This window comes from Salmo salar, chromosome ssa16 (assembly GCF_905237065.1).
Source record: "Salmo salar chromosome ssa16, Ssal_v3.1, whole genome shotgun sequence".
Classification (NCBI taxonomy): Eukaryota; Metazoa; Chordata; class Actinopteri; order Salmoniformes; family Salmonidae; genus Salmo; species Salmo salar.
In genome coordinates this window covers 9083867-9288953 of record NC_059457.1, presented here as the reverse complement: position 1 = coordinate 9288953, position 205087 = coordinate 9083867, and the positions used below count along the sequence as shown (strand labels likewise).

At 42.6% G+C, this 205087-nt stretch overlaps 3 protein-coding genes and 1 pseudogene across 15 annotated transcripts; 2 read left to right on the top strand and 2 right to left on the bottom strand.

Moving 5' to 3' along the window:
- The first annotated feature begins 11763 nt into the window (after positions 1-11763).
- LOC106573145 (ankyrin repeat, SAM and basic leucine zipper domain-containing protein 1-like) lies at positions 11764-57629 on the top strand (annotated as a pseudogene).
- Positions 57630-58469: 840 nt separating this feature from the next.
- Positions 58470-66977, top strand: LOC106573123 (protein Wnt-2). Of its 3 annotated transcripts, none has more exons than XM_014147840.2 (5): positions 58472-58985; positions 60421-60641; positions 62722-62999; positions 63283-63547; positions 65838-66977. In XM_014147840.2, the coding sequence occupies exons 2-5, from the start codon at positions 60425-60427 to the stop codon at positions 66041-66043; spliced, it is 966 nt and encodes a 321-aa protein (XP_014003315.1). In that variant the 5' UTR covers positions 58472-58985; positions 60421-60424; the 3' UTR covers positions 66044-66977. The 3 variants fall into 3 exon arrangements, with proteins under 3 accessions (XP_045552856.1, XP_014003315.1, XP_014003313.1); XM_014147838.2 differs by having other exon boundaries at positions 58472-59417; XM_045696900.1 differs by lacking the exon at positions 65838-66977 and having other exon boundaries at positions 58470-59417; positions 63283-65819.
- LOC106573121 (suppressor of tumorigenicity 7 protein homolog) lies at positions 66833-150797 on the bottom strand. 11 transcript variants are annotated; one of them, XM_045696897.1, is made up of 17 exons: positions 127209-127428; positions 102667-102702; positions 82191-82273; positions 80629-80788; positions 79597-79651; positions 78999-79114; positions 78768-78843; positions 78199-78353; positions 77911-78008; positions 77241-77355; positions 76766-76838; positions 76349-76451; positions 75199-75349; positions 74837-74929; positions 69759-69901; positions 69543-69679; positions 66833-67187 (listed from the first exon to the last, which is right to left on the bottom strand). In XM_045696897.1, the coding sequence occupies exons 1-16, from the start codon at positions 127372-127374 to the stop codon at positions 69590-69592; spliced, it is 1713 nt and encodes a 570-aa protein (XP_045552853.1). In that variant the 5' UTR covers positions 127375-127428; the 3' UTR covers positions 66833-67187; positions 69543-69589. The 11 variants fall into 11 exon arrangements, with proteins under 11 accessions (XP_045552853.1, XP_045552854.1, XP_014003308.1 ...); XM_045696898.1 differs by having other exon boundaries at positions 69759-69898; XM_014147833.2 differs by lacking the exons at positions 69543-69679; positions 127209-127428 and adding an exon at positions 150482-150731.
- Positions 150798-155569: 4772 nt separating this feature from the next.
- capza2 (capping protein (actin filament) muscle Z-line alpha 2) lies at positions 155570-189616 on the bottom strand. The gene is made up of 10 exons (NM_001139651.1): positions 189572-189616; positions 179336-179399; positions 166570-166621; positions 166326-166389; positions 163701-163907; positions 163496-163575; positions 161382-161460; positions 159010-159081; positions 158778-158840; positions 155570-156588 (listed from the first exon to the last, which is right to left on the bottom strand). Exons 1-10 carry the CDS (start codon positions 189608-189610, stop codon positions 156448-156450), a joined length of 861 nt encoding a protein of 286 aa, NP_001133123.1. The 5' UTR covers positions 189611-189616; the 3' UTR covers positions 155570-156447.
- Positions 189617-205087: the final 15471 nt, after the last annotated feature.

Here is a 205087-nt window from a genome sequence, read left to right as displayed (position 1 = left end):
AAATAGAAATTGTGAATCAATATTGCATTTTAAAAGGCTGTTATATTACATTAAGTGCACTTTAATATAGACCACTTGGGAAATTAAATGAATCAGATTTTTTTTTTATATGAATAAAGACATTTATGAAATTCAGCGTTTTGACATGTCCCTCTGTGCACTCTTCTCCAAGCGTTCTCCTCCAAGTTATCACTATCATTGCACAGCTCTAGTTATTTCGTTGCTTTGACAAAGTCATTTCTGACAATTATTATTTATTTAATGTGTGATTAATAGTGATGAATAAAAAGGTTATAAAAAAAAACTTTCCCTCATTTTAATGTCAACCCTGTTATGTGACCTGAACTCTCGTTTTAATATGGTGAAACTATTAATTAAAACAAAATCAAAACAAAAATGTAACCTCTAATAGTCAGCTCATTATGTAAAATAATGTAAGCTGGTTCTACTATTTTTGAACATGTGCTCTTCATGGCAGAATGTATACTGAACAAAAATATAAACGCAACATGTAACTATTTCAAAGATTTTACTGAGTTACAGTTCATTGGAGTAAATCAGTCAATTGAAATAAATTCATTAGGCCCTAATCTATGGATTTTACATGACTTGGAATACAGATATGCATCTGTTGGTCACAGATACCTTACAAAAAAAAGGTAGGGGCTTGGATCAGAAAACCAGACAGTATCTCGTGTGACCAACATTCGCCTCATGCAGGGAAACACATCTCCTTCGCATAGAGTTAATCAGGCTGTTGTTGAATGTGGCCTGTGGAATGTTGTCCTAGTCCTCATCAATGGATGTGCGAAGTTTCTGGATATTGGCGGGAGGTGGAACACGCTGTCGTACACATGGATTCAGAGCACCAAAAAATGCTCAATGGGTGACATGTTAGGTCAGTATGTAGGCAATCTAAGAACTGGGACATTTTCAGCTTCCAGGAATTGTGTACAGATCCTTGTGACATGGGGTCGTGCATCATCATGCTGAAACATGACGAGATGGCGGCAGATGAATGACAGGATCAGGATCTCATCACGGTATCTCTGTGCACTCAAATTGCCACCGATAAACTGTCATTGTGTTCATTGTCCGTAGTTTATGCCTGCCCATACCATAACCCCACTGCCACCATGGGGCACTCTGTTCACAACGTTGACATTAGCAAACCGCTCGCCCTCACAACGCCATCCTTACGTATACTCCCTCTCCGGCGCTCTAGGTCACCAGGCTGCTCATTATTATGCACACCTGTCACCATCGTTACGCGCACTAGCGCCTCATCAGACTCACCTGGACTTCAGCACCCTCTTGATTACCTTCCCTATATCTGTCATTCCCTTTGGTTCCTTCCCCAGGCGTTATTCTTTCATGTCTGTACGCGGCTCGTGTTTCTTGTTTTGTTCATGCTCGTTTTAAATTAAATTACTCACGCCCTGTACTTGCTTCCCGACTCTACAGAATAACGCCTCACCAAATGGGTGCATTAGGGAGTGTTTTTTGTTTTGGTAGGGGACGTCGGGTGCGAGTGCTGCTCCCGGGGCAAGTGAGGATGCCTCAGCCGGCTCGTCAGGCTTCCATGCCTCAGCCAGCACGTCAGGTTCACAAGACTCGGTTGTGTTGTGTGACAAAACTGCACATTTTAGAGTGGCCTTTTATTGTCCATAGCACAAGGTACACCTGTGTAATGATCATGTTGTTTAATCAGCTTCTTGATATGTCAATCCTGTCAGGTGGATGGATTATCTTGGCAAAGGAGAAATGCTCACTAACAGGGATGTAAACATATGTGTGCACAACATTTGAGAGAAATAAGCTTTTTGTGTGTATGGAAAGTGTCTGGGATCTTTTATTTCAGCTCATGAAACATGGGACCAACACTTTACATGCGTTTACATTTTTGTTCAGTTTAAAAATGAGATGAAATAAAAAAAATTCAACAAGTTACACTACCCAACAGGGACTCATTTCGTGGAAAGACCCTTTTACACTTTGAAATAGCAAGAACAACTTCATGGTGTGGGATACATTCAATGGTTTTACAATCAAATAGAGTAAATAATACACAACCGGTCCTGGCATTCATCATTGCGTGCACCTGGCATTCATCATCATGCACACATGGACTCCATCGCTTCACTGATTACCTCCCCTATATCTGTCACATCCTTAGGTCCATTCCCCAGACAGAATTAACGATGTGCTTCATGTCTATACGCTACTTGTGTTTGTTATATTGTTCTGTGGGCCGTGTTCTGTTTACTATTAAACTCACCACCTGCACTTGCTTTCCGACTCCCAGCGTATACGTTACAGCACCACCAAGGCAAATGTCACGACTTCCGCCGAAGTCGGTCCCTCTCCTTGTTCGGGCGGCGTTCGGCAGTCGACGTCACCGGCTTTCTAGCCATCGTCGATCTACTTTTCATTTTCCATTTGTTTTGTCTTTGTTTTACACACCTGGTTTCAATCCCCAAATTACTTGTTCATTATTTAACCCTCTGTTCCCCCATGTTTGTTTGTGAGTGATTGTTTGTCTTGTATACGGTCTGTTATTGTGGGCTCGGAATATTGTCTTGTATTTTGTGAATACTTGAGTAAATACGTTGATTACTCATATCTGTTGTCCTGCGCCTGACTCTCTACACCAGCTACACACAGGCCGATTACAGCCAGGCAGAAGCGCGTATAGACTGGAGCAACCCACTGAATGATTTTAATGAAATCAATTTCTGTGACCATTTCCATATGTACAAAGAAAATGCAGCTGACATTTTATTTGATTGAGCCAAGGCTTTCATCTGACTCTTAGGGGAAGGCCCATCTCTCCTTCCCAACAAGTATTGATTCTCTTGAGGTTTTTGGCATTTGGAACCTTCAGTCGAGAAACAGGAGATATGTGTGCTGTAAGTGAACCGACTGTATGCGGAATAATCCAAAAGTCTAAAATGCTATATGTGAAGTGAAAGACAAATAGATCAAGTTCCCCTGATGCTGCTGCCCAAGTCAACAACAAAGTAGAGTTCTATGAATATGGGAACTTACCTGGAGTCATTGGCTGTATAGATAGATGTCATATTCCCATCAAGTGTCCCTCTACAACAGATGCGGAACAGTATAGGAATCTTAAACTGGTTCTCAAAAAATGTACAAAGTGTGTGTGTGCACTCCCAATTTGTAGTTCTCCAATGTTGTTGCACATTGGAAAGGTACAACTCATGACTCAAGGATTTTCCAAAACTCCTCTTTGTATGCTCAGCTTAAAGGAGGACAAGATAGTGGAATCATGCTTGGTGTCAGTGGGTATGCACAGATCAACTTCTCGTTCACCCCCCAAGTTCATGCAATAGGACCTGAGCAACAACGGTACAACCAAGCTCATATCCGCGCCAGAGGTGTATTGGAGCGCACGTTTGGTGTACGGAAGAGTCTTTTCCAGTGCGCTTTCAACCAAGAAGATGCTGCATTGTCATAATTGCAACAGCAGTGCTTCACAATTACCTCAAACAGCATGGCTGCCCAGATCCTTGCATTGAAGGTGAGGATGACCCAGATGTTCCCATGGTTGAGGCAGACAATGACAGAAATGGACACGCCTGCAGAGGTGCTTTTGCTATGCAGCACTTCTCACAACAGATAGCTCAAGTGATCGAAGCAAAAAATAGCCATGGATATTCACAGATGGAAATATCTGGACCCTGAACTGGTGCTGGTTCGAGAAGAACATTGGTACTGCTGCTACTTCATGTTTCTCTCCTCCTACTTCATAGCCAACTCAACATGAAGGATGTGCATCTTCATATCATGCTCTTCCTTTAAATGCTTTAGTTTGCGCTCATTCAATTCCATGGCCAGTTTCTCATGCATGCTCAGCCTCTTTGTCTTTATCCTCCGGCCCAGCTTGGTGACACAATCTTCCTTCCTGGCTGCTGCAGATGTAGCGGGCTGACCTTCATCCCGTTAAGACAAGTCCCCTCCAAGCTATGGTGATTATCTGCCTCTGGAAAATGATTACATTTCTTCATTAGAGAACATTATTTCTTTAAGAGTTGAGTTCATTACATCATTTTTATTATGGGAGCGCAAGAGATGACTGACAACATTACATATTCCCTGCAGCACGGGGATGGCACAGGTTTTATGAATGTGTCGTACCAAATGAGGATTGGAACGGTCCCCCATCTGAACTGTCTAAATGGGTATCATAGGGGATACCTTCCAGGGGTTACTGTTTAGCAATAATTCTGGTCAACAAGTCCCCTAGCTCATCTGTCTTTGGTATTACCAGTCTTGAAACGCTCTCTACGAGCAACAGCATTTGTCTTCTTTAAGTAGATTTATGTTTTTCCACAAGACCTTAGACAAGACAATATAGAAAGTATATGAGTAATTATGCCTGATATTGTTTGTTACATTTATTTCACGCAAATACATTTAGGCCCCACTATGTTGTGTTACACAACAAAACTAACATTTCAAAGTGACTAGAGATATGTATACTGTAGCAAGAAAGTCATACTACATGTATGTTGTGTAGTAAGCTGTTAGAAGCCCATGTGCCTCACCCTAATAATTTGGTCCTTTTCCCCCTCATAACTTAGCCTACTGTTCTGACTTGGTGGTGCACATATAGCCTATAGCCTGTTTTAGAGAAAGGTAATCATAGAATATTGTAAGAGCTTTCATTGTCAACTTTATATGCCCTATTTGTTTATCCTATGGTTCTGACTTGGTGTACAGGGAGAATACTGTAATAATAGTTATATTGACTACATCCGTCCTAGCTCACTCATTAATGTCTTAATCAAAATTACGGATGGCCTCTTATACGCTCGTCATCCGCTTATGCCATAGATTGTACATCTCAATTGTCAGTAGAAACGACATTTGTTGAAGCAAATCAGCCAGCCATAGCAGCTATGTTTTTTTAACAGGCAGTGAATTAGGCGAAATTAACTGTTTTGCTGCCAAACAAGGCTCCTCTGACAGCCAGGTGTAGCAGTGGTGAGGATTCACTCCATGGTGCTGAAAAGAAAGCTCTGCTGTTGGGGCAGTTTTATGTAGGCCCTAACAGTTTGTGGGCACCGCTTGTCACCGTTATAGTTCAATTAATGTATTGTTTAGTGTTGTGTGGTGTAGTGGCTTTGCTGGAATGCATCCCAAAAAATATTTGAGTTTGCACCACCAAGATTTACATGCTAAAATTGCCACGGGCTAGGATGGACGGATTATTAGTGCTGAATCTGTCTAAATCCAATTGAATTATCTAGATTCCCTTTACCAAGGGAACCGGTTCGAAAATATCTGATAGTTAAACTGTGAGTAATTCAATTTAAATAACACTTTACACTCAAATAGGACTATCTATCTGAGATACAATCACATCCATTCTGTAACGATGTACGCTGAGAGTTCAGGGAGTGAATACATTTAATAAATAAATGAACAAAACAAGAAACACAAACAGCACACCGACATGAAACAGCAACAATGACGACTGGTGAAGAAACCAAAGGGAGTGACATATAAAGGGCAGGTAATCAAGGAGGTGATGGAGTCCAGGTGAGTGTCATTATGCGGGTAACGCTGGTGAAAGGTGTGCGCTCTGACGAGCAGCCTGGTGACCTAGAGGCCGGAGAGGGAGCACACGTGACACATTCATTGTCGTGGTCATTCAAACAGAAGATTCGCTGTAGTGTCAAAAATGTTAAAGAATGAATTTTGTCAACTGGAGGCAGGGTGATTAGATAGCCATAATAATATGGAATTTAGCTAGGACATCTTGTGATAAGTGCCGTGGGATGTCTAGTGACCACGGAGTGTCAGGTCCTTGTTTAACATCTTATTTGAAGGACGGCACCAGGGCTCCTCTGGTGGCACTTCTTTAGTCTTGTTACCTGATCCTAGGCAACAGTGACTAAGGTCTGGTTTCAATGATGGACTCTTTTGGCATCTATGTAGTAGAAGTCAATGGAAAGCAGACCGTGGGGGGATAGAAGAAGTGCATTTTGGAAGTGGCTAGTGCATCAACTACCTTCAATGAAACCACTGCAAAGGTTTTGCCTGCAAACTTTAGTTTTGAATCGCAAAGTTCTGGCATGTCTGCCTCGTGGTTTATTGGGAGAGTTGTCCGTCGGTCTGAACAGGACTGACTTTTTTTCCCTTGTCGAAGTTGCCGAAAGAGTCCACTATTGAAACAAGACCCTAGTCACTGTTGCCTAGGGTCGGGTTTTAGCAACTAGCATCAAAGACAGAACATTATGAAAAGAGGCAGAACCTGGTTCTTCAAAAGACAGGTTGGTTGTTTAGCAACAAGACTGACACATGCACAACTATGGGGCAAAACAGACGGGGTTGGCTTAGTGTTGACAACATATATTTCTTATACAATGTTTACTGAAAACATCAATACATTTGCACAATGAGCACTTGCTGTCTCTCAAATACATCATTACAGTTGTTTAGCTAGCTGATTTTAGCCATATTAACATAGATGTGACATCAGTCAAACACCTCAAAACAAGACATGTTATAAAGAACAAGATAGAACTAGCTGAAACGAGTCACCGACGATTCCCCACATGGCAGCTTCTTGTCATTGTTGCTAGCTATCTGGCCATCCAGAATCACAACAACACAGACTTCTGCCCGATTAAAGCGTGCCCATCGTTTTGATGACGTTGTTAGCAAACCCGTCTTTAGTTTTCCCTGATCACGTTTGTAGGCAATGTCAGGGCGAAGTTGTCTAGCTAAGCACATGCTGTCACACTCTTCTTCGTCTGAAGATAAAGAGAAATCATCGGAGAAAGTGGACCAATACGCAGCGGGGTTATGTGTACTCATCTTCTTTTTATTATGGAAAAGAAGGTAAACCGAAAACAAAACACGTACACAGGAAAAACACAACGACGACTAACAGGCTTGTAAGGCACAAAGCTATACACAGCAATTAATTTCCCACAACTCACAAACCCAAACACATACCTATATATAGGACTTTCAATTAGAGGCAACTAGAAACACCTGCCTCCAATTGAGAGTCCAACACCCAAACCTAAACATAGAAAACTAAACTAGACAGAATGTAGAAATACAAACCTAGAACATACCCAAAACCCAGAACTAACAAACCAAACACCCAAATACACAACCAACCACCCCGAACCACATAAACAAATACCCTCTGCCATGTCCTGACCAAACTACAATTACAAATAATCCCTAATACTGGTCAGGACGTGACATTACCGCCCCCCCCCGCCAAAGGTGCAGACACCGTATGCACCTAAAAAAAATAAAAAAATAAGAAATATAAACCGTAATAAAGGAAGGGAGGGTGGCTGCCGTCAACGACGGCACCTGTGCTACACCCCCCCTCCCCAACCCACCTATACTGGAGGTGGCTCAGGTTCTGGTCTACAGCCACCCCCTGACCAGTCCACCCCTGCAGAATGTTCAGGACTGTAGCGCGTCTCTGGGGCCTCCGGACTGTGGGCCGACTCTAGAAGGTCCAGACTGTAGGCAGACTCACTCTGTTCCGGACCGTAGGCAGACTCCTTCGGTTCCGGGCTGTAGGCAGACTCATTTGGCTCCGGACTGTAGGCAGACTCGCTCGGTTCCAGACTGTAGGCAGACTCGCTCAGTTCCGGACCGTAGGCAGACTCATCCGGTTCCGAGCTGTAGGCAGACTCACTCTGTCCCGGACCGTAGGCAGACTCATTCGGTTCCGGGCTGTAGGCAGACTCGTTCAGCTCTGGACTGTAGGCAGACTCACTCGGTTCTGGACCGCAGGCAGACTCCTCCGGTTCCGAGCTGTAGGCAGACTCACACAGTTCTGAGTTATATGCAGACTCACTTGGTTCCGGACCGTAGGTAGACTCACTTGGTTCCGAGCTGTAGGCAGACTCCTCCGGTTCCGAGCTGTATGCAGACTCCTCCGGTTCCGAGCTGTAGGCAGACTCACACAGTTCTGAGTTATAGGCAAACTCACTCGGTTCCGGACCGTAGGCAGACTCACTCGGTTCCGGACCGTAGGCAGACTCACTCGGTTCCGGACCGTAGGCAGACTCACTCGGTTCTGGACCGTAGGCAGACTCACTCGGTTCCGGACCGTAGGCAGACTCACTCGGTTCCGGACCGTAGGCAGGCTCACTCGGTTCCGGACCGTAGGCAGACTCACTCGGTTCTGAGCTGTAGGCCCTCTCGTTAGGTTCCGGACTGTAGGCTGTCTCACTTGGTTCCGGACTGTAGGCCGTCTTGCTCGGTTCCGGACTGTAGACCCATTCACACCTCTCTGAACTGGGGCCCGTCTCACTCGGTTCTGCACAGTGGGCCGTCTCCCTTGGTTCAGAACTGTAGGCTGTCTCACTCGGTTCCGGGCTTGACACTCTTACCGGATACTCAGGACGGGGTACTGTTGTCGGATACTCTGGACGTGGCACTGTCATCGGATACTCTGGACGGGGCACTGTCTCCGGACACTCTGGACGGGGCACTGTTGTCGGACACTCTGGATGAAGCACTGTCGTCGGAAGCTCGAGGCTGGGCTGACGCACTGGAAGCCTGATGCGTGGGGCTGGTAGTGGAAGTACCAGCCTGGGGACACGCACCTCAGGGCTAGTGCGAGGAGCGGGAACAGGCTGAGTAGGACTGGGCTGACTCCCTGGAAGCCTGATGCGTGGTGCTGGACGTGCCAGACTAGGGGTTCGCACCTCAGGGTCAGCACGAGAAGCAGGAACTGGAAATACTGGGCCATGGAGGCGCACGGCCAGTCTTGATCGCACCTCCTGCACAACCCGCGATGGCTGGATGGAACTAGTAGCCCTGTACGTGCGGACTGCTGGTACAGGGCGAACTGGGCTGTGCAGGGGCCTGATGGTTGCCGTGCGTAGAGCGGGCGTAGGGTAGCCTGGTCCTAGGAGGCGCACCGGTGAACAGACGCGCTGCGCAGGCATCCTCCTACCAGGCTGGATGCCCACTCTAGCACGGCATCTGCGAGGGGCTGGGATCACTCGCACTGGACTGTGCGTGCGTATGGGCGAGATCATGCGCACTTCTGCAAAACTCGGCGCCTTCCACTCCATACGTTTCTCCATATAAGCACGGGGGGCTGGCTTAGGGTTCACCCTTGGCCCAGCCAAACTACCCGTGTGCCCCCCAAAAAAATGTATTGGGGGTGCCTCTCGTGCTTCTCCCTCAGCGCGTACATAGACTCGTACCGACACCTCTCCGCCTTAGCTGCCTCTATTTCCTCCCGTGGGCGACGGTATTCCCCAGGCTGGTGCCACGGTCCAGCCCCGTCCAGAATTTCTTCCCACGTCCATTTCTCCCGATAGTCCATATCAAATTCCTTATGCTCCTTACCCTGCTGCTTGGTCCTTGTTTGGTGGGAGATTCCGTCTCACTCTTCTTCGTCTGAAGATAAAGAGAAATCATTGTCGGAGAAAGTGGACCAATACGCAGCGGGGTTATGTGTACTCATCTTCTTTTTATTATGGAAAAGAAGGTAAACCGAAAACAAAACACGTACACAGGAAAAACACAACGATGACTAACAGGCTTGTAAGGCACAAAGCTATACACAGCAATTAATCTCCCACAACTCACAACTCACAAACCCAAACACATACCTATATATAGGACTCTCAATCAGAGGCAACTAGAAACACCTGCCTCCAATTGAGAGTCCAACACCCAAACCTAAATATAGAAATCGAAACTAGACAGAACGTAGAAATACAAACCTAGAACATACCCAAAACCCAGAACTAACAAACCAAACACCCTAATACACAACCAACCACCCCGAACCACATAAAACAAATACCCTCTTGCACGTCCTGACCAAACTACAATTACAAATAATCCCTAATACTGGTCAGGACGTGACACATGCGCAGAAACATTGGGTCTAACGGTCCTCTTGCACCGAATTGTGCATGTGCAGGCCGTCAAATCAAAGGCACTCCTTCGATATAAAGTTTTTTTGGACAAAAATTGAAACTGGTCAGTTTGTCACTTTCACGGGGTTGGAGTAATAACATGTTCAACAACTTAATACATGAGCTCGAATCTAGGTTGTGCCTTTTCATTAGCAACAAAACCGACATGTGTGCAACTATGGGGCAAAACAGACAGGGTTGGCTTATAGTTTTGACAACATATATTTCATATCAAATTTTTATTGAAAACATAAATACATTTTTACAATGAACACTTTGTTTCTCAAATACACTGTTACAGTTGTTGCTTAGATAGCGAGCAATTTTTTTGGCCATATTAGCATAGACGTGGCATCAGTCAAACACCTCAAAACAAGACATGGTATCAAGAACAACATAAAACTAGCTGAAATGAGCCACCTACGATTCCCCACATGGTAGATTCTAGTCATTGTTGCTAGCTGTCTGTTTGTCATGTTCACAGGGTTGGAGTATTAACATGTTCAACAACTTAAGACATTGGCTTGAATCTAGGTTGTGCCTTTTGAGTTCAAGAAAATTAACAACTAATGAAGATTAGCTTTGTCTGCTTCGCAAGTATTCTTGGAAGTCTTGCGATGTTGCGTCTCTGGGTTTAGAAACTCTGTGCTAGCACTCTTTGCCTTGGGGCGATGGAGTCTGAGGGACGAAGACCAGAGGGAAGAGTGCCCCCTACTGGCCTTTCTAAGTCCAACAGCACCTCAAGCAGGCGGTGTCCCAAGTACTAACCTCGTCCCAAGGCAATAGGCGCATTCCTCTGCCAAGACGTTGCTAATGCATGCCAGATCTTACAACGCCAGCTAACCACATCATATGTTACGGCAGTCTGTCAGTCGATGACTAGGTCAATGACATGGCACGCAACCATTGGTTGATGCATGCAATGTCTGAGCAGGGGTACGCAACCTATATTTTCATGTATTTTGGCTGAAGTGAGATTACCCAAGTACCAACCGGGCCCAATGCTTAACTCTGAAAAGCCAGCAGGGATGCAGGCTGGCATGGCTGGACTCAAACAAACATGCTCATTCTTTAAACTAAAACTGGAATGGAAGCTTCAATATCAAACAGTCAGTTTTCCAACACCCCCAATTCCTGTTCTCAAAATTAATTTAGATCCTGGTCTAGGCCACTGAGGAATATATGAATGGTCTAGACCACGGATGGGCAACTTTGATGGGGGCGGGCGCCCCCCAAAACTCTGAGCTCATCATGAGGGGCCACCGCAGTGGCTCGCGGGTCTGAGCATCCATACCCACGCATGCAGTCAGAGCCGGCCCTAGGCTTTTGGGGGCCTAAGTGAAATTTTGTTACAAGCAAAATATTTTAGCGGCCCCCCTCTTGACAGTGAATATATTTTTGGGGTTTTGGAGTTTCCTGCAATATTCCCACATATTTTGCCATGGAACATAGATTAAAAAAAATTCAAGCAAGTTGTCTGCAATTCTACACAAAACTGCTGACGCACAACCACAAATTTTGAAATTGCATATTGTGTATTCCACTATTACAACTCTCAACATTATTAAGTTGAATCCATGACTGAGTTCCTAAATATATATATATATACACTACCGGTCAAAAGCTTTAGAACACCTACTCACTGTAGGGTTTTTCTTTATTTTTACTATTTTCTATATTGTAGAATAATAGAGAAGACATCAAATTTATGAAATAACACATATGGAATCATGTAGTTATCAAGAAAGTTGCCCATCCCTGGTCTAGACCTGGAAGCTTAAACTTTACTTATTACTTTACTGGACCTGCTGCCAGATTATGACCAAAGATTATGGGTATACTGATAAGATACAGTATATGTCTCTCCCCCTAACAATGGGAGTCGTTGTCCACAAAGCGGTTCGACGGGCTGTATAGCGCCCACCTATGTCACATGTCATACTTATATCAGTACACTTGTAACAACTTAAGCATTACGAGATCAAATAACCCTCACTTAGCAAATAACACATACATTTTGTTGTTGACCAAATTCGACTCATTGACAACCTTGCTAGGTGAAAAAACATCACCTGTAGGAGGGAGACAGATTTCCCACCGAGTTGGGCCTCTCTCTTGCTCTTCCTCTCTGATCTTACATTGTCATCCGTGTTACGTATAGCACTGCACCTGTTTACAGAAGATCCATAAGCGAGGCCATCATGCCCAACGAGGTGCAATATGCCTTCCCTGCAGGAGATGAAAGTGACGGGAGCAACGACAAGTGGGACATTGGATCGTCAAAGTACAAAAAGGACCCCTTAATTGAGGTGAAACATATTCATATTTCCAATTTGTTTCTTCAAGAATTGCATATCTGCCATCTGTCTTGAGCTTGAGACAGCTAAAGGTTGCTATCTAGCGAGCTAGGTACTGTAGCTACCTTACATTGTTAAGATCAATTAGTTAGCTAGCTAGCTAGCTATTTGCCAGTTCTGTTGAATCCACAATAACGAGGCAGGTTCTCTCGATTGAATATCAGCTGATTCAACAATTTATCTTTAGTAGTTTTGTTGTTTAGTTATGAGAAAATGTAACGGATCGTACCCGTGCGCGAGGAAGATGGTAAATCCCATCCAGCAGGAGGCGACAATTGTTTTGTCTACAACAATCCCTTTAAAAATACAACACAGTGAAGTACTCATCATTTAATATAACAGCATTGTGTCTAACAGACCATTATTGTATTTTCAGAGCACAGATGCAGTGACCCAAGCAGCAGAAGACAACGTCTCCACCTTGAAAAGAGCCTGTCACGCCCTGATCTGTTTCACTTGTTCCTGTGATTGTCTCCACCCCCTCCAGGTGTCGCTTATTTTCCCCAGTGCATTTATCCCTGTATTCCCTGTCTCTCTGTGCCAGTTCGTCTTGTATGTTTAGTCAAGTCAACCAGCATGTTTTTCCCTGTACTCCTCTTTTCTTTTCTCTTTTGCTAGCCTTCCCAGTTTTGACCACTGCATGCTGACTTTGGACTACTTTGGACTACTCCAGCCTGCCTGATCATCCTGCTTGCCCTGACCTTGAATCTGCCTGCCCTTTGGTACCTATTGGACTGAACTGTTTTGACCTTTTGCCTGTACACGACCATTCTCTTGCCGACCCCTTTTTGGATTAATAAACATTGTAAGACTCCAACCATCTGCCTCCTGTGTCTGCATCTGGGTCTCGCCTTGTGCCTTGATAGAGCTATCAACACCGGAGATGTCCAGCTTGTTCACCAGCTGTTGGAAAATGGCAGGTTTTGATAATGAACTATTGTAAATTCTACATCTGTCACGATCGTCAAAAGGAGTCGACCAAGGTGCAGCGTGGAATATGTTCATCTCGTGATTTATTTACTCAGAACACGATAAAAGTAATGAACAAAGAAAATACGACCGTCACGTTCTGTAGGCACACAAAGCAATACAAAAATAAGATCCCACAAACACAGGTGGAAAAAAGGCTGCCTAAGTATGGTTCCTAATCAGAGACAACGATAGACAGCTGCCTCTGGTTAGGAACCATACTCGGCCCAACACAAAGAAATACAAAACGTAGAATGCCCACCCCACACCTTGACCTAACCACATAGAGATACAAACCCTCTCTCTCAGGTCAGGGCGTGACAACATCAGGGTTCCCCAATAGGCATGTGATTTTATTTGGCCCCCAAAGTTTTCGTAGCAACATTTTTTAATAATAATAATTACTTGTTGGACTTAAAATACTGTCAAATCCCCAGAAAATCAGCTCAAAGTGATTTAATTGTGGAAATCTGTTCCCAAGTATCCCTACAAATAAATAGAGGCTTATGTGATCAGTGGTGTAGTGGATGGAAAATTGTAATCTAATGTTCGGTACATGACAAAGTTTTCAACTTTGCTGATTTGGGATCTTCTTTGAACCCAGTTAAATAACTAAGTGCTGAAACTCTGTTTGGCCTGGTTTCACCTTTCTAATTCCTGTGTCAGGCCTGGATGTCGAGACCAAGCTGGGCTTTGAGCGGACACCGCTGATGTGTGCTGTGCACGTGGCTCACTATGACATTGCCAAGTTTCTGCTGCACATAGGAGCCAGCGCTAACTTCAGCAGAGACAAGACCAACGAGTCATATTATGCAGGCTACAGCTTGTATTCAATACCATGCTCCCATCAGCACTCTGATGTTGACTACATCCTGGTGCACTATAGGTGTGAAATGATTTTGCAATGTAGTAGAACAAAAGTACAGTGCAAGTTAATAGGCGTGATCGTTAAATCATTCCACTAGGCCAATATTTTTTTCAGATGTCATGGTTTTTCAGTGTTTCACAGACAGTTGTGTGACAGAACTTGACCCATCTCTGCTAGAAACTTTCATATCTTCCAGCTTCTGCAAGACTGCTTGGAAAAGAGACTATCTGCTCTATAGAGACACTGACTTAAAAGAGAGAGAGAACACTGCCGCTGGCACGGGCTCAAATGACCTTCCCGTCAGAAGTAGGACAGATAGCGGGATATTGCAACAAAACAGCAATGATGGACAAGGAAAGGAAGGAAGGAATCCTGTGATATAAAACAATCCAAGCTGTCCATGTCCAGACTTAATCCTCCTGTCTTCCGACAGGCCACTTCTGCTTTCCATGAAAAAACTGTACCGCACTTGAATCACACACATACACACACAGTTAATTACCCCTCCTCTCGCACCTTCTCTCAATTTCCACACGTGCCCCGGCCAAAGACTGAGCAGCCAATTAGAAGCCTTGGCACTAGCTTCATCTGCCTTTACTTAAAGTATATGACGTTAAAGAGGAACCTTCGAAAAACATGCTGCTAATCCGCCGGTGTGTTTTCAGTTTACAGCTCCGACCATATCATTCCTGCCTCTCTCACTCTGGTGGTGGAGAAATTGAATGCATCTTTTGGGTTATCGTTGTATCAGGGATCTAGGAAAGGGAGACAAGAGAGATAAGAGAGTCAAAGTCATGGATAGACAGAGGAGAGTGTTACCCCGGTTGGGTGATAAGGGAGGGGTGTCAGTCTGTGTTTGTGTTTGTGCGTTACTCCAGTCAGCACATATGGGATGGATGGTTGTGTGTACGTTAGTGATGCGCGGGTCAGCCGTTTGTTCACCTGCACCCAATTGCTAATGACTAGGGGTGTAAAGGTTCACCAAATCCACGGTTCGGTGCGTATTGCAGTATTGGGTTCACGGTTCAGTTTCGGTACAGTGGGAAAATGAAATGTACTTCACAATGTTCAGCATTCAATGTTCCTTGCATTGTCCGTTGTGACCAGATTGTTGTGTTGGGCCTCTCAAGTTTCCACTCTGATGCTGCGTTTGTAACCATATGGAACGTGCGAGTTTACCAGTTGTGAAGTCGTAAATACCAGTTGGTATGCATTCATGTGATTTAAACTGATTGAGAAACGCTGATTGGCTAATGGCCAACAAGCTGTGTCAACAATAAACTAAAAGTACAGCTATCATGCTTGTAAACTAATTATAGAGTTAAAAAAAACACGTTAATAGATGTATTTTTATATTGTTTTGTTGTTGCATTTAACTGCTGAAAATGCTGTTATATAGGCCATTTCCTTAGTAAGTGACGTCAGAGGTCTCCATGTGGGAGTGGTGGGTGCTCAGGATGATAGACGAGTTTCCCACTAGTAATTGCCAGTTTGCGGGCCGTTCAAGTGTATTTTTCCCAGTCGTTGGCTTGCTTATATACAGCGGAGCGGGTAATAACTGTTTGCTGAATGTGTGCAAAAGGGAAGTTCGTAACGTGGCTCAAGCACTTTCACGAGGTGCTGAAACCTAAATAATTTTCCAATCGTTTTGTTCTGAACAGAACCATTAATTTTTAAGTTGCGTTCCACTGTTCCGATCTGCAAAATAAAGTACTGGTTTCTATCTTTACTTTCTGTTCCTTTTTAAACCTCTGAAATATTTTTTTTTTTACATTAGCTCGACATTAAATTACTTCACCAGTACGGATAGAGCAGCTCGCTATGGAGCGGGCAAGCTATAAAGTTGTTTACATATGCGATGGACAGACAACTATAGGCCGCAACTAACATTTTGCTGGTGGGGAGAGAGCGAGAGGAGGTGGAGGAGGTTGTGCTTGAAGTGCTGGGCATCTTGTTATGACTAGCTTCGACACAACCAAGAGAGTTATGCCATGCATTATATGAATTGGGCCCACAGAGTTACTGAGGAGCAGCTTCTATGGAGGAACTTTTAATGTCTTGAACTTCTGAGACTTTGCTTAACGTTGGACCAGAGCTAGCTAAAAAGTTTGTGTGTGCAGAGCAGGACCAGAATTAAAAACACATCTTACCTTTTTGTAGTTAATAAATTCAATGTTAAACATAATAACTATAATATCCGTAACTAGCATTGGAAAAAATATAAACATAGCCTACCTATCGCTCTTGTAATTTCTTTGGCCTGGTCAGAATCAGCTACCAAGTGCTGCTTGACTGCAGAGCACAGACATTGTGTTGTTGTTTCTTTGTGTTTCTGTCTTGCTCCGGTATACTGGGCTGATGTCCGTGTAAATGTGTCAATATGTTGGAGGTGTTGGCAGCTGCCTAGGCTGTTCTCGTTGAGCGTGGCAACATTAGGGCTGTCCCCGATCAAAAAAAATCTTGGTTGACCGAAAGTCGTCTGTTCTTTCAACCAATCGATTGGTCTACATAGAAAACCTATATTTTTCCATATACACTACCGTTCAAAAGTTTGGGTTCACTTAGAAATGTTCTATGAAGGGAGTAGTACACAGCGTTGTACGAGATCTTCAGCTTCTTGGCGATTTCTCGCATGGAATAGTCTTAATTTCTCAGAACAAGAATAGACTGACGAGTCTCAGAAGAAAGTTCTTTGTTTCTAGCCATTTTGAGCCTGTAATCGAACCCACAAATGCTGACGCTCCAGATACTCAACTAGTCATAAGAAGGCCAGTTTTATTGCTTCTTTAATTAGGACAACAGTTTTCAGCTGTGCTAAATAATTGCAAAAGGGTTTTCTAATGATCAATTAGCCTTTCAAAATGATAAACTTGGATTAGCTAACACAACGTGCCATTGGAACATAGGAGTGATGGCTGCTGATAATGGGCCTCTGTATGCCTATGTAGATATTCCAACATTAACAATGTTATTTTAATGGACAAAAAAATGTGCTTTTCTTTCAAAAACAAGGACATTTCTAAGTGACCTCAAACTTTTGAACTGTAGTGTATGTGACCTGTTTCAGGAAGCAAGCCATATGTGGCACTTCACTACTTCACAGGAGAGGCATTTTATTACATTTTTATCAACATTTGTTATTTTTGGTGGAAATGCCTTCTAGAACGGGAACTTTCATGTGCCTTAATAACAAACTTGTATTCCATCTGTAAATACGAATATATGTGTTTAATTACAAGTTTAGTTGGTTTAGCCACGGAAAAAGGCAGGAAGCTTCCCGCTAGCCATGATTGGCTGAGATAATGGTTGGGCTGGACATGCTGGGAGATGAGTTTGGATTGGTCTGCCATGTAGCATGCTCCTGTATAACGTAAGTTGCTCAGTATGAGTTGATAGTCTTTCATACTGTGGCGTTTTTGAAAGATATAACGTTTTCCATTGAGAACTACAAAAGTTTAGCTAATTATCTCAACAACATTGATGCCCTGAATTTAGCAGGCGCTATCGACAGATCAGTTGGAAAAAGTTGTGATGGGCTACTTTCTCCACACGCCACGGTCAGTGTGAACCGGAGTGACTTGACTCAACACTGGCCAAACAAGATGTAGCTACAAACAAAACAGAGTTAAATGGTTCAAGTCTGCTGTGAGGCGTTCATCCATGTATACTGGTAAGAGTCTAGCAATATTTTCAGATATCACATGTTTGATATATGAAATTATATGTTAATTTTGTCAGAAAGTAATTTTCATTGAAAGTTAAAGTGTACTGTTAGTTCGCTAGCGAACGTTAGCTTACTGGCTCGCTAGCTAATATTACATGTATGACCTGTGTAGTAATATTATTCTAATCAGAACTCATTTGCATTGCTAGTTATAGCCCGATGTTGGCTAGCTAACATTGAACCTAGTTGGTTAGCTTTAGCTACCTGCAGATTCATACTACAGGTATGACAATGCTTGTATTGGTGGTAATTGTATGAGTTGCGATTATTCCGGTTTATTGTTTAGCTAGTTAGCTAGCTACATGTCTAATCAAGACACTTGGCCAGATGATTGCATAACCCATCAAGTTAGCCAGGTGTGTCTGGGGGGTGATTACGGCTATCTAATGTGTTTCATGAACATGTGTACATGTCTAGACAATAGTGACCCATCCACTTAGCTAGATGTGGCAGGGGGGTGGTTACAGCATTTCTTTCACATGACCCATCAATTTAGACCAGTGTGTCTGGGTAAGCATCATCTAATAATTATATCTGCACATTTTCTGTTTTTGATATTGTTTATGCAAGTAACCATTTCACAGTACCATTTACACCTTCTGTGCATGCGACAAATAAACTTAGATTTGATTGTATATAGTGTGTGTTTACCAGAGACGGTAATATGAAGAACAACATGACCTGCACCAAAGTCAGATTAGGATATAAACTAAGGACTAGATAAAGGGTATTTTTACTTGGATTTTTTTTCCTTATTGTAGGCTACTACTTTTACCACTTTGAGTCTTGAAATATTTGGTTGTTTACTACACTACTCACTCTGTTTAGCACATGGCCTCATGTGAATCCTTACAGAGATGTGTGGGGCTAAGGCTTAAGAGGGTGTGAATGATGCTGAATGGCTGTAGACAAAGAAGAGCTCTCCAGTAGGTGTACCAAAACATCTAAGGGCCTTTTTCTCAAAAGTGGCATTACAAGTTTATAAACTTTCAAAGCAGAATTACTTTCCCATTGTCCCTCAACTGCAGTGAATGATATACCATCTTCTAGCTCTGAGTCTATACTTTTATTTAATGTAAAAAAATGTAAATGTAGGACCGAATCCAGGTGGTGGGTCACATATAGACACACCCTATGTGTTTTAATAAAATCAACTATATGTATTGAGCTTGTCTGATGCTTCAAGCACAGGGTTTGATTAAATAAGGCACAGATTACTCAAGAGGGAGCCAGAGATCAAGATAACAGGAAGAAAAAAACCTTAACCTGACCATACTCCTCTCATTCCTGCTGGCTTTTGCAGATTCTGCCATTACTCTCCTGAAGTTGCCTGTAACAGGCTACACGAGGAGTCGGCAACCTTTCTCATGTGGAATGCCAATTTATCTTACAATTTCTACCCATCTACCCAACTATGCCAGTTATGGTTTTCATATGCACGGTTTTATTTAATTTCTAATAACATCCTTGTATCTCAAAATCAGTGTCATGTGGTTAATCAAAATTCTATCTAAATTAAAATGATACAAACGAAAAAGACACTTCTATGGCCATTGACAACTATGTAAAAATAGTATACACAAAGCCAACGAACTTGAAACATTGTATCAACAATCAACTTGGGTCTGGCCATTGTATAAAATATTCTGGGCCCTCAGAGTTGCCAATGTCAGTGAGATCGGGACAAACACAGCTGTAGGCTATTTGCGCAAGAGATAAAAGGTAATCGGATAGGCCTATTTTATGACGTTTCCACTGGATCAGAGCATTATATTTATAGAAAGGGAGAGAGCTGGAAAGATTTATCAAATAAATTAACGAACTATTGTCGTTCTCAATAGATGCAAAAACAGACTTTGTTTGCTTGCTGTCTGAGATTAAGAAAACATTACTTTGAGAAGCTCCACAACTCATTAGTGGTGGTGTTTTAAGCCAATCAGAAATACTATCAGATCCCCAAATTGACACATTTATATGCCTACATTTGTGCGCAGACCAGGTAGCCTATAGGCCTACTTCTATGTATAATCAGATGCTTGTCCTTGCCCAACATTGACAGGAGCACTCCAAACAAAAGACACTTACTACATTGACTAAACTCGTAAATGGAAGGAAATAAGGCAACTGTAACGATCGTCAAAAGGAGTAGACCAAGGTGCAGCGTGGTATGTGTTCATCTTGATATTTATTTTAACTCTGAACACTTAAACAAAATAATAAACAAGGAAAAACGACCGTCACGTCTTGCAGGCTTTACAAAGCAGTACAAAAATAAGACCCCACAACTCAAGGAGGGAAAAGGGCTGCCTAAGTATGGTTCCCAATCAGAGACAATCACTACAGGTTCCGCGCCATGGATCATCACTGGAGGCTTTGTGCCATGGATCATCACTGGAGGCTCTGGGCCATGGATTATCACTGGAGGCTTCGTGCCATGGATCATCTCAACAGGCTCCGGGCCATGGATCATCCCTACAGGCTTCTTGCCATGGTGATACACCATACAGTACCAGTCAAAAGTTTGGACACACCTACTCATTGAAAGGTTTTTCTTTATTTTCTACATTGTAAAATAATAGGGAAGACATCAAAACTATGAAATAACACACATGGAATCATGTAGTAACCAAAATTGTGTTAAAGTAGCCACCCTTTGCCTTGATGACAGCTTTGCACACGCTTGGCATTCTCTTAACCAGCTTCACCTGGAATGCTTTTCCAACAGTCTTGAAGGACTTCCCACATATGCTGAGCACTTGTTGGCTGCTTTTCCTTCACTCTGCGTTCCAACTCATCCCAAACCATCTCAATTGGGTTGAGGTCGGGTGATTGTGGAGGCCAGGTCATCTGATGCAGCACTCCATCACTCTCCTTCTTGGTCAAATAGCCCTTACAGAGCTTGGAGGTGTGTTGAGTCATTGTCCTGTTGAAAAACAAATGATAGTCCTACCAGATGGGATAGTGTATTGCTGTAGAATGCTGTGGTAGCCATGCTGGTTGTGTGCCTTGAATTCTAAATAAATCACTGACAGTGTCACGACCAAAGAACCCCCACACCATCCCACCTCCTCCTCCATGCTTCACGGTGGGAACCACACATGTGGAGATCATCCGTTCACCTACATTGCGTCTCACAACAACACGGTGGTTGGAACCAATAATCTCAAATTTGGACTCATCAGACCAAAGGACAGATTTCCACCGGTCTAATGTCCATTGCTTGTGTTTCGTGGCCCAAGCAAGTCTCTTCTTATTATCGGTCTCCTTTAGTAGTGGTTTCTTTGCAGCAATTCAACCATGAAGGCCTAATTCACGCAGTCTCCTCTGAACAGTTGATGTTTAGATGTGTTTTCTACTTAAACTATGTGAAGCATTTATTTGGGCTGCAATTTCTGTGGCTGGTAACTCCAATGAACTTATCCTCTGCAGCAGAGGTAACTCTGAGTCTTCCTTTCCTGTGGCGATCCTCATGAGAGCCAGTTTCATCATAGCGCTTGATGGTTCTTGTGACTGCACTTGAAGAATCTTTCAAACTTCTTGAAATTTTCCAGATTGACTGACCTTCATGTCTTAAAGTAATGGACTGTCATTTCTCTTAGCTTATTAGCGCTGTTCTTGCCATAAGATAGACTTGGTCTTTTACCAAATAGGGCTATCTTCTGTATGCCACCCCTACCTTGTCACAACACAAATGATTGGCTCAAACGCATTAAGAAGGAAATAAATTCCACAAATTAACTTTTAACAAGGCACACCTGTTAATTGAAATGCATTCCAGTTGACTACCTCGTGAAGCTAATTGAGAGAATGCCAACAGAGTGCAAAGCTGTCATCAAGGCAAAGGGTGGCTACTTTTTAGAATCTCAAATATAAAATGTATTTTGATTTGTTTAACAATTTTTTGGTTACTACACGATTCCATATGTGTTATTTTATAGTTTTGATGTCTTCACTATTATTATACAATGTAGAAAATAGTAAAAATAAAGAAAAACCCTTGAATGAGTAGGTGTGTCTAAACTTTTGACTGGTACTATATATACAAAAGTATGGGAACACCCCTTCAAATTTGTGGATTCGACTATTGCAGCCAAACCCGATAAATGTACCATTACACCCCTACTAATAACCGATCCGCAACCGCCCGACAATATGTGATAAACTAAAAATCTGAGGCTCGCACCCAACCCTAACCCGCAACTATTGAAAATGCGCTTTAGGCCTACAGTCAGAGAGGCCTACAGTCAGAGATGACGGAATAATATTTTGACAGTCCTTTTTAGATAGGCCTGTTTCCGCTTAATATTTCCAACATTTTGGTAGGCTATTTGTTAGTCAACTTGTCTATAATTAGATACATGCAGCTTATCTTCAGTAATTAGCCTAATTGTTGCCCTAAAATACTAAATAAACCCTTGCTCACCAGAATAATGCCATAAATCAATAGAATAACTGCTTGAATCTGATTGACATCGGTAATGTTTGTTTTCTCTGTCATCTCTGCTTCTCTCGCACAGTAGATGTTTCGGGACCAGGGAGAAAGTGCAATAAAACATTTTTTTTTTTTTACGGAAACCATTTTCCATGCAAAATTTCCGAATGAGTTTTAGCAGTTTTAAGGAAATTAAAAGCTGTTAAAACAACCCAACATCTTTCTAATAAGATTTCAGTTTGGCTTGGATGTCTATTTTATGTGGTTGAAATACTATCAGCTTTCATGATGCTGATAAAGACGGCACACTTACAGACATTCCCTAACCACGCATTCATTCTCTCAAGATGCTGAAAGAAAGAAATATTTGTCCACTAATGTTCCTGAATCAAAATGTACATTTGGTGTATAATTTTTACTGCAAGAAACGCTTAATTCTGTAGGAGTTAATATTATATTAAGCTATGTCAGAGATTATAGACCTACAGTCAGTGTCCAGATTTCAGTTAGGCTACTATTCCATTTACCCATCTGAACACTACAGCTCACTTGAGGTGCCATTTGAATTCCCCTTCTTGTGACTGTCGAATTTGTATAGCACCTCACAATCATCACACATACAGTGGCTTGCGAAAGTATTCACCACTGTTACGAACCCCTTTGGCCCTGCAGTCTAGGGGGGATGGAAACGAGACCCGTAACATATCTTATGCAAATCATAACAGTGAAAAGGAACAGTGAGAACTAAAAACAACAGACAACCTAAATCTACCGTCAAACACTTAAGGTTTATTGTTCAAACACACGGTAATGGGGATGTGATTGGGTAAGGGAAAAGGAGCAGGTGTGTCTTCAGATTGGCGACTGATTACTGCCACCTGTGACTAGAGCAGAAAGAGAGAAAACAAATACACACAGGATACCTGTATCCGTAACACTCCCACTCTTAAAAGAGCAACCCTATAAGGATCGCGACCATATTTACAACGAATACCAACAAGTTCAACGAGCAAAGGCAACCTAATGAGACATACAAAAATCATACATTTTTAAACACGAGACAAAGCATCTGCCAATACATTATCAGAACCCTTTTTGTGGCGGATCTCCAAATTATAGTTCTGTACAATAAGCGCCCAACGCATAAGGCGCTGGTTCTGGTTGTACGTACGGTGGAGAAACACTAAGGGGTTATGATCAGTATATACAATCACAGGTAGGGCACTAGACCCAATATACACCTCAAAATATTGCAGAGCTAACAACAAAGCTAGAGCTTCTTGTTCGATGGTTGCATAGTTAGACTGACATTTGTTAAACTTTTGAGAAAAATAACAAACAGGATGATCCACTCCACTCTTGTCCTGCTGCAGTAGAACAGCACCAGCACCTCTGGCACGAGTATCTACCTCAAGTTTAAACTGTCGTTCAAAATCCAGAGCAGCAAGTACAGGGGTATTACATAAGAGTGCTTTAGCAGTATCAAAGCTACCTGACAATCAGGGGACCACTCAAACGATCTAGCCGGACTGAGCAAATCGGTCAATGGAGCAACTACCGCAGAGACATTTTTACAGAAACTACGGTAGTAGCCAACCATCCCTAAAAAGCGGTGTAGCTCTCGTTTGGTTTTAGGTGCGGGGAATGCAGTTATAGCCAAGACCCTGGCATCAACAGGGCGCACCTGTCCATGGCCGACCTCTTTGCCGAGATAGGTAACAGTGGCCTTCCCAAACTCGCACTTTGCCAAGTTCAGGGTTAGAGAAGCAGCTGCCAAACGTTCACATACTACCCTTAGAGTTAACATGATCTGACCACTCAGACGAATAAATCACTAGATCATCAAGGTATGTACTACAATTGGGAACACCAGCTAATACGGAGTTAACCAGTCGTTGGAAAGTGACTGGTGCATTTCGCATCCCAAAAGCCTATTTTGTTGCCTTACAACCTGGAATTAAAATATATTTTTTGGGGGGGTTTGTATCATTTGATTTACACAACATGCCTACCACTTTGAAGATGCAAAATAATTTTTTTGTGAAGTCAATACTTTGTAGAGCCACCTTTTGCAGCAATTACAGCTTCAAGTCTCTTGGGGTATGTCTCTATAAGCTTGGCACATCTCGCCACTGGGATTTTTGCCCATTTTTGAAGGCAAAACTGCTCCAGCTCCTTCAAGTTGGATAGGTTCCGCTGGTGTACAGCAATCTTTAAGTCATATCACAGATTCTAAATTGGATTGAGGTCTGGGCTTTGACTAGGCCATTCCAAACCATTTAAATGTTTCCCCCTAAACCCCTCAAGCGTTGCTTTAGCAGTATGCTTAGGGTCATTGTCCTGCTATAAGGTGAACCTCCATCCCAGTCTCAAATCTCTGGAAGACTGAAACAGGTTTCCCTCAAGAATTTCCCTGTATTCATCGCCATCCATCATTCCCTCAATTCTGACCAGTGTCCCAGTCCCTGCTGATGAAAAACATCCCCACAGCATGATGCTGCCGCCACCATGCTTCACTGTGGGGATGGCGTTCTCAGGGTGATGAGAGGTGTTGGGTTTGTGCCAGACATAGCGTTTTTCTTGATGGCCAAAAAGCTCAATTTTAGTCTCATCTGACCAGACAACCTTCTTCCATATGTTTGGGGAGTCTCCCACATGCCTTTTGGCGAACACCAAACGTGTTTGCTTATTTTTTTCTTTAAGCAATGAGTGTACGGCTTAAAGTGGTCCTATGGACAGATACTCCAATCTCCACTGTGGAGCTTTGCAGCTCCTTCAGGGTTATCTTTGGTCTCTTTGTTGCCTCTCTGGTTAATGCCCTCCTTGTCTGGTCCGTGAGTTTTGGTGGGCGGCTCTCCCTTGGCAGGTTTGTTGTGGTGCCATATTCTTTCAATTTTTTTATGATGGATTTAATGGTGCACCGTGGGATGTTAAAAGTTTCAGATATTTTTTTATTACCCAACCCTGATCTGTACTTTTCCACAACTTTGTCCCTGACCTGTTTGGAGAGCTCCTTGGTCTTCATGGTGCCGCTTGCTTGGTGGTGCCCCTTGCTTAGTGGTGTTGCAGACTCATGGGCCTTTCTGTCAGGGATTTCTTCGTCGGAGGACGATATGGCGAAATCATCATCGGAAAATGAGGACCAATATGCAGCAGAGTTGAGATGGTTCATTTTGAACTTTTAATAAATTCCAAAACGAACATACAAAATAACAAAAACGAACGCACGATACACTGACAGTCCTGTTAGGTTTACACACACTAAACACGGAACAATCTCCCACAAATACACAGACAAACACACCCAACTAATATAGGACTTCCAATCAAAGGCAACACCACACAGCTGCCTTCAACTGGAAGTCCACCCCAATTAACTCAACATAGAAACAGATCCACCAGACTACACATAGAAATACATCAACATAGACCATAACTCAAAACCCGGAAATAATAAATCAAACGCCCTCCTAACTAACACACCACCCTGAACCACATAAAACAAATACCCTCTGCCACGTCCTGACCAAACTAAACTGACAACTAACCCTTATACTGGCCAGGACGTGACACTTTCAGAACAGGTGTGTATATATACTGAGATCATGTGACAGATCATGTGACACTTAGATTGCACACAGGTGGACTTTATTTAACTAATAATGTGACTTCTAAAGGCAATTGGTTGCACCAGATCTTATTTATGGGCTTCATAGCAAAGGGGGTGAATACATATGCACGCACCACCTTTCCATTTTTAATTTTTAATTTTATTTTTTGAAACAAGCTATTTTTCATTTCACTTCACCAATTTGGACTATTTTGTGTATGTCCATTTACATGAAATCCAAATAAAAATCAATTTAAATTACAGGCTGTAATGCAACAAAATAGGAAAAACGCCAAGGGGGGTGAATACTTTTGCAAGGCACTGTAACATATGCTATCATCCTCATTTATCACTTCACCAAATCTTTTCCAAACATTAGACTACTGTTCTGGCCCTCCCTTCTATTTATTTTCAACCCTCCATTTCGCAGCTTTTCTCTTCACGACATTGTGCTTTTTGCCTCAGTGGATCGAACAAAATCAACGTAGCCTATAGATATGAATTACACAGGCATTGATTTTTAATGCATCGTTTTCTTTTTTCACACAATATTTAATTACCTTAAACCCGCACCGCGGATATACAGTGCATTCAGAAAGTATTCGGACCCCTTCACTTTTTCCACATTTTGTTAGATTACAGCCTTACTCTAAAATGTATTAAATTGTGTTTTTTCCTCATCAATATACACACACAACACCCCATAATGACAAAGCAAAAACAGGTTTTTAGAAACATTTGAAAATGTACTAAAAATACAAAACTGAAATATCAAATTACATTAGTATTCAGACTCTTTACTCAGTACTTTGTTGAAGCACCTTTAGCAGCGATTACAGCCTCAAGTCTTCGTGGGTATGATGCTACAAGCTTGGCATACCTGTATTTGGGGAGTTTCTCCCATTCTTCTCTGCAGATCCTGTCAAGCTCTGTCAGGTTGGATGGGGGTGTTGCTGCACAGTTATTTTCAGGTCTCTCCAGAGATGTTCGATCGGGTTCAAGTCCGGGTTCTGGCTGGGTCACTCAAGAACATTCAGAGACTTGTCCCGAAGCCACTCCTACGTTGTCTTGGCTGTGTGCTTAGGGTGAACCTTCGCCCCAGTCTGAGGTCCTGAGTGCTCTTGAGCAGGTTTTCATCAAGGATCTCTCTGTACTTTGCTCTTTTAATCTTTCCCTCAATCCTGACTAGTCTCCCAGTCCCTGCCGCTGAAAAACATCCCCACAGCATGATGCTGCCACCACCAGTCTTCATTGGACAGATGGTATTGGCCAGGTGCTATGCGGTGCCTGGTTTCCTCTAGACGTGACATTTGGCATTTAGGCCAAAGAGTTCAATCTTGGTTTTATCAGACCAGAGAATCTAATTTCTAATGGTCTGCGAGTCATTTATGTGCCTTTTGGCAAATTCCGTCTGGCCACTCTACTATAAAGACCTGATTGGTGGAGTGCTGCAGAGATGGTTGTCCTTCTGAAAGGTTCTCCCATCGCCACAGAGGAACTCTGGAGCTCTGTCCCTAATTAAGGCCCTTGTCCCCAGATTGCTCAGTTTGGCCAGGCGGCCAGCTCTAGAAAGAGTCTTGGTGGCTCCAAACTTCTTCCATTTAAGAATGATGGAGGCCACTGTGTTCTTGGGGACCTTCAATGCTGCAGAAGTCTTTTGGTACCCTTCCCCAGATCTGTGCCTCAACACAATCCTGTCTCTGAGCTCTACGAACAGTTCCTTCGACCTCATGGCTTGGTTTTGCCCTGACATGCACTGTCAACTGTGAGACCTTATATAGACAGGTGTGTGTCTTTCCAAATCATGCCCAATTAATTGAATTTACCGCAGGTGGACTCCAATGAAGTTGTAGAAACATCTCAAGGATGATCAATGGAAACAGGATGCACCTGAGCTCAATTTCTAGTCTCATAGCAAAGGATCTGAATACTTACGTAAATAAGGTATCTGTTAATTTTTTTAATAAATTAGCAACATTTTCTGAAAACCTGTTTTCGCTTTTTTATTATGGGGTATTGTGTGTAGATTGATGAGGGACATTTAAAAAAAATCTATTTTAGAAAAGGGCTGTAACGTACCAAAATATGGAAAAGGTGAAGGGGTCTGAATACTTTCCGAATGCACAATAACCAAGGGTTATGAGTCAACCCGCGCATCCCTAGTGTTGGTGTGTGAGTGTGTGTTTTTATGTCTGTGTGTGTGTATACACTGCGGCGGCGACTGGTGCTGGAGGCTTTGAAAGGAAACAATTAAATGGGAGAGTGGCGGTCACTACCTAATTTGTGTTCCGCTAAGAGAGAAAAAAAAGAGGGTAAGGAATGCAGGAATGATTGATAAAGCTGGTACACAGAGTGTGGCGCTGTAGTCATAGCACCGGGCCAACCCCAGACTTTTATTTATTTTCCCCCGGCAACCGCAGACACAAACCGGTAGTCTGGTTGCTTTCTACACCCGAACAGACCAACAGCTGCCCTCCCTTGCTTTTCCCCTCTAACACACGAACATACACTCCATATACAGACACGTACACACACACACACACACACACTAGGGTTTAATGCAGGACCCATGTTACCAAGACTTACTGCCCAAACCCAAATAAAATTAAATCAAGTTTGATTTGTCACATACACATATTTAGCAGATGTTATTGCGGGTGTAGTGAAATGCTTGTGTTCTTAGATCCAATAGTGCAGTAATATCTAACAATACACGCTTGTCTATGCTGCAATAGTTGAGTGTGTTTTAGTCAGGCTGGTCTGACTAAAATACACTCGTCATCTGAGCGCAACGTTTGTTGTTGAAAGCTGAACGAAAGGTTTATTGTTTTTGTCAAGTTGACAGTGTTTCTTTGGACATTTTGTTTTTATATTATTTTATTTTGGAGCCTGCGGCTCTGTTGGGCGTAGTTGCTGTGAGCGCTGCTGTCCCGGGATACTGCCAGATTCCGCATAGGGGGAGAGACATGGACGCCCAGCTAGCCGAGCTGGCTCGGCTGTCTCAAATGGAGATCGCTATTGAAAATTTCCAGCGCTGCAGGAGCTGTGTATACTTAGCTTTGTTCCGGGACAATGTGGAACGTGCTGACTTTCAATGAAGCAACTGCTTTCTTGCGGAGGACAAAGGGGCGAAGTGGCTATTCTTAGCAAGCAGGTAGTAAACCAACAAAAGCTACTGGGGAATCCATGCCCGCCTACTTTTTATTTTTCTTCCACCCCAGTAGCAGGACGCTGCTCTGGTCTGGTGGAAGTGTCGTCGCCATGTCAGCTCTCCATAGCCAACTGGTCGGTGCTCAGCAGGGATCCATCCCTGAAGTCGTCACCCCCTTCCCTGGAGAACGGAGCTGTTCTCGATCCAACCAACCAGCTATGGAGATACGTCAGTCGACCTGGATGTTGAAGAAAGCGTAGTCTGGCGACGGGGTCTCCTTGGAGATGTTAAGCCCGGACCTGACACAGACCAGAAACGACTTTGCCGTCCTGGATCCAGAGGTTCTGGCACCTTCTTCCTTAGGGGCTTCCCATTCGAGATCGGATCCAGAGGTACCTGCGTCTTCATCCTCTGTTCTGTCTCCCTCTACAGTGGCTTCTACCTCGAGTTCAGATCCTCAGCACTCCCACCCTCATCAGAACGTAAGACTGCCTGAGAGACCATTCAACATCACCAGCTGTCATCATCGGCAGCTCTAGGGTTAGAAACATCTCGGTTCCCAATGCAAAAACCCTGTGCTACCCAGGAGCATGAGTACAGGACATCACAAGGATGCTTCCGATTGTTCTACGGCAGATGCCGGGAGCTGACGCTGTCGTAGTCCATGTGGGGTCAAACAACATCAGGAGAGCTAGCTCGGGACATCTGTAAATTGATTTTAAAGAACTGATTTTAGCATTAAAAGACTCCAAAAAAACGTGCAGTCATTTCAGGTCCAGTACCATCGTTGGGCTGCGGGTGTGAAAAAAATGACTGAGGATAATAGCGGAGGATATTGCCACTCGTATTTGCCACATCTTCAATTTAAGCCTACTAGAAAGTGTGTGCTCTCAGGCTTGGAGGGAAGCTGAAGTCATTCCGCTACCCAAGAATAGTAAAGCCCCCTTTACTGGCTCAATTAGCCGACCAATCAGCCTGTTACCAACCCTTAATAAACTTCTGGAAAAAATTGTGATTGACCAGATACAATACTATTTCACAGTAAACAAATTGACAACAGACTTTCAGCACGCTTATAGGGAAGGACACTTAACAAGCACAACACACAAATGACTGATGATTGTCTGAGAGAAATTGATGATATAATGATTGTGGGGGCTGTCTTGTTAGACTTCAGTGTAGTTTTTGACATTATCAATCATAGTCTGCTGCTGGAAAAACGTAGGTGTTATGGCTTTACACCCCCTGCTATAATGTGGATAAAGATTTACTTGTCTAACAGAACACAGAGGGTGTTCTTTAATGGAAGCTTCTCAAACATAATCCAGGTAGAATCAGGAATTCCCCAGGGTAGCTGTTTAGGCCCCTTACTTTTTTCAATCTTTACTAATGACATACCACTGGCTTTGAGTAAAGCCAGTGTGTCTATGTATGTGGAAGACTCAACACTATACACGTCAGCTACTACAGCAACTGAAATGACTGCAACACTTAACGAAGAGCTGCAGTTAGTTTCAGAATGGGTAGCAAGGAATAAGTTTGGGTCAAATCATTCACCAATCCCTAAACCTGAACTACATCTCATAATGAATGATGTGGAAATTGAGCAAGTTGAGGTGACTAAATTGCTTGGAGTAACCCTGGATTGTAAACTGTCATGGTCAAAACATATTGAAACAACAGTTGCTAAGATGACTAGAAGTCTGTCCATAATAAAGTGCTACTCTTCCTTCTTAACAACATTATCAACAAGGCAAGTCCTACAGGCCCTAGTTTTGTCTCACCTAGACAACTGTTCAGTTGTGTGGTCAGGTGCCACAACGAGGGACTTGGGAAAAGTGCAGTTGGCTCCGAAGAGGGCAGCACGGCTGGCGCTTAAAAGTACACGGCGAGCTAACATTAATGACATGCATGTCAATCTCTCATGGTTCGAAGTGGAAGAGAGATTGACTTCATCACTACTTGTTTTTGTAAGAAGTTTTGACTTGCTGAATGCACCGAGCTGTCTTTAGAAAATACTTGCACACAGCTCGGACACCCTTGCATACCCCACAAGACATGCCACCAGAGGTCTCTTCACAGTCCCCAAGTCCAGAACAGATTAGGTGAGGTGCATAGTACTACATAGATCCATGACTACATGGAACTCTATTCCACATCAGGTAACTGATGAAAGCAGTAGAATCAGATTTAAAAAACAGGTAAAAATGGGGACTGTGAAGAGACACACAAATGTACAGACACATGCATACACATACATTGTAATATTGTTGTATGGTGGTATTAAACATTTTGTATTGTAGATATGTAGTGGTGTAATAATGTTATATGATGTACTGTTTTATATGTAATGTAAGTGCTTTAATATGCTTGGACCCCAGGAAGAGCTGCCTTGGCAGCAGCTAATGGGGATCCCTAATAAATACAAATACAAAATGTGCCAGGGGGATAGGGTCAGTCTGTTATATCTGGTGTAATTATTCTGTCTTATCTGGTGTCCTGTGTGATTTAAGTATGCTCCCTCTATTACTCGCTCTCTCCCTCCCCTCCCAGAGGACCTGAGCCCTAGGATCATGCCTCAGGACTACCTGGCCTGATGACTCCTGGCTGTCCCAAGTCCACCTGATTGTGCTACTGCCTGACCTCTTCACAGGACAAGTTACCTTGTCCCGGACCTGCTTTTTTCGACCTCTGAATGCTCAGCTATGAAAAGCCAACTGACATTTACTGCTGAGGTATTGACCTGTTGCACCGTCTACAACCACTGTGATTATTATTTGACCCATCTTGAAGAACAATCTGGCCTTAATGGCCATGTACTCAATATCCACCCTGCACAGCCAGAAAGGACTGGCCACCCTACAGAGCCTGGTTCCTCTCTAGGTTTCTTCCTGCTGTAGGTTCCTACCTTTCTAGGGAGTTTTTCCTAGCCACTGTGCTTCTACAGTACATCTGCATTGCTTGATTTTGGGGGTTTTAGGCTTTGTTTCTGTTTACATCTGCTGATGTTAAAAGGGCTTTATAAATACAACTGATTGATTTAAAAAGTAATTAATGGAATAAAAAAATATAGAAATAATAGGATGAGCAACGTTAGAGTCCGGAGTGTATAAATATACAGTAGGTTTTTTCTTTATTTTTACTATTTCCTACATTGTAGAATAATTGTGAAGACATAAACTATAAAATAACACATATGGAATCATGTAGTAACCAAAAAAGTGTTGAACAAATCAAAATATATTTTAGATTCTTCAAAGTAGCCACCCTTTGCCTTGATAACAGCTTTGCACACTCTCAAACAGCTTCACCTGGAATGCTTTTCCAACAGTTTTGAAGGACTTCCCACATATGCTGAGCACTTGTTGGCTGCTTTTCCTTCACTCTGCGGTCCAACTCATCCCAAACCATCTCAATTGGGTTGAGGTCGGGGGATTGTGGAGGCCAGGTCATCTGATGTAGCACTCCATCACTCTCCTTCTTGGTCAAATAGCCCTTACACAGCCTGGAGGTGTGTTGGGTCATTGTCCTGTTGAAAAACAAATGGATAGTCCCACCAGATGGGATGGCGTATCATTGCAGAATGCTGTGGTAGCCATGCTGGTTAAGTGTGCCTTGAATTCTGAATGAATCACAGACAGTGTCACCAGCAAAGCACCCCCACACCATCCCACCTCCTCCTCCATGCTTCATGGTGGGAACCACACATGCGGATATCATCCTTTCACCTACTCTGCATCTCACAACAACACGGCGGTTGAAACTAAAAATCTCAAATTTGGACTCATCAGACCAAAGGACATATTTCCACCGGTCTAATGTCCATTGCCTGTGTTTCGTGATCCATGCAAGTCTCTTCTTATTATTGGTGTCCTTTAGTAGTGGTTTCTTTGCAGCAGTTCGACCATGAAGGCCTGATTCACGCAGTCTCCTCTGAACAGTTGATGTTGAGATGTGTCTGTTACTTCAACTCTGGGGTGCAGTTAACACTAATGAACTTATCCTCTGCATCACCTATTCTACGTCTCACAAAGACACAAATGTTGGAACCAAAAATCTCAAATTTGGACTCATTAGTGTCACACCCTGATCTGTTTCACCTGTCTTTGTTGCTTGTCTCCACCCCCCTTCAGGTGTCACCAATCTTCCCCATTATCCCCAATGTATTTATACCTGTGTTCTCTGTCTGTTGCCAGTTTGTTCAGTTTCGTGAAACCTACAAGCATTTTTCCTCTTGCTCCTGTGTGTTCTAGTTCCTGATTTCAATTTTTTTCCTGGTTTTGACCATTCTGCCTGCCCTGACCCTGAGCCTGCCTTGCGTTCTGTACCTTGCCACACCACACTGGATTATTGACCCCTGCCTGCTCAGGCCCTGAGACTGCCTGCCGTTCTGGACCTTTTGCACCCTATCTGGATTACTGACCTCTGCCTGCCCTTGACCTGTCATTTTGCCTGCCCCTGTACTAGTAATAAACTTTTGTTACTTCGACACTGTCTGCATCTGGGTCTTCTCCTGAAACGTGATAATCAGACCAAACGACAGATTTCCACCGGTTTAATGTCAATTTCTCGTGTTTCATGGCCAAAAGCAAGTCTCTTCTTATTGGTGTCCTTTAGTAGTGGTTCCTTTGCAGCAATTTGACCATAAAGGCCTGATTCACACAGTCTCCTCTGAACAATTGATGTTGATGTGTCTGTTACTTGAACTCTGTGAAGCATTTATTTGGGCTGCAATCTGAGGTGCAGTTAACCCTAATGTGGGTCATCCTTTCCTGTGGCGGTCCTCATGAGAGCCAGTTTCATCACAGCGCTTGATGGTTTTTGCGACTGCACTTGAAGAAACTTTCAAAACTATTTTCAGGGTTGACTGACCTTCATGTCTTAAAGTAATAATGGACTGTCGTTTTTCTTTGCTTATTTGAGCTGTTCTCGCCCTAATATGGACTTGGTATTTTACTGGATAGGGCCTTCTTCTGTATACCACCCCTACCTTGTCACAACACAGCTGATTGGCTCAAACACATTAAGAAGGAAAGGAATTCCACAAATGAACTTGTTAATTGAAATGCATTCCAGGTGACTACCTCATGATACTGGTTGAGACAATGCCAAGAGTGTGCAAAGCTGTCATCAAGGCAAAGGGTGGCTATTAAATATATTTTGATTTGTTTAACAGTTTTTTGATTACTACATGATTCCATATGTGTTATTTCATATTTTTTATGTCTTCACTATTATTATACAATGTAGAAAATAGTACAAATAAAGAAAAATCCCTTGAATGATTAGGTCTGTCCAAACTTTTGACTTGTCCTGTATATGTATGTTTGTGTGTGTGATGGGATGTATCAACAATATGGACAGTATATGTATAGAATATGTAGTATATCTGAAGAATAGTATATGTACAGCAATAGTTAAATAAGAGGCCTTGACTAGAATACAGTATATACATATGAAGTGGGTAAAACCTTCAATTGCCCAAAACCTTCAATTGAATTCAGGATGGAACACAAAATGTGGAGTATATCAAGGGGTAGAAATGCTTTCTGAAGGCACTACATATATATAGATGTCCTAGCCTACCTCGTTCATGTAATAAACTCAATGCAGTATTAACCTTATATTTAGCTTATGAATACTGGGTTAATCTGCATATGCTTCTAACTTGTAACCTCTGTCTTCACTCTTGTGCAGTAAGCACCTGCTCTCCTCTGGCCTCTCTCCTTAGCTCTTGTGGAGTCCCAAGAAAAGCTAGACTAGAAAAGCTTGTTGGAATTTTTTTGGAGCATTTCTTATACTAATAGACTATTTGAAGAGGGCTGAAAGCTTGCTCTTGTTTGCTGAATGTTATTAAATACAGCAGCCAAAATAACTCACAGGGAAAGAAGAGAGAACGTGTGATGGCAATAGGCTACAGCAGTTATTTATTCAGACCCATTACCATTAAAATATTTGTTGGTCTGTGGTGTGTAATGAGGAGCAACCAGACGCTGCGCTTCATACATTTATGAAATGACTTATTCCAGTACTAATAAGCATGGACCCAATACGAAAAGGACTGTAAAAACTGTTAAATCCCCATGGATTGATGAGGAATTAAAACATGTTGTGGTGGAGAAGGACGAGGCGAAAGGAATGGCAAATAAGTCTGGCTGCACAATCGATTCACTAACGTATTCCAAATTGAGAAATCATGAGACTAAACTGAATAAAAAGAAGAAGAAACTATACTACAGTATGAAGCAAAGATAAATGACAAAGAATGATAGTAAAAAGCTTTGGAGCACCTTAAATTAAATTTTGAGCAAAAAGGCAAACTCAGCTCCATCATTCCCCAGCGCAGCTGTCTAGGCCTCTTACTTTTTTCAATCTTTACTAACAACATGCCACTGGCTTTGAGTAAAGCCAGTTTGTCTATGTATGCAGATGACTCAACACTATACACATCAGCTACTACAGCGACTGAAATGACTGCAACACTTTAACAAAGAGCTGCAGTTTGTTTCAGAATGGGTGGCAAGGAATAAGTTAGTCCTAAACATTTCAAAAACTAAAAGCATTGTATTCGGGACAAATCATTCACTAAACCCTAAAACTCAACTGAATTGTGTAATGAATAATGTGGAAATTGAGCAAGTTCAGGTGACTAAACTTCTTGGAGTAACCCTGGATTGTAAACTGTCATGGTCGAAACATATTGATACAACAGTAGCTAAGATGGGGAGAAGTCTGTCCATAATAAACACTATCAACAAGGTCCTACAGGCTCTAGTTTTGTCGCACCTGGACTACTGTTCAGTTGTGTGGTCAGGTGCCACAAAGAGGGACCTCGGAATGTAGCATTTTGGCTCAGAACAGGGCAGCACGGCTGGCCCTTAAAATGTACACGGACAGCTAACAGTAATGTTATGCAAGTAAATCTCTCATGGCTCAAAGTGGAGGAGAGATTGACTTCATCACTACTTGTTTTTGTAAGAAGTATTGGCTACCTGAATGCACCGAGCTATCTGTTTAAACTACTAGCACACAGCTCGGACACCCATGCATACCCCACAAGACATACCACCAAAGGTCTTCCCAAGTCGAGAACAGACTATGGGAGGCGCACAGTACTACATTGAACTCTATTCCACATCAGGTAACTGACGCAAGCAGTAGAATCAGATTTAAAAAACAGATACAAATACACATTATGGAACAGCTGGGACTGTGAAGAGACACACACACACACACAGGCACAGACACACATACACATGATAAGACACATGTACACATGGACACACATGTACACATGGATGTTGTATTGTAAAATGTGATAGTGGAGTAGTGGCAACACACTAAATGTATTGGGTAAAGTGTTCCTGAAGTGTAATGTCATGTTATATTTGAAATGGTATATAACTGCCTTAATGTTGCTGGACCCCAGGAATGGGGATCCTTGATAAATACAAATACAATCTTCGTGAAGAGAAGTGAAAGCCATCTGCATCTTAGTCTCTAGTCCTATATTTTTCAACCAACAATGATGAAGACAAGGCCAATGAAACGTATTTCACTTAACTGTTGAGAGTAAGAAAGGAATGGAGCAACAATAGAGCAAGAAAGAGGGGGTAATACGCATGTCAAATAGGCTCTATTAGATTTCAAAATGAAGATCAAATTCAGGAAGCCTATAATTGTAACTTTGTAGGACGCATGTCCTGCACCAGCATCTCGTGTTCTCTCCCAGCTTCATGATTTAAAAGAGGTGAGTAATTTCGGTTCATATAACACAGTACAATACAATATAGTACAGGAATACAGTCCACACTCAAAAAGATTACTGGAGCTTGTTTCATTTATTTACCCAAGAGAACATACATCTATGGGCTTTTCTGTCATGCGCAATGTGCAGTAGCCTATAGCCTATCATATGTCATATGTATTGGATAATCATTTAGGTTTTTTTGGGGCTTGTATGAGCATACAATGTATTTAATGTAGGGCTTATACAATGTATTTAATGTAGGGCTCAGGTAGCGTCAGGCTTGAACTTTCATTCCGATCAAAGCTCTAATCAAATCCAGACATACTTACAGTATATGTTTTAGAATGACACTTTTGGCGGGAAATACCGGGTTACCCGGAAGAAAAGTGATTTAAACTCGGGATGGAACATTTGTAAAATACCAGGAACATTTTAAACCCTAACACACACACACACACAGTCAGTCAGTCACTGCCAAAGTAGAAAGCAGATTTTATATTCCCGGTATTTTACAAATGTTCCATACCAAGAATAAATCACTGAGTCCTTATCGTGTTCCGAGTCAGAGATAAGACAATTCCACTGAAGTCAACCCCATGAAGAACACCACAGTTTCCAGATGAAGATAAAAGATTATTGACCACATCGATGTGAATGTTACCAATTTCACAATTGTAATATCCTGGCTCATCCTGCTCTGTTTGGTGTGATGCCTGGTTCTTTATTATTGTCATGACTCAGGATTTAATGTGTAATGTGATGTTTTATCCGTTGACATGTTCTGTTGTTTAGTTGTCATCATTGAATGGAATCACCGGCAATATTTAAAGAAGAGTATGCAAAATGGTGATAATTGGTTACTGAATATTCTGTGTCCCAGTACTAATGCTGTTATGTTTTGTGTGTGTGTGTGTGTGTGTGTCCTCACACACACATAGACCGGTACACGGTACTGATGGCTGCATGCATGGCTTCTGCCAGCGAGATCGTCAAGCGAGATCGTCAAGTGTGTGGAGCTGCTCTTGTCCAGAAACGCTGACCCCAACACATTCAACAAGTGAGGGACTCTGTGTCTGTGTGCGCATGAGAATGAGTGTCTGTGCATTTTATAGAGTGAAATTCCATTCAATATCATCACAAGATGCACACAGTACATGTTATACTCTGCAGCACAGGGAATGATATGTGATCATGCAAGCCTCCTGTCCTTGGGTGACTATGAATGTCAAACACTATTTAAATTTCAGTTCACTAGACATAAAGGACCACACTGTCATTTTTGAAGTGCAGATTGCAAAAGGTCACATGCAGTACAGTTTGAAGTTGATATACAACAGATTACAGAATATGTCATGCTAATTCTTTAATAATATGTTCTGATTACACTTTATGTTCTGATAGCTCTTTTATACACTGTTTAATGTGATGGAAAGTACCACGATAGAGGCAGCGTTTCCCATTGCCTGGCAACCATGTCTGGGTTTGATCCTGGCCTTGACTACCTTAGGACTTCTTCCTTTGCTGTCAACACTATCCCCGTACACCACTGCAACACATGTCGTGTGTCAGTGTTGGTTGGTGTGTGTTGGTCTACATTGGTCTTTTGTGTGGAATGTCCTGTTATGGCATCTGCCTGCACATGTACCCAGGCCCTCTTCAGACAGACAAAAAAACAAACACTCATGGAGCGGAGGAAAGAGCCCCCCCACCTAAACTCACTGTACTGTACACTGCCTGATGCTGCCCAGACACAAAGAGTGAGGGAGGGATGGAGAGAAGAAGTGAGGGAGAGAGAGAGGAGGGAGGGGGATTCTGGAACCACTTACCCGTTGTCATCCTCTGTGGACATTTCTCATGGCAAGCGAAGGATGAAGCCCTGAACTTCGCCCTCTCCCTTTCACCTCCATCGCCCTCACAAACTCTCCACCACCCTCGTCTCATGCCCACCGCCTGAGCCACAACACCGCCCAGAGCCCTCCAACACACACACCAGCCAGAGAGTGAACAAGAGCAGGCAGGGTAGGAAATTGATAGTTTCCTCTCCAGACAAAATATTTGAAGAACGGTAACGAAAGACAGAGAGGATGCGGACAAGTGGAAAGGGGGGAAAAACTGAGTTTCAGCAAAGGGAGGAGAAAAAATAAGACCAGGGATTCTTGTGGGCAGAGAAATATTCCCCCCCCCCACGCCATTGGCTTTTACATTCTGAATATTTGACCAGCAATTCATACCAGCTGCATTTCCTTCCCTCAGTCTCATAAACAAATGAACCTCTAAAGCTGCTGTGATTGTTCAGGAGCAAGATGTTGTGTTTTTGCATAGACAATAGGCTATATGATCGCATCTCTAGTTTGTCCTCTGCAACCTCTACTGTACCTGTCCTCTGGCTTTTGAACACTTTTGGATACCAGATGAATGTCAAGCTTTTTTTCCTGTAGCCTAATGTCCCGTCAGCTGGATAAGAGCTGGAAATCAGTTTCAGCTGAAACATTTTGAGTTTTTGCAACAACTAAAAAAACGTCTTTGTATCGATTCTCTGCTCTTGTGTGGGAACTGGTGATCAAAAACACGTAAAGTACAAACACACACACCACCCCTTCACTCTCTGGCTGCACCATGCGTTGAGCGAACAACCTTGTCACCTGTTTGCCACTGAGACCAACATCTTGGGAAAACAGGTTCTCAGGAACCTAAAACCCTCAGTGACGCTCGGGAGCCTGTCACGTCTCCTGTGGTCAAAGAGGAAGTAAAAAGTGAATACCTGGAATATGTCAGGATGAGGATTAATACGCCCCTGACTATGGGGCTAGATGTCACCAATACACACACACACACCCCTCTGGCCTTGGGAAACATCACATTGTGATGAATGACCATAGGGTGTTCCCACACCTCTGGACTGATGTAGTTTCTTACCCTCTGTTCTGTCTGAGTCACGGGTGATAAAGTTGAGTTTTATCAATGGTTATTTACACTTGCCGGTTTGTTGCTCAACATATTGAACTTTGGCACAATGGGACGGGTGATCAGTGGCATGGGCTGCTTCACTCTTGCCCAATAACATTGTGTTTTGGGTGCCAAGTCTCATTAACCTAGACGATAGCTTGTCGGGGCCAAACAGTGTGGTGAATCACTAAGTAATACTGAATTTTCAATAAATGTATGTTACAGTAAGTAGCTTATGTTTTTATGTTACTCTAAAGCTGTCAAAGACATGCGCTGCAAGTGTAGGTTTTAAAACAATTGCTCCCTTACAGTATGTTCCCATAGAGAACGCAACATGTCCAGGTCTGTTGTAGTTCAGGGTTTCCCAAACTCGGTCCTGCCCCAGCCCCCCCCCAGCCCCCCGGATTTTGCCCTAGCACTACACAGCTGACTCAAATAACCAGCTTGGTGTGGAGTTATTTGAATCATCTGTGTAGTGCTAGGGTAAAAACTGTGACGTGCATCCAGGGGGGGGCCTGAGTTTGGAAAACCCTGCTGTAGTTGGTCACTCGAGTTGAGGGCTTGGTGTCTGTTGCCCTCCAGTGGTTTCAAGTGTTCAAAACCAGTTCTACCACTCATTATTTCTTACCCAGATAGGCAGAATACAAATTTAGCTTGGGACAAGATAAATGTCTGCTTCTCTCAAAAATGTACAGTAAACAATATATTATATTTTATTATTTTCCCATTCCCAGGTCTCGTATGACCTCCTTGATGCTGGTGTCCCGGGACGGCTACAGTCAGGTAATCAACTTGCTAGTGTCTCACAGGGCAGAGGTCAACTCCCAGGATGAAAATGGGTACACAGTAAGGATGGTGCCCACCTTACCTGGCGTGATGCCTGTTGCACAAGAGAACGCTTTGGTTTATAATTTCATAGCTCAGCACTCGCTGCGTCCCAATAATCCCTTCTTTCTCCCCAAGTGTGGAATTTTTTACTTCCCTCTGGAGATTGTTTTAACAAATATGGTGGAAACTTTGTCCAGCCCATGCTTACACCAATCAAATGCTTTTACATTCCCTTCATTGATTTTGACTGTGATTGATAGTAATGAGTAGTGACATGGGGATGATTAACCCATAGCAGTCTAAGCCAGGGATCATCAACTAGATTCAGCCACGGGCCGATATTTTGTTGAGCAGATGGTGGGGGGGCCGGGACATAATTACAAATAATTTGTAGAATGCGAATTGACCGCACGAAGCCGAAACAGATATCTTTGACTAAAACATAATCATTTCAAACTTTGCTTGCATTTGTACAAGATCACGTGTCTCTCTATTACGTGTGGGAATACTTGGGAACAGATTTCTTAAATTAAAATCACTTGGGGCTGATTTCCCACTGTTTTTACAGTCTTTTGTGTCCAACAATGAACATTTAAAAAAAAGTAAAAGTCGTTTTTTTTTTTTTTTTTTGCTCAGAAAACCTGGAGGGGGAAAATAAAACCACCAAATTCGGCCTCACGGCCGCCAGTTGGGGAACCCTGGTGTAAGCCCTGTGTAAGCCGCAACATGCAACATGCAGTTACAGTTCAAAAAGGAAATCAGTCCATTTAAATAAATTCATTAGGCACAATCTATGGATTTTACATGACTGGCCAGGGGCGCAGCCATGTGAGGGCATAGGCCCACCCACTTGGAAGGCACGCCCACCCACTGGGGAACCAGGCCCAGCCAATCAGAATGAGTTTTTCCCCACAAAAAGGTCTTTATTACAGAGAAAATAAATACTTCTCAGTTTTATTACCTGTCTGGGTTGCTGGTCTCAGATGATCCTGCAGGTGAAGAAGCTGGATGTGGAGGTCCTGGGCTGGCATGGTTACATGTGATCTGTGATTTTTGAGGCCGGTTGAATGTACTGCCAAATTCTCTACAACAATGGAGGCGGCTTATGGTAGTGAAATGAACAGTAAATTCTCTGGCAACAGCTCTGGTGGACATTCCTGCAGTCAACATGCCAATTGCATGCTCCCTCAACTTGAGACATCTGCGGCATTGTGTTGTGTGACAAAACTGCATATTTTAGAGTGGCCTTTTATTGTCGCCAGCACAAGGTTCGCCTGTAGAATAATCAGCTTCCTGTCAGGTGGATGGATTGTCTTGGCAAAGGACAAATGCTCACTAAAAAGGGATGTAAACAAATTTGTGCACAAAATTAGAGAGAAATAAGGTTTTTGTGCGTATGGAACATTTCTAGGATATTTTATTTCAGCTCATGAAACACGGGACCAACACTTTACATGTTGCGTTTATATTTTTATTCAGTATATATGGAATTGTTTTAAGAATGTCATATCAAGGACCATTTAGCTATTTCATTTAGCATTTTAAGACCCCTTGAAGTATAAAAAAAACCTATAAAACATAAATAAAAAATGAACCCTTTATTATTTTACTAGACAAGTCAGTTAATAACAAATTCTTTTTACAATGACAGCCTAGGAACAGTGGGTTAACTGCCTTGTTCAGGGGCAGAGTGACAGATTTTTACCTTGTCAGCTCAGGGATTTGATATTGCAACCTTTCGGTTACTAGTCCAAAGCTCTAACCACTAGTGTACCTGCCGCCCCCTTACTGCTAAATAACAGATTCACTACATGGAACAACAGACAGTCCCCCCAAAATATAAAGGAAGTTTGTTCTGAAGTGTCTGTCCTATATCTAAGAGATATAAGAAAGATCAGGAATTATTTATATTTAACCCCTTATATTTGGCACCAAAGTCTTCATATATACACTACATTACCAAAAGTATGTAGACACCTGCTCGTTAAACATCTCATTCCAAAATCATGGGCATCAATATGAAGTTGGTCCCCTTTGCTGCTATGAAAGTCCCCACTCATCTGGGAAGGCTTTCCACTAGATGTTGGAACATTGCTGTCCTGACTTGCTTCCATTCAGCCACGAGCATTAGTGAGGTCGGTCACGGATGTTGGGCGATTAGGCTGCAGTCGAACCTAATCGCCCAACTTGACTGCAAGTTCCAATTCATCCTAAAGGTGTTTGATGGAGTTGACATCAGGGCTTTGTGAAAGCCAGTCAAGTTGTTCCACACCGATCTCGACAAACCATTTCTGTATGGACTTTTCTTTGCGCACAGGGGCATTGTCATGCTGAAACAGAAAAGGTCCTTCCCCAATCTGTTGCCACAAAGTTGGAATCACAGAATCGTATAGAATGTCATTGTATGCTGTAGCGTTAAGATTTCCCTTCACTGGAACTAAGGGGCCTAGCCCAAACCATGAAAAACATTATTCCTCCTCCATCAAATGTTACGGTTGGCACAATGCATTCGGGCAGGTAGCGTTCTACTGGCATCTGCCAAACACAGATTTGTTAGTCGGACTGCCAGATGGTGAAGCGTGATTCATCCCTCCAGAGAACGTGTTTCCACTGCTCCAGAGTCCAAATGCGGCAAGCTTTACACCACTCCGGTCAACGCTTGGCATTGCGCATGGTGATCTTAGGCTTGTGTGCGGCTGTTCGACCATGGAAACCCATTTCATGAAGCTCCCGACGAACAGTTCTTGTGCTGACGTTGCTTCCAGAGGCAGTTTGGAACTCGGTAGTGAGTGTTGCTGAGCTCTTCAGTAAGTCCGTTCTACTGCCAATGTTAGTCTATGGAAATTGCAAGGCTGTGTGCTCAATGTTATACACTTGTCAGCAACGGGTGTGTGTTGCTGAAATAGCAGAATCCAGTAATTTGAAAGGGTGTACACATACTTCTGTATATATAGTGTACTTCCATTCATTTTTTAACCTGGTACTGGGGGACCTTCAGATGAGTCTTGTGAGGCATGTGGGCATCCTAGAGCAAAACAACATGTACATGTACGTGTTCGTGAGAATCTCATCTTTCCACAAAGGGGTCATATTAGTGTGTAGCCCAAAATGTTCGGACGCTACAGATCGGCAGATCGGCTGTACCAACTTCAAACAAGTCCCAAGACACGTGTAGGGGTCATAGATCAAAACTGAGAACACTAATCTTTCCATGGAGGGGTCATAATAGTGTGTAGGCCAAACTGTTCGGACGCTTCAGGCGATTTTGTGAGAAGACCCATTTTTGGGATGTCTCATGGTCTGACAAACACCACACCGAAGATGCGGAAGTGCGACATTGGCGGATGTGGTGGATTGAGACGCATCGAATGCAACAACAAAAAACATCTCTCTAGCTTAAACTGACAGATTTCTATGGGGATATTTTTTATTATTCTAATTAGATTTCTGCAGGTCCAATGCAGTGAGAGGTTTGGAACCCCTTTCTTATTGGTCTATTAACTAATTTACCACCTGGTGATGTCACCAGGCAGGCCAGAACGCCATCACACCAAAACAGGCTGAAATTTCAGGCAGTCTTTTCAAACAGGTCTTACACTAAAAGGACATTATCATAATTTTCAGAATTTCACAGTACTAGTCCAACCTCAGTGTGGAAGTCAATATAAAATAACGTAAAAATCCTAAAGTCCTAGATGCGGATTGTAGATGATAACCTGTGAGCTTTGACTCCCAGGTCCTGACTGTGGCGGTGCAGTATGGCAGAGAGGAGCCGGTCCTCAAGCTTCTCCAGCTAGGGGCAGACAAGACCAAAGCAGGAAAGATTGAAGACTTTGGCTATGTCAGCAGCAAACGACCACAGGTAAAAACAAATCAAACCACTTAGTTTGACCACAACTATGTACACAACTAAATACATAACTCTGGCATTCAAAACGACCACAGGTAAACATCAACCAACACTTTGACCACAGCAAAACTAGGTTTACCACGCAGTTTGAAATGGTAGTCCATTTTCCCGGTCTCTTGTAAAACCCATTTTAAAATCAATGGGGAAGAGTTGCAGGACACAAAGGTCATATCTCAACATTATATGAAATATATCTGCTCTTCTTCCCCCTCAGATTGCCAGGATCCTGGCATCCCCAGGCGATGCCATCTCCAAGGAGGAGACCCTCTTTAAGTTCTTCAAGAGGGACCCCAATCCCCCTGCTGCCTACGAGAAGAGGGGAGACCATGGTTTAACCTCAGTTCATCTTACTGCTATTCCTCACATCCCATCTCCTCTTCTCAACCATATTGGAGGAGGCGAGGCGTTGCGAGGAATCGAGGAAAGATGAATTGAGAAAAGGCCCCATCACATCTGTCAGTGGAGGCCAGGAGCCATGATGATGTGTGTTTGGGGCCCTCTAGTGGACATTAAGGGAAATGCCCTATCCCGTAAAACCATACTTGTTTAGTCCTGTCTAGGGACTAGCTGCTAAATCTGCACAATATCACTTAATCTCATGCCATATGTCTCACTGTTGAAGATTCGGTGTTCCAATCTAGCCTGTTTAATCTGTCAATGTTTATCTGTTCTAAAACATTTTAGGCAGAATCTTTGATGGGCCGACTTGGTTGCGTGGGGTCTGTTGTTAACAGATGGTTGATGTAGTATGCTCTTAAACCTATTTATATATTGTCTTTATTTAACCGGGTAAGTTATTGAGAACACATTGCTTGTGTTCGAGAGCATGAACAAACTGACTGATCTACAAATAATTATGAGTAGTTGATTTAAAGGGTGATTTGTTGATCAGTGATTCTGCACAATACGACTGCAGTGTCGTATTTTAGCATGTACAGTTGAAGTCGGAAGTTTACATATACCTTAGCCAAATACATTTAAACTCAGTTTTTCACAATTCCTGACATTTAATCCTAGTAAATATTCCCTGTCTTAGGTCAGTTAGGATCACATCTCTTTGTACAGATGAACGTGGTACCTTCAGGAGTTTGGAAATTGCTCCCAAGGATGAACCAGACTTGTGGAGGTCTACAATTTCTTTCTGAGGTCTTGGCTGATTTCTTTTGATTTTCCCAAGATGTCAAGCAAAGAGGCACTGAGTTTGAAGGTAGGCCTTGAAATACATCCACAGGTACACCTCCAACTGACTCAAATGATGTCAATTAGCCTATCAGAAGCTTCTAAAGCATGACGTAATTTTATGTAATTTTGCAGGCTGTTTAAAGGCACAGTCAACTTAGTGTATGTAAACTTCTGACCCACTGGAATTGTGATCCAGTGAATTCTAAGTGATATAATCTGTCTGTAAACAATTGTTGGAAAAATTAATTGTGTCATGCACCGACTTGCCAAAACTATAGTTTGTTAACAAGAAATTTGTGGAGTGGTTGAAAAACGAGTTTTAATGACTCCAACCTAAGTGTATGTAAACTTCCGACTTCAACTGTAAATCTTGGTGGGGCAAACTCAAAAAATATGTTTAGATGCATGCCAGCAAAGCCACTACACTACACAAAACTAAACATGAATTGCACTATAACGGTGACAAACGGTGCCCACAAACTGTTAGGGCCCACGTAAAGCTGGCCCAACAGCAGAGCTTTCTTTTCAGAACCATGGAGTGAATCCTTACCACTGCAACACCTGGCTATCAGCGGAGCCTTGTCTGGCAGCTGTGGTATCCCAGGAGGTCTCTCCCGGGGGATGGTAATAGAGAGGAGGTACGTGAGGCGACGTTGGCTCCCTCTGCTGGGAATACGGGAGCTGGGCACTCCGACACGGACAGCTCCAAGTGGAGGTAATTAGGGTTAGGGGAAAGTGCCCACCAGCCATGGAGGCCAAATAAAAGGATCACTGTGGCACACCGTGAGGGAGAACGGGGAGAGACCGACACTGAGCAAAGGTAGAGAAGAAGGACCGAGCTAAACTTAAGTGATTTTCTTTATGTTTATTTTCTCTCATAGTAAAGTTGTTTTTGCGGACTAAAAATCTCTGTCTCTTATCTTTGCACGCTCAACCCAACACTCCACGGTTTACCACACAGCGTAACAATTAATTCAGCCTCATTTACTGCCTTTAAAAAAAAAAAAACATAGCTGTTATGGCGGATTTGCCATATGTGGTTTCTACTGACAATTGACACGTATAAACTATGGCATAAGGGACGACGAGCAGATAAGATGCAATCCCTAATTTCGAATAAGACATTAATGAGCGAGCTAGGAAGGACATAGTTATATTTACTATTTGTTCAGCACTTTTGAAATGTACAACAACAGAATTCAGAACATGGGCCGTTCTTACATTATTCTCCCTGTACACCAAGTCAGAACCGTAGGTTAAATAAAGGGGGCATATAAGCAGACAATGAAAGCTTTTACAATAGTAGATTATTACATTTCTCTAAAACAGGCTATAGGCTACATGTGCACCACCAAGTCAGAACAGTAAGCTAAGTTGAGGGGGAAAGGGACCAAATTATTAGGGTGAGGCACATGGGCTACTAACAGCTTACTACACAACATACACTTAGTATTACTGTCTTAGCTACAGTATACATATCTCCCTGGCATATTACATCATTTATGTAGCAGCATACAATATATTTTTGAACTCCTTGTTGTGCTGTGCTCACTTGAACAGGAAGGTGGCGCAGCGGTCTATGTGGGCAAATTTTGTCATCAAACTTTGTCATCAAAGTCTGGCATTCTCTGGATTTATGGTGCTTTCAAGACACCTGGGAACTCAGATAAAAAACAATGTTGAATCATGATGTCAGTTTCAAGCTGTCAAGTCGGAGCTCTAGAAAGAGGACAGAGTTCTCTGCTTGGAATTCCGAGTTGGATGACCGTTCAAAACGTACTTTTCCAGTCGAAGCTCATTGTTTATCCCAGAGTTCCCAGTTTTCTTGAACTCACTGAAGTCTGAGATTTCCTAGTTCTGAGTTTCCAGTTGTTTTGAACATGTCAGAAATCATGCTGGATTGACAGCATGACCAATGTATTCAAAGTTTTCTAGCTCATGATGTTGAATGTTTACTCGTTTAAGAGACCCTTACACCCAGACTTGGACCACACACTCACTCCACTGAATAGCAGGGTAGTGACTGCTTTGTAACGCTTGCAGTTAGCCACTGATTCCTTCCTTGAGCCTTCTTGGATCGGCACTTTTAATGTAACTCTATGGCAGCACCCAAGGTGCTTGAATTTTTGCATTCTCCCCGTAGATTTTGCGGTGACGTAGTGTCCCCATGAGTGACAGAACACTGAGCCAATAACAGCAAAACTAGAGAAGATTACCATCCCCTACGCTCCGTATTTTCTGCTGGCTCACCCCACCAACACAGAAAGCACTGAGCTGGGCTGAAACACCTGCAGTTTGGAGCTGTCTTACTCAAGAAAACAAAAAACAGACCATGTTCGAATGCAGCTTTATTAACTCAATGATTTTTTTTAATAGATATATATTTTTTTTTTTACATTGTTTGCAAACTTATATAACATAATAATAAAATAACATGCAAAAACAGGCGGGCCTCTGAATGACGGGGCGCAACTACATACTGGTAGCAGGTAGCTACACAAACACATACTGTAACTGTAATGTACATCTCAGGGTGCAGGCCAGGGTTTGAAGCTGTCATATTATATAGATTTTTTTTAATGCAGAGTATCATTTGTTTTCTGGGCATGAAAATGACATCACTTGGAGCTACTTGTTGACCATGGAGAAGGATGACCTGGAGAAGGATGACCATGGAGAAGGTAAGAAAGGCCTCTATGTCTTCAGAAGAGACACAATTCAAGTATGAGTGCAGTGACTGTAATGTACTGTAATGTACATCCGTAATATTGTAATGATATAATGTAAACCCTGGCTAACTTAGGGTTGCTGGTGAGTTTTCCAGGTGTTAATACTGCATTCTTCCCCAGATTGGTATCTCCAACCCAGAGGACCAGCAGAAGGTTCTGAGTGTGGTGAAGGAGATGCATCTGGACCGGGTCGACCTGGACACACTCAGCCAGCTTGAGAACATAAACAGCGGGTACAGTACAAATCTTTTTTTTCTTTCTATTAGAGTAATCCCTTCCAAGTTTACACATGTATTATACTTTTAACGCATACGCCTAAAGACCAGGGTTTCCCAACCCTTTCTTCCCCCCCCCCCCGTCCCCCCCCGTCCCCCCAGACATTTCACATTTCTGTTTTAACCCTAAACTGCCACATCTGATTAAATTAGTCAAGGGCTTGATGATTACCTGACTAATTGAGTCAGGTGTGGCAGATTAGGGTTATAACAAAAAATGTGAAAATGTCTGGGGGGGGGGGGGGGCAAAGAGAGGGTTGGGAAACCCTGCTATGGATATCCTCTCTCCAGGATTCAGACATTACATTCAGGACCCCCTCCCCACCGGCGATGTCTCAGCATCATCCCCACATACTGTACACAGTCCATCCTCCAGCCCTGGAAGTCATCCGTCAGACAGAGGATCCATCTCACTGTTATTCTCCCACTGCCTCTTCAAGTCTCTGAGAGCAGAGTCCTAATGGTTTAAGCGGGCCATAATGATTTGTAAGGTGAGAGGAGATGGAATGAAATCCCCCCCCCCCCCTCTCTCTTTCCACTCTCTCTGTGACTAATGACAGGCCAGCTCTCAGGCCAAGCTACCATGTCTGCCTGCAGCCCCTCACGTCATGTTCTCCCCTCTACTCTAGTGTCAGGGATACAGGGCTACATTTACAGAGACTGTACATCCCCTGGGGTAAATCCTCTGATGATGGCCACACTGTAAACATTAAACCACTACATAGCCACATCCCTTATGCTGTATGCTCATCCCAGGAGGTAGTGGTTACACTTGTTCACAGAGTTCACCCGGGTTATACTGATGTGGCCTATTTCATGTTCTAGTTAGGCTGGTACATGGCCAAAAGTATGTGGACTGCTCGTCGAACATCTCATTCCAAAATCATAGGCATTAACATGGAGTTGGTCCCCCCTTTGCTGCTATAACATCCTCCACTCTTCTGGGAGGGCTTTCCACTAGATGTTGGAACATAGCTGCGGGGACTTGCTTCCATTCAGCGCATTAGTGAGGTTGGGCCCTGATGTTGGGGTATTAGGCCTGGCTCGCAGTCGGCGTTCCAAATCATCCTAAAGGTGCTCGATGGGGTTGAGGTCATGGCACTGTGCAGGCCGGTCAAGTTCTTGCACACCATTTCTGTATAGACCTCAGGTTTGTGCACGGAGGTATTGTCATGCTGAAACAGAAAAAGGCTTTCCCCAAACAGTTGCCACAAAGTTGGAAGCACAAAATCATCTAGAATGTCATTGTATGCTGTAGTGTTAAGACTTCCCTTCACTGGAACTAAGGGGCCGAGCCCGAACCATGAAAAACAGCCCCAGACCATTATTCCTCCTCCACCAAACTTTACAGTTGGCACTATGCATTTGGGCAGGTAGCATTCTCCTGGCATCCGCCAAACCCAGATTTGTTCATCAGACTGCCAGATGGTGAAGCGTGATTCATCACACCAGATTCATCCACTGCTCCAGAGTCCAATGGCGGTGAGCTTTACACCACTCTTGGCATTGCACATGGTGATCTTAGGATTGTGTGCGGCTGCTCGGTCATGGAAATCCATTTTATGAAGCTCCCAACAAACAGTTCTTGTGCTGACGTTGCTTCCAGAGGCAGTTTGGAACTCGGTAGTGAGTGTTGCAACTGAGGACAGATGATTTTTACGCGCTTCAGCACTCGGTGGTCCCATTCTGTGAGCTTGTGTGACCTACCACGTCGCGGCTGAGCCGTTGTTGTTCCTAGACATTTCCACTTCACAATAAAAGCACTTACAGTTGACCGGGGCAGCTCTAGCAGGGCAGAAATTCGACAAACTGATTTGTTTGAAAGGTGGCATCCTATGACGGTGCCACGTTGAAAGTCACTGAGCTCTTCAGTACTGGCCATTCTACTGCCAATGTTTGTCTATGGCGATCGCATGGCTGTGTGCTCAATTGTATACACCTGTCAGCAACGGCTGTGGCTGAAATAGCCAAATCCACTAATTTGAAAGGGTGTCCACATTCTTTTGGCCATGTAGTGTATGTTAGACGGCTTTCCACCTGCAGTACATGACAAAATGGACTGACAGACAGATGGGTGGGCAGGGGGACAGAGATTTTCATACCGGGGGACAACTGACACAGTCAAACCAACTGACCTCTACACAACAGACAAAAATACATACGACCCTGTGTGTGGCCAATGTCCAGTATTTCCCCTCATAACTCAAAAACGACAGTATAATACACACAACAACAACAAAAATTGAGGAGAGAAAACAAAGTAACGTCACATCCAAATGATTTGTACATCACGTTCATCAAGGCTCCATTTTTTGTTGTTGCTAACGTCGCTCTGCTGTCCTGTTCGTTGATGGGTTATTTTATTTGAATGTTACCTTTCCCTGCATGTGTGGTAGCCGTTTGTGATGCTCACCCTCTGTCAGCTTGCCGTGTAAACAGCGTCAGTCAGATTGGAGTTACTATCTCCTCCCCGGGACCTGGGACTACAGCTCTGTTAGTTTATCTATCACGCCAAAGACTGATAGGCTCTCGTTGCAACACTTAGTACAGGGATAGGAGAGCAGAGGGGAAGATAGGGGAGATGTGTGTCTGTTGCAGGCACCCTCTCTTTCCCTCCCTCCTAGTTTAGGTGTACTGTACTGTAATGAGTTGTATAGGGCAGGGTTTCTCAAATTTGGTCCCCCCCCTCCCCCTTCAGTTTTTGCCCTAGCACTCACTACACATGTTGATTCAAATAACCAATTCATCATTAAGCTTTGATCATTTGAATCAGCTGAGTAGTTCTTGGGCATAAACAAAAATGTGCACTGCAGAGCTGCCCCAGGACTGATTTTGGGAGGGACACGGGTTGTGCTGCTCACCCCACACAATTAAGCTCAGACCGTCACACTTAAACACACTTGGGGGTCAAAGTGCGAAGAGACTCATCAACACTGAGTTAGCTGTACCACAACCATGCCTTGTTTGAGGTTTTGGCTCATTGTCATCTACCATAAGTGAGAAGCTGTCTAATAGTAGTGTCTGTGTCCTTCCCTGTAGGAGTGAGGAGCTGTATAACTTCCTGATTAGCCTGCGGCAGCAGTGCTTGCTACCTGACAGAGACCGTGCAGAACGTCATCAGCCGCTTCTCCTGTGGAGCCTCTGAGGTACGTGTGTTTGTGTGCACCAGTCTAAGGACTGATCAATAAGTGCTATAGTGTCTAACTGAAAGCTCACTATTAAAATCTAGCCATCCTACATAGATATCCAATTCCTTTCAGCTCAAAACAAGTATAGTGTAGGGGCTTGTGGTTGTTCTTTGGACAGGACTCTCTCCAGCTCCACTAACTCTCTCCCTCTTTCCACTCCCCAGCTGGTGTTGTCCCTGGATCCTAAGAAGGAAGCCCAAGCCATCTGTAATGAGCTGGTGGCCCAGACTGGAGACCAGCAGAAAGAAGTCACCTGTCTCAGGAACCTGCTTCACAAGGTATGTCTCATACTTTTTCTCTGAATGCTGTGTGTGTGTGTGTGTGTGTGTGTGTGTGTGTGTGTGTGTGTGTGTGTGTGTGTGTGTGTGTGTTGTGTGTGTGTGTGTGGTGTCACCTCAGCCCTGCCACTCAAGAGCCCCCGCTACAATATTTCTGCTCTCCTTACTGGGCCACTCTGAAAGAATGAATGAGAGTCCTGTCTCACTTTCCTCTATCCGGCCCTGCACACCTTTTTATTGCCCTCTCTTCCCATCTGGTCCAATTCCAAACTTCTCACAAACTCGGGTCAACTCCCATTTCGCACCCTCTCTATGTGTAGGGTCCTGTGTGTAAGGGTTCTGACAGGGTGAGTCCTCACAGCCCATAACTCAGACACAGTGTGACAGTGTCCTGTCAATGTGGAGATGGGGAGATGGGGAGGTTAGGGTGGGGAAGAAGGGGGGTTGGGGGGGGTAGCCCGGGACGCTGGCGGTGTCAGACAGGAATCTGACAACCAACGGAGGCCATTTGGAGAGACTGGCTCAGGGCCCAGGGGGGGGCAGGCCCTCGCACCAGTTTATCTTATCTGTTGGGGCTCGTCTTGACACCCACCCCCCTAAAAAACACATACACAGAGTGCCTGGCCAGATAGATTGGAGACGGGGAGAAGCACAATCCTTCCATGGGTTGGACATTGGTGTGTAGAATCATAGATCTGTTCCATAAATCTACAGTGCATTCGGATAGTATTCAGACCGCTTCCCTTTTTCCACATTTTATTACGTTACAGCCTTATTCTAAAAGTTTAAAAATCTGTCATTCTGCCCCTGAACAAGGCAGTTAACCCACTGTTCCCCGGTAGGCCGTCATTATAAATAAGAATTTGTTCTTAACTGACTTGCCTAAAGGTTAAATGAAGAAAAAAAAAATCTATCTACAAACAATACCCTATCATGATAAAGCGAAAACAGGTTTAGAATGTTTTGCAAATGTATTAAAAATAAAAAACAGATACCTTATACACATAAGTATTCAGACCGTTTGCTATGAGACTCGAAATTGAGCTCAGGTGCATCCTGTTTCCATTGATCATCCTTGAGATGTTTCTACAACTCTATCGGAGTCCACCTGTGGTCAATTAAATTGATTGGACATGATGTGGAAAGGCACACACCTGTCTATATCTGGTCCCACAGTTGACAGTGCATGTCAGAGCAAAAACCAAGCCATGAGGTCGAACGAATTGTCCGTAGAGCTCCGAGACAGGATTGTGTTGAGGCACAGATCTGGGGAAGGGTATCAAAAAATGTCTGCAGCATTGAAATTCCCCAAGAACACAGTGACCTCCATTCTTAAATGGAATAAGTTTGGAACCACCAAGACTCTTCCTAGAGCTGGCCTCCCGGCCAAACTGTGCAATAGGGGCAGAAGGGCCTTGGTCAGGGAGGTGACCAAGAACCCGATGGTCAATCTGACAGAGCTCCAGAGTTCCTCTGTGGAGATGGAAGAACCTTCCAGAAGGACAACCATCTCTGCAACAATCCACCAATCAGGCCACTCCTCAGTAAAAGGCACATGACAGCCCACTTGGAGATTGCCAAAAGGCACCTAAAGACTCTCAGACCATGAGAAACAAGATTCTCTGGTCTGATGAAACAAAGATTTATCTCTTTGGCCTGAATGCCAAGCATCACATCTGGAGGAAACCTGGCACCATCCCTATGGGGAGCAAGGTAGTGGCAGCATCATGCTGTGGGGATGTTTTTCAGCAGCAGGGACTGGGAGACTAGTCAGGATTGAGGGAAAGATGAACAGAGCAAAGTACAGAGAGATCCTTAATGAAAACCTGCTGCAGAGTGCTCAGGACCTCAGACTATGAAGGTTCACCTTCCAACAGGACAACGACCCTAAGCACACAGCCAAGAGAATACAGGAGTGGCTTCGGGACAAGTCTCTGAATGTCCTTGAGTGGCCCAGACAGAGCCCAGACTTAAACCCGATCTAACATCTCTGGAGAGACCTGAAAATAGCTGTCCAGCGACGCTCCCCATCCAACTGACAGAGCTTGAGAAGATCTACAGAGAAGAATGGGAGAAACTCCCCAAATACAGGTGTGCCAAGCTTGTAGCATCATACCCAAGAAGACTCAAGGCTGTAATCGCTGCCAAAGGTGCTTCAACAAAGTACTGAGTAATGGATCTGAATACTTATGTAAATGTGATATTTCCGTTTTTTATTTGTAATACATTTGCAAACATTTCGAAAAAACGTTTTTTTGCTTTTGTCATTACGGGGTATTGTGTTGATGAGGGGAAAAAACGATGTAATAAATTTTAGAATAAGGCTGTAAAAGTCAAGGGGTCTGAATACTTTCCGAATGCACTGTATATAAAAATTGACATATCTTAAAACATTACTAATCAATGAAAATGACAAATGACCCAATGGATCATAAATACTTTTCTGGGGATAAATAGGGGTGCAAAAACATACATTTGCACCACTATTTTGTAAGTGGGAGCGCAGCTGCGCTGTTTGCTCCATTGCTCAGGCGCCTATGGGAACAGTGCTTTATCTGTACTATAATACAATACAGCATTATGAATGCTCTTAGAGTCCATTTCAAAGGCATTTATAGAAAGCACAATTACATAGGCTCTACCCTCCAACTACTATACTGTACATGCCACATATGTATTCAAATTTTTTACATTTTAGTAATTTAGCCGGCACTCTTATCCAGAGCGACTTACAATTTGTGCATTCATTTTAAGATAGCTAGGTGAGACAACCACATATCACAGTCGTAGTAAGTACATTTTCCTTCAAAGCAGTAGCTTCTATGATTATATGAATATTATACATTCAACAAGTAGGGCTACTACAGTGTTACAATATATGTAGGTTGTGGTTGGCCATGAGTGAGATGGGGCATTCTTTGGGCCTGGGTGACTCGGGTGGCTGAGCAGTGAGCGGGCAGGCCTGTTAGCTCTTGAGCTGTGATCCCTGATACATGATACAATCAGACATGCCATCTCCACAGGTAGTAACTAGCTTTCTTTCCACTTTATTCAGCCAATCACCCAGCAGTCATTGAGCCAATGCCCACCCACTCAGGCTGAAATGTCTTAGGCCTGTGAACTGGCAGAAAACTAAGGGACTTCGTCCTAAATGGCACCCTATTCCATATACAGTGCCTTCAGAAAGTATACACACCCCTTGAATTTTTCACATTTTGCTGTGTTACAGCCTGAATTTAAAATGGATTCAATTAAGATTTGTGTCACTGGCCTACACACAATACACCCCATAATGTCAAATCGGAATTATGTTTAAAAAAAAATTGTTGCTAATTAATTCTAAATTAAAAGCTGAAATGTCTTGAGTCAATAAGTATTCAACCCCTTTGTTGTCACATAATAAGATGCATGGACTCTCACTCTGTGTGCAATAATAGTGTGTAGCATCATTTTTGAATGACTACCTCATCTCTGTACCCCACACATAGTATTATCTGTAAGGTTCCTCAGTCAAGCAGTGAATTTCAAACACAGATTCAACCACAAAGACCAGGGAGGTTTTCCAATGCCTCGTAAAGAAGGGCACCTATTGGTAGATGGGTAAAAAAAAAGAAGCATACATTGAATATCCCTTTGAGCATGGTGAAGTTATTAATTACACTGTGGATGGTGTATCACTCAGTCACTACAAAGGTACAGGCGTCCTTCCTAACTCAGTTGCCTGAGAGGAAGGAAACCACTCAGGGATTTCTAAAATAGTTAGAGTTTAATGACTGTGATAGGAGAAAACTGAGGATGGATCAACAACATTCTATTTACTACACAATACTAACCTAATTGACAGTGAAAAGAAGGAAGCCTGTACAGAATAAAATATTCCAAAACATGCATCCTGTTTGCAACAAAGCAGTAAAGTAATAATACTGCAAAAAAATTTGGCAAAGCAATTCATTTTTTGTCTTGAATACAAATGTTTGTTTGGGGCAAATCTAATACAACCCATTACTGAGTACAACTCTTCACATTTTCAAGCATACTGTAGTGGTTGCTGTATCATGTTATGGGTATGCTTGTAATTGTTAAGGACTGGGGAGTTTTTCAGGATAAAAAAAACAGATTGGAGGTAAGCACAGGCAAAATCCTAGAGGAAAACCTGGCTCAGTCTGCTTTCCACCAGAGACTGGGAGATGAATTCACCTTTCAGCAGGACAATAACCTAAAACACAAGGCCAAATCTACACAGGAGTTGCTTACCAAGAAGGCAGTGAATGTTCCTGAGTGGCCGAGTTACAGTTTTGAATCTAATCTATGGCAAGACTTGAAAATCGTTGTCTAGCCATGATCACCAACACCTTGACAGAGCTTGAATAATTTTGAAAAGAACAATGGGCAAATCTTGCGCAATCCAGGTGTGGAAAGCTCTTAGTCTTGCCTAGAAAGACTCACAGATGTAGTGCACTCAAACCAAAGGCCAAGCAGTGCACTGTGTAGGGAATAGGGTGCAATTTGGGATGCATCCCAAAAAGGGTCTGGTCTGGTTAGGATTAGGTCAGAGTCAGAGTCGGCATTAGGTAATTATGTCCACTTGAAGTGGTGTGTGTGTCAGAGTATGTGAGCGGAGTTGAGCTGTTGGAAATCCCACTCATCGGTCACGGAGCGGTCTTTGTGCACCGCGCTGACGCTCAATGCCCTTTCCCCTGCTCCACTACAAATTGCTTAGCACTCACAGGACAATAAACTGCTGCTCCAAATCAGCTCCATTCATTTAAAAAAGATCATTTAACAAACACACCATCTACTTCTGTGACTATGTACCATTTGGTTTTGAAGTAGACTATCTTCAGAAGCTTTAACATTTCAACAACATGTTGTAGGCTATTAAACAAGTACCTACCTAGGTGATAGGCTATGTGGCCACTGTGTTAATAAAAAACAAATAGCTTTTTCTCTAATCTATTGATGATCAGATACTTCAGTTGGAACGGGCTAGGTTGCACTCACATTTTACAGTTGATAGACAACTTTAGCACTGTTACAAACTTAGACTCCTCTTGTTCAACAGTAGCCTATACAGGAACCAAAACGTCTCCGCTGTTGCTGCATGGGCTCATTGGTTGTCTTGCCATCAATTACACAGGCTGTGTGACCTATTTCTTGGTCGACTCATATCAACATCCCTGCGCATTAGTGCTGGGGTATACAAAAGTATAGGCCTAATTAAAAGAACACTGCTGGGCTGAGCGATACCGGAACGAAATTGGAGCGGTAGAGAAAGCCCACGCTCCAGCCAAATTACTCAAGCTCAATGCACTCCGCTCACATCCTCTGCTGTGTGTGTGTGTGTCTCTAGTTTGTGTCCACCCTGCTCTTTCTCACCTATTCCCTTGTGATGCTCCTCCTCCTCCTCCTCCTAAAATGGACCCGGCCGGAGATTCCTGCCCGCTTCCTCGACCTGGTTCCCACGGCGACTGGAGGAAACGGGTTCTGAAGATGCTCGCACTGAGCATGCTCGGAGCAGGCCTGCTGTTTGCCTTGTCCAGAGCAAAGAGCATCAAGGTTTACCAATAGACATCACCCCTGCCCGTAATATCCAATCACTATTTATTTGGATAAATTATGTCATAGGTCAAAGGTTAAAAATCAATTTGCTTAATTGTTTTATCTAATTGACATTTCTGTTTGAGGAATTATGCCAAGTGAGAATATCTCAAATGCAGACCTTTCAAGAGACGTTGTAGTGTTTTTGATTGAGGTTCCTTATTATTTGTATACTTGGATCTTAATACGTTTTTTTTTTTATGTTGTTCTTAATCCTTTGTGGGCTTTTGAAAATAAAAACTTTTGAGAAAACCCCCCACAATTTTACTGCATTAAATTGCTGCACATGTTAGAAAACTGTCAGTGAAATACACCCCCAACATATTGTTCAAGATTACAATCTTTTAGTTGACTATATGACTAAAACTATTTGAATTTGTTCTGATATAAAGTAAATATTGTTTGTTTTATGGAAATATCGTATTTCTTCTTGAAGATACATTTAATATACATTTTCAATTTAAATGTTGTTTAGAATTTCTAACAGTTTTTTGTTGTTGTTATTTCAAGAGTTGATACATGTAATTGAAATAATACTATGTTCATCTTTTGTTTCTCCGAATAGAGTTTATACTAAGCATTATAACGTTTCTCTACTGGTGGCATGTTGATTTTTATGAATTGTCCTGCGTCTTGTTCGTTTCTTCCACGAAGATCATGAGATAATCAAATTCCAGCATTAACCTCATCCCAACAGGAGACCGAGCACCAGACCTCCCAATACAAAGAAGAGACGGGATTGGGAACATTAAATCGCTTGCAATGAAGCGGAGATCAAAGATAAAGGAAATACAATGTGACAATCGTGCAGATCGAGAAACTAGTTCAAAAGAATTTGATAATCTATTTGTAAATGCACCCAAACTTTTTGGCTGCCTTAGAGAAATCCTGCATTTAGCTTCTTCAAATAATATTAGTCATCATGGCCGCATCTCGTCTAATTCTTAATCTGTGTGCGTAATATGGCGTCATGGATGTGCGTTTCTGGAATTTTTGGCAACTGTGTATTATATGCATAAGCATAACTAAGCACGTTTGCAGCGCACCAGTTCCTTCCAAACACGTCAATTTGATTGTTTTTGTTAAAACGCTCAGGGTTTAACACATTACGTCGTACCACATTCTACACCTTGCCGCTTGGAAATCGGCCAAACTTGTGTCTGGTATCAAGCTAGCCTGAACAGATACTTTCAGACATCTAATTTCTTCACCTCATTCCTGAGACAGGACTGCGCCCACCCCTTGTGTAAGCAATTTAAACCTGATAGCAAACGATCATCTGCCTATCTTTACACTGCAAATATCTGTTCACTTTAGATCGACTCAATATCTCATGCTCTTCCAATATCTAATGAGCTTCTTTACCATTATCTTTGTCATATAAGCGTTATGGTCTATATGTAGAAAGATCCATCCGGGCGGTAAACCTCTTCTGATTATCGATGTATTTTTTAATGCAAGACAAAGCAGAACTTTGATTTGTACAATAGAGAAGCTGTCAAGACTCCTATCTGACGCGCGCCTGTGTTGTTTTCTACTCATGGAAATGCTCAGTACAAGTGCCTGAATGTGCACACCGACAAAACTTTAGTAATATGAATTTATTGCCAAGTGGAACATGTTTTTATTTATCTGTAGTAATCTGCTGGCTAACGTCAAGGGTCGACGGATCTTTATGGTGAGTAGACAAAAAAGAAAAGAAATGGAACATAGCACCAACCATTAATGCAAGTGTAAAGTTAATTGAACATATATTAAATATTATGCAGTGATTATAGGCTATATGAAAAATAAGTACAGCCTATACAATGAAGTCTGTACTTTATAATAGGCAAGGACACGTATACTGTAGGCAACGATCTGTCTTTAAATGATTGTTTTAATTAAACTAGTTGCCAAAAATTGATAATACGTTTGTGTGTAAAATAATATCATGTATCCCCCGATAACGTTAGACATGCATGCATTTCTTTAATTTGGACACATTTAATAGGGCAGATCCTTTTTTATTCCTTTATTTGAGTGTTATAGAAGCCTAGTTTTTCCATTCCTTTTTAAATAACCCATCATTGCAACAAGGACATTAAAGCAGATTAAATTTGGCTTCTCAACTTTCTATGCAGTCAGTGGTGTAAAGTACTTAAGCAAAAATACTTTAAAGTACTACTTAAGTCGTTTTTTTGGGGGTATCTGTACTTTGCTATTTATATTTTTTACTTTTACTTCACTACATTCCTTAAGAAAATATTGTACTTTTTACTCCATTTTCCTTGACACCCAAAAGTAGTTGTTACATTTTGAATGCTTAGCAGGAAAATAGTCAAATTCACGTACTTATCAACCGAACATCCCTGGTCATCCCTACTGCCTCTGATCTGGCGGACTCACTAATCACTAAACACAAATGCTTTGTTTCTAAATTATGTCTGAGTGTTGGAGTGAGCCCCTGGCTTTCCGTAAATTAAAAAAATATATACAAAAATGGTGCCTGGTATGCTTAATATAAGGATTTTGAAATTATTTATACTTTAACTTTTGATACTTAAGTATATTTTAAACCAAATACTTTTACTCAAGTAGAATTGTACTGGGTGACTTTTACTTGAGTCATTTTCTATTAAAGGTATCTTTACTTTTACTCAAGTATGACAGTTGGGTACTTTTTCCACCACTGTATGCAGGTACATGGGAACCCTTGGATCGCAAGTGATGTGCGACAACATCCCAGGGTTAGTCAACAAACAGCGGCAGCTGTGCCGCCAGCATCCCAACATTATGCAGGCGATCGGAGCCGGGATTAAAGACTGGATCGGGGAGTGCCAACATCAGTTTCAGAACCACCGCTGGAACTGCAATACCATAGAGCGAGACCACAATGTGTTCGGACGCCTACTGCTGCGTAGTAAGTATTGAGAGAGAAAGAGAGAGAGACAAAACCTAATGTGTAAGCCCCTACTTTAAAAATATGTATTTAAGCTATTAAATGTATCCCGCGCAGACGTAGGTTTATATTCTCTGACTGAAATACAGGTATGAACTGTCCACAAAATCTATTCATTTTACAATAAATGACTTCTACTTGCCGTTATCATTCACCTGATGATAAGACAAGACATGACTTTTTGACATGGCATGTGATGAGTGTCCCTGGGTCGCCGGTTTGCCTAGGCGTGGGTCCCTTTGCAAGAAGAATGTGAAAACCCCTGAAATAGCTGATATGCTGGGTTGTTTCTATTATGTCCTGGGAAAGTGATATAGGCTCCTCATCTTTGTCCTCATTTACAAGACACGCACGTCTGCACAATAGGCTTGTAAATGGTGATCTTATCATTCACATCTGCTATAGACTATAGATCAATGGCAAAATGGTATGCGCTTTTTCTCCAACCAATTATTCACAGTGGTGAACCTATAAAGTTCTTCTAGCGTTTATCAAAGTGAAAGAATTCGTGTGAAATACATGTTCTTCCTTAACAGATGTTTTCCCCCGTGCTTGCATTGCATTCCATGCATTGTCTCACTTTACTGTCATACATTTATCAAGTTGACGCGCGTGCTTGCTGCTGCTCTGATCGGTTTCTGATCCAATGCGCCGCGTGCTTATAAAACTGCCACGCCTGACGCATGTGGGGAGTCAAGAATAAGAAAGTGTCACCTCCCATCTCGTCACCTGACCAACTATGGACTAATCAGTCCTACTAATTCCTTCGCTCAATTTTGGACTCTCTTTTTAATTGGTATAAATCTCAGGATCAACTCTAGACCTTGAATAGAATAGAATAGAACTTGAATTGGTAATTATTTTGGGCATCATGTTCCAGTCCTGCTCCTATATTCGCCCTAAATGAATCTGAGGCGGAACTTTAAGGGCCAGTTTCTCGGACATAGATTAAGACTAGTGCTGGACTAAGAAGCATGTTCAATGGAGATTGATCATTGAAAGTATTTTTTGTTGTCCAGGACTAGGTTTAATATATGTCCAGGAAACAGGCCCTGAGAGCAGTGTATCCTGGTTATTTAATTGGGCCTGTGGTATTCATACTTCCCAGGCACGGCTCTGGTTGTGTCACACGACATTAGGAAGCTGCTCTGATTGGCAGCATTATCGCTGTGGCACCGTGAGAGCTACTTTTTGTCAACGTCAGGACTCTAATTTAAAACAATTACTGGGTTTTATTTTTGGTTTTATGTTCTTACCGTTTGGTTGTTTTATTCTCCCTATTAACCGTGTTAAAGACACTCACCAACAGAAGAGCAGAAGCTGGATGTTTTCTGACCGGACACCAACTCACACACGCATGCACACACACCCTTCTTGTCATCTGTAGCCTTTGATCCCACAGATCTCTCATCAGTTACAAGAGCAGTCAGGTCATACGGGTCCTTTATCAGAGCATGGCTGGTAAATGTTACCCATTTATCCATCTCAGAGTTAGATGAAGCAAAACACTGCCATGCATGAAATAAAATACTTGAAAGAAAGCAGCAACAGACAGTATTCATGCAGGTACACCAACAGCAGCAATAACCAGCTATCTCTTTCTGTTTTGTGTTGAAGCTCCAATGAAGATCCTATTTGAACTGTGACACTCCCAATTGAGATTATGGAAATAACTTTTACGTAATGCACGATTTCTGTAGATTTTCTATGCGTCTTTATGGGATTACTAGATGTTAAACAATTTATATCTGCGTATTTGTGTAACTTCTAAGTGTGTACAATGAGCAAAGGTGTGCATTTGAGCTTTGGCCCGTGGGTATGCCTAATACGTGTGTCCACATAATTTATCCCATCTGGTGTGCATGCTGTCCCAAGCGTGTGTGTAGTGTATGTGTGTGTTCAACCAGTGTGCTTAGCCTCCCTCTATTCCCACAGGCAGTAAAAAACACAACTCTTGTGTGTATGATGTTACCTGTGTTTGTCTGTCCTTCCTGTCACACCACTAATGCTCATCCAGTATCCTTCTCTCCCTTTCTTCCAGGCAGTCGCGAAGCAGCCTTTGTGTACGCCATCTCCTCGGCCGGGGTGGTCCACACCCTGACCCGAGCCTGCAGCCAGGGAGAGCTGCAGTCGTGCTCCTGCGACCCCACCAAGAAGGGCTCATCCCGGGACGCCAAGGGGGCGTTTGACTGGGGCGGCTGCAGCGACCACGTGGAGCACGCCATGAGGTTCAGCCAGGCCTTTGTAGATGCCAAAGAGCGGAAGGAGAGAGATGCCAGGGCTCTGATGAACCTTCATAACAACCGCGCCGGGAGGAAGGTGGGGTTCAAAGTTCATATACACCGAAGGATGGACCAGAACCAACTGGATCTAGAGCAGTGTTGAGAGGAATCAGCAGACATTTTACATATTTCTTTTATTGTTCCTGAACTATTCACACCTGAATCAAGTAGTCAAACACTGATCTAGAGGAAGTATATCAACTGTTACCCAGTCCTTAACACACACATACACACACCCTAACGTCCTACCACCACTCTACCACCAACTTGACACACACCTAGCTCCCTGACTTGCATCTTCTCATCTCCTCATCTCCCAGGCAGTGAAGCGATTAATGTCTCTGGAATGTAAGTGTCACGGCGTGAGCGGCTCCTGCAGTGTCCGGACCTGCTGGCTGGCCCTGGCCGACTTCCGCCGCACGGGCGACCATCTGCGGCGGCGCTACAACGGGGCAGTGCAGGTGGTCATGAACCAGTATGGCACGGGCTTCACCACCGCGCAGCGACATCTCAAACGGCCCAGCAAGAACGACCTGGTCTACTTCGAGGACTCGCCAGACTACTGCATACGAGACCAAGAGTCCGGTGAGTCTGGCGTTTCAGATTTACTCCACAGCTCTCCATGTTCAAGGCAGATATATACACTGACATTGGACAGATAGGCAAGCAAAGAGACTGACTAGACTGTGTGTGCTGTCTGTCTATTTGACATCTGACATGACTGTCTGTCTGTAGAGCAGACCACCATACTACTTGTCCATAATATCTTCAGTATGTGGTAATATCTTCAGAGGGTAACCGCTCAGTCTCTTGTACTTTAGGGTTATTCTTCATGCTGCACTGGATAACACCAGATGTAGAGTGTGTGAGTAAGTGCAAAAGAGAGGGAATGCGTGTGTTTACGTGCGCGAGAGAGAAGAAAAGTGTGTGGTTGTGTGTGTGTGTGTGTGTGAGATGGCAAGAAAATAAAGTGGGTGTGACAGAGAGCGAGAAGGGGAGAAAAGTGTAAGTGTGTGTGAGAGAGAAAGGAAGAAAAGTGTGTGTGATCCGGAGGACCTGGGTGTCTGTCAGGCAGCAGGTGATCCGAGGCGATCGGGTGTCGGCCAGTTTAAGGGCCATTACACACTTCTTTGGGATGAAACCCGACCTGCTGCACACTGCTATAAATTAACCCCCTCTGGAGCAAGGCACACACACACACACACACACACACACACCTCTGCACGCTTGCCCATCAAAGCCAACCACCCCTAATGCAGACCTGGGGGGCCTTTCTGAAGTTGCTTCCTCTCTTGGTCTCCTCTCCTTCATTACACTGACCTAAAGTCACAGGATAGGTGAAGGTAATCCGGAGAACAGGTCTTTCATGTCAGTGCAAATGAAGGAAAGGATACAAAGAAACAAAGCTGGTTTAGACTATTGAGATACTCAATCTTGCAGTAGGCTACCTTTGCTGTTTTGATGACTGTGTGATGTACAGTTCTGTTTTGAAGTGTGTTTTGAAGAGTGCATGTGTTTTGAAGTGTGTGTTTTGGAAGAGAGTCCTGTTTTGAACACTGAATTGTACAGTACAGTTCCAGTGCATGAAGACCCTTTATGGGCTGTGTACATGTGAGCATGAAGAGTTCACTGATCAGCGCCCATCTTGTGAGAACCTCTCTCCACAGACATTAGCTCCAGTCATCTGGGACGACACACACACACACACACACACAGTGGAGACTGCACCCCCTTGTGCCTCTCCGAAGTGTGAAATCAATTTCCCTCAGCCGCATGGAGGCTCAGGTGCTAAACTCATCTCTCGGCACCCCCTCATCTTAATTCAATAAGCAGACGCCAGGAGAGAAGATAGAGGGGAAGGGTATTTGTGACGTCCCCCTAGCAGCACAGCATACCGGGAACTGAAGGAGGGGTGGACACGTTGTCGGCAGTGGGTGGAGTCTCGCCGTGCCCGGACATTACCTGGCTGCGCTCCCTCTTTTTATGCCTACCTCGCTCCTCCTTCTCAGCAGAGGAACAGATGGAGTCAACTGGACAGAGGGAGAAAGAGCAGCGGGGCATAGAAATAGGCTGCCTAGAACAGACATGATCTGTTCCCAATACCCAAATCGACCCCTAGCTAGCCCCTTTAAGACAAGAGATTTACCGTCACCTGTCCAGGGGTTTCACCATAATGCAGAGGAAGGAGCTAAAGAAGCTACTTTAGACTATTGAGATGCATCCCATTGAGGTTTGAGTAGAGGCCTCAAGATGAATATTTACAATTTATTGATCAGTTCATCGTGTAATTGTATTATGAGCCGAATTCTGGGTTTGAGTCCATTAAGCCTGTCAGATGCCCTTGCAGCGTCCTCATTCTGAGATGATAGGAGGTGCAAGAGTGTATGACAGCCAACAGGGTGTGTGTTTGCGCCAGTGAGACTGTGTGCCAGCAGTATAGACAGAATGAAGGCGCCTGTAAAATTAACACCTGATGAAGACCCTGAGCCTCAGCTGATGGCTTCTATCATCAATCTCTCATCTCTCCTCCGCCATCCTGCCTCTTATCCTTCCCTCTCCTCCCCCATCCCATCCCTTGCTTTCTCCCTCAGTCTGTTTTACCAGTTTAGATTGAGTATGCTGTGTTCTATTGGAATGATGTCAATACCTGTAGGGTAGTGGGGCTTAGACCGCTGTTTGCCAACAATCACTCTATTGCGGCTAAACTCTGGACTGCAGCCAGGTTGCTAGGATTTTGATTAAGTCTATTTGGCGAGTTATAAGCACATTTGAAAAGGCTTGTATGTGGGTCACAAGGTAAAACAAGCTTTAGGAATGACTGAGTCGCGTATATTCTGTCTGTATATTGTCTCTTCATTTCTCTCACCCTCTTCAGGGTCGGTGGGGACGGGCGGGCGGGTATGCAACCGGACATCTCGCGGCGTGGACAGCTGCGAGGTGATGTGCTGCGGCCGGGGCTACGACACATCGCACATCAGCCGCAACACCAAGTGTGAGTGCAAGTTCCACTGGTGCTGCGCTGTACACTGCCGGGACTGCAAGCTAGATGTGGATGTGCACACCTGCAAGGCCCAGACGTAACCATTGTGAACCACCATACCACCAACCAACCGCTTGCACAACGTCCGTCTGAAATGGCAGCCTATTCCCTATTTAGTGCACTAATTTTGACCAGAGCCCCTATGCCACATGTAGGCTACTCTGCCAATAATGCCTTTTTACAGTCCAAAGTTACCCAATCTAATTTCGTTCTTCCCTTACATTCCATTATATTTATTTACTCTTTTTTTCCGAGTACAAAATAACCTTTATGTAAATACAAACTTTATGTAATTTAAAAGAAAGTTCAGTATAGATGGGTTAGCTGACCACGTCACAAACTGTGTGCGCACTTCCATGGGGCAGAAGTCAGCGTGGTGTGATTCTGCATGGCCAGATTGCTAGCAAGAATGACAAGAAACTGCCATGTGGGGAATCGTAAGTGGCTCGTTTCATGTTATTCTTGATACCGGGTCTTGTTTTGAGGTGCTTTTGACTGATTTCATGTCAATGCTAATATGGCTAAAATTAGCTCGCTAGCTAACCAAACAACTGGAACGATGAATTTGAGAGACAAGTGCATTTCTTTTCAATAAACATTGGGGACATGTCAACTATCTAAGCCAACCCGTCTGTTTTGTTGCTAAACAACCCAATGTCTATATAGTTAATGGATCCTGTTGGAAATTGATAGCAGACCTGACCACACCCCCCTTTCCTCAACCAGCCAGTTACAAAACACGGTTTAGTCACCTAACCTCCAGCTATGATCCAATATTTATTAAAATGTTGATATGCTTGACAATCAAAATGGCAGGTTAGACATTGCAATACACAAAAAGTCCTTTATTTTATGTCTTTTTCCACTTTAATGATGACAATTGATCACCTTTTTTTGTACAACAAAAAAACGGTTTTACATGAGATTTGAAGACAAAATGAAAACATATCAAATAAAGTCAAAAGCAATTCAGAACTCCATGTTTCCCTTTTCTTCTTTCTTCTCTTCCAATCCATCCTCACTGTCCGTCTAATCCATGAAATTGGCACAAAGAGTGTGTCAGTCAAGTCCGGTCGGGGCTGGTCACTGTTAGATGCGTGTGAGCTGGTGCCACAGACTGGATGGCAGGATGCTCTCCACTTTCTCCATGATGAAGTTCAGAGGAGCAAACAGGGTGCTAAGAAACTAGAGACAGACAGCGAGAGAGAAGATGTTAGAACACATGACCTCTCACACACACACACACACTACGCCAATTCCTACTGGAACCAACGTGAACCAGATCTTTTTCAAGGTACTGTATGTAGACGGCCTCCCAAATGCTAGCTAGAGGCCCATGGTAGGAGCACCATAACATGCCAGTTTAGAATGTAGCCATCTCAACTGAAGCTCTGCACATTTCAAAGTAGGTAGTGTGCGTTGTCGATAACCTCAAATGCTAGAGGACCATGATAGGGGCACCGTAGCATGCCAGTTGAGGTACTGTGCTCTACGGGGCAGAACCATAACTTTTCTCCTGGGTATGTTGACTACTGGCTGTGTTCTAACCCCTGAGAGTGGTGGTTGACTCTCTCGGTCAGCCCCCCATTCCACTCCCCCTTCTCTCTCTCTCTGTTCACCCCTCTCTCATCCCTCGCTCCTCTCTAATGTGTTTTGGCAACACGCAGTGTGGGGGATAGGGGCTCCCTCAGAGGGATTGCGGGTCATGGAGGCTCGGCTTTGTCAGATGGCAGATAAAGGCCATCAAGGAAAGAGAGGTGAAACGAGCACCTCGTTTACACGCTAAGAGGGAGAGAGGCCCTGTTCCAATCCTTTGAAGATGCACCCTTCCTTGGGAGAAGCCACTGATCCTATAGATGAAAGCCAAGTCGTGTTTTCATCAATTCAATCATATTAGATCAGTGATTACTTTAAAGTAACTGCCCGGTGAAAATCAAACCTCAAAGTTCATATTCTGTTAACTCATACCCAAATATTGTTGTTGACTCATCATATACTCGTATTTGTGGCCAAAGCATAAATTGGAGGAAAAACCCCACCTTAAACTTGTATCTCAAAACAGACAGTTTCAAAAACGCGTGCCATTTCCTCAGATGGATGAGCTGGCCAATCACAAGTCTAATCGCATTGTTTTTTATGACCTGTATCCGCCCACACATGTCTGTTGTTGGGGTACACCAACACCATTCCAACACAGAAAAGCAGCTTTTTAACATACTTACTTAGTTTTCCTTCCAAAAATGTCTATTTCACTCATATTGTAAATAATTGTCAGATTTCATAGAAATCTGGAAACACTGGACGATTACTGTAAGGAAGAAGGTACATCTGTTTGAACCCTAGTGTGTAAACCAGGTGCTGATTAGTTTGTCTTAGAAGAGTGCACTTTCAAACTATTGAAAGTGGGTGAGAGTTCTTGTGAGTATGTGTATACACGTGTCTGACCCTTCTTTCTCTCATTCCATATACCAGAATGCTGCTATTGGTGAGGAGATTCTCACCTTTATCGCTAAGGCGAGGCTGCAGGTTCTACCAACAAAACACAACCTAGCACTCTGCTACCCTGCAAACCATGATCCACTTATATATCTCACATGAGTCAAATGTAATGGAGTCTGTCGCACAAGTTAATGGTTGCCGTTCATACAAGGACCTACCTGTACATAGCTAGACATGACCGCCTTGTTGATCTAGCTAGTGAGGTGAGACAGGCAGTACCACCATCAGTGCATATGCACAAACATTCTCTTGTGAGGAGGCTGGTTTGATGTTGACGATGATGTGCTTTCTTGTATACCAAATATGGCCGATATTGTTGTTGTGGGGGGAGGCCGGAGGGAGGTGCTCATTTTGGAAGTGGGTTTCTCTTTTGTACTCCTACATCGAGCAGAACTTTGCTGCCAAGTTGCTCAAATACCAGCCCTTTGTGTCACGCCTGAACAGCCTTGGTTATCACTTGTGGTGCTGATATTTGGGAGTTCTATTTTGGAGTTTCGGCCAAGTACATAGGCTGACAGTACGTGGCCTTCAGATTAAAGGCCTGCGTAAGACAAAGGAAAAGCAGCTAGCAAGGTACTGCTTTGTTGTCAGCGATCATGGGCAGCATAGCTGTATGGAGAAGGTGCTTTCTATATCCATAACTGTCCAGATATCCATGACCTTTGAAATGTTTGAATCCTTTGACTGTTATGTGATTTGTGAATTCAAATAAAGTATTTAAAATGTGTGTGTGCCATCAGCTCTTCGCAGGCAGCACCCAACCAGTGTGGGGTCAGAGCAAGCCCCTGCAGAGGAGATAGTAGCTGCTGATTGTGTCACACCAGGAGCAGAGACATGAGCTCACACACATTCCAGGGGAGTGGCATCAGACAGTACAAGCCTACTGAGGAAGAACATTATAGGTAGAGGAGAGGACAGTGCCCTCCACTGGCAGATGGGAGAGGGAATTGTGTAGGTTCCACAGGGGTGGATTCAATAGTCTGAAGCTGCTTCCTTTACTTATTTCCTTCACTGCATCACCACTGGTCTACAAGAACTTACATTGATAGAGGATGTTGCAACTTGTATAGAGCTTGGCTAGTCTCCTGTCATCCAGTCTTGATGAAGGCAGGTCTATGATTGTCAGAGTCTGTCCAGGACATCAACGCAACCAAATGAATGGCCACCTTATGAAGAATCTGAATGCAAAGAACCTTATTGGGGATTTGACTTACAAAGGGAACTGGCTAGTGTGTGAGAGCAGTGCAGGAAACTCACAGCTTTAGCAAAGACTCCCATGAGCTCGGGGAACTGGTGTGTGAGGAGGGCCAGCATGGCGGTGAAGGAGCAGAGACCAGCCGTGAACAAGATGAAGAATGGCAGTTCCTTCTTAGGGTACACCGACACCTCATGAAACACTGCTTCCACATGAGAGAGATACAAAGAGAGAGCATCAACACACTGTACATACTTTATACACAACGTACAGTACCAGTCAAAAGTTTAGACACCTACTCATTCATGGTTTCTTTATTTTTGACATTGTAGAATACTAGTGAATATATCTAACTGTGAAATAACACATATGGAATCATGTAGTAACCAAAAAAAGTGAAACAAAACGAAATGTATTTTAGTTCTTCAAAATAGCCACCATTTGCCTTGATGACAGCTTTGCACAGTCTTGGCATTTTCTCAACCGGATTCACCTGGAATGCTTTTCCAACAGTCTTCAAATCAAAGTTTATTTGTCAAGTGCGCCGAATACAACAGGTGTGGACCTTACAGTGAAATGCTTACTTACAGGCTCTAACCAATAGTGCAAAAAAAGGTATTAGGTGAACAATAGGTAGGTAAAGAAATAAAACAGTAAAAAGACAGGCTATATACAGTAGCGAGGCTACATACGGACACCTGTTAGTCAGGCTGATTGAGGTAGTATGTACATGTAGATATGGTTAAAGTGACTATGCATATATGATGAACAGAGAGTAGCAGTAGCGTAAAAGAGGGGTTGGCGGGTGGTGGGTGGGACACAATGCAGATAGCCCGGTTAGCCAATGTGCGGGAGCATTGGTTGGTCAGCCCAATTGATGTAGTATGTACATGAATGTATAGTTAAAGTGACTATGCATGTATGATAAACAGAGAGTAGCAGCAGCAGACGGGTTGGGGGGGCGGCACACAATGCAAATAGTCATGTAGCCATGTGATTACCTGTTCAGGAGTCTTATGGTTTGGGGGTAAAAACTGTTGAGAAGCCTTTTTGTCCTAGACTTGGCACTGCCGTACCGCTTGCCATGCATTAGTAGAGAGAACAGTCTATGACTGGGGTCTTTGACAATTTTTAGGGCCTTCCTCTGACACTGCCTGTAGAGGTCCTGGATGGCAGGCAGCTTAGCCGCAGTGATGTACTGGGCCGTAAGCACTACCCTCTGTAGTGCCTTGCGGTCAGAGGCCGAGCAATTGCCGTACCAGGCAGTGATGCAACCAGTCAGGATACTCTCGATGTTGCAGCTGTAGAATCTTTTGAGGATCTCAGGATCCATGTCAAAGCTTTTTAGTTTCCTTTCTTGAAGGACTTCCCACATATGCTGAGCACTTGTTGGCTGCTTTTCCTTCACTCTGCGGTCCAACTCATCCCAAACCATCTCAATTGGGTTGAGATCGGGTGATTGTGGAGGCCGGGTTATCTGATGCAACACTCAATCACTCTCCTTCTTGGTAAAATAGCCCTTACACAGCCTGGAGGTGTGTTTTGGGTCATTGTCCTGCTGAAAAACAAATGATAGCCCAAACCAGATGGGATGGTGTATCGATGCAGAATGCTGTTGTAGCCATGCTGGTTGTGTGCCTTGAATTCTAAATAAATCACCAACAGTGTCACCGGCAAAGCACCACCACACCTCCTCCTCCATGTGTCACGGTGGGAACCACACATGCAGAGTTAATCCGTTCACCTACTCTGCGTCTCACAAAAGACATGGCGGTTGGAACAAAAAAAATCTCAAATTTGGACTCATCAGACCAAAGGACAGATTTCCACCAGTCTAATGTCCCTGCTCAGGTTTCTTGGCCCAAGCAAGTCTCTTCTTATTGGTGTCCTTTAGTAGTGGTTTCTTTGCAGCAATTCGACCATGAAGGCCTGATTCATGCAGTATCCTATGAACAGTTGATGTTGAGATGAGTGTTACTTAAACTCTGTGAAGCATTTATTTGGGTTGCAATTTCTGAGGCTGGTAACTCTAATGAACTTATACTCTGCAGAAGGTCCTCATGAGAGCAAGTTTCATCATAGCGCTTGCTGGTTCTTGCGACTGCACTTGAAGAAACTTTAAAAGTTCTTGACATTTTCCGGATTGACTGACGTTCATGTCTTAAAGTAATGATGGACTGTTGTTTCTCTTTGCTTATTTGAGCTGTTCTTGCCATAATATGGACTTGGTCTTTTACCAAATAGGGCAATCTTCTGTATACCACCTCTACCTTGTCAGTACTGATTGGCTCAAATGCATTAAAAAGGAAAGAAATTCGACAAATTAACTTTAAACAAGGCAGACCTGTTAATTGAAATGCATTCCAGGTGAATACCTCATGAAGCTGGTTGAGAGAATGACAAGAGTGTGCAAAGCTGTCATCAAGGCAAAGGGTGGTTACTTTGAAGAATCTGTCTGTGATTTATTTAGAATTCAAGGCACACTTAACCAGCATGGCTACCACAGCATTCTGCAGCGATACGCCATTCCATCTGATTTGCACTTAGTTCCACTATCATTTGTTTTTCAACAGGACAATGACCCAAAACACACCTCCAGGCTGTGTAAGGGCTATTTGACCAAGAAGGAGAGTGATTGAGTTCTGCATCCGATGACCTGGCCTCCACAATCACCCGACCTCAACCCAATTGAGATGGTATAGGATGAGTTGGACCGCAGAGTGAAGGAAAAGCAACAACAAGCCAACAAGTGCTCAGCATATGTGGGAACTCCTTCAAGACTGTTGGTAAAGCATTCCAGATGACTACCTCATGAAGCTGGTTGAGAGAATGCCAAGAGTGTGCAAAGCTGTCATCAAGGCAAAGGGTGGCTACTTTGAAGAATCAAAAATATATTTTGATTTGTTTAACACTTTTCTGGTTACTACATGATTCCATATGTCTTATTTCATAGTTTTAAATGTCTTTACTATTATTCTACAATTTACAAAACCTTAAAAATAAAGAAAAACCCTGGAATGAGTAGGTGTGTCCAAACTTTTGACTGGTACTGTATACACACACACACAATGTACACCAACACCTTATGACACACTGCTTCCACAGAGAGATACATAGTCAGGGTCAACACTGTACAGTCGTGGCCAAAAGTTTTGAGAAAAACAAACATTTTCAAAGTCTGCTGCCTCAGTTTGTATGATGGCAATTTGCATATACTCCAGAATGTTATGAAGAGTGATCAGATGAATTGCAATTCATTGCAAAGTCCCTCTTGCCATGCAAATGAACTGAATCCCCAAAAAAACATTTCCATTGCATTTCAGCCCTGTCACAAAAGGACCAGCTGACATCATGTCAGTGATTCTCTCGTTAACACAGGTGTAAGTGTTGACGAGGACAAGGCTGGAGATCACTCTGGGACAGACTGATATTCTGCAAAAGGTACAGGGATTGGACTGCTGAGGACTGGGGTAAAGTCATTTTCTCTGATGAATCCCCTTTCCGATTGTTTGGGGCATCCGGAAAAAAGCTTGTCCGGAGAAGACAAGGTGAGCGCTACCATCAGTCCCGCGTCATGCCAACAGTAAAGCATCCTAAGGTCATTCATGTGTGGGGTTGCTTCTCAGCCAAGGGAGATAGGCTCAGTCACAATTTTGCCTTAGAACACAGCCATGAATAAAGAATGGTACCAACACATCCTCCGAGAACAACTTCTCCCAACCATCCAGGAACAGTTTGGTGACAAACAATGCCTTTTCCAGCATGATGGAGCACCTTGCCATAAGGCAAAAGTGATAACTAAGTGGCTCGGGGAACAAAACATTGATATTTTGGGTCCATGGCCAGGAAACTCCCCAGACCTTAATCCTATTGAGAACTTGTGGTCAATCCTCAAGAGGCGGGTGGACAAACAAAAACCCACAACAACTCCAAGCATTGATTATGCAAGAATGGGCTGCCATCAGTCAGGATGTGGCCCAGAAGTTAATTGACAGCATGCCAGGGCGGATTGCAGAGGTCTTGAAAAAGAAGGGTCAACACTGCAAATATTGACTCTCTGCATCATCTTCATGTAATTGTCAATAAAAGCCTTTGCCACTTATTAAATGCTTGTAATTATACTTCAGTATTCCATAGTAACATCTGACTAAAATATCTAGACACTGAAGCAGCAAACTTTGTGGAAATTAATATTTGTGTCATTCTCAAAACTTTTGGCCATGACCGCACGCACGCGCACACGCACACACAGTACAGAGGGGTTGAAGCTAAAAGAAATCCCATTACTTAAACTTAAGTCAACCTCAGATCGGTGGGAAAACTGACTCGAGGGTCACACAAACTTTTTTATGACCGATTTGTTTGTCTAAATTGATTTGTGGGCCAGAAAAAGGGCAGTTATTTGAAAATATATAGGAATTGACTACACTGGGCCTTTAACCCAAAATAATAATTCCCCCCCAAACCGCATGCGTCATCCATATGACTGAAATCCGTTGCCGTTGCAGAGAATTTTAACCCAAGATTACACCTCACACACAACAACTCAGTCAACACACTGTACACACACATATACTCAGTGTATAAAACATTAGGAACACCTGCTCTTTCCATGACATAGACTGACCAGGTGAATCCAGGTGAAAGATATGATCCCCTATTGATGTCACTTGTTAAATCCACTTCAAATCAGTGTCAATGAGGAGACAGGGTAAAGAATAATTTTTAAAACTTGAGACATGGATTGCATACGTGTGCCATTCAGAAGGTGAATGGGAAAGACAAAAGATTTAAGTGCATTTGAACCGGGTATGGTAGTAAGTGCCAGGCGCACCGGTTTGGGACAAGAACTGCAACGATGTTGAGCTTGAAAAACCCAGCAGGTTCCCGTGTGAATCAAGAATGGTCCACCATCCAAAGGACATCCAGCCAACCTGACAAAACTGTGGGAAGCATTGGAGTCAACATGGGCCAGCATCCCTGTGGAACGCTTTTTACACCTTATAGAGTCCATGCCCCAACAAATTGAGGTTGTTCTGAGGGCAAAAGGGGAGGGGTGCAACTTAATATTCATGATTTGTACACTCAGTCCATACATACATACACACACACACAAACTTGAATCCAGAGCGTCTCTTACTTGGTAACAGCTCTCTGTCTGCGGTCTCGGTGCAGATGGGGTATGGGTAGAAGAGGTGGCCTTTCTCCAGAGGGTACGGGATCATTCTAAAAGCTGGGGAGGAAAGACACAGCATTCAGAATAGGTACAGTCATGTACAAATGTTTATGTTGAGCCAAGAAGTGGGGAGGGGTTATGCATCAAAATGGAGTAAAATGACAAAAAACTTTAAATGTTTTATTGTAATCACTGCCCTCGAAATGTATACGTTTGTGTGTGTGTGTGTGTGTGTGTATGTGCATATTACAGAGTAAAGGCAAAATGTGTAACACAACAAGTTATGGCGTATAAGGTAAAGCTGATGGTGTGTGTGTGTTACTCACTGCCCTCCCAGGTACAGTGGAGCAGGTTAAGGGCCCCCTCAACCCTCTTCCAGTGCTGCAGGTGAAAGAAGGCGTAGGCTATGGCCTCACTGTCCCCTCGCTTCAGAATGTGCTCTGGGGGCAGTATTAAACTTTTCATTTCTAACAGGTACTGTGGAGAGAAGGCGAGAGGAGGGGGGAAAGGTAGAGCGAGAGTCAGCAAGGACAATATAAAATGTACAACAACAACCATACATACTTTTTAATGCAAAGTTATACAACCAGGAGAACATCAATCAGCATTTAAATTAAGTTGCACCATCAGAATAGTAGTTAGAAGTAATTGTAATAGTAGTAGTATACTGAACAAAAATATAAATGCAACAATTTCACTGAGTTACAGTTCATAGAAGTGAAATGAATTAGGCCCTAATCTATGGATTTCACATGACTGGGTGGGCCTGCGAGGGCATAGGCCCACCCACTTGGTAGCCAGGTCCAGCCAATTAGAATCCGTTTTTCCCCACAAAAGGGCTTTTTTACAGACAGAAATACTCCTCAATTTCATCAGCTGTCCGGGTGGCTGGTCTCAGATGATCCTGCAGGTGAAGAAGCTGAATGTGGAGGTCCTGGGCTGGCATGGTTACACGTGGTCTGCGGTTGTGAGGCCAAATTCTCTAAAACGACTTGAGGCGGCTTATGGTAGAGAAATTAACATGACATTCTCTGGCAAAAGCTCTGGTGGACATTCCGGCAGTCGGCATGCCAATTGCATGCTCCCTCAAAACTTGAGACATCTGTGGCATTGTATTTTATGACAAAACTCCACATTTTAGAGTGGCCTTTTATTGTCCCCAGCCCAACGTGCACCTGTGTAATGATCATGCTGTTTATTCAGCTTCTTGATATGCCACACCTGTCAGGTGGATGGATTATCTTGGCAAAGGAGAAATGCTCACTAACAGGGATGTAAACAAATTTATGCACAGAATTTGGGAGAAATAAGCTGTGTGTGAGAATGGAACATTTCTGGGATCTTTTATTTCAGCTCATGAAACACGGGACCAACACTTTACACGTTGCTTTTATATTTTTTGTTCAGTGTGTGGCGGTATAGTAGTAATAATGCTACTAGCAGTGGTAAGTGCGTAACTCCATTGTTGTGTCTTACTTTGGGGACGTGTGGGTTGAACTCCACAGCTCTGTGTATGGCTTCTACAGCGTTCATCTCTGCTGTACTCAACCCTCGCCTCGACGCTGCCTCTGGAGAAAACCTGCATGGGGAAGAAAGGACACTGTCAAAGATGGGTGTGTGGGGGGGATCAGTGTGTGTGTGAGAATGTGTATTATTGAGTGCATGTGAAAGTGTCAATGTGTGCGTGCCGGCAGGCATAAGGGCTAAGAAAAAAATGATTTGCACAATACACATAACTATTTTAAAATACAATTACCCCTAACCCATTTCAAAATGCAAATCACTCAATACCATTCTCTCTGTCGCACAAATAGCCCCAGGCTAACTTTTAAATACTACTCCAGGTAGGTGAACCACTTGGTGACAATTTAACAGTAGTAAAAGGATACTCACTTGTCCGATACCGCCCTGGCTTTGAGCAAAGCTGCTGTGTAGCATATTGTTGCAGATTTGGGTAAACTAATATCTGTGAGGAGACAAAGCAGACATGAACAGTGTTAAGTGGAGGAAAAATAACAATTACACACAATGAAATGACAGTAGACAACAGGACAGTTGGGATAGGACCCAGAAGGGTATACAGGTGTCAGGATTTTACTACAATACAGTCTCACTTTACTTCAAGTCATAACGGTTAGAAGTATTCATCTATTATCTAATTATTTGCATTTTATGACTTCCGTTATCTAATGTCTGTCATTCAAACTTCCCCTATGGCTGGATGTCTAATCCACAGAAATTAAATCCCAAGTGACATTGTTAGCGCTGCATAGATGTCTGTTATAGAAGCATTCAAGCATCACCAATTAGCAACGATTTACATTGACTCTTTTCACTCACTGTGTGTGTGCGCCAGTGTGTGTCTTACCGTCGTACTTGGCTAGTACGGCCTGTACGTCTGCGTAGTTCTGTAGCTCTAGCAGCGACTCCAGCAGGTTCTCATGGATATTGAACATACTGAGGAGAGGGAACTCCTTCATTAACTGGAAAACATACAACTGTTGTTACATGTAATACCGGACAGGCAGTGAAACACAACACAGTCAGCAACATGAGTTTAGTTACCCCCGCCCAGTCCCACACAGCCTCAGACCTAGCCTGGTCCCAGATCTATTATTTGTGCTGCCTTGTCATCATCCCCTTTTTACTGTCATGGCAAAATTGACATGACAATGACCATAGGAGATGACATGACAGCACAAACAGATCTGGGACCAGGCTACCTCAAACCCCCCTCCACAGGCCCCATCAGGCCTACATGGTCTATCTGAGATGGTAGAATTTATTAGAATTTACATTTTTATTTATTTTTTACATTTACTGATACATGCTCTTATCAAATAACCCCAATTGAATGAATGTCAGAGAATATCATAATTGAAAATGTATAGTGACTGAAAACGTGGGCATATAAAAATGGGGCAAATCCTAACTTTCACTAAAGTAAAATTTTCACTTAGTCCCCCTGAAAATTCAACTAAAGTGGAAACTAGGATTCACCTGTAACATCCTGGCAGCTTGGCGTATACTGTACTTACGTCTCTCATCATTTTGACAGCTTCTCTGGTGCGTCCCAGCTTTCTAGAGCACATGGCCAGTCTCCTCTTAATGTATACCAGAACATTGGTGTCCCTTCCTGAGAGACACAGCAAACTTATTTTAACTGGTATAACAGACACATGGACACATGCTTACAGACACAAACACATTCAGACAAATCCGTACGTGCGCACCCACAAATGCATTCATTTGCGTATATATAAGTGTTTGAGTGCGGGTGCGTATGTCCGACTGCGCATGTGTGTGTGTGTGTGTACTCTACTCACTGTGCTGAGCCTCATACTGCGCTCCGTGGTGTTGAAGCTGTTGGCTGCGTCTGTAGCAACCTTCTCCTGCCTTCACGGCCTGTTTGAAGAGCTTCTCTGCCTCCACGATGGTGGTAGCCTCCTCCTCTGCCAGCAGGATGTATGCTGTCGCACAGCTGAGAGGAACAGAGAGAGAATTTGTGGGGAAAAAAACGACAGCAGAAGATGGCATAGCTGGAAGATAAAACAGGGGGAGACAAGTACCTGCACTAAGCAAAAATATAATAAAAGAAGAGAGTAATGTGCAAATCTGCTGTTTGCACAAGTCAGAAGTAGGTCAATAACCTACTATATTAGCGACAAACAGTATTTTATGTGTGCATCTTACACTTTTCATTCGGGTTGTATACAGCAGAGATGTGGTTGATTCCACTTCACTTCAGTCAATTGAGGTGAAATTATATTTATGAATGATTTATTAATGAAGAGTCCTCATGGAGAAATAATGGGATTATTTACATGCATGAGTAACTGAGGCCAACCATGTTACACAGCGTGATAGCTCTGTAGGTGAAATAAGCACTACTCACTCCTCTAGTTCAAGGGCTTCGTGTGCGGCAGAGATGCGTGCCTGTGGGTTCCTCTCTCTCCACGCTTTCTGCATTACTGAAGACACAAACACGTTAGTTTGTGTTATTGAGGTCAGAGAGGTCACAGTAACACTTGTGAACATGAATCAAACCTTCCTGGAGATGGGGTGAGATCGACTGTGTGTGTGTGTGTGTGTGTGTGTATGTGTGTGTGTGTGATGTGTTCCTTACTAGCGTCAGCTGGCCGGAGGTGGTCCGAGTCACATGTGAAGAAGGTCTGGTGGTCTTGTGCCGAGAGATTCATGTCGTAGTACGTGAGTGGCTCTCGGCCCGTCACCCACGTATACCTGGAGGGCGCGCGCGTGCGCACACACACACACACACTTAAGTTATTTTAACGGTTCTAGAAAAAAAGTCTAGGGGAAGTGAGAGAGAAAGAGAGTTAGGTAGAAGAGAAGACAGATGAGAAGAGCGAAAGAGAAAAGAGGTGGAAAAAGCTGATGAGGAGGCACTAGGCAGCACTGATCTAATTTATGAGTGTGGGCTCCTGGTGAGACAGGGATTCTCTCAACCTGTCGGCATTAAAGCCGACACCATGGGACAGCATATCAGCTCCAGCCATTACTACCAATTCTCCAGGGAGAGAGAGCAGGAACACATAGCAGGGCAGAGAAACAGAGAGAGGGAATGAGGGGAACAACAGAAAACAGAGGTTGAGAGCTGGAGAGAGAGAATCAGGAGTTCTTGAGGGAGTGAGGGGGATGAGAAGAAAAAAAATGGAGAGTGAGGGAGGAGAGAGCTAGAAAGGGTGAGGGATCATGTGACTCACCGGTTATACTCCGCCCCTCGAAATAAATTCAGTGGATTTCGCCATACTTTACATTCTGGGGGAACAAAAGGAGAAAGACATTGTTTGGGTGTGTCAGACACAAAGTAGAGTCCTAAGTGTATCTCTGAGCAAGCTAGGGATCAAGTGTACATCATGATATTCCTACACTAAAGTACCTTACAGTAAGGCCATCTCATAGCTTCGATAAACTGTAGGTCTGTACTACCAGACTGCATCCCAAATCCACAAATAAACACCACTAGCCAGTTGCCATCTTAAAATCACTCTCCTTTACCAGACAGAGGAATTACAACAGCAAATAATTATAAGGCCATTTCTCCAATCATGCCGTGTTGATTCAACACGGCTCAGATAATCCATTTAATCCAACAAAACACACACACGCATTGGATTTGTCACTGGTGTGGGAGCGAACAATAAGGTTCTCTATGGTACTAAACGCTCTATTTGGCTGTCGTAGGCCTACATGCTCTAATCAAGTGCGTGGGCAAAACAAAAGAAGACTATGGTAAATGCTCTATCTGGTATCTCTACTAAATGAGCTGGGTTGCGTCTCTATACTTCTGGCTGCAGTAAACGCTCGAGCACAGTGGTTCCCAACCCTTTTTTCAGTTACTGTACCACCAACTGAATTTTGCTCTGCCCGGAGTACCCCCTCGTGTTCATTTTACCAGTAGGCCTATGGTCTCATGAGTCTTCAAGTACCCCTGTGGATAGGCCAAGTACTCTCAGGGGGTTTAGTAATCCGGGCTGGAATCCACTGCTCTAGTATAAGGGCGAACAATAAGGCCATTTCAATGTGGAGTGGTGAATGCTTCATCTAGGTTGTAAATTCTCCATCTAGTGAACGCTACATACATACATACATACATACATACATACATACATACATACATACATACATACATACATACATACATACATACATACATACATACATACCTCTCTCCAGTAAATTATTTTTTATATCTAGCGAATGCTCTACTTATCTATTAAGTCTCTGAGTCTTACCGGACACACTTTGTCGGTTAGAGTCTGCATCTCCGTTACTGGTGTTTGAGTTGGTTGGGGAGCTGTTGTCCACGCCGCCCAGCAGAGGGCGCAGGTGGCTCACTGACACCTGCTCGATGAAGGAAGTACCGTACTTCCTGAAGTACCACCACTCAAATATCTGATGGGACAGACAGGAGGCAGTTCATTCAGGGATGATTCAGCAGGGTTAGGGCCATAGAGAAACAATATATGTGTGTGTTCTATTCAGTTTTATCTCCATCTCTACATTCAAAGACTCAATCATGGACACACTTACTGACACTTGTGGCTGCTTCGCGTGATCTTTTGTTGTCCCTTCCTTTTTGCCCTTCGTGCTGTTTGTCTGTGCCTAACATTGTTTGTACCATGCTTGTGCTGCTACCATGTTGTGTTGCTACCATGTGTTGTTGTCATGTTGTGTTGCTACCATGTGTTGTTGTCATGTTGTGTTGTAGTCTTAGGTCTCTCTTGATGTAGTGTCTCTTGTCGTGATGTGTGTTTTGTCCTACATTTCTATTTTTAATTCCAGCCCCCATGCCCATAGGATTGCCTTTTGACACTTGGTAGGCTGTCATTGTAAATAAGAATGTGTTCTAATTGAATTGCCTAGTTGAATAAAAAGGTACAAAAATATTTCAAATCTGTCTTCAGGGCTGTGTCGATTCAGTCGAATGCCATTTGGGCTACTTCATACTACTGAGATTTTGTAATAGTGTCTTTTATTTTGGTATGCTGCTTTAAGTACAACATAACCCAAATTAACATAGCATAATGTTTGGAAGTTAGAGGTCTAAATACTGTATTAATGAAGAGACAAATTGCATGTCCGATACAAATGTATACACAGGTTGCACACAGGCAATCACACACATTAGATACTTCTATTTTAGCATTGCCTAATCAAGACAGTGCCCGACATGCAACTCAGACTCTGTGTCCGCACGCACACACACACACACTCCTTTACCTTAATGGTCTTAATCCATACACACCAATGGTATCGCTTTCTTATCTAGGCTACTTCTAGAGCTGGCGATACAGTAACGTACTGTCCTAAAGTGACCATTCAATTACCTAAACCTCTCCAGTCTCCACTGACTGTAATTAATATAACTGATATACATCTGTATTGCAATACATCACAGCCGAGCCCAGTACACAGAATTTCTTCTCTGCTGTAATTATTCATAGGACAGATTAAGAGACTCATCGTCGTTTCCAGGCAACTAAACAAACTGGCCAATCTACGGAGAGAGGTATGGGGTTCGCTAGGTTGTAGCCCTTCTCTTTTTCTTCTCCTTGTAAGGAAGACCATTGTAGCACAGTTCAATCACTGCACTACAGACAAATGAGGGCTCAAATTGGTGATCCTGTGTGGCTCAGGTGGCGAGAGCACGGCGATAGCAACACCAGTGTTGTGGGATCAATTCCCACTGGCATCACATAATATTTAAGTGTAGTGTAGGCTACGCACTCCCTGTGCTGTAAGTCAGTTGCTTTGGATAAAATTGTCTGCTAAATGGCATAGATTATCAACTTACCAGTATGAGTCCAGATATCAAGGAGGAGGTCCCTGTCAGAGCCACGTAGAACTTGGGGGTTAGGGTGTTCAGAAACATGCTTACTATAGAGGAGACACAGAAAAACACAAACACTGTTAGCAATGATGTATCAAAAAAAGGCAAACACACATTTCCGCTACGAATTGAACAAAGCTGTATTGTAGCATAAATCCTTTCTATTACCATTATATTAGGCTATATTCCAGGTAGCTATGATACGGTAGGGTCGTTCCATCTGATTTCAAGCATTTTCGGACTGCACACCTTTTGATTTGAACGAAACCTTTCACACATTTGACCATGGTGGAAGTGTTCAGAAAGCAACTTCTCGGACCTGAATGCCAAAACATTCAGGAAATGTTGGTGCTCAAAGCTGACCCATTTCGCCTACCCCGCCCTACAACAAAACGTCCATGTCTTAAGTCACCGAAATAGATAAACAGTTGAGTTTGATTTCATTTGAAAGCTTACAAACATGGTTGTCTTGCTATTCAAGGATTTATTGAAAAAATGCTGAAAATATATATTTACTTGTTGTTTAAAAGTCAATTATCTAAAAGTATGAACTCCGATTTTTCTCAGTTTCAAATGTTGTAGCTTAGACCCTATTTGACATCTGATATATGTGTTATTCCCATCATCAGTTGAGACACAGCATAACTCTTGAATAGAGGGTGTTTCATTTCAATCATCGAAAGAGAATTCATAGAATGGACCTATCCCTTCAGACCCCTGCGATTTAGCTGGTATACCACTAACATTTACATTTGATTGAAACTTTAACTTCCAATTACTACCAGCAAGATGTCCATCGATCCACCCACCGTCTATTCTATTATCTATATTTCTATGATTTCATTAGGTTTCCTATGGAAGATTGACAGTTTAACGTATAACAATGGATATTCTCACTCAAGTCACCATTCATTGATGTGTGGACCTCCAACCATCTTTGTGGTAACATTTTAAAAGTTGAAATTGTAACTTTATTCACATTATAGTACATTTATCAGCCAAAACATGACATCCATCCTGTATTCAAAAGTTTGCTGTGTCTCAACCGATGACGGACACAACAAACACCTCTGAGGATGTAAAATAGGGTTTAAGCTCCAACATACAGTACCAGTCAAAAGTTTGGACACACCTACTCATTCAAGGGTTTTCATTATTTTAATATTTTCCACATTGTAGAATAATAGTGAAGACATCAAAACTATGATATAACATATGGAATTATGCAGTAACCAAAATATTTGAGATTCTTCAAAGTAGCCACCCTTTGCCGTGATGACAGCTTTGCACACTCTTGGCATTTTCTCAACCAGCTTCATGAAGTAGTCACCTGAAATGCATTTCAATTAACAGGTGTGCCTTGTTAAAAGTTAACTTGTGGAATTGCTTTCCTTCTTAATGCGTTTGAGCCAATCAGTTGATGTGACAAGGTATTGGTGGTATACAGAAGATAGCCCTATTTGGTAAAAGACCAAGTCCATATTATGACAAGAACAGCTCAAATAAGCAAAGAGAAAGAAAGAGTCCATCATTACTTTAAGGTCAGTCAATCTGGAAAATGTCAAGAACTTTGAAAGTTTCTTCAAGTGCAGTCGCAAAAACCATAAAGCGCAATGATGAAACTGGTTATCATGAGGACCGCCACAGGAAAGGAAGACCCAGAGTTACCTCTGCCGCAGAGGATAAGTTCATTAGAGTTATCAGCCTCAGAAATCGGCAAATAACTGCACCTCAGATTGCAGCCCAAATAAATGATTCACAGAGTTCAAGTAGCAGACATCTCAACATCAACTGTTCAGAGGCGATTGCGTGAGTCAGGCCTTCATGGTCAAATTGCTGTAAAGAAACCACTACTGAATGACACCAATAAGAAGAAGACTTGCTTGGGCTAAGAAACACAAGCAATGGACATTAGACTGGTGGAAATCTGTCCTTTGGTCTGATGAGTCCAAATTTGAGATTTTTGGTTCCAACCGCCGTATCTTCATGAGACGCAGAGTAGGTGAACGGATGATCTTCGCATGTGTGGTTCCCACTGTGAAGCATGGAAGAGTGATGGTGTGGGGGTGCTTGCTGGTGACACTGTCTGTAATTTATTTATAATTCAAGGCACACTTAACCAGCATGGCCTCCACAGCACTCTGCAGCGATACACCATTCCATCTTTTGTTTTTCAACAGGACTAAGACCCAAAACACACCTCCAGGCTGTGTAAAGGCTTTTTGACCAAGAAGGAGAGTGATGGAGTGCTGCATCAGATGACCTGGCCTCCACAATCACCCGACCTCAACCCAATTGAGATGGTTTGGGATGAGTTGGACCGCAGAGTGAAGGAAAAGCAGCCAACAAGTGCTCAGCATATGTGGGAACTCCTTCAAGACTGTTGGAAAAGCATTCCAGGTGACTACCTCATGAAGCTGGTTGAGAGAATACCAAGAGTGTGCAAAGCCGTCATCAAGGCAAAGGGTGGCTACTTTGAAGAAGCTAAAATATATTTTGATTCGTTTCACACTTTTTTGGTTACTATATGATTCCATATGTGTTTTTTCGTAGTTTTGATATCTCCACTATTATTCTACAATGTTTGAAAATAGTAAAAATAAAGAAAAACCCTTGAATAAGTAGGTGTGTCAAACATTTTGACTGGTACTGTATATGAACATTAAGAAGAAGAAAAAGGGCATTTATGCATTTAGAAAATGTACATTTAATCTTAAAATATTTGTATTTATTTATGAGTCATATAACAGTTTTACAACCGTGTTTGTAAGCTTTCAAATGATATCAAACTCAACCATTCATCTTTTTCAGTGATGAAGACATAGAAGGCTCGTGGTAGGGTGGCATATTCAAAATGCACTCTCTCCTGAATGTTTTGGGACTCAGGTCTAAAAAGTAACTTTCTGACCACTTGTACCCAATGTACCCTCTAATATTTTTCGTCACTGAGCAAATTTCAGGTCTGTTGAGCGCAAACTTGAACCTTGTGAAATTTCTGGTTTGCGTTTACTGTGAACACTGAGGCTGTACCCACTTTAATTTACTGTTTTAACAGTGGCTAAGTAGCCTACTGTGGCTATCCGATCATAATGTAGGCCTACCAGAGTGGCCTACCATGAAAAACAATGGAGAAAATGCATCATATAACATTTTAACATGGAAATAGATGTTCTCTCATTCAGCTCATGGTAGCAGCCAATGTAGGCCTACATTCCACGAGACTTATGAAAAAAACATGCAGGGCTTGACATTAACCGATTTATCCATTTGTCTTTCAGACAAGGAGGTGACTGAACATTTTGTTGTGTTGTTTGATGCAAGAAACCACTTTACAAAATAAAATTCATTATTATTCCCATATCATTATTACAGAGAATCAGACAAATTATGTTACCCTCTGCCTATTGGTTACTTAGCATATTCAAGCCGGTCTCAAAATTACAACACCGTCCCTTTAAGACATAAAAAGCTATTCACCTGACTCGCTTTTCAAAGATGGCTTGAAATGTACACGTTTTGTGCTCTTGTAGGAAGCAATCACTCACCCATTGCTGAATACAAATGAGCTATAACTGGGCTAATAACTCACTAACTAGCAAATAATATGAACAAATGCGCATACGTGGCTACATGCAGCTCTCGCTTCGATCTCAAAACAAAAGCAGAATAATTGCGACCGCTCATGCAGTAAAACAGTCTAGTTCAAAGTGAATGGTACAAATCCATATATAGCAATGGTCTATTTGCATACAAGTCTACTGCAGCTCTGATCGGTTATGGCGAACTGGTCTGTGTAGAGTACGGGCCCGAGTTGTGCCTGTCAATGCAATAGAATCCTACTACGATGCACTCTGCCTACAACATCTCTTGCCTAGTTCGTTATGTCACATTGAAAGTGACTAATATTGCATTGATTCGATCACAATTCCCACAGTAAAGGGAAACATTGATTGTGTTAACTAACGGGGAAAACTCTAGAAAGTTGAGTGAAGTTCAATCTCATGCTTCTCTGCTGGCAGTCCCTGGGGAGCTGCCCGGAGCTTAGAGGGAACATTGCTTCTACCATGGGCAAACACGTATAGACGGTTTGGTTCAAATCAAAAGTGCAGTCAGAAAGTGATTGAATTCATATGGAATGACCTAGTATTGAGGATCTCATGATAAAGGGTTTTTACACACACTTTCATGCAACACAACAGGGGAGATCAGCATAGTGGTGTCAGTGTTACGGCAATGTCACAATGTTCACCGCTAGGTGTGCTAGCCATCAAACACATGACTAACATGGGATACACTACACATGGGATCAACCTAGACTAAAGCCCTGCTATGCAGACTGAAGAGGCAAATCCTTAAAACCAGATCATCCCATAATGAGGTGGCCAGTGATGAGATCTGTGGGAGCTTTTGGCCTGGATGGTGGAATGTGGATACTGTAGTAGTACGCCAGGATGTACAGTACATCATGTACTGGCAAGAAAAAAGATGTGGAAACACAATGCTGGTAAGGTGAATGATGTAAACACTGGTTTCAAATTGGGTTTTAGGCAGATGGGCAACAGAACTAGGCCAGGCGGCTTTTTCCACATCATTTATGGTAGGGGAAACACTGGTGTAGTTGTCAGTGGCGGTAGATAACAGGGTGGTTGGGTGTCCCTTCTCAAGGAGCCAGTTGTAGAGAGAGAGAGAGGCTGGGACAAAGACACCACTCAGACATGCCTCGCGCCCTTCTATTAACCACACACACACGGCCAGTCCATCCTACTACTACACTGCAGCACCAGCTGTAGCTATTCCTCTCTCTGGAGTGGCTTCCTTCTCCTCCTGAGAGGGTAGCATTATGGAGCAGCCAAAGCCTCAAACAGGCTACACTCTATGGGAGAGGAAGTTACCAGATGGAGAGAGAGTGGCGAACAGTAGGCCTATGTACACGTAAATGTGGGGGCGGGTTGCCTTACACCTTGTACCGGTGAAGATACAGCTGTCCTCCAGTGTGTACAGCCTCGTTAAAGACTGAATATGTCGGATGATGTTGTTGCAGAAGCGGACGCAGGTTCAAGTCTGTCTGACCTCATAACACAGAGGAAATGAAACGTCCACGTGTGATGAATAGGACTAGATGCAATGAATCGTTTTGGGTCTTGGCTCAGTTGAGTTGCATCATAATTGACACTGCAACATATCAACACTTCACTCACAAAGTTTCATTATTAAACTGTTGTTGGAGATTGAATCCATGATGGTGACATCAGTAAAAAGGGCAATTAAGATCTAGCTGGCCCACCATCGGTTGCACCATGTCTACAGAAAATGTCAACTGGCTTAATAATCAAGACAACAAAATGTCATTGCAGACCAATAGATGTGACCTTTAGTAAGGATGGGACACCCGGGTGACCGCTGTTCTGATCAGAATGATAATGGAAGCAGGGCACGCTCGCAGAAACGTTGTGTAAATACAAAATATACCACAGAACATGCATGCGGCAGTTTTCACGCAACAGTTGGCATTTTATAAAAAGGCAGCAGCTGCGGATCCGACTTTTTCTGAATCTTTAGTCTGCCTAAAGAACCTGCAGGATCCCTAAACGCATCTGCAGATGACGTTCTGCTCAGGTTTATATTCTCTACCTTACATGTAGAGAAAAGGCTACTCAGGCAAATGGTAAATCGCTTAATACATTTAGGTCAAAGGTGAATCAATGTCTGCAAGATCACATAATGATAGTATTCTACATTACAGAACCAAATATAAATAGCATACTATAACGTTACCGTAAGACAAAAACAAGTTTTACCAGTGAAAACGTCCACGCAGCACCTGCATACCAACCATTTCATCGCAATCAGTTTCATGTGTATATGCATTTAGATCTTGAGTTATACATTGCTGTTTCGAAGTAACCTACAGTGTGTTGTTTTGAATTATGTACTGTGAGCAAATTCTGAAGTAGATGGTGTTAAAGCATGAAACAACGAGACTCTCACTGCTGATTATCTGAGGTACTCACAGTGGGAGACCCTTTCTTCTCTTGTTAGAACAAAAGCAGTACCTGCTGCGAGCCGAACTGGTACAAACGAACTTAACAATTGAACTTGTATAATTGCAATGTTCATCAGTGGCCAACAACTTGACTTTGAAACAGAGTGCACAAACTCCCATGCACCGGTGGACTTACCATTAGACAGAAGAGGCAATTTCCTCAGGCCTCACATCATCAAGGTGCCTCACGAGCTGGCCATTAATACTGATTTTATTTCATTATATTACAAACATTATATACAGTACCAGTCAATCGTTTGGACACACCTACTCATTCAAGGGATTTTCTTTATTTTTTACCTTCTCCTACATTGTAGAATAATAGTGAAGACATTAAAAATATGAAATAACACATATGGAATCATGTAGTAACCAAAAAATTATGAAACAAATCAAAATATAATTTAGATTTGAGATTCTTCAAAGTAGCCACCCTTTGCCATGATGACAGCTTTGCACACTCTTGGCATTCTCTCAACCAGCTTCACCTGGAATGCTTGAAGGAGTTCCCACATATGCTGAGCACTTGTAGGCTGCTACTCCCGCACTCTGCTGTCCAACTCATCCCAAACCAAATCAATTGGGTTGAGGTTGGGTGATTGTGGAGCCCAGGTCATCTGATGCAGCACTCCATCACTCTCTTTCTTGGTCAAATAGCCCTTACACAGCCTGGAGGTGTGTTGGGTCATAGTCCTGTTGAAAAACAAAGCACCCCCACACCATCACCTCCATGCTTCACGGTGGGAACTACACGTCTCGATGATCCGTTCACCAACTGCGTCTCACAAATTTGGGCTCATCAGACCAAAAGACAGATTTCCACCGGTCTAATGTCCATTGCTCATGTTTCTTGGCCCAAGCAAGTCTTCTTCTTATTGGTGTCGTTTAGTAGTGGTTTCTTTGCAGCAAATCGACTATAAAGGTAGTTGTTAAGCTGGAGCCAAAGAAGAGGATGGCTGACATTTTACATGCCCGTAACCAATTGTGCCATTTAGTTTTTTTGCGTTGTTTGTAACTTGTTTTTGTAAATAATTCTGTACATAATGTTGCTGCTACCGTCTGTTATGACCAAAAATAACTTCTGGACATCAAAACTAGGATTACTCACCACAAACTGGAAGATATACTGCTCTCCCGGGAACAGGCCCAGATCACCGTAATTTGCATTAAGAAAAGAGGAAAAGAAGACGCAGATCAGGCTGCCTTTTGAGAATCCGTAGCCGAGCGCGTAAACTCCCACTGCCAACAATTGTACTTGCTAACATGCAATTATTGGAAAATAAAACTGATGACCTACGATTACCCTACCTGTAGGGAGGTGGTCAGAGAACTGGCAGTGTGGTGTGAGGACAACAACCTCTCCCTCAATGTGAGCAAGACAAAGGAGCTGATCATGGACTACAGGAAAAGGCGGGCCGAACAGGCCTCCATTAACATCAACGGGGCTGTAGTGCAGCGGGTCAAGAGTTTGAAGTTCCTTGGTGTCCACATCACCAACGATCTTTCATGGCAACAATGGAATTGTTGCATGTTGAGTTTATATCTTTGTTCAGTATAATTAAATCACAATGGATTAGCTAGTTTCCATGAAACAGCTGCTTGTGTTAGCTGCCGAGTTACTGCAGTGTCCTTAGCTAGCTAACTATTTATGTGCTAGCTAGCGAATATGCTAAATTTAGTTAGCTAGCTAAAAATTTGGCTATGAACTGGCAGTATGGGATTGGAGAGTGAATTAAATTGTTTGTCATCTTGCTAGGTAGTTATCTAGTGGTGGCTATCTGGCTAGTATCAACAAGGGCTTTCTACACAATAGCAACACTAGCGCAGATAGATTAAAATCTAGATCATAAAGCAATATGCACGGATATGCTTGGCCAAACAATGCTACTGCCACCTTCTGGTTTGGAGTATTTTAACAAGGCTGACGAATTCCAAGATTTTTGCTGGGTGAACACAAAAGAGATTGAACAGAGTGTCGGCAGTCAGAGGTCCTAAAGTACTGTCGGCAGGCAAACATTTGACAAGCTTACCGGTGTGTCTGAGCTTTAACAAACCAGCGTAGCCTACATGTGTATTGTGCCTAGTCCAGTTTCTTTGAATGTGATAGGCATCTGTATTTGAGTGATAGCTGGTCAGGCCAATCATAACGCAGGACTGCCCTCTCTCCGGGCGCTGAAGACGTGGATGTTGATTAAGGCAGCCCTCCGCACCTCTCTGATTCTGAGGGCTTGGGTTAAATGTGGAAGACATGTCAGTTGAATGCATTCAGTTGTACAACTGACTAGGTATCCCCCTTTCCCTTTAGTAACATTGTAGAATCAGGAGGGGGGTCTGTAACCAGCCACTCAGCCAATCAGTAGCTCGCATTTTAATGTGGGGGTGGGCTTCTCTTTCACCTCTGCATGAAACAGGTAACCATGACAATCCCTCTCAACGACCCTACACGAGAGTGCATGACTAGAAGACGCTAGAAAGACAGTCAAGCTAGTTCATTAATGCCATGTGTCCCAACCGTCTTGGAGAAAAATGAGTAAAACCATATGCATTCTATTACATTTAAAATAAAATAAAAACAATACAAATGTTTGTTGCCTTTCCCCAAAAAGAGCCCAATAAGAACCGGACAACTGCCAGACAGAGCCCAATAAGAACCGGACAACTGCCAGACAGAGCCCAATAAGAACCGGACAACTGCCAGACAGAGCCCAATAAGAACCGGACAACTGCCAGACAGAGCCCAATAAGAACCGGACAACTGCCAGACAGAGCCCAATAAGAACCGGACAACTGCCAGACAGAGCCCAATAAGAACCGGACAACTGCCAGACAGAGCCCAATAAGAACCGGACAACTGCCAGACAGAGAGCCCAATGAAATGAAATGTACGATGCGGTTACACTAAATCATACAGTGGTACAGTAGCTGCTGGGAATGAACAGGAATATGATGAATGATAATTTTCTAAACAAGATCCCCCTGAACCAATTACTTAAGGGCCCTCTGCTGTGAGCTCGCCTGGACTTCCTTTGAAGATGCCTCTATGAGAGATGCTTGAACAACGTCGATGAATTATATGCATTTCAAAACATAACAGGACATCTAATACATCTGTGTCCTTAAAAATCAACCCCATAGGAGAACGCTACCTGCCCTCATCACCAACCTAGCAGTCAACATGAAGAGGGTTTAGGGTGTTTAGCCGTAAGGCTAAATATCGAGGGTAGGTATTATTTGAAAGCTGGTGTCATGATTGGTGCTTGGCTGTCAATTATCAAGTCCTAGTTTTAATCACATTACACTATATATACAAAAGTATGTGGACACACCTTCAAATTAATGGAGTAGGCCATTTCAGCCACACCCGTTGCTGACGTGTGTATAAAATGGCACACAGCCATGCAATCTCCATAGACAAACATTGGCAGCAGAATGGCCTTACTGAAGAGGTCAGTGGCTTTCAACGTGGCACCATCATAGAATGCCACCTTTACAACAAGTCAGTTCATCAAATTTCTGCCATGCTAGTGCTGCCCTGTCTAGGAGCAACAACGGCTCAGCCACGAAGTGGTAGGCCACACAAGCTCACAGAATGGGAACGCTGAGTGCTGAAGAGCGTAGCGCATAAAAATTTCCTGTCCTCTATTAAAACACTCACTACCGAATTCCAAACTGCCTGTGGAAGCAATGTCAACACAATAACTATTTGTCGGGAGCTTCATAAAATGTGTTTCCATGGTCGAGCAGCCGCACACAAGCCTAAGATCACCATGCGCAATGCCAAGCATCGGCTGGAGTGGTGTAAAGCTCGTTACCATTGGATTCTGGAGCAGTGGCAACACGTTCTTTGGAGTGATGAATCACGCTTCACCATCGGGCAGTCCGACGGACAAATCTGGGTTTGGCGGAGGCCAGTAGAACGTTACCTGCCCCAATGCATAGTGCCAACGGTAAAGTTTGGTGGAGGAGGAATATTAATCTGGGGCTGTTTTTCATTATTCGGTCTAGGCCCCTTAGTTCCAGTGAAGGGAAATCTTAACATTACAGCATACAATGACATTCTAGACGATGCTGTGCTTCCAACTTTGTGGCAACAGTTTGGGGAAGACGCTTTCCTATTTCAGCATGACAATGCCCCCGTGCACAAAGTGAGGTCCATACAGAAAGGGTATGTTGAGATCAGTGTTGAAGAACTTGACTGGCCGGCACAGAGCCCTGACCTCAACCCCATCGAGCACCTTTAGGATGAATTGGAACGCAGACTGCAAGTCAGGCCTAATCACCCAACATCAGTGCCTGACCTCACTAATGCTCATGGCTGAATGGAAGTAAGTCCCCACAGAAATGTTCCAACATGTAGTGGAAAGCCTTCCCAGAAGAGTGGAGGCTGTTATAGCAGCAAAGGGGGGAACCAACTCCATATTAATCTCCATGATTTTGGAATGAGATGATCGACAAGCAGGTGTCCACATACTTTTGGTCAAGTAGTGTATGATAAAGGCAAAAATTCAAGGAACTTATCTATTTTGTTGTGCTGTTGTTACATTTGTATCAGTGTTTTTTGTGGTGTGCATCATGAGCAAAGTCGTTGTAGCCTATCATTTAACTTACCCTGAGCATAGGCTGAATTGGCTTTGCTGTACTGCAGCCAAAAAGCCTGCCAACAGCCTACCAAAGGTTGCACAGTGTCCATTACAATGTAGAAAAATGCGTCTCTGTCCCAAACCGTTCAATAGTTCTCTTTGAAATACTTGTGTTGATGTATCACTATGGGGATTTGCCAGGATCACCAATACTCTCAGATGGAGCTATCAAAAGCGTCTGTCGGAGACAGATAAGTAAAGTTGAGAATGAGGTGAGTCCCTCACCTCCTTATAAAAGGAGTCACCCACCCTGCATCTGGTCATTCTCACTTTTTTCCCCTCTCGAAGAGCATTACTCTCCAACTATCCTCAGCACAGACTGGATCACCGTTTTCCTGTTTCACTGCTCAAAAGCAAACCGTGAAGGATATCACTGCCAAGTGTAGGTTTTCAGACTCTGTGGAAAGCTTCAGTATTGACCGAAAGGTTTTTAACTGCGTAGAAATTCCTTTTCTACCTCTGTCTCCTTTGGTAGCTAGCTTCACGGCTATCTATTGAGACTCGGTTAGCCAACCTAGTCTCAGAGCATTTCGTATTATTCTGTACATAAATCCGAGACACTCCATTTAGTATGATATGTTACGTTCCGTACGGGATGTATTAATTTGTGTATGCCCATCACCCATTTCGATATATGTTACGAATTACAATTTGTATTATATGTTCAGAATTTGCAAAAAACTTTCAATATGTTATGAATTTGCTAAACTTATATATGTTACGACTTCTAGGTAGGTGGCTAGCGTTACCTAGCTGGCTAAAATTAGATCGGTTAAAGGTTTAGGGTTAGCTAAAAGGGTTAAGGTTAGGGTTAGCTAACATGCTAAATAGAGCTGGGCGATATGGCCAAAATATTATATTACGGGTATAAACATTTTTGACGGTATTTTATATTTTTGAATAATAAAAGTTCTAAATTTGCTTTATGAGTAGTTTGTGACCCTAAGGTGGCAACACATATATTCTAAGTGATTTCAATTCATTTTTCTCCATTCTGATTGAACAGTATAAAACAATGCAACTTCAAACCAAAATACATTTTCATCCATTTCTGCATTTCCACACTGCCATGTAGGGCTACACAATATGGGCAAACAATCTAGGCCTTATTTTTAACCAAATGTTAAAATTGCGATTTGACTTGTGATTTAGAGCATAACACTTGGGTGAACTGCTGGAATCATGGAAATAGAATGTCTATTCTAATTATATAGTTAGAATATAATATTGGGTACTTTGAATACAGTGTTTGATATTACAACAAATGAAAATGCCAGGAAAGAGTTATTGTGACAGAGTAGAAACCAAAGTGTTGACAAGTGTTCCTAGGGGACCCTATAATCTTTATATACATTGAATGTTCTCTCTTAGCTACTTCATGTAGTAGCTAGACATTCGTGTATATGCCCACCCATCCACCACTACAAATCACCCTGCTTTCATTTTGCCTTAAGTAACTATCTTTCTTTCTTATGTAAACACACCAAATGTAACATATCATACTCATTTGAGTGGACAAATGTACCGTTACCATGTTACATCTAGTCTATGAGACCAGGCTGGGTTAGCCTACCTTTATTTTACTAGGCAAGTCAGTTAAGAACAAATTCTTATTTTTAATAACGACAGGATGGTTTTTCAATATTGTCAGCTGTTGAAACTATTTCCTTGAAATGTTTTAATATTTGTAACTACTTTTTAAGTAAATACCTGCAGTCAACTTGTGCAATACAATAGGAGACACAGCAGATCACATTCTTAATTTCACCAGTCACATTTTTCATTATGAATCTTAAATGGCAGTCTCCAGTCACATGGTGTTTCTTCACAAGTGAGTTACTAACTGTTGTGCAGCACGCGCCATCTAATCTAGTTACAGAATGGAATTCACAACTAAATGTTTGCCAGCTAGATATCTTATAACCATTAAGGAAACTGTCTAAAAGTTCCAAAGGCATTCTACTGTGCTTATTATTGCCATCTATTAGCCACAAGGCTTCTAAGACGGTTTACACAAGCTACCATTTGCTAGCCATCACAAGACGAGCCAAACCTAGCACTCGCCTCCGAGCCAACAGCGAAGGCTGAGGCTCAGCTCCCCGCAACAGAACCCAGTTGGGGAGAGGTCATGGATAGCCTCCATTCCCTCCCCTCACGGTCTGACGACGTAGTGTCAGGTGAAGGCGAGTTATGGGATGACAAGGATGATGATCGGATATCCTCGAGATAGTTTACGAGATGGGGGCAGACAACCGCGGTCTCCCGCCTTCAGGTCTGACAGCCTCGAGAGCAGTGAAGGCACGTTGCTTACACCCAGTCTCTAAGCCTTTAGCTCGTTCTAGGACATGTCGTCTACTGTGCTAAAGATCCTTTCAGAGCAGCTACTAGCTGCTGAGAAGCATATTATGCCATCTTTCACTTTACTACTGCCCTTGGCATCCCTAAGCGAGTGTATGGATTGTGTCCTACCAGCCCCGGTTCACGGCTGCAGTCTGCTCATTGGCTTTTCAGTTTCAAGTACCGAACCCCATCCTTTGACATTGGTCAACATTTTCTCATTGTCGCACCTTGGAGCCTATGGATTTTAACCTGTGTCCTTCCCCAGAAGGGCATCCCCGTTGATGTTCAGCACGTGCATCTACACTACCGTTCAAAAGTTTGGGGACACTTAGAAATGTCCTTGTTTTTCATGAAAACATACATGAAATGAGTTGCAAAATGAATAGGAAATAGTCAAGACGTTGACAAGGTTATAAATAATGATTTTTAATTGAAATAATAATTGTGTCCTTCAAACTTTTGCTTTTGTCAAATAATCCTCCATTTGCAGCAATTACAGCCTTGCAGACCTTTGGCATTCTAGTTGTCAGTTTGAGGTAATCTGAAGAGATTTCACCCCATGCTTCCTGAAGCACCTCCCAAAAGTTGGATTGGCATTTCTTACATACCATACGGTCAAGCTGCTCTCACAACAGCTCAATAGGGTTAAGATCCGGTGACTGTGTTGGCCACTCCATTATAGACAGAATACCAGCCGACTGCTTCTTCCCTAAATAGTTCATGCATAGTTTGGAGCTGTGCTTTGGGTCATTGTCCTGTTGTAGGAGGAAATTGGCTCCAATTAAAACGCCATCCACAGGGTATGGCATGGCGTTGCAAAATGGAGTGATAGCCTTCCTTCAAGATCCCTTTTACCCTGTACAAATCTCCCACTTTACAACCACCAAAGCATCTTTTCATTTTCTCTGCGTCTCACAAATGTTCTTCTTTGTGATCCGAACATCTCAAACTTAGATTCGTCTGTCCATGGCACTTTTATCCAATCTTCTTCTGTCCAGTGTGTGTTCTTTTGCCCATCTAATCTTTCCTTTTTATTGGCCAATCTGAGATATGGCTTTTTCTTTGCAACTCTGCCTAGAAGGCCAGCATCCCTGAGTCACCTCTTCACTGTTGACGTTGAGACTGGTGTTTTGTGGGTACTATTTAATGAAGCTGCCAGTTGAGGACTTGTGAGGCGTCTGTTTCTCAAACTTGACACTAATGTACTTGTCCTCTTGCTCAGTTGTGCACCGGGGCCTAAAACTCCTCTTTCCATTCTGGTTAGAGAAATTTTGCGCTGTTCTGTGAAGGGAGTAGTACTTGCATTGTATGAGATCTTCAGTTTCTTGCCAATTTCTCACATTTCTCAGAACAAGAATAGACTGACGAGTTTCAGAAGAAAGTTTTGTTTCCGGCCATTTTGAGCCTGTAAATCAAACCCACAAATGCTGATGCTCCAGATACTCAACTAGTCTGAAGAAGGTTGTATTGCTTCTTTAAATCAGTACAACAGTTTTCAGCTGTGCTAACATAATTGATCATTAGAAAACCCTTTTGCAATTAACCTTTTAAAATGATAAACTTGGATTAGGAAACACAACGTGCCATTGGAACACAGGAGTGATGGTTGCTGATAATGGGCCTCTGTACACCTATGTAGATATTCCATAAAAAATCTGCAGTTTCCAGCTACAATAGTCATTTACAATGTCTACACTGTATTTCTGATCATTTTGATGTTATTTTAATGGACTTCTTTTTTTTTTAACAAGAACATTTCTAAGTGACCCCAAACTTTTGAACTGTAGTGTATATTGTAATGGCCTTCAGATGAGCATCATCACACTATGTGAGTATATTGTAGTGGTGTCCATCTTAACTGCTAACCATATGATATCAGCAGTCTTTCATGCCAAAGCTGTATACTGAGGCAGAGATCGATCAATCAATTCCACTCCGTCTTTAACTACAGGTCACCTTCACCACAAAAAAATGCAGTGCCTCACACAATATATACACAAGGACGCCATTATAAGATGAGTTTTTTTGGTCTATCTCTCAGCTGGGCAAGTTATTCAGTCTAATATGATTGTCAAAGGGTAAATGAGACTTATCACAATAAGGTGGCTTGGACCATTTGGTCAGACTTGTGTGGCTGTAGTCAGCTCATTCGTTACCAAAACACTGCACCCTCGCAAAATCAACACATTCAGCCTCCTTTTGGTGCTGGTCTGTATCCACTCTGTACATCCACCATTTCTAGGTGCATTTCCCATAGAAACCGCTACACTCTACAGTGTAGTGAAAAAGGCCATTGAAATGAAACCAGGAAAGAGGAGCAGCAGTCAATACCCAAACCTAACAACGAACCTGTGTATACTGTACATGTGCCACAAAGGGCTTTATGACAGACAGAAATATGCCTCAGCACCCCTTAACACGATCCCGCAGGTGAAGAAGCCAGATGTGGAGGTCCTGGGCTGGCGTGGTTACAAGTGATCTGCGGTTGAGGCCAGTTGGACGTACTGCCAAATTCTCTAAAACGATGTTGGAGGCGGCTTATGGTAGAAAAATGTACATTAAAGCCTTGTTCTCAGATTAGCTTTGTTAAAAATCCCCAGCTACAATAAATGCAGTTTCAGGATGTATGGTTTCCAGTTTACATAGAGTCCAGGGAAGTTATTTCAGGGCCGTCGAGGTATCTGCTTGGGGGGGGATATACACGGCTGTGACTATAATCGAAGAGAATTCTCTTGGTAGATAATGCAGTCGGCATTTGATTGTAAGGAATTCTAGGTCAGGTGAACAAAAGGACTCAAGTTCCTGTATGTTGTTATGATCACACCATGAGTCGTTAATCATAAGGCATACACCCCGCCCTCCTTACCAGAGAGTTGTTTGCTACTGTCAGCGCGATGCCTGAAGAAACCGGGTGGCTGTACCGACTCTGACAACATATCCCGAGTGAGCCCTGTTTCCATGAAACAGAGAATGTTATAATCTCTAATGTCTCTCTGGAAGACCTTGTTGTCAAGAGATTGGACATTGGCGAGTAATATGCTTGGAAGCGGTGTATGCTGTGCTCGCCTTCTCAGTCTGACCAGTAGGCCGCTCTGATGGCCTCTCCTGCGGCAACCGCATTGTTTTGGATCGGCCTCTGGGATAAGATCCCACATCCAGGGTGGAAGTCCGAACAAAGGATCCGCTTCGGGAAGTCGTATTCCCGGTCGTAATGTTGATAAATTGACATCGCTTTTATATCCAACAGTTCTTCCTGGCTGTATGTAATAACACTTGAGATATTCTGGGCTAACAATGTAAGAAATAATACATACAAAAACAAATTACTGCATAGTCACCTCTCTTCAGGTCCTTAGGAAACTCTCTGTCGGCGCCATTATTGGGGACAACATTGATGTATGCGCTGACTCAGTGAGCGAGTTTATTAGCAAGTGCATCGGTGATGTTGTACCCACTGTGACTATTAAAACCTTCCCTAACCAGAAAACGTGGATTGATAGCAGCATTCAAGCAAAACTGAAAGCGCGAACCACCACTTTTAAATCATGGCAAGGCGACTGGAAACATGAACGAATACAAACAGTGTAGCTATTCCCTCCGCAAGGCAATCAAACAAGCAAAGTGTCAGTAGAGAGACAAAGTAGAGTCGCAATTCAACGGCTCAAACACAAGACGTATGTGGCAGGGTCTACAGTCAATCACGGATTACAAAAAGGAAACAAGCCATGTCGCGGACATCGACGTCTTGCTCCCAGACAAATTAAATAACTTCTTTGCGCGTTTTGAGGACAAAACAGTGCCACGGCCCGCTACCAAAGCCTGTGGGCTCTCCTTCACCATGGCCAATGTGAGTAAAACATTTAAACGAATTAACCCTCGCAAGGCTGCCGGCCCAGACGGCATCCCTAGCCGCGTCCTCAGAGCATGCGCAGACCAGCTGGCTAGTGTTTTAACAGACATATTCAATCAATCCCTATCCCAGTCTGCTGTGCCCACATGCTTCAAGATGGCCACCATTGTTCCTGTTCCCAAGAAAGCTAAGGTAACTGAACTAAATGACTATCGCCCCGTAGCACTCACTTCTGTCATCATGAAGTGCTTTGAGTGACTAGTTAGGGATCATATCACCTCCACCCTACCTGACACCCTAGACCCACTCCAATTTGCTTACCGCCCCAATAGGTCCACAGACGACGCAATCACCATTGCACTGCACACTGCTCAATCCCACCTGGATAAGAGGAATACCTATGTAAGAATGCTGTTCATTGACTACAGCTCAGCATTTAACACCATAGTACCCTCCAAACTCGTCATTAAGAACCTCGCCCTGTGCAACTGGGTCCTGGATTTTCCGACGGGCCACCCCCAGGTGGTGAAGGTAGTAAACAACATCTCCACCCCACTGATCCTCAACACCTGGGCCCCACAAGGGTGCATTCTCAGCCCTATCCTGTACTCCATGTTCACCCATGACTGCGGCCATGCACGCCTCCAACTCAAATCATGAAGTTTGCAGACGACACTACAGTGGTAGGCTTGATTACCAACGACGAGACGGCCTACAGGGAGGAGGTGAGGGCCCTTGGACTGTGGTGTCAGGAAAATAACCTCTCACTCAACGTCAACAAAACAAAGGGGGATGATCGTGGACTTCAGGAAACAGCATAGGGAGCATCCCCCCATCCACATCGACGGGACAGTAGTGGAGAAGGTGGAAAGTTGAAGTTCCTCGGCATACACATTATGGACAAACTGAAAATGGTCCACCCACACAGATAGCATGATGAAGAAGGCGTAACAGCGCCTCTTCAACCTCAGGAGGCTGAATAAATTTGGCTTGTCACCCAAAACTCTGACAAACTTTTACAGATGCGCAATCGAAGCATCTTGTCGGCAGAATCACCGCCTGGTACGGCAACTGCTCCACCCACAACCGCAAGGCTCTCCAGAGGATAGTGCGGTCTGCACAACGCATCACCTGGGGCAAACTACCTGCCCTCCAGGACACCTACAGCACCCAATGTCACAGGAAGGACAAAAAGATCATCAAGGACAACAACCACCCGAGCCACTGCCTGTTCACCCCACTATCATCCAGAAGGCGAGGTCAGTACAGGTGCATCAAAGCTGGGACCGAGAGACTGAAAAACAGCTTCCATCTCAAGGCCATCAGACTGTTAAACAGCCATCACTAACAGAGTGGCTGCTGCCAACACACAGACTCAAATCTCTTGCCACTTTAATAAATGTAATAAATGGATTTAATAAAAGGTATCACTAGTCACTTTAAATAACAGCACTTTAATAAATGTCTACATATCCTACATTACTCATCTCAAATGTATATACTGGATTCTATACCATCTACTGCATCTTGCCTATGCCGTTCGGCCATCGCTCATCCCTATATTTACATGTACATATTCTTATTCATCCCTTTACATTTGTGTGTATAAGGTAGTCGTTGTGAATTTGTTAGATTACTTGTTAGATATTACTCGGAACTAGAAGCACAAGCACTTCGCTACACTCGCATTAACATCTGCTAACCATGTGCATATGACCAATACAATTTGATTCGTCCGTTTTTTGTTGGTGTCATTTTTGCGGAAAAAATAATATTCTGGCTGGTAATCTGAATGGCTGGTAGACCATCACTCTGAAATTAGCTACTAGGTAGCTACTTCCCATGCCGTTGCGGGAAGCGGGAACTAAGGACACCGTGTCCCGGTTTTGACGCCGTTCATCCCCTTGATACATACTTAAACTGTATGTATGTATGTATGTATGTATGTATGTATGTATGTATGTATGTATGTATGTATGCATGCATGTATGTATGTATCAAGGTGACATCTAAATGGTTATTAATATTAGTTTTTTGTGTAGCTATCCTACTTTAATTCAAATCATGGGAAGGAAATAAAATTGCCACGTTAGCTATCGCGGGCGACACCCTGATACAGCTGCCCCGACCTCAGGTCGGCAGGCACCTTGATACCGGTGCACTGGTCATCGGCTTATTGACTCGTCGTGCACCCCAATCAGCCACGCAGAACGGTCTTGAGTGGCAACAAATCTTCCCAAATTAGTTGATTTGCTTTCCACACACCCACTCCTTTTGACATACTTACTCGCCCATACTCAGTCGCCATATTGGGCTGCAGCTACCCCATACTTACTGTGACCTGGAATTTTTATTTGGGAGCATCTTGTAATTATTGAAATATAAAGTGAACACATGTTCATTGGCATCATGGCTGTACCATTACTACAGGGAAAATGGCTTATTTTTAGCCCTAACAGTTAAAAATATATTACCAGTCCAATGTTTATTTCTTCTTATTGCAGGGGGATTGGTGAGCTGCATTTTACATACATAAACCATGTTGTGGGCCGTTCTAAAACTGATTACGGGCCATTTGTTTACACCTTGTGCAGTCATGTTACCTCCTTAGCTAGCAACCTGGTAACTTACTAGTAAGCTATATCCGAACATTTGAGGCCACAGAAAGACGGATAATATTCCACAAATGACTTGGTATTTGTGTCAACATTTTGTCTTTTTATAATAAACAAATGTATTTACATTGTTACATAGTTTCTAGGGCACAACATGTGCTTCAGAAGTAGCTTGAATACATAAAAGGCCCAATACAGGGTATATCTCAAAATATTTTCTGGTGCTCCTAACTTTTAAAAGTTGGGAGCACCAGAGCTATAAATGAAAGATTCATTTAGAGCCCCCGATGCTAGCATCTCTATTCCTTAGCGTGTGGAAATGCTACATTCACCCCGCTCAATGTCACCTGACCGTGCAGGAGAGAGATGGAGACAGAACTACCTGCAATGGCAGGAGGGTTCTTAAAGCTCACTGTAGAAAAACATGCTCCATTCATCTATCTATATAACATGTCACGTGGAATGCACGCACACATAACATGCACACAGAGAGTCAGTAATTGTGTCTATTTCAGGATAGCTAGCCAAGCCATTACAATTAGAGAGGTGAGAAGAGAATAAAATGCATCACAGAATAAATCGGATAAATTTGAGATAAACATGGAGGCGTGCAGGAAGACTATTGTGGATAAAAAACTGAAACAAAGGAGGGGAGGGAAGGGAAGGGAAGGAAGGTGTTGGAAGGGATTGAGAGGGAGAGAGATGGAGTTTTGCATCACAAGCCAGCTATCATAGACCCTTTATGCAAAATGGTAGATCCCAGCTTTCTTGCCGAGCAATCTGTCACCAGGAAACAAGGAAAACAACACGAACGACAGAGAAAGGGGAAAAAGAGAGGGATGGAAAGAGAATGAAGCGAGCAGCCCAGAATGAAGCGAGCAGACACCGTAACACCAGACAACACACAGAGAGAAAGACAGATGAGGCTGGAGGATGGCGATACGGTACTTACATGAGGACTCTGTGCCAAACATGGCTGGGCCGGGCGCTGCGATGGAGATAGAGGGAGAGAGAGGGAGGGGGGGGTTGATGAGCAGGCAGCTACACAGCGGGGGTCATCAAAGCACACAATGCAGCCAGCCGGCCTGCCCTGGCTTTCAGATGCTCTGCTCGCTCGCAAGCTTCGCGCTCCACTCCTGTAGCCGTTAAACGGCCTTCCTCCACACACACAGCTCCCAAAACACACACGGTCCAGCCGCTGAACAGGGGCCTCAAGAGAGGGAAAAAAACCCTCCAACAATAGAAATCCTTCTCCACAGAAAACATAGGTGTTTAAATCCAGACAGAGAAGGAGCTGCCTGCCTGCTGCAGCTAGCTCTTGCTTTCCTCTCCTCTTGTTGTCTCCTACTATCCTCTGTTTCTCTATCTCTCGTTGTATATGTCCATGCAGCCGAGAACAAGAGGCGGGCTGTCCCGGGTAAAAAAGCTGAAAGCAAATACTGCAATCCTGTAGGCAGCCTGGTGGGTAATTCTATATCTATCTATGCAAACAGTGAGTGATGTCAGGAACCCTGACAAACACTGGTCGCGTTCCCCTGCTCAGACGTTGCATGCGTCAACCAATAGTTGCGGGCCACGTCATCAACTGCGTTGTCAGGTAACAGATTGCTATAACCTAAACGTGGAAGGCGAAAAAAGACGCCTGAGCAGAGGAATCGGAAGTTAGGTTAAAAATACTGTATTCCTGAAAACCGGCAACATCCGCTTTATTCCAACGCTGCTAAGGGTGAGATTGCTATGACATATGTTGTTAGCTGATACTTAAAAATACCTATCCAGGCGTTACAAGACTGGCATGGGTCAGCAATGCCTGGGCAGAGAAACACGCCCACTGACTGACTGCTGCTGGAGAGAGGGCGAAGGGGAGGGGGAGATGGAGGGAAGGGGGCACCAAGTGGTACTGGGAAAAGACCAATCATATGCGGTTGTCTATTATGGTCCCCCCAAAAAACCTGCTGTCAAACACACACACGTCCCCCACCGGAGGAGTGGTAGGCTAAGGGGAATAAGGGCAGGTCCAATGTGGCAGCTCCATAAATTGAAATTAATAAGAACCATTACTCTGGAGACAGCTGTGTGCATAACTGCCTCTGCAGCGGCTACACTAATGAACACATACACCAGGTGAATTCACCTACCTACAGTACAGGGAATTATCTAACCACATAAGCTACCAAAAATATTAGGTAGGTAGATATATATCTATATCTATGTGTGTGGGTTGTAATTACATTAACATTCTGCAAAACGCAATGGTCAGCAAACAAAATCAGGCACGCGTCGAACTGAAACATCTTTTAATTTGAATGATGACACTGATTGAGCATGATACCCACAGTCTGGTAAGAGCACGTGATTTTAAACTCAGTATTATCTCCAACCTATTGCATGAATCTGCATGTTGTACACATGAATGCATAGTAGTAGATTAGAGCTAGAATATCATTATCAGAATGCATACGTAGACATTTATGTGATTAGGAGACCACGAGTACGTGTGTATTCTGGCCGGTTATGCTGAGTGTTTATGTAATAATCTAGGGTGTTCATGATGAGTGCGTGTGTCAGGGTTTCCGTTAGCCAGCAATTGCCGGCTTTGGGCAACAACAAAAAAAACAACTAAAAGCCGATAAATAAAACAGTTGCCAAAATGACCGGGAGAAGAAAAAAAATCCCATTGCAAAAATAATGCTTTTTATTCATTGATTGAAATACCAGTGGATGTAAATTAATTTGACCATTGTGGTTATCGGTCTATAGGTTAATGTGCATAATTTAGTGGAATTAAATTGGCCTGTGTGTATTTTCGTCAGTCATCATGCATTTTCATTGCGCAACAATTCTAAATACAATTGCGTGTTAAAAACTGTACACTATTAAAAAGAGCTAATATTTTGTGTGTTAGCACTGGGCCTATATGTAAGACTTGCTGTCATGTCAGACAGCCCAAACTGTCATTTGAATAAAGGACTGGAGTGTGATAGCAGCATTAGGATTAAGCCTAGTTCTGTGACTGAGAAAGAAAGGGAGAAGGAGAGAGAGGGAGAAAGAGGGAGTCTTGACTAAGGCCTCTTCTCCTTTGTCCCTCACACATGGTGGCTCCCTCTCTTCCCTCGCCAAAACCCAACGTCTTTGTCCTTCAAGCGGAGACAGGACCGGCCCACCTTCACCCATCCCTCCCTCCCTCATCCTTCTTCCTCTTCTATCCCGCCATCCCTCCCCCTCTACTAAAGACGTCTCCATGTTAATTACACAAGGGTCTCTGAAATACCGCGTCGGGGGAGAGGAGGGGAAGATAAGAGGGGGAAGGGAGGAGGAGGGATGTTCTGTACAAGGATTAGCTTTAATAAAAACAATCCCCATCTGTAATCATGGGCATCCTAATCTGCTCAAATGTCAGCTTTCCCTAATATTTCATCTGACTAGAGCTCCCATAATCTGATCTAGAATCAGTATTTATGAGTGGGTTCATAATTAGGGCTAGGGTAAGCAAGGCATGAACCCCACATTACTATCTATAACGTCAGACGTACTATCATCCTCTAAAACACTCAACTGATCTAAGACTGTGACGATACTACTATAGCAATATTTTTTCCATGCCAAAAATGAAAACATGAAGCAGATTAAACTCTTTGGTCTTTTAAAAAACCCGCTGTATGTCAACTATTGCGCTATAATTTGGAAAATAAATATATGTGATTATGATGACAACACTATGATGTTTGTTTCTAACAATAGGGCTGTTTTTCTAAAAAAGTTAAATTTGCTTTGTTTCCTTGCCACGATACTAAGCGGTATCGGATACTGGTATCGTCCCAGCCCTATTTAGGACCTGTGCTTAAAGACAATGCTGTCAATATTCAACAAGGTGAACCAAGAGGGGGGAAAAAAGGCCTTGGGCACTGCTGGCCTAGAACGAGTCCAGGACCTGATTCAATTAGTTTATACACAAAAGCATTCAACAGAATGGAAACAAGTGCTAAGGGGCCTTGTCCTTTTCTATGGCGAGCGGAAGAGCTGTGAGAGAATAGCTGCCGCCTTCAGTAAAGCAGAGAGCCCATAAAGTCCTCAATCATCATCGGTTCGGATTCAGAACAGGATAGTTATTTGAGTTGCGCATGGCCAATTGGCACACTCTCTGGCCTCTCGTTGCCTTGACAACCTTCAGGACGCAGGGCCATTGTCATGGCAACCACAAGGGCCAGGTGAGGTGGATGGGCGTCTAGTTATAATCGCAGCAAGACAGCCATCAATAAGTGGCTAATAAGTCTGGCTGCACATCTGACTGGCTGACTTACTGTTATTGATGGCTGGCTTACTTACTAAAATACTAACTAAACTGAGAAATTATGTGACTAAACTGAACAAAAATAAAAGTATATTATGAAGTCAAGATCAATGATATAAAGAATGATGGGAAAAAAACTTGAGTACTTTAAATGAAATGGGCAGAAAGACAAATTCAACTCCATCGTTCATTGAATCAGATGGTTTATTTATCACAAAACCATTTGATGTTAATTATTTTAATGATTACTCCATTGGCAAAGCGGGCAAACAGACAGGAAATGCCAACAATGAACAGTAAGCCATCGTATTCATGCATTAAAAAACAAATTCAAGAAAAGCAAGTTTGAATTTTGTAAAGTTAGTGTGGGAGAGGTGGGAAAACTATTGTTATCGATCAATAAATGACAAAACTCTTGGCATGGACAACTTAGACGGAAAGTTACTGAGGATGGTAGCTCACTTCTGTCATATTTTTAATCTGAGCCTAGAGGAAAGTCTTTGTCCTCAGGCCTGGAGGGAAGCCAAAGTCATTCCGCTACCCAAAAGTGGCAAAGCGACCTTTACTGGTTCTAACAGCAGACTTATCAGCTTGTTGCCAGCTCTTAGCAAACTGTTGTGTTTGCCCAAATACAACACTTTCTATTTAAACAAATTCACAGACTTTCATCATGCTTATAGAGAAGGGCACTCAACATGTACTGCACTGACACGAATGACTGATGATTGGTTGAAATAAATTGATAATAAGGTGATTGTGGGAGCTGTACTGTTAGATTTCAGTGCAGGCTTTGATATTGACCATAACCTGTTGTTGAGAAAACATATGTTTATGGATTTTCAACCTCTGCCATATCTTGGATTCAGAGCCGGCATCTAATTGAACTCAAGAGTTTCCTTTAATGGAAGCCTCTAATGTTAAACATGTAGGGTGTGCTGTACCGCATGGCAGCTCTCTAGGCCCTCTACTCTTTCCTATTTTTACAAATGAACTGCCACTGGCATTAAACAAAGCCTGTGTGTCCATGTATGCTGATGATTCAACCATATATGTGTCAGCAATCACAGCTAATGATGTCACTGGAATTCTTAACAAAGAGTTGCAGTCTGTTTTGGAATGGGTGGCCAGTAATAAACTGGTCCTGAACATCTCTAAAACTAAGAGCATTGTATTTGGTACAAATCATTCCCTAAGCTCTAGCCCTCAGCTGAATCTGGTAATGAATGGTGTGGTTGTTGAATAAGTTGAGGAAACTCAATTACTTGGGTGTTACCTTAGATTGTAAACTGTCATGGTCAAAACATCTAGATTCAATGGTTGTAAAGATGGGTAGAGGTCTGTCCATAATAAAGAAAATCTCAGCTTTTTTGACACCACACTCCAAAAAGCAAGTCCCGAAGGCTCTAGTTTTGTCTCATCTTGATTATTGTAGTCATGTGGTCAAGTGCTGCAAAGAAAGACCTAGTTAACCCATAACAATCTAAGCCGGGATATAGGAAAGATCAGGAAATATATATTTTGATATGTATTTAACCTTAATTTTTGTTACTAAACAGTCTAACCCTGGGAAGGGGTTTCTACTAAGCTATTTGGAATTGTTTTAAAGAAGGTCATACCAACAATCGCTTTGCTATGTGATTGAAGTATAAATAAAAAATTGTTGTTGATGAAAATATTTATTTGGCCTTACTACTATTAGCCCACACAAATGCATAGAATAAGAGATTCACTAAATGGAACAACAGTTAGTCCCCCCCCCAAAAAAAATCTAAAGGAATTTAGTTTGGAAGTATACAACGGGTGGGTCTTATCCCGAATGCTGATTGGTTAAAAACGCATTCCAGCTGGTGTCTATTCCACATGCTACCACTGGCTAAATCTGACGTTAAAATGCCTGTTTAACTCTGTTCCATCTGACTGCGCAATCCACTGTCTCATCAGCCCAGGCAGGCACTTTATAAACTTGATATCCACTATAAAAAGCATCTAGATTCTAGACATTATCTCACATTTCTTTTAGACTAACATTTAGTTTTCAACAGAGGAGATTTGTATAAACCTTGCTGTCTGTCTCTGACATTTGCAACATTGTTTCAATATTCAAATTCGAACTCCAGTTGTCCCATAGTAATGAACGTGTCGGGATGAGACAGGCAGGTAGCGTTTCTCAGCCAATCGAAATTATGAATCAGCTGGCATCGTTTTTCCTGGACAAAGAAATGTAAATTGACAAAAGGTCAAACGAAACGAAGTGCAGCTAGTTTGCAGTCTTTCTATCTTCAGTTTAAAGTGATTGTTTTATCTGTTTTGTAGGCTAGCTCCTCTGAACAACAGTGTCCTGACGAGTGAGCACATTTTCTATGCCAGGCGAAATTGCACCTCATCAGCGCATTGTTATGTATGTTTCCAAATAAATGTCACTCGAAAACAGCTTAAACAAATGCAAATAAGGCAACTTTGCTGTTATTCTGGCTGCACTTTTTGACATGACTAAGTTAGCCGTAGTTGGCTAGCTAGCAAGCAAGTGATAAGAAAGTTGCCAGCACGGGAATGGAACATTTAAAACGAAAGACTGGGTTGCGTCTCTAGCAACCGAACGACCAGCCGGCTTGGGTAGCAACCCTAGATTTGTATTGGGACTATATCTTGTGAAAGGATGAAATAGTATGAACAAATTCATCAAAATAACGTTTTTAATGAAAATAATTCAAATCATTATTTGAATATATTTGTAAACCGTTGTATATAAGTGATAATGCCTTCAAAGCCAGTGTTTGGAGGATATATTGAAACGGATATATTAACAACACCTGTGCCAATATATCCTCCAAACACCGGCTTCGAGGGCATTCTCGCTTAAAGTGTCTGCCCTATATTTGACAGATAAATAACATATCAGGAAATATTTGTTATTTTGACATGCATTTAACCCCTTTGTTTAGTGACAAAAATGTCTCCATATATACTTCCATAAATCTTTTCAACAGGTACTGGGGGAACTTCAGACGAGTCGTGAGGCATGTGGGCATCCTAGAGCAAAACAAATGACAAAACAACCAACATTTACACAGAGGGGTCATATTAGCGTGTAGCCCAAACTGTTCGGACGCTATAAACAAACGTTGGCAGATCGGCTGTCCCGACTTCAGACGAGTCGCAAGACACTTGTGTTGGTCGTAGTGCAAAACGGAGAACACCATCGCGTTAGTGAGAGTCTTATCTTTCTATAATAGTTTGTAGGCAAAACCGTTTGGATGCTAGATATGATTTTGTGAGAAAACTGTTTGGCTCATGGTCTGACAAATACCGCTCTAGCTCTGTCACCTTTCACCGCAGGTGCAGAAGTGTTACATAGGCGGATGCGGTGGATTGAGAAGCATTGAGAAAACATATCTCTAGTTTAAAATGATGGATTTTGATGGGGATTTGTGTATTATGCTAATTGGATTTGTGGGGGCGCGGACATCGACCTTAGAGGATTAAGCTGCGGCTGGCCCAGAACAGAGTAGCACATCTTTCTCTTCATTGTAATCAGAGGGCTAATATAAATACTATGCATGCCAGTCTCTCTTGGCTAAGAGTTAAGGAGAGACTGACTGCATCACTTATTTTTATAAGAAACATGGTGTTAAAATTCTAAATTGTTTGCATAGTCATCTCACACACAGCTTTGACTGACACACTTAACCCACCAGACATGCCACCATGGGTCTTTTCACAGTCCCCGGGTCCAGAACAAATTCAAGAAAGCGTACAGTATTATTTAGAGCCATTATTGCATGGAACTCCCTTCAATCTCATATTGGTCAAATAAACTGAAAACCTGGTTTCAAAAAACAGATTAACATCTTTGGGATAGGGGGCAGTATTTTCACGGCCGGATAAAAAACGTACCCGATTTAATCTGGTTACTACTCCTGCCCAGAAACTAGAATATGCATATAATTAGTAGATTTGGATAGAAAACACTCCAAAGTTTCTAAAACTGTTTGAATGGTGTCTGTGAGTATAACAGAACTCATATGGCAGGCCAAAACCTGAGAAGATTCCATACAGGAAGTGCCCTGTCTGACAATTTGTTGTCCTTCTGTTGCATCTCTATCGACATTACAGCATCTGTGCTGTAACGTGACACTTTCTAAGGCTTCCATTGGCTCTCTAAAGCCGCCAGAAAGTGGAATGGGGTGTCTGCTGTCTCTGGGCAAAGTATAGGAGCAGAGTTTGTAAGTGGTCAGCCTGGGGACAGTGAGACTGGTGATGCGGTCACGAGAACTCGCCATGTTTTTCTTTCAGTCTTTGAATGAATACAACGTCGCCCAGTTGGAATATTATCGCTATTTTACGAGAAAAATAGCATAAAAATTGATTTTAAACCGTGTTTGACATGCTTCTAAGTACGGTAATGGAATATTTGGATTTTTTTTGTCACGAAATGCGCTCGTGCGTTACCCTTCGGATAGTGACCTGAACGCACGAACAAAACGGAGGTATTTGGATATAACTATGGATTATTTGGAACCAAAACAACATTTGTTGTTGAAGTAGAAGTCCTGGGAGTGCATTCTGATGAAGAACCACAAAGGTAATCCAATTTATTCTAATAGTAATTCTGAGTTTAGGTGACCCCGAAGTTGGCGGATGTCAAAATAGCTAGCCGTGATGGCCGAGCTATGTACTCAGAATATTGCAAAATGTGCTTTCGCCAAAAAGCTATTTTAAAATCGGACATAGCGATTGCATAAAGGAGTTCTGTATCTATAATTATTAAAATAATTGTTATGTATTTTGTCAACGTTTGTTATGAGTAATTTAGTAAATTCACCGGAAGTTTTCGGTGGGTATGCTAGTTCTGAACATCACATACTAATGTAAAAAGCTGGGTTTTGATATAAATATGAACTTGATTGAACAAAACATGCATGTATTGTATAACATAATGTCCTAGGAGTGTCATCTGATGAAGATCATCAAAGGTTAGTGCTGCATTTAGCTGTGGTTTTGGTTTATGTGACATATATGCTTGCTTGGAAAATGGCTGTGTGATTATTTGTGTCTATGTACTCTCCTACCAGAATCAAATGTTTTGCATTCGCTGTAAAGCCTTTTTGAAATCGGACAATGTGGTTAGATTAACGAGAGTCTTATCTTTAAAATGGTGTAAAATAGTTGATTGTTTGAGAAAATTGAATTGTGGTATTTTAGTTGGTTTTGTATTTCGCACCGTGCGATGTCATTGGCTGTTGGCTAGGGGTTCCGCAGGCGGAATGGGGTTCCGCTAGCGGAACGTCTGTCCTCAACAGGTTAAGCAAATCCTCACAGCACAACACCTCTCCCCTATTTTACCTAGATTTTTTGTGTAAGTATTGATATATAGGCTGTGTGTGCAGTTTTTTTATTTATGTAGTTCTGTCCTTGAGCTGTTCTTCTCTATTAATGTTCTGTATTATGTCATGTTTCATGTTTTGTGTGGACCCCAGGAAGAGTAGCTGCTGCTTTCGCAAAACCTAAAATGGCGATCCTAATGAAATACCAATTGTATTTGTAATACCATATACCAACTTCGGAAATAGTCATCCCTCCCCGCCTGAATCGCTCTAGCGACCAATCATATTCATGATCAGAACAATGCTGCTATTTTCAGGTCTCTCCAGAGCTGTTCAGTCAGGTTCAAGTCAGGGCTTTGGCTGGGCCACGGAAGTTGAACCTTCGCCCCAGTCTGAGGTCCTGAGCGCTCTGGAGCAGGTTTTCATCAAGGATCTCTATCATCACCTTGGCCACAGTTTTAGTTGTGTAGGCTTGTAATTGTTTGTCCAAACAGCGGTTGGGAATGGGAGCCATCTTGTTGCTCTCCGGTCCTGGGTAAGACCAACACTGACTCTTGACAATTGTAACTTAGCGTCCTTGTTTGGCAGCTTGCGTTTCAACAGTTTGAGTCTGAGGCTACTCTTGCATTACCAGTTTTATAGTGGTTCTTAATTCTGTGAATACTTGCATTTCCTGTGTGTATTAGCATTATAAAGTATAATATCGCTGCATAGATTTCAATATCCTCATTCAAAATATTATTATGAGTTTGAGCGATGCAAAAACTGACAGCAGCTCTTTTCGGAATGTTAAATGGACTCTAGCACGGTCTGATCTTTTGGGACAACTAAGGGGTTGTAGACAGGGAAAGAAACTGTGCTTTGAATACCTGCCCTGACTCGTGAGCGTGTAAAGCAGCACAAGCCTCATTGCCCTGATGACTTGCAGAATCTAGTCTACCCTGCAATGTCTGGTGTCGAGCACACAATGCCCCATCAAAAGATGCAAAGACTGTGTCCCAACTTTCTCTTGTGTAACACGAAATCCCTAATAGACAAGGTAGATGAGCTTTACTCTGTGACTCAGGCTAATGAGATTGCCATTGTAGCTGTGACTGAGTCCTGGTTAAAGGCAGACTCAATAGTCAGGCTTCAAGGCTATAGTTTGCATAGAAAGGACAGAGTAACAACATTTGGTGGGGGTGTAGCCATGTACATAACGCACAGCATCCATCACAAGCGTTTACTGGACCTTGAGGATGACAGCTTTGCGTGTTTGTGGACTTGTCTGAGACCATCTCTCCTACCACGCGGCTTTAAAGGCATTGTGTCTGCTGTCCTCTATCACGTCCTCAAATCTTCTAAAAAGACCCCCATCTGACTCCCAGGCCCTGGAATATCTCAGTACTATTCAAAACAGATATAGTCTTCCAGGTATTGTGATTCTTGGTGATACCAACACACTGAAACGTGGTCCATTGATTTGATTGGAGAACGGCGCCAGAGGGGATGGCTGCCGTTTTACGGGCTCCTAACCAATTGTGCTATTTTGGGTGTTTTTTCGAATTGTTAGTAACTAATCTTGTACATAATGTTGATGCTACCGTTTATGACAGAAAGGAGCTTCTGAATATTAGAACAGCGATTTCTCACCTTGAACTGGGCGAAGATCCTTTCTTTAATGAGTTTGACACGAAGGATATAATGTTGCTCACAGACAAGGCCCAAATCTCTGTCATTCACATGAAGAAAATGAGGAAATACAGGGGGCAGAGATCAGGGTGCCTTGTGAGAATTCGTCAGTAAACCTGCCTCTACCATGCGTTCTATTAGCCAACGTGTAATCACTGGAGAATAAACTGGATGAGGTCCGTTTGAGACTATCCTACCAAAGGGACATTAAAAACTGTAATATCTTATGTTTCACCGAGTCGTGGCTGAATGACGACATGTATAATATACAGCTGGCTGGGTTCTCTGTGCATTGGCAGGACAGAACAGCTACGCCCAGTACGATGAGGGCTGGGGGTGTGTGTCTATTTGTAAATAACAGCTGGTGCGCAATGTCTAATATTAGTGTCAAAGTATTGCTCGCCTGAGGTAGAGTAACTCACGATAAGCTGTAGACCACACTATTTATATTTTTCATAGCTGTCAATTTACCACCACAAACCGATGCTGGCACTAAGACCATACTCAACGAGCTATATAAGGCCAAGAAAGGCAAACAAGAAAATGCTCATCCAGAAGTGGCGCTCCTAGTGGCCGGGGTCTTTAATGCAGACAAACTTCAATCCATTTTACCTAATTTCTACCAGCATGTCACATGTGCAACCAGAGGGGGGAACCCCCCCCCCCCAAAAAAAAACAACTCTAGACCACCTTTACTCCACACACAGCTCTCCCTCGCACTCCATTTGGCAAATCAGACCATAATTATATCCTCCTGATTCCTGCTTACAAGCAAAAACTAAAGCAGGAAGTATCAGTGACTCGCTCAAAATGGAAGTGGTCAGATGATGTGGATGTTACACTACAGGAGTGTTTTGCTTGAACAGACTGGAACATGTTCTGGGATTGATCCAATGGAATTGAGGAGCATACCCCTTCAGTAACCGGTTTCATCAATAAGTGCATCGACAACGTCGTTGCCACAGTGACATTACGTACATATCCTAACGCGAAGCCATGGATTACAGGCAACATCCGCACCGAGCTGAAGGCTAGAGCTGCCGCTTTCAAGGAGCGGGACACTAATCTGGACACTTATATGAAATCCCACTATGCCCTCAAACGAACCATCAAACATACAAACCATCAATACAGGACTACGATTGAATCCTACTACACCAGCTCTGACGATCGTCAGATGTGGCAGGGCTTGCAAACTATTACGGACTACAAAGGGAAACTCAGCCACGAGCTACCTAGTGACGCGAGCCTACCAGAAAGGCTTTTATGACTTTTATGCTCACTTCGAGGCAAGCAACACTGAAGCATGCATGAGAGCACCAGCTATGCTCGACGACTGTGATCACACTCTCCGTAGCCAATGTGAGCAACACCTTTAAACAGGTCAACTTTCACAAGGCCGCAGGGCCAGACGGATTACCAGGACGAGTACTCAGAGCATGTGCGGACCAACTGGAAAGTGTCTTCACTAACATTTTCAACCTCTCCCTGACCGAGTCTAATAACATCATGTTTCAAGCAGACCACCATAGTCCCTGTGCCCAAGAAAGCAAAGGTAAACTGCCTAAATGACTAACGCCCTGCCCTGTAGCACTCACGTCGGTAGCCATGAAGTGCATTGAAAGGCTGGTCATGGCTCACATTAACACAATCATCCTGGAAATCCTAGACTTATGCCAATATGCATACCACCCCAACAGATCCACAGATGACACAATCTCAAAATCGCACTCCACACAGCCCTTTCCCACCTGGACAAAAGGAAAACCTGTGAGAATGCTGTTCATTGATTACAGCTTTGCATTCAACACCATAGTACAGCAAAGCTCATCACTAAGCTAAGGACCTAGGGACTAAACACCTCCCTTTGCAACTGGATCCTGTACTTCCTGATGGGCTGCCTCCAGGTGGTAAGGGTAGGCAATAACATCTGCCACGCTGATCCTCAACACGGGGTCCCCTCAGGGGTGCGTGCTTAGTCCCCTCCTGTATTCCGTTCACCCACGACTGCATAGCCAAGCACGACTCCAACACCATCATTAAGTTTGCTGACGACAACGGTGGTAGGCCTGGTCACAGACAACGATGAAAAAGCCTAGAGATGAGGTCAGAGACCTGGCCATGTGGTGCCAGGACAACAACCTCAATGTAAGAAATACAAAAGAGATGATAGTGGACTCCAGGAAAAGGAGGGCCAAACACACCTCCATTCACATCGGCGGGGCTGTAGTGGAGCGGGTCGAGAGATTCAAGTTCTTTGGTGTCAACATCACCAAACTATCATGGTCCAAACAAACCAAGAAAGTCGAAGAGGGCATGACAACACCTATTCCCCTTCAGGAGACTGAAAAGATTTGACATGGGTCCTCAGATTCTGAAAAAGTTTTACAGTTGCACCATCGAGAGCACCCTGACCGGTTGCATCACCGCCTGGCATGGCAACTGCTTGGCATCCGACCGTAAGGCGCTACAGAGGGTAGTGCATATAGTCCAGTACATCACTGGGGCCAAGCTTCCTGCTATCCAGGACATATATACTAGGCGGTGTCAGAGGAAGGCCCACACCAGTCACCCAAGTCATAGACTGTTCTCTTGGCTAATGCACAGCAAGCAGTACCGGAGCGCCAAAACGCTCCTTAACAGCTTCTACCCCAAAGCCATAAGACTGATGAACAATTAATCATATGGCCATCCGGACAATATGCATGAACCCCTTCCTCACCCTTTGTTTTTACACTGCTGCTACTTGCAGTTTATTACCTATGCGTAGTCACTTTACCCTACCTACATGTACAAATTACCTCAACTAACTTGTACCCCCGCACATTGACTCAGTATTGGTACCCCCTGTATATAGCATCATTATTGTTATTTTATTGTGTTACTTATTTTTTGGTTTCAAATTGAGTCTTTATTTTAGATATTTTTTTTTTTAACTTTAGCTTATGTAGTAAATACTTTTGTAACTATTTTATGAACTGCATTGTTGGTGAACTTCTTTGGGATAGGGGGTAGTATTTCACGTCCGGATGAAAAGCGTGCCCAAATTAAACTGCCTGTTGCTCAGGCCCAGAAGCTAGGATATTCATATAATTGGTAGATTTGGATAGAAAACACTCTGAAGTTTCTAAAACTGTTTGAATGATGTCTGTGAGTATAACAGAACTTATTTGGCAGGCAAAACCCCGAGGACAAACCGACCAGGAAAATTATTTTTGGAGGTCACTCTCTTTTCAATGTGTTTTCTTTGGGAACCTAGATTTCTAAGGCAGTTGCTTGCAGTTCCTATCGCTTCCACTGGATGTCAACAGTCTTTAGAAATTGGTTGACGTTTTTCCTTTGTGTAATGAAGAAGTACGGCTGTTCAGAACGAGGCTCGAGGGGTGTACTGTTTGATAGAGGCGCGTGACCAGAAAGCATGCTCCACATTGTTTTCCTCCGGTATTGAACGCTGTTTATCCCGTCTTAAATTGTATCGATTATTTACGTAAAAAAATACCTAAAAGTTGTTTTAGGAAAGTTGTTTGAAATGTTTGGACAAAGATTACAGGTAATTTATGAGATATTTTGTAGTCATGTTGCGCGAGTTGGAACCGGTGTTTTTCTGAATAAAACGCGCCAAATAAATGGACATTTTGGATATATAATGACGGAAGTAATAGAGAAAGAAAAGGACCATTTGTGATGGTTATGGGACATATTGGCATGCCAACAGAAGATCTTCAAAGGTAAGGCATGCATTATATGTTATTTAACACTTTTGTGTTGTGCCTGGCGGGTTGAATTCTGATTGTCTGTATTTGTTTGATGGGGTGCTGTCCTCAGATAATAGCAGGGGTTGCTTTTGCTGTAAAGCCTTTTTGAAATCGGACACTGTGGTTGGATTAACAGAAAGTTTATCTTAAAAATTTTTTTATAATACTTGTATGTTTGAGGAATTTTAATTATGAGATTTCTGTTTGAATTTGGCGCCCTGCAATATCACTGGCTGTTGTCGAGGTGGGACGCTAGCACATATCCCAGAGAAGTTAAGGGCTTGTAAGTAAGCATTTCACAGTAAGGTCTAAACCTGTTGTATTTGGCACGTGACAAATACAATTTGATTTGTGCACTCAGTTTGGACTAAAACAAGTGGTGTCAAAACCAACTAGAGGCTCCAATCAACTTGACTCCATCACAGGCCTGTAAAGGCATCCGCATGCTTTGGTTCGCCTGGCGCCTAGATTAACTCGGCTAGGCTATTCGAACAAATGTGCTCACATACTCCCTTAAAAGACCTAAGCATGCAAAATGAGAAAAAGCTGCAATAGTAATGTTTGTCAATCTTGAGACACCATACACTTCCTCAAAATAGTCAGAATTAATGTAACTCAAGAAATCTGTCATTAAATGTACTTTTTTTAAGAGATCTTAGTTGCGCAATTTTACATTAAAATATTTGGTGCAGGGTCAAGTGAAAAGATTTGCATGAAAACAAGTCGTCTATCATTGAATGACAACACTTAATTGAAGAATCCCTACTGTTGACCATTGGAGAAATGCTGTGTGTTTGAATCTAAGAGGCTTTGCCATGCTATGTTGTCGTCTTAGGTCTCTCTTTATGTTGTGTTGTCGCTCTTGTGGTGATGTGTTTTTTTGTCCTATATTTTCATTTAATTTATTTTTAATCCCAGCCCCCGTCCCTACAGGAGGCCTTTTGCTTTTTGGTAGGCCTAGTTAAATAAAAGGTTAAAGAAAAAATGACCGACAAAGGGGTGTAGACTTCAGTTACCGAAATTCTGCTTACCTCGAGAAAAATTGTGTGCACGAACAGCCCCAAACAAAACCTTCCACAAGACCAAAACGTCACAAAATGTTGTCATGATATAAACACGAACTGTTCGTATTGGGAAGCATGCGGATGCCTTAAGCCAGCCCACCTGCGCTTGACTGGTAGTTCTGACCATCAAACCACACTCTGGTCAGCAGGCCTATGGTCAGATCAGTGTTCAGAGGGTGCTGCATCCCTGAATCTAAGAGGCTCTTAGGCCTCCAACTCAACACAGCAGATTTCAGCGCAGTGTACAAAGCTCCTCTGGTGCAAGCTAAAGTTGACATCGTCAATGAAGTTCGCACTCCTATCCTCAACCAGGCATTTCCCATCAAAAGGAGCAACATGGATGGCTACTCAAATAAAGGAGCTCATTGTCGATAGGCAGATATGATTGGAAACCTAGGACCCAACTGAGTGCAAGAGACTGTTCGAAAGTGGTATATCTCATCCAACATGCTAAGAAGAGATACTACGAGGATGAAGTCACATCTCAGGACCAAGGACAGTGGAAACTGGTTTAAGTCCAATAAAAAGCTGATGGGAGCTGCAGAAGACCAGAGTGGGGGAAGATGACACAAGAGCATGAAACCTTAAGTCTTCACTTTTCTTCTGTGTGGAAGGACGCCACATGCAACATCCCAAGCTCGGAGGTTGAAGACAGGATCTTAGCAAACATCACTACTGTATTGGACGTGTCACTACAGTATTGGACAGGTCAAGGAACTTATTTGCAAGGTCAACGGGAGAGAAATCAGCTGGCAGAGACAGCATCCATGCCTAGATTCTCAAAACATACAGTGAGGAGCTTGCCCCTGTTTTGACCTACTTGTTCAATGCTTGCCTAAACATTTCTCCACTCAGTGGAAAAGACTCACCGGTTATGCGGTAGCCAAGAAAGGCAGACCACAGTTCCCCCAGGACTATCATCAGATCTCCCTTCTGAGCTGTATTGGAAAAGTCTAGTATTAGGTCCTTCATAATTCTTTCATAAAGGAAACAGAGTCTGCAGCATTGTTTCATGAAGAGCAGATCCACTGACAGTCTTGCTGCACATAGTACAAAGCTGGCAAAAACGCTGTCGACGCTCACTCCAAATTTAATGTCAACGCCACCTTCATTGACTTCACAAGGGCCTTTGACACTATCAACCATTGACAACTTTTACACCCCCTTAGCACTTCAAAGCACGTATGGCTGTTCAGGGCAGAGTGCAAACAGTTAAGTGGGGCAACTTCTAATAAGAGGACTAGCCAGTACAGGCTTGGGTCCCCCAAGGCAGAGTCCCATTCCCGCTCCTGTTTGTTCTCAACCGGATGCCATCTAGTGTTGAACCCATCAAGTATGCGGACAATCCGACCCTTTCTGAACATCTAATGGACTTTCTATCAGGCCAGATGCAAGCTGCTGTGGAAGCAGCCACAGCCTGGGGTCAGACATACTTCCTCACAGCCAATGCACCGAAAGCTAAAGGAATGGTTATAAGCCTCAGGAAGCCTAAAAAAACAGATTGACTCTTCCTCCTGTTGTCCTGAACGGCCAGGCAGTGGAACGTGTGGACACCTTCCAGGTAAACTGATTGCTCCTACACTCAGCGACTCAGGCATTGAGGCATTCACTTACTGTTCGATTGAATGTTAGAATGGGCAAAACAAGTGACCGAAGCGCCTGAGCGTCATATGATCGTCGGTGCCAGGCACGCCGGATCCAGTATCTCAGAAACAATCCCCTTCCTGGGCTTTTCACACACGACAGTGTCTATGGTTTACCGAGAATGGAGTGACAAACAAAAAACGTCAAGAATCGCGCAAGCCAGCAGGTGGGCAACAAACAAATAACGCCGTAATACAACAGTGGTGTGTAGAGTGGCATCTTGGAACGCACAACTCGTCAATCCTTGTCACATATGTGCTATTGCAGCAGACGACCACACCGGGTTCCACTCGTATGAGCTAAAAACAAGAAGTGGCTCTAGTAGGCATGAGCTCACCAACACTGGACAATTGAGGTCTGGAAAAAACATTGCCTGGTCCGTTTAATCCGGTTTCTGTTGAGTCATACTAATGGCAGAGTCAGGATTTGTAGTTAGCTGCATGAGTCCATGGACCCATCCTGCCTGGTACAGGCTGGTGGTGTATGTTTCCCTGGCACACATTAGGTCCCTTGATACCAATTGAGCAGGCTGTTCTGGAGGCAAAGGGGGGTCCGACCCGGTACTAGATGGGTGTACCTAATAAACTGAGAGAGATTATATATATTCATCAGGCCTGTCCTGGAATATGGTTCACCTTTTTCCCAGTGGCCGGTCTGGAGCATGAAGTCACAAGCTTTGCTGGGAGGCTACTGCGTAGCAACCTAGCGGTGCCAAAAGCCCTGGTCTATGTAAAGTACGATCGGCAGAAGAACTATCGACCGTTTTGGCACAAAAATGTGTTCGATCCCCACAGTGAATTATTTAAAAGTTTGCTACAAATCAAGATATTTTATTAAATACTGATACAATCTGACTACTACATTTGTCGTCACACATGACTACATGCTGACAGACCAATTACGGGCCAGCAGGCTATGAGGCAGCTCCGGTTGACTCAGGCAGGATGAAAACGACTACTTCAACCATGATCCTTTGCTAGTTACAGCCACTTTCCCCATGATCCTTAGCGATTTTTTTGGTGCTATTCAGCATTATGGCAATCTTCAAATTCAAAATACTTGTGGATGACGTCAGCACCATCTACTGGATTTATTGGCTATGGTTTGGGCAGTTCTCCCAAAAAACCTGATCAAAGACATGGTAGGACTTCAGAGAAGCTGCTGCTGTATCATTGGAATACCCCAGCCCGGATGCAAGAAGAGATGAGGCGACAACTAAGAAGTGACTTCACTCGGCTACTGAAGGAAGGGAGCCTTTTCCAGGCTCTGATCACAAAACCAAACCACCATAACCTGTGAAATGGGGGACAATACATACAGCCAATCAGTCACACATAAATAACAAACTGTCCTTTCTACCTAGAGCGTACAGACTGACCCTGTAGTGTAGCTGTGGTCATTTCTTAAATTCTTAACTAATGTGCCCAGTGGTCAAATCTGAACTTTTTAACCAAAAAATTACTTCAGATTACAGTTGTGTCCATGTATTTTTATGTTCATTTGTGCTCCTCCTCAATAACCTTTATTTAACTAGGGAAGTCAGTTAAGAACAAATTCTAATTTACAACGACGGCCTAGGAACAGTGGGTTAACTGCCTTGTTCAGGGGCAGAAGAACAGATTTTTACCTTCTCAGCTCGGGGATTCGATCTAGCAACCTTTCGGTTACTGGCCCAGCACTCTAACCACTAGGCTACATGCTGCCCTCATCATGTAAAGAGCATCTCATTTCCTAATGTTATGCAATGATGTTTATATAATAAAACTTAACTGTAAGCCTAGATAGCCTCTACAGTAAGGAACAATGTGTTGTGTAGATAGGCGTAGGTGACTTTCTGTATTTATTCGTAAGCACTTAAATGTGTGTGTGTGGGTGTCATAAATGGATGTTTCCCATTCAGTACTTAGACTAGACAACAGCCCATGGCAGCCTTTGATAACCAGACATTTATTCATCTTTCTTTCTTTAAATTATCCATTCAGGCATGAGCAGAAGAATGAGGCGCCCACAAAGGAAGTTTAGCAACGCTTTGATTACCTACATTAGGTCACCATTCAGATAACTGGGTCAGTACTGCTTAGGCTCTGACGCTAGTGACACCTACTGGCCACAGAGAGAATGGTAGCTTAATTTCCTCTGAAGGGAGTCTTATCTGACTTATGGCAGGTATTTAGTGGAGCTTTTCCACTCTGAGGCCGTGTCTCAACCTTGGTTGTCTCCTTTCCTTCCAGAACCTTGCTAGGTAAGAGGACTTGATAGTTTCCACTAGATTGCATTGTTTTGTTCATCAAGTGCTCAGAGGTTGTGGTCATGAGGGAGAAGTTGATGAGGAAAGGAAGCCTAACTCTTGAGATACAGCTTACAAGTTAGAAAATCTGAAATGTTTGAGGAACTATCCTCTGAATAAGAAGCTTACATGAAAGCTGGAGACTGGGGCATAAAGTAAGTTAATGAGTGAGACATTTTGAAAGCTGTGCCTTCCCTTACTAATTTTATGAGGCAATGAACTTGGGCTCCCGAGTGGCGCTGCGTTCTAAAGCACTGCATCTCAGTGCAAGAGGCATCACTGCAGTCACCGGTTCGAATCCATGTTGCATCACATCCGGCTGTGATTGTCAGTCCCATAGGGCTGTGCACAATTGGGCCGGGGAAGGCCGTCATTCTAAATAAGAATTTGTTCTTAACCTCTATGGGACCGGCGGGACGAATTCGTCCCACCTACGTAACAGCCACTGCCAGCCTGTGGCGCGATTTTCAAAATCTTAAAAATCCTATTACTTCAATTTCTCAAACATATGACTATTTTACAGCCATTTAAAGATAAGACTCTCGTTAATCTAACCACACTGTCCGATTTCAAAAAGGCTTTACAACGAAAGCAAAACATTAGATTACGTCAGCAGAGTACCAAGCCAGAAATAATCAGACACCCATTTTTCAAGCCAGCATATAATGTCACCAAAACCCAGAAGACAGCTAAATGCAGCACTCACCTTTGATGATCTTCATCAGATGACAACCCTAGGACATTATGTTATACAATACATGCATGTTTTGTTCAATCAAGTTCATATTTATATCAAAAACCAGCTTTTTACATTAGCATGTGACGTTCAGAACTAGCATACCCCCCGCAAACTTCCGGGGAATTCGCTAACATTTTACTAAATTACTCACGATAAACGTTCACAAAAAGCATAACAATTATTTTAAGAATTATAGATACAGACCTCCTCTATGCACTCGATATGTCCGATTTTAAAATAGCTTTTGGTGAAAGCACATTTTGCAATATTCTAAGTACATAGCCCAGGCATCACGGGCTCGCTTATTTAGACACCCGGCAAGTTTAGCACTCACCATAATCATATTTACTATTATAAAAATGTCATTACCTTTTGTTGTCTTCGTCAGAATGCACACCCAGGACAGCTACTTCAATAACAAATGTTGGTTTGGTCCAAAATAATCCATCGTTATATCCGAATAGCGGCGTTTTGTTCGTGCGTTCCAGACACTATCCGAAATAGTAAAGAAGTGTCACACGCTTGGCGCAATTCCTGACAATAAAATTCAAAGTATTCCATTGCCGTACGTCGAAGCATGTCAACCGCTGTTTAAAATCAATTTTTACGTCATTTTTCTCGTAGAAAAGCGATAATATTCCGACAGGGAATCTCCTTTTCGGCAAACAGAGGAAAAAATCCCAAAGGCGGGGGCGGTCGGGGTCACGCGCATAAGCTAGTGTCTCTTGATGGGCCACTTGAGAAAGGCGATAATGTGTTTCAGCCTGGGGCTGGAATGACGACATTCTGTTTTTTCCCGGGCTCTGAGAGCCTATGGAAGACGTGGGAAGTGTCACGTTAGAGCAGAGATCCTTAGTAAATGATAGAGATGGCAAAGAAGTTCCAGAAATGGTCAGACAGGCCACTTCCTGTAAAGGAATCTCTCAGGTTTTGACCTGCCATTTGAGTTCTGTTATACTCACAGACACCATTCAAACAGTTTTAGAAAATTTAGGGTGTTTTCTATCCATATGTAGTAAGTATATGCATATTCTAGTTACTGAGTAGGAGTGGTAACCAGATTAAATCGGGTATGTTTTTTATCCAGCCGTGTCAATGCTGCCCCCTAGCCCTAACAGGTTAACTGACTTGCCTAGTTAAATAAAAGGTTACAATGAAGTGTGGGACTCAATTCTAGTACAAACAAAATGTTGAGTGTCAGAACCATTAGTAAGGTAGATGTACGCACACAGACACACTCCGCCTGGCACCAAACATTGATTCCATTCCAGAGACAGCGAGTGCAAGGGAGACTGCATATAGCCCTGAGGAATGCCAAGCACTCCAAACCAGATGAGGAATATAATTATATAGACATGGCTGCATGGAATTGGAATGCCAAATAGACTCAATGGCTTAATACAAGGAGAATAAATGCTCAAATATCTCCTGAACAAAACCTATGGATGGGGGAAAAAAATAGCCTACAATTGATGATGTGATAGGCAAAGTTTCCTCAATACATCTTTTAGGGGCACTGGGCAAATTTCAGGTTTGCTGGGCCCAACATAAACATTGTGACATTTCTGTGCAAATTCCAGTGAGAGTTTACTGTGAACACTGAGGCTGTGCATGCTTCAAGTAACAGTGGCCAAGTAGGTTATTGTGGCTATTTCATCATAATGTAGGCCAACCAGAGGCCTACCATAAAAAATAAGGGAGAAAAATGCCTCCCATAACATTTTAACATGGAAATAGCAGTTATATCATTCAGCCTACAGTAGCAGCAAATTTGTGGTGTTAAATGTAGGCCTACATTCCATGAGACTTTTCAAAACGACATGCAGGGATTGAAATTAACCTGTTTATCCATTTGTCCTTCAGACAAGGAGGTGATTGAAAATGTGTTTGATGCAAGAAATTAATTAATTTTATAATTATTCCCCATACCATTATTAGAGAGAACCAGACAAATTATGCTACCTTCTGCCTATTGGCTACTTAGCTTATTCAAGCCAGTCTCAAAATACAACACTGCCCCTAAAAAAAAAGCTCTTCACCTGACTCGCTTTTCAAAGATGGCTAGAAATGCACACATTGTGTGCTCTTGTAGGAAGCAAGCTACCCATTGTAGACTCAAAATTAGCTATAAATGGGCTAATAATTCATTAACTAGCAAATAATATAAACAAATGTGCACATGCAGCTCTCGCTTTGATCTCAAAACAAGCGCATCTACTTGCAACGGCTCATGCTGTAAACACAGTCTAGTTCAAAGTGAATGGCACATGTCCATATACAGTGCATTCAGAAAGTATTCAGACCCCTAGACTTTTTCCATATTTTGTTACGTTACTGTCTTATTCTAAAATGGATTAAATAAAATAAATAAAAAAACGAAATATTTTCATTAATCTACACACAATACCCCATAATGTTTGCAAATGCATTAAAAAAACTGAAATATCTTATTTATATAAGTATTTAGAATCCTTTGCTATGAGACTTGAGGTTGAAGGAATTGTCCGTAGTGATCTGAGACAGGATTGTGTCGAGGCACAGATCTGGGGAAGGGTACCAAAAAAGGTCTGCAGCACTGACGGTCCCCAAGAACACAGTGGCCTGCTTCATTCTTAAATGGAAGAAGTTTGGAACCACCAGGACTCTTCTTAGAGCTGGCCACCCAGACAAACTGAGAAATCAGTGGAGAAGGGCCTTGGTCAGGGAGGGGACCAAGAGCCCAACGGTCACTCTTAAGGAGCTCCAGAGTTCCTCTGTGGAGATGGGAGAACCTTCCAGAAGGACAACCATATCTGCAGCACTCCACCAATCAAGGCTTTATGGTAGAGTGGCCAGACGGAAGCCACCCAAAAGGCACCTAAAGACTATCAGACCATGAGAAACAAGATTCTCTGGTCTGATGAAACCAAGATTGAACTATTTGGCCTAAATGCCAAGCTTCACGTCTGGAGGAAACCTGGCACCATCCCTACACTGAAGCATGGTGGTGGCAGCATCATGCTGTTGGGATGTTTTTCAGCGGCAGGGACTGGGACACTAGTCAGGATCAAGGGAAAGATGAACGGAGCAAAGTAGAGAAAGATCCTTGATGAAAACCTACTCCAGAGTGATCAGGACATCAGACTAAGACAAAGGTTCACCTTCCAACAGGACAATGACCCTAAGCACACAGCCAAGACAATACATTTGCAAAAATGTCTAAAAACCTGTGTTTGCTTTGTCATTATGGGGTACTATGTGCAGAAATTAAACAAATATTGAATCAATTTTATAATAAGGCTATAAGGTATCCAAATGTGGAAAAAGTCAAGGGGTCTGAATACTTTCCGACTGCACTGTATGGCAATGGCTATTTGCATATAGGCCTACTGTAGCTCTGATTGGTTATGGCGCACCGGTCTGTGTAGAGTATGAGCCTGAGTCTTGCCTGTCAATGCAATAGAACCTACTCCAATGCACTCTGCCTACAAGAAAATATATTGCTCAGTTAAACTATGCAAGACTTAGTATGCAGAACTGTTTTGGTATGTTACATTGAAAGAGGCAAATATTGAGTTGATTTGAGCACAAATCCAACAGTAGAGCGAAACATTGATAATGGTAACTAAAAAAGGGGAAAACTCTAGAAAGTTGAGTGAAGTTCAACCTTGTGCTTCTCTGAGTGGGCTGATATAGAGGGAACATTGGTGATAGGCCTACTTACTACATACAAAATCACTAAAAGCTTAGTAGTTAGGCCTAATTCACCAGCTGTGAATCTGAGTCTACAGGCCTGAAACCCAATGTTTTTCACTCCAGCTACAGTATGGTTGTAGTATCATATGCGCCGACATCATTCATAACTCCGTTTGTACCATTTGCATGAATTCAAACTTCAAATACAGAAAATATAAAGACTATTCAAATCTACAGCCTGGCCATTAACCAAACTTTCCTGCTATGGAAAGTGGGAAACCCTATTAATGAGTGCACCTGGAGTGCCAGGGATGTTTAGCAGGCTAGGATCAGATTGCTCATTGAATGAGCAGAGCGGTCATTCCTCCCAAAGGCTTCTTCTAATCTAACACACTTGATCATGTTATAGTCCTACACTAACCTAATTGTCTTAGTCTTACTTCCTTGGGATTCAATGCCTTCCCCTAGTACCCTCAGGAATATTTCTGCCATTGAAATCCTTGGGTGGGCCAAACAGTATAAACTTAAATGACTAAAACCAGATTAAGTATGTAGAAAAGATAATGGGCATATATATTTTTAAATAATATCATCTTTAAGAAATAACAATCACCAAAATAAAAGCTAAACAGTCAGGGAGAATAGAACATTCCCAAAACAATGAAATTAGCAGTATTGATTTTGTTATTATGTTTGAGCAAAAGAACACAGCTTTAGCCATGGCAAAATGCATAGAATTGCAGGCTTTAAAATGGCAAAATAATTTCTCAGCGTCATGGCAAAATATGTACAATTGCAGGAAATAAGCTTTAAAACGGTCAAAATAAATCTTAGCTCCATGGAGAACTGTGAAGAATTGCAGGAAATTTGCATTTTAAAGCCAAAGTTTCTCTACACCGCCAAGATGGGGGTGCGGCTGAGCCCTCCACCACCTAAGCCCATTTTTGATCAAGAAAAAACACTGACCCTGACATATATTGACTAGCAGCACCTGTACAGAGTGCACTTGTGCTGATGCTAGCCCGCTCTTGACACTTAACTTACTTGGCCAGCCTGGAAAGGTCCAGGCAGCTCTGGTGACTCGAGGACAGCTCAGTGTTAGGAGCATTGAGGGACAGCTGCCTGGTGAGGTTCTGTAGTGTTTCCCTGGCTTAGACTTTCTCCCAAGACAGGGGGCAAGAGTCCCCAAAACAACATCCAAGGTTGACATTTTCAGATTGGTGGCTATTGAAAGCAGAAATGTTGAAGCGAACTAGAGCGATTGGTAGGGTAGGGCAGCCTGGCCTGTCAAAGGAATGGCAAACATTGCTTTCTGTGCTCATGTTACTGACTGCACACAACTTCTAAATTAAGGCCCCCATTCCAGTTGGATCTAGCTACGCTGTGTGTGTGTGTGTGTGTGTGTGTGTGTGTGTGTGTGTGTGTGTGTGTATAGAGACATCTGAGGGTCAGTTTAGCACAGGTCCCTCTCACAAACACAAGGGACATTGGTATTTTCACCAAGCTGACACAAACTGAAGTCGCCAGGCTAGGAGATCTCATGAAATCTTAGGGTAGGCCGACATAGCCAATGCTCTGGGCTATATGATGCTCGAGAAAAAAACAAACATGCGTAGGCCGATGAGCAGATTTGAGCATGGACCCTACACCAGTTGTTAGGGTCCATGGCAAGCAGAGTTCTACAATGTTGGCACAAAATGGCCCAAGCAAGGTGCCATTTGGGACACAGACTAGATGCATGACAGGGTTTGCCCCATTACCAACCCTTAGGGCTGTTCTCTCACCTCTGTGCAATTCCATGATAAAGGAATTTAGCTGAGAAACAGATTTTTCACTGTTAACAAACAAATACCATTGACTTCAAAAGTTTGACAAACCTTACAACCCTATGCACAAGGATTAATAAAAACAAATTCCATTGAACATTTCACAAAAACACATTTACCGGAAGAACTGCGCCGATGCAAAGTTTGCTAATTGAATTTTGGTAAAAATCTCCCGTTTTTTTATGTGACCACGTTTTCCAAAAACTCTAAATATTTGTTTCGAATTAAGATTCAAATATGTCTGCAGAAAGAATGGGGTGTCAGCTATGACATGAGTTTAAATATATATACACATATATATACACACATACATACATATATATATATATACATATATATACACACACACACACACATACATACATACACACACACACTGCTCAAAAAAATAAAAGGGAACACTAAAATAACACATCCTAGATCTGAATGAATGAAATAATCTTATTAAATGCTTTTTTCTTTACATAGTTGAATGTGCTGACAACAAAATCACACAAAAATAAATCAATGGAAATCCAATTTATCAACCCATGGAGGTCTGGATTTGGAGTCACACTCAAAATTAAAGTGGAAAACCACACTACAGGCTGATCCAACTTTGATGTAATGTCCTTAAAACAAGTCAAAATGAGGCCCAGTAGTGTGTGTGGCCTCCACGTGCCTGTATGACCTCCCTACAACGCCTGGGCATGCTCCTGATGAGGTGGCGGATGGTCTCCTGAGGGATCTCCTCCCAGACCTGGACTAAAGCATCCGCCAACTCCTGGACAGTCTGTGGTGCAACGTGGCGTTGGTGGATGGAACGAGACATGATGTCCCAGATGTGCTCAATTGGATTCAGGTCTGGGGAACGGGCGGGCCAGTCCATAGCATCAATGCCTTCCTCTTGCAGGAACTGCTGACACACTCCAGCCACATGAGGTCTAGCATTGTCTTGCATTAGGAGGAACCCAGGGCCAACCGCACCAGCATATGGTCTCACAAGGGGTCTGAGGATCTCATCTCGGTACCTAATGGCAGTCAGGCTACCTTTGGCGAGCACATGGAGGGCTGTGCGGCCCCCCAAAGAAATGCCACCCCACACCATGACTGACCCACCGCCAAACCGGTCATGCTGGAGGATGTTGCAGGCAGCAGAACGTTCTCCACGGCGTCTCCAGACTCTGTCACGTCTGTCACGTGCTCAGTGTGAACCTGCTTTCATCTGTGAAGAGCACAGGGCGCCAGTGGCGAATTTGCCAATCTTGGTGTTCTCTGGCAAATGCCAAACGTCCTGCATGGTGTTGGGCTGTAAGCACATACCACCCTCATGGAGTCTGTTTCTGACCGTTTGAGCAGACACATGCACATTTGTGGCCTGCTGGAGGTCATTTTGCAGGGCTCTGGCAGTGCTCCTCCTGCTCCTCCTTGCACAAAAGCGGAGGTAGCTGTCCTGCTGCTGGGTTGTTGCCCTCCTACGGCCTCCTCCACGTCTCCTGATGTACTGGCCTGTCTCCTGGTAGCGCCTCCATGCTCTGGCCACTACGCTGGCAGACACAGCAAACCTTTTTGCCACAGCTCGCATTGATGTGCCATCCTGGATGAGCAGCACTACCTGAGCCACTTGTGTGGGTTGTAGACTCCGTCTCATGCTACCACTAGAGTGAAAGCACCGCCAGCATTCAAAAGTGACCAAAACATCAGCCAGGAAGCATAGGAACTGAGAAGTGGTCTGTGGTCCCCACCTGCAGAACCACTCCTTTATTGGGGGTGTCTTGCTATTTGCCTATAATTTCCATCTGTTGTCTATTCCATTTGCACAACAGCATGTGAAATGTATTGTCAATCAGTGTTGCTTCCTAAGTGTACAGTTTGATTTCACAGAAGTGTGATTGACTTGGAGTTACATTGTGTTGTTTAAGTGTTCCCTTTATTTTTTGGAGCAGTGTATTTTGGTTAACGAACTACAGTAAGTGAAGTGGATTTACAGTGCCTTTGGAAAGTATTCAGACCCCTTGACTTTTTACACATTTTGTTACATTGCAGCCTTATTCTGAAAATGGATTACAATTTTAAAAAAATCATTAATCTACACTAGAGGTCGACCGACTAAGATTTTTCAACGCTGATACCAATACCTATTATTAGAAGAAAAATCGGGTGATTTTTTTATTTATTTGTAATAATGGCAATTACAACAATACTGAATGAACACTTATTTTAACTTAATATAATACATCAATAAAATCAATTTAGCCTCAAATAAATAATGAAACATGTTCAATTTGGTTTAAATAATGCAAAAACCAAGTGTGGGAGAAGAAAGTAAAAGTGCAATATGTGCCATGTAAGAAAGCTAACGTTTAAGTTCCTTGCTCAGAACATGAGAACATATGAAAGCTGGTTGTTCCTTTTAACATGAGTCTTCAATATTCCCAGTTAAGAAGTTTTAGGTTGTAGTTATTATAGGAATTATAGGACTATTTCTCTCTATACGATTTGTATTTCATATACCTTTTGACTATTGGATGTTCTTATAGGCACTTTAGTATTGCCAGTGTAACAGTATAGCTTCCGTCCCTCTCCTCGCTCCTACCTGGGCTCGAACCAGAACACATCGACATCAGCCACCCTCGAAGCAGCGTTACCCATGTAGAGGAAGGGGAACAACTACTCCAAGTCTCAGAGCGAGTGACGTTTGAAACGCTATTAGCGCGCACCCGGCTAACTAGCTAGCCATTTCACATCGGTTACACCAGCCTCATCTTGGGAGTTAATAGGCTTGAAGTCATAAACAGCGCAATGCATTGCGAAGGGCTGCTGGCAAAACGCACGAAAGTGCTGTTTTAAATGAACGCTTATGAGCCTGCTGGTGCCTACCATCGCTCAGTCAGACTGCTCTATCAAATCAGACTTTATTATAACATAATAAACACACAGAAATACGAGCCTTAGGTCATTAATATGGTCGAATCCGGAAACTATCATCTCGAAAACCAAACTTTTTTTTCTTTCAGTGAAATACGGAACCGTTCCGTATTTTATCTAACGGGTGGCATCCCCAAGTCTAAATATTCCTGTTACATTACACAACCTTCAATGTTATGTCATAATTACGTACAATTCTGGCAAATTAGTTCGTAACGAGTCAGGTGGCCCAAACTGTTGCATATATCCCGACTCTGCGTGCAATGAACGCAAGAGAAATGACACAATTTCACCTGGTTAATATTGCCTGCTAACCTGGATTTCTTTTAGCTAAATATGCAGGTTTAAAAATATATACTTGTGTATTGATTTTAAGAAAGACATTGATGTTTATGGTTCGGTACACGGAGCAATGACAGTCCTTTTTCGCGAATGCGCACCGCATCGATTATATGCAACGCAGGACAGGCTAGATAAACTAGTAATATCATCAACCATGTGTAGTTAATTAACTAGTGATTATGATTGATTGATTGTTTTTTAAAAGATACGTTTAATGCTAGCTAGCAACTTACCTTGGCTTCTTACTGCATTCGCATAACAGGCAGGCTCCTCGTGGAGTGCAATGTAAAGCAGGTGGTTAGAGCGTTGGACTAGTTAACCGTAAGGTTGCAAGATTGAATCCCCGAGCTGACAAGGTAAAAATCTGTCGTTCTGCCCCTGAACAAGGCAGTTAACCCAATGGTTTGTAGACATGTTTGCTAATTCATTAAAAATAAGAAACTGTAATATAACATTTACATAAGTATTCAGACCCTTCACTCAGTACTTTGTTGAAAAACCTTTGGCAGCGATTACAGCCTTGAGTATGATGCTACAAGCTTGGCACACCTGTATTTGGGGAGTTTCTCCCATTCATCTCTGCAAATCCTCTTAAGCTCTGTCAGGTTGGGTGGGGACTGTTGCTGCACAGCTATTTTCAGGTCTCTCCAGAGATGTTCGAATGGGTTCAAGCCAAGGCACTGGTTGGGCCACTCAAGGACATTCACAGACTTGTCCCGAAGCCACTCCTGCATTGCCTTGGCTGTGTGCTTAGGGTCGTTGTCCTGTTGGAAGGTAAACCGTCGCCCCAGTCAGGTCCTGAGCACTCTGTAGCAGGTTTTCATTAAGGAGCTCTCTGTATGGGCCTCCCGAGTGGCGCAGTGGTCTGAGGCAGTGCTAGCTGTGCCACTCGAGATTCTGGGTTCGAGTCTAGGCTCCCGAGTGACGCAGACAGCCGCGACCATGAGACCCATGGGGCAGCGCACAATTGGCCCAGCGTCATCCGGGTTAGGGGAAGATTCGGCCGGCAGGGATGTCCTTGTCCCATCGAGCACTAGCGACTCATGCAGCGGACCGGGCGCAGTGCACGCTGACACAGTCGCGAAGTGCACAGTGTTTCCTCCGACACATTGGTGAGACTGGCTTCCGGGTTAAGTGGGCATTGTGTCAAGAAGCAGTGCGGCTTGGTTGGGTTGTGTTTCGGAGGACGCACGGCTCTCAAACTTCGCCACTCCCGAGTCTGTATGGGAGTTGCAGCGATGAAACAATTGAATACCATGAAATTGGGGAGAAAACGGGGTAAAAAAAAGAAAAGATCTCTGTACTCTGCTCCGTTCATCTTTCCCTCGATCCTGACTAGTCTCCCAGTCCGTGCCGCGGTCATGTGTCTTTTACTGAGGAGTGGATTCTGTCTGCTTGGCTCTCCTATGCTGAACATAATAAATGACTCCCTATCCTCCGGATGTGTACCAAACTCACTAAAAGTGGGAGTAATAAAGGCCTATATCGAATTTCCCATTCTTCTCAAAAACATTTTAAAAAGTTGTTGCGCAGCAACTCACTGCCTTCCTGAAGACAAACAATGTATACAAAATGCTTCAGTCTGGTTTTAGACCCCATCATAGCACTGAGACTGCAACCGTGATGGTGATAAATTACCTTTTCATGTTATCAGACCATGGTTCTGCATCTGTCCTAGTGCTCCTAGACCTTAGTGCTGCTTTTGACACCATCAATCACCACATTCTTTTGGAGAGATTAGAAACCCTACTTGGTCTACACGGACAACTTCTTGCCTGGTTTAGATCTTATCTGTCAGAAAGAAGTCAGTTCATCTCTGTAGAAGGTTTGTCCTCTGACAAATAAATTGTAAGTTTGTATTCCTCAAGGTTCCGTTTTAGGACCACTATATATTCTACATCTTGGTGATGTCATTTGGAGAAACAATGTAAACTTTCACTGCAATGCGGACGACACACAGCTGTACATTTCCATGAAACATTGAAGCCGCAAAATTGCCTACCCTGGAAGCCTGTGTTTCAGAAATAAGGAAGTGGATGGCGTCAAAATGTTCTTTTAAATTCGGACAAACCAGAGATGCTAGTTCTAGATCCCAAGAAACAAAGATCTGCTGTTGGATCTAACAATTAATCTTGATGGTTGTACAGTCGTCTCAAATAAAACTGAAGGACCTTGGCGTTACTTTGGACCCTGATCCCTCTTCTGACGAACATATAAAGAATATTTCAAGGACAGCTTTTTTCCCCATCTTTGTAAACATCTGAAAAGTTTTGTCCAAAAACGCAGAAAAGCTAATCCATGCTTTTGACACTTCTAGAGTAGACTACTGCAATACCCTACTCCCCGGCTAAAGAACTAAATAAACTTCAGTTAGTGCTAAACACGGCTGCCAGAATCCTGATTGAAACCAAACATTTTTATCATATTACTCCAGTGCTAGCCTCTCTACATTGGCTTCCTGTTAAGGCTAGGGCTGATTTCAAGGTTTTACTGCTAACCTACAAAGAATTACATGGGCTTGCTCCTACCCATCTCTCTGATTTGGTCCTGCCATAAATACCTACACGTACGCTACGGTCACAAGACGCAGGCCTCCTTACTGTCCCTAGAACAGCTAGAGGCAAGGCTTTCTCCTATAGAACAACATTTTTATGGAATGATCTGCCTAGCCATGTGAGAGACGCAGACTCTGTCTCGACCTTTAAGTCTTTACTGAAGACTCATCTCGAGTAGGTCCTATGATTGAGTGTAGTCTGGCCCAGGGGTGCGAAGGTGAACAGCAACGAACTGGAGCGACGAACTGCCCTTGCTGTGTCTGCCTGGCCAGCTCCCCTCTCTCCACTGGGATTCTCTGCCTCTACCCCTATTACGGGGGCTGAGTCACTGGCTTTCTAGTGCTCTTCCATGCGGTCCCTAGGAGGGGTGCGTCACTTGAGTGGGTTGAGTCACAGACGTTATCTTCCTGTCCGGTTTTCCACCCCCTCGGGTGGAGATCTTCATGGGCTATACTCAGTAGAGGTTGACCAATTAATCGGAATGGCCGATTTCACGTTTTCATAACAAATCGGTATTGTCGGCCACCAATTTCCCGATTTAAAAATAAAATAAAAATGTACACCTTTATTTAACTAGGCAAGTCAGATTAAGAACACATTCTTGTTCATTTCCTGTTAATTTCTCATCGAATCATAGCCTACTTCGACAAACGGGTGATGATTTAACAAGCGCATTTGCAGAATTTTTTTTAACCTAACCATAAACATCAATGCCTTTCTTTAAAATCAATACACAAGTATATATTTTTAAACCTGCATATTTAGTTAATATTGCCTGCTAACATGAATGTGTGTCACTTCTCTAGCGTTCCATGCAAGCAGTCAGGGTATATCCAGCAGTCTGGGCCACCTGGCTCATTGCGGACTGTGTGAAGTCCATTTATTCCTAACAAAGGCCGTAATTAATTTACCAGAATTGTAAATAATTATGACATAACATTGAAGGTTGTTGTAACAGGAATATAGCAATGTAACAGGAATATTTAGACTTAGGGATGCCACCCGTTAGATAAACGGTTCCGTATTTCACTAAAATAATAAACGTTTCGTTTTTGAAATGAGAGTTTCCGGATTCGACCATATTAATGACCAAAGGCTCGTGTTTCTGTGTGTTATTATGTTATAATTAAGTCTATGATTTGATAGAGCAGTCTGACTGAGCGATAGTAGGCAGCAGCAGGCTCGTAAGCATTCATTCAAACAGCACCTTGGTGCATTTGCCAGCAGCTCTTTTGCAGCGTTGCCAGCAGCTCTTCGCAATTCTTCAAGCATTGCGCTGTTTATGACTTCAAGCCTATCAACTCCCAAGATTAGGCTGGTGTAACCGCTGTGAAATGGCTAGCTAGTTAGCGGGTGCGCGCTAATAGCGTTTCAAACGTCACTCACTCTGAGACTTGGAGTAGTTGTTCCCCTTGCTCTACATGGTAACGCTGCTTCGAGGGTGGCTGTTGTTGATGTGTTCCTGGTTCGAGCCCAGGTAGGAGCGAGGAGAGGGACGGAAGCTATACTGTTACACTGGCAATACTAAAGTGCCTATAAGAACATCCAATAGTCAAAAGGTATATGAAATACAAATCGTATAGAGAGAAATAGTCCTATAATAACTACAACCTAAAACTTCTTACCTGGGAATATTGAAGACTCATGTTAAAAGGAACCACCAGCTTTCATATGTTCTGAGCAAGGAACTTAAACGTTAGCTTTCTTACATGGCACATATTGCACTTTTACTTTCTTCTCCAACACTTTGTTTTTACATTATTATTTGTTTTTGCATTATTTAAACCAAATTGAACATGTTTCATTATTTATTTGAGGCTAAATTGATAGTATTATATTAAGTTAAAATAAGTGTTCATTCAGTATTGTTGTAATTGTCATTATTACCAAAAAAATTAAAAATAAATAAAATCGGCCGATTAATCGGTATCGCCTTTTTTTTGGTCCTGCAATAAAACCAGTATCGGCGTAGGAAAACCAGAAATCGGTTGACCTCTAATACTCAGCCTTGTCTCAGGGTAGTAAGTTGGTGGTCTGTTGATATCCCTCTAGTGTGTGGGGGCCGTACTTTGGCAAAGTGGGTGGGGTTATATCCTGTCTGGTTTGCCCTGTCCGTGGGTATCGTAGGACGGGGCCACAGAATTCCCGGACCCACCCCTGTCTCAGCCTCCAGTATCTATGCTGCAATAGTCAATGTGCAGGTGGGTCCAATCTTATCTGGTGTCCTGTGTGAATTTAAATAGGCTCACTAATTCTCCCTCTCTCTCTCCCCTACCGGAGGACCGGAGCCCTAGGATAATGCCTCAGGACTACCTGGCCTGATGACTTCTGGCTGTCCCCAGTCCATCTGGTCATGCTGCTGCTCCAGTTTCAACTGTTCTGCCTGCGGCTAGGTAACCCTGACCTTGTTACCGGACGTGCTACCTTGTCCCGGACCTGCTGTTTGACTCACTCTCTCTTTTTACCGCACCTGCTGTCTCGACCTCTGAATGATCAGCTATGAAAAGCCAACTAACATTTACTCTTGAGGTACTGACCTGTTGCACCCTCTACAACCACGGATTATTATTTGACCCTGTTGGTCATCTATGAACGTTTGAACATCTTGAAGAACAATCTTGCCTTAATGGCCATGTACTCTTATAATCTCCACCTGGCACAGCCAGAAGAGGACTGACTGGCCACCCCTCAGAGCCTGGTTCCTCTCTAGGTTTCTTCCCAGGTTCCCTCCTTTCTAGGGAGTTTTCCTAGCCACCGTGCTTCTACATCTGCATTGCTTGCCGTTTGGTGTTTTAGGCTGGGTTTCTGTATAGCACTTAGTGACATCTGCTGATGTAAAAAGGGCTTCATAAATACATTTGATTGATTGATTGATTAATTCATGTCTGGCCACAATGTCTGGGAACTCTAGAGCTCGGTCAGAGTGATCATCGTGTTCTTGGTCACCTCTCTGACCAAGGCCCTTCTCCCCCGATTGCTCAGTTTGGCCGGGCAGCCAGCTCTAGGAAGAGTCTTGGTGGGTCCAAACTTCTTCCATTTAAAAATTATGGAGGCCACTATGTTCTTGGGGACCTTCAATGCTGCAGACATTTTTTGGTACCCTTCCCCAGATCTGTGCCTCGACACAATCCTGTCTAGGAGCTCCTTCAACCTCATGGCTTGGTTTTTTTCTCTGACATGCACGGTCAACTGTGGGAACTTATATAGACAGGTATATGCCTTTCCCAAATCAAACCTTTCCAATCAGGATCAATGGAAACAGGATGCACCTGAGCTCAATTGAGTCTCATAGCAAAGGGTCTGAATACGGTTTTAATTTATTTAATACATTTGCAAAAATGTCAAATAATCTGTTTTTGCTTTGCCATTATGGGGTATTGTGTGTAGATTGATTAAATAAAAACAATCCTCATCAATTTTAGAATAAGGCTGTAACAAATCCAAATTTTGAAAAAGTCAAAGGGTCTGAATCCTTTCCGAATGTATACCATAATTTCCCAAAACAATTGACTCTGACATGTTCATATAAACTTCACACGTTGGTGCTCATGGGTCCTCTCCACAAAGAGGTTCTTTCTTTCTCACCCATGAGTCACAGTAAGGGAGAGAGGAGGAACTGGTAAAAAAGGGAATCTGGCTTTAAAGAGGACTGTGGCACTTCTATTACTTTCTTCACAGCCAGTCAGACACAGCACATCATGCATACTCGAGTCAAGCATATTTTCTCATCCACTTTATGGCTAGAACTCCCTTCATTTCTACTTTATTGGGCTAATCTTCTGCTATGGTCCACTGCTGCACAACACTGACTTCTAGCTTCTAGGGAAATACCCAGAGCTGTTTTTGCATGAGGGGGAGGAAAGTGGAACTCAGAAATAGAAAACTGTCATGTTATAGTAATACCATAGATCAGGGGTTGGCAACAGGCGGCCCAAAACAGGCCCGCAAGTGTTTTTTTTGGCCCCCCAAAGTTTTTAGGCAAATCTTTTTTTGAATAATGTTATCTAGTTGCCTACCCCTGCAGTAGATGATATGAGGAACATAACATGATTTGAGGAACATACCCACGGCTGAATCTATTTTCATACCCCTGCCATAAATGATATGGAGGAACATACCATAGAGATCCTATTAAATTACTGGAGGGGCTATGTCACAAACCCTTTAAAGTTCCAGAATGCGGTGAAAATGGCAGCCATCTCGGTCAGGGAGAAATCCAAAACCTATCTAATTGGAAGTAGAGTCATAGGTGATTCATTTCCTGCTTTTAATTATGCAGGAAAATAAAAGTAAGGCATGTGATGTATCTGAAATTGTGTAATTGAATTAGTCAACCTAAAATATTGTCACATAATTATAGTTTATACAGTTTATGGGTTTATACAAATGTTCAATATCAATAGCATCTAAAATATATGTAAGACCATAAAATGTCTCATATTTTGGTTGCTATTATATATGACAGAATATTTGTTAATTTAAAAAAATGTACGGACCCATTCCTCTAAAACTGTCTGACTAGCTAACGCACAGTGTCGATAAATTCTTCACATTTATTGTTTGATAATATCTTATCACATAAATGGTTGTTTTTTAGATGGCGTTGCAGTGGATAGCAGCCCCTTTACGGGCTTCTGACCAATTCTGATATTTTGTGTGTTAAGATCACCGTAGTTTAAATTTTTTTTTGTACATATCGTAGCCATAAAACAGCATCTGGACATCAGAATAGCAATTACCAAACTTGATTTGCATGATAATTTCTACTTCAACAAGTCGGCAGCTCTGGACTTTTTGCTTACTCCGGACAAGACCCTAATCCCTGCGACTCGAAAGAGGAAGCGATGGCGAAAGAGATAAATGAGACGGCATGCTGACGAGACTACGTTGGCAAACAAATAAACCACCTCTACCCTCCGTTCTATTGGTGAATGTACAATCACTAGAGAGAGAACAAACTGGACGAGCTCCGACTATCCTATCAACGGGACCTGAAGAACTGCAATATTCTAGGTTTATCAGTGTTGTGGCTGAACAATGACAATTATACATCTAGCTTGTTTATCCATGCATCGTCTAGATTGAACGGCAGCCTCTGGTAAGACAAAAAGGGGAGGAGTGTGTCCATTTGTTAACAACAGCTGAGGCAATCTCTAATGTTAAGGAAGTCTCAAGATTTGGCTAGTCTGAATTAGAACACCTCAGAATACTAAACTAGCAATATAGGACCATAAACTAATAAGAAAAAGCACATTGAGGTAGCCATCTCATGACCAGTGATTTTAAATGCTGAAATCCATTTTACCTCATTTTTACCAGCATGTTAACTGTACAACTAGAGGTGACAAAAATTGATGACCTTTACTCCACACACAGAAATGCATACAAGCATATCCCTTGCCCTCCCTTTTGCAAATCTGACCATAACACTATCCTCCTGATTCCTGCTGACAAGCAACACCTCAAACAGGAAGTACCACAGACGCGCTCAATACGGAAGTGGACGCTAAATTACAGAACTGTTTCGCTAGCACAGATTGGAATATGTTCCAGGATTCATCCTATAACATTGAGGAGTTTACTACATCAGTCACCGGCATGAACAGGAAAACCGTCAATACAGAACTAAAGATTTAATCCAACAACGCCAGTGCTGACGATTGTCGGAAGTGGCAGCGCTAGCAAACTATCACGGATTACAGATTACAAAGGGAAACCTAGCAGTGGGGGTGGTATTTTGACATCCGGATGAAAAGTGTGCTCAAAGTAAACTGCCTGCTACTCAGGCCCAGAAGCTAGGATATGCATATAATTCGATTTGGATAGAAAACACAAAAGTTTCTATAACCGTTAAAATAATGTCTGTGAGTATAACAGAACTGAAATGGCGAAACCCCGAGGACAAACCATTAAAAAAAAATATTTAAAAAAATCTGCATACCACTGATTTCAATGCCTGGCACTTTTTTAATAGGGCAAAAATCGTCCCCGATTGCAGTTCCTAGGGCTTCCACTAGATGTCAAGTCTTTAGAAAGAGTTTCAGGATGGTTTTTGGAAAAATTAGGGAGAAGTTGTAGTTTTTCTAAGTGGTTCCCATTTTGGCTGTAGTTTCCAAGCGAATGGCCGAGACAGCGCGTTCTTTTTGTTTATCTCCGGTAAAGACAATAATGATTCTCAGTCTTAAATTGTATTGTTTCTTTGCGTATTAGGGTACCTAAGGATTGATTATAAACGTTGATTGACTTGTTTGGATGGATACGTTTATTGGTAATGTTTGGGATTAATTTTGTATGCATTTTGAAAGAGGGAAACCGAGTGGATTACTGACTGAAGCGCGCCAGCTAAACTGAGTTCTTATGGTTATAAAAAAAAAGGACTTCATCGAACAAAAGGACCATTTGTAATGTAACTGGGACATTTTGGAGTGCCAATAGAAGATGATCTTCAAAAGGTAAGGCATATATTATATCGCTATTTCTGACTTTCGTGTCGCAACTCCCTGGTTGAAGATTTGTTATGCATTTGTGTGCTGGACGCTGTCCTCAGATAATTGCATGGTTTGCTTTCGTCGTAAAGCCTTTTTGAAATCTGACACCTTGGCTGGATTAACAAGTTAAGCTATATTCTGATGTATTGCACTTGTGATTTCATTAAAGTTGAATATTTATAGTAATTTAATTTGAATTTCGCACTCTGCAATTTCACCAGATGTTGGCCAGGTGGGACGCTAAATGTCCCACCTATCCGAAAGAAGTTAATTGATTAAATCTCAGCTTTCAACACCATAGTGTCCTCAAAGCTCATCACTAAACTCAGGACCCGGGGACTGAACACCTCCCTCTGCAACTGGATCCTGGACTTCGACGGGCCGCACCCAGGTGGTGAGGGTAGGCAACACCACATCCGCCACGCTGACCATCAACACGCGGGCCCCTCAGGGGTGCGTGCTTAGTCCCCTCCTGTATTTCCTCTCCACCCATGACTGCATGGCCGCGAACGACTCCAACACCATCATTAAGTTTCCCGATGACGTGGTAAGCCTGACCATCATTGACAACACTTAGACAGCAGTGTTGTGCCAGGACAACAACCTCTCCCTCAACAAGACAAAGGAGCTGATCGTGGACTTCAGGAAATGGAGGGCTGAGCATGCCTCCATCCACATCGACAGGGCTGTAGTGGAGGGGGTCAAGAGCTTCAAGTTCCTCGGTGTCCATATCACTAAGGAATTAACAAGGTCCACACACACCAACAGCCGTGAAGACGGCACAACAACGCCTCTTCCCCCTCAGGAGGCTGAAAAGATTTGGCATGGATGGGCCCTTGGATCCTCAAAAGGTTCTAGATCTGCACCATTGTGACTATCTTGACTAGAGGTCGACCGACTTATGATTTTTCAACGCCGATACCGATTATTGGAGGACCAAAAAAAGCTGCTACCGATTAAATTGGCCAAGTTTTTTGTAATTAATTTTATATACATGTATATATATTTGGTGAAAACAGGCTTATACACTTTAACAAATTTATAAAAAGAAAAAAAAGAAATACCTTCTTTACATAAACATTCAGATCCTTTGCTATGAGACTTGAAATTGAGCTCAGGTGCATCCTTTTTCCATTGATCACCCTTGAGATGTTTCGACAACTTCATTGGCTTCCTTCCACCTGTGGTATATATTCAATTGATTGTACATGATTTATAAAGGCACACACCTGTCTATATAAAAAGGTCCCAAAGTTGACAGTGCATGTCAGAGCAAAAACCAAGCCATGAGTTCGAAGGAATTGTCCGTAGAGCTCCTAGACAGGATTGTGTCGAGGCACAGATCTGGGGAAGGGTACCAAAAAAATCTGTGCAGCATTAAAGGTCCCCAAGAACACAGTGGCCTCCATCATTCTTGAATGGAAGAAGTTTGGAACGACCAAGACTCTTCCTAGAGCTGGCCGCCCAGCCAAACTGAGCAACCGGGAGAGGTGAGGTGACCAAGAACCTGATGGTCACAGACAGAGCTCTAGAGTTCCTCTGTGGAAATGGGAGAACCTTCCAGAAGGACAACCATCTCTGCAGCACTCCATCAATCAGGCCTTTATGGTAGAGTGGCCAGACGGAAGCCACACCTTAGTAAAAAGGTACATGAAAACCCAGTTGGAGTTTGCCAAAAGGCACCTAAAAAATCTCAGAACATGAGAAACAAGATTCTCTGGTCTGATGAAACCAAGATTGAACTCTTTGGCCTGAATGCCAAGCATCACGTCTGGAAGAAACCTGGCACCATCCCTACGGTGAAGCATGGTAAGGGAACCATTATGCTGTGGGGGTGTTTCAGAGACAGGGACTGAGACAGTAGTCAGGATCGAGGAAAGATTAACCTCTATGGGACAGGCGGGACGAATTCGTCCCACCTACGTAACAGCCAGTTGAATCCTGTGGCGCGATTTTCAAAACCTTTGAAATGCTATTACTTCAATTTCTCAAACACATGACTATTTTACAGCTATTTAAAGACAAGACTCTCGTTAATCTAACCACACTGTCCGATTTCAAAAAGGCTTTACAACGAAAGCAAAACATTAGATTATGTCAGCAGAGTACACAGCCAGAAATAATCAGACACCCATTTTTCAAGCTAGCATATAATGTCACAAAAACCCAGAAGACAGCTAAATGCAGCACTAACCTTTGATGATCTTCATCAGATGACACACCTAGGACATTATGTTATACAAAACATGCATTTTTTGTTCAATCAAGTTCATATTTATATCAAAAACCAGCTTTTTACATTAGCATGTGACGTTCAGAAAAAGCATACCCCCCGCAAACTTCCGGGGAATTTACTAACAATTTACTAAATTACTCACGATAAACGTTCACAAAAAGCATAACAATTATTTTAAGAATTATAGATACATTACTCCTCTATGCACTCGATATGTCCGATTTTAAAATAGCTTTTCGGATGAAGCACATTTTGCAATATTCTGAGTAGATAGCCCGGCATCACAGGGCTAGCTATTTAGACACCCGGCAAGTTTAGCCTTCACCAAAATCCCATTTACTATAAGAAAAATGGTCTTACCTTTCCTGTTCTTCGTCAGAATGCACTCCCAGGACTGCTACTTCAATAACAAATGTTGGTTTGGTCCAAAATAATCCATCGTTATATCCGAATAGCGGCGTTTTGTTCGTGCGTTCAAGACACTATCTGAAAGGTGTAAATAAGGGTCGTGCGCATGGCGCAATTCGTGACAAAAAAAATCTAAATATTCCATTACCGTACTTCGAAGCATGTCAACCGCTGTTTAAAATCCATTTTTATGCCATTTTTCCTCGTAAAAAAGCGATAATATTCCGACCGGGAATGTCCATTTAGCTAAACAGAGGAAAGTAAACAAAGCTTTCGGTCGACGTGGGCACGAGCCTGAGTCTCACAGTACTGTAACCAGCCACTACCCAAACGCGCTAGTTTGTTTCAGCCAGAGCCTGCAAAGCCACGATTCAACTTTTTGCCGCCTTCTGAGACCCTATGGCAGCCGTAGGAAGTGTCACGGGACAGCTAAGATCCTCACTCTTCAATAAACAGAGACAAGAAGAACGACACCTTGTCAGACAGGCCACTTCCTGCATGAAATCTTCTCAGGTTTTTGCCTGCCATATGAGTTCTGTTATACTCAAAGACACCATTCAAACAGTTTTAGAAACTTTAGGGTGTTTTCTATCCAAAGCCAATAATTATATGCATATTCTAGTTACTGGGCAGGAGTAGTAACCAGATTAAATTGGGTACGTATTTTATCCAGCCATGTCAATACTGTCCCCTATCCCCAACAGGTTAACGGAGCAAAGTACAGAGAGATCCTTGATGAAAACCTGCTCCGGAACTCAGACTGGGGTGAAGGTTCACCTTCCAACAGGACAACCACCCTAAGCACACAGCCAAGACAACACAGGAGTGGCTTCAGGACAAGTCTCTGAATGTCCTTGAGTGACCCAGCCAGAGCCCCGACTTAAACCCGATCAAACATCTCTGGAGAGACCTGAAAATAGCTATGCAGCGTCGCTCCCCATCCAACCTGACTAAGCTTGAGAGGATCTGCAGAGAAGAATGGGAGAAACTCCCCAAATACAGGTGAGCCAAGCTTGTAGTGTCATTCCCAAGACTCGATGCTGTAATCGCTGCCAAAAGGTGCTCCAACAAAGTACTGAGTAAAGGGTCTGAATACTTATGATATGTTTATTTTTAATAAATGAGCAAAAATCCAAAAACCTGTTTTTGCTTTGTCATTATGGGGCATTGTGTGTATTTAATACATTTTAGAATAAGGCTGTAACCTAACAAAATGTGAAAAAAGTAAATGGGTTTGAATACTTTCCGAAGGCACTGTATATCACCAGAAGTACATTTACCATGAATTCCTAATCTACATGTTTCATTGGTTACGGTAGTTTATGTTAATACTTTCAATATTATTATTCCAGTCTTCCCGTTATAATTGTCATATTGGACACATTGCTTGCAGAGTGCACAACCTATGCTACACTTGTGAGAAACAAGTATTGGTTTATTTTATTCCATTTACGAGTTGTCAAATTTAGTCAGTCTTGTGTTTGGAGCGCTCGTGTCAATGTTGAGTTAGGATGTGCACGCATAGAAGTAGGCCTATAGGATATCTGGCCTGCACGTAAATGTAGGCATATAAATGTCTGTTTTTACATCCACTGAGAATTACAATAGTTCCTCAATGTATTTGAAAAATCTTTCCAGCTCTCTCCCTTTCTAAAACCACTCAGCGTGAATGGGAAAACTGTCATGCTCAGATCCAGTGGAAACGTCATAAAATAGGCCGACCTGATTAATTCTTATCAGTGCTTGACTTGGACTGAAATAAGTTCTGGTACGCATTTTGGGTGCTGGTACTGTTTAAATGTAGGTGCTATACAATATTTTTTAGCTAATATTCTATAAGAGGAACAGGAGCTCAAGCAGTAGAAAATGTGAGGTGCCAGTACTCAGCTCCTGCCGAAGTCAAGCACTGCTTCTTATCCCTTGCACAAATAGCCTATAGCGGTGTCTGTCCAGCACTCACTGGCATGGAAACTCAAGAGCCCAGAATAAGTTTGCTAGCGCAAGTTTTGGGCTTGACCGAAGTTAATAGTAGTACAGTAGCACAATGTGTCAAGTTCGTTGCAGACAGGACATGTGTAGCCAATGTGATTTATAGGATATTTAAAATAAGGATATTTTCTACCTGCAATGTTTTTATTTGTTGGCTTTATGCAGGCTATTTTTTGATAGCTGGCAATGGCAATAAAAAGTAACTTTATGTTTGTATCCTGTTCATTCGGTTGTGGATAGAATTGTGATTAACCAAGTGACAATGATTGAGATAGGAAGACGTTATTATAAATTAAACTATTTCACTAAAATGTGCAAATGAAAACCGTAACTGGCACGCAGATCAGTAGAAACATTTTATTTGTTTTCATGTACAGTGCCTTCAGAAAGTATTCATACCCCTTGATTTATTCCACATTTTGTTATGTTACAGCTAGAAAATAAAATGTATTAAATAAACTTGACTTTTCAAAAGTTTACGGTCACTTAGAAATGTCCTTGTTTTTGTAAGAAAAGCAAAAAATTTTGTCCATTAAAATAACATCAAATTGATCAGCAATACAGTGTAGACATTAATGTTGTAAATGACTATGCTCGCTAGAAACGGTCGATTTTGAATGGAATATCTACATAGGCGTACAGAGGCCCATTATCAGCAACCATCATTCCTATGTTCCAATGGCACGTTGTGTTAGCTAATCCAAGTTTATCATTTTAAAAGGCTAATTGATAATTAGAAAACCCTTTTGCAATTATGTTAGCACAGCTGAAAACCGTTGTTCTGATTAAAGCAGCAAATTAAAAAAAAAACTGGCCTTCTTCAGACTAGTTGTGTATCTGGAGAATCAGCATTTGTGGGTTCGATTACAGGTTCAAAATGGCCAGAAACAAAGAACTTTCTTCTGAAACTCATCACTCTATTCTTGTTCTGAGAAATGAAGGCTATTCCATGCGAGAAATTGCTAAGAAACTGAAGATCTCGTACAACGATGTGTACTACTCCCTTCACAGAACAGCGCAAAATGTTTCTGACCAGAATAGATAGAGGAGTGGGATGCCCCAGTGCACAACTGAGAAAGAGGACAAGTACATTAGAGTGTCTAGCTTGAGAAACAGACGCCTCACAAGTCCTCAACTGGCAGCTTCATTAAATAGTACACGCAAAAGACCAGTCTCATCGTCAACAGTGAAGAGGCAACTGACTCTGGGATGCTGGCCTTCTAGGCAGAGTTGCAAAGAAAAAGCCATATTTCAGACTGGCCAATAAAAAGAAAAGATTAAGATGGACAAAAGAACACAGATACTGGACAGAGGAAGATTGGAAAAAGTGTTATGGACAGACAAATCTAAGTTTGAGGTGTTCGGATCACAAAGAACATTTGTGACACGCAGAAAAAAATGAAGATCCTACAACAGGACAATGATCCAAAGCACAGCTCCAAACTATGCAAGAACTATTTAGGGAAGAAGCAGTCAGCTGGTATTCTGTCTATAATGGAGTGGCCAACACAGTCACCGCATCTCAACCCTATTGAGCTGTTGTGGGAGCAGCTTGACCATATGGTACGTAAGAAGTGCCCATCAAGTCAATCCAACTTTTGGGAGGAGCTTCAGGAAGCATGGGGTGAAATCTCTTCAGATTACCTCAACAAATTGACAACTAGAATGGGAAGGTCTGCAAGGCTATAATTGCTACAAATGGAGGATTATTTGACAAAAGCAAAAGTTTGAAGGACACAATTATTATTTCAATTAAAAATCATTATTTATAACCTTGTCAACATCTTGACTATATTTCCTATTAATTTTGCAGCTCATTTCATGTATGTTTTCATGGAAAACAAGGACATTTCTAAGTGACCCAAACTTTTGAACGGTAGTGTATCTACACCCCATAATGATCAAGTGCAAACATGTTTTTTGACATTTAAGACAATTTACTGAAAATTAAATATAATTTACATAAGTATTCACACCTGAGTCGATACTTTGTAAAAGCACCTTTGAGAAAGGATTCCGTGACGACTAACTTAGCAACCGCGTGACGCAGCATGACAACGTGAACGCAATGGTCGACAGTCTGCTGGGTGGGGCATTTTACGTTCCTTTATTCATTGGATTCCTATCGCCTTTCTATAATATCTATGGCAACAGCACCATGCATGCACCCTGGTCGAAATAGGCAGAAAAATATGGGGAGAAAAAATAGCTAGAACCTCCGTTAAATTGCACATTTCTAGAGATAGGAATATCGCAAAAATATACTCAATGGCTCATTCAAGAGAAGACATCTTCCCGAGTTATGTATTGAAATCTGACGTGTATGATCAAATCTAAATTTTATTAGTCACATGCGCCGAATACAACAGGTGAAACGCTTACTTACGAGCCTCTAACCAACAATGCAGTTAAAAAAATACAACAATAAAAATAAATGAATAGGAATACAAAGTAGATTGCAAAAACATCTAACTTCCAGTGTAGTATGAGCGACTTTATCACAGTGCTACATCATACCGGACGGATTTCTGCCTGCTTGAATGCCAATAACTCAGAAACACGTGAAAACATGAAATGCATAAAAAAACAATATAACATTCAAAATGGGTGAACATTTCCTTTAACAGAATATGAACTATTAAAAGTAAGGTTTTCACTGTGCAGTTACTTTAAAAGGTGCAATACTTTATGCAGAAATCGCATTTCCTGGTTGCTAAATTTAAAATAGTTCACCTACTTTCAAGTTTATGGGACAAAACAAGAAGTCATTGTGTAGAGAATCATTGTACCATCTAAAACGCTGTGAAATATTTGAAGCTGGTGTACAAAACCAAAAATAAAAGATGCAAAAATTTAAAATAACGGAACGCATAGAAATAGCACACAAAGAACAGATCTACCTCTTCTTAAACTTGCTTTCAATGAAAGATCTATAACTCATTTCTATGTTAATTTGGTCAGGTCGCCCAAAAAGTTACATATTGCAGCTTTAAGACATTGTGATGTCATCAGCAAAAATGTGGTTGTGGGTGAGGCTGAGCATTCATGCCACACTGAACCTGGCACCTAAGTCAAGTACAGTGACTTTGCATTTCAACATGCATGTCTGGTCTGCTTCCCCAGGCCCATTCCAGTTCTTACCACCCTGCCCCTACCTCAACCCCCCACGACACACACGTTTGCTCGACAGCAAACATACTATAGTTTGTTTGCTGTCGAAACATACCAATGACAGTAAAAAAAGACAGAGACAAGAAAACACACTATAGTGCACAATGAACTGGTGATTTTATACCAAATATGTCCCTCAGCTAGTTTGTGTATCCAAATGTTGCCTGGCCCTCCACTCCTCAGCCAGCCAGCTGGCCCACTGAAAGAGCACATTCTTCCATCTGCTCCTCACCACTACTCTGTCACAGAGGACAGAGAGACTAGATGCTGTTCACAAGGAACCACCTAATCAAATGCCAACTTTGACATAACATTTTTAATGAAAATCATATGACTGACTATACTATGACTGACTGACTATGACTGACAAGCCAACAATGACTTATTCTGACCCCCCAAGTGCTTGTTGAGCCTCTCCTGAAATCATAAAAGGCAACCAGAAAACACATGCCATGTGTTTGATAAAATGGTTACAGAAGTAAACACTAAGTATTTCATAATCATACAGCTATCTTATATATTGAAGAAAAACTAGTGCACTATAGGGTGCCATTTTGGGACATGTATTAAATCTACCATAGGTTGAGGGACTTGAACAGGTCTCATAATATGCAAAATGATATGTGTTTTTTTTTTAGGTATTTTTTTTTGGTCTGCTGTTAAGTACATTTTGCGAAATATACAGTCCAAGTGATCAATTGTCATTTTTAAACCTGTACAATGTGTTGAAGGAATATTGTAAAATGGGGGTGCTCTACCGCTGGTGCCATTATGATTGAATTGCTGTGTCTCTCTGGAACAAAGGCTATCGGAAGTAAACAGAAATGCCTATGAAAGAAAAGTTTCAGGTCTATTTTTCAACGTCGCTTGAAAGGATTCGACTTACCTTTCACAAGTCTTGTTTGGTTTCCAATTTGTAAGTCGCTCTGGATAAGAGCGTCTGCTAAATGACTTAAATGTAAATGTAAATGTAAAAATATAAAAACGCAACATGTAAAGTGTTGGTCCCATTTTTCATGAGCTGAAATTAAAGATCCTAGAAATGTTCCATACGCACAAAAAGCTTTTCTCTCAAATGTTGTGCACAAATTTGTTTACATCCCTATTACTGAGAATTCCTCCTTTGCCACGATAATCCATCCACCTGACAGTGGCATATCAAGAAGCTGATTAAACAGCATGATGATTACACACGTGCACCTTGTACTGGGGACAATAAAAGGCCACTCTAAAATGTGCAGTTTTGTCACACAACAATGCCACAGACATCTCAAGTTAAGGGAACGAGTAACTGGCATGCTGACTGCAGGAATGTTCAACAGCTGTGTTGACAGATAATTAAATGTACATTTTTTGACCATAAGCCATCTCCAACATAATTTTAGAGAATTTGGCAGTACATCCAACCGGCCTTACAACCACAGACCACATGTAACCACGCCAGCACAGGACCTCCACATACAGCTTCTTCACCTGTAGGATTGTCTGGGGGGGAGGGGGGTGCCGAGGAGTATTTATGTCTGAATAAAGCCTTTTTGTGGGGAAAGACTAATTCTGATTGGCTGGGCATAGATCCCGAGTGGGTGGACCTGACTCCCAAGTGGGTGGGCCTATGCCCTTCCAGGCCCACCCATGGCTACGCCTCTGCCCAGTCATGTGAAATAGATAGATATGGGCCTAATTTATTTATTTCAATTGACTGATTTCGTTCTGTGAACTAACTCAGTAAAAAAAGTTTATATTTTTGGTCGGTATAGTTAGCTAACTACCCACATCAGACATCTCACATATCTATTTTATACCCCTATCCGAGACAGACTTAAAAAAAACATATATATTAAAATGGATTATTACTACAAACACAGTCACGTTTTCAAAGATGAGACATTCCTTACTGTCTAGTCACGTACGTTAGCTAAATAGTGGATTTGCTAGCTGGGTACAAAAAAGAAAGACAGACAAAGCAAAATTAATTGAACTGCAACGTTAACGCACAATCTGGCTGCATGCTTGTAATAGGTACGGTTAGCTAAAGTAATGTAATTGCATTTGGAACATGACTTTGCTAGATAGCTAAGGGGTTGCGGACCAGCTACAGTAGCTAGCAAAAGTTAGCAAATATGAAAACTTTGAAAGTGTGGTTACAGTGTCCACAAACAGTATACACAAAATGCGAACATGTTGAATTGTCTTACCAAGAAATGAGTTATGCGAAAGCCAGCAATAACCACATTGTCGTACTAGCTAAAACTAGCTAGGCTATCCTAGCAAAACAAGCGAGAGAAGAACAAGACTTATGTCTGGCTGGAGCGCGAGACTGTAGACGTGTCTGCTAGCAAACACGCATTAGCTCTAGCTAGTCTCAATGAACTTTCTTAGCAAGCAAGTTACCTACCTAAAACTTTGAAGTCGTTAAAAATGGACGTTGACATAAGAGACTCTCACCTGTGGTCAGGTTGTCGCTGTATCGGAATGGCACTCGTAAAATGTAAACCAAAAAATACCATAACAATGAACCAGGCTGTCAGAAGTATGTCCAAGACCAGGCAATGGAGGACTTGAGTTGCTCTATTAATAAGCCTGTCCCATTTTCAGCCATGATACTCTGGGCTCTCGGTGTATTCTGGGACGATGTATGATACTTCAATAACTTTGAAGGATGGAAACAAACATATGACTCCTTTGATAAAACCTGTCATTTGAGAGTTCATTAGTATAGTACAACAAAACATACACAAAAACATATTCAAATTATTTAGGAAAGATGACTATCTTCCACCCTTTTTTAAACGAGAACAAGGCAACAGTAAACATGTTGTCCCACAGAGGGCCAATTAGTGACAACAATTCAAACTCAAACAGGACAGTGGATATATTGTACGTGTTCTATCTTTGGAATTTCAGTCGATTACTATAGCACTCCCCTTGGGCCTATCAGTGTCATTCTGTAAATGCCAGATCTCTATGGCATCATTCACCCAAAAGCAGGCCAGTGTTGTCTGAGATATTTTGTGTGTGACTAACATACGAACGGACTAAGACAGATCCATAGTCCCCCTCCGATTTCATTGTGGGGGACAATAACAATATTTTAGCCCTCCACCGTGAAAATAGAAACAAGAAATAAGCTATAGAAAAAGGACAGAGCCCTCCAAACGACCTCTCCAATCAGTCTTGCGAGAAAGAGTGACAGCTTAGTAAATTCTGTCTCGTATGACTGCTCAGTGTATCATTGACCATGATACAAAAAAAGCCAACAGTAAACATGTAGTCCCCCATGAATGATGCAGCGCCCCCCTTGGGCCAATCAGTATAATTTAGTAAATTACAGATCTCTATGGCAAGACGCATCATTCACCCAAGTTTCGTCAACATCGTGCCATTGGTGTCTGAGATATCACGTGTGACTAACGTACATACAGTTGATTACTATAGCGGCCCCCTTGGGCAAATCAATGTCATTTTGTAAATGCTGGATCTCTATGGCGAGATGCTTCACTCATCCAAGTTTAATCAAAATTGGGCCAGTGGTGTCTGAGAAATCGCATGGGTTCTCCCTGACCATATGTGCCAAATTTCAGCATTCTGAGTCAGATCAAGAGATATAAACGTGTGCCCATTATAGCACCACTGTGTGGTCGATATGAATGTTCTTGCATATGTTGATTCTTGACAGTGTTTGCAACATGTACCAAATTGTGTTACGAATATCCTTGACTGATTTATATGCATGTATGTGCCAGGCCACACCCATGTGAATGTTTATTGTTTTAGGTACTAGTCTGGAAAATATTGTGAGACCTTTGTCCATAGTTACCACATATCAAGTTTCGTTCCAATCGGTCATTCGGTGCCAGAAGAGCAGCGTTTTATTTTTATTTTTCTTATTTAAAAAAAATATATATATATATATATATATATTTTCCCCAAACTTATTGTGGGAAGCATGTGGAAGTCTACCCGAAACGTTTGACCCAAGTTAAACAATTTAAAGGTAATGCTACCAAATACTAATTGAGTGTATGTATACTTCTGACCCACTGGGAATGTGAAGAAAGAAATAAAAGCTGAAATAAATCATTCTCTCTACTATTCTGACATTTCACATTCTTAAAATAAAGTGGTGATCCTAACTGACCTAAAACAGGGAATTTTTACTAGGATTAAATGTCAGGAATTGTGAAAAACTGAGTTTAAATGTATTTGGCTAAGGTGTATGTAAACTTCCGACTTCAACTCTAACTCCTCCATTTCTATTCATCATTTCATTATCAAATATAATACAATTTTAAAACAAATCCATAAAGAATGTTTTTTATTTATCAGTATATTTTTATATAACCATAACATTTGTTGTAATGTTTGTTATATATTTTCTGGAGGATAAAACTGAAATTCTAACCAGCTTTGTATGGCTTGTTTAAGAAAGGGCGATACTTTAAACAAAATGTAACTTTCAATTAGTCGGAAATTAAAAGTTGTAATCTTTTTAAAGGCAAAAAGGCTATTTTTGAACAAAGGATGAGCCTTTCTTAATAATCTCCTGGAGAACCATTTCACAAGTATAATTTATGTATGAGTGAAGCTTTTAGTGAGATATTTAAAGCTTTAATATTTAATAATTTTAGCCGCCCAAACTCATATTCATTATATAAATAGGCACGTTTAATTTTGTCTGGCTTAGCATTCCAAATAAAATGAAATATTTTGTTGCTCATATGATTTAAAAAATGAGTCATCTGGAGTAGGCAGTGCCATTAGTAAGTAAGTAAACTGTGATAAACCAATGAGTTAATCAATGTGATTTTACCATAAATAGACAAGTATTTACCTCTCCATGGCTGCAGAATATTTTTTATTTTATTTTTTTAACTTTCTATTGAAATGAATTGTGGTCAGTTAATTTACATTTTTTGAGATGTGAATACCAAGTAAGTCTACTTCACTATCCACCCATGTTATTGGTAAACTACAAGGTAGTGTAAACACTGTGTTTTAACGATACGTAATATGGTACACTAGTCATAATTCGTTTTCAATCCAAATAGGCTAGAAAAGTGATCAAGATCTTCAATGAGACTGCAGGGATCCAGATTGCGGACTTAAGAAAAAACTAGAGTCATCGGCATACATTGACACCTTTGTTTTTATCCACATGATTTCTAATGTTCTTGTTGTATCTAATTTTTAAAGCTAACATTTCAATGGCCATAATAAATAGATATGGAGACAACAGACAGCCTTGTTTTACTCCTCTTAAAAGCTCAATACATTCTGACAAGTAACCATTATTTAGTATATAACATCTGGGGTTGCTAGACATAACTTTAACCCATTGTATAAGAGATTCACCAAAATTAAAGTAATCCAGGTGGCAGGTAGCCTAGTGGTTAGAGCGTTGGGCCAGTAACCGAAAGGTTGCTAAATTGAATCCCCGAGCTGACAAGGTAAAAATCTGTCGTTCTGCCCCTGAACAAGGCAGTTAACCCACTGTTCCTAGGCCGTCATTGTAAATAAGAATTTGTTCTTAACTGACTTGCCTAGTTAAATAAAAAAATACAAATTCAAGTCGTACTTTATCAACCACCTTTTCAAAATCTGCTATGAAGACCAGGCCTGGGTCCCTGCTCATCTTCGTGAATGTGCCTTAGGCATACTGCAAGGAGGCATGAGGACTGCAGATGTGGCCAGGGCAATAAATTGCAATGTCCGTACTGTGAGAAGCCTAAGACAGCGCTACAGGGAGACAGGACGGACAGCTTATCGTCCTCGCAATGGCAGACCACATGTAACAACACCTGCACAGGATCGGTACATCGGAACATCACACCTGTGGGACAGGTACAGGATGGAAACAACAACTGCCCGAGTTACACCAGGAACGCACAAGGCCTGTACTCTGGAGTGGGATCGATTTGGAGGTGGAGGGTCCTTCATGGTCTGGGGCGGTGTGTCACAGCATCATCGGACTGAACTTGTCATTGCAGGCAATCTCAACGCTATGCGTTACAGGGAAGACATCCTCCTCCCTCATGTGGTACCCTTCCTGCAGGCTCATGCTGACATAACCCTCCAGCATGACAATGCCACCAGCCATACTGCTCGTTCTGTGCGTGATTTCCTGCAAGACAGGAATTCTGTCAGTGTTCTGCCATGGCCAGCGAAGAGCCCGGATCTCAATCCCATTGAGCACGTCTGGGACGTGTTGGATCGGAGGGTAAGGGCTAGGGCCATTCCCCCCAGAATTGTCCGGGAACTTGCAGGTGCCTTGGTGGAAGAGTGGGGTAACATCTCACAGCAAGAACTGGCAAATCTGGTGCAGTCCATGAGGAGGAGATGCACTGCAGTACTTAACGCAGCTGGTGGCCACACCAGATACTGACTGTTACTTTTGATTTTGACCCCCCCATTTGTTCAGGGACACATTATTCCATTTCTGTTAGTCACATGTGGAACTTGTTCAGTTTATGTCTCAGTTGTTGAATCTTATGTTCATACAAATATTTACACGTAAAGTTTGCTGAAAATAATCAGTTGACAGTGAGAGGACATTTCTTTTTTTTGCTGAGTTTAGTTGTACCATAATTTGCACTGTTAAGTATACTGTAGCTGCAACTTTGTAAACCTCCAATTGTCCTAATATTCCACCCACTAAAACCTCCCCCCATATCTAGGTCTGTTGTCACTAAGACCATCAGACCATCTCCCTGACTCATGGCGCACCTTTGCGTCCTAAGGCAAACCCTTGGCCGACAATTGGCATTGGCCAGAGGGAAATATGGGCAGTCCCACGATAACATAAGTATCTATGAGGATGCTTAAGAGAATTAGCCAAATAACACTGAAACGTCAGAAAAAAATTAATAGTAACAAGAGAATATTAATAGAAAAAACAGCACAATCTTATAAATGCATACTGATATTAGAAAGTCCTAGCAAAGTTATAAACATGTCAGCCCAGCCTGCTCGGTTCATTGGATTCAATTGCTTAATTTTTTTTGTTTATAAAAAAATGTTTTTATAGATAACCTAAATATATTGCAAGACCAGTCCTTTTTTATGTCCATTACATGCAAGACATATTTCCTGTTATATTCTGACAAAAATAAAAGGAACAAATTCTAACTGCAAGTAAAAATTTGTCTTAGGCATCACATATCCTGTTGTATTCCTGTTGAGCAGCGTTTTAAGTGTTTCTCACAAAATTCTAAATGTTTAATACCTTTAGGTCAACTGGGGTGATCAGATTGGTAATTCATATCGATAGGTTTCTAACACCATTTCCACATTTGTAGCAATCTGAGACTAATCTGATCTGGATCAGGTCTCTGCAAATGTAGAAGTAGTGTTTAACAATAAACCCTATAACAGGAACCCTATCAATGGTCAAAATTGAGTGAGACAGTAAATAGAAAATGTGTAATTTAGTGCAACAAAGTTGTGATTGAATTACAATTAATCTCAAGGAAATAAATCACCAAACCGAAGGACAAGGATGTTTAATACAGGTATATATTACAATGTGCCATGTTATAATACAGTCAGGTCTGTCCTAATTCAAAATAAGACATACTATAATTTGATTGTAAATTAAATTGAACATTTTAATCCATATTTGGTAGCAATTAGAGAGTTATTAATAATTAAGCTTGTTAGGGTATTATAGGAACCGTACTTTCACGGTGTCATGAAAGTTCAGAAATAGATGAGTTAAGCTGCAGTTATGCTTGGAGGGTCACACAAACTTAAGATTTTAGCGTATGGTCTGGGGTAAACGGTGTGGGGAGAACCAATAATGGGACCAAGAAGAACATTGAGTGGTCGAAAATGACAAAGGTGACAAACCGCTCGTGTAAAAGATGTCATTCTGATGTCATAAAAGTACAAGCCATTGAACACAACGGAAAGACTCTTTTACAGTACAGGATTCTTTTCCTGCATTAGCCAATATACACAGAGACAGATTCCTCAAAATAATAATTTCATCATTGCAATTGGTATAGTTTTTCCTTGGGTCAAAGGTGTGGTTTAACTACCATAATCATAAATATTGACACAACATTGTCACAAAATGTATATCAGGTTGTCAGGTTTGCATTTGCATATCCACCCCTCTTCCATCCACATCCTATTTGGCCAGTAATATGATTATTTACTTTATCATCTATATATTATACAGATTATCTTTTTAACTGTGTCTGTATAAAAGCATTAATAAAACTAGACATCTTAATATGTGTAATAATGTTTGACATTTTTTCCTGTGAGACCAAACATTTTTCCGCTCCCATTTATCTAATTTGTACAAAGACGATACAATAAGCCAGCCATGCAATGCTGGGGTTTTCTGTTTTGTTTGTTTTAAGCGTTCTGCATCTCCTTGCCGATCTTGTAGCTCAGGATCTTGTTCCAGTCAATCTTGGTGCGCGTCACAGGAAGCTGGCGGCGTAAGGCTTTGAAGGTGGTGTCCGACATGGTCTGGTAATTCTCGTTGATGGCGGTCTGACGGGGAAAGAGGAGGGAGGAATTAGGGAGGGCTTTGGGGTGTAACAATAGAGATAGGCATTTCAGAAATTATTGTACTATTAGAATAATATCAACAACAAAAAAAATGATATGATATCCGGATAGAGAATTGCTCTTGACCAACCATTATTATGCAAATGGGCATTCAAAAAAACATTCTACCACAGTAACCATGTTATTTTTGATAACCCATTTGATTCTGAGTTCGGACAATTATTTCTAAGATGCATACTTTCAGTTTTTCCAGAACTCACTTCACTCGCACATAAGAAAGCCAAAGCCAATTCCTCCTTTGGCCATCTCTCCTTCCAGTTCTCTGCTGCCAATGACTGGAACGAACTATAAAAATCTCTGAAACTGGAAACACTTATTTCCCTCACTAGCTTTAAGCACCAGCTGTCAGAGCAGCTCACAGATCACTGCACCTGTACATAGCCCATCTATAATTTAGCCCAAACAACTACCACTTCCCCTACTGTATTTATTTATTTTGCTCCTTTGCACCCCATCATTTCTATTTCTACTTTGCACTTTCTTCCACTACAAATCTACCATTCCAGTGTTTTACTTGCTATATTGTATTTACTTTGACACTATGGCCTTTTGCCTTTACCTCCCTTATCTCACCTCATTTTCTCACATTGTATATAGACTTAATTTTCTACTGTATTATTGACTGTATGTTTGTTTTACTCCATGTGTAACTCTGTGTTGTTGTATGTGTCGAACTGCTTTGCTTTATCTTGGCCAGGTCGCAATTGTAAATGAGAACTTGTTCTCAACTTTCCTACCTGGTTAAATAAAGGTGAAATAAAATAAATAAAAATAAAAAAAACTCGCACATAAGAGGGAGGCTTGCGCTACCGGTGCTGGCACATGCGCAGATAAAACACATAGCTGGAACGCCGATTAAACTGTTTACATGTCCTAATTATTCAACAAATTGCTCAGAAAAGCAGGTGTTTTAAATCGGCCTATGCTTACTATGATAATGACCTTATGGCCGATTCAGATAAGCCGAGTGAGGTGTTTACATGACTAATGCGACACTCTGCCTAATGCTATAATCAGTTTAATATCGAATTATTGGTGTGCATGTAAACTTACTCAGTGAAAGAGAAGCCTGATTTTCACCATGATAGAACTGATACAAAAAAGTTATTGAGTGTTTTGTATTGATGTGTCAGGTCTTGTGGACACATTTAGGTGCGCATTCCTGTAACTGCTATTTGAAGTGGGGAAAATAGCACAACAATGTCAGGGCAGACTGGAGGGTTAAACGTGCACCGTTATAAAAACTACACTCAAAAGTTGGTTGTTTTATTAAATGAAAAATACCAAATGTCATTGTATATTCTTGTAGTTAACAATGTCATAAGGATAATTTAAAATGTAGATATTTTTGTTAAAATAGGCCTAAAAGAAAATTCTCAAAATTAACACTCACTTAAAGTAATCAAATAACATCTATTCGGATATTCAATGAATCCCTTAACCGTGCCCATCTCTAATAAGAACCACAATTGACAGGAACAGTGTCATGTGGTAATGGTTTCCAGATAACGTTTTGACGTTACACAAGTATATGAACAACACCTGACAGACATGTCATGTGACATCAATGCCAAAATATGACGCTTCATTATTGCATGTACTTGAAGTTACAGCAATTTGTATATGTACAGGTAACGGCCAAATTAATGGTAACATGAGTAAATGAGGGATACAAAGTATATTAAAAGCAATTAACATTAGGGTCACATAAAAATGCTGGGCAAGCCATTATTTTGGCTACCATGGCTATGTCCCCATTGGATGACAATGCCCTCATCTACAGGGCACGAGTGGTCACTGAATGGTTTGATGAGCATGAAAACAAATGTAAACAGTATGCCATGGCCATCTCAGACACCAGATCTCAACCCGATTGAAAACTTAGGGAAGATTCTGGAGCGGTGCTTGAGACAGCGTTTTCTACCACCATTAACAAAACACCAAATGATGGAATTTCTCGTGGAAGAATGATGTTGCATCCCTCCAAGAGTGCCAGACACTTGTAGCTTGTGGTGGTCCAACGCCCTATTAAGACACTTTATGTTAGCTTTTCCTTTATTTAGGCAGTTACGTGTATGTGCCCATTCCTAATCCCACACACACACACACACCTGGTAGTCGTTCTCCGCAGCCTCCATGATCTTGATGAACTCCTTTGCAGTTGCAGCTTCGTTCTGGTGGAGAGGAACAGAGTGGAAATCGGGAGGTGAAACAAGAGATGTCCAAGTACTGAGCATAAAAATGACATACCTAACCCAAATACTTTACAGCAGAGGGGTTCATTTCTGTGAATGTTTTCAATGGGGGTTGTTCCACATGTATTCTATTTAATAAAGCACTCACAGATATGGACATGGATTCCTGGACCTCTTTGTGGCTGACCAGCTGAACGTTGCCGTCTTCATAGTAATGAACCTACAACCAGACAGAGTAAAAAAAATATATAAAAAATGTTTTAATTAAAATATTTAACCTGTATTTAACTAGGCAAGTCAGTTAAGAACAAATTCTTATTTACAATGACGGCCTACCCCGGTCATACCCTAACGACGCTGGGCCAACTGTGCGCCGACCTATGGGACTCCCAATCACAGCCGGTAATGACACAGCCTGGAATCGAACCAAGGTCTGTAGTGACGCCTCTAGCACTGAGATGCAGTGCCTTAGACCGCTGCCCCACTCGGGAGCCCAGAGTTGTGTGTGATGATCCTAAATGTAACCATGCCCAAATGTATACACACATACAGTGCCTTCAGAAAGTATTCATACCTCTCGACTTAGTCCACATTTTGTTGAGTTAGAACAAAAAGGGATCAAATTGATTTTTTCCCCCCCTCACTCATCCAAACACAATTCCCCATAATGAAAAAGTGAAAACATGTTTGGACCGCAGAGTGAAGGAAAAGCAGCCAACAAGTGCTCATCATATGTGGGAACTTCAAGACTGTTGGAAAAGCATTCCTCATGAAGCTGGTTGAGAGAATGCCAAGAGTGTGCAAAGGGTGGCTACTTTCATGAATAGTGGTAGAGACTCAGATGACCTCTGGGAGTCAACTCCAAAGAGACCACATTCAAGTCCTCCATCCCACACTCATTCAAATGTAGGAACTGGTTCCTCCAGTCTGATACCTGCTGCTGTCTCTGGCTCTGGCTCTACACCCACCCCAGGCCAAAATAAATAATAAAATCACTGCAGACCTGAATGTGCCTCAGGACCAAAACAGCACAGCAGGAAGGTGTTGTACTCTGTGCCAAAAGAAATCTCCCATCACCTGCACTACTTGTGTTGTTACCCTCTGCTTCACAGCAGAAAGAGACTGCTATGGGACTTGGCATCAGCAGCACAATCTGGTGTAGAGGACGGTGGGTGTACGAAATACTCTAATTGTAAATCGGGTTTTTTTTCTCCACTTTGTGTGTGGTTTGTGGAGTGTGCACTTATGACATTAGATCAGTGTTGGCTGCTAACTTGGCCCTTATCTTAAATAGTACACTTCTGTGTTGGGAGGCATTGGATCAGCGTTCTCGTCGCATCTCTTGTTAGTACCTTTTTGTCGGGAAGCTAATGAGCCACCATGTATGGACGTGTGTAAACTTATATTTTTTATTACCATAGCATTTTCGTATGTTCTCTATAGTTACGTACTTGAAAATGTATCAATTGACAAATTCGGTCACTTGGGTACATTTGGGCAAAGTCGTGAGGGACACCTGGGAGACTCATACTAAATATTACGTAGCTCTCATTCTTGAATGTATCGGTCTAAAACTTTGCACACACACTGTCACCCTCTTGTGGACAACACCTAAATTATCCTCAGCTTCCTCTCTCAATGTATGGCCTTTCATTTGCATTTCAAAGATGATGCAACAAAAATACAATTAGAAAACATGTTTTTTTTTGTTTGTATTATCTTTTACCATATCTATTGTGTTATATTCTCCTACATTAATTTCACATCTTCAAACTTCAAAGTGTTTCCTTTCAAATAGTATCAAGAATAGGCATATCCTTGCTTCAGGTCCTGAGCTACAGGCAGCTAGATTTGAGTGTCATTTTAGGCGGAAATTGAGATGAAGGGTCCCACCCGGAAAAGGTTGAACGGAAGCAAACGGAATGAAAACGGGGATAAAATGACTTGAATATGTCCAATAGAAACTGTTGGACTAATGATTACCACCCTAGATCAGCTTGATGCAGGCAAGACTGTGCAAGGCGGTATTGAATGCGTCAGTCTGTCACCTTGATTACTCATATTAAATCTCTCAACCTGTGCACCTGCGTTGTAAACTTTGATTCGTAGGCTAGGTTGTAGCAACCTCATGATGGTTATAGGGAAAACGTGTGTATCATATAGTAGCCTAAACCTAATCGATGTTACATTGAGATGGGTGAAATTAAATAGGAACGACAGTCATCTAATAAGCTGTAATAGAAAAAAGGCCATGCTCATAAAAAATGGTCCTCCCTCATCTTAAAACAGCACCGACCGCCACCGGTGTAGGCCAGTGACACAAAATCTCAATTTAATCCATTTTAAATTCAGGCTGTAACACAACAAAATGTGGAAAAAGGGTTGTGAATACTTTGAAGGCTCTGTATAAATACGCACACACACACACACACACACACACACACACACACACACACACACACACACACACACACACACACACACACACACACACACACACACACACACACACACACACACCTGGATTTTCATTATTCCGGCCACTTGAGTAGTGGAGGAGCCGATGGTGAATTTCCACTCGGACCTCCAACGTCCATTCCTTTACAAAGAGAGAGAAAAGACAATACATTTTTTTACATCCACAAGCTCATATAAAGTGCATCTGAGTTCAGTGTTGTCTCCCTCTACCTCCATTACACAGCCAAGTCTTTCCTCAGCGGAAATCAGATCTTTACACTCAAGGCGCATTAAGCCCAGTAAATGCCCACCTGCAAAGAGGATTGCCACAGCCCTTATCCAATTAAATTAACCTGATCAGCGCTGGCTCAACAAGGTAATGGGGGGCCACTGATCTCTAAACCAACAGGCAGTGGTTAGCTAAGTACCAAACAAAGCAAGCTTAGATAGTGTTGAAATGGTGTTTAGCGTGTAAACCAGACAATTGATGGTTCACAGGCTAAACATACCTTGATTCAGCCTGGAGAGATTTAGAAACCATTTACAGTGCATTTGGGAAAGAATTCAGAACCCTTGACTTTATCCACATTTTGTTACGTTACAGCCTTACTCTAAAATGTTTTAAATAATTCCTCTCTCCCTAAATCTGTATAATTTTTTGTAAAAAAAAAAAAATCAGAAACATCACATTTACATAAGTATTAAGACCCTATACTCAGCACCTTGTTGAAGCACCTTTGGAAGCAATTACAGCCTTGAGTCTTCTTGGGTATGACGCTACAAGCTTGGCACACCTGTATTTGGGAAGTTTCTCCCATTCTTCTCTGCAGATCCTCTTACGCTCTGTCAGGTTGGATGCGGAGCGTCACAGGTAATTTCAGGTCTCTCCAGAGATATTTGATTGGGTTCAAGTCCAGGCACTGGTTGGGCCACTCAAGGACATTTAGAGACTTGTCCCGAAGCCACTCCTGTATTGTCTTGGCTGTGTGCTTAGAGTCATTGTCCTGTTGGAAGGTGAACCTTCGTAGTCTGAGGTCCTGAGCACTCTGCAGCAGGTTTTCATTAAGGATCTCTCTGTACTTTGCTCCGTTCATCTTTCCCTCGATCCTGACTAGTCTCCCAGTCCCTGCCACTAAAAAACATCCCCACAGCATGATGCTGCCACCACCATGCTTCACCGTAGGGATGGTGCCAGGTTGCCACCAGATGTGACACTTAGCTTTCTGGCAAAAGATTTCAATCTTGGTTTCATCAGACCAGAGAATCTTGTTTCTCATGGTCTGAGAGTCCTTTAGGTACCTTTTGTCAATCTCCAAGCGGGCAATCATGTGCCTTTTACTGAGGAGTGGCTTCCGTCTGGCCATTCTGCCATAAATGCCTGATTGGTTGGAGTACTGTAGAGATGGGAGAACCTTTCATAAGGACAACCATCTCCACAGAGGAACTCTGGAGCTCTGTCAGAGTGACCATCAGGTCACTGGTCACCTCTCTGACCAAGGCCCTTCTCCCCTGATTGCTCAGTTTGGCCGGGCGGCCAGCTCTAGGAAGAGTCTTGGTGGTTCCAAACTTCTTCCATTTAAGAATGGAGGTCACTGTGTTCTTGGGGACCTTCAATGCTGCAGAAATATTTTGGTACCCTTCCCCAGATCTGTGCCTCAACACAATCCTGTCTCGGAGCTCTACGGGCAATTCCTTCAACCTCATGGCTTGGTTTTTGCTCTGACATGCACTGTCAACCGTGGGACCTGATATAGACAGGTGTGTACCTTTCCAAATCATGTCCAATCAATTGAATTTACCACAGGTGGACACCAATCAAGTTATAGAAACATCTCAAGGATGATCAATGGAAACAGGATGCACCTGAGCTCAATTTCGAGTCTCATAGCAAAGTGTCTGAATACTTATGTAAACATGTTATTTCTGTTTTTATTTGTTATAAATGTGCAAAAATTCTAAAAACTTGTTTTCACTTTGCCATTATAGACTATTGTGTTTAGATTGCTGATGATTAAAAAAAAACGTAAACCATTTTAGAATAAGGCTGTAATGTAACAAAATGTGGAAAAAGTCAAAAGGTCTGAATACTTTCCGAAGGCATTGTAAACGATTAGAAACCTAAACTACAAATGTACTTAATTCACCCCGCATGTTTGATTCCAAAAATCCATACATACCAAAAGTTTTTTGGTTGAAACTGATGACACTCGATACACACGATGATGGTTTGATGTCCATCAATGGTTTTGCCGTAAATCTAAGGGGAGAAGCGACACATTTTCAGTGAACTCCATTATCACATAATATTAGCTAAATGATCTAATGACAAATTCAACAGTGCAGGATCAGGCAAGAAAAAGGTGTTATGCAGCCCAAACGTACAGTGCAGACTCCGTTGGGGTAATGCTCCTTGACGTAGGCCCGGACAGCACCGTCCACAGCACTCCTCCAGCCCTCCATTGCTCCGTCCAAATTGTGTGGCTGTGGGTCGCTGGCCTCCTTCCTCAGATGGTCAAACTTAAAGGAAATCTTGTTTTTAGGGTCCAGGACCCTGCCGTTGCCCAGGTCTCCATGCTCTGTGATTAAGACCTGGAGAGGAGGAGGGAGGGAAGTAGGGGGAGGGGTCAAATGATTAGAGAAAATGGTTGTGTAGTTAAGAATAGGACAAAAATTACACTGAACAAAAATATAAATCGCAACATGTAAAGTGTTGGTCCCATGTTTCATGAGCTGAAATGAAAGACCCCCGAAATTTTCCATGCGCAGAAAATACATTTCTCTCAAATTTTGTGCACAAATTTCTTTACATCCCTGTTAGTGAGCATTTCTCCTTTGCCAAGATAATCCATCCACCTGACAGGTGCGGCATATCAAGAAGCTGATTAAACAGCATGATCATTACACAGGTGCACCTTGTGCTGGGGACACTAACAGGCCACTCTAAGATGTGCAGTTCTGTTACACAACAGAGATTAACACAGTTAACCGGGATCAATTCAGAAAAAAATTAAATGACAAGACCTGAGAAATTACAACATTTTGTAATGCAATTCTACAAAATACACAACATGTGCAGCAGTAGATTGGCCAAAAATAAAATTGCCTTTAGCCTAGCATATTTACTTCAGAGCTTTATCATGATAGGCCTAGGCTATCTCTACACAGAGTGCCCTCAGGAAGCACAGAGCGCATCCCAAGTAGCCAAGACAATCTTATTTTGGGAGAACCGGAGTGACCACGCTTTAAATGGTCACTTGCAATTTTTGCGGTATTTCCCGGGACTTTAGGGATAAATAAGAATTATTCCCGGTATTGAAACTTGGTAGATTTTCTGGAAAATATTCATCCCTACGACAGATGTCTCAAGTTGAGGGAGCGTGCAATTGGCATGCCGACTGCAGGAATGTCCACCAAAGCTGTTGCCAGAGAATTTACTGTTAATTTCTCTTTTATAAGCCGCCTCCAGCGTTGTTTTTGAGAATTTCGCAGTACGTCCAACCGGCCTTACAACCGCAGGTTACGTGTAACCACGCCAGCCCAGGACCTCCACATCCGGCTTCTTCACCTGCGGGATCATCTGAGACCAGCTACCCGGACAGCTGATGAAAATGTTGGTTTGCAGAACCGTAGAATTTCTGCACAAACTGTCAGAAACCGTATGCTCATCAGATGTATGCTCATCTTGCTAACCAGGGGTCTTGACCTGAAAGCAGCTCGGCATCATAACCGACTTCAGTGGGCAAATGCTCACCTTTGATGGCCACTGGCATGCTGGAAAGTGTGCTCTTCACGTATGAATCTCAGTTTCAACTGTACCGGTGTCGTGTGGGCGAGCGGTTTGCTGATGTCAAAATTGTGAACAGAGTGCCCCATGGTGGCGGTGGGGTTATGGTACGGGCAGTCATAAGCTATGGACAATGAACACAATTGCATTTCATTGACGGCAATTTGAATTCAGAGATACTGTGACGAGATCCTGAGGCCCATTGTAGTGCCATTTCAGCATGATAATGCACAACGGCCCCATTTTGCAAGGATCTGTAAACAATCCTGGAAGCTGAAAATGTACCAGTTTTTCCATGGTCTGCATACTCACCAGACATGTCACCCATTGAGCCTGTTTGGAATGCTCTGGATCGACGTATACAACGGCGTGTTCCAGTTCCTGACAATATCAGCAACTTTGCACAGCCATTGAACAGGAGTGGGACAACAATCCACAGGCCACAATCAAAACCCTGATCAACTCTGTGAAGGAGAAGCGTTGCGCTGCATGAGGTAAATGGTGGTCACACCAGATACTGACTGGTTTTCTGATCCACGCCCCTACCTTTATTATTATTATTATTTTTTTTTATTTTTTTTAAGTTATCTGTGACTAACAGATGCATCTGTATTCCCAGTCATGTGAAATCCATAGATTAGGGCCTAATGAATTGATTCCAATTGACTGATTTCCTTATATGAACTGTAACTCAGTAAAATCTTTGAAATGGTTGTGTTTATATTTTTGTTCGGTGAATACGAGTTGTGTGACCTATTTCTTATATTACTGACAGTCTAGGGTGCTAACCAGAACATTTATCAGTGAATCATTGCGTTACCTAGGCAACGGCACAATCATGCTGAACTGGAATAGTGCCAAGAGAGGAATTATTGTTTGTATAGCAAACATAGAAACAACACAATCGATTTCAATGCGACAAGCCTAATATTCTTCAGTTCATCCACTTAGACATCACTAAGGCTGGTCTCATTCATTCATCTAGTCCAAATGACCAGAGCTGTTTATCCCGATAGCGATCTGTTTCTAATGACACCAGGTCAATAGCATCATAGGGTATGGTTCTAGAGGGGCTGACTACAGTGTCTTGTTTCTCTGCATTTCTGGAGGACATGGTGAAGACCATTCTATTCCGACAGATGGCTTCACTCCTACGCGACGCTCGTCTCTCAACTGACAGGCGAAAAATTGCAATCTGACATAAGATAATGGGTATAGCCTACCTGTTCTTCATATTGCTCTACTTTCACCGGAGTAAACTGGTCCACGTTGTACTGTGCAAAAGCACTACAGAATCAAAACAGAAACAGGTACAAGCTTAAAATCAGTGTCAGTAGTGAAATATTTCTTGGAGAAACAATGACTATTACAGTTGTCAATAGTACATTCACTCCATGTAGTAGATTGTTTATGACGTCAACTGACCACAAGTCTGAGTCACTTTGACAGTAAAGAGTGTCGACTTACTGCGCTGCACCTTCCCTGAGAAGATTGTCATTGTTGAGCAGCAATCGTACATCTGTGGGGAATAACAGAACCGCATGTCAGAGCTCAGAAACCTACAGCAAACACAGAAGGATTCACACAACAAACAAAAAAATAACTGCACACACACACACCTAGCATGGGGCTAAAACTGACAACACACACACACACACACAGAGAGAGAGAGAGGCTGAGACCATTAGAAACAGAGAGAGAAAGAGAGAGACTTAGAATGAGGTTAAAGAAGACATGACAAGCTGACACAAAGTAAAGGGCTGTGAAATCAAAAGAGATGAAAGGAGAAGCGATGGCACATTGGTAGCGGGGAGTGTGTGTGTTTGGCTGCGATAAGGAGGCGCAGACAGCCCCCCAGCGCTCCTCAGTGACAAAGCTAATCATGATGGGGGGCAGGATTATACGCACGCACAGCCCTCGGAATCCATCCAATAAATAGATTATCTTTAAGCCCTCTCCCCAACACACACTTATCCTCTCAATTCCTCCCCTCTTTTCACAACCTCATCTCACTGTTAGCTGCTTAAAGGAGGCTCCCCTGTCCTTTGACAGTGTGTCGTGTGTCACATTTTTAACTGAGAGGCAGTGTGTTAAAATTCAGACACACCGGTAGGGATTGTCTAACGTTTGCTGCACACAGTACTTTGCACCTCTGAACACTGTCGGCAGTCAATCTCGTTTGTGTTCACACAGCAAAGACCTTGAAATCATCAGCCACTCAGCCAAAATGCTCCAAACCAGAAGGTGGCAGTAGTGTTGTTTGGCAATGCATGTTCGTGTTGCTTATGGTCTAGATTCCAATGTTAGTTTGGTAGTGTTGGGGTAGGTTGGTTCCTTGTCGATCATTTTCTTATTGGTGAAATCAGCAATCAGACAATATCTTTAAGTAAATCAATCAAAAACCTTTATTAATGCAATTGCAGACAGAAGTTGACAATGGGAACATAGCACACATGTTTCAGAGTAAGTTCTGCAAAATAGGAAAGGGTCCAAGTTGCTTTAATATGCTTGCAGTCAACCCCTAGTGATGTAACTGCCTATGTCAACACCTTCTACTCATGAGACCAAGCCCATGCATATACAGTTACACAAACTTGCAGGAGAGAATAGTTCCAGTGTTTTCTAAGGGCTCAGCAGTAATTTTCCACTCCCCAAATTGCTTTATAGTGGTATGTCTCACTAGTCTCTGATCTCGTTCACTCCCCTGCAGGGTTCTGTGTCTATGAATCTCTTTTAGCCTTGAGGCGCTTTCTTACAGACACCCTGTTATGACAATAATAATAATCACACATCTCTCAGACCGTTTCTTATAAGAAGCAGAGACTAGAAAAGAACTGTGGAACAATATTAAACCTTATAATGCATATATATTGCTAATCTGTAGTCCAGGACCCTATAAATGTAGTGGTAGAGGGGTCTTATAGCCCTTCCCCTTCTATTAACACAATATAAGCATAATCAATTATTATAATACATCAATCATTTGGTGCAGCCCCTATCATAGCCCCAAGGTGACCCCCCATCAGTAGCTAGCTGCGCTAAATGTTGCTATTTTGTAGAAAGCCCTTGTTGATACTAGCCAGATGACCAAAGATAGATAACGAAGAAACAATAAAGTGACAGTGTCAATCCACATCCAAATGTTTATCTAGCATATTCGCTAGCTAGCCCAACATAGCTAGCTACAGGCACTAACACAGGCAGCTGTTTCATGGAAACTAGCTAATCCACTTTAATTATAATGTCAATACTAGCTACAGTGATTAGCTAGCTTAGAGGAAGTATTTAGTGTTGTGTGCATTGCATCTGTGCACTTAGCTAGCTACCATTGCATATGAAGTGTGACTGGCTAATCTGTGGCTGTACAGAGAAAATGCCCCCTTTCCTTCCTTTTTGTTGTCACTCCTGTTGGTTCCCCCATGTGGGGGTTCGTGCTTTCTGATTGGCTCAAAGTCAAGTTGTTGGCCTCTGACGAGCACTGCGATTTTGCAAGTAGAAACGATAGGTTTGTCGCTACCGGGTCGGCACGTAGCAGGTACAGTAAAATGAACTACGCGAGAAATGTCAGCGGAACTGCTTTTATGCATAAACATAACCATCATATCGAAGTAAACGTTGAGTCACGCGATGACATGTAGTGTGGTCCTCCCACTATGACTGAGAAAGCGTGCAGTTTATTCAACTACAGATGAAATAAGTTATGAACTTCACAGGGTGTTAAAAGTACAAGGTGATGAGCTTGATGCTCCTTTACAATAAATATCCAGGGTCTTATTCTGGTGACATGATAAACTATGCTTGGCTGACGTTGGAAAAATTATAATCTGACCCTTTTGTCCATATATTCTCATCATCTAGGATATACGCAGATAGTGAGTGCTGTTGGCTAGAGAGCATGTGCCAATACCAGCGTGGGTAGACTCGCTATACAATGCAAAATTGTGAGAAAACCATCACTAGAGCTGAAAATGTGATGGAAACCCATTTAACTTTTATTCAGTACAGTGGATTTAACCGCAAAATGTATTTTTATGTGCACTGTCATCACGCACAGCCTTTAAATCTGCAGCAATTCAATTTGATGGAACAATCTCTGGTGGGAATATTGTTTTTATGCAGATTTTAGAATACCAAGCTAGTGTGCTAATTAGTCCCTGGGTTTTTGTCCGTCCACCGGCATGTGTGTGTTCATATGCACTGGGCTGAGGCCTCAGTGAGGAAGAGCTGCCCTACTGACTGTATGACCCAGTCTGGCTTGGTGATGACTAGGGCTGTGGCGGTCATGAAATTTTGTCAGCCGGTGATTGTCAAACAAATAACTGCCGGTCTCACGATAGTTGACCGTTAACTAACAAAAAAACGATTTAGCATCTCCTTGCTTCCACGCAATAAATCCGTGTAATATAGCATACACAATCACAATATAGCCATTATTTTAGACAAGTCTAACGAAACATGAAGAAAATGTAGTCTATTTCAAAAGAACAGAAAAGCATACTCCGAGTTGTCCTTATATTAGGCCCTGATTTGGCTATGCCATATGTCTGTGGGCTACATTAATTAAAATTAGCAGACAAGATTAGCTTAGAAAGGATATTTTCTCCAAACAATGAGGGAGTGTGCACACGCGGCTATTCTGTGTAGAGCAGTTAAAGAAACAGGTACTCCAATATGCTTTAATTGAGTTATGTAACTATAGTTGTGATACTAATGGTGGACTATATCTTTTGATTTTTCATACATTCTAAGGCTGCATGACGCGACTAATGATGATTTGAAAAAGTCACATGAGCTCTGCTTTGTTTTTTTGCGCAGGCTGTAGACAATGTCTGTCATTCACAATTTGACAAGCACTTGAGAATCTTGTTTCTCATGGTCTGAGAGTCTAGGTGACTTTTGGCAAATTCCAAGCGGGCTGCCATGTGCCTTTTACTGAGGAGTGGCTTCCGTCTGGCCACTCCACCATAAAAAGGCCTGATTGGTGGAGTGCTGCAGAGATGGGAGAACCTTTCAGAAGGACAACCATCTCCACAGAGGAACTCTGGAGCTCTGTCAGTGACCATCGGGTTCTTGGTCACCTCCCTGACCAAGGCCCTTCTCCCCACATTGTGGTGGTGGTGTCCAAACTTCTTCCATTTATGAATGATGGAGGCCACTGTGTTCTTGGGGACCTTTAATGCTGCAGACATTTTTTGGTACCCTTCCCCAGATCTGTTCCTCTACGGACAATTCTTTCGATCGCATGGCTTGGTTTTTGCTCTGACATGCACTTTCAGCTAAGGAACCTTATACAAACAGGTGTGTGCCTTTGCAAATGATGTCCAATCTATTGAATTTGCCACAGCTGGATTCCAATCAAGTTGTAGAAACATCTCAAGGATGATCAATGGAAATAGGATGCACTAAGCACAATTTCGAGTCTCATAGCAAAGGGTCTGAATACTTACAGTATCAGCCATAAGTTTGGACACATCTACTCAGTCAAGGGTTTCTCTACAATGTAGAATAACAGTGAAGACATCCAAACAATGAAAAAACACATATGGAATCATGTGTCACGGAAAAAAAAAAAGAAAAAAAAAAAAAAAAAAGTGTTAAATCTAAATATATTTTATATTTGAGATTCTTCAAAGTAGCCACCCTTTGTCTCGATGACAGCTTTGCATACTCTTGGCATTCTCTCAACCAGCTTCATGAGGAATGCTTTTCCAACAGTCTTGAAGGCGTTCCCACATATGCTGAGCACTTGTTGGCTGCTTTTCCTTCACACTGCGGTCCAACTCATCCCAAACCATCTCAATTGGGTTGAGGTCGGGTGATTGTGGAGGCCAGGTCATCTGATGCAGAACTCCATCACTCTCCTTCTTGGTCAAATAGCCCTTACACAGCCTGGAGGTGTGTTTTGGGGGTAATCTTCCAGTTGAAAAACAAATGATAGTGGGACTAAGCGCAAACCAGATGGGATGGCGTATCACTGCCTAATGCTGTGGTAGCCATGCTGGTTAAGTGTGCCTTGAATTCTAAATAAATCAGACGGTGCTTTGCTGGTGACACTGCCACACCATAATACCTCCTCCTCCATGCTTCAAGGTGGGAACCACACATGCAGAGGTCATCCGTTCACCTACTCTGCGGCTCACAAAGACACGGCGGTTGGAACCAAAAAAATTAAACATTTAGACTCATCAGTCCAAAAGGACTGGTCTAATGTCCATTGCTTGTGTTTCTTGGCCTAAGCAAGTCTCTTCTTATTGGTGTCCTTTAGTAGTGGTTTCTTTGCAGCAATTCAACCATGAAGGCCTGATTCACACAGTCTCCTCTGAACAGTTGATATTGAGATGTGTGTCACTTGAACTCTATGAAGCATTTATTTAGGCTGCTGTTTGAGGCTGGTAACTCTAAATGAACTTATCCTCTGCAGCAGAGGTAACTCTGGGTCTTCCTTTCCTGTGATGGTCCTCATGAGAGCCAGTTTAAATCATAGCGCTTGATGGTTTTTGCGACTGCACTTGAAGAAACTTCCGGAAAATTTCAAAATCTTAGGATTGACTGACATTCATGTCTTAAAGTAATGATGGACTGTCATTTATCTTTGCTTATTTCAGCTGTTCTTGCCATAATATGGACTTGGTCTTTTACCAAATAGGGCTATCTACTGTTTGCCACCCCTACCTTGTCACAACAACTGATTAGCTAAAATGCATTAAGGAAATAAGTTCCACAAATGAACTTTTAACAAGGAGCACTTATTAATTGAAATGCATTCCAGGTGACTACCTCATGAAGCTGGTTGAGAGAATGCCAAGAGTGTGCAAAGCTGTCACGGCAAAGGGTGACTACTTTGAAGAAACTCAAATATATTTTGATTTGTTTAACACTTTTTTGGTTACTACATGATTCCATATGTCATTTCATAGTTTTGATGTCTTCACTATTATTCTACAATGTAGAACATAGTAAAAATAAAGAAAAACCCTTGAATGAGTAGGTGTCCAAACTTTTGACTGGTACTGTATGTAAATAAGGTATTACATTTCTAAAAACCTGTTTTCGCTTTGTCATTATGGGCTATTGGTTGTAGACTTGAGGGGGGAAAAAAATATTTAATCCATTTTAGAATAAGGCTGTAACGTAACAAAACGTGAAAAAAGTCAAGGCGTCTGAATACTTTCCGAATGCACTGTAAATATTCCAATTATAGTCTGGTAAAGTTGTGGGATGCAATAGATCCCAAATTAATGTAACCACTAGCATAAAAAAAAACCTGTTTTAAGCAATGAGCCTGATGCAACAGTTGAACATTTAGCTTAAAATGTTAATACAGTGGCAAGAAAAAGTATGTGAACCCTTTGGAATTACCTGGATTTCTGCATCAATTTAGATCTGATCTTCATCTAAGTCACAACAATAGACAAACAGTGTGCTTAAACTAATAACGCATTGTATTTTTCTTGTCTATATTGAATACATTTAAACATTCACAGTGTAGGTTAGAAAAAGTATGTGAACCCCTAGGCTAACGACTTCTCCAAAAGCTAATTGGAATCAGAAGTCAGCTAACCTCGAGTACAATCACTGAGACAAGATCGGAGATATTGGTTAGAGCTGCCCTGCCCTACAAAAAACACTCACAAAATTTGAATTTGCTATTTCACAAGAAGTACTGCCTGATGTGAACCATGCCTCGAACAAAAGAGATCTCAGAAGACCCAAGATTAAGAATTGTTGACTTGCATAAAGCTGGAAAGGGTTACAAAAGTATCTCTAAAAGCCTTGATGTCCATCAGTCCAAGACAGTAAGACAAATTGTCTACAAATGCACTGTTCAGCACTGTTGCTACTCTACCTCAAGAGCACAGCGCAGAATGCTCACTGAGGTTAAGAAGAATCCTAGAGTGTCAGGTAAAGACTTATAGAAACCTCTGGAACATGCTAACATCTCTATTGACGAGTCTACGATATGTAAAACACTAAATAAGAATGGGGTTCATGGGAGGACACCATGGAAGAAGCAACTGCTGTCCAAAAAAACCCATTGCTGCACGTTTGAAGATCGCAAAAGAGCATCTGGATGTTCCACTGCACTATTGGCAAAATATTCTGTGGACAGAAAACTAAAAGTTGAGTTGTTTGGAAGGAACACACAACACTAAGTGTGGAGAAAAAAAAAGGCACAGCACACCAACATCAAAACCTTCTCCCAACTGTAAAGTATGCTGAAGGGAGCATCATGGTTTGGGTCTGCTTTGCTGCCTCAGGGCCTGAACAGCTTGCTATCATCAATGGAAAAATGAATTCCCAAGTTTATCAAGACATTTTGCAGGAGAATGTAAGGCTGTCTGCCAATTGAAGCGCAACAGAAGTTGGGTGACGCAACAGGGCAACGGCCCAAAACACCAAAGTAAATCAACAGAATGGTTTCAACAGAAGAAAATACGCCTTCTGGAGTGGCCCAGTCAGTCCTGACCTCAACCCGATTGAGATGCTGTGGCATGGCCTCAAGAGAGCAGTTCACACCAGACATCCCAAGAATATTGTTGAATTGAAACAGTTTTGTAAAGAGGAATGGTCTAAAATTCCTCCTGACCGTTGTGCAGGTCTGATTCGCAACTACAGAAAACTTTGGGCTGAGGTTATTGCTGCCAAAGGAGGGTCAACCAGTTATTAAATCCAAGGGTTCACATTCTTTTCCCACCCTGCACTGTGAATGTTAACACTGTGTGTTCAATAAAGACATGAAAACGTTTAATTCTTTGTGTGTTATTAGTTTAAGCAGACTGTGTTTGTCTATTGTTGTGACTTAGATGAAGATCAGACCAATTTATGTAGAAGTCCAGGTAATTCCATAGGGTTCACATTATTTACAGTAGCAATAAAAAGTTAGGCTATTTCTTCACATTATAAGAGCAGCAAAGCGCACATAGCAGTAAACTATAAGTGCAAATGTTCCATTAGCAGCAAAACACCATTCTCAAAAGTGACCACAAATGTGATTATCCACGTAAAGCTTTTATTTATTTTTTTAAAAAGGTGTATTTTTATGGTGAAAATGATCTTCCTCAAACTTGAAACTCACGCACTGCTTATGTATGCCAGTTAGGCTCTACACCAATTGTAAAGCTGATTAATGTGCTTAATTTTAAGAAGTTATTTGGCCACTTTAGTTGTGATACAAACCTTCAGGTGTGCCACTATGACTTGGAAAAAGTCAACAACAAAAGCATGCGCTGTTTCTTGCCTTAAGCAGGGCATCCTTCACAAGTCATAGCATATCCTTCATTAGTGATAGGCTAATATTGTCACCTCTCACACCTCTTGATTTAATCTGGTCTTAACATATACTAAATAATGTGGGTGAAATTTGTTTTGATTTAAAAATGGACCATTATCATGCACCTGTCTCGAAACAGGGGCAGCGGAGGGAAAAAAAACAATCTGTGCACTTAAATAGCGAATTGAGTACGCTTTTCCCATGGTTCATTTTTCATGTCAGCCAGGTAGGCTATACTCCTGTTGTAAAGAGAAGCAATGTGCTTAATATTAGGTGAGAAATAAATATAGTAGGCCTAGCCTATAGAAAGCTGATGGGATATTCTTTTAAATAGAGGCAATCACTCTGTTTTCTCACGTAGATGCATAGCCTACATAAATGTTGTGCAACATGAGCACTCATGAAGTGTTCGATTAGATTTGAGATACATTTGCATTGATGTCAGAGTGATTAGAGGGACATTAGAGTGCTGAGTACCAGGCAGTTAGCAGGTTTGGTAGGCTACTAATGACCATCAGTAGCATCAGAGCTTGGAGAAGCCTAAATACCATGACTAAACAGTCACTTGTAATTTGACTGCCGTCATGACGGTAATACGGTCACCGTAACAGCCCTAGTGATGACTGGTCTGCCACTCATGCTTTATGTTAGCAGTATAGGCCTAGTGCACATTCTGAGGGGGATATGGACCAGCTAAAACTTTGACGCACACAGACAGAGAGACAGAGAGAGAGAGAGAGCACGTCTTTCAAAAGGATAGATTTGGAGTAAGATAAACTTGGATTTTTCGACAGGTACATATGCAGGATGCTACCCTCCACACCATGGCCTTAAGCTCCAGATCAAAACGCCAAACCAACAACCTAATTTTGACCAAAATTAACCAGAGATTACTCTCTCCCGAGCTTTCGCTAACCTCCAGCACACACGCACTGTTGGGGCGAGTGACTCTGAACTTACAATGGCTAGCCCCAAGTCGTTATAGATTTTATTTTTTTCTTGTGCATCTGGCTATTTTGCCTCATGACTCCTGTATACTTTGTTGACTATTAACTTTCTTTACCCAACCGTGGGACAGACTATGTTTGTTCCCACGCTCGGGACTCTGACTCTCTATTGGTTACACAGACTTTTGGCCTCCCATCCTATTCTAACCACCTCTCACCGGCTTTGTATTCATGTTACCTGATGACATTGCTGTACAATATGATCTTGTTGCAATCTGATGCACATTCAGATGTCATAAATCAGCACTGCAGAGCTTTCCCTGTCCTATGCTGTGCCTTAATTGTATTACTGTTGATGATATCTGGAAATGTGCATGTACACTGTGGCCCATCTACTGTTGCTAGCACCAATTCTGACTTGTGCTCTGATATCTGCTTCACAGATTTCTGCTCTCGTAAAGCCTGGGTTTTCTGCATGTTAACACTAGAAGCTTATTACCTAAAATTGATCAATTGAAAGTGTGGGTTCACAGCTCCAATCCAGATGTGTTGGTCATTACTGACACCTGGTTAAGGAAGAGTGTTTTGAATACTGATGTTAAGCTTTTTGGTTATAACCTTTTTCATCAAGACAGATCTTCCAAAAGGTGGGGGAGTGGCAATCTTTACCAAGGATCACCTTCAGTGCTCGGTTGTCTCCACAAAGTCTGTCCCCAAACAATTTGATTTGCTGGTTTTAAGCATTCAACTTTCAAATATCTCTTTGTTGACTTGCTGGGTGCAATCCTCCTCCATCAGCACCGGCCTGTACCCTACCTGCCCTAAGCTCTCTCCTGGCCCCTTACACTAAGTCTGAATTTGTCCTGCTAGGTGACCTAAACTGGGACATGCTTAAACCACCTGACCAGGTCCTAAAGCAATGGGACTCCCTAAATCTCTCTCAGATTAAAATCACCAATCCCACAAGTTATGACTCCAAACACCCAGAAAGGCTACTCTCCTCGATGTTATCCTCACAAATAATCCTGATAGGTATCAGTCTGGTGTTTTCTGTAATGACCTTAGTGATCACTGTTTTACAGCCTGTGTTCGTAATGGCTGCTCAGTGAAACGACCTGTCCTGATTTGTCATAGACGCTTGCTAATCAACTTCCTTCATGAACTGGCCTCTGTAAAATGGTAAAGAATCAGCTTGATTCCTCTGTCGAAGACACTTGGACCTTCTTTTTTGATATTTTCAGTGGCATTGTTAACAAACACGTCCCCATAAATAAAATGAGAATTTAAAACAGGTTCAGCCCCTGGTTCGACCATGATCTTGCAGAGTTACTCCACTTCAAGAATTGCATTTGGCGAAAGGCTCGGCACACGCAGGCTGACTGGCTATCGTTCAGGCAAATGAGAAATAAGTGCACTCAGGCTATCCGGAAGGCCAAAGTTAGTTACTTTAAGGAGCAGTTCTCTCTCTGTGGGTCTAACCCCAGGAAGTTCTGGAAAACAGTTAAAGACCTGGATAATAACCCTCCTCCTCATAGCTGCCCATGTCCCTTAATGTTGATGAGGTGGTTGTTACTGACAAGAAGCACATGGCTGAGCTCTAATCACCACTTCATTAAGTCAGGATTCCTATTTGACTCAGCCATGCCTCCTTGCCCGTCCAACATTTCCTCATCTCCCACCCCTTCTAATGCGACTATCCCTGATGCTTCTCCTTCTTTTTCCCCTGCCCCGCTACAAAGTGTCTCCCTTCAGGCAGTCATGGAGTCCGAGGTGCTAAAGGAGCTCCTTAGACTTCACCCCCCAAAAAACATCTGGGTCAAATGGTTTAGACCCTTTCTTCTTTAAGGTTGCTGACCCTATCATCGCAAAGCCAATCTCCAACCTTTTTAACCTGTCTCTCCTTTCTAGGGAGGTTCCCATTGCTTGGAAGGCAGCCACAGTTCATCCTTTATTTAAAAGGGGGAGATCAAGCTGATCCTAACTGTTACAGGCCTATTTTCATTTTGCCCTGCTTATCAAAAGTGTTGTAAAAACTTGTCAATAATTAACTGACTGGCTTCTTGATGTCTACAGTATTCTCTCGGGTATGCAATCTGGTTTCCGCTCAGGTTATGATGTGTCACTGCAACCTTAAAAGGTCCTCAATGTCACCATTGCCCTTGATTCTAAGCAATATTGTGCTGCTATTTATATTGACCTGGCCAAAGCTTTTGATATGGTAGAACATTCCATTTTTGTGGGCCGGCTAAGGAGTATTGGTGTCCGAGGGGTCTTTGTCCTGGTTTACTAACTACCTCTCTCAAAGAGTGCAGTGTATAAAGTCAGAAAATCTGCTGTCTCAGCCACTGCCTGTCACCAAGGGAGTACCTCAAGGCTCAATCCTAGGCCCCACGCTCTTCTCAATTTACATCAACAACATAGCTTAGGCAGTAGGAAGCTCTCGCATCCATTTATATGCAGATGATACAGTCTTATACTTAGCTGGTCCCTTCCCGGATTTTGTGTTAAATGCTCTACAACAAAGCTTTCTTAGTATCCAACAAGCTTTCTCCACCCTTAACCTTGTTCTGAACACCTCCAAAACAAAGGTCATGTGGTTTACATTTACATTTTAGTCATTTAGCAGACGCTCTTATCCAGAGCAACGTACAGTAGTGAATGCATACATTTCATACATTTTTTTCCCCCCGTACTGGTCCCCCGTGGAAATCGAACCCACAACCCTGGCGTTGCAAACACCATGCTCTACCAACTGAGCCACATGGGACCACGGTTTGGTAAGTAGCTAGATGGTCTTTACCATTTGGCCATCAGATTTGCCACCAATGCTTCTTATAGGACATCACTGTACTCTATACTCCTCTGTAAACTGGTCATCTCTGTATACCCGTCGCAAGACCCGCTGGTTGACGCTTATTTATAAAACCCTCTTAGGCCTCACTCCCCCCTAATCTGAGATATCTACTGTAGCCCTCATTCTCCACATACAACACCCGTTCTGCCAGTCACATTCTGTTAAAAGGTCCCCAAAGCACACACATCCCTGGGTCGCTCCTCTTTTCAGTTCGCTGCAGCTGGCGTCGAACGAGCTGTAACAAACACTCAAACTGGACAGTTTTATCTCAATCTCTTCATTTAAAGACTCAATCATGGACACTCTTACTGACAGTTGTGGCTGCTTTGTATGATGTATTGTTGTCTCTACCTTCTTGACCTTTGTGCTGTTGACTTTTCCCAATAATGTTTGTACCATGTTTTTGTGCAGCTACCATGTTGTGTTGTCATTTGTTGCTGCCCTATGTTGTCTTAGGTCTCTCTTTATGTAGTGTTGTGTCTCTCTTGTTGTGATGTGTGTTGTGTCTTATATTTATATTGTATGTTTGTAATCCCAGGCCCCCGTCCCCGCAGCAGGCCTTTTTGCCTTTTGGTAGGCCGTCATTGTAAATAAGAATTTGTTCTTAACTGACTTGCCTAGTTAAATAAAGGTTAAATAAAAAAGGCTCACCTCTCTTTCAGAGCTGACAGTTAAGACTAGAGAGAGCTTACATGTGTGATAGTTAGCTAGATGCTAAGAGAGAAGGCTCTGTATGTGTGAGTGTTAGCTAGATGCTAAGAGAGAAGGCTCTGTATGTGTGGGTGTTAGGTAGATGCTAAGAGAGAAGGCTCTGTATGTGTGATAGTTAGCTAGATGCTAAGAGAGAAGGCTCTGTATGTGTGGGTGTTAGCTAGATGCTAAGAGAGAAGGCTCTGTATGTGTGGGTGTTAGCTAGATGCTAAGAGAGAAGGCTCTGTATGTGTGGGTGTTAGTTAGATGCTAAGAGAGAAGGCTCTGTATGTGTGAGTGCTCTGCTCTATAGTGTGTGGTTTCAAGGTGCTGAGGAATTGTGTGTCATAACATCTCTAGGGAGAAATACTCGCTACAGCTTACTACCTAAAGTGTGAGTTGTGATCCCCTGCTCCTGGCTTTGATCAATACACACGCATCCTAAAACATAGGCTACATACAAAAGCTCACCGTTGAAAACTTCATTGAACTCTCCTGGTGGGGCGTGGATGACAAAGTTTGCTGCTATGCGTACCTGCAAAAGCAAAGAAACACACTTTCAAACACAAATGCAAGGGTAGGCTTAGTACCAACACAAATCTCTTAGATCAGTGAGTCACACAGGCAACATTTCCTGAACGTTTTCCTACATTTTGAGATCTCAGGTCTGGAGACTGGTGAGGTCAGCAACACAAACATCAGGACCAGCACAGAGGGATAGGGATAACATTGGGTAAATATGTTTTCATCCATTTATGGTCAACTTTCCTCTCCCTCTGTCTTTTGTTATTGAGGCTAAATCATGAAGGACGAATACAGTGAGTTTACTACCACAATTCTCACTTCTCAGCCACTGTACACCCAGAGAGTTGACCTCTCTTCATAACGTTGGCGCCTCCAGCATCTGTCTGCCCGCCGCTACTCAGTTGCACCACAACACTTCCTGTTTGGAGGTGATATGTGAAACTGACAGCGAGGGGCGGGCAGCCCCTCCCTCGAGTGGCTCATGAACATATAAGGGCATGAAAATGTGCTGAGAAGCCTAGTAGTGAAGTACACCCCTCCCGCTCTCACTGCCAGTGTAGGGCTTGGCATGTGGCTTCACTGGTTTGGCTAGTCCATCATCCCCCACCCCCCACCCCCCTGGACTGACAAGCTGGGAAAGGGAGGTGTTGTGTATGAGAAGCTTTGGTGCTCAGCGCGAGCTGCAGACCGATTCTCATAATGAGTGATGATACGGTGTGAACCAGAGAGGCACTCAGGGACTCTTACATGTGTGTGTTGCTCTGGAAAGAAAGTATGTGCATTGCTGAAATCCCTATGGATTAACCATTTGGATCAGGACTCCCTTATTATGCTTTAGAGAGATGTAAACAAACTTTACTTGAAAACACTGCTGGGCTATCTGTTATGCTCCATTTACGCTCAACTCTGCTCTTATAGCCTAGCATTGTGAGATGCTGAGCGATTCTATTGCATTTGCTCCCTCTTGGGTCGGGTCGCTTTCGTAAAAGAGAATGTGTTGTCTTAAAAAGAAGTGTTACCCTTAAACAACCCCATCATATCGTTACGATATGGAAGTAAACCCAGTGCGGTGGTAGGGTGACACCAACAACACGTCTGTTGGCCGTGAATAAATGGCATGATGCACTTCATTGTGACTATTGGGGTGATTCTCATGAAACCAATTTGAACCATGTCAGTAGTTAGTTACCAAACCATGGTCCATGACGCAGCCATTCCACCAGCCGACTTCCTAGGTAAAAAGGGCTCAATATGAATTCAGTGCAATTCACTTGCCCTTTTCCAACCCCATAATAATATCAATGTTTCCCCTACACTTCTTTGCTGGTGCAAAAAATCTTATGTAATTCAAAAATATATAGTGCATTCGGAAAGTATTCAGACCTCTTGACTTCTTCCACATTTTTTACGTTACAGCCTTCTACTAAAATGGATTCAATTAATTGTTTTCACACAATGCCCCATAATGACAGTGAAAATAGGTTTTTAGAATTTTTGGCAAAAGTATATATAAAAAACTGAAATGATACATTTGCATAAGTATTCAGACCCTTTACTCAGTACTTTGGTAGCGATTACAGCCTTGAGATGGGAGAATCATCCAGAAGGACAACCATCTCTGCAGCAATCCACCAATCTGGCCTTTATGACAGTGGCCAGACGGAAGCCACTCCACAATAAAAGGCACATGACAGCCCGCTTGGAGTTTGCCAAAATGGCACCTAAAGACTCTCAGACCATGAGAAACAAGATTCTCTGGCCTGAATGCCAAGCGTCATGTCTGGAGGAAACCTGGCACCATCCCTACGGTGAAGCATGGTATGGGGCAGCATTATGCTGTGGGAATGTATTTTAGCTGTAGGGACTGGGAGACTAGTCAGGATCAAGGGAAAGATGAATGGAGCAAATACAGAGAGATCATTGATGAAAACCTGCTCCAGAGCAGTGGTGTAAAGTGTTTAAGTAAAAATACTTTAAAGTACTACTTAAGAGTATCTGTACTATTCATATTTTTGCCAACTTTTAAATAACTACATTCCTAAAAGAAAATAATGTACTTTTTATTCCATACATTTTCCCGGACTTGAACCCGATCGAACATCTCCAGAGACCTGAAAATAGCTGTGCAGCAACGCTCCCCATCCAACCTGACAGAGCTTGAGAGGATCTGCAGAGAAGAATGGGAGAAACTCCCCAAATACAGGTGTGCCAAGCTTGTAGTTTCATACCCAAGAAGACTCAAGGCTGTAATCGCTGCCAAAGGTTCTTCAACAAAGTACTGACTAAAGTACTGAATACTTATGTAAATGTGATATATATATATATATTTTTTGTAATACATTTGCCTGTTTTTGCTTTGTCATTATGGGGTATTTTGTGCAGATTGAGGGGGGAAAAAATGTAATACATTTTAGAATAAGGCTGTAACGTAACAAAATGTGAAAGAATTCGAGGGGTCTGATTACTTTCCGAATGCACTTATATATTTCTGCCAAGACGCGCTTTTAACCTGTCTGGGCTAGGGGGCAGTATTTTCACTTTTGGATGAAAAGCATGCCCAGAGTAAACTTCCGAATACTCGGGCCCATAGTCAAATATTTGCATATTATTAGTAGATTTGAGAGGTATCCAACCAGGAAGTGGAAGCTCAGATGGTTGTAGTCATTTGAAATGATGTTCTATCGAAACTACAGTGACTTAGGGTTCATTTTGCACTTCCTAAGGCTTCCACTAGATGTCAACAGTCATTAGAACCTTGTTTGAGGCTTCTACAATGCAATTTGATTGAATAATACCCGGGAGAGTAAGTGGTCGGGCTGGGGTCATTGACTTACCTCGCGCGCGGTCACGAAGGCTTAGCCATTTTTATTTTTCTTCTGTAATGAATCTGCTATTGTCCGGTTGGAATATTATCAAAATTCTACGTTAAAAACACCCTAAAGATTGATTGTGAACATGGTTTGACATGTTTCTACAAACGCTGAGGGAACTTTATAACTTTTCGTCAACGGTGGATAGACGCGCTTCATGCATTTTGGAATGGTGATCTGGACGCCCCACCAAAACGGATTTATTTCGACATAAATGATGGACTTTATCGAACAAATGAACATTTCTTGTGGAAGTGGGAGACCTTCCGAGTGCATTCAGCCGAAGATCAGCAAAGGTAAGAAAATATTTGTTACATATTTCAGAGTTTTCTGGATGCCGTGGCTGGGCGGCTAACTGAATAGCTTGGGGCTCAGTACTCAGAATATTGAACAATGTGCTTTCTCCGTAAAGTTATTTTGAAATCTGACAAAGCGGTTGCATAAAGGAATAGTTCATCTATACTTCTTTAAGTCATTGTTATATACACTGCTCAAAAAAATAAAGGGAACACTTAAACAACACAATGTAACTCCAAGTCAATCACACTTCTGTGAAATCAAACTGTCCACTTAGGAAGCAACACTGATTGACAATAAATTTCACATGCTGTTGTGCAAATGGAATAGACAACAGGTGGAAATTATAGGCAATTAGCAAGACACCCCCAATAAAGGAGTGGTTCTGCAGGTGGGGACCACAGACCACTTCTCAGTTCCTATGCTTCCTGGCTGATGTTTTGGTCACTTTTGAATGCTGGCGGTGCTTTCACTCTAGTGGTAGCATGAGACGGAGTCTACAACCCACACAAGTGGCTCAGGTAGTGCAGCTCATCCAGGATGGCACATCAATGCGAGCTGTGGCAAGAAGGTTTGCTGTGTCTGTCAGCGTAGTGTCCAGAGCATGGAGGCGCTACCAGGAGACAGGCCAGTACATCAGGAGATGTGGAGGAGGCCAACAACCCAGCAGCAGAACCGCTACCTCCGCCTTTGTGCAAGGAGGAGCACTGCCAGAGCCCTGCAAAATGACCTCCAGCAGGCCACAAATGTGCATGTGTCTGCTCAAACGGTCAGAAACAGACTCCATGAGGGCCCGATGTCCACAGGTGGGGGTTGTGCTTACAGCCAAACACCGTGCAGGATGTTTGGCATTTGCCAGAGAACACCAAGATTGGCAAATTCGCCACTGGCGCCCTGTGCTCTTCACAGATGAAAGCAGGTTCACACTGAGCACGTGACAGACGTGACAGAGTCTGGAGACGCCGTGGAGAACGTTCTGCTGCCTGCAACATCCTCCAGCATGACCGGTTTGGCGGTGGGTCAGTCATGGTGTGGGGTGGCATTTCTCTGGGGGGCCGCACAGCCCTCCATGTGCTCGCCAGAGGTAGCCTGACTGCCATTAGGTACCGAGATGAGATCCTCAGACCCTTGTGAGACCATATGCTGGTGCGGTTGGCCCTGGGTTCCTCCTAATGCAAGACAATGCTAGACCTCATGTGGCTGGAGTGTGTCAGCAGTTCCTGCAAGAGGAAGGCATTGATGCTATGGACTGGCCCGCCCGTTCCCCAGAACTGAATCCAATTGAGCACATCTGGGACATCATGTCTCGCTCCACCCACCAACGCCACGTTGCACCACAGACTGTCCAGGAGTTGGCGGATGCTTTAGTCCAGGTCTGGGAGGAGATCCCTCAGGAGACCATCCGCCACCTCATCAGGAGCATGCCCAGGCGTTGTAGGGAGGTCATACAGGCACGTGGAGGCCACACACACTACTGAGCCTCATTTTGACTTGTTTTAAGGACATTACATCAAAGTTGGATCAGCCTGTAGTGTGGTTTTCCACTTTAATTTTGAGTGTGACTCCAAATCCAGACCTCCATGGGTTGATGAATTGGATTTCCATTGATTATTTTTGTGATTTTGTTGTCAGCACATTCAACTATGTAAAGACAAAAGTATTTAATAAGATTATTTCTTTCATTCAGATCTAGGATGTGTTGTTTAAGTGTTCCCTTTATTTTTTTGAGCAGTATATTTTGTCAACATTTATGATGAGTATTTCTGTAAATTGATTTTGGGGTGAATACATTTTCTGAACATCACGCGCCAATGTAAAAATGTTTTTTTGTTGTTGATATAAATATGAACTTGATAGAACAAGAAATGCATGTATTGTCTAACATAATGTCCCAGGAGTGTCATCTGATGAAGATTGTCAAAGGTTAGTGCATAAATTTAGCTAGTTTTCTGCATTTGGGTGGCTATCCCTGCTAGGAAAATGGCTGTGTTTTTTTGCTGTGGTGGTATCCTAACATAATCTAATGTTTTGCTTTCGCCGTAAAGCCTTTTTGAAATCGGACAACGTGGTTGGATTCAGGAGAGGTCTATCTTTCAAATGGTGTAAAATAGTCGTATGTTTGAGAACTTTGAAATATGACATTTTGATGTTTTGAATTTGGCGCTCTGATTTTTCACTGGCTGTTGAATAGTGTGAACCGTGGGTGGGACGGTAGCGTCCCACCTAGCCCATAGAAGTTAAATGGATAGTTGTTGGATCAATGACTGGAATTATATGGGAACACCTAGCATGTCATTGCATCTCACTTGCCACCACAAAACACTGAATATCATAATCACTTGGCTATCTTTATTCTTTAAACAGTGACACCTCTGTGCAGAGCGTAAATAAAGACCAAATGGCACTTCATTAACTCTTTATTGGCCATGGCCTTGTGACAGCTGTGAGTATTTTATGACACGAGACAATGCAGCGATTCTTCAGCACGTGGAGAGCTTTGGTCTGACAGACGACACACACAGACAATTATTGTTCTGCAACTTTATCTGTGCCTCTGACTAACTGGCTGTTTGGCGTGAGAGAGCTTGAGCTGTCGTGTCCGCAGAAGAAACAACTTTTATGGCGGTAGGTTTGCATCACACCCAGGTGGGCGGGCACACACACTTAGGTCATTTCACAGGAACACTGAGAACAGGGATGCTGACAGCAGATTGTGGGACAGACTCAAGAGGAAAATAGTTTGACACTTTCCTCAACTCCCAACAAAGGGCGTAATCTTTTTGTTTACATTTTGGGCACAATTTAGACAGCCACTCTACTCGCTATAATCTTATAAAGAGCAATTCTACCATAACAGAGTGATTTTTCACTTTAAAAATGTACGGCCGATAAAATGAATGATTGCAAAGTTAAACAAACCATACAACTCTATGCACAAGGACAACTTTTACCAATTTCCACAGAATATATTACAAAAACACATTTAGTTAAAGATCAGTGCAGAAGTTTGGTAACTTTGCAATCCTTGTTTAACATTTTAAAGTGAAAAATCTCAGCATCACTGTTACCGTGGAATTGACCTAAAACATACTTAGGCCTAGACAATAACACACACTGTACGAACAAAGTAATGCGCACACATACACAACGAACACACAAAGACTACGCTCCCGCAGGGGGTCTTTGTAAGGTCCTGGGCAGACAGTCACCAGCTGGCCTTTCTGTTCTCTCTGTGTTCTCTGTCCTCCAGTGATAATGTGTTGTTTGTTTCCCCACATCCACACTCCCAGTAGCATCTATTACCCCAAAAGACACATCTCCAGTGGAACTAACCCCAATCCCAGAATCACACCTCTTATCGGGACACTCCAGAACCCTAAACCAAGAGATGGAGGAGGAATAGGAGAGAGGGGGGGTATAATCTGACCTGCAGGAATCCTATAGAGGTAGAAGACGGCACCAACTCTATTCTCTAGGAGGCTGAATGCTCTTTCCTGGCACCTCTCCATCCATCCCCATATTTGTAATAGGACTAGGCCTTTATGAATAGGCACCTTGAACAGAACTAGAATAACTAGCAAAACAGTACACATGTAGAGCCTGCATATGGTCTTCTGTCCCGTCACATCCATTGAGGCGATGGGAACAATGTATTCCCCATCCACTGCCAACCAAGTTTATCTCCAATGTACCTGCAAGTAACTGGACCAGAACCTCTAAAATAAATTGGGCAAAAGGACAAAACCACGAAAATGTCTAGTACCTTTTGAGCTGTTTATCATCCACTTCAGACACTCATCTGTCATTCTTACACTGTGCGCCGTCGTGCGCAAATTGACTTTTTACCCCGCACAAAACGCGATCACGACACACAGGTTAAAATATCAAAACAAATTCTGAACTAATTATATTAATTTGGGGACAGGCCGAAAAGCATTAAACATTTATGGCAATTTAGCTAGCTAGCTTGCAGTTGCTAGCTAATTTGTCCTATTTAGCTAGCTTGCTGTTGCTAGATAATTTGTCCTAGCATATGCTCTGTTATTTTTACCTGAAATGCACAAGGTCCTCTACTCCGACAATTAATCCACACAAAACGGTGAACCGAATAGTTTCTAGTCATCTCTCCTCCTTCCAGGCTTTTTCTTCTTTGGCATCTAACTAAGTTTCATCTAACTTTCATAGTTACCATGACGACCGACCGAACTCAGTTCATCTTTCAGTCACCCACGTGGGTATAACCAATGCACGCGGGTATCTACTTCTATAAACCAATGAGGAGATGGGAGAGGCAGGATTTGCACCGTGTTCAGCATCACAAATAGAACTGACTTCTATTTTAGAGCTTGGCAACGCTCGTTGGCGTGAACGAGCAGGGTGGGTGCAGTAATTGAATAACATGTTTGTTTCAATTTATTTTGCAACGCGAGTGGTCAGCATGTCACCCTATTCCTCAGCTTTTGGCAAAACTTGAGACCACTGCTCTTCTAGCCCTTGATCTTGTTTCTTTGACAAATGCAGTTAGTGTTTCACCTACTAATACTACTGCCGATCTAAAGAAATTCAAACTTATGCTAGCTTATTCTTGTTTCAACTGAATGTTATTGGTGTTTGCAGCCTTGAATGTTGCTTTGGACCAGGGGGCTAAAGCACCTTGCTGCGAAGAAAAGACATGCAGAGGCAAACACAGCAAACAGATGATTAAACACTGGCTGAATTAACCTCGACGGTCGCCTAGGATAGGGGGCGCTACTGCGATAAAAAAAAAAAAATTGTGCCCATTTTAAACGGCCTCCTACTCAAACTCAGAAGCTAGGATATGCATGTAATTAATACTTGTGGATAGAAAGCACCCTAAAGTTTCTAAAACTGTTTGAATGGTGTCTGTGAGTATAACAGAACTCATATGGCAGTCAAAACCCAGAGACAGATCGTAACAGGATGTGGAATTCTGAATTGCGGACTCAACTTCATCACTTTGCCTGTAATTCACACAGTGAGCAATGGTTCATTGAGCACTTCCTATTGCTTACACTAGATGTCCCCAGTCTTTACAAAGTGATTTGAGCCTTCTACTGTGAAAACTGACTGAATGAGACGCTGTGGAAAGTGGTCACATGAGGAGGGCCATCACCATTATGACGCTGGCGCCCCTGGCTACCCTCCCCTTTCGAAACATTTTGAAAGACAATGCAATCGTCGCCCTTGAATCTTATTGGAGCTCTGGTTGAAAAAGGCCCTAAAGATTTATGTTATACAACGTTTGCCATGTTTGAACGAACCTAAATAAAAAAAAAATGAATTTTTTCGAAAGAGGAGTCCCGCGCACGACGGAATTTTTGGTGCAGCCTTCAGAACGCGCTAACAAGAACAAGCTATTGGAACATAAAGGATTAACTTTTTTGAACGAAAATACATTTGTTGTGGACCTGGGATTCCTGGAAGTGCTTTCTGATAAAGATAATCAAAGGTAAGGGATTATTGACAATAGTATACAAGAGTAGATTTGATATGCGATTGTTCCAAGATGGCGCTGACCTGTAACGGTAGCCTATTTTCAGAGTATCGCATCCCCTTTTATCGCAAAGTGTGATTACCCAGTAAAGTTATTTTTAAATCTGGCATTACAGGTGCTTTCAAGAGATATTCATCTATACATCTTAGAATGACAATATTACATTTTAAAAATGTTTTCTAATAGTAATTTAGTAAATTGTAGCGCTGTTTCATCGGATGCATTTGAGGGAAAATAGTTAGTCAACGTTACGCACCGATGTAAAATGCTGTTTTTATATATAAATATGAACTTTATCGAACAAAAGAATGCATGTATTGTGTAACATGATGTCCTAGGTGTGTCATCTGATGAAGATTGTCAAAGGTTAGTGCTGCATTTAGCTGTTTTTTGGTTATTTGTGATGCATGTGGTTGGTCGGAAAATGGCTATGTGGCTACTTTTACGATATACTCCTCTAACATAATCTAATGTTTTGCTTTTGCTGTAAAGCCTTTTTGAAATCGGACAACATGGTTCGATTCAGGAGAGGTGTATCTATAAAACGATATAATTTGAAAAAAAATTGAAAAAAAAAAAAAATATTAAATTTTAGGTGTCTTAATGTAACGCATAAGATGAACATAGTATGTTGAGGGCGATGAAACAAAGGAAGCAAAGTGGGCAGTGGGACCATTGGGCAATGCGAGCATGAGTGAGACCAAAGTTGGAATAAACCTAACTTTATTCAAATACTCTGCGACGTTGTGTCGCGTTTGACCAATTGAAGCTCACTCTACTGTAGTTTCCAGCCCCTACTGGATTGACTGTTGATACGTAGCACTACCTCGCCTGCTTACACCAACATGAGGGCGAAGCAAGCCTGGCTATCAGAACGAACATATGCGTTAAAGGGATCTCTGCCATTACCGTGATTGCGTTCCGACCCCAGTGCAGCTCAGTGTAAACAAGCGTAATGGTAGTGTCGCTATCTTCTGGCGATCATCACGCTAGACAGTTGGACCTATATTTAAATCCGAGATTCAACACTACAATCATATGTCACACACAAACGGCAGTAAATAGCACATTTTCCAGCATTCAGTGTGCAAAGAGCGTTAACAGGAGGTGTAGGTTGCTAGCTTAGCTAACGTTAGCTGCTCATTTGTGAGAAGTTCAAGACATGATCACAAAGCGATAGAGACAAATGCAAGCACAACGTTTGTTACAATGTTTTCGATTAAGAGGGTAAGAGGTTAACTTTGATGAATTTGTTATATGCTACACGGTCCCTATTTTAGAGCTAGGACCGTACAAGGAGTCTGCATTTGAGATTCGCAAAGGAGCGGAACTTGGGCAGAGCGGCTGCCGAGCTAAAAATAATAACTAGACTAACGTTAGCCGAGCAATTATCGCGGTTTGTTTATCCAGCTTTTATACACAGTAGCTTAAATAAAAGCATGCACATACAACCCTAAAGATATCACAAATCCTCCAATGTGGATAAAAACGACATCTTACCTTAGCCTCATCAGATAACTGCTCCTCATGATCCGCCATCTTTTCTTCCGGCACCACCAGCTTGTCGAAGCCGAATCACAACTTCGGCAACATCATACAGTTGATTTTGATTTGTGTGCACATACATATTAAATATGTCACTTCACCAATCAGGGACTAATTATTATCCATAAGCACTTCAGTCCTACTTCATGTGTTGAACATACAGTCCATGGTTTTGAAAGCATATGTTTGGTAAAAACGAAATGACATTGAAATAATATAGTTGTAAATTGTGTTATATATTGTAAGTATAGCATGCGTGTTAAAAGTACCCAGTTAGAATGAATTGCCAGTTGTATCTTGTTTCTGATTTTTGTGGGGTGAAATGTATTTACACCATCTGACCACATTTGCAGTAATGTATCAATGCAACAGGGATATGCATGTGGTATACAGTATGTCATTCAGTACCGTGGATGCGCTATTTATTTCCACTAGATGGTACTGTAATCCTGCATTGTGAACTACTCTGATTAATTACTGTGGTAAAATGTATAAACCCTGAATCGCCATCAGACATGCTTCATTACCAGTGAAGGTGAATACGACAAGTGCACACATCGGAAAGAAGTGAAATCCCAGATAATTGCACAAACTATTACCCTACTCTGTGACAATACAGGCTAAAATGTCTTATTAAGTGTTTTGTCCAAATAGTGGTCCAGGCTTTATCCGCCTCCATCAACCTACGCCAATGACGTACACTAGGTAAAGGTGGAAACAGTAGTAGGCCTAGGGTCATCTTATCTTTCTCACTGGTTGGTTGTTTCCAGACGATTATACTAGGCAAGTTATAGGCCCGGGATATCTAGTTAATATAATACCTTTCTGGCTGGGACACTTTTTTTTGTCTTTGAACCAAGCGTGAACTCAATATGACCTCAGCATGACCTTAGCTCATGCTTTCCAAGCGGATAGGAACGTGACCACAACCTGCAGAATCCCGATGTGCAGCACATATGAGTTGTGCTAGTTAACAAATAAGTCTCAAAGAGTAACTCTCATGAAAACCATATGTTTTATGTTTAGTTGGGGTGGCATGTAGCCTAGTGGTAAGAGCATTGGGCCAGTAACCAAAAGGTTGCTGGATCAAATCCCCAAGGTAAAAATATATCATCCTGCACTGGGTACCAAAGACATGTATGTCAATTAAAGCAGCTCCCTGCACTTCTCTGATTCAGAGAAGTTGGGTTAAATGTGGAAGCCACAATTCAGTTGAAGGAATTCAGTAGTACAACTGGCTAGGTATCTCCCTTTCCCTAGTTAAGCCTGACTCCTACATGTATTTTGTTATTTTAGTCCTCCCTTCGTCAAATCTGACCATGACTCCATTTTGCTCCTCCCCGCCTCAACAAACCAAAGACTCAAGAGGGAAGTTCCGGTGGTCTGGTCTGACCAATCAGAATCCATGCACCAAGACTGTTTTGATCACATGGACTGGAATAAGTTCCGGGGAACCTCTGGGGATAACATCAATGAATACGCAGACTCAGTCACCGACTGAATTCATAAAAACGTGTGATTCCGATGGTGTCTTTCAAAACTTAACTGAATCAAAAACCGTGGATTGATGGCAGCCTAGTCGGGAAACTGAGAGATGCTGCTTATAAACATGCAAGGTGACGGGGACAATTGTATGGTTATACAGTACAAATACGACCTATGCAGATCGATCAAGATGGCGATACACAAATATAAGGACAAAGTGGGGGAGCAATTCAAAAGGAATGCATACATGAGGATGCTGCTCATTGACTCCAGCTCTGCCTTTAATAACATAGTGCTTTCTAAGCTGACCACAAAGCTCACAGCCCTGGGACTGAACTCCTCCCTATGCAACTGGGTCCGTAATAGTTTGCAAGCCCTGCCACATCCGACGAGTGTCGGAGCCGGTGTAGTACGATTCAATCTTAGACCTGAATTGACGCTTAGCCTGTTTGATGGTTCGTTGGAGGGCATAGCAGGATTTCTTAATAGCTTCCGGGCTAGAGTCTCGCTCCTTGAAATCGACAGCTCTACCCTTTAGCTCAGTGCGGATATTGCTTGTAAACCATGGCTTCTGGTTGGGGTATGTACATACGGTCACTGTGGGGACGACGTCATCAATGCATTTATTGATGAAGTCAGTGACTGATGTGGTGTACTCCTCAGTGCCATGCGAAGAACCCCAGAACGTATTCCAGTCTGTGCTAGAAAAACTGTCCTGTAGCTTAGCATCTGCGTCATCTGACCACTTCCATTTTGAGCGAGTCACTGGTACTTCCTGCTTTAGTTTTTGCTTGTAAGCAGAAATCAGGAGGATAGGGTTAGGTCAGATTTGCCAAATGGGAGAGGGAGAGCGTTGTACGCATCTCTGTGTGTGGAGGTTTTTTTCCTCTGGTTGCACATTTAACATGCTGGTAGAAATGCGGTAAAACGGATTTAAGTTTCCCTGCATTAAAGTCCCCGGCCACTAGGAGTGCTGCCTCTGGATGAGCATTTTCTTGTTTGCTTATGGCCTTATACAGCTCGTTGAGTGCCGTCTTAGTGCCAGCATTGGTTTGTGGTGGTAAATAGACAGCTACGAAAAATATCGATGAAAACTCTCTTGGTAAATAGTGTGGTCTACAGCTTATCATGAGATACTTTACCTCAGGTGAGCAAAACCTCAAGACTTTCTTAAAGTTAGATTCTGGGCACCAGCTGTAATTTACAAATAGACACAGACCACCACACCTTGTCTTACCCAGTGCCGCTGTTCTATCTTACCGATGGACCGAAAACCCAGCCAGCTGTATGTTATCCATGTCATTGGTAGAATAGTCTTGATCGGAGCTCATCCATTTTGTTATCCAATGATTGCACGTTGGCTAATAGGACTGCATACACTTTACTCAAAGCCAGTGTCATGTCATTAGTAAAGATTTTAAAAAGTAAGGGGTCTAGACAACTGCCCTGGTGAATTCCTGATTCTACCTGGATTATGTTAAAGAGGCTTCCATTAAAGAACACCCTCTGTGTTCTGATAGACAGGTAACTCAGGGGGTGTAAAGCCATAACACATACCTTTTTCCAGCAGCAGACTATGATCGATAATGTCAAAAGCCACACTGAAGTCTAACAAAAAATGTTATCATCAATTTCTCTCAGCCAATCATCAGTCATGTGTGTAAGTGCTGTGCTTGTTGAATGTCCTTCCCTATAAGCATGCTGAAAGTTTGTTGTCAATTTGTTTACTGTAAAATAGCATTGTATCTGGTCAAACACCCTTTTTTCCAAAAGTTTACTAAGGGTTGGTAACAGGCTGATTGGTCAGCTATTTGAGCCAGTAAACAGGGCTTTACTATTCTTAGGTAACGGAATGACTTTTGCTCCCTCCAGGCCTGGGGGCACATTCTTTCTAGTAGGCTTAAATTGAAAATATGGCAAATAGGAGTGGCAATATCGTCCGCTATTATCCTCAGTCATTTTTTCATCCAAGTTGTCAGACCTCGTTGGTTTGTCATTGTTGATAGACAACAATCCTTTTTTTTCATCTTTTCCACACTCACTTTACGGAATTCAAAATTACAATGCTTGTCTTTCATAATTTGATCAGATATACTTGGATGTCTAGTGTCAGCATTTGTTGCTGGCAAGTCATGCCGTAGTTTGCTAATATTGGCAATGTAAAAATCATTAAAGTAGTTGGCAATATCATGGTTTTGTGATGAATGAGCCATCTTATTCAATGAACAATGGAGCTGAGTTTGCCTTTTTTCCCCAAAAAATATAATTTAAGGTAATTCAAAGCTTTTTACTACCATTCTTTATGAAATGTATCTTTGTGTCATAGTGTAGTTTCTTCTTATTTTTATTCAGTTTAGTCACATGATTTATCAATTTGCAATACGTTTGACAATCGGTTGTGCAGACAGACTTATTTGCCATTCCTTTTGCCTCATCCCTCTCATCCATACCATTTTTTAATTCCTCATCAATCCACTGGGATTTAACAGTTTTTACAGTCATTTTCTTAACAGGTGAATGCTTATTAGTAACTGGAATAGTTACGTTCTAACTATTTCATCGAGATTTGTGTCATATTGATTTAGATATGTCGGTAGGGATATTTGAAGTTAACATTGAGTTTCACTTCTTATGAGTGGCAGCATGGTACAAGCAGCTGTGTTGTTGCCGAACAACCAACCCGGTGTTAAGACTCGAGTTTTGGGTAAAAAATGCACAAAAAAAAGGTAGCACATGGTTGGTTCTTAACGGATAGAAATTAGAATGTGAGAGTGATAAATAATAAATGCAATAAAAACTGCTGCATCTACAAATTTAGTCAATTCTGCTTTTTTAAAATCCAATGGTCACTGTATGGACGCTACAGTCTCTGTTTAAACCAGCGTTAGAATTTGAGCTTGGTCGGCGCCAGAAGAGCTACAGTCTCTGTTTAAACCAACGTTTAGAATTTGAGCTTGGTCGGCGCCAGAAATATTCTTAAAAATATTGAATCAGGGTTAGTTTGGCAGCTGGGCTGATAGAGGAGCGATTACGATAGAGTAAACCAAGTCTATATTTAACCTTAACCTGCAGCTATGATATGTGCTGAGAGAAGGACAGTGCACCATCTAGCCATACACCCAAGTACCTGTATGAGGTGACTTCCTCAAGCTCTAATCCCTCAAAGGTAGTAATCACACCAGTGGGGAGAGGGGCATTCGTTGGGCCAGTAACTGAAAGGTTGCTGGATCGAATCCCCAAGCTGACAAGGTAAAAATCTGTTGTTCTGCCCCTGAACAAGGCAGTTAATCCACTGTTCCCCAGTAGGCCGTCACTGTAAATAATAATTTGTTCTTAACTGACTTGCCTAGTTAAATAAAGATTACATTTTTTTTTAAATCATCGGCTAGTGCTATCAGGGATCCTTGGGACGGCCCTTCCTTACTTTAATCATTTTAAATGTCAACTTCAATGGGGTAGGGACATCCCAAGGACTCCGGACCAATATTCATCCAGTGCCCACAGACTTCTAATTCTGAAAAGTGAAAGCATACCTGTGAGAGGGGTTACCCTGGTAGTAGTTGTAGGTTTTTATACAGTACCCAAGAGTTAATTTGACCAGAGCTACTGCGTAAATACTGCAATGCGGGTTGGATTGAGCACTTAATCTTCATTTTCAAGGTGATTATTGCACTTTTCTTAGATGTCAGGAACTTGGCGCCTTACCACAGTGAACTAACTGTCCAGAGCCGTATTCACTTGCGATGCACATCATTTTATTACTAGAGCATGCTAGTGGACTTCTGGTAAGTATGCTTTGGTGAGAAAGTGATGGGATCAGATACAACTGTGTTTACCCACCCCCAAAATGAATATTTATGAGCAATTCCTTACACCCACAATTTCTCAACTGAATGCATTTTTACTTTATTTGAAGGGGTTGGACAAAGGCTGAAACTGGGGTTGAGTGTTACCCTTTAAAAACAGCAGGCTGGTTTATCCCTCTTTTCAACGCTTTCCGGGTATCCTGGAAGGATAGAGGATGCCTGGTTATTCTTTAAAAGTGCCTTCCTCACCATCTTAAATAAGCATGCCCATTTCAAAAAATGTAGAACAAGGAACAGATATAGCCCTTGGTTCTCTCCAGACCTGACTGCCCTTGACCAGCACAAAAACATGCTGTTAGGCAGTTAGGAAAGCTAAGGCTAGCTTTTTCAAGCAGAAATTTTCATCCTGTAGCACAAACTCAAAAAAGTTCTGGGACACTGTAAAGTCCATGGAGAATAAGAGCACCTCCTCCCAACTGCCCACTGCACTGAGGCTAGGAAACACTGTCACCACCGATAAATCCACTATAATTGAGAATTTGAATAAGCATTTTTCTACGGCTGGCCATGCTTTCCACATGGCTACCCCTACCCCGATCAACATCCCTGCACCCCCCACAGCAACTCGCCCAAGCCTCCCCCATTTCTCCTTCACCCAAATCCAGACAGCTGATGTTCTGAAAGAGCTGCAAAATCTCAACCCCTACAAATCAGCCGGACTAGACAATCTGGACCCTCTTTTTCTAAAATGATCTGCCAAAATTGTTTCAACCTCTATTACTAGCCTGTTCAAACTCTCTTTCGTATCGTCTGAGATTCCCAAAGATTGGAAAGCTACTGCAGTCATCCCCCTCTTCAAACGGGGGAGACACTCGAGACCCAAACTGCTATAGACCTATATCTATCCTACCCTGCCTTTCTAAGGTCTTCGAAAGCCAAGTTAACAAACAGATTACCGACCATTTCGAATCCCACCGTACCTTCTCCACTATGCAATCTGGTTTCAGAGCTGGTCATGGGTGCACCTCAGCCACGCTCAAGGTCCTAAACGATATCATAACCGTCATCGATAAGAGACATTACTGTGCAGCCGTATTCATCAACTTGGCCAAGGCTTTCAACTCTGTCAATCACCACATTCTTATCGGCAGACTCAACAGCCTTGGTTTCTCAAATGATTGCCTCGCCTGGTTCACCAACTACTTCTCTGATAGAGTTCAGTGTGTCAAATCGGAGGGCCTGTTGTCCGGACCTCTGGCAGTCTCTATGGGGGTGCCAAAGGGTTCAATTCTAGGGCTGACTCTCTTCTCTGTATACATCAATGATGTCACTCTTGCTGCTGGTGATTCTCTGATCCACCTCTATGCAGACGACACCATTCTGTATACCTCTGGCCATTCTTTGGACACTGTGTTTACTAACCTCCAGACGAGCTTCAATGCCATACAACTCTCCTACCGTTGCCTCCAACTGCTCTTAAATGCAAGTAAAACTAAATGCATGCTCTTCAACTGATCACTGCCCACACCTGCACGTCCGTCCAGCATCACTACTCTGGACGGTTCTGACTTAGAATATGTGGACAACTACAAATACCTAGGTGTCTGGTTAGACTGTAAACTCTCCTTCCAGACTCACATTAAGCAAAAAAAATAAAATCTAGAATCAGCTTCCTATTTCGCAACAAAGCATCCTTCACTCATGCTGCCAAACATACCCTCGTAAAACTGACCATCCTACTGATCCTCAACTTTGATCCTCAACCCATACTGTATTTATTTATTTATCTTGCTCCTTTGCACCCCAGTATCTCTACTTGCACATTCATCTCCTGCACATCTACCATTCCAATGCTTAATTGGTATATTGTAATTACTTCGCCACCATGGCCTATTTATTGCCTTACCTCCCTTATCCTACCCCATTTGCACACACTGTATATAGACTGTTTCTACTGTATTATTAACTGTATGTTTGTTTACTCCATGTGTAACTCTGTGTTGTTGTATGTGTCAAACTGCTTTGCTTTATCTTGGCCAGGTCGCAGTTGTAAATGAGAACTTGTTCTCAACTAGCCTACCTGGTTAAATAAAGGTGAAAATAAATAAATGTTTCTCAGAATTTGATTTTGTTTTTGTTGATCATGGATTTTAGAACACATGCTGATCTCTTATGACGTAAAAGAGAATGCTGTGCTTCACAATACCAACCAAAATTCTGAATTCCAGAGAATGGTTCAATTCTAAAATACGAGTGATTACTTTGCTACACCATGACAACCAGGGCGCTACAGTCTAGTAGCATTATCATGGCAATGTGATGTAATCGTACTGTAATGTTTCCATCATATGAGTTAGGCCTTAAAATAACTTTATCCTTTATTAATCTTGTTTAGGCTACAGAACAAAAGTGATCAAATGAGATTTTAAAGTACATTTTTCAAAGGACAGCTCCCTAGCAAATACAACAGTTTGCTCAAGTCAGACTTTGGTCTACATTTTACCCAAGAAAAGTTATAGGAGTCTCTCTGGTGTCAATTCCTTCACTAGCCCGATGGCTACGCTACTCGATCGCGCCTAAACGTCTGGATTAAGGCTTTGTAATGCGAGGATGCCGTCAATTATTGTTGGGCTACAGTTGAGTGATTCATGTTCTCTTGGTACATTTCTTTCACACACACACACACACACACACACACACACACACACACACACACACACACACACACACACACACACACACACACACACACACACACACACACACACACACACACACACACACACTAGAGGCTTTAGAATGAATACCGTGCAAGGAGAACATTACTTCTGACTTGAGCTGTTTTTGTTAACATGTTTTGCCTCATGTAATGTTGTGCCAGTAGAAGCCTTTGAAGTGAATGTTGTCTTATTCAGTACCATGTTGTCTTCTTCAGTACCGTGTTGTCTTCTATAGTACCGTGTTGTCTTCTACAGTACCGTGTTGTCTTCTACAGTACCGTGTTGTCTCCTACAGTACCGAGTCTTCTATGTGTTTCTTCCATTCTTGGTGGGCGACTAGAGGTGAGCTGATTTTAATAATCCAGTCTGTCATTAACTATCAAAGTGGATGGGCTGGGCACACCTTTAGACCTCCTAGCAAATCCCCCACTCTCAGGCAATCTAAGAGATCCCTCTTTGTGTGAATAATATCCCTAATCGCACACCAGTCTACTTACTGTTACGCCATTTCTTTTAAACCAAACAATAATGCCTAACATTAGTCAGTTACTTCAAACATGCCTTTTATGTTCAAACATGCCTCCATCTATGTTGATATGCTGCAAGGACCAGACGGTCTACTCTACTGTATACAATAAAACAACATCACTATCTTGAATATGTATAGCCAGAGAGACAAGAGGGCTAGTGATCCCAGAGGTTCAAGTCCCAGATGAGGAACACATACTTGAGGATCAAAAGGGCATTTGAGGCCCCAATAATCTCTCCAGATGTTGAGTGCTCTCTGGGCCCTGGTCAAAACGAGTTCACTATATAGGGAATAGGGTGCCATTTAGGACACAAGCCTTAGTCTGCTGCCTGTGCCATTGTGTTGACATGCATGGTAGCTATCTGTGAGCTACTCATTACCCCTGTGACCAGAACTCAAAAGGCCTCTCTGTGACTCACCCTCAGTTACCCATTAGTCACTCCAGATACCCATTACCAACACCTCACTCAGATAATCACCAGTAGAAATGCTCAATAAACGTTAAAACAGGGAAGAAATCAAAGAAGTGCGAAGTATCAGGATAAAATGACAAGGAGTGGTTGAACCTTTGGATACAGTATCATTACAATATGCCAATTCTTCACAATTGTGTCCTTTTCTTTTCTCTTTACTCCTCCCTTCTTAGTATCACTGTGAGAAAAGTATTTTTGGCCTGGCATCAAAGTGTACATAGAGGCAGTGCCATCAGGGTAACTGAGATTATGTCCACACCTCTAGACTTCAATTCCTGGCAGCCCACTAGATAGCTGTTGTGTTAAAAGCTGTTTTAGGGAGGAGAGCAGTGGCCAGTCTGGATGTGCCTTGTGCCAATACTACAATGGTGGAAAAAGTACCCAATTGTCATACTTGAGTAAAAGTAAAGATACCTTAATAGAAAATGACTCAAGTAAAAGTGAAAGTCACCCAGTAAAATCCTAAAAAAGTCTAACAGTTTTTGGTTTTAAATATACTTAAGTACCAAAAGTAAATGTAATTGCTAAAATATACTTAAGTATCAAAAGTCAAAGAATAAATCATTTCAAATTCCTTATATTAAGCAAACCAGACGGCACCATTTTCTTGTTTATTTATTTATTTACGGATAGCCAGGGGCACGCTCCAACACCCAGACATAATTTACAAACTAAGCATATGTTTAGTCCGCTAGATCAGAGGCAGTAGGGATTACCAGGGATGTTCTCCCCTCAGGGGTGTGTACTAAGTCCCCTCCTGTACTCCCTGTTCACCCACAACTGCATGGCCAAACACGACTCCAACACCATCATTATGTTTGCTGAAAACACAACAGTGGTAGGCCTGATCACCGACAACGACAAGACAGCCTATAGGGAGGAGGTCAGGACAACAACCTGTCCCTCAATTTGAGCAAGACAAAGGAGCTGATCGTGGACTCTAGGAAAAGGCGGGCCAAACAGGCCCCCATTAACATCGACGGTGCTAGAGTGGAGCAGGTCGAGAGTTTCAAGTTCCTTGGTGTCCACATCACCAACAAACAATCATGGTCCAATCACACCAAGACAGTCGTGAAGAGGGCACAACAACACCTTTTCCACCTCAGGAGACTGAAAAGGTTTGGCATGGGTCCCCAGATCCTCAAAAAGTTCTACAGCTGCACCATCGAGAGCATCCTGACCGGTTGCATCACCGCCTGGTATGGTAACTGCTCGGCATCTGACCGTAAGGCGCTACAGAGGGTAGAGCGTACGGCCGAGTACATCACTGGGTCCAAGCTTCCTGCCATCCAGGACCTAAATAATAGGCTGTGTCAGAGGAAGGCCCAAAAAATTGTCAGAGACTCCAGCCACCCTAGTCATAGACTGTTTTCTCTGCTACCACACGGCAAGCGGTACCGGAGCGCCAAGGACCAAAAGGCTCCTTAATTGTTTCTACCCCCAAGCCAATAGACTGCTGAACAATTAAACAAATGACACTCCCCCCCCCCATTTGTTTTGTACACTGCTGTTACTCGCTGTTTATTATCTATGCATAGTCACTTCATCCCTACCTACATGTACAAATTACCTCGACTAACCTGTACCCCCGCACATTGACTTCCTCAAGCATTCCTCATGAAGCTGGTTGAGAGAATGCCAAGAGTGTACAAAGCTGTCATCAAGGCAAAGGGTGGCTACTTTGAAGAATCTCAAATATAAAATATATTTTGATTTGTTTAACACTTTTTTTGTTACTATATGATTCAATATGTGTTATTTCATAGTTTTGGTGTCTTCACTATTATTCTACAATGTAGAAAATAATACAAATAAAGAAAAATCCTTGAATTAGCAGGTGTGTCCAAACTTTTGACTGGTACTGTATGTCTGGCAGATTGAAGCCTGGAATATTCCGGAAAAAATGGGTGCAAAGAGTGATACATCCACATGTGTACGTACCACTGCCAACCTAAACTCTGGAATACAGTTATATCCAACCCATCTTCTAATTAGTCTTGTTTACTTTATACCAGGGGCAGTCTGAGTCTGCGCCAAATGGCACCCTATTCCCCGTACAGTGCACTGCTTTTGACCAGAGCTCTATGGGGCCTGGTCAAAAGTAGTGCACTATATAGGAAATAGGGTGCCATTTGGGACACAGATGCTATTCGGCTCATGTCTGGGGTTGAGTTGGACGACCTTGATGCAGAATGTGTGTGGAGGGAGGAATGTTTGATGCAGGCCAAGATCCATCAGCCTGTAGGTATCATCTGAGATGTGTTCATCTACAGAGTGACCTCCAAGTTCTTGAATTATAGATAAAGGTGTTGAAGTTCACCTAATCTCATCCAAATGTAGAACCTAGGAATTGTGAAATATATTGGGGAAATTGCCGGTGCTATAGAAGAGGCTTTCTTCTCTTATGAAAATGGTCTTAGACAAAACATGTGTGTGTTAATTCATTTATACATTAGGCTGGCAAATCAGCAGAAAATAATAATGGTTCTTTAGCTGCAAGAGTGGCAGAGTACCAATAGGGGGCATCTATACCCCAAAAACTCACATCTCAAGCGAGTTGTTCTGTACTGATTTATCAGATTCAATAATCAGAATAATTTACATACCTCCAAAAGAAAAACAGCGTAAAGTATTAGAACTATGAGTGATTGGTTGATAATGAATAGAAGGAGTTGTGTACCTTTAAATATATCTCCTAAATCTCTCTCTTGCCAATGCTCTTTGCCAAAGCACATTAGTGGCTTAATGAGAGTGTGTTGACTCAGTAGGTCAGAATGGGTGCTGAGGAGAGGTTGGGATAGGTTCATTATCAGTTGGCATGGGGTTGGGGGGAGGTCGAGAGTTTCAAGTTCCTTGGTGTCCACATCACCAACAAACAATCATGGTCCAATCACACCAAGACAGTCGTGAAGAGGGCACAACAACACCTTTTCCACCTCAGGAGACTAGTGGGGGGGGGGTACTAGTGCAGTGTGTCCAGCATTGCATTCCAAAGGTGCTGAATCATCCGATGACATATATACCTGAACTGAGCTGTGCCCACCTAACATACACCTGTTCTTTCTTTGTGTATGTGTGTCGAAAAGAGAAAGATAAAGAAATACAAAAGGATAGAGAGAGAGAGAGAGTAAGAAAGAGAATGAGAGAAACAGGGTGCAGGCTCCAGCCTTTACAGAGTAACTGATTAGTACATAACTGAAGAGCACTGGCACTCAGAGGTCCTCTCCTTTATCTATCAACCATATGATGACCTTTTAACTAAGACCAGTGTGGCATGATTAGGCTATAGGCAAAGACAGATCATTCTCAAACAAGGTCTTGTTCAGTAAGCACGAATAGGAAGAAAGCGTCTTTAAACTGACTGAAACGAGGAGGCTATATCTGAACTTGCCCAATTAGAAACATTCGTTTTTTGTTTTCCGTTGCTACGGTGTGCTGTCGTGAAAACAACTCAGATCCAGGGTCACCAAGCAACTCTGAGAGGATGACCTGTAATGAAAGCTTCGGTCACGGCCAGGCTATACAGAGGGAAACTCCAGGCTCGTCTAGACAGCAATACAAAAGAGAAGAGGGTAAAGAAAGGTGAGGGGTCAGAGGTCACCACTAGCCAATGAGAGCAGAGAAGGCTGAAGGAGTGAGAACAAAGCTAACATGACAGAGACAAAAGGTACGGGTCGTAAATGTATACTCCTACATGTTATCCAAACAAGAGTTCCAATCAGTCAAACTCAGTGTCCACTACCATTCAAATGTTACTTTTTTTAAACACTTTGTTAACATAGGGTCATAAAACCCAGTATCCTGGGCACCTATAATTGCGGACTCCGACCGCACCTAAACAAAACAACAACAAACCCCCCCCAATAAAAACAAAAAACAAAAGGGAGGGTAGGGTGGGTAACTACTGTCTATGGCGGCTCTGGTGCAGTACACATAACCTTCTTATCCCGCGGATCCTCCAACAGAGGAGGTGGCTCCGGTTCGGGGCGTAACCCCCGCTCCACCTGCTGATCACTCTGCTTCTGTGCCACCGGACCGTGGATCATCGCCGGAGGCTCTGTACTGCAGACCGCCGCTGGAGGTTCCGGGCTGCAGGCCGTCTCAGGAGGTTCCGGGCTGGGAACTGTCGCCAGAAGCTCTGGACTGGGAACTGTCACCCGGAAGCTCCGGACTGGGAATGCGCACTGGAGGCCTGATGCGTGGGGCTGGCACAGGTGGCGCCAGACTGGTAACACGCACCTCAGGGCGAGTGCGAGGAGCAGGAACAGGACGTACCAGGCTGGATAGACTCACTTGAGGCCGGGTACGTGGGACAGGCACAGGATATACTGGACCGTGGAGGCGCACTGGAGGTCTTGAGCGTATAGCTGGCACAACCCGTCCTGGCTGGATGCTTACTTTCGCCCGGCAAACGCGGGGAGCTGGCACAGGACGAACTGGGCTGTGAATACGCACTGGCGACACAGTGCGCATCACCGCATAACACGGTGCTTGCTTCTTCACTCGCTCCCCACGGTAAGCACAGGGAGTTGGCTCAGGTCTCCACCCTGACTCCGCCAATCTCCCCGTGTGCTCCCCACCCCAATTTATTTTGGGGGTGCCTCTCGTGCTTCCGTCGTTACCGTGCTAGTTCCTCGTAACGTTGCCGTTCCTCCCTCGCTGTCTCCACCTGCTTCCATGGCAGGGTCTTGTCCCCTGCCATTACCTCCTCCCAGGTCCAGGACGTCCTCCATTCTTTCCTCTCCCGGGTCCAGGATCCCTGCTCCTCCTGGGCACGCTGCTTGGTCCTTTTGTGGTGGGAGATTCTGTCACGCTTGTCGAAAGGAGGAGCGGACTAAAGTGCAGCGTGTGTGTCGTTCCACATTTTATTTACACTGTGAAACTATGCAATACATATAAACTTGAATAACAAAAAACAACAAACCGTGATGCAAAGGTGAAACATACACTACTCAAAAACAATCTCCCACAAACCCAGGTGGAAAAAAAAACCTACATAAGTATGATCTCCAATTAGAGACAACGAGGACCAGCTGCCTCTAATTGGAGATCATCCCAAACAACCCCAACATAGAAATACAAAACTAGAACCTGAACATAGAAATCGAAAACATAGAAAAACACCCCCTGTCATGCCCTGACCTACTCTACCATAGAAAATAACATCTTACTATGGTCAGGACGTGACACCTCCAGGTTTTTCTATATTTCGGTTCTCTCCCTCAGGAGATGTCTTGATTAAATAAATGAATTTGAAACTGAAGCCACTGGTTAAATAAATGTTAAATAAATGAATTTGAAACTGAAGACACTTGACTCCTTGGTGGACAGATATTAAGCCATCCACCCATCCACCCAGTGGATACTCTGAAGCTATCAGTAGGTAGAGGAGGCAATGAGTAGAATGACTGAGGCAGCATATGTAACATACAGTGCCTTCGGAAAGTATTCAGACCCCTTGTCTTTTTCCAAATGTTGTTGTTACAGGCTTATTCTAAAATTGATTAAATACATTTTTTTAACTGAAATATCACATTTACTAAGTACTTTGTTGAAGCACCTTTGGCAGCGATTACAGCATCGATTGTTCTTGGGTGTGACGCTACAAGCTTGGCACACCTGTATTTGGGGAGTTTCTCCCATTCTTCTCTGCAGACCCTCTCAAGCTCTGTCAGGTTGGATGGGGAGAGTTGCTGCACAGCTATTTTCAGGTCTCTCCAGAGATGTTAGATAGGGTTCAAGTCCAGGCTCTGGCTGGGCCGCTCAAGGACATTCAGAGACTTCACCCGAAGCCACTCCTGCGTTGTATTGGTTGTGTGCTTACGGTTGTTGTCCTGTTGGAAGGTGAACCTTCACCCCAGTCTGAGGTCCTGAGCGCTCTGGAGCAGGATTTCATCAAGGATCTCTGTGTACTTTGCTCCGTTTATCTTAGCCTCGATCCTGACTAGTCTCCCAGTCCCTGCCACTGAAAAACATCCCCACAGCATGATGCTGCCACCACCATGCTTCACCATAGGTATGGTGCCAGGTTTCTTCCAGACATGAGGCTTGGCATTCAGGCCAAAGAGTTCAATCTAGGCTTCATCAGACCAGAGAATCTTGTTTCTCCTGGTCTGAGAGTCTTTAGGTGCCTTTTGTCAAACTCCAAGCAGGCTGTCATGTGCCTTTGACTAAGGAGTGGCTTCCGTCTGGCCACTCTACCATAAAGGCCTGATTGGTTGAGTGCTGCAGAGATGGTTGTCCTTCTGGAAGGTTCTCCCATCCCCGCAGAGGAAATCTAGAGCTCTGCCAGAGTGACCATCAGGTTCTTGGTCACCTTCAACTGTGGAACCTTATATAGACAGGTGTGTGCCTTTCCAAATCATGTCCAATCAATTGAATTTACCACAGGTTGACTCCAATCAAGTTGTAAAAACATCTCAACGATGATCACTGGAAAAGCTCAAAAGCTCAAATTC

Excerpts from the sequence above, each read along its gene's own strand:
- LOC106573121 (XM_014147830.2), bottom strand. The coding sequence starts at position 127,374 with ATGTCAACCTTGGATGTTGTTTTGGGGACTCTTGCCCCCTGTCTTGGG. Across the intron at positions 76,839-77,240 it reads CGTACTAGCCAAGTACGACG|ATATTAGTTTACCCAAATCT; the intron begins GTAAGACACACA and ends GTCTCCTCACAG. Across the intron at positions 69,902-74,836 it reads AGACAGAGAGCTGTTACCAA|CAGTGTTTCATGAGGTGTCG; the intron begins GTAAGAGACGCT and ends CTCATGTGGAAG.
- capza2 (NM_001139651.1), bottom strand. The coding sequence starts at position 189,610 with ATGGCGGATCATGAGGAGCAGTTATCTGATGAGGCTAAG. Across the intron at positions 166,622-179,335 it reads GTTCAATGAAGTTTTCAACG|ATGTACGATTGCTGCTCAAC; the intron begins GTGAGCTTTTGT and ends TATTCCCCACAG. Across the intron at positions 163,908-166,325 it reads TAGAGCAATATGAAGAACAG|GTCTTAATCACAGAGCATGG; the intron begins GTAGGCTATACC and ends CCTCCTCTCCAG.
- LOC106573123 (XM_014147838.2), top strand. The coding sequence starts at position 59,335 with ATGAATTTATTGCCAAGTGGAACATGTTTTTATTTATCTGTAGTAATC. Across the intron at positions 60,642-62,721 it reads CGGACGCCTACTGCTGCGTA|GCAGTCGCGAAGCAGCCTTT; the intron begins GTAAGTATTGAG and ends CCTTTCTTCCAG. Across the intron at positions 63,548-65,837 it reads CATACGAGACCAAGAGTCCG|GGTCGGTGGGGACGGGCGGG; the intron begins GTGAGTCTGGCG and ends CACCCTCTTCAG.